The sequence below is a fragment of the Hyperolius riggenbachi genome, chromosome 10 (genome assembly GCF_040937935.1).
Source record: "Hyperolius riggenbachi isolate aHypRig1 chromosome 10, aHypRig1.pri, whole genome shotgun sequence".
In the NCBI taxonomy this organism is placed as follows: Eukaryota; Metazoa; Chordata; class Amphibia; order Anura; family Hyperoliidae; genus Hyperolius; species Hyperolius riggenbachi.
The window spans coordinates 220,121,345-220,409,702 of NC_090655.1; the positions used below are offsets into that span (position 1 = coordinate 220,121,345).

The 288,358-nt window shown below is 46.2% G+C and overlaps 5 protein-coding genes across 8 annotated transcripts in view; 2 read left to right on the forward strand and 3 right to left on the reverse strand.

Moving 5' to 3' along the window:
* Positions 1-29,317: 29,317 nt before the first annotated feature.
* LOC137536829 (zinc finger protein 436-like) lies at positions 29,318-64,448 on the reverse strand (the record flags this gene model as incomplete). Its single annotated transcript, XM_068259021.1, has 6 exons — positions 29,318-29,694; positions 33,242-33,286; positions 33,381-33,970; positions 34,185-34,434; positions 40,758-40,896; positions 64,401-64,448. Coding segments are annotated over 6 exons (1,449 nt in total), but the record flags the coding sequence as incomplete, so codon positions are not given.
* Positions 64,449-80,509: 16,061 nt separating this feature from the next.
* On the forward strand, positions 80,510-184,872 carry LOC137534533 (uncharacterized). 3 transcript variants are annotated; one of them, XM_068256073.1, is made up of 7 exons: positions 80,510-80,596; positions 128,202-128,416; positions 129,434-129,496; positions 135,123-135,158; positions 136,492-136,749; positions 146,074-146,251; positions 184,820-184,872. In XM_068256073.1, the coding sequence occupies exons 2-7, from the start codon at positions 128,267-128,269 to the stop codon at positions 184,855-184,857; spliced, it is 723 nt and encodes a 240-aa protein (XP_068112174.1). In that variant the 5' UTR covers positions 80,510-80,596; positions 128,202-128,266; the 3' UTR covers positions 184,858-184,872. The 3 variants fall into 3 exon arrangements, with proteins under 3 accessions (XP_068112174.1, XP_068112172.1, XP_068112173.1); XM_068256071.1 differs by lacking the exon at positions 184,820-184,872 and having other exon boundaries at positions 146,074-146,503; XM_068256072.1 differs by lacking the exons at positions 80,510-80,596; positions 184,820-184,872 and adding an exon at positions 83,186-83,257 and having other exon boundaries at positions 146,074-146,503.
* Positions 139,849-143,307, forward strand: LOC137535797 (uncharacterized). The gene is made up of 3 exons (XM_068257699.1): positions 139,849-140,862; positions 141,217-142,260; positions 143,294-143,307. Exons 1-3 carry the CDS (start codon positions 140,598-140,600, stop codon positions 143,305-143,307), a joined length of 1,323 nt encoding a protein of 440 aa, XP_068113800.1. The 5' UTR covers positions 139,849-140,597.
* On the reverse strand, positions 156,571-174,220 carry LOC137534532 (zinc finger protein 845-like). Of its 2 annotated transcripts, none has more exons than XM_068256069.1 (2): positions 173,984-174,220; positions 156,571-159,707 (listed from the first exon to the last, which is right to left on the reverse strand). In XM_068256069.1, the coding sequence occupies exons 1-2, from the start codon at positions 174,108-174,110 to the stop codon at positions 157,528-157,530; spliced, it is 2,307 nt and encodes a 768-aa protein (XP_068112170.1). In that variant the 5' UTR covers positions 174,111-174,220; the 3' UTR covers positions 156,571-157,527. The 2 variants fall into 2 exon arrangements, with proteins under 2 accessions (XP_068112170.1, XP_068112171.1); XM_068256070.1 differs by lacking the exon at positions 173,984-174,220 and adding an exon at positions 162,552-162,638.
* A 27,462-nt stretch (positions 184,873-212,334) lies between the features above and the next one.
* Positions 212,335-288,358, reverse strand: part of LOC137536830 (zinc finger protein 208-like) — a 107,354-nt gene continuing 31,330 nt past the window's right edge. The window contains 3 exon segments of the mRNA XM_068259022.1: positions 212,335-215,115; positions 283,478-283,508; positions 283,510-286,324. Coding sequence (XP_068115123.1) covers positions 212,500-215,115; positions 283,478-283,508; positions 283,510-286,324 — 5,462 coding nt within the window. The 3' untranslated portion in view covers positions 212,335-212,499.

Sequence of the window (288,358 nt, forward strand, 5' to 3'; positions counted from 1 at the left end):
GGGGTCCTGGAAGCAGAGCTGAGATGGATCGCTCTGTTGGAAGGGAGGCAGCCTTGCAGGGAGACAGGTAGATGAGAGAGAGGGGACATGGGTGCCACTGCCAGATATGTGTAGAGCACACATACTGGCTGAAACGTGCTTCTCATTATAGGCTGGCTGTTCCGTAGTTGTGCACAGTGAACACATTTGAAGCTTTTGGCTCAGCACAGCTCAGTAACTTTGCAGGCACTGTGATTGAAAGGCAATATGATCCTCCTACACTGGGCACTAAACAGCTGCACTTATCTTCTGGGAATGCTTTCCTTCACTGTGCGACGTTTGCATGGAAAGTACACAGATGAGCATATAGGTGAAATAAATACATGTAAAGCATATGATTGCAGCATGTGGGTATTGTGTGCACAAACATTTCTGCTCTCTGCTCGTCCCTCCTCCCTTCTCTGTCCACTCCCTGCCCTCTGTCCATCTTCTCCCCTTCTCTGTGTGTCCACCCCCCTCCCCTTCTCCTGTCCACTGCAGGGAAAGACCTGTCCTGCTAGTCATCTCACCCCGAATGCTTCGGTAGTAAAATGATCCGAGATTCGGATCAAAGATCCGGATCTTTTCAATGATCCGATTCGAATCATCCGGATCATTGAAAAGATCCGAACTTCCCATCTCTACAGCCTGCTCTGTGATACACCAGCAGAGTCAGTGAGAGGGGCAGGAAGCTTACTACACAGCAGAACCAGTTTGCCCATCCCCCCTAAATCCTGTAGGAAGCTCTCTCTCTCTACACAGCAGCTCTAGTGTGCCCAGCCCCCTTTACCTCTGTGTAGATAACCAGCTGTGTGGTCTCCATTCATTGGGTGTTACCAAAGAAAAGAGATTAGAGATGGGAAGTCCAGAAATTTTCAAGGATTCGGATGATTCGAATCGGATCATTGAAAACATCCGGATCTTTAAACCGAATCTTTGAATCATTTTGCTAGGGAAGCAGACTGTGGGTGAAATGACTAGCAGGACAGGACTTTTCCTGCACTGTACATTCTGTTCAAGCCTGGCTGCTAGTATAGCAAGCTATGTGTCAACTTCACTGATATATTTACTTTTAGTTCTGTTTTAAGACATGATATGTAGACTCCTGCAGGGTAAGATAACCTTTCCCCACCTAAAGTGAGGTTTAGCAAGCAAGGGGCCTTATCCCCTCCAGAGTTAAGTTAACAGTTGTTAACATTTTATGGCCTGCCCATCTGATTCTCCCTGAGCATGCTGGGTATTCTGTACATCTGAGCTTTATTTATTTACCACCAAAGCAACAGGTGTTGCTGTCTGGCTAAGAAGAAAGTGTCTTTTAAAATGGATTCCTCGCTCACGATCGTGTCATCGGGACTTACTGCGCAGTACAAAGCTTTTTCGAACTTCTCCTGCGCAGTAAGCTACCGATGACGCGATCGGAAGCGAGGACATGCACGGTCCCGGTGATAATGACACCATGACCGGTGACGGCAAATGCAAGATCTAAAGAAAAAATAATGAAAATAACAGCTGCAGGCACTACAGTGGCAGATGCAGAGACATTGGCAGGGGGCGAGTGCGGATAGCCTGTGTTTCTGCACTGAATCCTAGCGTGCTCATGCCAGATTACACAGTCTTAATTAACAGAAGTGGGAAACGGAAAGCGGGCAGTGTTGATAAGTGCTGTCATTGAAAATGTGTCAGTACTATAGATTTCAGTTTGTTACCGGTGTTAAGGCAAGCGAGTATGGATCGCATTCATTTTGGATCAGCCCAGCGACGGAAGCTGCCCGATGGGTGTTGAGTGACGGCATGCTGAAGAAAATCAGGTGACGGGAGTCACACAGGCTCCAATCTTACATCCGCCCACACCTGGCAGAGCGCTAGCTGCAGGTGGAAGGGTAGGGATAAGATAGGTTCTAATTTACATTCACCTACACCTGGCGGATCGTTAGCTGCAGGTGGAGGGTCAGGGATATGAGAGTGAGTATCAAAGTAAAAATAAATAAATAGTTACATTGTTTTCATTCTCGTACATGTTGCCAAGTGGCCAAGGTTTGGAATATTGGGCATTCAGATTGATAAAGTGCGGGTGGAACGATGGGCATCATTGCAGGAAAGGGGTTGGTTTTCCTTGGGCAGGTAAGAGAGGACCTGGAGGTGCACCAGGGCTAATTGGTAAATCTAATTGAAATACATTATCTCATTAGAAAATGTATGGGAAAGAGGGTTAGGATGGAGAGTGTCATGGCTCTATTTAACAAAAGTCTTTGTCCATCATTTCCATACAACTACCCCCTCACAGGCCATTTATGCTAAAACCTCCCCCACAAGTAACTTAGATACTGGTCAGGCAACTGGTTTCTATTATTGAGGGCTGGGAAGGAATTTCATGAGCCAGGGAAAGACAATAGATGCTCTGGTTTAAACTGGTTTGACCATGCATCCTAAGGCTACGTTTCCACTGTAGCGTGACATTTTTGCCTGCAAAAAATTGTATAAGATTTTTCTGATTGGTGAAAATTTGCATGTAAATTGTTACGCATTTTTATGCGAATTTTCGTACGAGAAAAATTTGCATTAGTTAAATAAACATAATCTGCCTAGTGACAGCTTAGTCATGACTGCTGACAACGTCCTGTAATGCGAAATTTCAGGCAAATAACGTGAAAATTCGCATTGCCTATACAAAGCATTGTACGCGAATCGTACGTGATGTCCGAAAAAATTATTTTTTTCACGCGTACGAATGCTTACGAAAATTCGCATTGAATGGAAACAGCACCATTCACTAACATTAGTTGCAAAATCAATGCAAATTTTCTGAGAGAAAAATCTGACACAAAACGCACAAGTGGAAACCGAGCCTTAACCGCCTTGGCGGTAACCCCGTGTGTGACACGGGGTAAGCCGCCGGAGGGTGCAGCTCAGGCCCTGCTGGGCCGATTTACATAATTTTTTTTTCAAACACGCAGCTAGCACTTTGCAAGCTGCGTGTTTGCTCTGATCGGCGCTACCCGCCACGGAAACAGGCCCCCCCCCGCATACCCCTTGCGCAGCCTGGCCAATCGCCGCCAGGCTGCACTATGGGGTGGATCGGGACTCCCTGTGACGTCACGACGTCCGTGACATCGTGACGTCACTCCATTCGTCGCCATCGCGACGGGGGAATCCCTCAAGGAAATTCCGATCAGAATGGGATCTCCTTATGGGCAAGCGGCGCTGGCGGCGATCGGAGGGGACGGGCGGACGCCGCGGCGAGGGGGGAAGCATGTAGCTAGCCTAGCGCGAAAAAATGGCGAAAAAAACCTCCCGCGGCTGCGCAGCCGCACATATCATACCGCCAGGGGGGTTAAAGAGCTGAATACTTAAATCATAAGCATCCTCAGATAAGCAAGATACGTGTGAGAATATATATATGTATATTAATGAATAGATAGAATTTAATATTAATGAGTGAATTTATTATAATAATTACGTTTAGTGGTTAGCAAATAGAAATTTAGTATCATATGAATAATCCAATCAGAAGGCAGTTCTGAACCTTAGACATCAGGAGCGGAGTTGTTATTTAAATGAAGGATGGGTGGTTGAGACACACATTCCTTAGCACAAAGAACTTATACACAGAAATGTGTTAGAACTCTCAGCTCACACATAGTGATGCTCAAATCCGTAATCGGATGAAATCCAGATAGTCGTTATCTGGATTTCATCCAGTTAAATGAAATCCCCTGTGCGGGCTGGGCTACCTATCTGACGTCTTCTTAGGTCTGTCCCTCAGCGCCTCCCATGATGCGGTCCACGCGGCAGTCGCGTGATTACAAACACTTCCTCCTTCCGGGTTGAAGGAGGAAGTGTTTGTAGTCATGTGACGCACGTGGACCGCATCCTGGAAGGTGCAGACGGACAAACCAAAGAAGACGTCATGATGGGTAAGATTAACCCCCCGCCTACCCCGCACAGGTGATTTTATTTTAACTGGATTAAATCCTGTAAAGGATAGCGGAGATACCGCCGCAGGGGCAAGCGGCATGGCGGCTATCTCCGCTTATTAGCCGGCGGCCTCTGCCGCGCAGTTACATTTTGCTGCATTGCCTAGTCCTTCTAGTGCACATAGAATGAGAGCTACGTGCGCGCGCGCCAGGCGACAGGACCTTTATACAAGTAAAAGGGGAGTCAGCTGATCAGCCGGTCAGCTGACTCCAGTAGTGCTCCGGATTGGCTGATTGACTGGGGCGGCGCTGTGGAGCGCTCTGAGTATATATAGGACCTGCCTGTCAGTTGCTGGTTGTCTGCTGTTGCAAATGCTAACGTGTTAGCGCTCAGACCCTAGTCAGATCCTACAGTGTGCTAGAACCAGCTGGAGCTGGAGATCCACATTTAGCCAGTTTCCGTTGATAGCTTAAAGTATTAATTGCATTGTGTTATCTGTGTATTAGACCTTAGTCTAGATCCCAGGTGTTGAAACCAAGGACTTCACACCTAGACTAGGATATTGCTATATTGCTATTGTTTATCTGTTATGACCTTCTGCTTCCTTGACTACTCTCCTGTTTGCTGATTCGGTACCTCTGCCTATCTGATTACTGTTGCAGACTCTGCATGAACCTAACATTGAATCAGCCTTCTGTCTTTGTACTTTATCTGTCCGTTCGTTGCCTACTCTGCTTGTCTGACCTTCCTGTCCTCACTAGTGGGTCTTGCCATTAGTGAGGAATCTCTAATAGCTGTCATCTACTCCTTAGGTGATCAGCTCTTGCAGCACTGTCTGTAACACTTGCTCCTCAAGTGTCCGCTAGCTGCAGTATAGTCTTAATCACCTGCTCCTCAAGCGATCATCCTTGCAGCACAGTCAAGTGGTCCCTGCTCCTCAGGTGTCCACTGGTTGCAATACAGTCTGAATCCCCTGCTCCTCAGGGGATCCTTGGCTGCAGTGTAGTCTTAATCACCTGCTCCTCAGGTGATCATCCTTGCAGCACAGTCAAGTGGTCCCTGCTCCTCAGGTGTCCACTGGCTGCAGTACAGTCTGAATCTCCTGCTCCTCAGGGTATCCTTGGCTGCAGTATTGTCTGAATCTCCCGCTCCTCGGGAGATCTCCTCTTCTCATTACTGTTGCACCAAAACACAATCCCACATTGGTTGCCCTGTGTCTAGCTATACTAGCATTATTGGTGATTCTGCAGATCACCACATAATCAGGTATAGTATCTGTATTACTGGTGATACTGCAGATCACCAATAATCAGAAAATCTGTGTTGCTGACACCTATCGTTACAAATTCGAATAACAACTATCCGGATTTCATCACTACTCACACACATGAGCTCTTATTCCTTCATACATTTCAAGACAAAGAAACCTCATTTTTATTTTTATTTCATTTGAAATCTTTTGTAACTATTTTTTATTTTACTATGAAGAATTGTACTATGGACTATGGTATTTTTGTAATTTGAATTTTTAAACCTCACTTGAAGGTTACTTTTGTTCACCGCTTTTTGTCCTGACAGCAAAGGCATGCACTGGAAATATTATTTATAAAATCTCCAACTTATATCAGGCTAGGATAAAAATTCTCACAGCTGACCAAAGTAAGGGGACAACCAGCCATCATAATAGTACACATAGGGAGAAATAGAGTCGGTAACCATTGCATCTACTGATGCTGGACATAAAGGCGTTGTTGGTACATATCAGCCAGGTTTCCCCATGAGTAATCATAATCTGGTCAGAGGTAAGCCCAAGAAGCAGTTTGCACCCACCCATCCCACAGAGAGTCTTAAAACCGATCCAGGATAGAAATAAACAGCCATTTCAAAATTGTTGGCTAAGAAGGGGGTACAGCACTTTGCCATGGATGCCTCAAGAGCTTTTCAGGGCATTTTATGATAGATGGGGTACACCTAAACAACCTGGGCAATTATATTTTCCTCTTCAGACTTAGGGAAGCTCTAGAAGCTTGAGGGGGGTCATTTGTCCTTGATAGGGCAAGCACGAATGCTGTGGCAGGTCCGTGACAATGTCAGCCTGTAGGACATCGGAAAGAGAAGTGCATTATGCTATGAGTGTATAATGCAAATTATGGTATATGAGTGCCATTAAGGAACTTAATGGTACAATGGTTGGTTGACATTAACAACGTTAATGGCATTATGGTTGTTTGTTGTCATCAGCAAAGTTCGTGTGGCATTATGGTTGTCATTAATTAATTTAATGGCAATATTCTTATAATGAAACAAAGGCTGGTGGCTGGTACGGTGACATTCACGGAGATCAAAGGCATTGCCATGGGACCTGGCAGAGCACGGCTGCACATATTATTTCATAATGTTGATGTGTTATTGTTGTATTATCTGAATTCTGTAATAAAGCTATGGCCTTTAAACTCCAATTGGGTGTCACAGCTTTATGTATTTAATGTAGATGGTAAAGGGCTCTGCCCTGGTCAAGGTCTGGCACATCCAGGGCTTACCCTCAGGGGCAAACCCAGGATTTTCAAGGGGGGGATTCATGAAAGGTCTCCCTCAGCCATGCGCTATACAGTATAATGATATGGTAGGACATCATGCTGGGTACGCACAATGCAATTTCAAGTCCGACCGACTGACAATGGGATCGATCAGGAGCGGTTTGGATACAGACAGGGTTGCTCATCCGGATTCCGGATACTCAAACTACCCGGATATCTGAAAATGTTTCTGGTATCTGACCTCGGATATGGATTCTGGATAGCTTGATAAATCCAGAATGCACTATCCGAACGAATCCGGATACGCAATAGGTATCTGGAAATCCGACCGCATACCTAGTTCGAGTACCCTATCTGGATAGCGTAACCACGGAGATGATGTTGGAGATGGCTCCCAGCTGAAGCCCTAGCAACCAATCACAGAGGGGAACCCTGGCCAGCCCTTCCTGTATATAAGGCGGGCACCATGATGAAAATTTCGTCCTTGCTTGTGACTGCTCACTGAGAGACATCTCCAGTGGTGTTGGCTAAGCAAATGCTGTATTACTGTGCTAAACCTAGCGTTTTTGCACCTAAACACCCGTACTACACCAGTATTTTATTGTTTTTTAGTTAGCTAGCTTATATTTTGATTTTAGTTAGTGTGACAGACAGACCCAGTGCTGCAGTTGCTAGGCTAGGTTAGGGCCTGCTGTGTGCACATGCTAGCCTGTAGGTTAGGGAGATTACTGTGTTTTTGTGTAGTTAGTTAGTGCTACTAGTTAGTTGTTAGAGTACTACTGTGTTAGCTTTATTATTTACTAATTATTACTGCAGTGCTGCTGTGCTGAGTCAGTGTGAAAGATAGACAGTTAGTGTGCAGTGTCTGCTACTCTGCTGTCACTTTGTTAGATGAAGTTCTACTACTGCTACTATCTACTACTGATTTTGAATAACGTACAAGTACCCCACTTCATCTGTTCACATATAAAAAAAGTTGTACTATGTCTGCTGGCACTGGCAGCCGGGGGAGGGGCAGCATGAAGGGCAACAGGAAAGGGAGCAGCATTGCCACCACTGTCGGCAGTTCTGCCGCGTCAGTGTCCATTCCACCGCTAGCCACTGACCGTGAATGCACTGGGCGCCAAGCTCTTAGGGGGAGTCATGCTGCAGAGGCGCAGCAGCATGTAGCATCCATTTTCCAGCATGGTTGTTGGCGCAAATTGGAGGAGAAAGACGCTTAGCCTGTGATGGAGCTGATGGTGGATGAGCAGGCCACCACCAGCTCTACAACAGAGACCTCCACCCCCACCAGCACTCCTGTTCGCAGGAGCAGCAGCAGCCGCCCAGCAGTGCCTGGGGACTCGGTCATCATGTCAACCCCAGTGGGCAGCCTACCCTCAGTGAGTGTACTTTTCACTCCAGGCACCACGAGCGGAATCAGGGCTGTTACCAGCGATTTTGAGGAGGATATTCTGGGCGCAATGGGATATTTGGAGGAGTCACAGATGCTGACTATGGTTGTTGGGGGGGGGGTCCTTGCATGATGTGTCAGCAGAAGAGGAGTTTGGGGGGTCATCATCCCAGCAGTTGTTTGAGGAGGGGGAGTATGATGATGATGACGAGATGAAGGACTGTGACTACCATCCACAGGAGGGGGATGTCAGCTCTGACTCTGCGGAGGAGGATGCATTGGAGGGTCTGGCATGGAGAATCAGCATTGCAGACATTGGCAAGAGCGGCATTGGGCATGGAATACGGGACCCACAGCCTGCTGCTTCATCTTCTGCCACTACCACCAACCGCACCACTCAACCCTGGGCCCCAACCACCACAGGGAGAAAAGCAGCAAAGTAAAGTTCTTATCCCCAATCTGGCAGTTCTTCACTCTGCCCACAGTGGACAGCAAGTTTGCCACATGCAATGTGTGCAATGTGAAGCTGAGCAGAGGATGTGACCCCTCCAAGTATGGCACCTCCAGCTTCATTACCCATCAAAGCAAAAAACATTTTTTTGAGCATGAGGAGTTCAAGAGGCTAAAGGAAGCTGGCGCTGGCAGTGGTCAGACTCAGAGCACCATAACCCCCTCAGCCACTCCTGCCGACACTGAGGCCTGTTCAGGCAGCAAGTCCTCAGTGGCCTCCTCTGCTCCCTCCTCTGCTTCCCGTGCAAGCAAGAAACACCACCAGACCCTGCTGAGCGAGTCCTTCCTTGTCAGGTCTCAGCCTCCCGGCAGCCATCGCATCTGCCAGCTGAACGGCTTGCATGCACAGGCCATGTCCTCCCAGCTCCTCCCATACTCATTCATGCAGGAGGGGAGCAAGATGTGTGCGCTCCTGCAGTGTGCAGCGCCGGATTGGCCAATCCCCAGCCGGCACTACTTTTCACGCACAGCCATCCCAGCACTGCACCGCTTTGCGATGGCCAATGTGGAACGTGGGCTGGATCATTCGGTGGGTGAGCGGGTCCATGTGACCATGGACTCATGGAGAAGCCGGTTCGGGACAGGCCGCTACCTGTCCTTCACCGCACATCGGGTCAGTTTGGTCGAAGGGGTGAGGAGGGGACAGCAGCATGGGGCACAGCAGCAGCAGCAGCAATCCAGTGGGCAGTGCCACCCCGTAGCAGGGTCAGGGGAAGTGCAGCAGGTTCCTCTGATCCGGTTCCATCCTCTGCCACACCCACCACCAAACACCCCCGCCTCAGCAGCAGCGTGAAGGCTCGCCACTGCCAAGCGCTGCTGGAGATGGTCAGCCTGGGGAAGCACAAACTGACAGCAGCCAACATGCTTCGCTACCTGAGGGAGCAGGAGAAGAATTGGATGACCCCCAGAGGCCTGAGTCAGAGAGGTGGTCTCTGACAATGGGGCCAACCTGGTTGCTGCCATCGACCGGGGAAACCTCACCCACATCCCTGTCTGGCCCACATCCTGAACCTGGTGGTGCAGAAATTTCTGCGCACCTACCAGGGGATGGACACTCTTTTGAGAGAGGTAAGGAAAACCGTGGGTCATTTCCACCACTCAGGTGGTGCCTCAGCATCCCTAGAAAGCGAGCAGGACAAGCTGAACCTGCCACAGCCCCGCCTGATCATCGACGTTCCAACACGCTGGAATTGCACCCTGGCCATGTTGGAGCATCTGGTTGAACAGAGGCAGGCTGTCAACCAGTACCTGGCCAATGCCACCGTGGCCACCATGGCCACCACCTTGTCCGTGGCCACCACCTTGTACCGGCACCACCCATCTCCCGGACATCATCTCCCATGCTGATTGGGGAAAAATACAGCAGGTGTGCTTGGTGCTGGCTCCCTCCCTGGAGGCCACCAACATGGTCAGCCAGGACTGTGCATTGGTGTGTGAGTGGGTGCCCATGGTTTGCATGCTGGACAAGGCCCTCTTTGTTCTGCTGGAAGAGGGAGAGGCAGCCATCACCCAGTAGGAGCAGCAGCCAGCTGCACTGTCCACCTCTGTAGGGGAGGAGGAGGAGAGAGAGGACTTGCAGTTGGAGGAGTTGGATGTCCCTGACCTTGACGATGAGGAGTCACAGCTGAGTGCAGCTGCAGTGGTGCGTGGGTGGAGAGAGCAGGAGGAGGCTCAGGGGTCAGAGGAGGAGGAGGACAGCACTGTCATCTCTGGGGGTGATGGCGAAGTGTCTGCTGTGGCATCCCTCTTCCCCATGGCAGCACACATGCTGCAGTGCCTCCGCAGGGACCCAAGGGTGAAGCAGATGCATGCGCGGGAGGACATCTGGATCACCATGATGCTGGAGCCACGGCTGAAGGGGAAGCTACCTCAGGAGGAGACTCTGTGTGCCGAATGAGGGACTTGCAGCGGTCCCTGGTTCAGCACTTGGAGGAAGCCTTCCCCCAGCCTTACACCCGCCCCACGCCCTACCCCCCCCCCCCCCCACTGTCACAGTCCAGCCAGCACAGCAGCAGGTGCCTGCATCCAGCAGCAGCAGGCACCGACCGACAAACCTGCTGTACGCCACGCCGGTACAGCTGCACACAGAGGAGGTGCCTGCAGCAGCATCTGGCTCTCAAAGCCAGAACCAGTGCCTGACCCGGATGGTGGCAGACTACATGGGGTCCTACAGCGGGCTTGACACTGACACCCCTGTGGACCCCTTGGAGAACTGGGTCAAGCGCCTTGATATCTGGAGTGAGCTGGCACAGTACGCCCTGGAAGTGCTGTCCTGCCCGCCTTCCAGCGTGCTGTTAGAGCGGTGCTTTAGTGCAGCCGGTGGCGTGGTGACCGAGAAGCGCTCTCGTCTGTCCACCCAGTCGGTGGGCAGACTGACATTTCTCAATATCAACCAGGCTTGGGTGGTTGGTGAATTCCTGGCCCCTGTTGTTGGAAAGAGGGGGACATGAAGTGGCTGGGAATCACTATGCCTGCCTTATCACCCTTTACCACCACAATCTCCTGGCTCCTCATGAATGTTAACTAAGCCTGGTTCACAATTTTTTTACAGCCATGGTACCAACGCTACGTGCCATGGTACAATCTCCTGTATGCTCCTGGCACATGTTACACCTGCTGCATTGCCCTGCTCCTGCTGCCTGTGCTGTTCCCTCCGCCACGGTGCCCCAGGCCACTGCTGCTGCTACCTATTATTATGCCCAAAACACAATTGCTGTGTAATTTTTTTGGAGGTGTCTGGGATAAAACTGTGCCGTCTGAGTTGTGGGGAGGCCCCAACTGCGGCAGTATGACCGCTTCCTGGAATCTTACTGTTGTTATGGTATAACTGTTCCATGGTACCAACACTAGGTGCCATGATGGACTATCTATGCTGCCTGCCACACATTACACTCCTCCTGCTACCTGTGCTCTCACCGCTAGGATGCCACAGGCCACTGCTGCTGCTACCTATTATGTCCAAAACACAATTGCTGTGTAATTTTTTTTGGAGGTGTCTGGGATGAAAAATGTGCAGTCCGAGTTGTGGGGAGGCCCCAACTGCGGCAGTATGATTGCTTCCTGGAACCTCACTGTTGTTATGGTTTTACTGTGCTCTGTGGTATCAACACTAGGTGCCATGGTGGACTATCTATGCTGCCTGCCACATGTTAGACTCCTCCTCCTGTCTCCTGCTGCCTGTACTGCTCCCACAGTATATATATATATATATATACTGTATATATATTTATTATTTATTGTATTTATAAAGCGCCAACATATTACGCAGAGCTGGACAATAAATAGGGACAATAAATGGGGACAATAAATAGGGACAATAAATATATACAGTATGTATATATATATATATATATATATATATATATATATATATATATATATATTCAATATATACCTTCTAAAGAAAGAAAGAATTATTTCTAAACCCTATAATTACATATAATATAATTTATTACTTTGAAATATATTTAAATGCTGGATTCTTCTAGTAAAAGTTTGAAACACATTAGATGTGTTCCATATAGATGTTTGGGTTATGAGTCTTATCGAACATTGTGTAATGTAAACAAAAGAACATTGCAAGGTTGTCCCATATTTAGGACAATCATGCCACCTGGTGGTTTCATAGTCTTATGCTTATTATTTAAAAATGATCAAATAGTGACATCTGCCAGTGGAAAGTATTACATTTATTTATTCATAAGAAAGACAAATATATAGAACATTATTTTAAAATATTAGGTTTTAATATGCAATTATATCTTATATGATTAATTGTTTTAAGAAGAATTATATAATAAGTTATATATTTAAATGAGTATATTAGAAGCCCTGTGTACCTCAATAAGCATTTAATTGCTGTAGACTTTTTACTAGGTCAACATGACTGATTTTATTTTTGGAAAAGGACAGACACATTCCAAACTAATTAGCAGAAGGACATATTATCAGAAATGCATCATGAATGACATTGTTTAATGTTTGAAAGTCCCAAAGTCTGGGACAAATAAGTCAAATCAGCAGACAATATGGATGGTGATGTCAATTTTTAATTAAAGACATCAAAATACTTGATAATCAAATGTCAGTATGTGTAACTACGTTAATTCTCACAAAATATGTTAAATAAGGAATTTGTAAACAATCTTAGGTATTCAAAACAAAATAGCGTTTGACGCACAGAAGTTTCAGCCAATCACCAGAGATTTAGGGAAATTCCAAATTAGGCAGCCATATTGAATCCGTGTGTATAAAAACAGACGGTTTTGAGACTGTTCAAAGACATCCAGACCGAATCTCTCCTGAAAGACACCTACTCAGCTACAAGCCAGATGCTACCTTCCCACACATGGTTCTAGATGCTGAAGAGATGACAGAGAAGGGGTAATATGCTTAATATTGTGGTGATTTACTTTATTAATTTTTCAGCATTAAGTTCTGTTAATATGTTAGCAAGAAGTTCTTTAAGAAGCTATTTTTATGCTATTTCTTTAAGAAGATTATTACAAGTTTTACACAGCTACTATATACACAGCTAATAATACAGATGAGACTACTTTTGATCCTATTCTACATAACACAACATTTATATTCTTTTTTGAATTTACTTAGAAGAATGATAATTACTTGGCTATAAAGACCTCATAAGATGAAAAACAGCAGACAATATGGATGGTGATGTCCATTTTTAATTAAAGACATCAAAATACTTGATAATCAAATGTCAGTATGTGTAACTACGTTAATTCTCACAAAATATGTTAAATAAGGAATTTGTAAACAATCTTAGGTATTCAAAACAAAATAGCGTTTGACGCACAGAAGTTTCAGCCAATCACCAGAGATTTAGGGAAATTCCAAATTAGGCAGCCATATTGAATCCGTGTGTATAAAAACAGACGGTTTTGAGACTGTTCAGAGACATCCAGACCGAATCTCTCCTTAGGGGACAGTTTCAGATTTCAGTTTGAATTCCGGATCTCCGGATAATGGGTTCGGATACTCGGATCGACTCGGATAGCCGAACGTTTCAAATTTGAATATTCAAATTTATCTGGATTTTTTTCTATCCGGATCCGGACCAACCTGGATTTCAAAAAGAGGTATCCGAGCACTCCGACCATGCAGCCTTGTGAGATTGAGAACAAGTCTGAAGTGTGACACTGGTCAGTGACACTGACAAGAGATGCAATGACCTAGCTCTGCACATGTATGTATGTATAGGTTTTGTAATTCGACCTCTCAAAAAAAATGTTTTGCAAACGCTGTAGCAGAGGCCAGACAATGTCATGTCCTACACATTTTACCTAAAGAAATTGAAAGTTTGTTGATGATTGTTGCATCCCTAGTGAGTGTCACTGACAAGAGAGGTGGTGACTTGCCTCTGCACGTGTATAAGCAGGTTTACACATACAAATTAAATGTGAAAAAAAAATTAAATGTTATTTAGAAAAAATGTCAATGTTATTTAGAAAATAAATGTCAATATAATTTAGAAAAAAAGTTAGGTCAGCAGGTGGCAGGCTGGGAGCAGGTCTGTCTGCCATTCGCGTTGGTGTTACCAACTCCAATGCAGAGGCACGCAGTGGACACTTGCCAGTAGTTGTCAGCATGTGGTAGCTGGCTGGCTGCAGTCTACCTCATACTCCATCCTGGTGTCCTTGGCGATCTAGTGCCTATGTTTGAGGCCAGAGCTCTAATTACTCCTGGGGAATACCTTCCTCATCATTAGATCTGAAGGCATTGCCATGTTGGAGTAATGATACATCTTCTACACCAGGAAAAAAAACAATGTTGAAAGAAAGCCACCTAATTTTTTTTCTTTGAAGATCCAATGACTAGGATAATAGAGCTCCTTCACAGATTTAGAGGCACCTGGAGATAGGATGATCTGTCCGGTTGTCACGTGATGATGCTGGCTACATGGTGGGGGAAGGGTTAGGAGGCATTTCAAATTGTAATTAATGTTTATTTTAAAATTAGCATTTCTAAACAACACGTCAAATTATTATTTTGGAACCCTCTGACACCCCCCTGTGATCAGAAAGACTGTCTGCATCTTTGGTGTATGTCTTCTGCTGACGGACCAGACCTGTGAAAGATTTGAAAGACAGCCCACGCTAGCAGAGCAACAACATGGCTCTCTGGTGTATAAATGTTTTAATCTTAAAATAAACACAACAATATCAGCTTACCATTATGAAGAGTGAAGTCTGGCATGCAGTAGGAAGAAACAGCCGGTGCAAGCACACAAGGTGAAGCCAACGAGAGCAATTCCAGAGGGGGCAGTAGCTTAGTGTACAGCTCAAGGAACGCATACAGGCAAAAGTGGCGCCTGGAAAAAATGGCGCAGGGTGGCGCCAGTAAAGTGCTTAAAACGCTACTTAGCGTTTTAAAGTCATTACGCAAATAATACACACTATGCCAGTATCGGAACGACTTAAAAAGCTATTTAGCGTTGTGAAGTTGCAGTCTTAACACTAGATGGTGCTATTGCTATCACTTATACTAGCCAGTAAGAACATATTATTACGTTAGCCAAACTGGCTTAAAGCGGTATCGTCACCATAAAAATCAAATTTCAACAGCAACTGATCTGAGTGTATTAAGTGATAAAGATGCTAATCCTGCATTCAAAACTTTTTCTGCTGTTATGATTTGTAGTTATCACATACTTAAGGAGCCCTGGCCCTTTAGTAGTCGGTGCCAAAGAATTGCATGCTGGGGGTTCTTTTTATCTATAATGTATTCCTCCTCTTTCCTTTATTTCCCTGCCAGCTGCTTATCTGAAACCTAATCCCCTAATCACTTGTGTTTACAAGCAAGGCTGAGGTGACTCAGCGATTGGAGGAGAAAAGAAAAAAAGTAAAGGGCAGAAATGACATCATGAGTTAGCCTAAACTGTGGGCAAAAGACATGGCCCCCACCACTAACAGAATTCTCGTCATTTACTATATAACATTCACTGAAATCAAAACGTGGACAGTATTATACATGTGTTATGTAAGTAGATCAACAATTTATCTACTTATATATGTGTTTTTCTTCCCTGGCATAGTATGGCTGATCCTACTGCTTTAAAGTTTAGGCTAACTTTTGATGTCATTTCTGCTCTTTTCTTTTTTTCCTTTTCTCCTCCAATCGCTGAGTCACCTCAGCCTTGCTTGTAAACACAAGTGAACAGGGGATCAGGTTTCAGATAAGCAGCTGGCAGGGAAATAAAGGGAAGAGGAGGAATATATTATAGATAAAAAGAACCCCCGGCCTGCAATTGTTTGGCACTGACTACTAAAGGGCCAGTGTTCCTGAAGTATGTGATAACTCCAAACCATAACAGCAGAAAAAGTTTTGAATGCAGGATTAGCATCTTTATCACTTAATACACTCAGACCAGTTGCTGTTGAAATTTGAATTTTATGGTGACAATCCTGCTTTAAGATGGCTAACAAGAAGTTGTTTAGCACAGTGGTAATGCACCTGTCTTGTTAGCGATTTTTTTCAGGTTCAAATCTGCTCCACTTTACTTTTTTTTTCTTTATTTAATTAATAGAGAATTAATGGAGATGCGCTGCTATCTATGGAGTAATAAAAGATTACTTTAAAAATACTTTTATGAAGTAAAAAAGTTTTGTGCTGCAAATTTATCGTCAGTTTGCAGTCAGTAATTCCTTGTCTCTTATCCTTATTATGCATTCTCACTTCTTTTCTAGCCCGGCATAAAGTTATGCAGTTGTGATATTTGCAGCATAAAACTTTAACTTCATAAAAGTATTTTTAAACTAATATTTTAATACTAGATAGATAACAGCACATCTGTCAAAAAATAATCATTTAAAAAAGTAGCATTGACTGTGTTCGAACCAGCACCAGCACAAAAAGCTTCTAAGCCCGTGTCCTTACCACTGTGCTACAACACTATTTAGCAATCAAGGTTGTATTTCCCAGTGCCAACATTTCTCAGCCCAGCATGAAAATGGCCATGCGCCATAATGTTGCTGTTACAGAACACTAAATACTAACTAAACACTAACTAAACTAATGGTGTAGCGCAGCTGTGCGCCATTTTTTCCTGCTCCCCAAGGAACACTGAGCTCTGGTTTGTGGCTCAGAGAGTTTCTCAGCACTGCTGGCCATGGTGCTTGCACTGGCTCTTTCTTCCCCCTGCACTCTTCATAAGGGTAAGCTGATATGGTCTTTTTGGAGAAAAAAAAATGACCTCTTGCTCCCACTGTCCCCCTTAAAATGTCAGAATTCTAGTGGTTTATTTATGCAGGAAAAGTTGTCATATGTGTATGTTTTAAGTTATAATGTTCTATGCAAAATTTCATTGTTATCTGTAAAGTTAGAGTACTTCTTTAAAATATCGCTCTGGGACTTCTCAGCATATTCCAGTCAGTGAAATTCATAAAATTATTTTAGTTACAGAAGCTAAAACATTTTTGTTTATATTACAAGCATCTTTCAAATGTCGAGGTATGTGAAGACTGGAAACAAGTTTAAAAGTCAAATTACTGCAGCAATCATATATGTATTTTTGCCCTGTTATTACACATAGATAGGATATATATATATATATATATATATATATATATATATATATATATATATATATATACATACTGTATATATTTATTGTCCCTATTTATTGTCCCCATTTATTGACCCTATTTATTGTCCAGCGCTGTGTAATATGTTGGCGCTTTATAAATACAATAAATAATAAATATATATACAGTACATATATATACTGTGGGAGCAGTATATATATATATATGTATATATACAGTGTATATATATGTATATATACAGTGTATATATATATATATATATATATATATATATACAGTATTTATTTCTATATATATATATATATACAGTATGTATATATATATATATATATATATATATATATATATATATATATATATATATATATATAATATATATATTCAATATATACCTTCTAAAGAAAGAAAGAATTATTTCTAAACCCTATAATTACATATAATATAATTTATTACTTTGAAATATATTTAAATGCTGGATTCTTCTAGTAAAAGTTTGAAACACATTAGATGTGTTCCATATAGATGTTTGGGTTATGAGTCTTATCAAACATTCTGTGATGTAAACAATAGAACATTGCAAGGTTGTCCCATATTTAGGACAATCATGCCACCTGGTGGTTTCATAGTCTTATGCTTATTATTTAAAAATGATCAAATAGTAACATCTGCCAGTGGAAATTATTACATTTATTTATTAAAAACAAAGACAAATATATAGAAAATTATTTTAAAATATTAGGTTTTAATATGCAATTATATCTTATATGATTAATTGTTTTAACAAGAATTATATAATAAGTTTTATATTTAAATGAGTATATTAGAAGCCCTGTGTACCTCAATAAGCATTTAATTGCTGTAGACTTTTTACTGGGTCAACATGACTGGTTTTATTTTTGGAAAAGGACAGACACATTCCAAACTAATTAGCAGTAGGACATATCAGAAATGCATCATGAATGACATTGTTTAATGTTTGAAAGTCCCAATGTCTGGGACAAATAAGTCAAATCAGCAGACAAGATGGATGGTGATGTCCATTTTTAATTAAAGACATCAAAATAACCTGATAATCAAATGTCAGTATGTGTAACTACGTTAATTCTCACAAAATATGTTAAATAAGGAATTTGTAAACAATCTTAGGTATTCAAAACAAAATAGCGTTTGACGCACAGAAGTTTCAGCCAATCAGAACCAGAGATTTAGGGAAATTCCAAATTAGGCAGCCATATTGAATCCGTGTGTATAAAAACAGACGGTTTTGAGACTGTTCAAAGACATCCAGACCGAATCTCTCCTGAAAGACACCTACTCAGCTACAAGCCAGATGCTACCTTCCCACACATGGTTCTAGATGCTGAAGAGATGACAGAGAAGGGGTAATATGCTTAATATTGTGGTGATTTACTTTATTAATTTTTCAGCATTCTGTTAATATGTTAGCAAGAAGTTCTTTAAGAAGCTATTTTTATGCTATTTCTTTAAGAAGATTATTACAAGTTTTACACAGCTACTATATACACAGCTAATAATACAGATGAGACTACTTTTGATCCTATTCTACATAACACAACATTTATATTCTTTTTTGAATTTACTTAGAAGAATGATAATTACTTGGCTATAAAGACCTCATAAGATGAAAAACAGTTAGAAGGAAACGCTCCTTGGAACTGTTCATATTTTGCGTATATGCTGTATGATAAGCAAATACAATTTTTTAAGATAAAATCATATACTGAGTGCTCTGATTCATTTCAAGGTATACCGTCAATCTATAATTACTGTTATAGAGGGTTCAGACCCCACTATGCCGGATTTATATGATAGCAATACTTTAAAGGTCGGTCCTTTACTAAGTTAGCAATCATGCAAAAGACAAGAACCACACAGGTTTTTGACAAACATACCCTGCAAATTTGGTGTTTCTAGCACTTACAGGGTCTTTGCTATTAACCGCTAAAATAATTACGGGTTAAGACTCGTAATTACGGACACAAAGCAAAATTCTGACTTGTAATTGGATTCAAATCAGAATAGCGATTCCGTCGGTAATTTGATTACAGGTCGAATCGGAAGCGCATGAAATCGGATTTGAAACCACTCGAATTCAACAATGGGTCCTTCTGAGCAACACTGCCGCTAGTGTTGGGCGAACATCTAGATGTTCGGGTTCGGGCCAAACAGGCCGAACATGGCCGCGATGTTCGGGTGTTCGACCCGAACTCCGAACATAATGGAAGTCAATGGGGACCCGAACTTTTGTGCTTTGTAAAGCCTCCTTACATGCTACATACCCCAAATTTACAGGGTATGTGCACCTTGGGAGTGGGTACAAGAGGAAAAATTTTTTAGCAAAAAGAGCTTATAGTTTTTGAGAAAATCGATTTTAAAGTTTCAAAGGGAAAACTGTCTTTTAAATGCGGGAAATGTCTGTTTTCTTTGCACAGGTAACATGCTTTTTGTCGGCATGCAGTCATAAATGTAATACATATAAGAGGTTCCAGGAAAAGGGACCGGTAACGCTAACCCAGCAGCAGCACACGTGATGGAACAGGAGGAGGGTGGCGCAGGAGGAGAAGGCCACGCTTTAAAAAACACCAACCCAGGCCTTGCATGAGGACAAGAAGCGTGCGGATAGCAATTTGCATTTTGTCGCCATGCAGTCATAAATGTAATACAGATGAGAGGTTCAATAAACAGGGACCGGAAACGCTAACCCATCACAGATGTTCATTGTTCATGTTACTTGGTTGGGGTCCGGGAGTGTTGCGTAGTCGTTTCCAATCCAGGATTGATTCATTTTAATTTGAGTCAGACGGTCTGCATTTTCTGTGGAGAGGCGGATACGCCGCCGATCTGTGACGATGCCTCCGGCAGCACTGAAACAGCGTTCCGACATAACGCTGGCTGCCGGGCAAGCCAGCACCTCTATTGCGTACATTGCCAGTTTGTGCCAGGTGTCTAGCTTCGATACCCAATAGTTGAAGGGTGCAGATGGATTGTTCAACACAGCTACGCCATCTGACATGTAGTCCTTGACCATCTTCTCCAGGCGATCGGTGTTGGAGGTGGATCTGCACGCTTGCTGTTCTGTGTGCTGCTGCATGGGTGTCAGAAAATTTTCCCACTCCAAGGACACTGCCGATACCATTCCCTTTTGGGCACTAGCTGCGGCTTGTGTTGTTTGCTGCCCTCCTGGTCGTCCTGGGTTTGCGGAAGTCAGTCTGTCGGCGTACAACTGGCTAGAGGAGGGGGAGGATGTCAATCTCCTCTCTAAAGTCTCCACAAGGGCCTGCTGGTATTCTTCCATTTTGACCTGTCTGGCTCTTTCTTCAAGCAGTTTTGGAACATTGTGTTTGTACCGTGGATCCAGAAGGGTATAAACCCAGTAATTGGTGTTGTCCAGAATGCGCACAATGCGTGGGTCGCGTTCAATGCAGTCCTAGGCCGAAGAGGTCATAGCCTAGGGTCACAAAACCTGTTTATTTGGGCAATTTCAATGGTGGCGAGTCTGACGTACATAAATCTCAGCAATGGCCGTTAGCAACGTCTGAATCTCACGAAATGTCTCATGCAGGTAGAAGACATATTGTTAGACTTGGGCTCCAAAGATGGGTTCCCTACATCTCTGCAAACCAGAGTTACAGGGCTCCAAATTTGGTAAAATCACCCATAGGCTTTCATTGGGCCTCCTATTTACAGTTCCAAAATCTCACATCTTTTCAAAGGGAAATTACTCAGCAGTGGCAAATTTTCTAGCATTGTAGGGACCCTTAGGGGGAACATGACTGGTGAGTTTCGGGCCCCTAGGTCAAAGAGGTCATAGCCTAGGGTCACAAAAACCTGTTTATTTGGGCTATTTCAATGGTAGTGATGGTGACTTACATAAATCGCAGCAATGGCCGTTAGCAAAGTCTGAATCTCACGAAATGTCTCATGCAGGTAGAAGACATATTGTTAGACTTGGATTCCAAAGATGGGGTCCCTACATCTCTGCAAACCAGAGTTACAGGGGTCCAAAATTGGTAAAATCCCCCATAGGATTTCATTGCCTCCCTATTTCACTTTCCAAAATCTCACATCTTTTCAAAGGGCAATGGCTCAGCAGTACCAAATTTTCTAGCATTGTAGGGACCCTTAGGGGGAACATGACTGGTGAGTTTCGGGCCCCTAGGCCGAAGAGGTCATAGCCTAGGGTCACAAAAACCTGTTTATTTGGGCTATTTCAATGGTAGTGATGGTGGCGTACATAGAGTTGAGCTGGAATTTTCGAAATTTCGCATTACTATAATTACGCATGCGAAATTCGCGATTACGATGCGAAATTGCGGTAGCGTAATTGCCATTAAAATCGTAATTGAAAATACCGTAAGCGTAATTTTCAATGCGAAATTTCGCGTTTCGTTCATGCCGTAATTTCGCATTAAACGCTACCGTAATTTCGCGTTAAACCGTAACGCTCCGTATAATCTAAAAAAGCCGCCGACTTTAAGGGTTAATAGCAAAGCCCCCTTAAATGCTAAGAGCCTCAAATTTGGAGAATATATTAAGGAGATCAGGAGGAATAAGAGGAAAATTTTTTTTTTCAAAAAGACCTTATAGTTTTTGAGAAAATCGATGTTAAAGTTTCAAAGGAAAAATGTAAACATTTAAAAACCCGCCGACTTTAACGGTTAATAGCAAAGCCTGCTTAAAGTTTAGGAACACCAAATTCCCAGGGTATATTAAGGGGATCAGTGGGAATAAGAGGAAAACAATTTTTTTCAAAAAGACCTTATAGTTTTTGAGAAAATCGATTTTTAAGTTTCAAGGGCGAAAATGTCTTTTAAATTCGGAAAATGTCAGTTTTTCTTGCACAGGTAACAATAGTGTATTATTTTCATAGATTCCCCCAAGTGGGAAGAGTTTTACTTACTTCGTTCTGAGTGTGGGAAATATAAAAAAAAAACGACGTGGGGTCCCCCCTCCCAGACCTCTTTAACCCCTTGTCCCCCATGCAGGCTGGGATAGCCAGAATGCAGAGCACCGGCCGCGTGGGGCTCCGCACCCTGACTATACCAGCCCGCATGGTCCATGGATTGGGGGGGTCTCGGAAGGGGAGGGGCAGCCAAGCTTTCCCCTCCCCCTCCGAGCCCAATCCAAGGACAAGGGGCTCTTCTCCACCTCCGATGGGCGGTGGAGGTGGAGGCCGCGATTTCCTGGGGGGGAGGTTCATGGTGGAATCTGGGAGTCCCCTTTAAAAAGGGGTCCCCCAGATGCCCACCCCCCCTCCCAGGAGAAATGAGTATAGAGGTACTTGTACCCCTTACCCATTTCCTTTAAGAGTTAAAAGTAAATAAACACACAGACACTTAGAAAAAGTATTTTAATTGAACAAAAAACATAACCACGAAAAAAGTCCTTTAATATTCTTAATTAACCATTAATACTTACCTGTCCCTTTAAAAGCCAGTTCCCACGCAATATCCTCGGAAATATACTAAACAGTTACAATATAACAAAGTTATTACAATGTAACAACTTTGTTACATTGTAACTACGCCGCACCCGACGCCACTCGCCGCTCAGCCGCCGCACCCGCACGCACCCGACAGAGCTCTGAGCTATATAGCTCAGAGCTCCCTAAGCATCTTTGTATTTGGGCTCCAAGGAGCCCCATTGGTCCTTAGCAGACCAATGGGGTTCCTTTAAATCAGAAGGAACCCCATTGGTCTGCTAAGGACCAATGGGGCTCCTTGGAGCCCAAATACAAAGATGCTTACAGAGCTCTGAGCTATATAGCTCAGAGCTCTGTCGGGTGCGTGCGGGACGCTAAGTCCCCGCCGGCTCCCGCTGCCTTCCCCGCCTCTCCCACATGTCACCCACATGTCACCCACATGTGGGTGACATGTGGGTGACAGATGTGGGCGGGGTGGACAGCGGGAGCCGGCGGGGACTTAGCGTCCCGCACGCACCCGACAGAGCTCTGAGCTATATAGCTCAGAGCTCTGTAAGCATCTTTGTATTTGGGCTCCAAGGAGCTCTGTCGGGTGCGTGCGGGACGCTAAGTCCCCGCCGGCTCCCGCTGCCTTCCCCGCCTCTCCCACATGTCACCCACATGTCACCCACATGTGGGTGACATGTGGGTGACAGATGTGGGCGGGGTGGACAGCGGGAGCCGGCGGGGACTTAGCGTCCCGCACGCACCCGACAGAGCTCTGAGCTATATAGCTCAGAGCTCTGTAAGCATCTTTGTATTTGGGCTCCAAGGAGCCCCATTGGTCCTTAGCAGACCAATGGGGTTCCTTCTGATTTAAAGGAACCCCATTGGTCTGCTAAGGACCAATGGGGCTCCTTGGAGCCCAAATACAAAGATGCTTAGGGAGCTCTGAGCTATATAGCTCAGAGCTCTGTCGGGTGCGTGCGGGTGCGGCGGCTGAGCGGCGAGTGGCGTCGGGTGCGGCGTAGTTACAATGTAACAAAGTTGTTACATTGTAATAACTTTGTTATATTGTAACTGTTTAGTATATTTCCGAGGATATTGCGTGGGAACTGGCTTTTAAAGGGACAGGTAAGTATTAATGGTTAATTAAGAATATTAAAGGACTTTTTTCGTGGTTATGTTTTTTGTTCAATTAAAATACTTTTTCTAAGTGTCTGTGTGTTTATTTACTTTTAACTCTTAAAGGAAATGGGTAAGGGGTACAAGTACCTCTATACTCATTTCTCCTGGGAGGGGGGGTGGGCATCTGGGGGACCCCTTTTTAAAGGGGACTCCCAGATTCCACCATGAACCTCCCCCCCAGGAAATCGCGGCCTCCACCTCCACCGCCCATCGGAGGTGGAGAAGAGCCCCTTGTCCTTGGATTGGACAAGGGCTCGGAGGGGGAGGGGAAAGCTTGGCTGCCCCTCCCCTTCCGAGACCCCCCAATCTATGGACCATGCGGGCTGGTATAGTCAGGGTGCGGAGCCCCACGCGGCCGGTGCTCCGCATTCTGGCTATCCCAGCCTGCATGGGGGACAAGGGGTTAAAGAGGTCTGGGAGGGGGGACCCCACGTCGTTTTTTTTTTATATTTCCCACACTCAGAACGAAGTAAGTAAAACTCTTCCCACTTGGGGGAATCTATGAAAATAATACACTATTGTTACCTGTGCAAAAAAAACTGACATTTTCCGAATTTAAAAGACATTTTCGCCCTTGAAACTTAAAAATCGATTTTCTCAAAAACTATAAGGTCTTTTTGAAAAAAAAATTTTTCCTCGTATTCCTCCTGATCTCCTTAATATATTCTCCAAATTTGAGGCTCTTAGCATTTAAGGGGACTTTGCTATTAACCCTTAAAGTCGGCGGCTTTTTTATATTATACGGAGCGTTACGGTTTAACGCGAAATTACGGTAGCGTTTAATGCGAAATTACGGCATGAACCCACTGTAATGCGAAAATTACGCGAAAATTACGCTTACGCGAAATTTCGCGAAATCCTTCTTCATTACGATTATGTACTTACGGCCATAATCCTAATTACACTAATTACGCGAAATTTCGCGAAATCGTAATTAGGTCATTACGCTCATCTCTAGCCGCGTACATAAATCTCAGCCATGGCCGTTAGCAACGTCTGAATCTCACGAAATGTCTCATGCAGGTAGAAGACATATTGTTAGACTTGGATTCCAAAGATGGGGTCCCTACATCTCTGCAAACCAGAGTTACAGGGGTCCAAAATTGGTAAAATCCCCCATAGGCTTTCATTGGGCCTCCTATTTACCGTTCCAAAATCTCACACCATTTCAAAGGGCAATGGCTCAGCAGTGTCAAAACTCACCAGTCATGTTCCCCCTAAGGGTCCCTACAATGCTAGAAAATTTGGTACTGCTGAGCCATTGCCCTTTGAAAAGATGTGAGATTTTGGAAAGTGAAATAGGGAGGCAATTAAATCCTATGGGGGATTTTACCAATTTTGGACCCCTGTAACTCTGGTTTGCAGAGATGTAGGGACCCCATCTTTGGAATCCAAGTCTAACAATATGTCTTCTACCTGCATGAGTCATTTCGTGAGATTCAGACTTTGCTAACGGCCATTGCTGCGATTTATGTACGTCACCATCACTACCATTGAAATAGCCCAAATAAACAGGTTTTTGTGACCCTAGGCTATGACCTCTTCGGCCTAGGGGCCCGAAACTCACCAGTCATGTTCCCCCTAAGGGTCCCTACAATGCTAGAAAATTTGGTACTGCTGAGCCATTGCCCTTTGAAAAGATGTGAGATTTTGGAAAGTGAAATAGGGAGGCAATGAAATCCTATGGGGGATTTTACCAATTTTGGATCCCTGTAACTCTGGTTTGCAGAGATGTAGGGACCCCATCTTTGGAATCCAAGTCTAACAATATGTCTTCTACCTGCATGAGACATTTCGTGAGATTTAGACGTTGCTAACGGCCATTGCTGCGATTTATGTACGCCACCATCACTACCATTGAAATAGCCCAAATAAACAGGTTTTTGTGACCCTAGGCTATGACCTCTTCGGCCTAGGGGCCCGAAACTCACCAGTCATGTTCCCCCTAAGGGTCCCTACAATGCTAGAAAATTTGGTACTGCTGAGCCATTGCCCTTTGAAAAGATGTGAGATTTTGGAAAGTGAAATAGGGAGGCAATGAAATCCTATGGGGGATTTTACCAATTTTGGACCCCTGTAACTCTGGTTTGCAGAGATGTAGGGACCCCATCTTTGGAATCCAAGTCTAACAATATGTCTTCTACCTGCATGAGACATTTCGTGAGATTTAGACGTTGCTAACGGCCATTGCTGCGATTTATGTACGCCACCATCACTACCATTGAAATAGCCCAAATAAACAGGTTTTTGTGACCCTAGGCTATGACCTCTTCGGCCTAGGGGCCCGAAACTCACCAGTCATGTTCCCCCTAAGGGTCCCTACAATGCTAGAAAATTTGGTACTGCTGAGCCATTGCCCTTTGAAAAGATGTGAGATTTTGGAAAGTGAAATAGGGAGGCAATGAAATCCTATGGGGGATTTTACCAATTTTGGACCCCTGTAACTCTGGTTTGCAGAGATGTAGGGACCCCATCTTTGGAATCCAAGTCTAACAATATGTCTTCTACCTGCATGAGACATTTCGTGAGATTCAGACGTTGCTAACGGCCATTGCTGCGATTTATGTACGCCACCATCACTACCATTGAAATAGCCCAAATAAACAGGTTTTTGTGACCCTAGGCTATGACCTCTTCGGCCTAGGGGCCCAAAACTCACCAGTCATGTTCCCCCTAAGGGTCCCTACAATGCTAGAAAATTTGGTACTGCTGAGCCATTGCCCTTTGAAAAGATGTGAGATTTTGGAAAGTGAAATAGGGAGGCAATGAAATCCTATGGGGGATTTTACCAATTTTGGACCCCTGTAACTCTGGTTTGCAGAGATGTAGGGACCCCATCTTTGGAATCCAAGTCTAACAATATGTCTTCTACCTGCATGAGACATTTCGTGAGATTTAGACTTTGCTAACGGCCATTGCTGCGGTTTATGTACGTCACCATCACTACCATTGAAATAGCCCAAATAAACAGGTTTTTGTGACCCTAGGCTATGACCTCTTTGGCCTAGGGGCCCGAAACTCACCAGTCATGTTCCCCCTAAGGGTCCCTACAATGCTCGAAAATTTGCCACTGCTGAGTAATTTCCCTTTGAAAAGATGTGAGATTTTGGAACTGTAAATAGGAGGCCCAATGAAAGCCTATGGGTGATTTTACCAAATTTGGAGCCCTGTAACTCTGGTTTGCAGAGATGTAGGGAACCCATCTTTGGAGCCCAAGTCTAACAATATGTCTTCTACCTGCATGAGACATTTCGTGAGATTCAGACGTTGCTAACGGCCATTGCTGCGATTTATGTACGTCAGACTCGCCACCATTGAAATTGCCCAAATAAACAGGTTTTGTGACCCTAGGCTATGACCTCTTCGGCCTAGGACTGCATTGAACGCGACCCACGCATTGTGCGCATTCTGGACAACACCAATTACTGGGTTTATACCCTTCTGGATCCACGGTACAAACACAATGTTCCAAAACTGCTTGAAGAAAGAGCCAGACAGGTCAAAATGGAAGAATACCAGCAGGCCCTTGTGGAGACTTTAGAGAGGAGATTGACATCCTCCCCCTCCTCTAGCCAGTTGTACGCCGACAGACTGACTTCCGCAAACCCAGGACGACCAGGAGGGCAGCAAACAACACAAGCCGCAGCTAGTGCCCAAAAGGGAATGGTATCGGCAGTGTCCTTGGAGTGGGAACATTTTCTGACACCCATGCAGCAGCACACAGAACAGCAAGCGTGCAGATCCACCTCCAACACCGATCGCCTGGAGAAGATGGTCAAGGACTACATGTCAGATGGCGTAGCTGTGTTGAACAATCCATCTGCACCCTTCAACTATTGGGTATTGAAGCTAGACACCTGGCACAAACTGGCAATGTACGCAATAGAGGTGCTGGCTTGCTCGGCAGCCAGCGTTATGTCGGAACGCTGTTTCAGTGCTGCCGGAGGCATCGTCACAGATCGGCGGCGTATCCGCCTCTCCACAGAAAATGCAGACCGTCTGACTCAAATTAAAATGAATCAATCCTGGATTGGAAACGACTACGCAACACTCCCGGACCCCAACCAAGTAACATGAACAATGAACATCTGTGATGGGTTAGCGTTTCCGGTCCCTGTTTATTGAACCTCTCATCTGTATTACATTTATGACTGCATGGCGACAAAATGCAAATTGCTATCCGCACGCTTCTTGTCCTCATGCAAGGCCTGGGTTGTTGTGTCTCAAAGCGTGGCCTTCTCCTCCTGCTCCACCCTCCTCCTGTTCCATCACGTGTGCTGCTGCTGGGTTAGCGTTACCGGTCCCTTTTCCTGGAACCTCTTATATGTATTACATTTATGACTGCATGCCGACAAAAAGCATGTTACCTGTGCAAAGAAAACAGACATTTCCCGCATTTAAAACACAGTTTTCCCTTTGAAACTTTAAAATCGATTTTCTCAAAAACTATAAGCTCTTTTTGCTAAATTTTTTTTTCCTCTTGTACCCACTCCCAAGGTGCACATACCCTGTAAATTTGGGGTATGTAGCATATAAGGAGGCTTTACAAAGCACGAAAGTTCGGGTCCCCATTGACTTCCATTATGTTCGGAGTTCGGCCATGTTCGGCCCGAACCCGAACATCTAGATGTTCGCCCAACACTACACGTGACCCGTTCGGCCAATCACAGCGCTAGCCGAACGTTCGGGTAACGTTCGGCTATGCGCTCTTAGTTCGGCCATATGGCCGAACAGTTTGGCCGAACACCATCAGGTGTTCGGCCGAACCCGAACATCACCCGAACAGGGTGATGTTCTGCAGAACCCGAACAGTGGCGAACACTGTTCGCCCAACACTAACTGCCGCTGCCCACTGGCTCTTTCTTCCCAATGTATAACAGACTCCACTCTTCATAAGGGTAAGCTGATATTGTTGTGTTTGTTAAAGTGATCCTTAAGTCAAGTGAAAAAAATTAGATTTACTCACCTGGGGCTTCCCTCAGCCCCCTGCAGCTGATCGGTGCCCTCGCAGCCCCGCTCTGACGCTCCAGGACCCGCCGGCGAACACTTCCGGTGTGGCCGTCACCGGCCGACAGGCATAGGAACGCGAGTGATTCTTCGCGTTCCCAGCCTGTATATCGTCCCCTATGCTGCTATTGCGGCCGCCGGTGACGGCCACACCGGAAGTGTTCGCCGGCGGGTCCTGGAGCATCAGAGCAGGGCTGCGAGGGCACCGATTGGCTGCAGGGGGCTGAGGGAAGTCCCAGGTGAGAAAATCTAATTTTTTTCACTTGACTTAAGGATCACTTTAAGAGTAAAAAGTTAGTACACTAGAGAGGTACGTTGTTGTTCTTCTTGTCTTTCATATTTGGGGTGCCAGCCATGCTATAGGCTAACAATAAGAGTAGCCCTTGATCAGGCTAACGCTGTGTCAGTCTTTGACCCATATGCAATTAACTTTTTCACCAGAGTTATCTTCTAGGAGATCATTTTCAGTTAAAACGAACTTTTTAGCATTTTACAATTGAAAAAGTACACAAAAAGTTGTTGAAAAAGTCCTATCAAATTTATTCTGAGTATTTTCTTGCTTGCTGGGGGCTTGAAAGGCGACTACAAGTTTTGAACATATCACCTAGGAGAAAACTCAGAAGAAAAAGTGAATTGCATATGGCCCCTTTTGTGTTAGAGAGCCCAACGTATATTACTTTGAGTCTAGAGAGCTGTGTGTGTTTTCACATGATTTCCAAGGCTTCCATAATTTCTGAAGCATTTTCCACACTCCTGACACTCATATGGTTTCTCTCTGGTGTGGCTCCATTGATGTATGACCAGACTCCTTATCTATAAAACATTTGCCATACTCCAGACAAGGGACAGGTCTCTCATCGCTGTGCCTCATCCTGTGCTTGATAAGCTCAGAGTTTATAGAGAATCTTTTCCCGCATTCAGAGCAGGTAAAACGTTTGTCCCCAGTGTGGTTTTTCTGGTGTAGAATGAGGGTTCCTTTATCTTTGTAGACCTTCCCACATTCAGTGCACACAGAAGGTTTCTCACCAGTGTGGATCCTCTGATGAGACTCAAGGTGCAGGATCTGCCTAAAGCTTTTCCCACATTCTGAGCACACAAAAGGCTTCTCTTCTGTGTGAATTATCTTGTGCTTTGCCTCTGTCAGCAAATATTTGTCACATATGGGACAAGAGTATGGCTTTTCTCCTGTGTGGGTTCTCTGGTGAATGACCAGATGTGGTTTCACTGTAATGCTGGGTACACGCCATGCATTTTCCCGATCGATCGGGATCAATTCGAATTCGATTATTTACGACATGCTCGATTCGGATTTTGATCGTTCCTGCCGTCGATTTTGCATACTTAAAGGGAATGTCCAAGCAAAATAAAAAAATGAGTTTCACTTACCTGGGGCTTCTACCAGCCTCATGCAGCCATCTTGTGCCCTCGTAGTCACTCACTGCTGCTCCAGTCCCCCGCTGGCAGCTTGCCGACCTCGGAGGTCGGCGGGCCACATTGCGTACATTTTTACGCATTCCCGCTAGTGCAGGATCTTTAACACATACATTTTTACGCATTACTGGTTCAATGCGTAAAAATGTACGCATTGTACCAGTAATGCATAAAAATGTATGTGTTAATGTTCTTGCACTAGTGGGAATGCGTAAAAATGTACGCAATGCGTCCTGCCGACCTCCGAGGTCGGCAAGCTGCCAGCAGGGGACTGGAGCAGCAGTGAGTGTCTACGAGGGCACAGGATGGCTGCATGGGGCGGGTAGAAGCCCCAGGTAAGTGAAACTCATTTTTTAATTTTGCTTGAACCTTCCCTTTAACATGCAAATCAACGGTAGGAACGATCGAAATCCGAATTGAGCATGTCGGAAATAATCGAATCGATCCCGATCGACCCCTCGGATCGAGCGGGAAAATGCATGGTGTGTACCCAGCATAAAACCATTCCCACACTCTGAACAAATAAAAGGTCTCTCTCTCCAGTGTGGCCTCTCATATGGTATGTGAGATCAGACTTTAGAGAAAAGCATTTGCCACATTCAGAACATTGAAATGTCTTCTCTCCTCCATGTAGTTGTCATTTATGTGCCTCTATCTGCCCTTTCTGAGTAAAGCTCTTCCCACAATCTGGGCATGCAAATGGTTTTTAATTGGTGTGAGTTCTCCAGTGGGCAGCAAAGTGATTTTTTTTATATGTAAATTCTTTGGGGCATTCATACCTTATTTTAGGGGAACCAAGTCTAGATCTGGGACTCTGTAAAGGACCCTCCTCTGCAGGGGCGTAGCTAGAAATGACTGGGCCCCATAGCAAATTTTTTGTATGCCCCCCCCGCGCCGCCATCCCCACCCCCATTTCACCAGAAAATAATCGTAAAGTGGGTAGCATTTCACCATAAAATAATCGTAGAGAGGGCAGCCTTTCACCATAAATTAATTGTAAAGAGAGCAGCATTACACCATAAATTAATCCAGGGCTGTGGAGTCGGTACAAAAATCTTCCGACTCCAACTCCGACTCCTCAGTTTATGAAACCACGACTCCAACTCCGAGTACCCAAAATGGCTCCGACTCCTTAGTCTAATACTTAACAGGGCTGTGGATTTTGTACAGAAATCATCCGACTCCGAAGTTTATGAAATCAACGACTCCGACTCCGGGTGCCCAAAATTCCCCCGACTCCGACTCCTTGACTGCGACTCTACAGCACTGAATTAATCATAAAGAGAGCAGCATTTCACCATAAATTAATCGTAAACAGAGCAGCATTTCACCATAAATTAATCATAAAGATAGCAGCATTTCACCATAAAATATTTGTGAAGAGAGCAGCATTTCACCAGAAATTAATCGTAAAGTGGGCAGTATTGCACCATAAAATAATCGTAAAGAGAGCAGCATTTCACCAGAAAATAAGCATTATGCGGGCATCATTTCACCAGAAATCGTAAAGTGGGCAGCATTTCACCAGAAAATAATCGTTATGCGGGGAGCATTCACCAGAAAATATTTGCTATGTGGGGAGCATCCACCAGACAATATTTGCTATGTGGGGAGCATCCACCAGACAATAATCGCTATTTGGGGGGAGCATTCACCAGACAATAATCGCTCACTATGGGGGGGCATTCACCAGACAATAATCGCTATGTGGGGGGAGCATTCACCAGACAATCGCTCGCTATGGGGGCATTCACCAGACAATAATCGCTATGGGGGGGGGCATTCACCAGACAATAATCGCTATGGGGGGGACCATTCGCCAGACAATAATCGCTATTTGGGGGGAGCATTCACCAGACAATAATCGCTATGTGGGGGGAGCATTCACCAGACAATAATCGCTATGGAGGGCAATTCACCAGACAATAATCGCTATGGGGGGGACCATTCGGCAGACAATAATCGCTATGTGGGGGGAGCATTTACCAGACAATCACTATGTGGGGGCAGCAGCCAGCACCTCTCTGTCTCCCCCATCCCCCCCCCCCCATAGCAGCCAGCACCTCTCTGTCTCCCACAGCAGCCAGCACCTCTCTGTCTCCCCCATCCCCCCCCACCACACACAGCAGCCAGCACCTCTCCCTCCCTCATCCCCCCACAGCAGCCAGCACTTCTCTCCCCCATCCCCCCCCCCACACACACAGCACCTCTCTCTCCCCCATCCCCCCCATAGCAGCCAGCACTTCTCTCCCCCATCCCCCCCCACACACACAGCAGCCAGCACCCCTCTCTCTCCCCCATCCACCCCACAGCAGCCAGCACTTCTCTCCCCCATCCCCACACACACACACAGCACCTCTCTCTCCCCCATCCCCCCCACAGCAGCCAGCACGTTTCTCCCCCATCCCCCCCCCCCCCCCACACACACACACACACGCACAGCACCTCTCTCTCCCCCATCCACCCCACAGCAGCCAGCACTTCTCTCCCCATCCCCCCCCCCCACACACACACAGCACCTCTCTCTCTCCCCCATCCCCCCCCCCCCCCCCACAGCAGCCAGCACTTCTCTGTTTCCCCCATCCCCCCACACACAGCAGACAGCAAGTCCCCCGGCCAGGCCATTCCCCAGCACCCACCCACCTCCGACCGTGCTCCACAGCAGCCAGCAGCACCAGCCAGCCAGGCACATGTATTAATTTACTTGCGGGCAGCTTGCGTGGGACGGTCACGGTGGGGTGGGGCCGGGTCGGGTCGCTCCGCTCTCCTCCGCTCTGGCCTCCTCCAGTCCAACAGGCACAGCACCCTGAGCAGTCCGCTCCCTCCCTCGCACGCGCATAGGACATCACTCCTCCTTCTCCCTAGCTGGCCGGCCCGGAAGCCGGAACTATAGAGTAACTGTCGGGCCGGCCGCCAGGAGTATCATTGCGCCCAAGTAGTCCCCCTCCTCACAGCCACCTTATCAGAGGAGGGGGGCCAGGGGGGGGACCCGCAGCTCTAAAAGTATCGGGGGTGGGGTGGGGTGGGGGCCCCGGACAGGACCGACATTAAAAAAAAAAAAAAACTGATGTACGGGCAGGCGGGCCCCCTATGGCGTAGGGCCCCGTAGCAACGCTATGGTTGCTATACTTATTGCTACGCCACTGCTCCTCTGTATGGGCTGATATCTGGGCATTGTTTGTGGGCCTGGATATACTGGATGCTTGAGTTAATGTATGCACAGTAGAGAGGTGATGATCTAGGGCTCTCTTACCAGGAAACTGCTTCTCACACTCTGAGCAGGCAAACTGCTTGTCACCTGTGTTGAATGAGCATGTGCGTTGTCAATGTGTCTTTTTCAGCAAAACGTTTTCCGCATTCTGCACATGGAATCGATTTCTCTCCCATGTGACTTCTCTCATGTCTAAGAAGATAATTCTTCCGGATAAACTTTTTCCCACATTCACGGCACTCAAACGGGTTCTCTCCCGTGTGAATTCTCTCATGTATAAGAAGATAAGTCTTCCGGCTAAACTTTCTCCCACATTGACGGCAGTCAAATGGTTTCTCTTCTGTGTGACTTCTCTCATGTTTAAGAAGATCAAACTTCCGGGTAAACTTTCTCCCACAGTCACTGCACTTAAATGGTTTCTCTACCATATGAAAGCTTTCATGTTGAACAAGGTGACTTTTAAGGCGGAAACCTTCTCCACATTCAGAACACTTATAGTGTTTCTCTTTGCTATGGGTTGCCAGGTGGCTGGGGAGATGTGACTTTCTAGATAAACATTTCCCACACTCAGGGCACTCATGCGGCTTCTCTCCAGTATGGACAAGGTGGTGGGTTTGTAGTTGGGCTCTGGTGGGAAAACTTTTACTGCACTCAGAACATGAAAATAGTTTAACTTCCATGTGGGACAGTTTGTCTACGGAGCATGTTATTTGCAGCATAACTTTTCCCACACTCAGTACACTGGAAAGGCCTTTCTCCTGTATGATACCTCTGGTGTGTTATAAGATCTGATTTACTATTAAACCCTTTCCCACACTCATCACAGTGAAGAGGCTTCACCCCAGTGTGGATACTCTGATGAATCTGAAGATGATGTTTTTGAGTGAACCGTTTCCCACACTCTGAACATTCCTAGGGCCGCTCTCCCGTATGAAGCCTCTGGTGGATATTTAGCAAGGATTTATATATGAAGTGTTTTCCACACTTATTGCAGGAGAACTCCGACTTTCCTTTGGGTGTTGTCTTTTGCTCTTGCTTCTCTGTGTCAGAGTGGGTGTCCAGCTCATCATTAGAGGGGTTGTACTCTGACTCTTTGCTGCTGTCACCCTGTTCATCTGATGTCACTAAGCTGTCATCTGTCACGTTCTGCTCTTTGACTGGTTCCTGGTCACCATGGATGGAATCTGTCATGATGTCTGTTTTCTTGGAAATTCTTTTGGAATATGTCACAAATGCTGTAACAGAAAACAACAGTCATTTATCACTTACAGCACAACTCTCTATTCTATGTTTTTATAGATAGCCGGATGTGCCCCAAAGGATTACGTAGCTCCCTAGTATAGATAGTCAGATGTGTCCCCCAGGATTAGAGAGCCTTCCTCCAGTATAGCCAGATGTGCCCCAAAGAATTAGGTAGCCCCCAGTATTGATAGCCAGATGTGCCCCCCTGGATTAGGTAGCTTACCAGTATTTATAACCAGATGTGTCCCCCATTTTCGGTAGTTCCCCTGCCCCCCCCCCTTTTTTTGTGCAGAGCATTGTATGAAGAATTGACAGTACAACTCACCTGTCTGCGCCATTGGGAACTTCTGCAAATCTTCTCCCCATCACCAGTTCTCTGTCTCCTCTCTGACTCCTCCAGAGGTGCAGTAATGAGAGGCGCCACTAGGGGACATCAGAGAGAGGAGACACAGAACAATGTGATGGGGAGAAGACCTGCAGAAGTTCATGGCGGCACTGATAAGTAAGTTTTACTATTGCTTCCGCTCATGTCACTCTGCATATGGGCAGGCAGGGGGAAAGAAGGGGGCACTCGGGGAGGCCATTCCTCCTTCCCCTACCTGCCACTGCTTCCCCAACCAAGGCCACAGTACCCGAAAGCCCGGCCGGAAGCAATACATTTTTAATGGGTGAAGAGATGGGACAGGCTGGGCTCTGGGGGCAATTGCCAACCTTGCCTTAATTGTAGCACTGGCCCTGTTAGCCTTTGTCATGGTCTCCTTCCCTCCAGTGTGTCCTTCTTGATCTTGGACCCCACCGATGACACCCTCCCATGGACTAACTTGAAATTTGCTGTAAAATCACATGATCATGTATCTTTGCCCTGTTTGCATGTATAACCTTGGGCTACCTCTCTGTCTGACAACTTTTGTCTACATTGTATGTATCCTTATTTATTGTCCAGCACTGCATCATATGTTGGCACTTTATAAATGCAATAAATAATAAGAGGAATACATTTAGATAACATTTAGGCATACAGTGATCAGCTCATTGCTACCATTTTCATTGTTTTAATGTTTTCCTAGTTTTGTGCCGTTGACTGTAAATATGGTAATATGTGTTTGTAAGGCTCCCTGCACACTGCAAATCCGTTTCGCGATTCCGATTCTGTTTCTGATTTTCTATTCCGATTTTCCCTGAATGCAATCAGCAGAAAAAACAGAGGAAAAAATGCAGCATGTAGTAACAATTAAAAATCGGAATAGGATGTAAAAATCGATTAAGAATCAGATGTAAAAAACGATTAAAAATCGGAATCGCATGCAGTGTGCAGGGAGCCTAATACATCACCATCCTACTTAGTGTTGATAATTTTGCATCATTGTACTATCTGTGAAGCTGGCTACATTGGATTTCATACTGACCTTTGCAGGACACCACTTTTAACAGTTTCCCATTTTGAGCATGATTACTTTACCTCCACACCTTGCCTTCTGTCCCTTACCCAGTTCTCTACCCTGTACACACATTTTCTCCTAGTTTCCTAGTCCCTGTATCTTCAGCTTTTTCACCAGGCTATCAAAGGCCTGGTGAAAAGGCTATCAAATGCCTTTGCAAAGGCCAGTATCAAAGACCATTGCAAAGTCCACGGATACTACATCTACAGCAAAAGAAAGAAGAATTTGATTCCCTGATTATTTTGCTCTTTTGCCCTCAGACCAAGAGATTACCGGTATATTATCATTGTAATGGTAGGTTTATTGTAGCGGTGAGAGACAGAATAATAACAAAAGAACCCTCAAAAACCCTGTGCCCCAAAGGCAGAGCTTGATGGGCATTGTAATGAGTGAAATAAGTATTTGATCCCCTATGAAAAGATGACTCACAGAGGCCAGATGTTTCTTTTAGTTGGTCACCAACCTCGCTGTATCGCTTTCCCAAAATTTAAATTTGCATTTGCCACTTAATCAAATATCAGCATGTTGGTGAGACCTGTCCCTGAAGGCCCATGCTTTGACATTAAAAGCCAAGTGTGAGTGGCTTGATGCGACAGCAAAGGCGTGAGGCCTCCCGCGCCAGAAGCAGGTGGATTCTCCTATATGCATAGGCTGCGTAATGCCTGAGTTGGATGCCGGCCTAAAGTGCGTGGCCTGCGCACAGGTATTTCAGGGTTCCAAATTGCTTGTCCTTCCGAGTTGCTACAACTCGGTGGGGGAACAGTGTTCAATGCAATCGATTTTGAGTAGTTATCAATGCAAAATCGATCGCAATATCGATTGGGAGCAATTTGGACGCCTACCTACGATGCAACATCTTATCAGATCACCGTCAATTTGATGCAAAATTGTACTGTGTGGATGTAGCTTTAAAGTGAGTGGGAACCGCATTTTAAAAAAATGAAGCAAATACTTACCTAAGGAGATGGAAGGCTCTGGGTCGTACAGAGCCTTCCGTCTCCTCTCTCGGTGCTCTCTATCCTGTGCTGGCTCCCCCCCCCCCCGTTTCAATCCCGCACCGAAAGGCTATTTGGAAGTCTTTGGGAGCCGTGTCCTCCTGAAGACGTGCGGCTCCATACTGCACAGTGGTGAGCATGCAAAAGAGCGTGCTTGCGCAGGCGCAGTACAGGGCTGCCCTTCTTCAGGAGCACTCAGGCTCCCTGAAGACTTCTGAAGCCTCCTTCAGCCAGGTAAAGCAGTACTTGACTAATTTAGTCAAATATTGCTACCGGGCGAGCCAGCACTGGACCAGGAGAGGAGTGGGTAGGCTCTATAGGACCCAGAGCCTTCCCTCTCCTTGGGTAAGTATCTGTCTCATTTTTTTAAATGTGGTTTCCATTCACTTTAAGCTGCCGGGAATGCCTATTTATAGACATTACACAGAAGCTTCCAGAAAAGCCTAGATCACAATATGTCTTATCTGAGGCTACAGAAGTTTTCAGCAAGTCCATTGTTTCCATTAGTAAACACGTCTATAGACAACTCAGCATGTTTCACCTCCAGCTATCTGGAGCAGCAGCAATAGAGGATCTCAGTAGCAATAGCTGGCGTCAAAACACAATATAAAATACATAACAGAAACATTATACTGGGAATACACAATGAGATTTTTTGGCAGATAGATGGCTCGATACAACATTTGCAACGGGTTCAATCTGATTTTGATTGTTTTTTCTGATCAATTTTCTTATTGAAGTGAATAGAAATCTAACGGAAAAAAATTGATCGGCCAGTAAATCTGCCAAAAAAAAACCTCATTGTTTATTTCCAGCATTAAAGAGAAACCGTAACCAAGAATTTAACTTCATCCCAATCAGTAGCTGATACCCCCTTTCCATGAGAAATCTATTCCTTTTCTCAAACAGCTCATCAGGGGGCTCTGCATGGCTGATATTATGGTGAAATCCCTCCCACAGTGTGATGTCAGCACCAAGGTCCTGACCTCATACTATAGGAGCCTTGTTGCATTGTGGGAAATGACAGCTGTTTACAGCTGTTTCCAACTGCCAAAAAAAGCAAGCAGCTTCTTCTTCCACTGATATCACCTGCTAGCAGTAAAAAAAAACACCATGTGATACATTTCAGAATGTAAATTAGATAAAGGAAAGATTTTTCAATGGGCAAACACTGACTAAATCATTTATACATTATTATTGCACTTTTTTATTACATTATTTTCACTGGAGTTCCTCTTTAAACTGTGCAATACTTAACATGGTAATATTATAGTTTTGCCAAACCTACCCCTTGTCAGAGAATCATGATTGCAACATAAACCTTATGGTTGCCTGTAAAATCCTGCTGCATCGCATGGAAAATAGCAATGGTTAATTGGGGGCAAATAGTAATTCGATTGCAGTGCATTGGCCAGCATGATTGCAATTTTCAGTGGAAAGGAGTCAACATTTTATGTGTAAAATTAGACTTTGCTTAATTGGACTATTACAAGCTGGAAGGCAGAAGAAGAGCTGTTTGAGCTTCTGTTCATGTGGGAGAAGGATTCTCTTTCAAAGTTAGCCAGTAAGGCAGGGGGGAGGCGGCACTTTAAAGGACAACTGAAGTGAGATGGATATGGAGGCTGCCATATTTGTTTCCTTTTAACTGCTAGCCAACTGCATCACGCCAATGGGCATGGCCACCATGGCAGCCCCAGTACTGCCTAACGCCAATCGGTGTAAAGTCCTTGGTTCTCACTTTGCAGGAGATCACGCACGCTAATGCACGCACAGCTCTGCTAGGTAGGCGGAGCTCCACTCTGCCTTCAGCCTCCCAACGGCAATCGCAGCTCAGAGACTGTTAGACGGCGTCTATTCACATAGTACAGCGCTGCGATCTACAGCAGTGCTGTACTGGGGACAGCCGTGTGGTCGGATTCCAAATTCGTGATCGCCTCTCGATCACAGATTCAGTTCCGAATGCACTCGTGATCGTGGTCCAAATCCGGCTCGTGATCACGGGCCGTGATTATTACCTGAAAACCTGCTGACTTTAGCGGTTAATAGCAAAGCCCCCTTCCATGCTATAAACACCAAAAGACCTTATAGTTATAGTTGAGAAAACCTATTTTAGAGTTTCAAAGGAAAATAGTATAAATTTAAATGTGGTAAATGACAGTTAATGTATTTACCGCATTTACATGTATACTTTTTTCCTTTGAGATTTCCTTTGAAACTTTAAAATCGATTTTCTCAAAAACTATAAGGTCTTTTTCTTTTTTTTAATGTCCTCTTGTTCCCACTGTTCTACTTAACATATCTGGCAAATTTGGTGTTTCAACAAAGAAGGAGGAAAGCGCCGGCACTGCTGTCATTCACAATTTATTGGTTCCAAGCAAGGCAACATGTAAACACGTACATGCATTAAAACAACATGGTGAGGTCACATACCCGGTGGTGGATCGTTGTGGCGTGATGGTGGGTGCAGAGGGGAGGAAAGCCTGGCGGCCGTTTCGCGCTATGCGCTTCTACGGAGGCAGCCTCCGTAGAAGCGCATAGCGCGAAACGGCCGTCAGGCTTTCCTCCCCTCTGCACCCACCATCACGCCACAACGATCCACCACCGGGTATGTGACCTCACCATGTCGTTTTAATGCATGTACGTGTTTACATGTTGCCTTGCTTGGAACCAATAAATTGTGAATGACAGCAGTGCCGGCGCTTTCCTCCTTCTTTGTTGATGCAGATATACTGCTGCCTGAGCACGCTGGGGAGTCACCCATCCGTACACGACTGTGTGTTATGTGCCACCCCTCTCCCCCTCCCACCTACACAGGAGTCCATTAACTGTAGTGCCAGCGTTTTCTACATCTGTACTTCTTACTGTGTTGATCAAATTTGGTGTTTCCAGCAAGTAAGGGCGCTTTGCTATTAACAGCTAAAGTCGGCTGGGTTTTGGCAGGTTTTTAATCACAAATACTTTTTAATTTGAAACTTTAAAATCAATTTTCTCAAAAACTAAAAGTTCTTTTTGAATTTTTTTTTTTAGCCACTGATCACTTTTATAATCCATGCAACTTGGGTGATTGTAGCATGTATGTGGGCTTTGCTATTAACGATAAAGTCAAATCCGTGATCACGGCTGTGATCACGGATTCTACATGCAATCTAATTTGGAGCTCCGATTGATATCCGGATCATGATCACGGCGTATCTGGATTTCGATTCTGCCGTGGCCGGATTTACTCGAATTCGTGATTGGGGGTATCCGAGCATCACTGGTCACCCCAGCCTTACCGATATCATCTGGACTCAAAACGTAAAATGTATCTGTAGGGGGAAAAATCATTCCATTTAGATACGTATCGCAGTAGAGGGAACCCTCTTGATTATCCATAGGCCTCCCCCTTCCCCCTTCATTCACCAGTGCTGGGATCTCCCAAACCTCTCCAAGGACTTATTGAGAGGTGTGGGCAGCTGGTGTGACCTTCCAGAGGGTCCCAGCACTGCATCGGTGGTCTAGAGGAGGATGTGGGAGAATCCAGAGGCTTCCTTCTATTGAGGTAAGTATGTGACTTTCTCTCTTTTTAAAGTCACAGGTTTGCTTTAACATGGCACACCACACGCCATTTAGTAATAATTTGAATAATATTGTTGCTGCCATTCCCAGAGAGTGCAGCTGGCTGCTGGAAGGCAGAAGAAGAGCTGATGAGCTTCTCTTATGCAGCAAAGACTGTGGGATAAGTTTTGAATTAGGATGAAACCATTTACTGGCTGACTTCCTCTTCCACAGTCAGCCAATAAATGGTATTATCCTGTTTTGGATCATAACATGGTACAACATACACCACTACCATACCCCCTAATAGTGTCCCAGTGAGCTGAGCAGCCTTTGTCTACTCACCAGTGGGCTGTGAGCTGCCTGTCTGCTCTCCTGTCCTCTCCAGCTCTTTTCCTGCAGATAGAATGTAAGTTGTATCTGCTGCTTCCTGCTGGCACACCTTCACCATCATACTGCGTACTCCTCTCACCTCAGACCTGCACTACAATATACTACTCAGAGATGTATAACATGTGGGGCCAGGCCAGGCACGTGCACAGGGGGGTGCTCTGGGTGCCCAGGCACCCCCCTTTTTAAAATCTTCAAAAAAGGCCCCTCTCGCCGCGCAAAATAAGCTCTGCCCCAACCGCGATACACCCCGCCCACCCACGGGAAGCTCCGCCCCCGCCTGGGACACTTTCAAGTGAAGAGGCCCAGACAGGAATCCTAGTGTGGCATACTGACCTCTCCCTCCACCTAGGACCCATACTGACCTCTACCTCCCCCAGCACCCATAGTGACCTCTCCCTCCACCTAGTACCCCGCGACCACTCCCTACCCAGTACCCACAGTGACATCTCCCTTCACCTAGCACCCACAGTGACCTCTCCCTCCACCTAGCACCCACAGTGACCTCTCCCTCCACCTAGCACCCACAGTGACCTCTCCCTCCACCTAGCACCCACAGTGACCTCTCCCTCCACCTAGCACCCACAGTGACCTCTCTCTTACCCAGCACCCACAGTGACCTTTCCCTCCACCTAGCACCCACAGTGACCTCTCTCTTACCCAGCACCCACAGTGACCTCTCCCTCCACCTGGGACCCATAGTGACCTCTCCCTCCCCAGCACCCACAGTGACCTCTCCCTCCACCTAGCACCCACAGTGACCTCTCTCTTATCCAGCACCCACAGTGACCTCTCTCTCCACCTAGCACCCACAGTGACCTCTCCCTCCACCTGGGACCCATAGTGACCTCTCCCTCCCCAGCACCCACAGTGACCTCTCCCTCCCCCAGCACCCACAGTGACCTCTCCCTCCACCTAGCACCCACAGTGACCTCTCTCTTACCCAGCACCCACAGTGACCTCTCCCTCCACCTGGGACCCAAAGTGACCTCTCCCTCCCCAGCACCCACAGTGACCTCTTCCTTCCCCAGCACCCACAGTGACCTCTCCCTCCCCCAGCACCCACAGCGACCTCTCCCTCCACCTAGCACCCACAGTGATCTCTACCTCCACCTAGGACCCATAGTGACATCTCCCTCCACCTAGCACCCACAGTGACCTCTCCCTCCCCAGCTCTAGCAGTGATCCTGCCTACCCCAGAACCCACACTGACCTATCACTCCCCCACCACCCACAGTGATTTTTCCCTCCCCCAGTGGCTACCCTCCTATCCCCTGCAGCACCCACAGGGACCTCCCATCCCAAAAGCAACACCTACAGTGACCTCTCCCATTGCCAGCGCCCACAGTGGCTTCTCCCAACACCCAGCATCCACTCCCTCCTCCAGTAACCACACTGACTTCTCCCAGCACCCACAGTGGCCTACCCTTCCCCCAGCACCCACACTGACCTCTACCTCACTTAGCAGCAACTATGCCATTCATAGCAGCACCTGTAGTGACCTCCCACCCCCTGCACCCACAATGACCTCTACCTCCCGAGACCCACAGTGATCTTCCCCAAAGGACCCACAGTGACCTCCCTTTCCTCCAGCATCCATACTGACCTCTACCTTCCACAGCACCCACAGTTACTTCTCCCCCCAGCACCCACAGTGACCTACCCTTCCCCATCAACCACACTGACCTCAAGCTCCCCTAGCAGCAACTATGCCATTCATAGCAGTACCCACAGTGACCTCCAATTCCCTGCACCCACAGCAATCCCACCAATATTCAGCACCCACATTACACTCAACCAGTAACCCCCACTATAGCAAGCACCCAGTACTTGCACCAAGCACCCTGCACCCAATACTCACATCCGGCCTCAATATGGCACTTAGTACTTGCATCAAACAGCCTCATGACACCCAATACCTGCACCCCTTAACCCTATAGCCGGCACCCAGTACTCACACCTACATGGCACAGTACTTGCACTGCAGCCCTGACATATCACTCACTACTCACACCTGCACACAGCCTCCACATGGCACCCACTCACATAACCAGTACTAGCACCCGAAGTACCTGCACTCAGAACCCACAAGACACACAACACCCACCCAGAGCTAGCACCCAGTACAGGCATGGCACCAAGTATTTGCACCTATGTGATATCCAGTATCTGCACCCAACACCCACATGTTTCATCTGCAGTAGTTCCAGTTGCACTAAGCCTCCACTTTGTGCCCAGCACCCACACCAAGCACTCACATATGACATCCAGTACTTGCACCCAGAACTCAAAAGGGACTGAGTACCTGCAATCAACACCTACATGATGGTTGATACACACCCATACAGCCAGAATCCACATGACACCCTGTGCCAGCACCTAGAACTCACATGGCACCCAGCATCTTCCATTAGCACCCACATGACAACAAATACCCTAGTAGCCAGCACCCATCACCCATATGTCACCATGTACTCACTCCCAGTACCCACTTGGCACTCAGTATTTGCACCTAAGACCCACATACCCCTATAATCAACACCCACATGGCACAGTACTCACACGTCACTAAGTTCCAAAGCCATTATATGCACCTAGTACCCGTCCATGGCCAGCATCAAAATAGTACCCAGTACCCATCCTTGGTCCGAACCCATATGAGACATAGTACTCTCCCATGGCACACATCCAGACCACACATGGCACTCCCTACGTACTCACTCATGTCCAACACTCACATGGCTCCCTGTACCAATTAGCACTCACATGGCACACACTATTGTTTATCACCATCTGCTACTCATTCAGCACCCAATACTGCATAGCACCCACTGCAAATAAACACCCAATACAAACTGGACCTTGGTAACCAAAGCAGCTTGACACAGACTTTACTTTGGCATCTCGGCACCCACTGCAACTTAGCACAAAGTGAATCTTTGTGTCTTACCATCTACTGCATCTTGGCACCCACTGCACCTTGGCACTTACTGCAGTTTTGCATCTACTAATGCTTAGCAACCACTGCATATTGGTAAACACTTGTTTGCCTGAAAAGAGGCTTGGGTGCTGATCAAGAGGGACAGAGGTCCCAATAATGAAAGGTGAGTCTGTGCCTCCACAGTGGGCTCCACTGTGCCCACTCTAACCCACAGTGGGCACCTATCACTGCTGATTTGAGGGTGGTAGCACCAAAAGAGTTGGAAGGAGACACAAAGTCTGCCTGATACTGCTATAAAGGTGTGTGTGTGTGTGTGTGTGTGTGTGTGTGGGGGGGGGGGGGTGTTAAGACTGCCTTATTGCTTTCTGGAGAGGGGGTATTAGATACACAATTTAACACGATTTATAGATTTCAAATTTGAGCACGACACCCTTGAGGATCTTCTGCATGGCCCTGCCCCTTCCTGCAGCACCCACACTGACCTCTACTTTTCCCATCATCCACCCCTTCCCCTCATAGCTGGCAACCAGTACTCACATTCACATGACACCAAGTATCTGCACCCAGGCCTAAAATTGCACCCAGTACTCACACCTGCACACAGCTTCCACATGGCACCCACTATCTGCACCAAGTATCCACTTAACCCATACCCGCACTCAAAGTACCTGCATTCAAAACCAATGTGATGCCCAAAGCCCACCCATAGCCAGCACCCAGTACAGGCATGTCACCAAGTATTCGCACCCATGTCACACCCGGTACCTGCACCCAGCACCCACATGACATCCAGTACATGCACCCAGACCTTACATGGCACTAAGTTCTTGCAATCAACACCCGCATGACACTCGATATCCAACCATAGCCAGAACCCACATGACACTCAGTACTTACACACAGAACCCACATGGCACCCATTATCTGCATTCAGCAGCATGACAATCAATACCCCCCTAACCAGAAACCAGGAAGGAGGGGCATGCGGGGGAAGGCATTGACAGGCCCCTTTTTTAAATTTGAGCACCCCCCACTTAAGGACCCTCTGCACGGCCCTGGGCCAGGCAGAGATCTGCACACACAGCCTGCTCTGTGATACACCAGTGAGAGTGACAGGAAGATTACTACATAGCAGCAGAGCTAGTGTGCTCAGCCCCACTCTACATCTGTGTAGATAATCAGAATGAGGAAAGGGGGGGGGGGGGTGTCCACAGCCTGCCTAAAATGATAAAACACACATGCTGAGTGACACTGAAGAAAAAATAGCCTTATTAGATAACTTTCTATACTTTTGGGAGTAATCCTAATTAGAATGTGAGCAGGATGCTGCCATACACAGCCACACAGGAGCTCACCTGAGTGCAGATGGGGCAAAGCGTGCATCATAGCTACAGCTGAGCCCAGCCACAGATTTTTCAAAGGGGCAGCAGCACAACATAGCAAGGATAAGAGAAACGGACAGCCACAAATATTATGGGGCGGTGGTGTTACAAAAGGGACTGCAAGCAATGCAGCCGCGGGGGGGGGGGGGGGGGGGGCAGGAGGGGTCGTAGCTTGAGGGAAACAACTCCCCCCTCCCTCACCTTGGGCTCTCCCCTCAGCACTCCCCCTCCAGCATTAATAGGCGGCAGCAGCGGCGGGCAGGAACACAGGCATACCTCCATGTGTTCTACCGCGGTGGTCCGATCTCTAAGTGCCACACTCTACTTCCTGATAAACAGGAAGTAGCGTCAGACGCTTAGAGATCGGCCTTTGTGGTGGAACACATGGAGGTATGCTACATTACAATTAAACTCTGTCTCACTGTGAACATACACTTCTCATTGCAGTTCGGTAAGCACTGGAGCAAGGTGCGAGGTCAGCCTTTTCTCCACTAAGATCCGCCAAACAATATTTGACTCCTCTCTGTGTAGCCTGCAGCTGTGCAAGAACATCTCTTTTTCCTCGGCGTGAACCCTACAGGCACCTGCACAGTACAAGCAGAATCAGTAAATTTGGGTGCCTGGGGCTAATGGACTATTTGGGCACCCCAGGCGCTAATGCAAAATATCAGCTAATGGGCACCAAAGAAGAAAATTAGGTGCGTACGTACAAAAAGGGCGTCGGGAAAAAAGGGCGCGGGGTGTAAACGATAATATTGTTTTGTATTTAGTGTAAAAATAATGTTTTAGAAATCTATAAATCATTACATAATGTGTATAAAATCGGCAATATTGAAAACGTTAATTTTCTCTGTTTCAAAAGTGAAACTTATATTTACGTTTGCTAAAAAAACGATAATATATGTTTAATCGTTATAATTGTATATTATTGTGATTAACCTTCATTTATCGTTTCTTCTTATAATAAAATCTGAAAATATTGTTTATAGCAATGATATAAATATAACTACGTTCGTAATAAGTGCTGTAAAACATTAGTAAGTATTACTAAAATTTTACTAAAACTATACCTAACCCTACTCTCACACAGAACCCTCCCTGTACCTATCCCTAAGCCCTAGACCCCCCTGGTGGTGCCTAAACCTAAGACTCCCCTGGTGGTGCCTAAACCTAAGACCCCCCTGGTGGTGCCTAAACCTAAGAAGACCCTCCTGGTGGTGCCTAAACCTAAGACCCCCCTGTTGGTGCCTAAACCTAAGACCCCCTAGTGATGCCTATACCTAAGACCACCCTGGTGGTGCCTAAACCTAAGACCCCCTGGTGGTGCCTAAGCCTAACCACCCCCCCTTAGTGATCACTTTATTATGTGGATAATAATGTTTTAGAAATAATGACTGTAAAAAATATATTAACAGTTATCAAACTCTTCACCCAACACGTGCACAGGTGATAACAGTGTGTTCCACTCTCGGTGAGATATAACCCCTTAGATATAGCAGCTCACCAGATGGACACCACCTCAGATTCCAGGTGGGTCTAGCGCGTGGCCTTCAAGCGGCTAACTATCAATCACAGCCTTCACACATGCTCTGTTATATGACCATATGGCTCCAGATTTATTGCACAATTTCCACATGTAAAACAATTTAAAATACATATAGCGTAATCCAGTTTTAAAATCAAAGCAGCCTGCACAGTTCAGCGCACTCACATGGGTAGATGAAATAAGGGCATCTCGGGCATCACAGTCCACCAATATCGTTCCCCCTTGTAGCGGCACTGGCGTCCCGACACTCCGCTCTCCTTCAGTGTGAACGTACGACCTTCCCGCTACCCTCGTGACGTCAGCGCTCCTGGGGACGCCCTACGCGTTTCATCCAATGGACTCATCAGGGGCTGACGTCACCAAGGGCGCCGACGTCTTTTAAAGCACGGGCTCCTGCCCTTCTATCGCGGGAGTATGACGCGTACTAGCGTCAATATATCCGCGTTCCAACCGCGGAAAAAACGAGGTGAACCAAGCGTCCCTTTTCGCATCATCAACCCGCGTCTGGGACGCAAGCGTCGCAGTGTATATTAAAATCACCTTAAAGTGAACCTCCAGACTAAAAATCGACTCAGCAGCACTGAAAAGGCCTGGTGTTTCTTTAACAGTTTCACAGCATCAGAACTTTGTTTCTCTTATACAAGCCTCATTTTTAGCTGCACAGAAGAAAACTGCCCGGGCAGTTTTTCCCCTTATGCTGTGCAAAGCATGATGGGATTTCTGATGTTGATGTTCTCGTTCTGCTGTTTTGGTGCAATTTTTTTTTTTTTTACATTTTTGATTTGACATTTGAAGCCTAGTGTGTGCAGCTGGGAAGGGTTATCAGGACACAGGGCAGTTGGAACTGTGTCTCCTGCTCCCTGTCACCTCCTTTCAACCAAAAAGATGGCTGCCCCCATGACAAAGATGGCAGCCCCCATGAATCACAAACATTTGCCTGTTCTTTTAAAACAGGGTGGGTAAAAGATTTTATTACCTATCTATTCTAATTAACATAACTAATGTAACTTAATAACAGTATGTTTGTTTAGGCTGAAGTTCCCCTTTAAGGGCCATCTAGTGGTGAAATGGCTAACTGTTGGACCTAATTAATCCATTATGTATTAGTCCTGCGGGCATTTAAAAAGGACCTTAAAAAGTACCAGAGAGTTGCAAGCTACACTAGAGGAAACTAGAAAAACAATAGAATTACATTAAATATCAAAAAACCGAAAATAAAACAGAGGAAGAAAAAAGAGAGAAGAAAAAAGAGAAAAAAGGGGGGGGGGGGGGGGGGGAACCAGAGGGAAAAAACAGACTTCAAAACCCCCACATGGGGTATGGGATATTGGTAGACTACATGCTCCATATATCTATCATAAACATTAGCACATACAGTATCAAAACTAAATTTAACCCTATACCCCTGTTTACATAGTTTAGAACCAATCTCAGCCCAACTCAGACAGGAGGAGAAATCTGTATACCCCTCAAGCATTCAACTGAAGTGCCCCATGGGTCTCACATCCCCCCCAGCTATTTAAATAGTGTAATGCCCTAAGGTACCCCCAATCATGTATTCTGGGGCCACAGATTTCTCAGGGATCTCAACCTCTAAATATCATTAGTGATATTACTTAATGTAGAATTCGATCTAAATTGCTTTATCACTAATGATATTTAGAGGTTGAGATCCCTGAGAAATCTGTGGCCCCAGAATACATGATTGGGGGTACCTTAGGGCATTACACTATTTAAATAGCTTGGGGGGGATGTGAGACCCATGGGGCACTTCAGTTGAATGCTTGAGGGGTATACAGATTTCTCCTCCTGTCTGAGTTGGGCTGAGATTGGTTCTAAACTATGTAAACAGGGGTATAGGGTTAAATTTAGTTTTGATACTGTATGTGCTAATGTTTATGATAGATATATGGAGCATGTAGTCTACCAATATCCCATACCCCATGTGGGGGTTTTGAAGTCTGTTTTTTCCCTCTGGTTTCCCCCTACCCCCCTTTTTTCTCTTTTTTCTTCTCTCTTTTTTCTTCCTCTGTTTTTTTTTCCGGTTTTTTGATATTTAATGTAATTCTATTGTTTTTCTAGTTTCCTCTAGTGCAACTCTCTGGTACTTTTTAAGGTCCTTTTTAAATGCCCGCAGGACTAATACATAATGGATTAATTAGGTCCAACAGTTAGCCATTTCACCACTAGATGGCCCTTAAGGTGATTTTAATATACACTGCGACGCTTGCGTCCCAGACGCGGGTTGATGATGCGAAAAGGGACGCTTGGTTCACCTCGTTTTTTCCGCGGTTGGAACGCGGATATATTGACGCTAGTACGCGTCATACTCCCGCGATAGAAGGGCAGGAGCCCGTGCTTTAAAAGACGTCGGCGCCCTTGGTGACACCTGTTATCACCTGTGCACGTGTTGGGTGAAGAGTTTTGATAACTGTTGATTAAGACTGCAGTAATGCACTATGTGCGATTGTGTTTTCTTTAGTTTTTAGGCTGCAAGAGGAGCGCTGTCACAGCAACGTTGGACTTTTGACTTAGGTTTTGTGGTAGCGAATACTCATATGGACATTCTCTGTATTTGGCAGGCGCAGTTCTTTGTTTAGTATAAAAAATATATTGCAATTTAAAGTTACGTACTGATTGCTTTATTTTGTGAATAATGTTTTACAAACAGTAAGGGATAAAATGTTAAATAATGTTTTAGCTAAATAGGTTAAATATGTTTAGTATTTTTATAAACGTTATTCATCACGGGTGCATTTTCTAAACGTAAATCTTTACAAGCACAGGTATAAAACATTAAAAATCTCTGTGCGCCGTTTGTAAAACGTTATTTATCTCCGGCGCCCGTTTTTCCTGTTCGGTGCCCATTAAACGATATTTATTATGGGAGTGAATGGCGGCGCCTTTTTTGTCCACTAGCTGCCTGCGCCCTTTTTTCCCAGCCCCAATTAGGTGCCCCTTAAAGGAAACCAGAGATGAACGATTCACGCAAAATAAACATATCAGTTGATAGATTGTAAAGAATAAATGCTCTACCTGATAATTTCGCCACTCTGGTGTGCCTTTTTAAGTGTTTTTTATCCATTATTGCTCCAGGAAATATCCAATATGGCCGCCGGCTCATACCTGTTCTGCTTCCGGGTTATGAGTTGTTCTGGATGTGCTGTCTAGCCTCTATGAAATATAGACAAGCAGGGCTGCTACAGCCTTTCATCTGTCTGCCTTCAACTATTATTCTGGTATGCTGTGTGGCTGCCTGTAGGAAGTGTCTCTCATGGAAATGAAACTGCATACAGTAGATAATGATTGGCTGCACAGTGCACACAGATACACTTGTCTGTTTCAGAGCTTCTTTCTCGGCGGCAGCAGCCCCTCCCATGTCAACAGCTCTGAGTAAGGAAATCTGAGCCAGGAGGTGGCAGGCTTGGGCTTGAAAAGACTCCACAGAAGAGTGACTCAGTGTGAAGAAATGCGGAAAAGCCGCCGCATGGACGCAAGATAAGGCGGCTGTTTCTGCGGCTGGCATAGCGGAAAGCGGAGAAACCGCCACGTCTGACGCGGCGGTTTGTACGCATAGGCCTGCTTCGCACAGTAAGGCGGAATGCGGAGGAAACGCCGCACGCTCAGACAGCATGGCGGCGGATTCCGCATCCCATACAACATTACAACGCATGACTGGTGTGGCTGGGACTGATAGTCCACACTGGTTCAGGAGGACGCGTGCGCGCGCAGAGAGGCAGGGCCTTTACGGCAGTCAGAGGAGGGTCAGCTGACCAGGCCGGTCAGCTGACTGTTGCAGCAACTTTCATTGGTCCAGCACTTAGGGGAGGCACTGGAGAGTACTGGTGTATATATACTGGATGCTGGTCATTTCTCAGGTGTCTGGCGTTGCAATCACTACGTGGTAGCACTCAGGCCTTGTCTGTATCTGTGTTCTAGCATAGGTTCCAAAGGTGTTGACGATCACGGACCTCACACCTTAGCGTTAGGAATATTGAACTGTATTATTTGTTATGACCTTCTGCCTGCCTGACTATCCTCCTGTATCCTGATTCTGTACCTTGCTATTTCTGATATCCTGTTGCCAAACTCTGCTCGTTCCTGGACTCTGTATTTGCCTCCTGATTCTGTACCTCGCTATTCTGATACTCCGTTGCCAAACCCTGCCTGTTTATTGGTATTCCGTATCTGTCTCCTGAATCTGTACCGTATCTGTCTGTGTGTTAACGACCTGGATTGCCCGACCTCGAGAACTGGCCTTACTGTTATAGGCAGTTCCCAGACCTGTTAGTGACACCCTCTCTCTGGTGTCACTCACACTCTGTCCTTCCTACTCTCAGCCTAGCTCCTCCCCCGGGAGAGTCTAGGCCTACGGAAGGAACTACTACTGTGCTGTACTCAAAAATTACTGTTGCACTTAACACTCACTTGCTCTCTCAGGTGTCCAGAGGTTAGTAGATATATCTGATTATCGGTGATACTGCAGATCATCAATAATCGGGTATATTCTGTATTCTCGGTGATACTGCAGTTCACCGGTAATCAGACCCTCTCTGTGTTACACCGATCGTTACAGAACGCCAGACCCAAAATACAAATGGACGCACACTCTGACCGTCTGGGCGCACTTGCCACTTCAGTGGACAACATCAATCAAGTGCTGGGTAGTCACAAGACTATGATTGAAGCCTTGTCTGGTTCTTTACAAACCCTCCAGACAGCAGTAGATGAGGTGCGATCCCCTCCTGGTTCTGATATACGTTTACCCGTACCTGAGAAATTTTCTGGTCACAGATCTGACTTCCGAAATTTTAGAAGTAGAGTGTTATCTTATTTTGAGTTGAGACCCCGAACTTCTGGAACAATGGACCGAAGGGTCACATTTATTAAGACGTTGTTATCTGGCGATTCTCAGACGTGGGCGTACAGTTTGCCCACCGGAGACTTAGCCCTCACTTCAGTGGACGAATTTTTTAAAGCTATGGCAGTAATTTACGATGACCCAGACCTTGCTGCGACCTCTGAGCGGAAGCTCAAACTTTTGCGTCAAGGCAAGGGTCCGGTCGAGGATTACGCAGCGGAATTTAGGAGGTGGTCAGTTTCAGCCAGGTGGGACACTTATGCCCTCTTAGATTAGTTTTTATCTGGACTGTCGGATGAGGTCTCAAATCTCATGTTGAGTCTGCCTGAACCTAAGACAGTCGATGAGGCCATTTCATCGGCCATTCGAGTCGACCGCAGACTGCGCTATCAGAAACAGACCCGGGGTAGTTGTCAGGTAAAGATGGTGTCCTACGCTGCGCCTCCAGTAACTCCACCTCCTCCAGTCTCACCTCCACCCGAACCAATGCAGATTGATCGGTCGAAACTATCTCAAGTGGAGCGAAGACGTAGGATGTCTGAGCAGCTGTGTCTTTACTGCGCAGAGGGGGGTCATAGAGTACGTAATTGCCCTAATAAGTCGGGAAACGCTACTGCCTAGGAGTTATAGGGGGTAGCACCCTAGGCGCACGGCTTTTACCCCTAGAAGATAAACGGTTACTTCTTCCTTGTACTGTTACATGGGAAGATAAAACCGAGGATTCCGAGGCCTTTGTTGATTCAGGCTCTGCAGCAAATTTTATGGATTTCGAATTTGCAAAGATATTAGGTATTCCGCTCACCCCGGTAAAACCACCCATTCAGGTTACGGCAGTAGATGATTCCCCCCTGCAAAGTAATCATCCGCTGTCTCAGACACCAGAGGTGGAAGTCACTATAGGGGTACTACACAAGGAAAAGTTACAGTTCTTTGTATTACACATGGCCACCTCCACAGTCATCCTTGGTATGCAATGGTTGCACCTTCACTCTCCACAGATCGATTGGACCACTGGGCAGTTAACCAGCTGGTCACCTCATTGTTTCCAGCAGTGTTTAGGGAGGGTGACATTAGGCCAGACCAGGATTCATTTGGAAGGGGTTCCAGTACAATATTCCGAGTATTCTGATGTGTTCTGTCCCAAGGCTGCTGACAAGTTACCGCCACATCGCCTGTTTGATTGCCCCATCGATCTCCGATCTGGTTGTATGCCCCCAAGGGGTCATCTTTACAATTTGTCTGGGCCAGAAAAAGTGGCCATGCAAGAGTACATTCGTGAGAATTTAGCCAAGGGGTTCATTCGACCTTCCCGGTCACCCGCTGGCGCAGGGTTCTTTTTTGTTAAAAAGAAAGACGGAGGTCTGCGGCCATGCATAGATTACCGGGGCCTGAATAAAATCACGGTAAAGAATCGCTACCCCTTGCCCCTGATAGATGACCTGTTTACACAAGTTACCAACGCTAAAATCTTTTCAAAATTAGGGGTGCATACAACCTGGTGCGGATTAGAAAGGGCGATGAATGGAAGACGGCCTTTAACACGCCCGACGGGCACTACGAGTACCTGGTGATGCCCTTCGGGCTGTGTAACGCCCCGGCCGTCTTCCAAGAACTAATTAATGAGGTATTTAGAGAGGTGTTGGGCAAATTCGTATTAGTATACCTTGATGATATACTTATTTTTTCAAACACCCTCTCGGAGCACAGGACACACGTCCGAATTGTTTTGGACAAACTAAGGCAGAACATGCTTTACGCTAAATTGGAGAAATGCATCTTCGAGGTAACATCAGTCACCTTTTTAGGGTACATAATTTCCACCTCGGGCCTGTCGATGGACCCTGCCAAGGTCTCTGCTGTGCTGGAATGGCCTCAACCTGTGGGGTTAAAATCTCTTCAGAGATTCTTGGGCTTTGCCAATTACTATAGAAGGTTCATAAAGGGGTACTCTACTGTCATTGCACCCCTCACTAGTCTCACTAAAAAGGGGGCAGATACTACCCACTGGTCTCCAGAAGCTTTGCAAGCGTTGTCCACGTTAAAAGACTTGTTTTGCTCTGCACCCATCCTAAGACACGTCGACACTTCCTACCCCTTTATTGTTGAGGTGGACGCCTCGGAGGTCGGGGTAGGGGCTGTGCTGTCGCAGCGATCAGGGTTGCAGGGTAGATTGCACCCATGCGCCTATTTTTCTCGTAGGTTCTCTCCGGCAGAGAGAAACTACGACATAGGCAACAGGGAGCTCCTGGCCATTAAGTTAGCCTTTGAGGAATGGCGTCATTGGTTGGAAGGAGCAGAACATACGATCACAGTTTTCACTGATCACAAAAATTTGGACTACATCGAGGGAGCTAAAAGATTAAGCCCCCGTCAGGCTCGATGGTCTTTGTTTTTCTCGAGGTTCAGATTCATAATTACGTACACTCCAGGTAGCAAGAACATTAAGGCAGATGCCCTGTCCAGATGTTTTGAGCCAGAGACAGCACAGCCCTCTACCCCAGAGACCATTGTTCCGCAGAAACTGATACTAGCAACAACTGAGACATGGAAAGACTGGACGGAGACCTTAGGGCCCTTTCAGCAGGACGCCCCGGAGGGGAAGCCTGACGGGGTTATGTTTATACCACTGCCATTCCGTCTCCAGATCTTACAAATGTTCCATTCACACAAAAATGCAGGACACCCTGGGGCCTCCAGAACACAGGATCTGGTTGCTAGGTGCGCTTGGTGGCCTTCTCTGGCAACGGATTGCAAGGAGTATGTTAGAGAGTGTGCAGTGTGTGCAAAAAGTAAGCCCTCCCGGCTGGCACCTGTGGGAACGTTGCAGCCCTTACCCACCCCGAGTGAGCCGTGGACCCACCTGTCCATGGATTTTGTGGGTGAGCTTCCCAGGTCTGAGGGCATGTCGGTCATTTGGGTGGTAGTCGACCGCTTTAGTGAAATGGCCCATTTTGTGCCCTTAAAAGGACTCCCCTCGGCCCAGGAGTTGGCCGATTTGTTCATCATCCACGTTTTCCGATTGCATGGCATTCCGGAAAACATTGTGTCATATCGGGGAGTCCAATTTGTTTTGAGATTTTGGAGGGCATTCTGTCACCAAATGGGCATGGAACTGTCATTTTCGTCGGGCTACCACCCACAGACCAATGGTCAGACTGAAAGGGTCAACCAATCATTAGAACAATTTTTGAGGTGTTACGTTGCAGAAGCGCAAAACGATTGGGTCAAGTTTTTGCCCTTCGCGGAATTTGCGCACAATAATTTGAAGAGTTCTTCCACAAGATTCTGTCCATTTCAGATAGTTACTGGGAAGCTGCCCAAATTTTCCCCATTGCCAATCGCTTCCACTCCGTTTCCAGCTCTGGAGGCCTGGCAAAAATCATTTAAGGACATGTGGGGGATCGTGGAAAATAATTTGGAGAAGGCGTTTCAAAGTCAGAAAGGTCAAGCTGACAAAAAACGTTCCTTAGAGTGGAAGTTTCAACCAGGAGACTTAGTCTGGGTATCCACACGTCACTTGACCTTAAAACAGCCTTCAGCCAAGTTGGGGCCCAGGTTTGTGGGTCCATTTCCAGTAACTAGAAAGATCAACAATGTTACTTATGCCATTGATCTTCCTGCCAGCATGCGTGGCGTGAGATCCTTTCACGTGTCTCTGCTTAAGCCAGCAGTCCATGTGGGTCCCACTCCTCCTCCTCCTGTGATGATAGATGACCAACCTGAGTACGAGGTAGAGAAGATTTTCGACTCACGCATAGTTCAGAACTCAGTACAATATCTGGTTCTTTGGAAAGGGTATGGTATTGAGGAGAGATCATGGGTACCTGAAGGTCGCATGCATGCTGACAAACTGAAAAGTGAATTCCACGCTTTACATCCTGAGAAGCCTGAAAGGAGCTGTCCGGAGTCCACTCCTCAGGGGGGGGGGGTACTGTGAAGAAACGCGGAAAAGCCGCCGCATGGACGCAAGATTAGGCGGCTGTTTCCGCGGCTGGCATAGCGGAACGTGGAAAAACCGCCGCGTCTGACGCGGCGGTTTGTACGCATGGGCCTGCTTCGCACAGTAAGGCGGAATGCAGAGGAAACGTTGCACGCTCAGACAGCGTGGCGGCGGATTCCGCATCCCATACAACATTACAACACATGACTGGTGTGGCTGGGACTGATAGTCCACACTGGTTTAGGAGGACGCGTGCGCGCGCAGAGAGGCAGGGCCTTTACGGCAGTCAGAGGAGGGTCAGCTGACCAGGCCGGTCAGCTGACTGTTGCAGCAACTTTCATTGGTCCAGCACTTAGGGGAGGCACTGGAGAGTACTGGTGTATATATACTGGATGCTGGTCATTTCTCAGGTGTCTGGCGTTGCGATCACTACGTGGTAGCACTCAGGCCTTGTCTGTATCTGTGTTCTAGCATAGGTTCCAAAGGTGTTGACGATCACGGACCTCACACCTTAGCGTTAGGAATATTGAACTGTATTATTTGTTATGACCTTCTGCCTGCCTGACTATCCTCCTGTATCCTGATTCTGTACCTTGCTATTTCTGATATCCTGTTGCCAAACTCTGCTCGTTCCTGGACTCTGTATTTGCCTCCGGATTCTGTACCTCGCTATTCTGATACTCCGTTGCCAAACCCTGCCTGTTTATTGGTATTCCGTATCTGTCTCCTGAATCTGTACCGTATCTGTCTGTGTGTTAACGACCTGGATTGCCCGACCTCGAGAACTGGCCTTACTGTTATAGGCAGTTCCCAGACCTGTTAGTGACACCCTCTCTCTGATGTTACTCACACTCTGTCCTTCCTACTCTCAGCCTAGCTCCTCCCCCGGGAGAGTCTAGGCCTACGGAAGGAACTACTACTGTGCTGTACTCAAAAAATTACTGTTGCACTTAACACTCACTGGCTATCTCAGGTGTCCAGAGGTTAGTAGATATATCTGATTATCGGTGATACTGCAGATCATCAATAATCGGGTATATTCTGTATTCTCGGTGATACTGCAGTTCACCGGTAATCAGACCCTCTCTGTGTTACACCGATCGTTACACTCAGCTATAATGATTCCAGGTCAAACATAGACTGAATCAGTCGGTGGATTCTTATCACAGTTGATAACAGATAGATTAGACTGAGAGGAATAAAACTAAAAGCAGGGTAGGTGTTTACTGTCATGTTCCCACTGATAAATGTAATAAAATACATGAGGGTGCTTCGTCTCTGGTTCTCTTTAAAAAGCAGACGCTGGGCCCGTACAACCGAGATTTTTTTTTTTTAAGAATTAGTGTATGGATAAATATCGTTTTGAAATTTGTTTTGAGAATTATAAAATCATAATTATCATTTTGAACTTTATCTTAGAAATGCATCGCTTTTTGTATTGAAGTTATTTACGGGGTTAGGCACCAGGAATGAGGGTTTTAGGGTTAGGCACCACCAGGAGGGGGTCTTAGGGTTCGGCACCACCAGGAGGGGTTTTAGGATTAGGCAACCCCAGGGGGGTCTTAGGGTTAAGCAACATTAGGGGGTTCTTAGGCTTAGGCAACATTAGGGGGTTTTTAGGGTTAGGCACCACCAGGGGGGGTCTTAGGATTAGGCACCACTGTGGGGGCTCTTAGGGTTAGGCACCAACAGGCAGGGTGGTTTTTAGGGTTAGGCACCACAAGGAGGGGTTTTAGGGTTTGGCATCGGTAAAGGGAGGGTTCTGTGTGAGAGTAGGGCTAGAGGTAGTTGTAATAAAATATCGGTAACATTTACCAATGTTTTACTATGCTTATTATGATTGTAACTATATTTTTGTTTTCATTGTTCTAGACAATATCTTGCAATTTTATTACTGTTATTTGAACATATTTATTATTCATTGTCAGATAAAGCTGAAGGAATAATAAAATCATTGTTATAGACAATATCCTAAAATTTTGGCTATACCCTGCACACTTTTTCCTGGTGCTCTTATTTGATGTATAATGCAAACGAGAAGATGAAGATGGTCCCAGCTGGTAGTGAAGGGGTTGTGGAAGATCAACAAAGCCTCCGGAGCATCCACAGATTTCTATCAACAGTGGCAAGCAACAAATTTTTTTCTTTTTTCTGACTACAGGTGTACTTTAACGACTTAAGCCCACAGGGTTGTTTATTTTTTGCAACTGAGCAACTTTCACCTCCCATTCGTTAGCCAATAACTTTATCACTACTCATTACTAGAGATGTAGCGAACGGTTCGCCGGCGAACTGTTCCAGGCGAACATTGGGGGTTCGCGTTCACCTGCGCCAGGCGAACCTTTGCGGAAATTCGATTCGCCCCATAATGCACTATGAGGGTCAACTTTGACCCTCTGCATCACAGTCAGCAGGCACATTGTAGCCATTCAGGCTACACTAAGCCCTGGAGCCCCACCCCCCCTTATTTAAGGCAGGGTCCGGCGGCCATTACACTCACTCGTGTGCCTGCTATTAGACAGACTAGGGCGAACTGCTGCAGACTTGTTCTTCTAGGGACAGATTAGTTAGTTTCTTGGCTGCTTAGTTTGCTCCTGGCTGATTGTTATTGCTTTTATAGCAACCTAGCTCTTTTTAGAGCTCATCCTGTACTTTATTTTTTTTACTGTGTGTCAAACTGACACTTTTGTTGCATGCACAGCCTTGCTAATTGATAGTGTGTGTGTGCCACTGCCAGCAGCCCAGCACATTCAGTGACTGACTGTCTGTGTGTGTGACAGGGAGCTGCACATTGTACTACCCAGTACTGCATATACCCAGTACCTGTTGTGTTTACTTAACCCATCTCATCACTGCATATACCTAGCTTTGTGTTGAGTGAACCCAGCTCACTGCATCTAACTACTACCTGTTGTGTTTACTTAACCCACCTCCTCACTGCACATAACTACCTGTTGTGTTGAGTGAACCCAGCTCACTGCATATACCTACTACCTGTTGTGTTGAGTGAACCCAGCTAACTACATATACCTACTACCTGTTGTGTTTACTTAACCCACCGCATCACTGCACATAACTACCTGTTGTGTTGAGTGAACCCAGCTCACTGCATATACCTACTACCTGTTGTGTTGAGTGAACCCAGCTCACTGCATATACCTACTACCTGTTGTGTTTACTTAACCCACCTCATCACTGCACATAACTACCTGTTGTGTTGAGTGAACCCAGCTCACTGCATATACCTACTACCTGTTGTGTTGAGTGAACCCAGCTCACTGCATATACCTACTACCTGTTGTGTTGAGTGAACCCAGCTCACTGCATATACCTACTACCTGTTGTTTTTACTTAACCCACCTCATCACTGCACATAACTACCTGTTGTGTTGAGTAAACCCAGCTCACTGCATATACCTACTACCTGTTGTGTTGAGTGAACCCAGCTCACTGCTTATACCTACTACCTGTTGTGTTGACTTAACCCACCTCGTCATCACTGCATATACCTAGCTTTGTGTTGAGTGAACCCAGCTCACTGCATCCTACTACCTGTTGTGTTGAGTGAACCCAGCTCACTGCATCCTACTACCTGTTGTGTTGAGTGAACCCAGCTCACTGCATCCTACTACCTGTTGTGTTGAGTGAACCCACCTCACTGCATCCTAGTACCTTTACTGTTCAGTGAACCCAGCTCACTGCATCCTACTACCTGTTGTGTTGAGTGAACCCACCTCACTGCATCCAAGTACCTTTACTGTTCAGTGAACCCAGCTCACTGCATCCTACTACCTGTTGTGTTGAGTGAACCCACCTCACTGCATCCTAGTACCTTTACTGTTCAGTGAACCCAGCTCACTGCATCCTAGTACCTTTACTGTTCAGTGAACCCAGCTCACTGCATCCTACTACCTGTTGTGTTGAGTGAACCCACCTCACTGCATCCTAGTACCTTTACTGTTCAGTGAACCCAGCTCACTGCATCCTACTACCTGTTGTGTTGAGTGAACCCACCTCACTGCATCCTAGTACCTTTACTGTTCAGTGAACCCAGCTCACTGCATCCTACTACCTGTTGTGTTTACTTAACCCACCTCATCACTGCACATAACTACCTGTTGTGTTGAGTGAACCCAGCTCACTGCATATACCTACTACCTGTTGTGTTGAGTGAACCCAGCTCACTGCATATACCTACTACCTGTTGTGTTGAGTGAACCCAGCTCACTGCATATACCTACTACCTGTTGTTTTTACTTATCCCACCTCATCACTGCACATAACTACCTGTTGTGTTTAGTAAACCCAGCTCACTGCATATACCTACTACCTGTTGTGTTGAGTGAACCCAGCTCACTGCATATACCTAATACCTGTTGTGTTGACTTAACCCACCTCGTCATCACTGCATATACCTAGCTTTGTGTTGAGTGAACCCAGCTCACTGCATCCTACTACCTGTTGTGTTGAGTGAACCCAGCTCACTGCATCCTACTACCTGTTGTGTTGAGTGAACCCACCTCACTGCATCCTAGTACCTTTACTGTTCAGTGAACCCAGCTCACTGCATTCTACTACCTGTTGTGTTGAGTGAACCCACCTCACTGCATCCAAGTAACTTTACTGTTCAGTGAACCCAGCTCACTGCATCCTACTACCTGTTGTGTTGAGTGAACCCACCTCACTGCATCCTAGTACCTTTACTGTTCAGTGAACCCAGCTCACTGCATCCTAGTACCTTTACTGTTCAGTGAATCCATCCCACTGCATCCTACTACCTGTTGTGTTGAGTGAACCCACCTCACTGCATCCTAGTACCTTTACTGTTCAGTGAACCCAGCTCACTGCATCCTACTACCTGTTGTGTTGCGTGAACCCAGCTCACTGCATCATACTACCTGTTGTGTTGAGTGAACCCCCCTCACTGCATCCAAGTTCCTTTACTGTTCAGTGAACCCAGCTCACTGCATATACCTAGCATCCCCCTGAGATGGACAAAATGGACAAACCAGGTAGAGGAAGAGGTAGAGGCAGACCCAGAGGAAGGCCACCAGACACCGGCAGGTCTGTGCGAGGTGGTGTTGCTGTGATTTCATGCGGACCTGGCCCAAAATACAGTGCTCAGAAGAAGGCACGTGCCATCACTTCCCAAAATCGTGAGGAGGTGATTGAGTATTTAACACAGAACACCTCATCTCCCGCAGCCACCAGCACTACAACAAGCACCACATCCGCTGCATTTGACACTTCGCAGGAGTTATTTGGTGGTGGTGGTGAAATCACCGATTCACACTACTGCAACAACAAGAAGAAGGCGCAGGTACACCACCTCCTACGTCTGAGTTCTCTTGCTGGGGAATTTGCATACATTCGTTATGCAAATCCCCTACCTGCCTTCTTTGATGACTGGCACTATAAGAGCTTTATGTTTCCCAGAAGGCTTTGCTGGTCATTTCCTTTCCATGGTCTGTTCCTGATGGACACTGCTGGAGTGTCAGCCATTGCTATCTAGTATAGTTAATTCCTGGGGGTTGCTTTAGGCTCCCCTTCTAGCCCAGTCAGGTTGTATTATCTGTATTGCTGTTCTGTCTTGTCTTGCCTGTTGCCATTGTCCTGTCCTGGTTCTGATCTCTGTTCTTGGAGTATAGCTGGTGCAGCGGTTGCTACCAGCTATCTCTTCTGTTCTGTCTCCTGGGATCGCGCTAGCTACTTTTCGCTAGCGCTGGGGATCCTTCTGTTCTGTCTTCTGGGATCGCGCTAGCTACTTTTCGCTAGTGCTGGGGATCCTTCTGTTCTGCTACTCTGTACCTGGATCGTGCTAGCCACTTTTCGCTAGTGCTGTGGAACCTATCTCTCGCTTGTCCCTGTTTTCGTGTGTCTGTCTTGTCTGCTATGCTTGCTGGAGGCTCGGTGAGGTAACCGTTAAGCAAGCGCTCGCGTCCTCTGTTTCATGTTTGTCTGTCGATGGTTAGTTAGGCGTGCTTGTCTCTATTGTGCTTATCACGTGGAGACCGCGCATAACCGCGTGCACTGTTGCGAATGAGTGCGGTGTTCGCGGTTAGCTAGCGTTTGTTATTTTCCGTATCTCCTTATTGTATTATTTGCTGTGCCTTTGCTACCCTCGTATTCTATTCTGATCTGCCTTGTGTCACGTCTGGCGATCGCACCTCTCACGATCACGTTCCTATTTCATATCTGCTGTTGTGTGTGCGCGGTCGCGGGGTGGCGACTGGATTGGCGCACACACATACAACCTGTCCCTTTGCTCAATCTCATTCGCAATCGCCTCTCTTGCGATTGCGTTCTGCGCTTCGTACAATTCCTGTCTGGCACTTGTGGAGGTACAGAGGATTGGTTCCTCTGCACTCCCCAGCGCCATCTGCCGACAGGAATTTCCCTCTACAGGTGCGTAGCACCTTTTGCTGGGTGCCTGCAAATATACGCTTGTGGAGGATTTCCGCCGTGTCAGCGCACGCGTTGTGCGCTGATCACGGAGAAAGTTCCACAATCGTTACAGAATGACCAGCCCAACCCAAAACCCCAGTGTAGACGGAATTTCCGATTTGTACGATTTTGTCGAATATGGCTCTTGTACCTTTAAGAGATTTAAAAAACTTGACCCTGAATCAGCAGACGAATTTTTGTCTGAGTGTACGAAACTGTTAGCGAACCCTGAATTCCAATGCACCCCAGTGTCTACCTGGGCCCCCCAAATGGTCTACATTCTGTTGGGGGGCGAAATGTCAATGTGGGGTTATGATGTGTTAGATCATACCACCCTGAGTCAAAGACCCCTGGAATTCTTGGCCTTTTTAATTCACAATTGGCTGAGATTACCTCAATTACCATACCCCCTTAATGAGTTGTTGTCAGCAGCTCAATCAGCTGTTCCATCTACTCTTTCATCCATAAAGCAGCCATCCAAAGCCTCTCAGTCTAAACGTAAAAGATCTAGGAAGGCTTCCCAGCGGAAAGATCCGTTGCCCATGGCAACCACAGATAGAGAGGTTATTTCTGTCAAGTCTGAAATGGGCAAAACCATGCAGTATGATAATGATGTTTATAATGCATCTGCTGATCAGTTCCCAGGTTTTTTGCCCCAATCCAAAGCTTATGTGGATCCTGCTATAGGTAGGATCGCACACTATATTAACAACAATAACAATAATATTTATATAGCGCTTTTCTCCCTGGGGACTCAAAGCGCTGTAATTAAAGCAGTTAAAAAATCTGTACTCGTTCCTGATACCCACCCATATGGAGATTATTTAGATACTGGGTTGTTCGAACCGCCATTTGCCTCATGGGAAATCGGGGCCTTGGTGGAGAAATGGATTGGAAAGCCTTTTGCGATTTTTACATCGCAAAAAGCGCGGATGTCCTGAACGATTGTCTTGACTCTGTGTGCCTTTTGATTGATTCTGATGAATGTGACGAGTGTGTTGTGGATCTGGTGATGTATGTGTGGCAGATCATTTTGGATGAATTACACACACACCAATTAATTGATCCCAATAAAGAGGTAAAAGATTCCCATTCTGTTCCTGCTCCAGTTCCATCTGTAGACTGTGCGCACTATGATTGTTCATCCTTTGTTAAGTGTGCATGGGAGCCCCCGTTTGAGAAATGGGAGATCGAGCTCCTGGTCTATGAATTGGAATGTGATTGGAGATCGTTTTGCAATCATTACCGTTCTAAAAACGAAGCAGTTTTGTATGCGTGCATTGAGTCTGCGTGCACTTTAATCAAGACTGGTGAATGTATCTCTGACTTTGTGACTCCGCTGTTTGACGTGTGGAGAATGATTTTGGATGAACTACATGCGCTTCAATCTGCTAAAAACACATTGTCAGCGAACGATTGTTCCAATACTCTGGATTTAAAGAAAGTGAGTTTTGAATGCATTCCCTTTCCCAAAGCAACTGAGTGTTTGAAGTCTGAGTGCAAGTCGTTCAGAGCAGTTGCTTGTGTGGAAGTTGAACCAGTGCGGTCTGATGTCTCCACCGCACGTATGGCTGCATAAGGTCTGTGTGGTCCTGTGTCTAAGGAAGACAGATTTTTTCCCTCAGGTTCTCTAAGATCGTCCGTTGGTGAGCCTGCCATGGGGAAAATTCCTAAGTTATGCAACTTTATTTTTGATGTGTCTAATAAAGTTTCTCCTGTTGTTGTCGCCACTTCTTTTGCAAATGAATCTATGTCTTATTCTCTTCGCACCTGTGCAGGCCTGTTGCCTGATGACAGTTGCTCCACTGTTTCTGTCCTAGATGCCTTGCAGTCTGCTCCGCATATCGCGGAGGTTTGCGATATGGAAGCGTCAGTTTCGCAACCTAAAGCGATCTTGGATCCGCAAATTTTGCGTTCTGACTCCTCGGATTCGACATTGTTAGCCGAATCTAAGAGTGAGACAGCGCTTCGGTTTTGCGAATTTGATGCTGAAGCTTCTTTGCCTTGTCCAGAGAAGCTTTCTCTGAACCTGCCCTGTACCATGAATGAAGGCATGATGTCCACTTGCATTGACATTTGCGAGTAGGGTTGCCAGGTGTCCGGTTTTACACCGGACAGTCCGGTTTTTGTGCGCTGTGTCCGGTGCAAAAAGGCATGCTAAACCGGACAATTAAGTTGTCCGGTTTAGAGCCCCCCCCCGCAGCGCAGGAGGAGAACAGCGCAGCAGAGAGAGAGCTGGGAGCAGCGGTGGAGAAGGGGGGCAATCTCCCCCCCCCCTCCCTCACCTTAGGGTGCTCTCTCTCCCCCGCTGTCTCCTCCAATATGATGTGCAGGCTGGCGGGTGGCTGCGGGCGGAACTTACCTCTGTGTCACTCCAGCGCCGGAAGTTCGGGTCCCGCAGCCGCTGAGATTCGACTCAAAAAAGATCCGGATCAAAGATCCGAATCATTCATGAGCCGGACAACACTAATCAGTCTGAATAGTGTTGTCCGGCTCATGAATGATTCGAATCTTTGATCCGGATCTTTTTTGAGTCGAATCTCAGCGGCTGCGGGACCCGAACTTCCGGCGCCTGCGACACAGAGGTAAGTTTCGCCCACAGCCACCCGCCAGCCTGCACATCATATTGGAGGAGACAGCGGGGGAGAGAGAGCACCCTAAGGTGAGGGAAGGGGGGGGAGATTGCCCACCTTCTCCACCGCTGCTCCCAGCTCTCTCTCTGCTGCACTGTTCTCCTCCTGCGGGGGGGGGGGGGGGGCACCTGGCTACCTAACCTATTCTGGGCACATATAGCCCCTGGCTATCTATTCCGGGCACATATACCCCCTGGCTACCTATTCTGGGCACATATAGCCCCTGGCTACCTATTCTGGGCACATATACCCCCTGGCTACCTATTCTGGGCACATATACCCCCTGGCTACCTATTCCGGGCACATATAGCCCCTGGCTACCTATTCCGGGCACATATAGCCCCTGGCTACCTATTCTGGGCACATATAGCCCCTGGCTACCTATTCTGGGCACATATAGCCCCTGGCTACCTATTCTGGGCACATATAGCCCCTGGCTACCTATTCTGGGCACATATAGCCCCTGGCTACCTATTCTGGGCACATATAGCTCCTGGCTACCTATTCTGGGCACATATACCCCCTGGCTACCTATTCTGGGCACATATACCCCCTGGCTACATATACTGGGACATATATACCCCTGCCTACGTATACTGGGACATTTACACCCCTGCCTACATATACTGGGACATATATACCCCCTGGCTACATATACTGGGCACATATATCCCTGGCTACATATACTGGGAACACTGGCTGTTTGTCATTATGTGCATTTAGTGGTGAAAAGCTGTCTCTTTTATGCATTTACTGGTGAAAAGCTGTCTCTTATTATGTGCATTTACTGGTGAAAAGCTGTGTCTTATTATGTGCATTTACTGGTGAAAAGCTGTCTGTTGTGCATTTACTGGGGAAAAGCTGTCTCTTATTATGTGCATTTACTGGTGAAAAGGTGTCTCTTATAATGTGCATTTACTGGTGAAAAGCTGTCTCTTATGTGCAGTTACTGGTGAAAAACTGTCTCTTATGTGCACTGGACCAGTACTACTGGTGAGGACAGTTAGTGACATGGCTATGTACTCTGTAATGTGCTGCAGAAGATGTCAGTGCGATATAAATACTATAATTTTTTTTAAAAAAAGCCCATTGCTTAGCCCCACTCTACATAAAAGTGCGCTTCTGACTCTGCCCCTAACTCCACCCCTAACTCCACCCCCTGTCCGGTTTTCTCCATCAGCCGACCTGGCAACCCTATTTGCGAGTCTGATTCTGAAGAAAGTATTGACTCTCCACCCAGTACTCTGGATGAGTCAATATTGCCTTGTAATATCTCCTGCCCTGCCCCTAGAGGCTCGTCTAGGTATTGCTGCTATTTTTACCTGTCTTTCTGCAGTTTTGGAGTTGCAAGCTAGTTTGACTACTACGCAGAGTTCTGGGTGCAGCGAGATTAAAGTTAGGGAGTCAGTGTGTGGTCCAGTGAATATTCCTGTACGTTCCACTCATGATGATGAAATTCAGTCTCAGTTTATGGTGGAACCTTCCCTGGGACATCTGCCCTGTTCTCAAAGTAAAGTTCCAGTTTTGCCCTGTAACATGGATAGTACAGAATCCTTCTTAGACAACTTGAAAAATGATGTTCCTGAGGTCTTGCTTGATGATCTGAAGGTCTCCGAGTTCCTCCCAAAGGGTGCAGAACTTGTAGGAGATGTCTCCTGCCCCCAGGTCCTTCTGAGGTGTTGCCCACTTCAGTAGGCATTGCTGCCTTGCTGACTACTTTTGCAGCTCTTGTGGAGCTTCATTCATGTGTAGTCAATGATGATATTACAGTTACAGAAAATTCTGAATTTGAGTCCGAGTCTTCTTTTGAAAGACCAGTACCTGTGACCTTTACTCGTGATGATTTTCTGCCCGGTACTGGTTTTGGTCTTGTCGTGTCGGACTCTGAGGTTGGCAGTTCCCCGACATGTCCTGAGGTTTCTCCTGTACTAGTGTACCCCGATGTGCTCTGTGACCCAGAAAGCCCAAGTGTGCCTCGGTTACCAGCGTACTCAGATGCTTCCTCAGTGGAGACATGTTCTGATATAGCCTGCCTGCTTGCATGCCCAGAAGTGGTCCCTGAAAGTCCTGATCTTGATGGGTGTCCTGCTAATTTTGAGTCTGGAATGATCATAGGTTCCATAGGGGTTCTTGGTGGTTCTCCATGTGAGCCTGGTGAGCGTTCTGGCTTCTTGGGATCTCTGCGGAGCTTCAAGGCGTTCTGGGAGATTCCGGGAAAGGTTTTGCTTGGTGCCCTGAATACGATCAGCAATGGCTTTGGTGTTGTAAGGGACACTTCGAACAGGTATTGCGGCAGGTTTGGTATTCTTGGACGCTCCTTGGAAGGTGGTGGGTATTGTCTGGAGGGTGTCGATGGCTTCTTCTCTGGTGTCCACAGTCCTGATGGGTGTTACGCTGAGACTTGTAGTGCTGATGGGCATGTTTCGGTGGCTTCTGCTTCCGATGAGGTCGGTTTCGGATGGACTGACTCTGGAATTGGGCCTTGTCGGGCTGTCCCGACCTTCATGAGTCTTCAGTTAGAGTTTTGTGATGATACCAGTTTTGAGGGATGTCTGGAATCCATCCCTAGAGGGGGGGGGGGGGGTACTGTGATGATCCGCTCAGCTGGCTGCACAGACAGACAGCTGTTTGTCCATTCCTCTAGTCTGTGGGCTGCAGGTCTCTGGAACAGAGACCTGTCTTTCCGTTGCAAGTTTCTGGTCTGTTCTCTTGCTGGGGAATTTGCATACATTCGTTATGCAAATCCCCTACCTGCCTTCTTTGATGACTGGCACTATAAGAGCTTTATGTTTCCCAGAAGGCTTTGCTGGTCATTTCTTTTCCATGGTCTGTTCCTGATGGACACTGCTGGAGTGTCAGCCATTGCTATCTAGTATAGTTAATTCCTGGGGGTTGCTTTAGGCTCCCCTTCTAGCCCAGTCAGGTTGTATTATCTGTATTGCCTGTTCTGTCTTGTCTTGCCTGTTGACATTGTCCTGTCCCAAAGGTGGTCGACAGGAAATGGTTCTGATCTCTGTTCTTGGAGTATAGCTGGTGCAGCGGTTGCTACCAGCTATCTCTTCTGTTCTGTCTTCTGGGATCGCGCTAGCTACTTTTCGCTAGTGCTGGGGATCCTTCTGTTCTGCTACTCTGTACCTGGATCGCGCTAGCCACTTTTCGCTAGTGCTGTGGATCCTATCTCTCGCTTGTCCCAGTTTTCGTGTGTCTGTCTTGTCTGCTACGCTTGCTGGAGGCTCGGAGAGGTAACCGTTAAGCAAGCGCTCGCGTCCTCTGTTTCATGTTTGTCTGTCGATGGTTAGTTAGGCGTGCTTGTCTCTATTGTGCTTATCACGTGGAGACCGCGCATAACCGCGTGCACTGTTGCGAATGAGTGCGGTGTTCGCGGTTAGCTAGCGTTTGTTATTTTCCGTATCTCCTTATTGTATTATTTGCTGTGCCTTTGCTACCCTCGTATTCTATTCTGATCTGCCTTGTGTCACGTCTGGCGATCGCACCTCTCACGATCGCATTCCTATTTCATATCTGCTGTTGTGTGTGCGCGGTCGCGGGGTGGCGACTGGATTGGCGCACACACATACAACCTGTCCCTTTGCTCAATCTCATTCGCAATTGCCTCTCTTGCGATTGCGTTCTGCGCTTCGTACAATTCCTGTCTGGCACTTGTGGAGGTACAGAGGATTGGTTCCTCTGCACTCCCCAGCGCCATCTGCCGACAGGAATTTCCCTCTACAGGTGCGTAGCACCTTTTGCTGGGTGCCTGCAAATATACGCTTGTGGAGGATTTCCGCCGTGTTAGCGCACGCGTTGTGCGCTGATCACGGAGAAAGTTCCACAATCGTTACAGAAACAGCTGGGGGCAGTGTCCGGCGCCATGTATCGCCAGCTATGGCCAGCCAGCCAACATGCCCTTCAACGTCAGCTGCTGATGCCACCGTAGCGCCATCAGCCCAGGGGGGCTCAGCGGTTTGGAAATTTTTTCACGTGTGTGTCTCAGATCGGAGCAAAGCCATCTGTTGTCTCTGCCAGCAAAAATTGAGCCGTGGAAAGGCCAACTCTCACGTAGGGACAAGTGCCTTACGAAGGCACCTGAAGAGAAGGCACAAACAGCTATGGCAAGAACACCTGAGGAAAAGCAGCACCCCTCAAAAGACAAGCCACCCTCCTTCTCCTCTTCCTCCTTCAGGTGCATCGTCTTTATCCACTTTCTCCCTTGCACCTTCACAGCCACCCTCCTCCACACCGCCTCTTCCCTTCAGCGGTTCCTTCTCCTCTGCCCACAGCAGTACCCAGCTGTCCGTGAAGGAAGTATTTGAGCGGAAGAAGCAAATGTCTGCCAGTCACCCTCTTGCCCGGCGTCTGACAGCTGGCGTGGCGGAACTATTAGCTCGCCAGCTATTACCATACAAGCTGGTGGAGTCGGAGGCTTTCCGTAAGTTTGTGGCCATTGGTACACCGCAGTGGAAGATACCAGGCCGCAATTATTTTTCACAAAAGGCCATACCCAAACTCTACCGTGCAGTTGAGAGGCAAGTGGTGTCATCTCTGGCACACAGCGTTGGGTCAAGGGTCCACCTGACCACGGATGCCTGGTCTGCCAAGCACGGGCAGGGCCACTACATTACATACACAGCCCAGGCCACTACATTACATACACAGCCCATTGGGTCAACCTGGTGACCGATGGCAGCAAGCAGGGAGTACGTGGCTGCGCAGAGGACCGACTTGTCACACCTCCACGGCTTGCAGGCAGGCCTCCAGCCACCTCCTCTCCACTTGCTATCACCGCTTCGCTGTCGTCATCCTCCTCCTCCTCCTCCTTGGCTGGTGCCGCCATCTCCTCTCCAGCTACACAGCCCCAGCACCCCAGGGCCTATGCTGCATGCCAGGTACGACGGTGTCACGCAGTGTTAGACATGTCTTGCCTGAAAGCGGAGAGTCACACTGGAGCAGCTCTCCTGGCTGCTCTTAACAAACAGGTGGAGCAGTGACTGACCCCGCACAAGCTTGAGATCGGCAACGTGGTGTGTGACAACGGCAGCAATCTCATTGCTGCGTTGAATTTGGGAAAGCTGACACACATACCCTGCATGGCACATGTGCTTAATCTGGTCGTGCAAAGATTTGTGTCCAAGTACCCAGGCTTAGAGGACGTCCTGAAGCAGGCCAGGAAGTTGTGTGGGCATTTCAGGTGCTCTTACAAGGCCATGGCACGCTTTGCGGAGATTCAGCGTAGAATCAACTTGCCGGTGAGACGCCTGATTTGCGATAGCCCGACTCGCTGGAATTCCACCCTGCTGATGTTCTCTCGCCTGCTAGACCAGGAAAAAGCCGTCACCCAGCACCTGTATAATTACAGTACAAGGACACAATCTGGGAGGATGGGGATGTTCTGGCCCAACAACTGGACACTGATGCGAAATGCATGCAGGGTCATGGAGCCCTTTGAGGAGGTGACCAAACTGGTGAGTCGCGATGAGGGCACCATCAGCGACTTGATCCCCTACGCCTACTTCCTGGAGCATGCCGTGGGTAGAGTGGTGGATACAGCTGTGGAGGAGCGTGAACAAGAAGAGTTAGAGCAGCAGAAGTCGTGGGAGCCATTTACACACGAACCCAATGTTTCCACAACACCGGCGGCAGCACAGAGGGGGGAGGAGGAGGAAGAAGAGGAGTCGTGTGGGGAAGGAGAGGAGTCAGACTCTGATGATGGTGATGATGAGGAAGGTGTTTCTGTGGAGGAGGAAGAGGCGGCGGAAGGAGAACAACCGCGGCAGCCATCACAGGGGGCTTCTGCTGCTCCACGTTCCCGTGGTATTGTTCGTGGCTGGGGGGAGGAAGAGGAGTTGCGTCCCGTCACTGAGGAAGAGCAAGAGGAGATGGAGAGTACGTCTGCATCCAGCTTTGTGCAGATGTCCTCTTTCATGTTGTCCAGCCTGTTGAGGGACCCCCGTATCAAAAAACTCAAGACGAATGACCTGTACTGGGTGGCCATGCTACTAGACCCTCGGTCGAGGCACAAAGTGGCGGACCTCTTACCAACTCAACAAAAGGCGGAAAGGATGCAGCACTTGCAGAACAAGCTGTAGATGATGCTTTACAATGCATTTAAGGGTGATGTGGCTGCACAACGCAATCAAGGTACCACTGGCAGTAACCCTCCTCCTCCCAAGTCCACGCAGGCAAGGACAGGACGCTCCAGCGAACTCAGGGTGATGTCGGACATGCGGACGTTCTTTAGTCCAACTCCTCGCCATAATCCTTCCGGATCCACCCTCCACCAACGCCTGGACCGGCAGGTAGCGGACTACCTGGACTACATTGAGTGTGGATGTAGACTCTGCGAAAAGCGACGATGAACCCTTGGACTACTAGTTGCGCAGGCTTGACCTGTGGCCAGTGCTGTCCCAATTTGCCATACAACTTTTCTCTTGCCCTGCCGCAAGCGTCCTGTCAGAAAGGACCTTCAGTGCAGCTGGAGGCATAGTTACTGAGAAGAGAAGTCGCCTAAGTCACGACAGTGTTCAGTACCTGACCTTTATCAAAATGAATGAGGAATGGATCACGAAAGGCTAATGCACGACCGAAGACTAAGTCAGTCCCCACACACAGCATCTCTGCCTGCAGGCCGCTTGACTGCCTTCTCCGCCACCACCAACAGGGTCCAGGACTCTAGGCGGATTCCTGAATTTTTAAGGCCGCTGCTAGCAGCGGCCTCTACACTAATTTTTCTGGTGCATGTACATGTGCCCATCCCCCTTTGTGATCATTACCTTGCCACGGTGAAGGGGCTTGCGCATCACAATGAAGCAATGACCGCCGGCTATTTGAGTGTCTTGGGTGACGGTGGCACACAAAAGATAATAAGGTCGTTGCTTCATTGTGGTCAGACCAAATTTGATCAGCTGGACAGTCACTGTTCTGTCATTCAGCTACATCAGCCGGGCGAGCATATGGGCTGAAAAGCCACCATCACCTGCACTCTCGTCATGGTGCGCACCAGTCCAGCACGGCCGTCACTACACAAACGGCTGTTTGCAGTCACTGCATACCTTTCACTGCATCTGTGACTGCACATTATACCTGGCAGTCAGTGCATAACTTGCACTTGAATGGATACACTTTTAAACAATTTAAAAATACAACCATCTAAACTTTCAAACAATTTAAAAATACAACCATCTAAAGTTTCAAACAATTTAAAAATACAACCATCTATCATTTTCAAACAATTTTAAAAAAGGGCAAAAAAACTTGCCCTCCAAAAAACATTCTTGGCAAATGCTTTCGACTTGGTTTGTCTTCCGCTGGGTCAAGGGTCCATCTGACCACAGATGCCTGGTCTGCAAAGCACGGTCAGGGCAGCTACAGCATGGGTCTCAGCAGGCTTCCACTTCGGGCCGGAATCTAACCTTCATTCCCCGCGGTGACAATGGCAGACTTGCCCTCCATAACTGATTCCCGTTAAAAGGATTTAAAGTTGATTCATTACAATTAGGGCCTCAAAGTCCTGTATTGCATGCCTGCCTGCTGCCCTCCTTGGATGTGCAGTGGTAGCCGTTTCTCAGGCTCCACACCGTATTCCATCCCTCATTCCCCGGCCATTACCCGGGGTCACTCACAAATGGCAGACTTGCCCGCCTCCATATGATTCTCGTGAAAGGAATGTGGTGTCATCTTTGCCCGCCATAACGGATTCCCGTTAAAGGATTTAAAGTTGATTCATGACAATTAGGGCCGCAAAAGGTCCTCCTGAGTCCTGTATTGTTATTTTTGGTCACTACCTCAGGGCGGGCGTGCATGCCTGCCTGCCTGCTGCCCTCCTTGCTTGGATGTGCAGTGGTAGCCGTTGCTCAGGCTCCACACCGGATTCAAACCCCTCATTCCCTAGCCATTACCTGGGGTCACAAATGGCAGACTTGCCCGCCTCCATATGATTCTCGTGAAAGGAATGTGGTGTCATCTTTGCCCGCCATAACGGATTCCCGTTAAAGGATTTAAAGTTGATTCGTGACAATTAGGGCCGCAAAAGGTCCTCCTGAGTCCTGTATTGTTATTTTTGGTCACTACCTCAGGGCGGGCGTGCATGCCTGCCTGCCTGCTGCCCTCCTTGCCTGGATGTGCAGTGGTAGCCGTTGCTCAGGCTCCACACCGGATTCAAACCCCTCATTCCCCGGCCATTACCCGGGGTCACAAATGGCAGACTTGCCCGCCTCCATATGATTCTCGTGAAAGGAATGTGGTGTCATCTTTGCCCGCCATAACTGGTTCTCGTTAAAGGATTTAAAGTACATTCATTTCAAATACACAGCAGGGCCTCGAAAGTCCTTCTCCTGTATTGTTATTTTTGGTCACTACCTCGGGGTGGGCGGGCATGCATGCCTCCCTGCTGCCCTCCTTGGATGTGTAGTGGTAGCCGTTGCTCAGGCTCCACACCGGATTCAAACCCCTCATTCCCCGGCCATTACCTGGGGTCACAAATGGCAGACTTGCCCTCCTCCATATGATTCTCGTGAAAGGAATGTGGTGTCATCTTTGCCCGCCATAACAGATTCCCGTTAAAGGATTTAAAGTTGATTCATGACAATTAGGGCCGCAAAAGGTCCTCCTGAGTCCTGTATTGTTATTTTTGGTCACTACCTCAGGGCGGGCGTGCATGCCTGCCTGCCTGCTGCCCTCCTTGCCTGGATGTGCAGTGGTAGCCGTTGCTCAGGCTCCACACCGGATTCAAACCCCTTATTCCCCGGCCATTACCCGGGGTCACAAATGGCAGACTTGCCCGCCTCCATATGATTCTCGTGAAAGGAATGTGGTGTCATCTTTGCCCGCCATAACTGGTTCTTGTTAAAGGATTTAAAGTACATTCATTTCAAATACACAGCAGGGCCTCGAAAGTCCTCCTCCTGTATTGTTATTTTTGGTCACTACCTCGGGGCGGGCGGGCATGCATGCCTGCCTGCTGCCCTCCTTGGATGTGTAGTGGTAGCCGTTGCTCAGGCTCCACACCGGATTCAAACCCCTCATTCCCCGGCCATTACCCGGGGTCACAATGGCAGACTTGCCCGCCTCCATATAATTCTCGTGAAAGGAATGTGGTGTCATCTTTGCCCGCCATAACTGGTTCTCGTTAAAGGATTTCAAGTACATTCATTTCAAATACACAGCAGGGCCTCGAAAGTCCTCCTCCTGTATTGTTATTTTTGGTCACTACCTCGGGGCGGGCGGGCATGCATGCCTGCCTACTGCCTTCCTTGGATGTGTAGTGGTAGCCGTTGCTCAGGCTCCACACCGGATTCAAACCCCTCATTCCCCGGCCATTACCCGGGGTCACAATGGCAGACTTGCCCGCCTCCACAGGATTCTCATTGTAGCGGTACTGAACAAGTACACAGCAAGTAGAAAATGTAATTTAAAAACAAAACGTAAGCTTTTTAACAATGCCATGGAAAGTTGAGAAGGAAGTCACACATTACCTGACATCACTGAGTGAGGAAGAGCAATCTCGCCATGTTGCGCAGTAGTCCAGCATGGCCGTCACTACACAAACAGCTGTTTGCGGTGCGTTACACAGTGAGTTTGGTGTGTCAGTGTGAAGCAGTACTCTAATTACACTCCCTGATTGATGTATACACATGCAAGATGTTTTAAAGCACGTTAGGCCTGCAATTTAGCATTCAATGTGATTTCTGCCCTTAAAACGCTGCTTTGCGTCACATCCAAAATTTTTCCCCGGGACTTTTGGCATGTATACCACTCCGCCATGCCCCCCTCCAGGTGTTAGAGCCCTTGAAACATCTTTTCTATCACTTTTGTGGCCAGCATAATTTTTTCTATTTTTCAAAGTTCGCCTCCCCATTGAAGTCTTTAGTGGTTCGCAAACTTTTCCGCGAACCGAACCTTCCGCGGAAGTTCGCGAACCCGGTTCGCGAACTGAAAATCGGTGGTTCGCGACATCTCTGCTCATTACAATGAATTGATCTATATCTTGTTTTTTCCACCACCAATTAGGCTTTTTTGGGTGATACATTGTGCTAAGAATTAATTTATTCTAAATCGATTTTAACAGGATTATTAAAGAGACTCTGTAACAAATTTTTCAGCCTTAGTTCTTCTATCCTATAAGTTCCTATGCCTGTTCTAATCTGCTCTGGCTTACTGCAGTCTTTCCTAACTGCACTGTCTCTGTAATAAATCAATGTATCTTTCCTCTGTCCTGTTTGTCGGGCTAAGGCTTAATTGTGTGGAATGTGCAGGGCTGCTTGTGATTGGTAGAAGCGATACACACCCTCTGCAGGCCCCCTGCACACTCTGAATGACTCACACACTATGCTTAGCTGAGCCTATTAGAAGCTGGTTAGTTTGTTTGTAAACACTGCCTAAAACTGTTAATTACAAGCCAGGATTGCAGCAGAGAGTGGCAGAAACAGCACAGAGGGGCACAGGAGAAAATAATGAATAGAATGGTATGCTTTTTATTGTAAGAATATTAGAGTACAGATTCTCTTTAACCACTTGCCGACCGCACGCTTATACCGTGCGTCGGCAAAGTGGCAGCTGCAGGACCAGCGACGCAGTACTGCGTCGCCAGCTGCAGGCTGATTAATCAGGAAGCAGCCGCTCGCGCGAGCGGCTGCTTCCTGTCAAATCACGGCGGGGGGCTCCGTGAATAGCCTGCGGGCCGCCGATGGCGGCTCGCAGGCTAAATGTAAACACAAGCGGAAATAATCCGCTTTGTTTACATTGTACGGCGCTGCTGCGCAGCAGCGCCGTAAGGCAGATCGGCGATCCCGGGCCAATCAGCGGCCGGGGATCGCCGCCATGTGACAGGGGACGTCCTGTCACTGGCTGCACAGGACGGATAGCGTCCTGTGCAGCCCGGATCTCCGGGGAAGGGAGGTAGGAGAGGGAGGGGGAGAATGTCGCCGCGGAGGGGGGCTTTGAGGTGCCCCCCCCGCAACATGCCTGCACGCAGACGCGATCAGACCCCCCCTGCACATCATCCCTATAGGGGGGAAAAAAGGGGGGCGATCTGATCGCTCTGCGTGCACCCTGATCTGTGCTGGGGGCTGCAGAGCCCACCCAGCACAGATCACATAATACAGCGCTGGTCCTTAAGGGGGGGTTAAGGGTGGGTCCTCAAGTGGTTAAGAAAGAAACGGAAAAAATCATTAATTCTCAGTTTTTGGCCATTATAGTTTGAAATTAATACATGCTACCGTAATTAAAATGTATTTTAATTTGCCCATTGTCCCGCTTATTACACCATTTAAATTATGTCCCTATCACAATGTATGGTGCGAATATTTTATTTGGAAATAAAGGTGCATTTTTTCAATTTGCGTCCATCACTATTTACAAGACCATATTTTTAAAAACTATATTAATATACTCCTTTGACATGCTTATTTAAAAAGTTCAGACCATTAGGTAACTATTTATGTTGTTTTTTTGTTTTGTTTTTTTAAATTGTAATTTTTTATTTTTTTTTTATGAAAAATTTTATTTGGGTTATTTGTGGTGTGTGAGGTTAACAGTTAATTTTAAATGTAAAATAATGTATTTGTTTGATTAAAAAAATAGATGTGGGTGTAGTTTTACTATTTGGCCACAAGTTGGCAACAGACAAAAAGTCCTGGAAGCGTGATCATATGCTTCCAGGAAGCATTTGGAGGACAGGAAACTTTTTGTAACTCAGAAAAACTGCAGCCTCTGATAAGAGGCTGTCGGTTTTTCTGCAGGGGGCTTTGATCAATGAAAGGGATCTATAATCCCATTCATTGATCGCTGGGCTAACGGCCAGCGGCAGGAGCGCGCGGGCCCAGGGGAGTGCGTGCAGCTTATTTGGACAAGAATTTTCGTCCAGATAAGTTTAAGTGGTTAAAGGACATCCGAGGTGAAAATAAACTGATGATAAAAACAATTGTATGTATCCTCAGTCTCCCAAAAATGACTTTTTTATATACCCCACAGTTTTATTTTATATTCAAATCTAGTTTTAAGTTTTTACTGTTTCATTGTCTCTGCTCAAAGACACCTTCATTGAAGTACAGGTAGTCCTCGGGTTACGAATGCCCATTTTACGAATGCCCCACTGATACGAAAGGCCCGCAGCACAGTACAGTATCCGGGTCAGAGGGCGCGGATCTGTATAATGATACGGAGGTGTTTTGCAGAGGCAGAGGGTGACGCCAGGACATGGAAGGTGTGCGGTATGTAGCTGCTCACCTCCCCACACACACATGGCGTTTTTAGATCAATGTAAAAGTACTTAAAAACATTTAAATCACCGCAATCCGGCGGTTGCGGTGACACTGTCTCGACTTAAGGACGGATTCAGGTTAAGAACGAGCCTACAGTCCCTATCTCGTTCGTTAACCGACGACTACCTGTATGTCACAGTTCAAATTTATGAAATATTGACCCTTTTTATCCTGCTCTCAGAAGCCATTTACTGACAGAATAAATGTTTTATGGCTGTAATTACTTATCACTGAGGGTTATGCTATAGCCTGACCCAGTCCGACCCGGTCAGAAACTGTCACTTGCATACCTGATGTTTATCTTTTTCAGGCAGAGAAAGAAAGAAAGGAACACAGCCTAGTTATTTGTGTGCTTGGCACAATGCATATACATGTCTATCTCATCATGTCACTTGTCACCTCAAAGGTTGTCCTTTAAAGTGAACCTAAAGCCTATAAAAAAAAAACGAGATGAACTCACCTGGGGCTTCCCTCAGCCCCCTGCAGACGATCGGTGCCCTCGCAGCTCCGCTCCGATGCCTCTGCACCCGCCGGCGACGACTTCCGGTTTCGCCGTCACCGGCCGACAGGCATGGGAACGCGAGTGATTGTTCGCGTTCCCAGCCTGTATATCGCCCCCTATGCTGCTATTGCGACCTCCTGGCCGCAATAGCAGCATAGGGGGCGATATACAGGCTGGGAACGCGAACAATCACTCGCGTTCCCATGCCTGTCGGCCGGTGACGGCCAAACCGGAAGTGTTCGCCGGCGGGTCCAGAGGCATCGGAGCGGAGCTGCGAGGGCACCGATCGGCTGCAGGGGGCTGAGGGAAGCCCCAGGTGAGTTTATCTCTTTTTTTTTTTTGACTTTAGGTTCACTTTAAGAGCTAAAAGTTTTATGAGTTGTGATTAGTTTTCAGTGGAGCCTCTGCTGCTGTCTGATTGCACTGGCTGCACAGATAGGTTTATTAACCCTTGCAGATAAAAGACAAGTGAACACAGGCAGGATATAAGTAGCTCTAAACTCTACAGGTGAAACTCGAAAAATGTGAATATCTTGCAAAAGTTCATTTATTTCAGTTAATCAACTTAAAAGGTCAAACTAATCTTTGAAATAGACACATTACATGCAAAGTGAGATATTTCAAGCCTTTACTTGTTATAATTTTGATGATTTTGGCTTATGAGAATCCCAAAATCAAAATTTCAAACCATTAGAATATTGTGAAAATGTTCAATATTCTAGGCTCAAAGTGTCGGACTCTAATCAGCTAATGAATCCAAAACACCTGCAAAGGGATCCTATTTCATAGATTGGTTTCACCTTTTAAAGCGAACCTGTGACAAAAGAAGTCTCAGGTTCAATACTGGCCTGGGGCTTCCTTAAGTTCCCTTGAGGATGCTCGGTCCCTCGCCCTCTTCCCAGGTCGCTCCTGTCCCCCGCTGGGCGGTGCTCTGGCTGAGCCACTCTTCATCATTCATGTGTAGCCCCATAGCTCTCCCATAGCCTGGAGTGTTCTGCTACTTAGTGCGTATGCATAGGCTGTTCTTGGCCACAGACACACATTCAAAAACGTGCATCGCCAGGCCACACCTGCGAAGTATTCACCAGCCCTTCCGACTAGAAAGTAACTTCAGAGGGTCACTACACCATAATGGAGGGTGGAGGGGAACAGGCGGAGCGGTGGGCATGAGGAGAGCCTCTTACACATGCCAGCTTCCCCCATTTTTGCAATTTGATTATGGACTAAAGTGCCCTTTAAAGATATAACTTTCTGTTTTTTAAGCAAAGGTTAACTTCCCAACTTTCTTACATGTACAATTCTATCTTCTGTCTTAGAGAAACAGTGCTTGCATAGAGGCAAAGGGGGCCTATAGTCCTTCCCCCTCCCCCCTAGTCCTCCCCTTCATTTGAGTTTGTCCTCCCTGGGGCACCTGCAAAGATTTGTCAGCATAGAAACTCACCTGTCCCGGTGCGATGCCCCGTCTGTGCTCCCCATCTTCATGCTCACTGGCTGCCTCTTCACAGTGACCTGTTGCATGTTATTATGCAGTGACATGTGCTGGTCCCTGATAAGAGGCGGTCAGTGAGCATGAAGACAGGAAGAATGGAAGGAGCAGAATGCCGGTGTGTCTGATTACGCTGCCTGTGGATTTGCGCTGCCCCGCATGCGCAGTAGGAGACTGCGTGGCCACATTTCCTATAGAATGATGCTGCTGGAGGTAAAATACTATTTTTTATATCTCCGCTCCCACACCTCTTACACCCCCCAAATTTTCAGGGTAGGTAGGGGACCCCCCCGAACTACCTCTATACCAAATTGCAGCCCCCGAGACCCGCTGGTTCCCGAGATAGATTTCTCTAATCTATCTCCTGAACCAGCGGGTCTCGGGGGCTGCAATTTGGCATAAAGATGGTTCGGGGGGTCCGCTCCCTACCCTCAAAATTTGGGAAGTGTAAGAGGTGTGGGAGCGGAGATATTTCGTATTTTATCTCCAGCAGCATCATTAACTTCACACTGAGCAAGCGGTGCGCTGTGCTTCATCACAGCAGCACCATGACCCTCTGCGGGTTCCCAACGAACCCATACAGGGTTAAATGTGGGAGTAGGCGTGGTTGGTGGAGGAGCATGGTTTGAGCTGATTGGGCAGCGGGGGGGAGGGCGCCAGGAAGCTTAGGGGGAGGGCAGAGGCTAACGGCAGTTAGCCTCCAGCGTAGCAGCGAGAGGAACGTCTGTTCACCTCTGCTGCTCTTAGATAGGCCCCAGGAGACAGGATGGCAGACCGGGAGACTCAGCACCTGGCCAGAGTCCTCAGCGAGGAAGCTGCCAGGAGAGGAGAGGGATGGCTGCAGCAGCTGCTTGCAGCTGTCCCGGCGGCCGGAGGTTCAGGGGACCCAGGGCAGGCACAGGAGGGGCGGCCTAGGCGAACGAGGAGACCCACGGACAGGCTCTCTGCCTCTCCCCCAACAGCCAGAGCACGGATGGCCGGTGCGGAGGAGACATCCGGCCAGGCCGGCCCAAGCAACGGTGGGGTAAGTGTTGCCCCGGGGGGGAGGGGAGGTGCCGGGTCTCTCCCAGGGTCTGCGGCAGGAGGAAAGGGGGGGTCACAAAAAGCGGCAGCTAAGAAGAAGGGGGGGGGGTAAGAAGGGGGGAGGCAAGGGAGCAGCAAAAAAGGGGGGCCCGATGCAGGTCACGGCAGCGACCAGGCCGCGGGAGGACGTGGCTGGGAGCGTGCAGGCCTTGCTAGATCAGGCCAGAGCCAGCAGCACAGCAGCAGGTGGGGGGCAAGAAGAGAGGGGGGGGGGAGCCCCCAGCACGCAGTAGCAGAGCAGCAGTGTAGGGGATCGGGGCCTAGGTTCCCCTGGAGGACTGATTCCCACACCCCCCTCTGGGGGCTGGCAAATGGCGTCCGCGCCGCTGGCTGGCAGTGGCGGAGCTGGGTGGGTGGGGGGGGGGGAGGGTTGCAGCACCCACAGGGAGACATGGTGGGGATGAGACAGGGCGCGGGCACAGCGGCGGGGGGCCCGATGTTTTCGGGTCCCGCACAGCAGTGGCCAGCAGGGGGGGGGGGCGGTGGGTTCGGGGCAGGATGGCAGGTAGGCCCGGCAGCTGGAGCATGGGGTCCTTCACATGATACTCGGGCCCATGTCTTTCCTTTGCAGGCGAACACGGTCGGAGCGGGAACAGAAGGAGCTTCTACCTCTTCTATACCCCCGTCTGGGCCATGGCATCGAGGAGATCCAGAGGCGGCCAACGCGCTGGGAAGTCGACCTCCGGATGGCGGACGTGATACCCCCGCGCATCCTTCAGGTGAGACACTGACAAATGTACCACAAGCTGTTAATTTGTCTGGGCTGGGGACGAGTGGGGCTTCTTTAAGGGGTTTCATAGAGAGGGTGCGGGCACTATTGGATCGTTTAGAGCCCACACTTGCGGCAGCGGGTGGGGGGTGATCAGGCAGTGGATGTGAGCAGGGTTTGGGGCAATGCCCCCACGGGGGATTTAATTTCAAGGGGTTCAAGCTCTGAGCCTGATGCGGTACCCTCCGCCGACTTAGTACTATCAGTACAACCGGTGGCCGAGGGGAGCGCGGACAAGGAAAAGAGAGTTCCTATTTCAGATTTCGCGAAGGGTCATTCGTACACTTGTTATGAGGGGCCTTTGGGGGCCCACCTCAAAGCAGAAGTCAAGGAGAAGATTTGGAAGAGGGAGTACGTGGACATTTTCACGTTGCTCCCTTTGGAACGATTTAACATAGATAGGTGGGTTAAGGGGAAGGAGCACAGGAAGGAGGAGGAAGAGGACAGGCGGCGTTTTCGGCTGATTCCCCGCACGTTCGGGAATTGGTTGCAAGCGTTTGCAATCTTGGGCAGTGTAGTAGGGGAGAAGGCTCCGGAAAAATGTACCCCCTTGTTTTGCTATTTGGACGCGATTTGGGAGGCGCATCGCACGTATGGGGGCATGGCATGGCTAAGATATGACGAACAGTTTCGTCAGAGGATGTCGGTCCAGCCGGAGCTGGATTGGCATCATAAAGACATAGCCATTTGGCTAAGAGTTATGAATGCCAAAGGGAGAGTGTATAGCAACACGGGTCCTCAGTCGTCGTTTCCGAGCAGCGCAGCCCCTTCAAGTGGGGGGGCGGCTGGAGGGGGAGGCAGAAAGGGCACCTGCTGGGCCTTCAATGACTCTTTCTGCAAGTTTGGAGCATCCTGCAAGTTTAAGCACGAGTGCACCGCTTGTGGCGGGGGTCATTCAGCATCAAGGTGCTACAAGAAAGGAAAAGGGGGTAGTTTCAGAAAGCAGGGAGATGGCTCTGGAAAAAGGGACGACTCCAGTGAAATTAGAGGCGATGCTCCCGTGGCTCGAACGTTATGAGAACGTAAGAGCTGCTCAATTGTTGAGGGAGGGGTTCAGGGAAGGTTTTCGGATACCGTCCACGGCAAAATTCAGGTCGGCATCCAAAAAGAATTTAAAGTCAGCAAGGGAACATCCTGGGGTGGTGCGGGAAAAACTTGCGAAGGAAGTGCAGTTGGGGAGAATGTCAGGCCCCTTTTCCTCAGAGCCCTGGCCAGACCTGATACTTTCGCCTTTGGGCGTAGTCCCAAAGAAGGAAGTTGGCAAATTTCGGCTCATTCATCACTTGTCATTCCCGAAAGGGGGGTCAGTGAATGACGGGATAGCTAAGGAACTGTCATCTGTACATTATGCGTCCTTCGACAAGGCGCTAGGGATAGGCAGGGAGGCGGGGACGGGGGCCCTGATGGCAAAAACTGAAATAGAGTCCGCCTTTCGACTGCTTCCGGTACATCCAGAGAGTATGAGGTTACTGGGCTGCTATTTTGAAGGGGGGTTTTACGTAGATAGGGCATTACCCATGGGTTGTTCGATCTCATGTGCCTTTTTCGAGACTTTTAGCTCTTTTCTGGAATGGGTGGTGCAGGAGAGCACGGGTTACCAGGCAGTCACACACTACCTGGATGATTTTTTCTGGGTCTCGCCAGCTCAATCGCGGTGGTGCGAATTGCTGTTAGTGGAAGTTGGCAGGATTTTTCGTGAATTCGGAGTGCCCATCGCGGCTGAAAAAACGGAGGGGCCGGACACGGTGCTGAAGTTTTTGGGCATCGAAATTGACTCAGTTCAGCGAGTATGTCGGCTGCCTGAGGACAAGCTCTGGGACTTGCAGCAGTGTGTCAGGATGGTGGGGAAGTCTAAAAAAGTTACGCTGGTGCAGATGCAATCACTACTGGGCAAATTGAATTTTGCTTGTAGGGTGATACCCATGGGCTGAGTTTTTTCGCGGCGATTATCATTGGCCACTGCGGGAGTGCTGGTACCGCACCACCACATTCGAATCACAGCAGAACTTAGGGCTGATCTGGCGGTTTGGGAAAATTTTTTGCTGGAATTTAATGGTCTCGCTTACTGGATGGACATGCCAGCTGAAGGTGAGTTCTTGCAATTGTTCACGGATGCGTCAGGGTCCCTGGGATTCGGGGCTTATTTTGAAGGCAGATGGTGCGCTGAGGCCTGGCCCGAGGATTGGGTGGGTAGAGAGTTTATGGGTAATCTGGCCTTCCTGGAATTATTCCCGGTGGTTGTAGCAGTGGAACTTTGGGGTACGCGGCTAAGGGACCGATCGGTTCTGTTTAGATCGGATAACATGTCGGTGGTGGCTGCGATCAATTCGTTGTCCTCCTCATCGTTGCCCGTGCTGAAGTTACTGCGGCATTTTGTTTTGTTGTGCCTACGTTTGAATATTAATTTCCGTTCAGTGCACATTCCGGGAAGGTATAACGAGATAGCGGATGTTTTATCTCGTTTCCAGTGGATCCGCTTCAGGGAACTTGCGCCGGGAGCCAGGGCGGAGGGAGAGACGTGCCCAGGACATCTGTGGAAGATGCTTTAGGTGGGTTATGGACGTGGATTCAGAGGTCGGTGGCACCTGCGACTTGGCGGAGCTACAATAAGGTATGGCGGGCATGGTTCCAGTGGAGGGCAGATCTGGGTTTTCAGGATTCAGTCGAGGGCAGACATGACCTTCTAGTGTGGATAGTGGGACAGTGCTTTGAGAACCAGGAATCCACTTCGATGATTGACAAGAAAATTGCGGCATTATCCTTTTTGGCTAAATTAATGGGATGGGAGGACTTCACAAAAATTTTTGCAGTAAGACAGGCACTGAAGGGGTGGAGGAGGGGTCTTAAGAAGCAGGATGTTAGGCGCCCAATAACGTGGGAGCTGCTGAAAGGTTTGTTTGGGGCCTTGGGTGGAGTGTGCAATTCAGATTTTGAGGTTTTGCTGTTTCGGTTAGCCTTTTCATTAGCATTCTACGCAGCCCTGCATGTTGGAGAGCTGGTAAGTAAAAGCAAGGAAGGGGTTGGAGGCCTCGATGTCGGGGATGTTTTCCTACAGGATGGGGCCTTGGCGGTGATTGTACGGTCGTCAAAAACGGATCAGCAGGGAAAGGGGGCAGCGTTGGAATTGTTCCCGCTTTCAGGTTGTATGACTTGTCCAGTGCAGGCTTGGCAGGTGTTTGCCAAGGTTCGTCCGACCGGGGGGAATAAATTGCTGGTGCATAAGGATGGTTCGCCGCTAACTCGATTCCAATTCCAAGCAGTATTGAGGAAGTGTTTGGTGAGGATGGGGTTTCAGCAGAACGAGTACGGATCGCACTCATTCAGGATCGGAGCGGCGACCGAGGCGGTGCGCCTTGGTCTTTCGAAAACAATGGTGCAGAGGATTGGGCGATGGAGGTCTAATCGGTTCATGCTATATGTGAGACCGCATAGGGTACAGAGGCTGGTGGCGTAGAGGGTTTGAGTTCAGGGGTTTTACAAGATGTTTGTGGTTTGTATTGATGCAGATGTGGTTATATAAAAAAATAAAAAAAAAATACTCTTGTTACATAGAGGGTGTGTTGCTGTGTTTAATATGGTGTAAATTGTTTCATTTCAGCCACTGCCCAGCAATGTGTCGTATGGTTATTGGGCCATTCCTTTCTATACTGGGCGGAAAGGAGGGCCGAGGTCAGGCGCAGCGGTGTCCAATTAGGCTTCAACACGAGTCAGGTGAAGCTATTTTGGGCAGGTGTGCGTGGATTGCAATGGGAGGAGATGCTGACATTGTTCTATCGCAAGTTGCAAAGCGACCCGGTGCCGGGGGTGATCGTAATTCATGCGGGTGGAAATGATCTGGGGGACACGCCGATGAGATTGCTCATCAAGTCGATGACTTCGGTCATTGCTGCAATGAGAGCCGCGGTTCCGGACGTACGCATCGTATGGTCGGAAATAGTCCCAAGATTTCATTGGAGATATGCGCGGGATCAGCGTGCAATCGATAAGGTTCGGATAAAGGTCAATAGAGCGGTTTCTAAATTTGTCCGATCGCAAGGGGGCCTGGTGGCGCGGCACACGATTCTGGAAGGAAAGCGCATGTATTTCAGGAGCGACGGGGTCCATCTGAATGGTGTCGGGATCGACCTATTCAACCTGCTACTGCAGGACAAGATCGAATTTGCGGTGAAGCTGTGGCGGACAGGCCTGCAGTAAGGTGTCACGGCAGGCCTGTTGGTGGCGGTTGTCCCCTTGCTAGCGGAAGTGGTTACTGAAGGATTGAGGGGTAAACGGAGGTGTTTGGAGGCCATAAACTGGCGGAAGGCTTGGAAAAAGTGAGGCATGTAAGCTCGGAGGACCCCCGAGCCCATGGCGCGGCTGGGGGTTATTGGTTTCATGCAGGGAGTTGTTGGTTGGGGACCCCTCGATCCAGGTGCTAGCAAGGGGATGAAGATTACTGAGGTTATGAAGATGTTGTTTACTTTATAAGTTGTGTTATTTATATATGGTTATGGAAATGTGTTATGGAAATGTTATAGATGATTATGTATGCTTTATTACAATTTTGTTGTCCTTGGGAAGTAAAAAAGCTGTGGCCGGTACAATAAAGTATCATTCCAACAAGAAGTAGTTAGCGTCGTGATTATGTAGAGTTATGTTAAGGTTGTTGGAATGTGTGGGTTGGCCATAGCTATGATGAGAGTGGGGGAGGGAGGAGCTGGTAGATAGGGGTTGATAGGAGTAGGTGAACGCTGCAGGGTCATGCGTGCTACTCAGTGTGGAAGGGAGCTTCCGGGCAGCGCAATCAGACATTACACCGGCACAGGACAGTTGCTATGCTGACTGTTGGGGGGGCAGCCTACTCAGGGGCCCTGGGGGTGAATATGCCTGGAGGGCCTGTTAATTCTGACTCTGTGCCCCAGGGAGGCCCTGCTCGGAATGACAGGGCAGGCAGGAGATGGTGGCGCTTACCCTCAGTGGTCGAGCTCAACTGACATTTTTTAAGTAATAATTCTATTGAGCATCACAGTTCTCAAGGTTACTCTGGATAGTGTACTGGCTAAGGGCACCGCCTTTGACATGGGAGACAAGGGTTGGAATCCTGGCATGGGTCAGTACCTATTCAGTATGGCGTTCAAGGCAAGAGTCCCTAACACTGCAGGGTGTCCTAGTGTAGTGGCTTCACTGCAGCTCTAGAGTGCTTTGAGTCTGACAGGAGAAAATTGCTATACAAATGTTCAGATTATTATTATATTAATATTGTCATACAAATTGTTCACCTAGACTGTACTTATTTTGCCATTGGCACGGTCACTAAACATAATTAGTTTTCTATGCAACGTTTCTGGTAAACCATTAGTTTGAAGTTCTCATCTACACAGGGTCAAATGGGCCTACTGTTTGTACTGTTTGTAGGACTTCAGTCCACCTTGACTAAAGCTGGCCATACACTAGGCCGATTCCCGCCAGATCGACAGCAGATTCGATCACTGGGATCGAATCTGCTGTCACATCGTTCCCGCTACACGCCGAATTTCGATCTATTTCGTCCGATCCCGTCGATCGCTCCGTGCGGACAATTACCGTCGATCGCCCGCGGGTAGGGAGCGCGTCGCTAGCGGCGTTCGAGTGCCCGACGACCGACGCAATAGAGCGGCAATACATTAACTGCTCCGCCGGCGCGACTGCCCCCGGTCACCGCTGCTCCGTCTATCCGCTCTGGTCTGGTCTCCGGGTCCGGCATGCTTCACTTCCTCCTGCCTGGCAGGAAGTTTAAACAGTAGAGGGCGCTCTACTGTTTAAACTTCCTGCCGGGCAGGAAGAAGTGAAACATGCTGGACCCGGAGACCAGAGCGGAGACGGAGCATCGGTGACAGGGGGCAGTCGCGCCGGCGGAGCAGGTAATGTATGCAGGGGGGGGGGGGGAGAGCGGCGGCAGCAGCACCACCACCACAGATTTTGAACGGTTTCAGGCTGAAATCGGTTCACAATCTGTTTGCAGTAAAGGTAGCAATACGATCCCTCTCTGATCAGATTCGATCAGAGAGGGATCTATCTGTTGGTCGCAGGGCCGGTTCTAGACTTTTTGCTGCCCGAGGCGAACTTGTGAGGATGCGCCCTCCACGATTTGGAATGATCGCACAGCACCCAACAATTTGCTCTGCTTCATATAATGTTCTCACATGACATGCTGCAGATCAACACAACAGCACACTGGCTGGCTGTGAGTCTGTGGCTGGGAACACACTTAGCAGAAACGCTAGCGTTGCAGAAAACGCAGCGTTTATGCATGCAATGTTAGTCAATAGGCCGCATCCAAAAATGCATATTAAAAAAAAATCATATGCATTTTGTGAGCGTTTTATAATATGTGTTTTTAAAAACGCTGATTTAGTTGCATATTTTTTAAAAACACATCAAAAACTCACATAATGAAAGTCAATGGTCACGCAATGTAATGGTTTTGTATGTGCTTTTCATGCCTTTTTATATGCTTTCTAAAAAAAAAGCAAACCAAAAACAACATTTTCTGATGTATTTCCGCTTCCTGTTGTCTTTCTAGTGATTTGCATAAAACGCAATAGAAAAACGCATGGAAAACGCATTCAAAACACATATGCATTTTGTATATGCGAACTGCAAACGTGTTAAAATGCATGTAAAAACGCAAGAAAAACGCATGTGCGGAAAAAATGCAAACGCACAAAAAAATGCACTAAAAACACACTACAAATGCAAATGACTGAAAACGCAACCTTTCACGCACTGACAAGCGTGTGCACCCAGCCTGGGAGTCTCGCTTTTCCTCCTACTCTGACTGCATGCTGTAAGGCCTCTTTCACAGTAGGACGTTGTGTTTTGATGCGACGTTAAAGTGGCAACGCAAATTACAACGCAACGCCCCAAAAAAGTTGCAATGCAACATTATGTCCCGTTATTGTTGCATACAGTAGAGCATACAGGCAATGAAAAGTATGCTTCCAAGTCATTACTGAGCATGTGCAAATAGTCTAACGCAGCTAATAACGTGTATAATGCACAGCATGCAGCAATTTCTAATAACGCTACATGTTACACACAAACGCAACGTGTGCACTGTGAATGTCGCACAGTATTGCTGTGCATTAGTCTGCCTTGAAACATTTTCGTCGCACTGTGAAAGAGGCCTAAGTGTGAACATAGTATGAAAATGCAAATGTTTCACCTTGCAAATGTTTCACCTTGCTTCATGAGAGAACCGGCCCTGGCTGAAGGGAGCCGTTGATGTTCCAGGGATCTGGCAAGGCCTCTGGCAAGAGGGAGAGCAGCCATGTGATGCTGCTATGCAAATGAGATGTACAGTTTGCCTCTTGGGAATCAAGAGTGCGTTTGTGGAGTCAGAAAAGGTGTTAATGATTGCAAAGCTATAAGGGCCCTTTTCCGCCAGCCGCAATCCGCTTAAAGGTACCCTGAGCAGTAAAAATAAACAAAATTGGTACTTACTTGGGGCTTTCTCCAGACCGCCGTAGGTCAGGAGGTCCCCCAGGGTCCTCCTGGCTCCTCTCCTGGTCCCGTTGCAGAATATACCACCGGCGACACCCGGGCCAAGTGTCGGTCTGACACTTCCCTATCGGTGACGCTACGTGTCATCACGCCATCGTCATCATGACAGTACTGCGCATGTACGATTTGGAGTTACAAAACCGCGCATGCACAGTACTGTCACACCAGCCGCCATGATAACGTGTAGTGGCCCACGTGATGACACATAGCAAAACGCATATGATTTTTTTTATATGCATTTTTTGTTGTTTTTGTGTTCCCAGCCACAGACTCACAGCCAGCCAGTGTGCTATTGCGTTGAGCTGCAGCATGTCATGTGAGAACATTATATGAAGCAGAGCAAATTGTTGGGTGATGTGCGATCATTCCAAATCGTGGGGGGGCGCATCCTCACAAGTTCGCCTCGGGCAGCAAAAAGTCTAGAACCGGCCCTGCCTTCAGCACCTAGAACGACACAGCTCTGCGGGTGCTACAATCAAAAACTAGCGGCAGAAACGTTAGCATTAACGCGTATAATGTAAGCCAATGGGACGCATGAAAAAATGCATATGTTCACGTTCTGCAATGTGCGTTTTAGAAAACGAACTTGCTGCATGTTTTTCTAAAACGCATCTTAACCACTTGCCGACCGCACACTCATACCATGCGGAGGCAAAGTGGTAGCTGGAGGACCAGCGATGCACATCTGCGTCGCCAGGTGCCTCCCTAATTAATCAGGAAAGGCCGCTCGCGCGAGCGGCCGTTTCCTGTTAGATCACGGAGCGGGTCTCCGTGAATAGCCTGCGAGCCGCTGATTGCGGCTCGCAGACTAAATGTAAACGTAGGAGACATAGGTCTCCTTTGTTTACACTGTACGGCCGTAAGGCAGATCGGCGATCCCCGGCCAATCAGCGGCCGGGGATCGCCGCCATGTGACCCAGGACATCCTGTCACAGGCTGCACAGGTGCAGCCCCGATCACCAGGGGGAACAGGTAGGAGAGGGAGGGGGGGAATTTCGCCGCGGAGGGGGGCTTTGAGGTGCCTCCCCCGCAACATGCCTGCCGACCAGAGCGATCAGACCCCCCCTGCACATCATCCCCATAGGGGGGAAAAAAGGGGGCGATCTGATCGCTCAGCATGCCACCTGATCTGTGCTGGGGGCTGCAGAGCCCACCCAGCACAGATCATTAAAAACAGCGCTGGTCCTTAAGGGGGGGGGGGTAAAGGCTGGGTCCTCAAGTGCTTAAACGCGCCTAATGTATGTCAATGGTGACGCAGAGGTATAGCATTTTATTATGTTATGTATCCTTTTTTAAAAAAGTATAGAGTTTTATTGTGTTATGTACCGTATATACTCGCATACAAGACAAATTTTTGACCCCCAAAAAGGGGGCCAAAAGTTGGGGGGGTAGTCGGCTTGTATGAGAGTCTTGGTGGGTGGTGGTGGGTGGTCCGCGCCCCCCCTCCCTCTCCCCGGGGAGCGGGGAGGGGGGGCGCGCTATACTGGACACTACCTACCTATACTGGGCACTATACTAGCTATACTGGGCACTATACTAGCTATACTGGGCACTTTACTAGCTATACTGGGGCACTATACTAGCTATACTGGGCACTATACTAGCTATACTGAGGCACTATACTAGCTATACTGAGGCACTACCTACCCATACTGGGCACTATACTATCTATACTGGGCACTATACTAGCTATACTGGGCACTATACTAGCTATACTGAGGCACTACCTACCCATACTGGGCACTATACTAGCTATACTGGGACACACTGGGGGGATCATGCGCCTGCACCAATCCAGCATTTCCTACCCCCGGCTTATATGGGGGTCAATTATTTTTTCCTGGTTTTTCAGGTAAAAGTTGGGAGGTCGGCTTATATGCGGGTCGGCTTATATGCGAGTATATACGGTATGCGGTTTGAAGAAAAACAAAAAAAAACAAGTTTGATGATGTATTTCTGCTTCCTGTTGACATACTAGTGTTTTGCATAAGATGCATATAAAAATGCATACAAAACAAATACAAAACACACAAAAACACCTTTGTCATGTATATGTGGGAAACACAAATGCATCAAAACGCAAGAAAAATGCATATGTGAAACGCAAACACACTTTAAACACACATAAAATGAACATGCAGCAAAATGCAACCTTTCACGCAACGTCTAGTGCGTTCCCACCCATAATCACTGGGCCTGCCCAGCAAAACTTTGGATTAACCCTCCCCCTCATTCAGCAAAGAAGAAGGCCCTGTTAACAGCCATATGAGCTTGACCATTTTCCACCACTGCCACTTCTTAGATTATACAAATTCAGGGCCCTGACACACAGGAGTGTTTTACGGGTAGTTTTCGTTTTTTTAGAAAATCCTCCATTGACTTACATTAAAAGCGCAGAAAAATTGCAGCAAAATCACAGCGATTACAATTTTTCAAAAAAAATCACGATCATGGTACAATCACGGTGATTTTACCGCAAATTTTAATGTAAGTCAATGGAGACATTTTTTCAAAAAACGAAAACGACCTGCAAAACGCTCTCCGATGTTTAAGGGCCCATAGTTCTCAAACGCTCACATTATAATTATTATTAAGCATTTATATAGCGCCGACATCTTCCCCAGCGCTGTACAGAATATATATTGTCTTGTCACTAACTGTCCCTCAAAGGAGCTCACAATCTAGTCCCTACCATAGTCATATGTCTATGTATGTATTGTGTAATGCATGTATATTTTAGTCTAGGGCCAATTTAGGGGGAAACCAATTAACTTGTCTGTATGTTTTTGAGGATGTGGGAGGAAACCGGAGTGCCCAGAGAAAACCCACGCAGGCACGGGGAGAACATACAAACTCCTTGCAGATGTTGACCTGGCTGGGATTCTAACATTCATCCACTCTCCTGTAGACAGAAATCAAAAATATGCATATGCAGAAAAACAGATAAAAAGTGGGAGGCGTTCCAGTAGAAAAAAAAACTTGGTTCATGTTCAAGCTGCTATATTTGCATACAAAATTTACATAATGCTTCATCAACTCGAAATTGTTTGTATTTCATTGACCATCCCTATTTCCTGCTAGAAAAAAAAATCCCAACTTTAGTTTGTAAGGGCCTGTACACACTGCAAATCTCCACACGCATTCACAAACGCAATGCAATTTCGTTTTTTAATCAAAATTCTACTTGTACTTTTTGTGCATTTGTGATACAATTATGATTTTGCTGAGGCCATCTTTTCCTGATTTCCTGATTGCTTACCTAAGGAGCCGTTCACACTTGAGCGGGAATTGTGCGATTCCCGCTCAGTGCAAAACGCTAGCGGTTTTTAAAAACCGCTAGCCCATGTAAGCCTATGGCAGTGTTCTCACTGCCGCATTTGCAGTTAGTGTTAATTGCAAACGCGTAACATACAGCGTTTTGCCTGCAATTCGGGATTAGCGATTGCGATTAGCATGCATAGCACCGCTAATCGCGATAGCTCCAAAAACGCTACAGTGTTCAGTGATTTTTCCGCGTTAATCGCAGAAAAATCACTTCTGCAAAACGCTAGCGGTATTCGCTGGCGTTTTGCGGTTTTAGGTATGAACGGGGCCTCAAAAATACAATGAAAATTGCATGCATTGCTGTTTGTACCAAATGCAAACACTCAAAAAGCTCTGCAGGCACTGCAAATGCGATTTTCTAAAATCCCATCACACCACCATGTTCAGTGCCTCACGATTTGCATTATTTTTGTGGAGTCCCTGCAATTGAAAAATCGCATCCCAGCACATGCAATCCTAAAATCACAGCGCAGCCAGTGTATACAGGCCTTTAAAGCAGACCTGAACTCAGAACTTCCTCTCTGCTCTAAAAGTTAAGCAACAGCATTACAACCTTAAAAACATTTCTTTGTTACATCTGAAACTTCTTGCTTTTACTGATGCTAACACAGTACAACACTCTACTGCTTCTACTATCCAGCGCTGCCTAATATGTTGGCACTTTAAGAACAAGCGACACCCATGCTAACCTAGAAATAAAAAACAAATATATAAGTAGATAAATACTACTTCTACTTACATAACAGATGTATTGTGCTACCCACGTAATGATTCCTGTGAATTTTATAAAGGAAAAGCAGAAAATCCTATTAGGCCTGGAACCCACTGAAAACAGCAAACGCAAAACGCAACCGCTAGCGTTTTGTCTGAGCGGTTTGCAAGCGGATTCATGCACGTTTTCGGTCGCGTTTTGCAACAGTGTATTTTTTTGCTCAGCGGTTGCATAGCGTTTTGCGTTTTTATCCTGATTGGTCCTGTGAATAATTTTTCATTTTGTTACAGTGTGCTGAACCGCAAAAAGCTAGCAAAACCGCTCAGTTTAGGTTTTGCTGAGCGTTTCTGCTAGCGTTTCAATACTTTACATTGAAGCGCTAACGCTCCCAAAATGCTGCAGGTCCTGCGTTTGCGTTTCTGGGAAACGCAAACGCTCCTGTGGAAGTTGCCCCATCCATTAACATCAGCTGAGCGTTTTGGCAAAACGCTAGCGTATCGCAGCGCTGCCAAAATGCTCAAAAAAACGCTCTTGTGGGTTCCAGCCCTTATAGGCAGTGGCCATTTTGCCAAGCTAATGGTGACAGACCTCCGTGACTCTTGTTTCCCCCCTCCCTTCTCTTGCTTATTGTGTATTCATTAGCTGCCCTCCTCCCAGAGTCTTCAGACACTCCCACTGAGGTGTATACTAGGAACTGCGTTGTCTTTTTTTTATTTACTCCTCCAATCGCTGAGTCACCTCAGCCTTGCTTGTAAACACAAGTGAACAGAGGGTGTTTCTGATAAGCAGCTAGGCAGGGAAATAAATGGAAGAGGAGAAATATATTATAGATAAAAAGAACTCCCAGCATTCAACTGTTTGGCACTGACTACTAAAGGGCCAGTGCTCCTAAAGTATGTGATAACTCCAAATCATAACAGCAGAAAAAGTTTTGCAAGTTTTGAATGCAGGATTAGCATCTTTATTATTATTATTATTATTATTTTTTATTTATATAGCGGCGCTATATAAATAAAAAATAATAATAATAATAATATAATAGCGCCAACATCTTCCGTAGCGCTGTACATAGTACAAACAAATAATGGGGAACAAATATACATAAGAAATACAAGACACTGTACAGTCATGACATTGAATAAAATAAATACAGATACATACATAGTTGATGTGTTGTTGGTACATGTACATATGGTAAAATTACAGCAGTATGAGAAACAGTAGGAGGTCCTTATCACTTAATACACTCAGACCAGTTGCTGTTGAAATTTGATTTTTATGGTGACAATACCTCTTTATAAATACAATAAATAAATAAAATACATACTTTGCTGAAAGATACAGCAATGTATCGCACATTTCTGTAACTGAAAAAAGATCTCAAGAAACTTGCACAGCTGCACAACTACTTGCAAAAAGGAGAAACTCACCCCAAGAACTGAGGACAATTGGCTCTATTCACAATCACACATGCGCTAAGGGATTCTTTACTGCTATATTATCAGCAGTGATAATTTCCGCATTTTTTCAAATTCAGCATGGGCAGCATGGTGGTCCCAGCCAGGTCAACATCTGCACGGAGTTTGTATGTTCTCCCCGTGTCTGCGTGGGTTTCCTCTGGGCACTACGGTTTCCTCCCACATCCCAAAAACATACAGATAAGTTAATTGGCTTCCCCCTAAATTGGCCCTAGACTATTATTATTATTATTATTATTTATTTATAAAGCGCCAACATATTCCGTGGCGCTGTACAATGTAAGAAAACAAACAAGGGATACATAATGATACAGACAATGATATACATCAAATATTAACACTGATACAAAATACAGCACTGCTGATTACAATTGCAAATTTAACATGATGACTAAAATGTATAAATGTCTAACAGAGTACAAGCAATTAAATTAATAACATTCCATGACACAAAAGGGTGAGAGCCCTGCCCTTGCGAGCTTACAATCTAAAGGCTATGATGCATGTACTATACGATATAGACATATGACCAGAAATGGGCCGAACCTCCGATTTTTGGTTCGCGAACCCTGTTCGCGAACTTCCGCGGAAGGTTCGGTTCGCGCGAACTTTTGCGAACCGCAATAGACTTCAATGGGGAGGCGAACTTGGAAAACTAGAAACACTTATGCTGACCAGAAAAGTGATGGGAAAGATGTTTCAAGGAATCCAACACCTGGACCCCCAGGTGGAGGAGTGGGATACATGCCAAAAGTCCCAGGGAAAAATCTGGATTTGACGCAAAGCAGCGTTTTATGGGCAGAAATCCCATTGAATGCTAAATTGCAGGCCTAACGTGCTTTAAAACAGTTTGCATGTGTATACATCAATCAGGTAGTGTAATTAGTGTACTGCTTCACACTGACACACCAAACTCACTGTGTAACGCACCGCAACCAGCTGTTTGTGTAGTGACGGCCATGCTGGACTACTGCGCAACATGGCGAGATTGCTCTTCCTCACTCAGTGATGTCAGGTAATGTGTGACTGCCTTATCAACTTTCCATGGCATTGTTAAAAAGCTTAAGTTTTTTTTTTTTAAATTACATTTGCTACTTGCTGTGTACTTGTTCAGTACCGCTACAATGAGAATCATATGGAGGCGGGCAAGTCTGTCATTGTGACCCCGGGTAATGGCCGGGGAATGAGGGTTTGAATCCGGTGTGGAGGCTGGGAAACGGCTACCACTACACATCCAAGGAGGGCAGCAGGCAGGCATGCCCGTCCCGAGGTAGTGACCAAAAATAACAATACAGGACTCAGGAGGACTTTTGAGGCCCTATTTGTAATGAATCAACTTTAAATCCTTTAACAGGAATCAGTTATGGAGGGCAAGTCTGATGGTACCTTCACTGCGATTCACCAGGTTGGTCTCCGGCGAGAATCTGTTATGGAGGTCAAGTCTGCCATTGTGACCACTGACCATGGGTAATGGCGGGGGAACCCTTCCTGGTGTGATTCCGGTCCGGAGTTGTAGCCTAACAAACGGCTACCACCACACATCCAGGCAAGGAGAGCAGCAGGCATGGCATGCCCGCCCCGAGATAGTGACCAAAAATAACAATACAGGACTCAGGAGGACTTTTGAGGCCCTAATTGTAATGAATCAACTTTAACCACTTCCCGACCGCCGTATGTACAATTGGCGGCCGGGAAGTGCACCCCGCAAGGACCGCCGTATTGACAATTGGCGGCGGTCCTTGTAGGGGCATGGGCGGAGCGATCGCGTCATCAGTGACGCGATCCTCCGCCTCCGCCTGGCGCCGCTCACCCGCCGCAACATCCCGCCGGCCATACGGAAGCGCCGGCGGGATGTTAACCCCGCGATCGCCGCATACAAAGTGTATAATACACTTTGTAATGTTTACAAAGTGTATTATACAGGCTGCCTCCTGCCCTGGTGGTCCCAGTGTCCGAGGGACCACCAGGGCAGGCTGCAGCCACCCTAGTCTGCACCAAGCACACTGATTTTTCCCCCCCCCTGCCCCAGATCGCCCACAGCACCCATCAGACCCCCCCCTGCCCACCCCCCAGACCCCTGTTTGCACCCAATCACCCCCCTAATCACCCATCAATCACTCCCTGTCACTATCTGTCAACGCTATTTTTTTTTTTATCCCCCACCCTGCTCCCTGCCCCCTCCTGATCACCCCCCACCCCTCAGATTCTCCCCAGACCCCCCCCCCAGACCACCCCCCCTGTTTACTGTATGCATCTATCCCCCTGATCACCTGTCAATCACCTGTCAATCACCTGTCAATCACCCATCAATCACCCGTCAATCACCCCCTGTCACTGCCACCCATCAGCCAGCCCCTAACCTGCCCCTTGCGGGCAATCTGATCACCCCCCCACACCAATAGATCGCCCGCAGATCCGACATCAGATCACCTCCCAAATCCATTGTTTACATCTATTCTCTCCTCTAAACACACACTAATTACCCATCAATCACCCATCAATCACCCCCTATCACCACCTGTCACTTTTACCTATCAGATCAGACCCTAATCTGCCCCTTGCGGGCACCCAATCACCCGCCCACACGCTCAGATTGCCCTCTGACCCCCCCTTATCAATTCACCAGTGCATTAATTACATCTGTTCTTCCCTGTAATAACCCACTGATCACCTGTCAATCACCTGCCAATCACCTATCACCCATCAATCACCCCCTGTCACTGCCACCCATCAATCAGCCCCTAACCTGCCCCTTGCGGGCAATCTGATCACCCACCCACACCATTAGATCGCCCGCAAACCCGCCGTCAGATTACCTCCCAAATGTATTGTTTACATCTGTTATCTTCTCTAAACACCCACTAATTACCCATCAATCACCCATCAATCACCCCCTATCACCACCTGTCACTGTTACCTATCAGATCAGACCCTAATCTGCCCCTTGCGGGCACCCAATCACCCGCCCACACGCTCAGATTGCCCTCAGACCCCCCCCTTATCAATTCGCCAGTGCATTAATTACATCTGTCCTTCCCTGTAATAACCCACTGACCACCTGTCAATCACCTGCCAATCACCTATCACCCATCAATCACCCCCTGTCACTGCCACCCAACAATCAGCCCCTAACCTGCCCCTTGCGGGCAATCTGATCACCCACCCACACCAATAGATCGCCCGCAGATCCGACATCAGATCACCACCCAAGCGCAGCGTTTACATCTATTCTCTCCTCTAAACACCCACTAATTACCCATCAATCACCCCCTATCACCACCTGTCACTGTTACCCATCAGATCAGACCCTAATCTGCCCCTTGCGGGCACCCAATCGCCCGCCTACACGCTCAGATTGCCCTCAGACCCCCCCTTATCAATTCGCCAGTGCAATATTTACATCTGTTCTCCCCTGTAATAACCCACTGATTACCTGTCAATCACCTATCAATCACCCATCAATCACCCCCTGTCACTGCCACCCATCAATCACCCCCTGTCACTTCCACCCATCAATCACCCGCTGTCACTGCCACCCATCAATCAGCCCCTAACCTGCCCCTTGCGGGCAAACTGATCACCCACCCACACCAATAGATCGCCCGCAGATCCGACATCAGATCACCACCCAAGCGCAGTGTTTCCATCTATTCTCTACCCTAAACACCCACTAATTACCCATCAATCACCCCCTGTCACTGCTACCTATCAGATTAGACCCCTATCTGCCCCTAGGGCACTCAATCACCCGCCCACACCCTCAGAATGCCCTCAGACCCCAGCCCTGATCACCTCGCCAGTGCATTGCTTGCATCTATTCCCCCCTCTAATCACACCTTGAGACACCCATCAATCACCTCCTGTCACCCCCTAGCACACCTACCCATCAGATCAGGCCCCAATTTGCCCCGTGTGGGCTCCTGATCACTCGGCCAATCCCTCAGATCCCCCTCAGACCCCCTTCCGATCACCTCCCCAGTGCATTGATTGCATCTATTTTCCCCTCTAACCACCCCCTGAGACACCCATCAATCACCTCCTGTCACCCCCCTAGCACTCCTATCCATCAGATCAGGCCCAATACAACCTGTCATCTAAAAGGCCACCCTGCTTATGACCGGTTCCACAAAATTCGCCCCCTCATAGACCACCTGTCATCAAAATTTGCAGATGCTTATACCCCTGAACAGTCATTTTGAGACATTTGGTTTCCAGACTACTCACGGTTTTGGGCCTGTAAAATGCCAGGGCGGTATAGGAACCCCACAAGTGACCCTATTTTAGAAAAAAAGACACCCCAAGGTATTCTGTTAGGTGTGTGACGAGTTCATAGAAGATTTTATTTTTGTCAAAAGTTAGCGGAAATTAATTTTTATTGGTTTTTTTTCACAAAGTGTCATTTTTCACTAACTTGTGACAAAAAATAAAATCTTCTATGAACTCGCCATACACCTAACGGAATACCTTGGGGTGTCTTCTTTCTAAAATGGGGTCACTTGTGGGGTTCCTATACTGCCCTGGCATTTTAGGGGCCCTAAACCGCGAGGAGTAGTCTAGAAAACAAATGCTTCAAAATGACCTGTGAATAGGACGTTGGGCCCCTTAGCGCACCTAGGCTGCAAAAAATTGTCACACATGTGGTACCGCTGTACTCAGGAAAAGTAGTATAATGTGTTTTGGGGTGTATTTTTACACATACCCATGCTGGATGGGAGAAATTTCTATGTAAATGGACAATTGTGTGTAAAAAAATCAAACAATTGTCATTTACAGAGATATTTCTCCCACTTAGCATGGGTATGTGTAAAAATACACCCCAAAACGCATTATACTACTTCTCCTGAGTACGGCGGTACCACATGTGTGACACTTTTTTACACCCTAAGTACGCTAAGGGGCCCAAAGTCCAATGAGTACCTTTAGGATTTCACAGGTCATTTTGCGACATTTGGTTTCAAGACTACTCCTCACGGTTTAGGGCCCCTAAAATGCCAGGGCAGTATAGGAACCCCACAAATGACCCCATTCTAGAAAGAAGACACCCAAAGGTATTCCGTACGGAGTATGGTGAGTTCATAGAAGATTTTATTTTTTGTCACAAGTTAGCGGAAAATGACACTTTGTGAAAAAAAACAATTAAAATCAATTTCCGCTAACTTGTGACAAAAAAATAAAAACTTCTATGAACTCACCATACTCCTAACGGAATACCTTGGGGTGTCTTCTTTCTAAAATGGGGTCATTAGTGGGGTTCCTATACTGCCCTGGCATTTTAGGGGCCCTAAACCGTGAGGAGTAGTCTTGAAACAAAAATGACCTGTGAAATCCTAAAGGTACTCATTGCACTTTGGGCCCCTTAGTGCAGTTAGGGTGCAAAAAAGTGCCACACATGTGGTATCGCCGTACTCGGGAGAAGTAGTATAATGTGTTTTGGGGTGTATTTTTACACATACCCATGCTGGGTGGGAGAAATACCTCTGTAAATGACAATCTTTTGATTTTTTTACACACAATTGTCCATTTACAGAGGTATTTCTCCCACCCAGCATGGGTATGTGTAAAAATACACCCCAAAACACATTGTACTACTTCTCCTGAGTACGGCGATACCACATGTGTGGCACTTTTTTGCACCCTAACTGCGCTAAAGGGCCCAAAGTCCAATGAGTACCTTTAGAATTTCACAGGTCATTTTGAGAAATTTCGTTTCAAGACTACTCCTCACGGTTTAGGGCCCCTAAAATGCCAGGGCAGTATAGGAACCCCACAAATGACCCCATTTTAGAAAGAAGACACCCCAAGGTATTCCGTTAGGAGTATGGTGAGTTCATAGAAGATTTTATTTTTTGTCAAAAGTTAGTGGAAAATGACACTTTGTGAAAAAACACAATTAAAATCAATTTCCGCTAACTTTTGACAAAAAAATAAAATCTTCTATGAACTCACTATACTCCTAACGGAATACCTTGGGGTGTCTTCTTTGTAAAATGGGGTCATTTGTGGGGTTCCTATACTGCCCTGGCATTTTAGGGGCCCTAAACCGTGAGGAGTAGTCTTGAAACGAAATTTCTCAAAATGACCTGTGAAATTCTAAAGGTACTCATTGGACTTTGGGCCCTTTAGCGCAGTTAGGGTGCAAAAAAGTGCCACACATGTGGTATCGCCGTACTCAGGAGAAGTAGTATAATGTGTTTTGTGGTGTATTTTTACACATACCCATGCTGAGTGGGAGAAAGATCTCTGTAAATGGACAATTGTGTGTAAAAAAAATTAACAAATTGTCATTTACAGAGATATTTCTCCCACCCAGCATGGGTATGTGTAAAAATACACCCCAAAACACATTATACTACTTCTCCTGAGTACGGCAATACCACATGTGTGGCACTTTTTTGCACCCTAACTGCGCTAAGGGGTCCAAAGTCCAATGAGCACCTTCAGGCTTTACAGGGGTGCTTACAATTTAGCACCCCCCAAAATGTCAGGACAGTAAACACACCCCACAAATGACCCCATTTTGGAAAGTAGACACTTCAAGGTATTCAGAGAGGAGCATGGTGAGTCCGTGGCAGATTTCTTTTTTTTTTGTCGCAAGTTAGAAGAAATGGAAACTTTTTTTTTTTTTTTTTTTTTTCACAGTGTCATTTTCCGCTTACTTGTGACAAAAAATAATATCTTCTATGAACTCACTATGCCTCTCAGTGAATACTTTGGGATGTCTTCTTTCCAAAATGGGGTCATTTGGGGGGTATTTATACTATCCTGGAATTCTAGCCCCTCATGAAACATGACAGAGGGTCAGAAAAGTCAGAGATGCTTGAAAATGGGAAAATTCACTTTTTGCACCATAGTTTGTAAACGCTATAACTTTTACCCAAACCAATAAATATACACTGAATGGGTTTTTTTTTATCAAAAACATGTTTGTCCACATTTTTCGCGCTGCATGTATACAGAAATTTTACTTTATTTGAAAACTGTCAGCACAGAAAGTTAAAAAAATCATTTTTTTGCCAAAATTCATGTCTTTTTTGCTGAATATAATAAAAAGTAAAAATCGCAGGAGCAATCAAATAGCACTAAAAGAAAGCTTTATTAGTGACAAGAAAAGGAGCCAAAATTCATTTAGGTGGTAGGTTGTATGAGCGAGCAATAAACCGTGAAAGCTGCAGTGGTCTGAATGGAAAAAAAGTGGCCGGTCCTTAAGGGGTAGAAAGCCCTAGGTCCTCAAGTGGTTAAATCCTTTAACAGAAATCAGTTATGGAGGGCAAGTCTGCCATCCATTCAAGTGCAAGTTATGCACTGACTGCCAGGTATAATACAATGTGCAGTCACAGATGCAGTGAAAGGTATGCAGTGACTGCAAACAGCCGTTTGTGTAGTGACGGCCATGCTGGACTGGTGCGCACCATGACGAGAGTGCAGGTGATGGTGGCTTTACAGCCCATATGGTCGCCCGGCTGATGTAGCTGAATGACAGAACAGTGACTGTCCAGCTGATCAAATTTGGTCTGACCACAATGAAACAACGACCTTATTATCTTTGGTGTGCCACCCCCACCCGAGACACTCATATAGCCGGCGGTCATTGCTTCATTGTGATACGCAAGCCCCTTCACCGCGGCAAGGTAATGATCACGAAGGGAGATGGGCACATGCACATGTCTTTTGTTTTTTTGTTGCAGCCGCCTGCAGTGCAGCCAGAAAAATTAGGCAGGCATGTACACGCCCCAGAAAAATTAGTATAGCAGCGGCCTTAAAAATTAAGGAATCCGCCTAGAATCCTGGACCCTGTTGGTGGTGGCGGAGAAGGCAGTCAAGCGGCCTGCAGGCAGAGATGCTGTGTGTGGGGACTGACTTAGTCTTCGGTCGGGCAGTAGCCCTCCGGGATCCATGCCTCATTCATTTTGATAAAGGTGAGGTACTGAACACTGTTGTGACTTAAGCGACTTCTCTTCTCAGTGACAATGCCTCCAGCTGCACTGAAGGTCCTTTCTAACAGGACGCTTGCGGCAGGGCAAGACAGAATTTGGATGGCAAATTGGGACAGCTCTGGCCACAGGTCAAGCCTGCGCCCCCAATAGACCAAGGGTTCATCGTCGCTGCTCGCAGTGTCTACATCCACAGTTAAGGCCAGGTAGTCGGCTACCTGCCGGTCCAGGCGTTGGTGGTGGGTGGATCCGGAAGAGCTATGGCGAGGCGTTGGACTAAAGAATGTCCGCATGTCCAACATCATCCCGAGATCGCTGGAACGTCCTGTCCTTGCCTGCCTGGACTTGGGAGGAGGAGGATTACTGCCAGTGGTACCTTTATTGCGTTGTACTGTCACATCACCCTTAAATTCATTGTAAAGCATCATTGACAGCTTGTTCTGCAAGTGCTGCATCCTTTCCGCCTTGTGTTGAGTTGGTAACAGATCTACCACTTTGTGCCTGTACCGAGGGTCTAGTAGCGTGGCCACCCAGTACAGGTCATTCCTCTTGAGTTTTTTTATACGGGGGTCCCTCAACAGGCTGGACAACATGAAAGAGGCCATCTGCACAAAGTCGGATCCAGACGTACTCTCCATCTCCTCTTGCTCTTCCACAGTGACGTCACGCAACTCCTCTTCCTCCCCCCAGCCACGAACAATACCACGGGAACGTGGAGCAGCACAAGCCCCCTCTGACGGCTGATGCGGTTGTTCTTCTGCTGCCGCCTCTTCCTCCTCCACAGAAACACCTTCCTCATCATCATCATCATCTGAGTCTGACTCCTCTCCTTCCCCACACGACTCCTCTTCTTCCTCCTCCTCCCCCCTCTGTGGTGCCGCAGGTGTCGAGGAAACATCTGATTCGGATGAAAATCGCTCCCACGACTCCTCCTGCCGTAGCGGTTCCTGATCACGCTCCTCCACAGCTTCATCCACCACTCTACGCACGGCACGCTCCAGGAAGTAAGCGTAGGGGATCAAGTCGCTGATGGTGCCTTCAGCGCGACTCACCAGGTTGGTCACCTCCTCAAACGGCCGCATGGTCCTGCATGCATTTCGCATCAGTGTCCAGTTGTTGGGCCACAACATCCCCATCTTCCCAGATTGTGTCCTTCTACTGTAATTGTACAGGTACTGGGTGACGGCTTTCTCCTGGTCTAGCAGGCGAAAGAACATGAGCAGGGTGGAATTCCAGCGAGTCGGGCTATCGCAAATGAGGCGTCTCACCGGCAACTTGTTTCTCCGCTGAATGTCTGCAAAGCGTGCCATGGCCGTGTAAGACCACCTGAAATGTCCACACAACTTTCTGGCCTGCTTCAGGACGTCCTCTAAGCCTGGGTACTTTGAGACAAATCTTTGCATGACCAGATTCAGCACATGTGCCATGCAGGGTACATGTGTCAGCTTTCCCAAATTCAAAGCGGAAAGGAGATTGCTGCCATTGTCACACACCACGTTGCCGATCTCCAGCTTGTGCGGGGTCAGCCATTGCTCCACCTCTTTGTTAAGAGCAGCCAGGAGAGCTGTCTCCGCTTTGAGGCAAGACATGTCTAAAATGGCGTGACACAGTCGTACCTGGCATGCAGCGTAGGCTCTGGGGAGATGGGGCTGTGTAGCTGGAGAGGGAGCCAAGGAGGAGGAGGAGGATGACAGCGAAGAGGATGTAGCAGGAGGAGAGGAGGTGGCAGGAGGCCTGCCTGCAAGCCGTGGAGGTGTCACAAGTTGGTCCGCTGTGCAGCCACGTACTCCCTGCTTGCCATCGGTCACCAGGTTGACCCAATGGGCTGTGTACGTAATGTAGCGGCCCTGCCCGTGCTTGGCACACCAGGCATCTGTGGTCAGGTGGACCCTTGACCCAACGCTCTTCGCAATAGATGACACCACTTGCCTCGAGTGGTATTGGTAATAAAAAAGGGTATTACCAATACCACTCATTGCAAATCTGTGTAAAAAATACCCCATAGCCCATTACTATCACGAGCACCATAGCCTCTACCCCCTATTGTTTACTTGTACACCCAACTTTTGAAGCTATCTCCACAAAGCAATTTTTCATATGGTATGCTTTATGACATGTAATATATTAATATGCATCTTGTAACTGCAGAATTCACTATAGCATAATGTACTGTCTCTTGTCTACAGTTTTGTCCCCACTTTATTGCCTGATGAAGCGGGCTCGGCCTGCGAAACGCGTTGCACTTTTGGGGTACCATATAATAAATGTGATTGCTACTTTTCAGACAGTCTTTCGTGTCTGCTTTATGGAGGTAAGTCCACCACTTCCTCCAAGCTAATTTTAAAGGTTTTATCCACTTTTATTCTGCTGGCGCTAGTGGTGCTCAAATACCCCTTTTCAAAATTCGAGTTAGGTCGAATTCGAATAGTAAATTATTCGAGATCAGTCGAATATTCGAGTCGAATAATTTTTACTATTCGATTCGACCTCGGAATTCGAGCTCACTATTCGAGTCGGTATTCGAGCTCATTATTCGAGCTGACTATTCGAAATGGCCTTAAATAGCTTCCAACACTTGTTTTGAGGGTGAATGATGCAAGAAACCTCTTTTTTTCCAAGTAACAACAGCAAGTGATTATGTGGGGATGTTCCTTTAAAAAAAAAAAGTTGAAAAGAGAAGTTGTGTCCAGAAATTTGTTCAGTACTGTATATACTTCTTCTTCTTTATCTTCTATATCTTCTTCTTCTTCTTCTTCTTCTATATCTTCTTCTTCTATATCTTCTTCTATATCTTCTTCTTCTTTTATATTGTCTTCTTCTTCTTCTTCTTCTTCATCTTCTTCATCATCATCTTCTTCTTCTTCATCTTCATCTTCTTTTTCTTCATCTTCTTCATCTTCTTCTTCATCTTCTTCATCTTCTTCTTCATCTTCTTCATCTTCTTCATCTTCTTCTTCTTCTTCTTCTTCTTCATCTTCTTCATCTTCAACTTCTTCATCTTCTTCTTCTTCTTCATCTTCTTCATCTTCTTCATCTTCTTCTTCTTCTTCATCTTCTTCATCTTCAACTTCTTCATCTTCTTCATCTTCTTCATCTTCTTCATCTTCTTCTTCTTCTTCTTCTTCATCTTCTTCATCTTCATCTTCTTCATCTTCTTCATCTTCTTCTTCTTCATCATCTTCATCATCTTCATCTTCTTCTTCTTCATCATCTTCATCTTCTTCTTCTTCATCTTCTTCATCATCTTCATCTTCTTCATCTTCTTCTTCTTCTTCTTCATCTTCTTCTTCTTCATCTTCTTCTTCTTCTTCATCATCTTCTTCTTCTTCATCTTCTTCATCTTCTTCATCTTCATCTTCTTCATCTTCTTCATCTTCTTCTTCTTCATCATCTTCATCTTCTTCATCTTCATCTTCTTCATCTTCATCTTCTTCATCTTCTTCATCTTCATCTTCTTCATCTTCTTCATCTTCTTCTTCTTCATCTTCTTCTTCTTCTTCTTCATCTTCTTCTTCTTCATCTTCTTCATCTTCTTCTATATCGTCTTCTTCTTCACTTATTTCTCTTTTCAAATTTTTTTTTTTTAAAGAAATGCAGCTATTTTTGAGCGTAACAAATAGCTGGTGGCGCACGCATGTTGGAAGCGCCATTGTATGTGCTCCCTGGCAGTGGAAACACACAGACAGCAGGAGGTAAATTCAGCAGCAGGAGGAGGAGGATGAGTGTGTGGCAGCAGGCAGTCAATGAGGCAGGCAGCGTGACATAATAGCCCTGGTACCTAGCGGTGATACCAGGGCTGTAAATAAACACAGCAGGCAGGAGGTCCCAGACAGCGGTCGTGCAGCCCACATTGTGTCCAATACACAACTGGGACAACACAGTTTTCAACCCGGGCACCTCAGAAAAATTAAACCTTTTTTTTTTTTTATGGTTTTGTAGTTTTGTTTTTACAACAAATTACACAGACAGATATAGCTATTTTTTGATGTAATAGCTGGTGGCAGAGTGGCAGCAGAAAGTTAAATCTGTGTACCCTGGCGTTGGGAAACACAGACAGACAGACAGCAGCAGCAGCAGCAGGAGGAATGGAGGAGTAATGTGAGCAGCTATTGTTTGACGTAATAGCTGGTGGCAGAGTGGCAGCAGAAGGTAAATCTGTGTACCCTGGCGTTGGGAAACACAGACAGACAGCAGCATCAGCAGGAGGAATGGAGGAGTAGTGTGAGTGTGGCAGCAGGCAGGCAGCGTGACATAATAGCCCTGGTACCTAGCGGTGATACCAGGGCTGTAAATAAACACAGCAGGCAGGAGGTCCCAGACAGCGGTCGTGTAGCCCACATTGTGTCCAATACACAACTGGGACAACACAGTTTTCAACCCGGGCACCTCAGAAAAATTAAACCTTTTTTTTTTTTTTTATGGTTTTGTAGTTTTGTTTTTACAACAAATTACACAGACAGATATAGCTATTTTTTGACGTAATAGCTGGTGGCAGAGTGGCAGCAGAAGGTAAATCTGTGTACCCTGGCGTTGGGAAACACAGACAGACAGACAGCAGCAGCAGCAGCAGGAGGAATGGAGGAGTAATGTGAGCAGCTATTGTTTGACGTAATAGCTGGTGGCAGAGTGGCAGCAGAAGGTAAATCTGTGTACCCTGGCGTTGGGAAACACAGACAGACAGCAGCATCAGCAGGAGGAATGGAGGAGTAGTGTGAGTGTGGCAGCAGGCAGGCAGCGTGACATAATAGCCCTGGTACCTAGCGGTGATACCAGGGCTGTAAATAAACACAGCAGGCAGGAGGTCCCAGACAGCGGTCGTGTAGCCCACATTGTGTCCAATACACAACTGGGACAACACAGTTTTCAACCCGGGCACCTCAGAAAAATTAAACCTTTTTTTTTTTTTTTTATGGTTTTGTAGTTTTGTTTTTACAACAAATTACACAGACAGATATAGCTATTTTTTGACGTAATAGCTGGTGGCAGAGTGGCAGCAGAAGGTAAATCTGTGTACCCTGGCGTTGGGAAACACAGACAGAGAGACAGCAGCAGCAGCAGCAGGAGGAATGGAGGAGTAATGTGAGCAGCTACTGTTTGACGTAATAGCTGGTGGCAGAGTGGCAGAAGAAGGTAAATCTGTGTACCCTGGCGTTGGGAAACACAGACAGACAGCAGCATCAGCAGGAGGAATGGAGGAGTAGTGTGAGTGTGGCAGCAGGCAGGCAGCGTGACATAATAGCCCTGGTACCTAGCGGTGATACCAGGGCTGTAAATAAACACAGCAGGCAGGAGGTCCCAGACAGCGGTCGTGTAGCCCACATTGTGTCCAATACACAACTGGGACAACACAGTTTTCAACCCGGGCACCTCAGAAAAATTAAACCTTTTTTTTTTTTTTATGGTTTTGTAGTTTTGGTTTTACAACCAATTACACAGATATAGCTATTGTTTGACGTAATCGCTGGTGGCAGAGTGGCAGCAGAAGGTAAATCTGTGTACCCTGGCGTTGGGAAACACAGACAGACAGCAGCATCAGCAGGAGGAATGGAGGAGTAGTGTGAGTGTGGCAGCAGGCAGGCAGCGTGACATAATAGCCCTGGTACCTAGCGGTGATACCAGGCCGTAAATGAACACAACAGGAGGTCCCAGACAGCGGTCGTGCAGCCCACATCATGTCCAATACACAACTGGGACAACACAGTTTTCAACCCGGGCACCTCAGAAAAATTAAACCTTTTTTTTTTTTTTTTTATGGTTTTTTGGTTTTGTTTGTAAAACAAATTACACAGATATATAGCTATTGTTTGACGTAATAGCTGGTGGCAGAGTGGCAGCAGAAGGTAAATCTGTGTACCCTGGCAGTGGGAAACACAGACAGACAGCAGAAGGGCAGTACACAGCAGCCCACTGTAGGTGTAAAATGTGTGGCTGCAGGCGACGTAATAGTCAAAGTGAACCAGGCTGGCTTAGTGAGCAGGAGCCAGGAGGTGGTAAAGGGTGGTAAGGCACATTAACGATGGTTCTTAGCCAGTTCATGTCCCCCTCTCGCCGACAACAGGGGCCAGGAACTCGCCTTCCACCCACGCCTGGTTCATCTTGAGAAACGTCAGTCTGTCCACAGACTTGTGAGACAGACGTGAGCGTTTCTCGGTGACCACACCACCAGCTGCACTGAAGCAGCGCTCGGACAGCACGCTGGAAGGGGGGCAGGACAGCACTTCCAGGGCGTACTGCGCCAGCTCGCTCCAGATCTCCAGGCGCTTGACCCAATACTCCATGGGATCAACAGGGGCATCGCTGTCAAGCCCGCTGTAGGACCCCATGTAGTCAGCCACCATTCGGGTCAGGCGCTGGCTGTGACCGGTGGAGGATGCTGCTGCATGCACCTCCTCTCTAGTCACTGCTGCCGGAGCCTCTACAGTCCTGTAGAGCTCGTGGCTGAGAGACAGCAGGTCTGTGGGGCGCTTGCTGCTGGATGCAGGCACCTGCTGCTGCCTCTGTGCTGGCTGCTGGACAGTGGGGGTGGAAGGCTGGGGGAAGGCTTCCTCCAAGCGCTCAACAAGGGCCTGCTGCAAGCTCCTTATTTGTTGCGCTGGGTCTCCTCCTGCAGGCGGCAGGAACTGGCTCAACTTCCCCTTGAGGCGTGGGTCCAACATCATGCTGATCCAGATGTCCTCCCTCTGCTTCATCTGGATCACCCTGGGGTCTCTGCGCAGGCACGTCAGCATGTGCGCTGCCATTGGGAAGAGGCGGGCCACGTCTGCTGGCACATCGACGGCAGTGCTGCTGTCCTCATCCTCCTCCTCTGCCTCGTCAGCCTCATCCTCTCTCCACCCCCGCACCAACTCAGCTGCACTGTGCTGATCCCCCTCATCAGCAGCAAGGTCAGGGACCTCCACCAAGTCCTCCTCCTCCTCCCCCTCAGAGGTGGACTGTGCAGCTGCTTGCCTCTCCTGCTGGTCCAAGGCTGCCGCTCCCTGTTCCAGCAAAGCATCGAGGGCCCTGTTCAGCAGACAAACCAGGGGCACCCACTCGCAGACCATAGCATGGTCCCTGCTCACCATGTTAGTGGCCTGCAGAAAGGGAGCCAGCACTAAGCACACCTGCTGCATGTGCCTCCAGTCATCATCGGGGACGATGGACGGGATGTTGCTGGTCTTGTCCCTTCTCTGAGCGGCGGAAACAGTGGCCAGGGCAAGGTACTGTTTGACAGCGCGCTTCTGTTCAACCAGACGCTCCAACATCGCCAGGGTGGAGTTCCAGCGAGTCGGAACGTCAAGGATCAGCCGATGGCGTGGCAGATCCAGCTCCTTTTGCACGTCTTCCAGGCTCGCACAGGCTACAGCCGAGCGCCGGAAGTGACGCACAACGTTCCTTGCCGTTTCCAGCAGTTCGCCCATCCCCTGGTAGGTGCGCAAGAACTTCTGCACCACCAGGTTCAGCACGTGGGCAAGACAGGGGATGTGGGTCAGGTTTCCCCTGTCTATTGCGGCAACCAGATTGGCCCCATTGTCGGCCACCACCTCTCCGACTCTGAGGCCTCTGGGGGTCAGCCAAATCCTCTCCTGCTCCTGGAGTTTGGCCAACACATGGGTTGCCGTCAGCTTGGTCTTCCCAAGGCTGACCAAGTGCAGCAGCGCTTGGCAGTGGCGGGCCTTCACGCTGCTGCTGAGGCGGGGGGTTTGGCCAGGTGTGCCGGAGGATGGCAGAGGATCGGAGGAACCTGCTGCAGTTCCCCTGACCCTGCGGGGTGGCACCACCCACTGTGTTGCTGCTGCTGCTGTGCCCGCTGCTGCTCTCCCATCCTCACCCCCTTCCACCAAGCTGACCCAGTGGACAGTGAAGGACAGGTAGCGGCCTGTCCCGAAGCGGCTGCTCCAGGAGTCCATGGTGACGTGGACCCTTTCACCAACCGCGTGCTCCAGCCCTCGCTCCACATTGGCCATCACAAAGCGGTGCAGTGCAGGAATGGCCTTGCGGGAGAAAAAGTGTCTGCTGGGGAGCTGCCAGTCTGGGGCTGCGCAAGCAAGCAGCGCACGAATGTCGCTCCCCTCCTGCACGAGCGTGTACGGCAGGAGTTGGGAGCACATGGCCCGTGCCAGCAAGCCGTTCAGCTGCCGCACGCGACGGCTGCTGGGAGGCAGAGCCCTAACCACCCCCTGGAAGGACTCGCTCAAAAGGCTCTGGCGTGGCCTTTTGCTGGCACGGGAATCAGCAGACACAGCGGAGGAGGCCACTGAGGACTGGCTGCCAGAACAGGCCTCAGTGTCGGCGGCAGGAGTTGCAGAGGGGGGAGGAGCAGTGCGTTTCCGTACTCCTGCTGGTGCTGCTGGAGGAGCAGGAGGGCGGGTGGCTGCTGTTGCTGCTGCTGCTGAAGGCTGTGCAGTGATGGGTGTGGTGCCACTGCCAGCACCAGATGCCTTCAGCCTCTGGAACTCCTGATGCTGGTGGAAATGTTTCGCAGCAAGGTGGTTGATGAGCGAGCTGGTGCAGAACTTTAAGGGGTCTGCACCTCTGCTCAACTTCCGCTGACAGTGGTTGCAAGTGGCGTACTTGCTGTACACTGTGGGCATGGTGAAAAAGCGCCAGATTGGTGACAGAAACATCCCCCTACGGCATGGAAGCGCTGCTGCCTGTCTCTCTGTGGTGGTTGGGGGTGGGGCTTGGGGGGCTTGGGTGCGGCTGGTGGTGGTACTGGCAGATGCTGCTGCTGCTGCTGCTGAGCCTGAGACACCAGCAGGCTGTGGGACCTGCCTACTGCTGCTGCCAATGCTTGCAATGATGCGCCTCCTTGCAAGGCCCACAAGAGCATCCTCCTCCTCCTCCTCAGAGCTGCTGAGGACGACATCCCCTGGAGGTGGTGGCACCCAGTCTCTGTCTGTCACCGGGTCATCAACATCCTCCCCCTCCTGAAACATGTCCTGCTGGGATGAGGACCCCCCAAACTCCTCTCCTGATGCATGGATGGGCTGCTTGACTGTCGCCACAGTCTTGCTGTCCAATCCCTCATCCCCCAAAGTGCCCATCAGCATCTCCTCCTCAAGATCGCCAACAACAGCAGACAATTTACTCATGATGCCTGGGGTCAAAAGACTGCTGAATGACAGGTCGGTGAGTGACGGTGAACTGGCCTCCTCCCCAGACCCTGCTGGGCGGCTGCTGCGAACAGGGGTGGTGGTGGTGGTGGTGAGGGTGGAGGCCTCAGATGCAGAGCTGATGGCGGGCTGCTCATCCTCCGTCATGAGTTGCACCACAGTGTCTGCATGCTTTTCCTCAATGGGACGTTTCCGACCCGGCTGGAGGAAAATCGGAGCAGGTGCTACACGCTGCTGCTGCTGTGTCTCTGCAGCGTGAGTTGCAGATGCTCCTGCTGGGCGGCGCCCAAGGCGTCCACGGCCAGTGGCTATGGGAGGAATGTTAGCCACTGACGCTGCTGCTGCTGCTGCGGAACTGTGCATGGTGGCGCGCCCGCGCCCGCGGCTTGCCACAATGCTGCTCCCTCTCCTCCTGATTCCCTTGCTGCCCTTCCCCTTGCCCAAACCGCGCTGGCTGCCACTTCCAGACATCTTCGATGTTTTGGGCGTATAGACAAAAGTTTTTTAAAAGGGCGGGTGAAAAGTGGGGTACTTTAATGGAGTGGGTTGGTGGGTGAGGTGACTGAGTGAGTGTCCCTAGTACAGTAAGTAAGTAGTAACAGTCAGGAAGTACAACTAGCAGTTACAATAATCAGTAGTAATCACAAGTAAATTTAGTGTGTGTACACTACAGACAGTGAGTGCACGCACGCGCAAACACGCGCAGGAGCTAGCCTATGAACAGTGACTGAGTGAGTGTCCCTAGTACAGTAAGTAAGTAAGTAGTAACAGTCAGTAAGTACAACTAACTAATTACAATAATCAATCAGTTATCAGAAGGAAATAGAGTGTGTGTAGTGTGTACACAGACAGTGAGTGCACACACGCAGGAGCTAGTAGCCTATGAACAGTGACTGAGTGTCCTAGACTCCTAGTACAGTAAGTAGTAACAGTAAGTACAACTAACTAATTACAATAAGCAATCAGTTATCAGAAGGAAATAGAGTGTGTGTAGTGTGTGTACACAGACAGTGAGTGCACACACGCAGGAGCTAGTAGCCTATGAACAGTGACTGAGTGTCCTAGACTCCTAGTACAGTAAGTAGTAACAGTGAGTACAACTAACTAATTACAATATTCAATTACAATAATCAATCAGTTATCAGAACTTGGAAATAGAGTGTGTGTAGTGTGTACACAGACAGTGAGTGCACACACGCAGGAGCAGCTAGTAGCCTATGAACAGTGACAGTGAGTGTCCTAGTACAGTTACAGTATATAACTACAATACTAATACAATCAGTAGTAAAGGACAGCAGAAATACTGGTATAGAATAGAGAGAAATAAACAGAGGACAGGAGGACAGCTGCCCGCACAGGCAGGCCCTGAGGCCTAAAGCTGTAAGCCTGCAGCAGCTGGCCTGTCTCTATGTAACACAAAAGCTACTAACTAAAATACAATGTCTAACTAACTAACAACAATATAGGTGTGTATAGGAGGTGTATGTGAGCAAAAACGCTAGGTAAATGACCACAATAAAGCTCTTGCTAAGCCAAAGCACAAAGGAGCAACTCTCTCTCTATGCAAGTCTCAGGCAAGGACGGAGAAACGTAACATGGCGGCCGCTATTTATAGGGTAGGGGCTGGCCAGGGTCCCCCTCTGTGATTGGCTGCCGTCAGAGGGCCTGGGAGCCCTCTGATTGGCTCTAAGGACATCAATCTGGGCTATGACGCTATTCGAGCTCGGTACCGAGCTCGAATAGCGCCGTTTGCTCGAATAGCTCGAATAGTGAATGGGCTATTCGAGTGTACGCGAATAGCCCATTCGAATAGCTACAGCTATTCGGAGCTCGAATACCGAGCTCGAATAGCTGGAAAAGAGCTCGAATATTCGAGCTACTCGAATATTCGAGCTCTGCTGAGCACCACTGGCTGGCGCCTCTGTTCTCCTACTGCAAAATCGTGTCCACCCCTGGTGGAGGGGTGATCTACCCCTTTTTCTCATCTACAGAGAGCGACTTCTTAATCCTGAGTGAGGACAGGTCTAATCTCCTCACCTGCTTATACAGTGGTTGCCTGTGTGGTAACCCACGTTTGTGAGTATATTCTTCTCACTGATTTGCCTTACTTTGTTTATGTTTTAACATACTACACTATATTGGGCTCTCGGTTTCTCTATATTTGTATGGTAATAGCTGGCGAGCTAATAGTTCCGCCATGCCAGCTTCTTCCGCTGAAAGACTTCCTTCACGGACACCTGGCTACTGCTGTGGGAAGAGGAGCAGGAACCGCTCATGGCCAGAGGCGGTGTGGAGGCGGGTGGCTGTGAAGGTTCAAGGGAGAAAGTGGATGAAGACGATGCACCTGAAGGAGGAAGAGGAGAACTGGAGAAGGAGGGTGGCTTGTCTTTTGGGTGCTGCTTTTTCTCAGGTGTTCTTCCCATAGCTGTTTGTGCCTTTTCTCCAGGTGCCTTCGTAAGGCACTTGTCCCTACGTGAGTGTTGGCCTTTCCACGGCTCAATTTTTGGAGGCAGAGAGAACAGATGGCTTTGCTCCTATCTGAGGTACACACGTTAAAAAATTTCCAAACTGCTGAGCCCCCCTGGGGTGATGGCACTATGGTGGCATCAGCAGCTGACCTTGAAGGGCATGTTGGCTGGCTGTCCATAGCTGGCGATACATGGCGCCGGACACTTCCCCCAGCTGTTTCTGAGGACGAGCTCCCTCTGCTTCTTTCATGGACTCGTCTCCTCCTACTCCTCTCTGGCTCCCCTTCTGAACTGTCTCCCTGGTCATCTCCTCTATTGGGAACATACGTGGCATCCGTATAATCGTCATCATAATTCTCCTGCCCAGCTTCGCTTTCCTCAGACACCTCCACAACTGCACCAACTTCAGGTGCTTCATCATCCCCCTCCTCACACGTTACGTCCATACTATCGCCACCTAACTCAGACGTATGAGGTGTTGTAACTTGCTTAGCGCCTTCATCTTGTTGTAGCATTATTGGCTGTGAATCAGTGATTTCCACACCAAATAACTCCTGCGAAGTGTCAAATGCAGCGGATGTGGTGCTTGTTATAGCACTGGTGGCTGGGGGAGATGAGGTGTTCTGTGTTAAATACTCAAGCACATCCTTACAATTTTGGGAAGTGATGGCACGTGCCTTCTTCTGAGCACTGTACTTTGGGCCAGGTCCGCACGAAATCACAGCAACACCACCTCGCACAGACCTGCCAGTGCCAGGTGGCCTTCCTCTGGGTCTGCCTCTACCTCTTCCTCTACCTGGTTTGTCCATTTTGTCCATTCGGGGGAATGCTAGTTAGATGCAGTGAGGTGAGTTCACTCAACACAAAGGTAGTTATATGCAGTGAGGTGGGTTCACTGAACACAAAAGGTAGTTAGATGCAGTTTCACACACAGAAAAAAAAAATGATCACACGAGCAGGATTAGCTCTGAAAAGAGCTGTTGAATGAGGGGTGCTATTAAAGCAATAACATTCAGCCAGGAGCAAGCTAAGAAGCCAAGAGCCTGACTAATCTGTCCCTAGGAGAACAAGTCTGCAGCAGCTCGCCCTAGTCTGTCTATGTGCAGGCACACGAGTGAGTCTAATGGCCGCCGGAGCCTGCCTTATATAAGGGGGGGTGGGGCTCCAGGGCTGAGTGTAGCCGGATTGGCTACAATGTGCCTGCTGACTGTGATGTAGAGGGTCAAAGTTGACCCTCATAGAGCATTATGGGGCGAATCGAACTTCCGGGAAAGTTTGCCTTCGCCGGCGAAGGCGAACCACCCGAAGTTCGCCTGGAACCGTTCGCCGGCGAACCGTTCGGCCCATCTCTACATATGACTATGATAGGGACTGGATTGTGAGCTCCTCTGAGGCATTGTTCACATTGCGTTTGGCTCGCGTGTCTATCCGCGGTGGGCTTTTTTTCTGTTTTTTAAAGCGTTTTCTGTCGATTTTTTGCGCGTTCGCTCGTTTTTGTCAGTGTTTTTGTAAGCGCTTTTGCAGAGCACTTCCGTCTTTTGATCCGGAAAAAAATAATACAATGTTTTTTGTTTGTTTTTTTTAAACGCTCACGCAATCGCTTGCCAAAGCGATTTTGTGACTGTTTTGCGTTTTTCCTATACCTTCCATTGAGGCAAATAGCCTTAAAAATGGCCTAAGCACCGCTTTGCAAAGCGGATCGCAAACAAACCGCTCTGATATGAACTCTCTCATAGAGAATCAATGCACAAGCGCTTTCAGGGTTATTATGAAAATCGCCCGCGCTTAAAATTTAACAAAAACGCTTGTAATGTGAACAAGGCCTGAGGGACAGTTATACTCAGTACAAGACAATATACTCAGTACAGCGCTGTGTAATATGTTGGCGCAATATAAAAACGTCAATAAATAATTCAATAAAAAATGTCGCATACAGGAACAATGCCTAAAAAATTGGGGAAACATGAGGAAACCATGCGTTAAAAAAGTGGAATAAAAAATTGTCAAAAAAAAAATTAAAAAGTCCAGCTCAAGGCTGAAGCGAAATATATCACCAAGTACTTGTAGGTGATATAAAATCGTTAGTTAAAGAGACTCTGAAGTCTCATTTTTTTTCCCTGTTTTTTTATTTAATCTGGTTAAGCATTATATCCTAAGTGGAAACGCCGCAATCCCGCCACAAAATGTATTTTTTAATAGAGAAAAAGACCCGAAAAGTTCCACGACTTTGCAGGTCGCAGATTGTGCTGTCCTGGAGAGGCTGAGCTTTGCGCTGTAGCTCTGCCTCTCTGCAATCAATCTCCGCCTCCTCCCTGCCCTTCTCAGTGAAAGAAGACTGAGAGGGGCAGGAGGAGGCGGCGATCAGCAGAGAATGACTGCGGAGGAGGCAGAGCTAAAGCGTAAAGTTCTGCCTCTTCACGGAAGTAAAGCCCTGCGAGCCCAGGAACTTTGCTGGGCTTTTTCTCTATTAAAAAAAAACACTCACTTTTTGCGGTGGGATTGCTGAGATTCCACTTAGGATATAATGCCTAACCACTTGAGGACTACAGTGCTAAACCCCCCTAAAGACCAGACCATATTTTGCTTAATAGGCCACTGCAGCTTTAAGGCTAAGCTACAGGGCCACACAACTCAGCACACAAGTGATTCCCCCCCCCCTTTTCTCACCACCAACAGAGCTTTCTGTTGGTGGGGTCTGATCGCCCCCAGATGTTTGTTGTTTTAAAATAAATATTTATCTCTTTATTTTTTAAATACATTTTTGTATTTTCTTTTGCCCTGCTCCCTCCCTCCCTCCCCCGCCAGCCAATCAGCGTGATCAGCTGTCATAGGCTTCAGCTTATGACAGCCGATCACTCCCCAGCCTATGGTGGGGACAGCCGTGTCACACGGCTGTCCCCAGTACATCGCTGCCTTAAGGTGGCCACACACCATACCATTTTTTAAATATCTGTTCAATTTAAGAATTGCAATCAATTTTTCTGACTGATTGTAACATTTCAAAAATCTGACCAATTTACCACACACGTTACATTTTTCCCCAATTATGATAAAAATGATCGGAAACTGACAAAATTGCTAGGGTGTGTATATTAATAAATTGACAATCTAACACACACCATACAATCTTTAGAAGGATTGAAGAAAAATATCTGGCATTCCGGATCGATAAAAATCGAAGAAAACGAGAAATCTGATCGGATTTTTCAGGCGAATGAAAAAAAAGCTTTAGATTTTTTCGGGAGATCCGATCGTTTTTATCGAATTGCCGTAAAATCAGATCATTTTATTGTATCGTGTGTGGCCACCTTTAGATCGCAGCCCTGTACTAAGTAAAAAGACGGCGCTGGGAGACTGAAGGCGGGGTGGAGCATGAGACTTCAGTCTCTCTTTACGTCAGAGATAATGCGCCCCTTTTTCTTTGTGAATTTCGGGTTTTTTTTGTTGGAATTACTGACTTTTGCGGACTTTTACCAAATTTACCGCAAGTGCAAATGATTGTGAATAGAGCCTGATGTCCAATGTATATAAGCTGTGCACTATAGTTTGTCAGTATTATTATTATTATTATTTAGCATTTATGTAACGCCGACATCTTCCGCAGCGCTGTACAGGGTACATATAGTCTTGTCACTAACTGTCCCTCAGAGGAGCTCACAATCTATTCCCTACCATAGTCCTATGTCTATGTATGTATTGTGTAGTGTATGTACTATAGTCTGGAGCCAATTTTTTAAGGGGAAGCCAATATAAACTCTTGCAGATGTTGGCTGGGATTCGAACCAGGGACCCAGCGCTGCAAGACGAGAGTGTTAAGCACTACGCCACCGTGCTACCCCAGTATTCAGGAATCAATCTGAGGAAGGCTTCATAGCTTCAAGCTCACTGCTTTTCTTCTAAGTTAGCCAAAAAATGGTATCATCCTGATTCAAAACTTCTTGCTTTTATATCGGATACAAATCCTGCAATAAATCCGCAGTGTGTCTACTTCCTGCTTTCATGGAGACAGACATATTGTTCATCCTGAGTTTACCAACAGGCAGCTGACGCAGCTGAGGGATCAAATTATAACTTGTGCTTAGTCACAGATGAGAGAGAATTAGACAGGCTAAACTCCTAAATACATGCAGGTTACATTTCTATAGGTTTTCCTTCTGTCCTGTGCAAGAGTTCAAGTCCACTTTAAAGTCTGCCAAACTCACAAATAGTGCTACGTACACACATGCGACAACGATCGTTCGTTGAGAACGACGAACGAACTTTTAATTGATGAAAGAACGACCTATGTAAAGATAGTTTTAAAAGGTGTGTAACGATCTGATCGTTAGAACGAACGTTACATCACGTAAAGCAACTATTGCGCCTGCGCATAAAAATGAGAAGTTTCACAGAGAAATAGTGAAATGCGCATGTCAAGCCTAGTACGAACGATCGTTTCCAACGATGTACTACTTTTGCAAACGATCGTCGTTGGTTAAAATCCGCCGAGACAGAACTTACTTTTGTAGCGATTTGGCTCGTTCGTCGTTTGCCTTAATAGTCGGTGGTTCGTTTTTTGTAACGATCGTCGTTGGTAAAGATCGGGGAACGATCGTTACAAACGACTATAGTCGCATGTGTGTACGCACCTTAGGGAAGATCAATGAGATGCAAATATTTCCAAGTTCATGCAGATTTATGTAATTTTTATGCAAATATATGGAGTTTAACAATTGACCAATTCAGGCCTCTTTTCCACGAACTGTTTACAGGCAGTGAAATGCCTCTCAAACTCTTACAACTGCTTGCTACTGCCTGGTAACTGCTCGCTGCTGCCTGGTAACTGCTTGCTGCTGCCTGGTAACTGCTTGCTGCTGCCTGGTAACTGCTCTCTGCTGCCTGGCAACTACTCGCTGCTGCCTGGCAACTGCTCGCTGCTGCCTGGCAACTGCTCGCTGCGCTGAGCACACAGCTCAACAGTTTGTGGAAAAGAGGCCTAAGGCCTCTTTTCCACGAACTGTTGAGCTGTGCGCTCAGCAAGCAGTTGCCAGGCAGCGACAAGCAGTTACCAGGCAGCGACAAGCAGTTACCAGGCAGCAGTGAGCAGTTGTGAGAGTTTGAGAGGCATTTCACTGCCTAGAAACAGTTCGTGGAAAAGAGGCCTAAAGGTGCGTACACACATGCGACTATAGTCGTTTGTAACGATCGTTCCCCGATCTTTACCAACGACGATCGTTACAAAAAACGAACCAACGACTATTAAGGCAAACGACGAACGAGGCAAATCGCTACAAAACAAAGTTCTGTCTTGGCGGATTTTTACCACCGACGATCGTTAGCAAAAGTGGTACATCGTTGGAAACGATCGTTCGTACCAGGCTGGACATGCGTATTTCACTTTTTCTCCAAGGAACTTTACAATTTTATGCGCAGGCGCATTAAGTGCTTTTACGTGGTGTAACGTTCGTTCTAACGATGTGATCGTTACACACTTCTTACAACTAACTTTGGTACTTATCCGTTAGCCGGGCGCATCCTCTAGGTGGCGACAAAACTCCACCAGAGTTACATCTTTCCCTACTATCCATGTCGGCCTGGAGGGGGAATAGTAATTAGCGCCACCTGCCGGATGCGCCCGGCTAACGGATAAGTACCCTAACTTTACTTCGGTCGTTCTTTCGTCAATTAAAAGTTCGTTCGTCGTCCTCAACGAACGATCGTTGTCGCATGTGTGTATGTAGCATAAGTCCCACCCAGGTTGAAATTGATTGGTCAATTTTCAAGCTGTATATATTTGCATAAACATTTACATAAATCTACATGAGGCAGGGAACACACTTAGCAGAAATGCAAGCCTTGCAGAAAACGCAGAGTTTTTGCCTGCAATGTTCGTCAATGGGCCGCATCAAAAACCGCATATAAAAACGGCATATGTATTATGTATGCGTTTTATAATGTGCGTTTTTAAAAACGCTGGTTTTGTTGCATATTTTTCAAAAATGCATCAAAAACGCCCCTAAAGGAAAGTCAATGGTGACGCAATGTAATGCGTTTTGTATGCGTTATTCATGCAGTTTAAAAAAAAAAAACGTTTTCTGATGCCTTTCCGCTTCCTGTTGTCTTCCTAGTGATTTGCATAAAACACAATAAAAAATGCATGGAAAATGCATACAAAACGCATATGCGCTTTGTATATGTGAACTGCAAACACGTAAAAGCGCACACAAAAAAACGCATGTCAGGAAACAAAAACGCAAATGCATAGAAAATACATGGGAAACGCAATACAAACGCACAAATGCATATGCATAAAAACGTGACGTTTCACGCACTAAGGCCTCCTTTCCACGAACTATTGAGCTGTGTGCTCAGCAAGCGGTTACCAGGCAGAAGTAAGCAGTTATCATGCAGCAATGAGCAGTTACTAGGCATTTCACTGCCTATCAGCGGTCCGTGGAAAGGAGGCCTCAGTGTGCACCCAGCCTCAACTCAGAAATATTTGCATCTCATCGATCATCTCTGCTCACAAACATGACATTAGTTCCAAGTGGCAGACAGGCAAATTACCAGCACAAGCTCAGGTGTGTGTGAGGAGGGCGTGGCTGTCTTCAACAAGAGACCACACCCACCATAGCCAATTTTAAGGACAGGAAGGTAATAATCTGCAGCCATGTGGCTTTAGGAGGGGAAGAGTTGAGAGTTTATGGTCGTTGAAAGTAGCAGGTTAGTAAAGTTTCTAGTAGTCAATGCAGCTAGCTGTACATGAGGTGATTTAAGGGGTATAAATTTGCAATAAACTTTACAGGAACTTATTGTTGTACATCTCTGAATTTTTATGTTATTCAACAGGATTTAATAAAAAAGTCTCATTATAAAGTAAATAATGCATGCTAGTCAAAAATATGGCAAAGGACTTGGCAGTGGTGTAGTGGATAGTATTATTTATTTGCAGTGCTGGATCTCTGGCTTAAATCTGGGACATAACACTTGTTTCAATTCACTAAGACCTACTCTGTAAAAACAAAAACAAAATTCAAGGTTGATTAAAATACCGCATTTGGGTTAGACTATCTTTCTGAATGCGATGTTTAGTGTTCTTTTCACACATGCAGTATAAGTTCAGTAATTTAAAAACTGCATGACCATTCACTAAGCTATTTACCACATGTATTATATTTGATTATTGCCGTGCATTAAGGTGATTGTTTTTATTACTGGCATGTGAAATCCAAGGTACATATAATTTTAGTATAAAATGTTTTTTAACAAACAGTTAAGGTAGCCATACACTGGTCGATTTACCATCAGATTCGACCAACAGATAGATCCCTCTCTGATCGAATCTGATCAGAGAGGGATCGTATGGCTACCTTTACTGCGAACAGATTGTGAACTGATTTCAGCCTGAAACCGTTCACAATCTGTGGTGGTGGTGGTGCTGCTGCCACCCGCCGCATACATTACCTGCTCCGCCGGCGTGACTCCAGTCCCCCGGTCACCGCTGCTCCGTCTCCGCGCTGGTCTGCTCTGGTCTCCGGCATGCTTCACGTCTTCCTGCCCGGCAGGAAGTTTAAACAGTAGAGCGCCCTCTGTTTAAACTTCCTGCCGGGCTAGAAGAAGTGAAGCATGCCGGACCCGGAGACAAGACCAGCGCGGAGACGGAGCAGTGGTGACCGGGGGCAGTCGTGGCGGCGGAGCAGGTAATGCGGGCTCTATTGCGTCAGTCGAGTACTCAAACGCCGCTAGCGACGCGCTCCCTACCCGCGGGCAATCGACGGTAACTTTCTGCACGGAGCGATCGACGGGATCGGACGAAATGTATTGAGATTCGGCGTGTTGCGCGAACGATTGGCAGCAGATTCGATCCCAGTGATCGAATTTGCTGTCGAAACGGCCGCAAATCGGGCCAGTGTATGGCCAGCTTTAATCAGGCCAGAGGTTATATACCAAACATCTCGCTTGGTTTTTCTTTGTGAATTGACATTTGAGGCACTTATGTTAAGTCAGTTATATACCTCACTAGTTGGTATTTTTTTTTTTTTTTATTATTTGCTTTCCATGTGACATATTTAGTGAATTAACCTTGCTGTTCAGTAACAGCTTTTACTGTAACAATTTGTGTAATCTGCTACACAAAACATGCAGCCAAAACCGCTAGGCTTGCTTAGAAATCTGCTCTAAACATGCTTAGAATCGCTCTGAAATCTGCTCCCAAAACCGCTAGCGTTTTGTAGATCTGCTAGCGGTTTTGGTGTGCACTGGGCCTAAGAGAAACACTGCTGACCCCTACGTAAATCCTTGTATAAACACTAGGGGCTCTCTTCCACTAGCAAAAGAAAATCACAAGCAATTGTGCTTTTCATAAACTTTCTTGTGTGATTGAAATTTTGCATTTAACATAAAAGCGCAATCTCTTAAAAAATGTCTCCAAAAAGTTATTGCACCTTACAGAAAATCGAATCGCTACAGTGGAAAAAACGTTTCAGGACTCCTATGTTATAGTACCAACCCTAGCGATTTAAAAATGGCTAGCAATTGTGATTTGCAAATCGCTCTGTGGAAAACGGCCCTAGGAAAGGGGGTTCAAATCCATAACGCTGGGCTCTATTTACAATCGCACATGCGGTAAGAGATTTTTGACTGCTATATTACCGCCAGTGATCATTTCCACATTTTTTTTTCCACATTCACTAAAAATGTCCACATGTTTGCCGCATGTGGAAACAATGTGTTAAAAAAAAATGGGAAAACATGCGTAATTGCATAGTAAGCATGCAGAAACAATGTGTAAGAAACAAACAAAAAAAAATTGTCCCAAAAAGAAAAATTAAAGTCCAGCAAACACAGCGCCCATATAAGTCAATGGGAAGCAAAATATAACAGCGCCCATTTGTCAATGGTAGGCAAAATATATCACCAAGTACTAGTAGGTGATATAAAATCGCTGTTGCCACCTGAGAAATTAAATCAATATCTTTATGGGCTATAGTAATTGTATGTACACACCTTGAGGTCCCTTGCACACTGTGCATTGCACCGTAGTACTCTCTGCCACCACATCTTGGCTATCATTCATGAACAGCTTGTCGGTAAACAGAATCTGTGCGGGAAAACACTGCTGGCGGATTTTTAGACTTCTGGGTGGGCATTCATAAAAAGTATCCATGTGCGGAAGCAGTGCGGAGATTCCCAGAACTAGGCTGGCGATAGGCAGGCGGAGACACGGAAGCTGCAGAGTTGATACATTTCTCCGTGTTCCGCTCTGCTGCAGCTGCCTGGGAGGTCTGTGTGTCTCCATTCACTTACATTGGTATCGCCACATCAGAGGGAGCGGAACTTCCCGACCTGACACCGCTTGCAGTGATCTTCATGAATGAACATTTTGCTACATTTCTTCCGATAATCACCGCACAAGGCGGTGATTTATCACTCTGCTCGGTAGTGTCATTTTTGCATGCGGAAAGAGCCTTTATGAATGCTGAGTGGTCGTAAAGTCAGCTGTTTTAAGCATTTCCGAATGATAGCCCTTGTCGCAACTCGCAAGGGACAAGCAAGTCTATGGAGACTTTCATAGTGGGCGTGACAGATGTATCCAAATAACAATGCTGTCGCAAAAGTCTGCAGTGCATTACCGCATGAACGGTATCTCTTGCATGGATCATGCAGCAAAGCAAGTCAGTGGGTGATGCAGTTGGTGTGAGGGGCATGGACCAATGGTAATTCCAGCGATGAACTTCCTGCTCAGCAGGGACTACGTCACTGAGCGGTGGCGGACATATGCATGACTCTCGCACCATGGTGTAGGGTTGTATGAAGCCAGATTTATGCATTGCAGTAATGTGACTCTTCTGGCACGTGATCACTGCATCTTTTAGGTGTGCCATTGACCTAAAGGGACCCGCAGGTGAGAGATTTTATGGAGGCTGACATATTTCCTCTTAAACAATGCACATTGGGCTCAATTCTGGTAGCTATGTGAGGTAAATAATTTTTTTGTAGGTAAAATACCTCGAGGTATTTTCCTCTTCTGTTATCAATTCTGAAAGCTTTTTCTCAGTTTCAAAACATGAGGTAAATGCATGGTCCTCAATTCACTAAGCTTATCTTTTGTCTTTAATAACGTTTCTAGAGTTGTTACCATGGTGGTAAGGCATGTAGTATTCAGGAAACATTTTACCTCAGGCAAACCTAAAGTTAACTCTTCTGTCTTTAAGTTAACTCTCCAATACTTAAAATAACTCGAGTTAAAGACAGGCTGTTAATTAACTGCGTGTGAAAATAACTAGAGGTAAATTAACTACAGAGGAGGTAAATTAATTACAGAGGAGGTAACTTAAGGAATGAAGAGATAAGATAACTCTCTCACTGTGTGGAGGTAAGTTTTCTCTTGCCTTATTATCTCCAGTATGAGGTAAATGCATAGTGAGGTAAAAGATGAGGTAAATGCATAGTGAGGTAAAACATGAGATATTTCAGTGGTAGGCCTGCAGCAAATAGGTCTTTAATTGTCTTCCATAAGTTAGGCTGGTTTCACAGTGGGACGTTACAGGCGCACGTTAGAGCAGCCTGTAACGCAGCCCACCGCACAGTAATGAAAAATCAATGGGGCTGTTCAGTGCCCACGTTGCGTTACATTGTAACGCTGCGTCACAAGACAACGTACTGCATGCAGTACTTTAGACTAGACTGCTTGCACATGCTCAGTAATCTTGTGGAGGAGCTGAGAGCGGCCAGGCACATGGCTAATTAATATGCACTGCACGTTGTGACGTGCAGTATTTACTTCCTGGAGCGGCCGCTCTGTGCGGCGATTGGCCGGCGGGACCACGTGATGCCGCATGCGCACAAGAGTGCGCATCACGGCATCACTGACGCCAGAGTGAGCTGCACAACGCGGCTCACTCTGACGTCCAGATCCAGCACCACCAGGCGTTCCGTTAGGGGGACGTTATGCGACCTTAACGCCCCCTCTAACGCAACGTCCTGGTGTGAAATTAGCCTTAGGATAGTCTTTGGAGGAAGATTTTTTTTGTTTTTTTGTTTTTTTTCTTTTGAGGGAAGGTGTATTTGATTATGTAGCAACCTATGAAAAGTACATTTATAGGTGTCACGGAACAGCCGTGAGAAACTAGAACGCAATCGGTTTATTGCGCCGATCGCCCTGGATGGTAGTCAGGCCAGCGATTTAGAGATTGACATTCAAATTTAAATAGGAAGTTTTTTTTCCCCTGTTAGCAGCTGGCAGGAAGACTGGCCCTGTGACTGCTGATTAAGCCAGAGGTGTAAACTCAGTTTGTCTAAGCTGATCTCACATTCAGATGTTAATTGAAGGAGCCAACAGGGCCTTTTCATAGACGGAGATCCCAAGAAGCAGACACAGCTGGACTCCAGTCAGGCTGACTCCAGCCTTAGCAGGAAGAAATGAATGTACTATATAATCTTTTGCCCATTTACAGAATACAATAAATAGGGTGGTTATGAGAGCGGTATCATTGGATCCGTAGGGTCATGCTGGATCTCTTGATACCAGTCGAGAGGGGCCTGGGGCCCCTACAACCCAGGTATGAATCTACCCAGGACCCTGATCTGCTGCACTAGCCATGTCGGATATCATATTAATCTGTATTTTCCTCCAAGTATGAAGCTGTTACCCCCCTAAATGTAACGTGTATGGTTCAGGAGTTACAGCAATTCATAAGTTTAGCTCTAAAATCTCTCAGAGGGAACGAACTGTCATTTGCCGGTAGCTCAGAGGGGGCCGGCATTGCCACACCCCCAAACCAGCTTCATCAAAAGCACAGAGCCAGCAGGCGGGCTTGAGTCCTCCACCCTGAAAACATCTTGAACTCATCGGTGCCAGCTTGAGGATATGCTGGCATCCACCTGGTCTGAACTCTGAACTTTGATTGAAACCCAGAACTCTGATTTTTTTCCCACAAAAAGGACATCTTTCCAGGAACTAAGTATTTTTCTCCCTTTTATTTCTTATACTGGCTATTACTGTTTTAATAATTGTTGATTTTAATAATTGTCTGTATATAGTAATTATTTATATTGCTGTGAATAAAAGACTTCCTCCAAGTCATTCACTGTTCCGCTACCCTGCTTATCAGCACACACAGAACTGATCCCGGGTCTCTGAAGATACGCTACTGTTTGTTGTTGGCTAGACAGAATACCGTGTGTTTAACCGTTTTATTCGCAGGACTAGTCAGTCAGTAAATCGGGTCCACTGGCCCATACCAGTGGTGGTGGCAGATACCGTGGAATCGTGTACGTTGTAATTACCGGTGTCTCACAGGCTCCCTTCTGAGTTGTCTGCGGCTAATTCTTAACGGTTCCTGCGCATTGACTGCGACCAGAGTTCGCACGATCCATGCGCTGGCACAGTTTAGAAGGCTAAGTGCGGTCAGCCACTAGGGCTCCTGTGACAATAGGCATCCATTATTAAAAAAGAAAAAAAAATCCAGCTCATTTACCTTTTGGAGGCTGGGGGGAGGGGGGTAGGAGCAATTTTAGAGGCTGGGGGGGGGGGGGGGGTCAGCACTTTTAGAGACTGGGGTGTGAGTACTTTTACTTTTAGAGGCTGGGGGTCTGGAGGGGGGGGGGGGGTTACAGCACTTTTACTTTTAGAGGCTGCTGGGGGGGGGGGCCTCGGAGCACTTTTAACCGGAGGAGGGGGGTGGGGGGAATCGGTGTTTGCCACAGTTTTACTGTTTAATTTTTTTAGGGAATGGCAATGTTGAGGGGGGGGCATGGCAGATGAAGGATTGTACAGGGTTTGGAGCACTTTTTCTTTAAAACAAAATGGAAGCTGAGGGGGGGGGGGGGGATTCATTGGTCAGATCACTTTTACTTATTTCAGCAAAATACGGGGGCCCTGAACACAGAACAAGCTGAAAAGGCTCCATGTTATGTGACTGATATCACAATTGTCACAGCACTACATTTATCATGTGGTAGAGGTAGGTCTAATTATGTGAGGTAAAAGACATGCAAACACGCACCTTATTTCACTTCAGAATTCAAGTGTGAGGTATTTCACTACTAAATACCACAAATTTTTAGTAGAAAATTACCATATGAATTACCTCATGAAATTACATGAGGTAAAACTTTACTTAAACTACCAGAATTCAAAAGTTGATTTCCCTCATGAGGTAAACCCAATTCCATGAGGTAATTATTTACTAAATGCTACCAGAATTGAGCCCAGTGCCTGGTTGTCCTGCCATCCACTGCCTATAAACATTTTTTAGCCATAGACCCTTAACAATATGTAGATTGGATCTTTCTGACAAGATTAGCTGCATTCTTGTTTTGGGGTTGTGATTCTTATACTACAGACCAGCAGGCAGGGTAGTTGTCTGGGGGGGAAACTGACACTGCAGTGAGGGGTCCAGGGCCCTGCCCCCCCCCAAAGTGCTGGAAGGGCCGCATGTGCTGGCTGTGGGCCTGTGGCTCACTAACCAGCACACCCTTTTCCAGCACTGAGAAGAGTGACATCAGCGCAACCAGCACACCCTTTTCCAGCACTGAGAAGAGTGACATCAGCGCTTGAACGTGGAGAGGGGAGCAGATTTGTGAGTCCGCTACAGCGGAATCTCTATACTGGGGCACCCCCTATATCTGGCTACAGGCTACCTATACTGGCCCACCACCTATACCTGGCTACCAATACTGGGGCTGGAACCACCTATACCTGGCTACCAATACTGGGGCTGGAACCACCTATACCTAGCTACCTATACTGGGGCACCACCTATACTTGGCTACCTTTACTGAGGGCACTGCCTATACTTAGCTACTTATACTGGGGCACCTATAGCTTGCTACCTATACTGGGGCACCTATAGCTTGCTACCTATACTGGGGGCACCTGTACCTGGCTCACCTATACTGGTGCATTACCCTAACCAGGCTACCTATACTGGGGGCACCTATACCAGGCTACCTATACCGGGGCACCACCTATAGTTGAATATCTATACTGGGGCACCTGTATCTTTCTGGCCTATACTGGGGCACCAGCTATTCCAGGCTACTTATACTGGGGTAACTTATACCTGGCTACCTATGTTGGGGGCACCTATACCTGGCTAGGGCAGGGGAACGAGCTGTGACAGCAGGGGATGAGGTAACACGGGGATAAGAGATCAGATGGGATCATGAGGTCACACAGAGGGACACAAGAGGCACAGGAAGAAAAGAGGGGGACAAAAGAGAATGGATAAGATAAGAATGGACCTACAAGTCTCTATCTAATTTAACTGGGGACTGCCGGTATTTTGCTAGTATTTGGCTCCACCCACAACATACCATAGTCATGCCCACTTTTTGCTGCATCACTCTGTGCATGCCGCTTTCTTCATTCTCCGAGCCATGTATATTTTTCGCCACAGCGCACTTCATGCACGGACATTGGGGTGGGAGGGCACAGCAACCAGTGGGTGGGCCCAGGGAGGGGGGGCCCAGGCATGATGTGTGAGGGGCCCTAAAATTTCTCATGGCGGCCCTGCCAGCAGGACCACCAGGCAACTGGTATTGTTTAAAAGGAAATAAACATAGCAGCCTCCACAGGACTTCTTGCCTGGCGTGACAAAAAGGCTTGAAACAACCCTTGCTCCACTAACACATGGGTAGTTCACACATGGGCATTTACTGGCTACTTGGCAAGTTAACTGCTCCTTCTTCTAAACTTGGTCAACTAAGATAAAACTAGGAGCGATTTTGTAAGTGCTTTATGATTTGAAAACTCTTACTAATATATGGTTGTGATCCCACTTGAGCGATGTGATTTTATAAAAATCCCCCATACCATTGCATTAGCGAGGGCTTTTTCAAATCGCCAGCGATTAGAAATCGCTCCTAGTGGGTTTCTGGCCTCGTAGTAAAGCAGCACAACAGCCAAGCAAATTTTCCTTAAACTAAGGGAAATATGGAGGTATCTATTTCAGACTCAAATTTCTCTCAATTGCTACCTTAGACAGGCAAATTAGTCCTTTTGCTGACAATTAGCAGTGTGGTGATCTTTCTTTCACTTGTAGAGCACGGTTGGCCTTGACGATGGTGCAGCTCTCGCCACGCAGTCCCGGTGGTGACAGCCCACTGGATGGGGACATCAAACTTCAGTCAGAGAGAGGACTTGGTTCGCTGCAGTCTGCGCTCTCCTCCTCTGCCACACCACTCCAGGTTTGAGACTTGTATAGAGAATGGGCTGATCAGTCTGAAACACAAGATACGAAACATCGAGAAAAAGAAGGTAAGGCTGCCAACATTCTGCCTGTGACTCCACCAAACACTCAATACGCCAGCTTAATTTGAATTCCCAGCTTGTGTTCCTCACAGATTTAACTGTAAACATGGCTGGATTTCTGGCAAAGCCTCATAGGCCCTGTCCTAGGCCTCTGTATAAGTACCACCGGATGCCAAGTTGTCTCCCCCCCCCCCCCCCCCCACTGCACCCCGCAGTCCCCTTACATTAATCACTTACTTGCTGTCCCGGCAGACGGTGGCTGCACTTTCTGTGCACTTTTAGCCATGCTGTCTGCTTCTTCTCTATCCAGCATGTTTACACATAACACGCACCGGATCAGATAGAGAAGAGGCAGACAGCATGGCTAGAGTGCACGGGTCTTGCAGCCACCACCTGCCGGGACAGCAAGTGGGTGAGTAATGCTGCTACATATGAGGGGGCCCAAGGAGCAGTAGGATAATGACAATGGGGGAGGGGTTAGGGAGGCCCACCTCTTAAGTTTGCCTTGAGGCCCCTTAAACTGGCTCTGTGCAGCTCCACATCTATTCAATAGATCCATGCTGAAATACATTGAAAATCTATGCCTAGTGTGTATAAAGATTTGATCCCTATCAGATTTGATCTGAGTGGGATCTAGCTGATGTTTGAATTTGGCCATCCTTTAGGATCCAGCCCTGCAGACTCTCTGGCTCTGCATGTACTATCACACCAACTATTAGTGTTTGGCTAGGATAGATGTGTTTCTGCACCCAGAGTGTTTTTTGTTTGTTTGTTTTCCTTCTATACCTGATGTCCCATAAAGCCTTGGTTGTTTGTGATCATACTGATGGGGCAACTAAAGGCATGGCTTCAGTTTTAAATGCTATTTTAGTAGCTAAAGGATAACTAAAAAGCCCAGTTAAATTTATGACTTAAATCTTCTCAAAACTGGTTGCAGCCCGATAGACAGCACTATCTTGTCATGTGGTTGTGTCTTGGGTTTTTTTTCTTTAGAACTTTAAGATGGTATTTTTCTCCTTGCAGGTGAAACTAGAAGATTACAGAGACCGTTTAAACAATGGGGAAGAGCTGAACAGTGATCAATTGGTACATATTATGGGTTCTATGCAACCTCCTAGGTCTGGACCAGGGCCGGTTTAAGCAACAATGGGGCCCCAGGGCAAAATAAACCTGGGGGGCCCCCTCAACAGATACCCCGGAACAAGGGACCTTTTTTGCACCTGGTATAGTCAGGGTGTGAAGCCCCAATCGGTTGGAGCTCCACATTCTGGCTACCCCAGCCTGCATGGGGGACAAGGGGTTAAAAAGTTTCAGGAGGACCCCACATAATTAAAAAAAAAAAAAAAAAAATTTCCCACGCTAAACATAAAAAAAAAAAAAAAAAAAAGGGAAAATAGGAAAAAATGCTAGGGATCTTCATACAGCCATATTGCGGCTGTATAGCGATCCCTGGCCAAAGCGCTGCGGCTGCGTATGGACCCCCTGGAAACCCAGTCAGGAAATGTATTGCTCTTTCTTTTGATGAATGTAAAATTACACTACCGTTAGGTTTGCTACTAAAAGTGACATTTACCGCATTTAAAAGTATACTTTTTTCCTTCAAAACTTTAAAATTGATTTTCTCAAACTATAAGGTCTTTTTGAAAATAGTTTTTTCCTCTTCTTCCCAATGATCTCCTTAACATATCCTGCAAATTTAGGGTTTCTAGCATATAAGGTGGATTTGCTATTAACCATTAAAGTCGGCGGGTTTTTAAATACCTTTTAGAACTTTTTTAGAACTTTTTTAGAACTTTTTTAGAACTTTTTTAGAACTTTTTTAGAACTTTTAGAACTTTTAGAACTTTTTTAGAACTTTTTTAGAACTTTTAGAACTTTTAGAACTTTTTTAGAACTTTTTTAGAACTTTTAGAACTTTTAGAACTTTTAGAACTTTTAGAACTTTTAGAACTTTTAGAACTTTTAGAACTTTTAGAACTTTTAGAACTTTTAGAACTTTTAGAACTTTTAGAACTTTTAGAACTTTTAGAACTTTTAGAACTTTTAGAACTTTTAGAACTTTTAGAACTTTTAGAACTTTTAGAACTTTTAGAACTTTTAGAACTTTTAGAACTTTTAGAACTTTTAGAACTTTTAGAACTTTTAGAACTTTTAGAACTTTTAGAACTTTTAGAACTTTTAGAACTTTTAGAACTTTTAGAACTTTTAGAACTTTTAGAACTTTTAGAACTTTTAGAACTTTTAGAACTTTTAGAACTTTTAGAACTTTTAGAACTTTTAGAACTTTTAGAACTTTTAGAACTTTTAGAACTTTTAGAACTTTTAGAACTTTTAGAACTTTTAGAACTTTTAGAACTTTTAGAACTTTTAGAACTTTTAGAACTTTTAGAACTTTTAGAACTTTTAGAACTTTTAGAACTTTTAGAACTTTTAGAACTTTTAGAACTTTTAGAACTTTTAGAACTTTTAGAACTTTTAGAACTTTTAGAACTTTTAGAACTTTTAGAACTTTTAGAACTTTTAGAACTTTTAGAACTTTTAGAACTTTTAGAACTTTTAGAACTTTTAGAACTTTTAGAACTTTTAGAACTTTTAGAACTTTTAGAACTTTTAGAACTTTTAGAACTTTTAGAACTTTTAGAACTTTTAGAACTTTTAGAACTTTTAGAACTTTTAGAACTTTTAGAACTTTTAGAACTTTTAGAACTTTTAGAACTTTTAGAACTTTTAGAACTTTTAGAACTTTTAGAACTTTTAGAACTTTTAGAACTTTTAGAACTTTTAGAACTTTTAGAACTTTTAGAACTTTTAGAACTTTTAGAACTTTTAGAACTTTTAGAACTTTTAGAACTTTTAGAACTTTTAGAACTTTTAGAACTTTTAGAACTTTTAGAACTTTTAGAACTTTTAGAACTTTTAGAACTTTTAGAACTTTTAGAACTTTTAGAACTTTTAGAACTTTTAGAACTTTTAGAACTTTTAGAACTTTTAGAACTTTTAGAACTTTTAGAACTTTTAGAACTTTTAGAACTTTTAGAACTTTTAGAACTTTTAGAACTTTTAGAACTTTTAGAACTTTTAGAACTTTTAGAACTTTTAGAACTTTTAGAACTTTTAGAACTTTTAGAACTTTTAGAACTTTTAGAACTTTTAGAACTTTTAGAACTTTTAGAACTTTTAGAACTTTTAGAACTTTTAGAACTTTTAGAACTTTTAGAACTTTTAGAACTTTTAGAACTTTTAGAACTTTTAGAACTTTTAGAACTTTTAGAACTTTTAGAACTTTTAGAACTTTTAGAACTTTTAGAACTTTTAGAACTTTTAGAACTTTTAGAACTTTTAGAACTTTTAGAACTTTTAGAACTTTTAGAACTTTTAGAACTTTTAGAACTTTTAGAACTTTTAGAACTTTTAGAACTTTTAGAACTTTTAGAACTTTTAGAACTTTTAGAACTTTTAGAACTTTTAGAACTTTTAGAACTTTTAGAACTTTTAGAACTTTTAGAACTTTTAGAACTTTTAGAACTTTTAGAACTTTTAGAACTTTTAGAACTTTTAGAACTTTTAGAACTTTTAGAACTTTTAGAACTTTTAGAACTTTTAGAACTTTTAGAACTTTTAGAACTTTTAGAACTTTTAGAACTTTTAGAACTTTTAGAACTTTTAGAACTTTTAGAACTTTTAGAACTTTTAGAACTTTTAGAACTTTTAGAACTTTTAGAACTTTTAGAACTTTTAGAACTTTTAGAACTTTTAGAACTTTTAGAACTTTTAGAACTTTTAGAACTTTTAGAACTTTTAGAACTTTTAGAACTTTTAGAACTTTTAGAACTTTTAGAACTTTTAGAACTTTTAGAACTTTTAGAACTTTTAGAACTTTTAGAACTTTTAGAACTTTTAGAACTTTTAGAACTTTTAGAACTTTTAGAACTTTTAGAACTTTTAGAACTTTTAGAACTTTTAGAACTTTTAGAACTTTTAGAACTTTTAGAACTTTTAGAACTTTTAGAACTTTTAGAACTTTTAGAACTTTTAGAACTTTTAGAACTTTTAGAACTTTTAGAACTTTTAGAACTTTTAGAACTTTTAGAACTTTTAGAACTTTTAGAACTTTTAGAACTTTTAGAACTTTTAGAACTTTTAGAACTTTTAGAACTTTTAGAACTTTTAGAACTTTTAGAACTTTTAGAACTTTTAGAACTTTTAGAACTTTTAGAACTTTTAGAACTTTTAGAACTTTTAGAACTTTTAGAACTTTTAGAACTTTTAGAACTTTTAGAACTTTTAGAACTTTTAGAACTTTTAGAACTTTTAGAACTTTTAGAACTTTTAGAACTTTTAGAACTTTTAGAACTTTTAGAACTTTTAGAACTTTTAGAACTTTTAGAACTTTTAGAACTTTTAGAACTTTTAGAACTTTTAGAACTTTTAGAACTTTTAGAACTTTTAGAACTTTTAGAACTTTTAGAACTTTTAGAACTTTTAGAACTTTTAGAACTTTTAGAACTTTTAGAACTTTTAGAACTTTTAGAACTTTTAGAACTTTTAGAACTTTTAGAACTTTTAGAACTTTTAGAACTTTTTTTTTTTTTTCACTGGAAAATGTAAACCGCAGCCATTCTTACACCGTTTATGGTAGGGTTCTCAAACTTTGCACAGTTAGTCACTGGGTGACTGGGATTAATATTCAGAAAAGTGGGTGGAGCTTACAAAAGCCAATCAAAATTCACCTATTGATTTTCAAGGGGAAAATGTAATTGCTGCCATTATTGCACTGTTAATGGCACAAGCCTCAAACCTGGTACAGTTGGTCATTGTGTGACTGGGGTTCAAATTCCAAAAAGGGGGTTGAGCCACAAATGGCCAATCAGATTTTTCATTTCAATGCAAATTATTGATGCCAAAGAAAGCAAAGCACTATTTTGGTCATTGAGTAATTGTTAGGGTTAGAAAAAAGTGGATGCAGCCAACACCAGCCAAATACATACCCGGGCAATGCCGGGCCATCAGTATATCATAAGGTAATTTTCATTTCAAAGACACGGGGGGGGGGGGGTTTAAAGGAAATCTGAAATGAAAATTAAAGGGCTTGCTGCAGGGCCACACAACTCAGCACACAAGAGATTCCCTTTTCTCGTTCTTAAAAAGTTCACAAATCATAAGGGGAAAAATATAGACCTTATCTGTAGTAAAAAACAGTAGAGTGAAATATCCCAAGAGTAGTTTTCTTTTGTATAATTGCCAATAGGCAATTTTAAACTTGGACTGTAATGTGAATGAGAAGAATCAGTCTCTCGGGCAGTCATATTAATATAACCATTAGGGAGGAAACACTTGCAGGGTCAATTTTTTCCCCCTGCGATTCTTTTTTCTTTCTTTTCCCCCTGTCTTTCTTTTGTGATCACGTTTTCCGCTAATGTGTGGCTGCAATCGTTCTGTGCATTCTCTGCCTTGAGGTTCTATTTTTTTCCTTCCCTGGAAACTACTTGGATAGCCACGTGCAGTGCCTGCATTTGCCATAGGAACCCTGGCGCTGCTGCCTTTTGCCAGACCATTGCTGCCATTGGCCATGCCACTTTTTTCTTCTCCTTGCACCCTAATGCCTTTGACTAGTGATGGGACTTTTAAGGCTTTTCAGAGTTCCATGAGGCTGCAAAAGTGGTAATATCACAGTTAAACAGTTGGGTAGTATGGAATTACGAAGGGTCTCCTGTGATCAGAGGTCCTATAAAAGGCAATCACAAAACTTGGTACCTATTGGGCACAGGGAGTTACTGAAAGGGTTGTACATTTAAGTTTTGTGTTCAGGGCTAGATTACTGTTCCTCAGGCAATTGTATATGGTGTATACAACTGCATAGTCTTTCGGTTCCAGAGGAAGGCAAAAAATCCCTTATGGTCCAGTAAGCCCCAAAAGGGGAAACATTTCTTCCAGACTCCAGATTGCAATCAGATAAAATCCCTGGATCAACACCACCGGGAGCTACCTAGTAATTATATCCATGGTTGACTTTCAACACAAGGAAAGCTTTTAAGCCCCCCTTAAGTTATATAATTTGCCATAACTTCTTCCTGTGGTAATACATTCCACATTTTAATCACTCTTACTACAAAGAACACTTTCCTGAATAAATGGCTAAAACAGCTTTCCTCCATGTGCTGATCATGTCCCCTAGTCCTTTGTAAAAGCCTGGGGACAAAAGCTCATCTGCTAAGCTTTTGCTTGGAATTTTTTTTCTTCCACTGTGTAAACTTTATTGGCAAACGGCGCCTCACCCGTGGGTTGGATGAGAAGTATTTGGATGGCATGTGATTCCCAGTCAGATGATGCAGAACTGACTTGGTCCGTTTTTAGATGCTACTACTACTAGAGGCAGGAACCTGGGTTGGGCATAATGAGGACACTTACAGCAATATGTACAAAACACCAGGCTAAAATAAAGCAGGCCTTCTCAAAACCTTGCTTGGTTACATTGGATAACTTGGAGTAGGAGAACTGATGTATCCATTAAACAGCTTTCAAGATGGGGGCTGCTGTAACTACAGTATAGTGTGTGTGTGTGTGTGTGTGTGTGTGTGTGTGTGTGTGGTGTGTGTGTGTGTGTGTGGTGTGTGTGGTGTGTGTGGTGTGTGTGTGTGTGTGTGTGTGTGCCATAGCTTGTGTTTTTGTTTTTCTCAAATACTTGGCTGACATGGGTGTTTTTTTCCACTAGTCTTTTGTGGAATACATGAAACCTGACCTTCAGGAGGTAAGTGGCTTGTTTTTATTTCAACACCAGATTGGTGGTCGTGGAGAGGAGGCCTTACTAGGTCTTGACATTCTATTGTGAAGGTTTTAAATGTACAAAAAGGGAAAAAAATCGGTCCATTACCAGGCTGCCTCTGAATGGGTATCAAAGATGTGCTAAGACGTCAACACACCCTTAATCCAAAACTACTGTGTATATGCACTGGACTGGTTGCAAACATCTGACCATTAGAATATAAGGTGGTGGTTTTGATTTAGTTTTTTTTTTTTTTTTTTGGTCTTGTGGGGGATGGAGTAAGACCTCTCTGTAGGTACCTTTTCAGAGGTGGCCAGGTGATGTGCTGTTTCCCCCCCCCCCTTCCTTATTGTCTAAAGTGTTAATGTCTGCCCACACCCAGGCTATGCATGTTTTTACATTTAGAGGTTAGGGCCCCTTCCCGGAGAGGTTGACCTCATTGTGGTGGGAGGGTCGAGTACATGGGCTCTACACACTTATGCAGCTAGTCATTAGGATGTAATCCATTCTATTGCAAATGTAGGGCAAATCCAGTTTATAAGATTTGAAATATAGATTGGGTTTTTAAGATCTACAGAATGTAGGCTAGTGAGGAGTTTCCTGTAACGGAGTTGCAAATCAACCCCACTGACCCTATTTCAGGTATTGCAAGAAGGCTTCTGCTTAGTATGAGTGGCCCCAGAGGCATCACTGGGATTGTGAGCAGTGATATTCTCTTCGCATTAATTTGTGAAAATGTTAATGATTTTCAAGCAAAAATTGCCGTCAAAATTATTTTGTAAGAAGTTTTTACAATTTTTGCACTAAAATATCTACAGAACTTTGTATGCTTCATTATCAGTGGCTGAGCAGATGCAGTCAACAATTGTGTAGAGGGCAAAAGCTTTTGCTCTCTGTGCCCTTAGTTGTCAGTCTCTCTGGACAGGGAAAATAAACTTCTCCCCCCCACAGGGCCCCCTGCTGCTTCTGGGTGCCCCTGCGGCTGCATACCTTGCAGAGTCTATTGTTACGCCCTTGATGTGGAGAAGACTGGATTGCTGGGACCAGGTAATGTATCACAGATGCTGCTAATGATATCTTATTACTGAAAAGTTAAAAAATAACTTCAGTAGCAAGATGCCATGACCTGCTTCACCCTGTGCCATATTTGCTCAGCCCCTCTTTTGACACTGCCTGCCAGAATGGAGAACAGGAGGGAAAAGTACATCAGGCAGCCCAGTCTATATTTACATAGCTTTACTCCGCTCTCCCTTTTTGCTTGGGGTCAATTATCTCAACCTTGGAAATGTGGGGTTTTTTTGTTTGTTTTTTCCTTCAGCCTATAAGGCTCAGTGTGTTAAGGACTGTCCAGATGTCAAGGCCACCAGAGGTTCAAAATCCAATAGATGTGAAATGTATTAAACCAGAAGCCATAAAACCCTGGTCTACAGTTGCGATGGTAAAAGTGCAGGAACCAAAGAGATGGCAGTCGTCTCCACCACTGATTCCACTTACAAAACCCTTTGAGACTGTAAAGAGCACACCACAACCTCTGCTTCTGCTGCAGAAGAAATGTGAAGCTGATGTGCCAAAGGAGGTAAAGTTTAGCTATAGTATGTGATGGTGTATTTGACTACTGATTGCTTTTAGGTGCAAATGCTTTTGGTTAATGCAGTGATGACCCATTGAGGATCATACTTGGAGCTGGCTTAATGAATTTGCGTATTCCATGGGATGCTAGTAAGGCTTGCATGCAAATGAAATATAGCTTGGGACTGGCCCATACAAATACTATTTGCATGTAATTTGCACTTGAGTAGAAGCATGAGGGCCAACAAATGTTTTAAACTATAGATTGTGTAGGTAAGCTCACACTACATGGAAGTGGTCAAATAGGCCAATCATTGGTCAATCTAAATTAGTTGTAGTACCCTAAGCACATTGACCGTACCTGGTGAGAAGAAACATGAGGCCTCTTTCACAGAGGCAGCTGCCAGTGAGTTTAGGTCCCGTTCACGCTCTAACATAAAATCGCAATTTTGTGTTGTGCTATTCTACAATTTTTTTTTTTATTTATTTTTTTTTTTAAAGTGACGCATACGAGGGTACGCGTGACGCGTACCCTCGTATGCAGAGGACGTGAGGTCAGAGAAAGGGCGGAAGTACCACAAGGGTACTACCGCTGAACCGCCCGCTGCCCGGCCTCAACGCGTCACTCTGCTACTCTGACTCCTCCTCCTCACTCCACTGCCAGTGCCAGCCACCAAGTACTATTTAACTTGCCTTAAACTTTTGTATGGGGAAGCGGGCAGAGGGGGGAGCGCTAGCGGAGGGGGTGGGGGGAATTTCCGACCCCCCCCCCCCCGCGATCGGGGCATGCTCCCCCCTTATGCCTTCGACCCCATAGGGGGGCCGTATTGCGGCATGTTCGGGCGAACAGGGCCCTGTTCGGCGGCCATTCAGTAGTTCGGGGCGAACCCGAACTTAAAAGGCCGAACACCATCAGGTGTTCGGCCGAACTCTAACATCACCCGAACAGGGTGATGTTCTGCAGAACCCGAACAGTGGCGAACACTGTTCGCCCAACACTAGTTAGGGTGCTTGTGGGCCAAGTGCAAGTTTTATATGGGGCCCCAAGCACTCAATTGATATTGAGCCCCAAAACCTATGAAGGACAGCTGCAGTGTTAGAGGTGTATTTAGAGTAGTTTAGGGATTACCAGTATGCAATTCATACATATAGAGGTGTTCATTACCAGCATAGCACCAATGAAAAGCTAATAAGGTGAATGGAGAGCCTCTCTGGTCCAAGGCCGCTAGTGCGGTCACATCTGCATCCTCTATTGCTATGCCTCTGCTTACAGCATGGTTGATCCCTGTACTGTATTATGTACCTCTATACTGCTGCTCACTGTGTTTAACACTATACTGCAGCTAACATGTTCTAACTTCTGGCATGGTTTATTTCCCAGAACGTCTCAGGACAGCAACCCTGAGACATGTCTCCCTCCACATTCACTGGACAGGAACTAGATTAAACAATTTGCATAATTAGGTAGGCAGGGCACACACATGTATATATATATCGTTATGTCCTTACCCCCTCAGTTGTTTTCCTGTCCAGCAGGATGCTAGATGTAGGGGGTAAGGCTGGCCACCCATGTGAGTCCACAGGAGCCGCGGCTGGTGTGATCCCCTTTGTCGGCGCTGGCTAGTTGTCTCAGCGCGGGGTCATGCTACACGCACTGGCCTCTCCCCCTGTGCTGTGTTCGGAGGACAAGCGGCGTCTGAATCCGGAAGTTGCCCGCCCCAGGGTCACGTGACAGGCGCCTCACGTGACCGGAAGTCGGAAAGCCGGAAGCAGGAAGTTCCTGACCCGGCGTGCGTTCCAGCGGCCATTGCAGCATGGAAGTCAGCGTCTGCTGACACATCACACTCAGCTGCAGGGGATTGCCTGGAGGAACGCTAAGGGGATTACCACAGCAGGTAGGAATTAACGTTTGCATAATGCAAGAAGGGTTGGGCATTAAGCAATTATTTAAATCAGCTATTAAGCTGATGTCCTAGTCTCACTTTGTGTTTGACTATGGAGGCTGCCGGTGGATCTTCCTCCCAGGGCTCTGTGGAGACAAGTTCCGTACCCTCTCTGGTATGTAACATTGTGGTAATTGTTTACATATCCCTTAGGAGGGTTATTAGGCTTGGCTGAGCTAATGGCTGGTATTTATTTGTTTTATTACAGCCTAAAATGGAAAGATCAGATTCCAAATCTGGGTCAAGACAAGACAAAGCTGATAAGCCTGACAAGCCTGATAAACCTGATAAAACTGACAAGACTACACCACATGCTGGTTCTAAAGCAACACATAAATCGGGGAAAAAATGTGCTATATGTGGAAATTATATGTCATCCTCTTCAAAAGTATTATGCCAAGATTGTACTAAAAAGGTGGTTAGAGAAGAAACCCCCACTATGTTAAAGGAATTAAAAGGATGGATTAGATCTGAAATTTCATCTGCTGTGCAGACTATCAAGGTTCCAGAGGTAGCAGTATCTAATGTACAAATGCCTTCAGTGCCTGCAGCAGTCTCTGCAGCCCCGGCAGTATCAGATATCCCAGGTCCTTCAGGTTCAGTTCCTATAGGGGACCCTACTTTAAAAAGGAAAAGGAGAGATGACGATTCTGAAGATTCAGAAATGTCAGAAGGGGAATTGGATATTTCATCTCTGGAAGAGATACCCTCAGAGACTGAAAAATCTGCTGAAAAAACTATAAAGAATCAGAAATTTGCTTTTTCCACTGACTTTATGAAGGAGTTATTGGCAGCCATGCATGAAGCCATGGGTATTACTATAGAGCAAAAGACTTTATCTCCATTAGATCAGATGTATCAAACATTGTCAGAACCCCAAGTGACTTTCATTCCAGTGCATAGTAGTCTTAAGGGGATTATCAGGAAAGAGTGGGATAATCCAGATAGGAGGGCTTTCTGGCCTAAATCACTAAATAAAAGATATCCTTATAGCCCTGAAGACCAAAGGTTTTGGGGGACTGCACCCAAACTAGACCCATCTCTTTCTAAAGTATCCAGGAGATCAGATCTTCAATTCGAAGATTTTGGTAGTTTAAAAGACCCTATCGATAAGAAAATGGACAATATTTTGCGGAGGGCATGGGAGGCAGCATCTTTAAATTTCAAACCCTCTATTGCATCTACAGCGGTAGCAAGATCTTTAAAAATTTGGTTAGTAGAAGTCCAGTCTCAGATAGCCTCAGGGGTATCTAGGGAGGAACTTTTGAATTTTTTCCCAAAAATTTTACATGCAACAAACTATCTATCAGATGCAGCTGATGATTCAGTCAGACTCACAGCAAGAACCACAGCCCTAGTTAATTCTGCCAGAAGAGGAATCTGGGTGAAAACATGGCAGGGAGATACCTCGTCTAAATCAAAATTGTGTAGTATTCCATGTGAAGGGGGCTTGTTATTTGGAACCAAGTTAGAAGAAACACTTGAGAGGTCCGCTGATAAAAAGAAAAATTTCCCATATAAAAGAAAGATTTTCCGCCCTAACCGTTCCTTTCGTGTTTCAGGGAAAAGCGAACAGGAAAACAAGGGGAACCAGAGAAGAAGATGGATTCCCAACAAGTCCCAGCGTTCCAAACCCAGTACTCCATATACCTCTACAGGTCAACCAACAAAACAATGACGCCAGAATTCCAGTGGGGGGCAGACTAGCTCATTTTTTCGAACAGTGGCAGTTAAAGTTCGAAAACAAGTGGTTACTGAACATTATTCTCCAGGGGTACAAGATAGAGTTTATAGCCCCACCACCATCTCAATTCTGGGTGACCCCTTCCCCAAGAGCTCCAGTTCAGGCCCAGGCCCTCCAGTCAGAAGTAAGCTTACTATTGGAAAAAAGGGTTATACGGAGAGTCCCAAAATGTCAAGAAACACTGGGGTTTTACTCCCCAGTCTTTCTAATAAAGAAACCTCAAGGGAGTTACAGGTTCATCTTAAACCTAAAAAGGCTAAACACCGCAGTAAGATACAGAAAGTTTCGGATGGACAACATCCGCTCAGTATTGAACCTACTACAAGACAGCTCCTATCTGACATCATTGGATCTAAAAGATGCGTATTTGCATGTGCCGATTCATCTGGAATCACAACAGTTCCTGAGATTTGCGGTGGTGTTAGAAGGAGAGGTAAGACACTTTCAGTTTGTCGCCCTTCCCTTTGGGTTATCATCGGCTCCATGGCTATTCACAAAAATCATGGCAGAAGTCTTGGCAGGGCTTAGGCTTCAGTCTGTTCAAGTAATATCTTACCTGGATGATTTACTTATCTGGGGACCTTCTGTTGAGTTAGTGGGATCCCAGACTCAGTCCACCATAGACTTCCTTCAGACATTGGGGTGGTTAATTAATTGGGAAAAATCGTCCTTTCAGCCTCTCCAAAAGATGGAATTTTTGGGGTTTGAGATATGTACTACAAATAAGAGACTTTTTCTACCTGACAAAAAATCTTCCTTGTTGTTAAAGTCTGTTTTCTCTTTTCAGAGTCTGAAAACAATATCCTTGAGGAAAGCGATGGCCTTATTGGGCACAATAACCTCATCTTTCCCTGCAATACAGTGGGGTCAACTCCACTCCAGAAGTCTCCAGAGTTGGATCCTATCAAAGTGGGACAAGCATCTCTCCTCCCTGGACAAGAGAGTGATGATTCCTTGGAGTGTCAAGCAGTCACTACTGTGGTGGACGGAGCCACAACATCTGTCAACAGGGAATCTTTGGGAGTTTCCAACCCAGTGCATCATAACAACGGATGCGAGCTCTTGGGGATGGGGAGCGCATCTGGACTCTCTGACAGCTCAGGGACAATGGTCAAGCCGGATCAGCAACAGGTCTTCGAACAGCAGAGAGCTGCAAGCAGTCTGGGAAGCCATACTAGCATTCAAGATACAGATATGGAAAACCCACGTGACGATACGTACAGACAACAGTACAGTGGTGGCGTACATAAATCACCAGGGAGGCACAAGAAGCAAGTCACTGCAACAGCAGGCATCAAGGATTCTGCATTGGGCAGAGCGCAGTCTCAAGTCTATAAAAGCGGTTCACCTGAAGGGGACACTAAATTGCCTAGCAGATTACCTGAGCAGATGCAGTCTGTCCCAGGACGAATGGAGTCTCAACGACCGGGTGTTTCATCAGTTGACAGAACACTGGATTGTTCCTCAAGTGGACTTATTCGCCAGAAAGAGCAATGCGAAATGCCGGATGTTTTGCTCTCTTTGTCCCCAAGACGAACCATGGGTAGTAGATGCCTTCTCGATCAGCTGGAGCCATCACAGAATGTACATTTTTCCGCCTCTACATTTGATTTCCAGAGTACTGAACAAAATCTATCGAGACCAGGCGGAAGCAATCTTGATTGTCCCGTTTTGGCCAAAAAGACCGTGGTTTGCTTTGCTACAACGATTAGCTACGGATCATCTGATCCTTCCAGATCAAGAGGACCTGTTAACTCAGGGACCAGCGGTGCATCCCAATCTGAGCCTTCTTCATCTTTCAGCATGGAGCCTGAATGGCGAATACTGAAAAGTAAGGGATTTTCTAATAAGTTATCGGAAACACTGTTACAAAGCAGGAAGAAGGTGACGCGCCAAATATACTCTAAAGCCTGGAGGGTATACAACAATTGGTGTGAGGCGAATTCTAGAGATACTGGTCATTCCAATTCAGTTTTAGAATTTCTTCAAGATGGATTCCAGAAAGGTCTAAGTAGTAGTACATTGAAGGTACAAGTTTCAGCATTAACAGTCTTTCTTGACAGAAAATTGGCAGAGGAAGAAGATATCATCAGATTCTTCAAAGCACTCAGGAGGATTCGACCTACAATCCATAGTAGAGTGCCATCTTGGGATCTGAACACTGTGCTACAGGGGCTATGTGAGCCACCCTTTGAACCATTAGTGGATAGTTCTGATAAACTTTTAACTATCAAAACTGCTTTTCTTCTAGCAATAACGTCAGCCAGAAGAGTGGGGGAATTGCAGGCATTGTCAATTCTCGAACCATATTGTGTTATAAGTGACGACAGAATTACACTTCGTCTAGATACCTCCTTCCTACCTAAGGTTGTTTCGAAATTCCACAGATCTCAAGAGATTTTTCTGCCTTCCTTTTGTAATAACCCTTCCAATCAGAAGGAACAGAAGTTACATTGCCTAGATGTTAGAAGATGTGTTCTGGAGTATCTTCAGCGCACTAAGTCCTGGAGGACTTCCAATGCATTATTAGTATTATTTGCCGGAAAGTTCAGGGGTAAACAGGCCTCAAAATCAACCATAGCCAGATGGATCAAGCAGGCTATATCTCTATCTTATGCTCAACAAGGCAAACAGCTGACTTCGGCGGTCAGGGCTCATTCTACCAGAGCAGTATCAACTTCCTGGGCAGAGAGGGCAGGAGCATCAGTTGAGCAAATTTGCAAGGCAGCCACCTGGTCAAGTCAGAACACCTTTGTGAGGCATTATAGGCTAGATATATTGTCTAGTGCCGACTTAACGTTCGGCAGAAAAGTGTTGCAGGCTGTAATCCCTCCCTAAATATTATTTCTTGTTTTTCATCTCAGGGTTGCTGTCCTGAGACGTTCTGGGAAAGCCCAAAATTACTTACGGTAATTTCTTTTCCAGAAGTCGGAAGGACAGCACCCTTACTACCCACCGCTATTCTTATTAAAAGTTATTGGAAGCATCATTATGTGCGGAGTCTTTTTTATTAACTGAGGGGGTAAGGACATAACGATATATATATACATGTGTGTGCCCTGCCTACCTAATTATGCAAATTGTTTAATCTAGTTCCTGTCCAGTGAATGTGGAGGGAGACATGTCTCAGGGTTGCTGTCCTTCCGACTTCTGGAAAAGAAATTACCGTAAGTAATTTTGGGCTTTTGCTCAAAGGATAACTGAAGTGAGAAGAATACAATGGTTGCCGTATTTCCTCTTAAATGATACCCATTGCCTGGCAGCCGTACTGATCCGTTTGGTTGCCGTAATGTCTGAATCACACCAGAAGCAAGCCTGCAGCTACTCTTGGCAGATCTGACAATGTGAAACGCCTAATCTGCTGCATGCTTGTTTAGGGTCTATGGCTAAAAGTATTAGAGGCAGAGAATCAGCAGGAAGCCAGGCAACTAGTATTGCTTCAAAGGAAATATATTAACCTCCATATACCTCTCTTCAGCTGTCCATTGAAAGATACCAGACCTTAACTATGTAGGAGAAATTGGGGGGGGGGGGGGGATCACACCAGAGCAATGTGGTGTTTTGTTTTTTTGTTTTACAAATGCTCTACACTTGCAGCTTTACTGTACAAAAAATAGACTACGCCAAAACGCTCAGAGAATCACTAGGCACATGCCTAGAATCGCTTAGAAAAATCACTTCTAAACGCTGAGTGTTTAAGATTACGCTAGCGCTTTTAGGTGTGCTCCAGCCCTTAGTTGCGAGCCACGTTACACTTTAGTGGGGAAGTGCCCCTGTGGGCACCCTGAAAATGTCAAGTATTGTATCTGACATTTTTCCCTGCATTGGTGCACTCCTCCGGATTGGAAGGTAGCATGCTGTCGTCTGCAGTAAAAGGAGGGAATGGTGAGCGGCTACCTGCAGGGGTGTAGCAATAGGGGGTGCAGAAGTTGCAACTGCATTGGGGTCCTTGCAAGTTGCAAGAGGGTCCCCCTCCCTCAACCGCAGTATTAGCTCTGTATTGGTCCTGCGCTCATAATAATCACTTCTATAGAAACTTTGAATAGTGGTAATCCTTAAAGAGAACTGAAAATAAAGTCAAAATAACCATACACAGGTCATACTTCCCTCCTGTGTAGTCTACTTCTCAAGCTTTCTCCACTGTGATCAATGGATTTCTCTGTCCTCCTTTTTAATAATGTCCATTACCTCCTAACCGCTTCCTGGTCAGCACACTGTTAAACTGTAATATCACCCACTTCAGCCATAGGGAAACATGGATATTACCTTGCTCATTCAGTTGTAACTGACAGCTGCTGAAATATAACTAACAGCAACTGGTATATTTCAGTTCTGACAAAATATTGTCAGAACTGAAAGAAATCACTGTAAGAAGAAAATAGAGGGCTTCTGAGAGGAACGGGTGGTGAAGTATGTAATATTCATTTGCAGCTACGTCACGTTTATTTTAAATTTTCCTCGCTTCAGGTTCCCTTTAACAAACAGCTCCCTATCCCCTCTGACACTGGAGTTGCCATTGGCAGGTTTTTGTGTGCCGTATCAATTATGTATAGTGCGCTTTGGGGGCCCTATTGTAAAACTTGCGTCGGGGCCCACAGCTCCTTTTCTACGCCACTGGCTACCTATGCTCGATACTGTATTCCACAAATTTGCTTAAAGCAAACTGTAGTTACATGTGTATTGTGGGATACCCAGGCCAGTGGAGGGATGGTAGCTCCAAACAGCGAACTGCTGCCTCCCTTAAAAAGAATACTTGCTCACAGCTTTTTGAGGTATGGTTGAGTAGGGCAAAGATGCCATGCTTTTTAAATGTGTGCTGTGAATGTGTGCAAACGGTAGACCTAAATGACAAATTCCAACAGGAGATAGAGAAGAAGCATGTAATTAGAGAAAAAATGTGCACACACCACATATGTACAAGCCAACAAATTGCATGCATCTGCAACGGCCTTCTGTCTCCATGGAAATGTCAAAGACCACGTGTGTACAAAAGTATACAGCATGGATTAATTTCCTCCTTTCCTTTTACTGCTTATGATCATGTAGTTAAAGCTCTTGAGGGCCATGTGAAATGGTGTAGGGGTGCTGGATTTGGCCCACAGGCCTTGTTTGACCCCTGAGCGCCAAAGGGAAAACCAATGGGATTGCATAGTTCTCAAATGGTTTTATTTTTTTGTTTTATTTTTGACACACCATCCAAAAAAAACAAAAGTTCACACTGTCCAACAGTTGTCCGTAGTAAATGATTTATCTACGTTTAACACAGGACTCCCAAATTCCCAGAACTACACCTGTTTGTAAGACGGGTGCTGCCTGTATTTATAGGGGGAAGGTTTTTGTTTTTGTAGCTGATTTTAAGCGGTAGTTTGCATTCAGCTGCTGCACCACATTTTTACTATGCTTTCTGGAAAAATAAAATCTATACATAAGCAAGGATTCTCAGCCACTGGCACCCATGGGTCGTTTCTAGTGCTTGCAATGTAACTACAAACCTTTTCTTTCTTTTTTTTTTTTTTTTTATATCCACGGCTGTATGGCCTTGTTAGTGCTTCCATAGCCTGTGTACCTGTAAATATACATGTTGAGTCTTTCCTGAACACTTGAGTCAGGTTTTTTTTTTTTTTTTCTTCATGCTGCTTTCCAGGTGTTCAAAGTCAATGCTCCGCTTCCACCACGCAAGGAAATGGGGATTGGTGAGGACCCATCCTATTCTCCAGAATACCAACAGACCTTCACTACAGCAAGTACCCAGACCCTTCCTCATGGGATGCTGGAGGTGAATGGGTCAGATCTTCACTCCCTTGGCAGTGAGCCTCCCGCAGGTAAAGCTGTGGCTTCTGTCTCCGTGACTTCAACCTTGTGCACACTGCAGGTGTAGCTAGATCAGCTAAATCAACATGAGGCTTTCCTCAAACCATACGTAAAGGGTTACTGTCGGTGCTGGCTTGGTCTATGAAGGGAATGTACAGACGTGCTCGGTTTGGATAGAAATGGTCGCTATTCCATATTGTCTGGATGGCTGTTTTATTAACCACAAGAAGTAATGAGAAGAGTAAATCTATCACCTGCCTCTCCATGAACTCTTCTGCACAATTTCTTCCAGCAAGAGTACAGCAGGCACCTCCCCAGCTGTACTCTTCCATAGAGATGTAGCGAACTGTTCGCCGGCGAACGGTTCCAGGCGAACTTTGGGCGTTCGCCTGCAGCAGGCGAACTTTTGCGGAAGTTCGATTCGCCCCCTAATGCTCTATTGAGCAAAACTTTGACCCTGTACATCAGTCAGCAGGCACATTATTGCCAAACACACTGCTCTCACTGCTGGAGGCCCGCCCCCCTCCCTCCTCCAAGCAAGGTCCTTATGCCATTTCACTCGTCTGCCTACACTAATTAGTTAAGGGACAGCTGCTACCCTCCACCCTCCTGCAGCTCTGGTGCTTTGAGTCCGCCAGGAGAAAAGCGTGATATAAATGTTATTTGTCTTGTCTACTTTTTCTCTTGTATTGAGCATAAATGGTAAATGCTAGGCCAGCTTCAGTTACTACTGATGTGGTACAGCGGTTAGTGTGCTTGCCCACCACACAGTGAGACCCGGGTTCAAATCCCAGCCAATGTGAGTTGGCTTTTATGCTACAAATCCTTAAAGGGAACCTAAACAGTGAAGGATATGGATTTTTCCTTTTAAAATACCAGTTGCCTGAATCGCCTGCTGATCCTGTGTCTCTTAAATACTAGTTGCCTGGCAGTCAAGTATTAAAGGATAGATCTATGGCAGCCTCCCTATCACTTCAGGTTCCCTTTAAATGTTTTAAAGGGAACCAGAGACTCCAGTAAAAAGTTATACATACCTGGGGCTTCCTCCAGCCCCATACGCACGGATCGCTCCCACGCCGCCGTCCTCCACTTCCTGTTTCAGCCAGTTCCGGGTCCCGTAGTTTCGGCCAGTCGGCGGCAGCACGCAGCCAATTGTCCGCATCACAGGGGCTCCCGGCATACCCTTACGCGTGTGACTGCATTCTGCGCAGCCGCACGCGTAAGGGTATGCTGGGAGCCCCTGTGATACGGACAATTGGCGGGACCTGGTACCGGCCAATCCAGGAAGTGGAGGATTGCGGCGTGGGAGCGATCCAGGCTTATGGGGCTGGAAGAAGCCCCAGGTATGTATGAAATCTTTTTTTTCTTTTTCTGTGGCCGGCGTCTCTGGTTCCCTTTAAGTCACACCTATAACAAGTAAGCAGATAGTTAGTGTACCAGAGATCAAGCTTTAAGATTTGATACTTACCTGGGGCTTCCTCACGCCCACTAAACACATGCGAGTCCCACCCATCCATCCTGCGGTCTGCCCTTCAGCCGCAATCAGCCCCAGTAACTTGCTCAGTGGCGTCCAGTCCCGTCCAGTCTTGGTCTTCTGTGCATGCGCAGTAGACAGCAGACCGCAGGAGGATGGTATGGGATTTGCACATGTTTATGGGGCAGGAGGAAGCCCTGGGTAAGTATCAAATTTTACTAAAGCTTAATCTCTGGTTTACTTTTAAGTTAGAACAATTTTGTAGCTCACCTGTAGATGTCTATTCATTTTTTTTCCCCCTCTGGGTGGGGGGGTTCACACTAACTGCAGAAAATGATCAGTTTTCCGCTGACGATTGGTTGTTGCAGATTTTAACGTGTCATCTGTGGTCAACTGATGGCATTTAATTTAACTGCTTGCAGGGACCATGTTTAAATGAGTTAATTTGTGTATTCGGTGTAGTGTTTAAGTAGTCAATTCACCTACAGCATGTCAGGGGCAGCAAATGCAGTCTAAACATTCATGGTTGTCATTTAGCATGTTTTTACCTTGGCTGCAGCATCGCAGCTGCAAATACTTTGCAACCGCTGCTTGCATTTTACTACCACTGACCAATTTGACAAGTCAACACCAATATTTAAGTGTTCAGATTAGGGCTTGTTGGAAGTTGAACTGCTCCAGACTTGTTTGTGAAGGGCCTGAACTCTCTGTACCTTGCTCAGTAATGCAGTTGACCATGTATTATACACAAAACACATGGCACCTGCCTTGCTCTCCATTGCAGTGCTGCCCTATTCAACTATGCTGAATGGGACAGCTCAACGTTGTGCTCAAAATGTGTGCAGCAGTGCACTGACATTCACTACTGTGAAGATCAGACTTGGCTGTCTATGCACTCTGCCATGTTGCTGTCGTGTTACAGCAATGCAGGACATGATCAATGTTGTTCTGTATGCCTTTCAGCAACACACCAATGTTGCAGATGCTGAAAAGTGGACACAAGCATGTTGTGCCCGGAACCAGGCCTGGCCCTAGACTTTTTACCGCCTGAGGCAAGCTTTAAAGAACCCCCCCCCCCCCAAGCCGTGGGAGGCCGCCCAAGCTGGAGGGGATAGCGGGCAGGAAGGGGGTTATTGGGCCTAGCGGCAGGGAGGGGGGTCGGACGCCTGGGTCCCCCGTCCTCCGCCACCCTCCAGCTTGTTACGTCGCTGGCTGCAGCTATAAGAGGCAACGGGCGGGGATCACTCACCCCTTTCTCGTTCCTGCTACACCGCAGGAAGTGACGTCAGTGGAGCGCACGCTGGAATGAGGAAGAGGTGAGTGATCCTCGCCCGTTGCCTCTTATAGCTGCAGCCAGCGACGTAACAAGCTGGAGGGGAGCGGAGGACGGGGGACCCAGGTGAGGGAGGGGGGGTCTGACCCCCCCCAAACCCCCCCCCCGCTAGGCCCAATACCCCCTTCCTGACCGTTATCCCCTCCAGCTCGGGCGGCCCCCCACACCATAATATTTTTCTGATCCAGCTCCTGTGACAAGTGTTTTTTCATTTGGTTTTAAAATGAACAAAAATACAATGACATTTTGAAAATATATGCTACAAACACAGGGTCACCTTAAACAAAAAAGAACTCCCCCCCCCCCCCCCCCCCTCCCCAAACCGACGCTCTTGTCACCTCTGGTATACTGTCTCTCAAACTACAGAGCCTCATTTAAGCTCTAGGCCCCCTAAAAAGCCCTGAAGGAGTGCCAAATTGTACCATTCCGTGTACTTAAAGTGGAATATAACCCAGTATTTCTTCTTTGCTCTAAAAGATTATTTATAGCATATAATCTACTAACAATGTTTTTTTTAATAAAACAGCATTTAAAGGGTTACATGACAGGACTGACTTTTTCTCCTGCAGGGGCTGCCGCATCCGAACTGGTGATTAGCTTATCTTCTGTATACATTCTTTACTTGATACAATTAAGTAAACATTCTCTGGCTGCAGAAACGTATGCTAATGAGTCCTGGAGTGAAACACAGGTCAGAAATCACTGCTGCTGCATTTAAAACAGAATGACAACAGTTATAAATAAAATGCACCAGCAGCTTTCAAAGTAAATAAACTGAACTTTGGGAAGTTATCATTCATGAATGAATTATAATACTTGTGCAAAAAAGCAAATAAGATAATTGTGTGGGTTATAAAAAGTAGGAAAACACATTTTTGTTGAATATTTTGTCAGTTTTAAACCGCTTTAAAGTGTTCCATAAGCCCACTTATTTCTCTTGAAGAGAAGGAATCAAGAATAAGATTTCCATTTTTAAAAAAAACTTTGTTTTATTGTCCTTATGGGTTAGGGTGTCAAGTCTATCTTGATTAAATGGGAGGTAGTTCTTCCTGTACATCCCAGGCACACTGGGGTATATCTATTTGTTAAAAATAACCTTCCTGGATGCTATAAGAATAAGATGGGGGAAATGACTGAGACTGCAGTCCTCCTGGAAGATGATTGATCAGAAGTCTCATTGTCATAATTGTATGACAGTAAAAGTGGTGAGGATTTCCAGGTACACCTTCTTGATACAGTATATTGAAGAACTTTAGCCCAGAAGGTTGAATAATTGGGCACAGTCATAAACAATGGAAAAGGTCAGCATTTGCTAAATTACACTTAGGACAGTGTGAAGTGTTTTGAGGGGGAGGAGATTTACTGTATATACTCGACTATAAGTCTAGAAATATAAATCTGCCTCAGTGGCTGGATAGTGTCCTGGATAAGGGATCTGCCTCTGACACAGGAGACCTGGGTTCAAATCCCGGCTCTGCCTGTTCAGTAAGCAAGCACTTATTCAGTATAGGGTCCTTGGGCTAGACTCTCTAACACTGCTACTGCCTACTGAGCACGTCCTAGTGGCTGCAGCTCAAGCACTTTAAGTCCGCCAGGAAAAAAGCGCTATATAAATGTTGTTTGTCTTGTCGACATCAAAGTATAGGCCAGGGGTGTAACAAGACATCCTGCAAGGGATTCAGTCGTTGGGGGAGACGTTTCTTTTCCCTGTCTTGAGAGACTGACAACTAAGGGCATTGAGAGAAAAAGCATTCTGCTCTCTGCACAATTGTTCTAATGACTGCATCTGCTCTGCCACTGATAATAGGCAGAGCAGATGCTTGACTTGTAATATACACACTGTCTGTTCTTGTATTGTTTTTGTTTGTGTTTGTTAAGCAACTGCCAAGGCAAATTCCTTGTAGGTGCAAACTTCTTGGCGAAAATAAATTGATTCTGATAAAAAAAATCATACAAAGTTTTGCAGACAAAGATTTGTAGACAGTCCTTATTCAGTGTGCAGCAGGATCTTGTGTACAGAGCAGATTCACCCCCAGCCTCCCCAAGTGCTGTGTACTGTAATGATGCTGGAGAAGTCTGCAGAGTCAGTTCTGCTCCATCAGAGATGGACAGAGTGAGCGTAATGAGCTGAGGCTGGGAGCACACCCATCTGTCAATTTTCTGTATGCGTTTTCTGCACACCACGGGCTTGATTCACAAAAGCGTGCTATCAGTTTGCACACTGGTTTTAGACTGTTCCATTTCTTCATGGGGGATTCTCGGTATTACTTTTAATTTTTACAAAAGCACTCTCTGTAAAGAATCTACACAAAGATGCCAGCCAGCCTACCTATGTTGGACTGAGAAACTGCTGTTCAGTGTTTTTTTTTTTAAATAAAAAAATACATACTAGTACATTTGCTTAGGTAAAGGACCATTATATTTAACTTGTAAAAATGATGTAGTTTGGTTGTTTTTTGGTGATTTTTTTTTTTTTTTTTTTTTTTTTTTTTTTTGCAAGGAATGGTTTATAAGAGATTTTGATGTTCCTTCTAACCAGTAGATGGCAGCATAAGTGATCTTATTTTGTAGTGCAGGATTGTTTTACATACAGTAATAAGGCTCAAGTGGTCTATTTTAGTCCCTTGTACATTCCTAGTGGTTCTGGGTCACCAAGAGCTGTCTGGCTATTGTGTCTCTACATAATAAAGTGACTTTTCCCTCGATTTAGGGTAAATCCATTACTTTTATTGTTTTCATGGTGTTGGGTGTAATATTTCATATTTGCATAACTGCATTATAATTACATTATAATTTAGATGTGCCTTCATGGATAAGCAAGCCTGAATTAGTGATGGCAGAACAGTTCACTTGGAGAACAGTTCCCGGCGAACTATGGCTGCTGGAGAATTTGAAGTGAGCAGTTGTCTGTGTTCGTGTCTGCCCTATTATATTTTCCCGTTCTTTGACCCTTCACACTGAAGTCAGGTGGCACAGGTCAGCCAATTTAACCTCATCACCACCCTGACCATTCCCCCTTATAAAAGGCACCATCCCAGTGGCCATTTTAAGTCTTTCTGTAGTCAGTGTAGGAAGAGAAGCTGCTACTGCAAATAAGAGAAACAGTGATAGAAAGGCTGTCATTTGATTTTGTGTGTTTAGCTGCTTCCTAGGTGCTCTGTGCACCAGCTAGTGACCTCCAATAGTCATTTCGAGGACTTATCTGATTAGATATTGGCTGTTTATTGTGCTGTGTAGTTTCTTTTTAGTTTTTCTGTGCCCTGCTCCTTGTAGTGCACTAGATAGGGACACTCCAATAGTGCTGTGTGCTGCTGTACTATACTTTGCATTGAGGCGTGTGTGCTGCTGTAGCAAATGGGGATCCCAGATGCCACCATGAATGCCTCCCGTCCCCCCCCCCCCCCCCCACGGGCGTCATTGGCCTCCACCTGCTCGTGGGGCAGCAGAGGTGGGGAAGAGCCTCTTGGAATGGACAAGGGCTCCGGGGCAGAGGGTGAAGGTTGTCCCAGCCTGCATGGGGAACAAGAGATTAAAGAGGCTCGAGAAGGGGGGACCCCCACATCGTTTGTTTTTCCCTAAATAAGTTCTTACTGGAAATTTTGAAAATATAACAGTAACATGATAAAGAATAGGAAAAGTAAAGAAAGATACAGGTCGTACACGGATCATATAGACCCCAGGAAACATGGCAAGAACAAAATACTGGGTGCTGTACCCACTTAAGAGTTCAATAAGTCTATTGTTGACAGACCATATACTCGGAATACTCCAAAGAGCAATCAGAGCAATGGGCTAGAAGCCTTCGGAACATTGGGATAGTCCAGGACTCTTGAAGATGCAGTTATCACAGCTAAATAGGAGGAAAACCTTGTGGTACAGACCCATCAAGTGATATATATAGTGTACGAAAAGTATTGGGGAGAGTAGGGAGTAAAGGTATAGCATAGAGAAGGAGTGGGAGGAGAGGAAGCAAGGAAGGTCGAGGGTGGGAGGGGGGGGGATGGAGAGTGCACCAGGGACTCCAGCCATGTCAACCGAGAATGACACATAGAACATTGTGTTAAGAGAGATCTTAGGTTTAACCACTTGATGACCCACCCTTTACCCCCCCTTAAGGACCAGCGCTGTCTTTAGTGATCTGTGCTGGGTGCGCTCTGCAGCCCCCAGCACAGATCAGGTAACAGGCAGAGAGATCAGATTGCCCCCCTTGTGCTGGGGGGGTCCGGGGGGATGTGCTGGGGGGGGTCCGATCTCTTCTGCCTGCGTGTGGCTGGCGGGGGGGGCACCTCAAAGCCCCCCTCCGCGGCGAAATTCCCCCCTCCCTCTCCTACCTGCTCCCCCCCCCCCCCCCCCGGAGATCGGGGCTGCACAGGACGCTATCCGTCCTGTGCAGCCAGTGACAGGATGTCCCCTGTCACATGGCGGCGATCCCCGGCCGCTGATTGGCCGGGGATCGCCGATCTGCCTTACGGCGCTGCTGCAGCACCGTACAATGTAAACAAAGCGGATTATTTCCGCTTGTGTTTACATTTAGCCTGCGAGCCGCCATCGGCGGCCCACAGGCTATTCACGGAGCCCCCCGCCGTGAATTCAGGAAGCAGCCGCTCGCGCGAGCGGCTGCTTCCTGATTAATCAGCCTGCAGCTGGCGACGCAGTACTGCGTCGCTGGTCCTGTAGCTGCCACTTTGCCGACGCACGGTATAAGCGTGCGGTCGGCAAGTGGTTAAGGGGAGTCAAAGGTAGAAACCTCATCCGAGTCTCTCAAATCCACCCACACAGCCCATTTTGCAACATACGCCTCAGCGTTTTCCTGGATTGGAGTATACAGGTCCTCCATGAGTATATGATTAATTTCTTTAAATAGCTCGATCATACTGGGGGCCACATTTGATTTCCAGTGTCAGGCTATTAAAAATCTTGCTGATAACCTAGCTGATAGTTGAGGAGTAATCTATTTTTTTTTTTATTGTGGAGGATCTTCCAGGTAGAAGCGTGAGAAGGGCTGTCGATGCCCGTAAGGGTAGTGCTCTACAATACAGGTGTTGGTGGATCTCAAAGACTCAACTCCAGAAGAGCTGTAGCAGAGCACAATCTAACCAGATGTGGAGGTATGTGCCCACAGATTGGGACCACATCATTTTTTTAATATTTCCCACACTTTGAATATATATATATATATATATATATATATATATATATATATATATATATATATATATATATATATATATATATATATATATATATATATATATATATATATATATATATATATATATATATATATATATATATATATATATATATATATATTATATATATATATATATATATATATATATATATATATATATATATTTTATATATATATATATATATATTTTATATATATATATATATATATATATATATATATATATTTTATATTTATATATATATATATATATATATATATATTTTATATTTATATTTTATATTTATATATATATATTTTATATTTATATATATATATATATATATATATATATATTTTATATTATTTATTTATATATACATATATATATATATATATATATATATATATATTTTATATTATTTATTTATTTTTATATACACACACACCCATATATGCATTTATATACATGTTTATACAATATCTGTCATTTTAACACATTTACTATAGGGTGTTTTTGAAAAAGAAATAGTTTTCTCTTGTTCCCACTGTTCTCCTTGACATACCCTGCAAATTTGGCATTTCTAGAGCATTTGGGGGCTGTGATATTAAACGCTAAAGTCAGCGGCCATTTAACATTTCTCACACTCAGAATAAGAACTTTAAAACCAATTTTCTCAAACTATAACTACTTTTTGATTTTTTTTTTTCCTCTTGTTCCCACTGTCCTCCTTAACATACCCTGCAAATCTGGTGTTTCTAGCACGTACGGGGGATTTGCAATTTACTGCTAAAATCAACAGCTGTTCACCTGCCATTTAAGTCTATGGAGCCCACTCGCTACATCGCTATTGATGAGGCTGGCTCTATGGTGGGGGAGGGTTAGGAGGCATTTCAAAATGTAATCAATGTTTATTTTATTTAGTTATCACCCCGAGGCAGTATATCTACATCCCACAGGACATCCCATAAAATCCCAGGGGCATAGATATAAGTCTCTCACCACAATGCCCGCTGCACACACCTGTGTGCACTCCCGAATGTGTTCTAGTTGCTGCCCATTAGTACACTGATCAGTGAATAGGAACAATAGTTTGAATACACTGATTAAAGTGCCTGTGATAAATGATCACTAGCATCAATGATATGGCTGTGGTCATTAAGAAAATGAAAAGTGAAAACACACACGCTACACTTCCTGTATACATTCACACTGCACAGGAATAAAGTGGAGGGGGCATCTAGTGGCCAAATTGTAAAATTACACCTACATATACAATATTAAATAAAAATACAAAAAATCCCCCATTAATTAACCTCTTACCTCCTGTCCCATAGTTACCAAAATAAAACACTTGTATAAATAAATAAATAAATAAAGTAGCACTTAAAAAAATACATAAATACTTATCTTAGGGACTAAACTTTTTTTAAATATGTATGTCATGAGGCTATATTACTGAGATTTTTGCAAACAAGGGCTTGTAATTAGTAGGGACACACAACTGAAAAAATATACCTTTGTTTCCAAATAAAATATTGTTGTTATACATTATACAATGTATGGCGTAATAACCAGGACAAATGGGCAAATAAAATGTGTGGATTTTATCCACAGTAGCACATTTTATTTTAAAACTGTAATGGCCAAAAATTAGAAATAATAATTTTTTTCCATTTTTTTTCTTATTATTCCTGTTAAAATGCATTTAGAATAAAATAATTCTTAGCAAAATTTACCATCCAATGAAAGCCTAATTGGTGGCTTTGTTGTGATAAGTAGTGTTAAAGTTATTGGGTAATGAAAGGGGGAGCGCTGAAATGTGAAAATTGTTCTGGTCCATAAGGGAGAAAAAACACTTAGTGGTGAACTATCAGTAGTTAAAATTAGCATTTCTAAACCATACATCAAATTTTAATTTTTTTGAACCCTCCCACACCCCCCAGTGGTCAGAAGGACTGCCTGCGTCTATTTGGTGCATGACTTCTGCTGATGGACCAGATCTTTAAACGATTTGAATAACAGCCTACACTGGAAGAGCAACAACGCACCTCTCTGGTGTATTGACTCTTTAAGCTTACCTTACCTTTATGAAGAGTGGAGTCTGGCATGCAGTGGGAAGAAACAGCCATGGTTCCACCAAGTCTGCTTGCACTGGCTGTTTCTTCCCAATCCATGCCAGACTCCACTCTTCATAAGGGTAAGCTGATTTTGTTGTGTGTGTGTTTCAAGATTAAAAAGTTAATACACCAGAGAGGTGCGTTGTTGTCAGGGGCGTAACTAGACATCACTGGGCCCCCCGCGAAACTTTGGATTGGCCCCCCCCCCGTGAAACTTTGGATTGGGCCCCCCACGAAACTTTGGATGGGGCCTCCCACCCCCTCACTTTCTGCACAGGAAAACTGAGGACCAATGTGTTTTCCCCATGCAGATAAAAACACCTAGACTTAAAGGAAACGTCAGGCAATCTATGCTACCCCCAGATCTAATTACACGGGCTTCCTCCAGCCCCTTGCAGCTGACAAGTCCCTCATTGCAGCTCTGCTCCCAGTACATACATACACACACAGCTGTATTATTTTACTACATGAGAGCACATGCTATATGGAGGAACAATGACATGCTGAACATAAGATATAGTATTCATTCACTGTAACTTTGGCAAAACATTCAGAATGTCACTGATTGATACTGTTATTACGGAATCTTGGCCTTCATTGAGACAACAAGCTCTCAATGAAGCAGCAACAGTAAGACATCAATCTCCACTCCATTGTGTTGTAAAAGTAATTAGAGGTCATAAGGTCATTAGGCTGCGTGATAAGAATCTAGGAATCCTTTTGAAGTGATTGCTGAAAAGGGAAAGTCTACAACTTTTTTCAAAATGTGACTCCTTTGTTAGGTTGTATATCAAGTCATCAGAACTTAGCTGCAGTGTGAGACGTTTTTTACGAACCCTAGGGAGCAGGGACAGTGTACAAATTCCAAAGTGTGTATGAGTCCTTATCTGTGTGGTGAACACATTAAGTCAATATAACAATGGTGCGAGAGCAGAATACCTTTTTTCACTCCATGCCCTTAGCTGTCAGTCTCTCAAACTTTCCCCCCCACGGGCCCCCTGTGACTTCTGGGCCCCTTTACAGGGGCATCCATTGCAGGGTCTATTGTTATGCCCCTGGTTGTTCTTCTTGTCTTTCAGATTTAGGGTACCTGCCCATGCTATAGGCTAACAATAAGAGTAGCTCTTGATCAGACTAGCAATGCTTCTGTACTTTTGTTTTAAAGAGCTCACACTGTTAATAGCTTTCAGTCTAGAGAGCTGTGTGTTTTCACATGAGTTCTAAGGTTTCCATGACTGCTGAAGCATTTCCCACACTCCTGACACTTATATGGTTTCTCTCCGGTGTGGCTCCGTTGATGTATGACCAGACCACTCTTATCTCTAAAACGTTTGCCACACTCCAGACAAGGGACAGGTCTCTCATCGCTGTGCGTCATCCTGTGCTTGATAAGCTCAGAGTTTACAGAAAATCTTTTCCCACATTCAGAGCAGGTAAAACATTTGTCCCCAGTGTGGTTTTTCTGGTGTAGGATGAGGTTTCCTTTATCTTTGTAGGCTTTCCCACATTCAGTGCACACAAAAGGTTTCTCACCAGTGTGGATTCTCTGATGAGACTCAAGTTCCTTGATTCGCCTAAAATCTTTCCCACATTCTGAGCACACAAAAGGCTTCTCTTCTGTGTGAATTATCTTGTGCTTTACCAGAGAGCCACTGTCAGCAAAAGATTTGTCACATATGGGACAAGAGTATGGCTTTTCTCCAGTGTGGGTTCTCTGGTGAATGACCAGATGTGATTTCACTTTAAAACCATTCCCACACTCTGAACAAATAAAAGGTCTCTCTCCAGTGTGGCCTCTCATATGGTATGTGAGGTCAGATTTTAGAAAAAAGCATTCGCCACATTCAGAACATTTAAATGTCTTCTCTCCTCCGTGTAGTTTCAGTTTATGTGCCTCCATCTGCCCTTTCTGAGTAAAGCTCTTCCCACAATCTGGGCATGCAAATGGTTTTTCACCGGTGTGAGTTCTCAAGTGGGCAGTAAAGTGAGTTTTGTGTGTAAATACTTTGGGGCATTCAGAACACTCATACATTTTTTCAGGGGAGCCAAGACTAGATCTGTGACTCTGTAAAGGACCCTCCTCTGTATGGGCTGATATCTGGGCATTACTGGATAAACTGGATGCTTGAGTTAATGTATGCACAGTAGAGAGGTGATGACGCAGGGCTGTCTTATCACGAAACTGCTTCCCACACTCTGAACAGGCAAACTGCTTGTCACCTGTGTGAATGAGCATATGTTTTGTCAATGTGTCTTTTGCAGAAAAATATTTCCCACATACTGCACATGGAAACGGTTTCTCTCCCGTGTGACTTTTCTCATGTCTCTGAAGTTTAGACTTGCAAATGAACTTTTTCCCACATTCATTGCACTCAAACGGTTTCTCTCCTGTGTGAATTCTCTCATGACTAAGAAGATAAGGCTTCTTGCTAAACTTTTTCCCACATTCACAGCACTCAAACGGCTTCTCTGCTGTATGACTTCTCTCATGTTTAAGAAGATCAGAATTCTGAGTAAACTTTCTCCCACAGTCACAGCACTGAAATGGTTTCTCTACCATATGACAGCTTTCATGTTGAACAAGGTGACTTTTAAGACGGAAACCTTCTCCACATTTAGAACACTTATAGTGTGTCTCTTTGCTATGGATTGTCAGGTGGCTGGTGAGATGTGACTTTGTAGAGAAACATTTCCCACACTCAGGGCACTCGTGCAGCTTCTCTCCGGTATGGACAAGATGGTGGGATTGTAGTTGGCCTCTGGTGGGGAAGCTTTTTGTGCACTCAGAACATGAAAAGCATTTGACTTCCATGTGGGAAAGTCTATGTATACGGAGTATGTTTTTTGCAACATAACTCTTCCCACAATCAGTACACTGAAAAGGCCTTTCTCCTGTATGATACCTCTGGTGAGTTATAAGCTCTGATTTATGGTGAAACCCCTTCCCGCACTCCTCACATTGAAGCGGCTTCACCCCAGTGTGAGTATGCTGATGTCTCCGAAGATGTTGTTTTTGAATGAAATGTTTCCCACACTCTGGACATTCATAGGGCCGCTCTCCTGTATGTAGCCTCTTGTGAATCACTAGATAAGATTTATATATGAAGTGTTTCCCACACTCATCACAGGAGAACTCCGACTTTCCTTTGGATGTTGTCTTTTGCTCTTGCTCCTCTGTGTCAGAGTGGGAGTCCACCTCATCATTAGATGGGTTATACTCTGACTCATTGTTGCTGTCACCCTGTTCATCTGATGTCTCTAATCTGTCATCTGTTAGATTCTGCTCTTCTGGTTCCTGGTCACCAGGGATGGAATCTGGCATGATATCTGTTTTCTTAGAAGTTGTTTTGGGACATGTAACAACCACTGTAACAGAAAATAACAGTTATTCATCACTTACAACACAACTCTCTATTCCATCTATTTTATTGTGGTTTATGTGTTACTTTTATTGCAGAGTGTGCAACTGCTGGAAGTTTTTTTTAGAGCCTAACAACCAAACCCAACTTTTGAAAATGATTTGCTGCAGCAAAATAAATATTTGAGAAAACAAAATGAGGATTGTACAATTGAAGCCAGCAGCCAAAGTGGCGTTTAAAGAGGAGCTGTCAGCCATACTATCTCAGAAAAAAACACACATATATAAGTAGATAAATACTTGCTCTACTTACATTACATATGTATTACACTGTCCACGTTTTGATTTTAGTGATTTTTCTACAATAAAAAAAGAGAAAATTCTTCTTAGCATTTCCCATTTTAAGCGTGGCTATTTTGAGGCCAATCCTGGTGTAATTTCCTCCCTTACTCTCCTCTGCCTGATTTGTCCACCCTTTACTTTAGAAAGTGCATTGCCTCATCATGAGAAATATTGGCCAATTAGAGAGGAACAGGGGTGTGGGAGGGGAAAACAGGAGGGAAAGAGGCTTCAGCCAATCAGGTTGCATTAGTTCAGTCTGAGGGGAAGTACAGAAGCAAAAAAGGACAACCCAGCATGCCCTGCAACTTCCTCTTTGTGTACCAAATTGTGTGTGTACCAAATAAGAGTCAGGTAAACTGGGGAATGATCATTTATCAACAAGAAAAGTAACAGTAATTTTAACGTTTGGATTGCCTGGTTAGCATCCTTATTACTTGTTTACCAGATAAAAATAAAGAATTGATTTTTTATTTTATGCCTGACAGTTACATTTTAAGGAAAGTATTATAATTTGCCCAAATTAATACCACTGATCTCTATTTGGATTAGTAGTAATTACCAGTTTAACTATTGTTCCAAGATGGTTGATAACAACCTGACCTTGGAGGCAATCACTCACATCCTGATTGAAAATAATTAGGGTAGTGATTGAGCCCGTACAGCATTACACCCCCCTTTAGATTGTTAGCCTTCAGGGGCGGTTCTAGCTCCAATGGGGCTCCAGGGCAAAAGTAACTTGGGGGTCTTCCTGACCAGCCCCACAGCCGCTTCCATCACTGCGCTGCCATAGGTACTTCCCCCAGTATTGAAAGTCAGATGTGCCCTCAGGGTTAGGTAGCCTCTCCCCAGTATAAATAGCCAGATCAGTGGCATCCGAAGGGGTGGTGCAAGGGATGGCCCATCCCCGGGTCTCAGCATACAGGGATGGTGAAACCGGCCCCCATGCAGCCTTAGTCACCCCCTCCCACTGCTGCCACTTCACCTCCTCTCTGTATGCTCATGGCCCCCTCCTCCAGAATGTTCGGACCTCCCTGCTCCACTGCCCAGCGGCATTCGCAACTCAGATCAGCGGTGACCTGCAATAAAGGCAGCGTTACAGAGCAACACACTAGCTGCCTTCATTGCAGATCAATGCCGATCTGCGCTGTGAATGCCGCCGGACAGTGGAGCAGGGGAATCTGGATATTCTAGTGGTAGGGGGGCCAGGAGCAGATAGAGGAGATAAATCAGCAGTGGCAGGTGGGGGGGGGGGGGGGCTATACAATGGCTATTTACATGGGGATCTAACTATACACTGGCTGTATACAAGGGTATCTAATTATACACTGGCTGTATACAGGGGATCTAACTTTCCACTGGCTATATACAAGGGGCTCTAACTATACACTGAAAATAGACAGGGGATCTAACTATATACACTGGCTAAATACAGAGGGGATCTGACTATATACACTGGCTATATACAGAGGGGATCTGACTATATACACTGGCTATATACAGAGGGGATCTGACTATATACACTGGCTATATACAGAGGGGATCTGACTATATACACTGGCTATATACAGAGGGGATCTGACTATATACACTGGCTATATACAGAGGGGATCTGACTATATACACTGGCTATATAAAGAGGGGATCTGACTATATACACTGGCTGTATACAGAGGGGATCTGACTATATACACTGGCTATATACAGAGGGGATCTGACTATATACACTGGCTATATACAGAGGGGATCTGACTATATACACTAGCTATATAAAGAGGGGTTATGACTGTATACACTTGCTATATACAGAGGGGATCTGACTATATACACTTGCTATATACAGGCGGATCTGTCTATATACACTGGCTATATACAGGGGGGTCTAACAATACACTGGCTATATACAGAGGGGATCTGACTATATACACTTGCTATTTACAGGGGGATCTGTCTATATACACTGGCTATATACAGGGGGGTCTAACTATATACACTGGCTATATACGGTGGGATCTAACTATATACTATTCTCAAATCTGTACACTCACTGCATCCTCCTGCTGCCAGCAACACGCTCTACATTTCTCCCTCTCTTTTATCATCTCCACAGGTTGCTTCTCACGAAATTTTCTTATTCATACAACCGCGCTATACATTTCATGCTCCAACTACCCATAAATCTAAATCCCACCCTATCCTCCGCTCTCTCTGCCTCCTACTACTCCTTGCTGCAGGTGACATTTCACCAAACCCCGGACCCTCTCTGCCGGCTCGCTCCTCACTCTTGCACACTAATTGCACTGCAAACAGCCAACCACATGCACACCAAAACTGCCACAACCTTATTAATATTCCTCTTCTCCCCCCTCCTCCCCCACCTATCTCTGCTGCTCTCTGAAATGCCCGCTCAGTCTGCAACAAACTTCCTTTCATCCATGACCTTTTCAATTCCAACGCCTTCACCTTCTTTGGGGTCACAGAAACATGGCTGACGCCTTCTGACACGGTCTCACCTGCCGCCCTCTCTTATGGGGGATTCCACTTTAGTCACACGCCTAGAAGTGGGAATAAACATGGCGGTGGTGTGGGCATTCTTTTCTCTGATAGATGCTCCTTCAAGCCACTCACCCCCATTCCTTCTTTCTCTTCCTTCCTTTGAAGTCCATGCAGTCCGTCTATACTCTCCCTCTAACCTCCAGATCGCAATAATCTACCGCCCCCCTGGCCCTGCTCCCTTCTTCCTAGATCACTTCTCTGCATGGCTCCTCCAGTTCCTGTCCTCCGATATCCCTACCATCATTATGGGCGACTTTAACATTCATGTTGACACCAACAATTCTGCCGCCACTAAACTTCTGTCACTTAGTTCCTCCTACGGCCTGTCTCAGTGGTCCACTGCTCCAACTCACTCCTAATGGTCATACACTTGACCTCATATTCACTCGTCTCTGTTCTATCACTGATTTCACTAATACTCCTCTCCCGCTCTGTGATCATAACTTACTAAACTTCTCTCTCGCCTCCTCTCTTCCTACCACCCTGCCTCAAGCACGCTCATATACACGCAGGAACTACCACAACAGACATGCAATCTGTCTCTGATGCCTTGGCACCTCTCCTCACACAACCATTCACTGACCCTGACTCAGCAGCTGCACACTATCACTGCTCAATCACGCAAGTCATGGATGCAATCACACCCTTCACCAATGTCCGCCTACACCGTGTCAGTCGCCAACCCTGGCTGACCAAAGCTACTAAACAGCTAAAGGGGTGCTCTAGGGTAGCTGAATGCCATTGGAGAAAAACTAATACGAATGAGGATTTCATTACTTACAAAAAAGAGTTGAACAAGTTTAAAACCGCTCTCTTCTGCAAAACAATCATACTTCTCCTCCCTCATATCCTCCCACTTGCACAATCCAAAGCGCCTGTTCAGTACTTTCAACTCCCTTCTCTGTCCACCCCCTCCTCCTCCTTCATGCTTTATCAACTGAAGAATTTGCAACATACTTTACAGATAAAATTGCAAAAATCCATAGTGTGTTTTTCACGCAGACATCAAACTCCATCTCCACTCCTCTTGTTGACTGCTCTCTTTCCAGTTTCTCTCCACTCTCCGAACATTCGCTCTCTTCCCTTATCTCCAAATCCCATCTAACCACCTGTTCTTTGGATCCTATCCCATCACATCTCATTCCACAGCTATCCACATCCCTCATCCCTGCCCTAACATCGCTGTTTAACCTATCCCTCTCCACTGGAATTTTTCCATCCTCACTCAAAAGGGCTGTTGTAACACCAGTACTTAAAAAACAATCTCCAGACCCCACCGAACTTGCTAACTACCGCCCAGTGTCACTTCTCCCATTTGCATCTAAATTATTTGAACGCCACATTCATGCTGAACTAAGTCAGTATTTATCTGCAAATTCCTTGCTTGATCAGTTCCAGTCTGGCTTCCGGCCAAACCACTCCACAGAAACAGCTCTCACCAAAGTAGCTAATGATCTCCTCACAGCTAAATCCAAAGGCTATTATTCCATACTCATCCTTCTAGATCTGTCATCAGCATTCGACACCGTTGACCACACTCTACTCCTACAGATCCTTTCATCTATAGGAATAAAGGACCTCGCTCTCTCCTGGATATCTTCCTACCTCTCTGGAAGGTCTTTCACTGTTTCTTATTCAGATCAGGCCTCCTCTTCACATCCTCTGTCTGTAGGGGTTCTGTTACGAAAAATCCGCAACGCCGGATGGATTGCGGAAATACGGTCGCATCCGTTCCGGCAGGCGGACTTTCCAACGCGGGATGCGGAAATTTGTCCCCATCCATTGCGCAAAACCCTCCGAGCGCACAGCGCCAAACTCACCAGGGCTCTGTCATTGTGTCTCTAGGGGGTGCGCGCGCACGCCAGACACGCCTTCATGCTCCTAGAAAGCGGGTCAGCTGACTTGGAGGTCAGCTGATGTTTTAGCCTGCTCTGATTGGTTGCTGCTTAGGGTGGAGACTCCTTTCCCAGGCAGTATTTAACCTTCCTGGCGGTTTATTTATTTTGCCAGGGAGGCTGCAATGTTTTTTTTTTAATAAAAAAAAAAATATTTCATGCAGCCAACTGAAAGTTGGCTGCATGAAAGCCCACTAGAGGGCGCTCCTGATCCGTACTTTCGATCGCCTCCGGCAATCGAAAGTAACAAGATAGGCCGCAATGAGCGGCCTATCTTGTTTCGCTTTCCTCGTCGCCATGGCGACGAGCGGAGTGACGTCATGGACGTCTGTCGACGTCCTGACGTCAGAGCCGCCCGATCCAGCCCCTAGCGCCGGCCGGAACTGTTTGTTCCGGCTGCGCTGGGCTCGGGCGGCTGGGGGGACCTTCTTTCGCAGAGCGGCGGCGATCGGGGACCCTCTTTCGCGGAGCGGCGGCGATCGGGCAGCACACGCGGCTGGCAAAGTGCCAGCTGCGTGTGCTGCTTTTTTCAGAACTGAAATCGGCCCAGCAGGGCCTGAGCGGCGACCTCCGGCGGCATACCCAGAGCTCAGCTCGGGATTACCGCCAAGGAGGTTAAGGAAGTGCTTTTCAGTAGCACTTCGTCTTTGTTTGCGATACTCTGTGTCAGCACTAAGACCTAGTCAGTTCCCGTGTGATAATCCGGCAGGACCCCGGCTCTTGTCACATCTAGTCAGCCTTGTATTTGATATTGTGTTATATATTGGTTTATCGCCAATATATACACATATTAAACTGTCTTGATTTATCGTGTATGATTCTGTGCCTGTCTTGACTACTTCTGTTTCCTGATTCTGTACTTCGCCAGCCCGTACCGTTACCTACTATTGGCTTGGTTTCCGACTATTCTCTTGTCACGTTTATGTACTGTCGCCGCCTGATCTGTTGCCGAACCTCATTTTGTCTGACCTTTCTCCCTTCAGTGGAACGTCTCCCACTGTAGGGTTCTATCAAAGGCTTGCCTCTTTGAGACGACCGCCACTAGCATATCATTTCTGCTACAGGCCGAGACTCCTCCACTGTGTCCTCGGAGGATCTCACACACGGGGTTCCCATTCAGAGGTAACCAAACCTCTGAGGAATTACTGTGTGGTGGACTTTTCCACAGACTAGTATATTTACACTGTATATCATTGTTCTCCGCTGTTCCACCTTGCTGGAGGTTGTATTTCTGTGCCCTTTAGAGATACTTTATTATACCAACCTCATATAGGTAGGAAGTGTCTCTACACTTTGCCATCACACCAAGCACATTCCTGCATCCGATTGTTTCGTGTCTCGCTATACTTGCATTATTGGTGATTCTGCAGATCACCATATAATCAGGTATAGCATCTGTATTGTTGGTGATCCTGCAGATCACCAATAATCAGAATATCTGTGCTTGCTGACACCAATCGTTACAGGTACCTCAGGGCTCTGTCCTCGGTCCCCTCCTCTTCTCCATCTACATGCACGGTCTTGGTAACTTAACCTATTTTGGTTCCTGGACGTAGAAACTACGTCCAGGAACCATGCGCGCTCCCAGGGCCGATCGCACGTGTGCGCTTCCGGCCCGCGGTTCATTAGCCAGACAATCAGTGAATCGGGCTATGGTGCCTGGTCACTGATTGCTCTCCCCCGCTGAAAAAGCGACAGCTTCTCTTGGAAGCTGCACCTTTTCTGGCTGTTACCTCCCCCATGCGTCGCTCTAAGCTTGTGTTACGCTTACAGTGATGTCATGTAAACAAACTCATGGCCGCCATCTTGTGGCCAAAAAGTAATACTACAACTAAAAGTAAAAAAAAATTAAAATTAACACACATTTACATTGTAAACCTATTGTTTACCTCCCACCCTCCCAAAACTACCCAAATAAAATGTTTACTATAAAAAGAAAACATGTAAATAAAAAAAAACATGTAAATATTTACCTAAGGGTCTAAACTTTTTAAATATCAATGTAAAGATGAAATATTTCTATATTTTTTTTTTTTTTAAACTTGTAAATAGTGATAGATGCAAAACGGAAAAAATGCACCTTTATTTCCAAATAAAATATTGTCGCCGTACATTGTGAAAGGGACATAATTTTAACGGTGTAATAACCGGGACATATGGGCAAATACAATCCGTGAGTTTTAATTATGGAGGCATGTATTATTTTAAAACTATAATGGCTGAAAACTGAGAAATCAATTTTTTCCGTTTTTTTCTTATTCTTCCTGTTAAAATGCATTTACAGTAAAGTGGCTCTTAGCAAAATGTACCCCCCAAAGAAAGCCTAATTGGTGGCGGAAAAAACAAGATATAGATCAGTTCATTGTGATAAGTAGTGATAGTTATAGGCTAAATGGGAGGTGAACATTTCTCAAGTGAAAACGACGGAACGCGAATGGGTTAATCAGCTCATTTGGTTTCCAATACCACCTATATGCAGATGATACACAACTGTACCTCTCGGCCCCAGACCTTAACTCCCTCCTCACATGGGTTCCCGACTGCCTGTCCGCTATTTCCTCTTTCATGTCCTCTCGCTTCTTAAAACTTAATATGAATAAAACTGAACTAATAGTCTTTCCACCATCCCTGTCCACCCCTTTGCTTGATATTACAATAAATGTTAACACATCTATAACATCAGTTCCCAAAGCACGGTGCTTGGGGGTAATATTTGATTCTTCTCTCTCATTTACTCCTCACATTAACTCCCTAACCAGCTCCTGCCATTTCCAACTGAAAAACATAGCACGTTTTCTCTCCCATGACACAACCAAAATGTTAGTACATGCTCTGATTATATCTCGATTGGACTATTGCAATATATTGCTTGGTGGACTTCCAACTAACCGACTAGCACCGCTCAATTCTGTACTGAACTCTGCTGCTCGACTCATTCATCTCTCCTCTCGCTCTTCCTCTGCTGACCCTCTCTGTCAAGCTCTTCACTGGCTACCAATTAATGAGGATTCAGTTCAAACTCTTAACCCTAACCTACAAAGCTCTCCAAAATCTCTCTCCCTTGTACATTTCCTCACTAGTCTCCAGATACCAACCCAACCGCAATCTCAGATCTGCACACGAGCTTCTTCTATCCTCTTCTACAATTACCTCCTCACATTCACGTGTACAAGACTTCTCACGTGCCTCACCCCTCCTCTGAATGCCCTTCCACAACACATCCGCCACTCTCCCACCTTTGAAATCTTTAAACGCTCCCTCAAAACCCACCTTTTCCGACAAGCATATTCTTTAGCTTAGGCCATGCACCCACTAAATAACCTATTTACGCACTGCCTGTACATATACTGTATAATTTCCCACCTCTTGTTTCCACCCCATTTCTTTAGATTATAAGCTCGCAAGGGCAGGGCTCTCACCCTTTTGTGTCATGGAATGTTATTAATTTAATTGCTTGCACACTGTTAGACATTTATACATTTTAGTCATCATGTTAAATCAAATTGTAATCAGCAATGCTGTATCTTGTATCAGTGTTCATATTTGATGTATATCATTGTCTGTATCATTATGCATCCATTGTTTGTCTTCTTACATTGTACAGCGCCACGGAATATGTTGGCGCTTTATTATTATTAATAATAATAATAATCATAATCATAATAATAATCATAATCATAATCATAATAATCATAATAATAATATACACTGGCTATATACAGGGGGATCTAACTATAGCCACTGGCAATGTATAGTGGCTATATACAGGGAGGAGGGATCTGACTATATAGACTGACTATATACAGGGGGGATCTTACTATATATACTGGCTATATACAGAGGGATCTGACTATATACACTGGCTATATAGAGGGATCTGACTATATACACTGGCTATATACAGTGGGATCTAACTATACACACTGGCAATGTATAGTGGCTATATACAGGGAGGAGGGATCTGACTATATAGACTGACTATATACAGGGGGGATCTTACTATATATACTGGCTATATACAGAGGGATCTGACTATATACACTGGCTATATACAGAGGGATCTGACTATATACACTGGCTATATACAGTGGGATCTAACTATACACACTGGCAATGTATAGTGGCTATATACAGGGAGGAGGGATCTGACTATATAGACTGACTATATACAGGGGGGATCTTACTATATATACTGGCTATATACAGAGGGATCTGACTATATACACTGGCTATATACAGAGGGATCTGACTATATACACTGGCTATATACAGTGGGATCTAACTATACACACTGGCAATGTATAGTGGCTATATACAGGGAGGAGGGATCTGACTATATAGACTGGCTATATACAGGGGTATCTGACTATATATACAGCTATATACAGGGGCGATCTGACTTAACACACTGGCTATATACAGGGAATCTAACTATATACACTAGCTATATACTAAAGGGGGGTCTGGCTATATACACTGAAGGGGAATCTAACTATATAATAAAGGGAGATCTGGCTATATATATATATATATATATATATGTATGTATGTATGTATGTATGTATGTATGTATGTATGTATGTATGTATGTATGTATGTATGTATGTATGTATGTATGTATGTATGTATGTATGTATGTATGTATGTATGTATGTATGTATGTATGTATGTATGTATGTATGTATGTATGTATGTATGTATGTATGTATGTATGTATGTATGTATGTATGTATGTATGTATGTATGTATGTGTGTGTGTGTGTGTGTGTGTGTGTGTGTGTGTGTGTGTGTGTGTGTATATGTGTGTATATATATATATATGAATTCGGGATTATGTTGGTTGTCTATCATAAATGGGGGATTATCTAGCTACCTATGCTATAAATGGGTGGGTCATCTGGCTGTGCTAAAGGCGGGTTATCTGGCTACCTAATCACTGCCACATTATATACACTGCACATTGTGGCTATACTACACTACCTATACTGGGGACAAGTATTCCAGGCTACCTATACTGGATGCACCTATACCTGGCGCTTAGCACGCCGCACTCCCTCCTTTCCTTTTTTTCGGGCCGTTCAGCCCTTGTTAAAGCGGGATTGTCACCATAAAAATAAAATTTTAACAACTAGTCTGACTGTATTAACTGATACAGATGCTAATCCTGCATTCAAAACTTTCAAAACTTTTTCTGCTGTTATGGTTTGGAGTTATCACATACTTAAGGAGCACTGGCCCTTTAGTAGTCAATGCCAAACAGTTGCATGCTGGGGGTTCTTTTTATCTATAATATATTCCTCCTCTTCCATTTATTTCCCTATCCATTGTACATTATTTGATGTCCCTATTATGAAATATGTCACTTTGTTATTGTGTTTTATTCTAGATGATCTGATCGGTAGTTCTGAGGAGATGCAGAGCAGGGGCGTGGGGTCCGCAGTGGGCGCGGTGTTGACATAGTGGCCATGTGTGCGTTTTTTTTTTTTACCTTCCACACACTTGCCTACATTGACGTTGGCACTAGGAGGTGCAGCGTTCTGAGACGCTCTCCCTGTCAGTGAGGTTTCCCATCTAGTCCACTCTTTCTTAGGGATGGTGACTCCACCTGCCTCTCTGACTATTGGTCGGCATCTGCGTGTCATCCCTGGTGCTTGGGGTGTGGTTTTCCGCCTTTCCCTTGCATCAAATGGGCGTCCCTGGCTGCCTGCATTTACATGTTAAGCCTGTAGTTCCCCATCAAGTCTGGCGCTAGGAGCGGGAGGGGATTGGTCACTAGAAGCAATGACTTAATGCAATTGGTCAGTTTCCAAGTCTTGTTGTTGTTTAAAGCGCAGTGAATGTATTGTGAGTTTAGACACTGACATAAGCTTGAAAAAGGAGGTTTGTCCTCCGAAACGTTGCATAGGATGTTGGGAGTTTATGTAACAATAAAAGAGCATTGATACATCAGATGGTGCCGGTCTTCACTTTCTACAGTCTACAATTGGAGACAGGAGTGCTGCCTGACTTCCAGACCTTGGCACATTGATTTGCTTCTTCTATAGGGGTGCTGTCCACTTGCACATTTTAAGTTTAAAATAATACCAGTTGCCTGACTCTCCTGCTGATCCTGTGTCTCATACTTTTAGCCACAGCCCCTGAACAAGCATGCAGATCATGTGTTTTGACTGAAGCCAGAGTGGATTAGCTGCATGCTTGTTTCAGGTGTGTGATTCAGCCACTGCTGCAGCCAAATAGATCAGCAGGACTGCCAGGCAACTGGTATTGTTTAAAAGGAAACATCCATATCCCTCTCAGTTTAGGCTCCCTTGGAGAGAAAAAAAAACCCATTTAGATACTTACCTCAGTAAAGGGAAGCCTCTGGATTACGGTGGTGATGTGGATAGCTCTCTCTCCTTGCAGCGCTGGGTCCCTGGTTTGAATCTCAGCCAGGGCCATATCTGCAAGGAGGTTGTATGTTCTCCCCATGTCGGTGTGGGTTTCCTCTGGGCACTCCAGTTTCCTCCCACATCCCAAAAACATACAGATAAGTCAACTGGCTTCCCCCTAAATTGGCCCTAGACTATGATACATACAATGGGATGTGAAAGTTTGGGCAACCTTGTTAATCGTCATGATTTTCCCGTATAAATCGTTGGTTGTTACGATAAAAAAATGTCAGTTAAATATATCATGTAGGAGACGCACAGTGATATTTGAGAAGTGAAATTAAGTGTATAGGATTTACAGAAAGTGTGCAATAATTGTTTAAATAAAAATAGGCAGGTGCATACATTTGGACACTGTCATTTTATTGATTCCAAAACCTGTAAACCTAATTATTGGAACTTAAATTGGCTTCGTAAGCTCAGTGACCCCTGACCTACATACACAGGTGAATCAAATTACGAGTATTTAAGGGGGTCACTTGTAAGTTTACCTCTCTGAAGAGTAGCAACATGGTGGCCTCAAAAAAACTCTAAAATGACCTCAAGACAAAGATTGTTCACCATCGTGGTTTAGGGGACGGATACAGAAAGCTGTCTCAGAGATTTCAGCTGTCTGTTTCCACAGTTAGGAACATATTGAGGACATGGAAGACCACAGGCTCAGTTTAAGTTAAGGCTCGAAGTGGCAGACCAAGAAAATTCTCGGATAGACAGAAGCAACAAATGGTGAGAACAGTCAGAATCAACCCACGGACCAGCACTAAAGACCTACAACATCACCTTGCTGCAGATGGAGTCACTGTGCATCGTTCAACCATTCGGCACACTTTACACAAGGAGATGCTGTACGTGAGAGTGATGCAGAAGAAACCTTTTCTCCGCCCAGAGCACAAACAGAGCCGTTTGAGGTATGATGAAGCACATTTTGACAAAGCAGTTTCATTTTGGAATAAGGTGCTGTGAACTGATGAAACTAAAATTGAGTATTTGGGCATAACAAGGGCATTATGCATGGAGGAAAAACACAGCATTCCAAGAAAAACACCTGCTACCTACAGTAAAATATGGCGGTGGTTCCATCATGCTGTGGGGCTGTGTGGCCAGTGCAGGGACTGGGAATCTTGTCAAAGTTGAGGGACACATGGATTCCACTCAGTATCAGCAGATTCTGGAGACCAATGTCCAGGAATCGGTGACAAAGCTGAAGCTGCGTCGGGACTGGATCTTTCAACAAGACAATGACCCTAAACACTGCTAAAAATCCACAAAGGCATTCATGCAGAGGAACAAGTATAACGTTCTGGAATGGCCATCTCAGTCCTCAGACCTGAATATAATTGAAAATCTGTGGTGTGAGTTAAAGAGAGCTTCCATTCTCGGAAGCCATCCAACCTGAATGAACTAGAGATGCTTTGTAAAGAGGAATGGTCCAAAACACCTTCAACCAGAATCCAGACTCTCACTGGAACTTACAGAAAACGTTTAGAGGCTGAAACTTCTGCAAGAGGAGGATTTACTAAATATTGATTTCATTTCTTTTTGTCATGCCCAAATGTATGCACCTGCCTAATTTTGTTCAAACAATTATTGCACACTTTTTGTAAATCCGATAAACTTAATTTCACTTCTCAAATATCACCGTCTGTCTCCTGTATGATATATTTAACTGACATTTTTTATCGTAACAACCTACGATTTATACAGGAAAATCATGACGATTAACAAGGTTACCCAAACTTTCACACCCCACTATACACTACACGATGCATACCATGACATAGAACTATAGTAGGGATTATTAGATTGTGAGCCCCTCTGAGGGACATTTAAGTGACAAGACATCTGTACAGCACTGAGGAAGATGTTGGTGCTAAATAAATACTAAATAATAATATCCATAAGCTTCCCCCATCCCCCTCCTCTCTATCCATAAAGTGCTTGGATTCCCCAAACCTCTTCAAGGACTTATTGAGAGGTTTGGGCAGCTGCCAAGAACTTCGAGAGGGTCCCAGCACTGCATCGGTGGTCCTGAGGAGGATGTGGGAGGACCCAGAGGCTTTCTCCTTTCGAGGTAAGTATGTGACTTTCTCATTTTCTAAATCACAGGTTATTATAATTATTTAGTATTTCTATAGTGCCAACATTTTCCGCAACGCTGTACAGAGTATATTGTCTTGTCACTCAAAATGTACCAGCGATTTTTGTTATGCTAAGAGTCGATACTTATGTCTGAGCCCCTCGCTGTCCTCCCGCGGTCTGCCATTCTCCCGCGATCAGCCCCGAGAACAAGCTCAGTCTCGTCAGTCATGGCCTTCTGTGCAGGCGTGGACCTCCCATGCATGCGCAGCAGGCCACGACTGAGTCTGATACCAGGGCTGATTGGCAGACCGCGGGAGGACGGCAAGGGGCTCAGACATGCTTATGGGGCTGGAGGAAGCCCCAGGTAAGTATCAAATCTTGGTATAACATCTCTGGTTTCCTTTAACTGTCCCTCAGAGGGTCTCACAATCTAACCCCTACCATAGTCATACTTCTATGTATGTATAGCGAAGTGTATGTATTGTAGTCTAGGGCCAATTTTAGGGGGAAGCCAATTAAATTACCACCAGTATGTTTTTGGAATGTGGGTGGAAACCAGAGTGCCCCGAGAAACCCACACAGACACAGGGAGAACATACAAACTCAGTGTCCTGGCTGGGATTCGAAACCATGGACCCAGTAACCACTACGCCACCATGCTGCCCAGGTTTGCTTTAACATGGTACAACACACACCATTTAGAAATAATTTTAATAATATGGCTGATGTCATTCAGAGGGTGCAGCTGGCTGCTGGAAGACAGAAGAAGAGCTGATGAGCTTCTCTTGTGCTGCAGACTGTGGGATATGTTTTGAATCAGGATGAAACCATTTACTGGCTGACTTCCTCTTCCACAGTTAGCCAATAAATCCCGTGAATCATCCTGACAAAAAGGTATCATCCTGTGAAACATAACCCGGTACAACACAAACCAGTGCCATCCCCCTAATAGTGTCCCAGTTAGCTGAGCAGCCTTTGTCTACTCACCAGTGGACCGTAAGCTTCCCGTCTTCTCTCCTGTCCTCTCCAGCTCTTTTCCTGCAGATAGAATGTAACTTGTATCTGCTCCTTCCTGCTGGTACACCGTCACCATCACAGTGCGCACTCCTCTCATCTCAGACCTGCACAGCAATATACTGCTCAGAGATGTATAACCTGTGGGGCCAGGCAGAGATCTGCACACACAGCCTGCTCTGTGATACACCAGAAGAGCCAGTGAGAGGGGCAGGAAGCTCACTACACAGCAGCTCTAGTGTGCCCAGCCCCCTTCTAAATCCTTTAGGAAGCTCTCTACACAGCAGCACCAGTGTGCCCAGCCCCCCTCTTAATCCTGTAGGAAGCTTACTATGCAGCGGAACTAGTATAACCAGAATGGGTGGGAGGAGGGGGGGGTGTCCACAGCCTGCCTGATATGATAAAATACACATTCTGAGTGAGGTCAGACCTGAACTCAGAACATCCTCTCTGCTCTAAAAGATACACAAGAGCATAACCACCTTAAGGACTGCAGTCATAAAACCCCTTAAGGACCAGACACTTTTTTTCCATTCAGACCACTGCAAAATTAACGGTTTATTGCTCGGTCATACAACCTACTATCTAAATGAATTTTACCTCCTTTTCTTGTCACTAATACAGTTTTCTTTTGGTGCTATTTGATTGCTGCTGTGATGTATATTTTTCATTATATTCATCAAAAAAGACAAGAATTTTGTCAAAATTTTTTTTTTTTTTAACTTTCTGTGCTGACATTTTTCAAATAAACTAAAATTTCTATATACATTTTTGTCCAAATTTATTGTGCTACACGTCTTTGATAAAAAAAATCCAATAAGTGTATATTTATTGGTTTGGGTAAAAGTTATAGCATTTACAAACTATGGTGCAAAAAGTGAATTTCACCAGTTTGAAGCATCTCTGACTTTTCTGAGCACCTGCCATGTTTCATGAGGTGCTGAAATTCCAGGATAGTATAAATACCCCCAAATGACCCAATTTTGGAAAGAAGACATCCCAAAGTATTCACTAAGAGGCATGGTGAGTTCATAGAATTTATTTTTTGTCACAAGTTAGTGGAAAATGACACTTTGTGAAAAAAAAAAAATCAATTTCCGCTAACTTGTGACAAAAAATAAAATCTTCTATGAACTCACCATACCCCTAACGGAATACCTTGGGGTGTCATCTTTCTAAAATGGGGTCACTTGTGGGGTTTCTAAACTGCCCTGGCATTTTAGCGGCCCTAAACTGTGAGTAGTCTGGAAATCAAATGCCTCAAAATGACCTGTGAAATCCTAAAGGTATTCATAGGACTTTGGGCCCCTTAGCGCACCTAGGCTGCAAAAAAGTGTCACACATGTGGTATTTCCATACTCAAGATAAGTAGTATAATGTGTTTTGGGGTGTATTTTTACACATACCCATGCTGGGTGGGAGAAATATCTCTGTAAATGGACAATTGTCTGCAAATGACAATTTTTTTGATTTTTTTTTACAGAGATATTTCTCCCACCCAGCATGGGTCTGTGTAAAAATACACCCCAAATCACATTATACTACTTTTCCTGAGTACGGCGATACCACATTTGTGACACTTTTTTGCAGCCTAGGTGCGCTAAGGGGCCCAACGTCCTATGAGTACCATTAGGATTTTACAGGTGTTTTTGAGGCATTTGATTTCTAGACTACTCCTCACGGTTTGGGGCCCTTAAAATGCCAGGACAGTATAGCAACCCCCAAAAGTGACCCCATTTTAGAAAGAAGACACCCCAAGGTAATTCGTTAGGTGTATGATGAGTTCATAGAAGATCAATAAATAGACACTTATTGGATTTTTTTTTTGTTTGGGTAAAAGTTATAGCGTTCACAAACTATGGTGCAAAAAGTGAATTTCCCCAGTTTGAAGAATCTGACTTTTCTGAGCACCTGTCATGTTTCATGAGGTGCTAGAATTCCAGGATAGTATAAATACCCCCCAAATGACCCCATTTTGAAAAGAAGACATCCCAAAGTATTCACTAAGAGGCATGGTGAGTTCATAGAAGATTTTATTTTTTGTCACAAGTTAGCAGAAAATGACACTTTGTGGCAAAAAAAATAAATAAAAAAAAGTTTCCATTACTGCTAACGTGACAAAAAAAAAAAATTAAATCTGCCACGGACTCACCATGCCCCTCTCTGAATACTTTGGGGTATCTACTTTCCAAAATGGGGTCATTTGTGGGGTGTTTACTGTCCTGGCATTTTGGGGGGTGCTAAATTGTAAGCAGCCCTGTAAAGCCTAAAGGTGCTCATAGGACTTTGGGCCCCTTAGCGCACCTAGGCTGCAAAAAAGTGTCACAAATGTGGTATCGCCGTACTCAGGAGAAGTAGTATAATGTGTTTTGGGGTGTATTTTTACACATACCCATGCTGGGTGGGAGAAATATCTCTGTAAATGGACAATTGTGTGTAAAAAAAATAAACAAAATCTCATTTACAGAGATATTTCTCCCACGCAGCATGGGTATGTGTAAAAATACACCCCAAAACACATTATACTACTTATCCTGAGTACGGCGATACGACATGTGTGACACCTTTTTGCAGCCTAGGTGCGCTAAGGGGCCCAAAGTCCTATGAGTACCTTTAGGATTTCACAGGTCATTTTGAGGCATTTGGTTTACAGACTACTCCTCACGGTTTAGGGCCCCTAAAATGCCAGGGCAGGTTAGAAACCCCACAAGTGACCCCATTTTAGAAAGGACACCCCAAGATATTCCATTAGGAGTATGAGCTCATAGAAGATTTTATTTTTTGTCACCAAGTTAGCGGAAATTGTTTTTTTATTGTTTTTTTTTTTCACAAAGTGTAATTTTCCACTAACTTGTGACAAAAAATAAAATCTCCTATGAACTCATCATACACCTAAATACGAATACCTTGGGGTGTCTTCTTTCTAAAATGGGGTCACTTGTGGGGTTCTTATACTGCCCTGGCATTTTAGGGGCCCAAAACCGTGAGGAGTAGTCTGGAAACCAAATGCCTCAAAATGACTGTTCAGGGGTATAAGCATCTGCAAATTTTGATGACAGGTGGTCTATGAGGGGCCGAATTTTGTGGAACCGGTCATAAGCAGGATGGCCTCTTATGGCCCATACTCACGGGCGATAAAAGTGGCCTGTCGCCAGCACACGTGAGCAGCTTCCGTCTCGCCGCCGACGTTCCTCCTCCCCCCCCCCCCGCCGGAAGCTCGCCGGAAGCTCTGCTTACCTCAATGGAGGTTGCTGTTGCTAGTCCGCGTACCCACGCGGACTAGCGACAGCTGCGGCGGAGTTGCGGCGGCGACTGTCGCCAGGCGATTGAACATTTCAATCGCCTGGCGACTTCAGCGACGGGCGACAGTTCGGGGTGCGCGCTCGTTGCGGGCGACAGTTCGGTGTGCGTGCGGCCCATACTCACGGGCGACCTGTCGCCGCCACACGCGCCCCGCGTGTTGCGGCGACAATTGTCCCTCGTGAGTATGGGCCATTAGATGACAGGTTGTATTGGCACGGCAGTGCAGGAAGCGCAGGATGTTCTCAAATCGTGACCTGGACATGGCAGCAGAGAACATGGGCATGTGATGTATTGGGTGAGTAGACCAATAACTAGAGATGTCGCGAACCGCCGATTTTCGGTTCGCAAACTTCCGCGGAAGGTTCGGTTCGCGGAAAAGTTCGCGAACCGCAATAGACTTCAATGGGGAGGCGAACTTTGAAAAATAGAAAAAATTATGCTGGCCACAAAAGTGATGGAAAATATGTTTCAAGGTGTTTAACACCTGAGATCTTTCAGTGACTACAAGAGGGGAATTTTTTTTTTCAAAAATACCTTATAGTTTTTGAGAAAATCAATTTTAAAGTAACTCCTTCTGACCGTAGGAAAATTAAGCGCCCGCCGACTTTAGCAGTTAAAGGGACACTTAAGTCAAACAAAAAAAGAGTTTTACTCACCTAGGGCTTCCAATAGCCCCCTGAAGCTGTCCGGTGCCTTCGCCGTCTCCCTCAGATCCTCCTGGCCTCGCCGGCAGCCACTTCCTGTTTCGGTGACAGGAGCTGACAGGCTGGGGACGCGAGTGATTATTCGCGTTCCCAGACACATTAGCACCCTCTATGCTGCTATATGGTATATGATATATGCTAGAGCAGCATAGATGGTGCTATTGTGGCCAGGAACGCGAAGAATCACTCGCATCCCCAGCCTCTCAGCTCCAGTCACCGAAACAGGAAGTGGCTGCCGGCGAGGCCAGGAGGATTGGAGGGAGGCGGCAAGGGCACCGGACAGCTGCAGGGGGCTATTGGAAGCCCTAGGTGAGTAAAACTCATTTTTTTTTTTTTTTACTTAAGTGTCCCTTTAATAGCAAAGCCACTTTAAAAGCTAGAAACACCAAACTTGCAGAAAATGTTAAGAACAGTGGGAATAAGAGGAAACATTTTTTCAAAAAGACCTTATAGTTTTTGAGAAAATCAATTTTAAAGTAAAAAAAAAGTCGATTCATAAAAAAAAAAACGATTCATTAAAAAGATCTGGCTCATTCAGGAGCCGTTAGTATAGCAGAGAATATGTCCTCGGAAGGACGTGAAGCTGCTGGCTCCCGCTGCTGTCTCTCCCCACCTGCCTGCACCTGTCAACCCCCACCTAGGCTGGCACCCAGTGCACCCATGGGTGTACTGGGTGCCAGCCTAGGTGGGGGTTGATAAGTGCAGGCAGGCAGGTGAGGAGAGACAGCGGGAACTAGCAGCTATGCATCCAAAAGGACTTTTAGACGCCTTCTCTATGTGGGTGGGGGGCTTCCGAGATCTTCAATCAACTTAATAGAAGATCGCAACATAAGAGTCTACAGTTCGTTGGATCATTTACCGAGAATATTGCCGTGGGAAAATTTTTTAAAGGTACAGGTAAGTATTTCTGGTTAATTAAGAAAATTAAAGGACTTTTTTTCGTGGTTGTGTTTTTATTTCCTTTAACCCTTTGTGGAATTGGGTAAGGGGTACTTTGTACCTCTATACTCATTTCTCCTGGGAGGGGGTGGGCATCTGGGGTCCCCTTCTTAAAGGGGACTCCCAGATGCCACCATGAACCTCCCCCACCAGGGAGTCGTCGCCCCACCTCCTTCTGGGGCACCGGAGGTGGGGAAGAGCCACTTGTCCATGGATTGGACAAGGGCTCTGGGGGGGAAGGGGAAGGCTTGGCTGCCCCTCCCCCCCGGAGCCCCCCATACCATGGACCATGCGGGCTGGTATAGCTCAGGTTGCGAAGCCCCAGTCGGCCGGGGCTCCGCATTCTGGCTATCCCAGCCTGCATGGGGGACAAGGGTTACAGAGGCTCGGGAGGAGGGACCCCACGTCATTTTTTTTCTTCATTTATTTCCCACACTCAGCACATAATAAATATAAAAATATATATATAATTTTTTTTTTTTTTTTTAAAGGACTTTACGAGGCCACAAGTATGAAAAAAGTTAAATACCATTTCATAATCCAGATCCATGGAGGACGCCATCTGCGCCCCCCCCGTTCATTCCGCCATGGCACCCGCAGTAATACCGGCACTGGTCGGGTCCCGACCCCTCCAAACGGGTCGGGTACTCATTCCCCCCTCAATATGGCCGCCACAGATTGCCGCGGCTGCGCAGTCCGCATAGATGCGATTGCGGCTGCGCAGCTCTAGGTCCTCCTCCCAATGCGTCCGATGTATGCACGCATATTGATGACGCGGCAGGAGGAGGCCCTAGAGCTGCGCAGGTGCAATCGCGTCTGTGCGGACTGCGCAGCCACGGCAATCTGTGGCGGCCATATTGAGTAGGGAATGAGAACCCGACCTGTTCGGAGGGGTTGGGACCCGACCGGGGCCGGTATTACTGCGGGAGCCATGGGGGAATGAACAGAAGGGGGCGGATGGCGTCCTCCATGGATCTGGATTATGAAAAGGTATTTAACTTTTTTCACATTTGTGGCCTCGGAAGTCCTTTAAATATTGTTTCCCGCTATCTTTTTAACATATCCTGCAAATTTGGTGTTGCTAGGATGTAAGGGGCCTTTGCTATTAACTGCTAAAGTCGGCGGGTGATGATGATAACCAACCAGAATTATAGGGGTACAAAAGTGCTAAATTCTTCCATAGGCTTCCATTAGGCTCCCTATTTCACTTTCCAAAATCTCAACTCTTTTCATAGGGCAATTGCTCAGCAGTGGCAAATTTTCTAGCATTGTAGGAACTGTTAGGGGGATCATAACTGGTGAGTTTCGGGCCCCTAAGCTGAAGAGGTCATATCCTAGGGTCACAAAAACCTGTTTATTTGGGCAATTTCAATGGAGGAGATCCTGGCGTACATAAATCGCAGCAATGGCCGTTAGCAACGTCTGAATTTCACGAAATGTCTCATGCAGGTAGAAGACAAATTCAGACGTTGCTAACAGCCATGGCTGCGATTTATGTACGTCAGAATCACTACCATTAAAATTGCCCAAATAAACAGGTTTTTGTGACCCTAGGCTATGACCTCTTCGGCCTAGGGGCCCGAAACTCACCAGTTATGATCCCTCTAACAGTTCCTACAATGCTAGAAAATTTGCCCCTGCTGAGCAATTGCCCTTTGAAAAGGTGTGAGATTTTGGAAAGTGAAATAGGGAGCCTAATGGAAGCCTATGGCAGAATTCAGCACTTTTGCACCCCTATAATTCTGGTTGGTTATCATCACCCGCCGACTTTAGCAGTTAATAGCAAAGGCCCCTTACATCCTAGCAACACCAAATTTGCAGGATATGTTAAAAAGATAGCGGGAAACAATATTTAAAGGACTTCCGAGGCCACAAATGTGAAAAAAGTTAAATACCTTTTCATAATCCAGATCCATGGAGGACGCCATCCGCGCCCTCCCGTTCATTCCCCCATGGCTCCCGCAGTAATACCGGCCCCGGTCGGGTCCCGACTCCCGACCCCTCTGAACAGGTCGGGTTCTCATTCCCCACTCAATATGGCCGCCACAGATTGCCGCGGCTGCGCAGTCCGCACAGACGCGATTGCACCTGCGCAGCTCTAGGGCCTCCTCCTGCCGCGTCATCAATATGCGTGCATACATCGGACGCATCGGAAGGAGGACCTAGAGCTGCGCAGCCGCAATCGCATCTATGCGGACTGCGCAGCCGCGGCAATCTGTGGCAGCCATATTGAGGGGGGAATGAGAACCCGACCCGTTTGGAGGGGTAGGGACCCGACCGGGGCCGGTATTACTGCGGGTGCCATGGCGGAATGAACGTAGTGCAGATGGCGTCCTCCATGGTTCTGGATTATGAAATGGTATTTAACTTTTTTCATACTTGTGGCCTCGTAAGTCCTTTAAAAAAAAATAAAAAAAATATATGTGTGTGTGTGTATATGTATATGTATATGTATATATATATATATATATATATATATATATATATATATATATATATATATATATATATAATTTATTATTTTTATGTGCTGAGTGTGGGAAATAAATAAAAAAAAATGACTTGGGGTCCCTCCTCCCGAGCCTCTGTAACCCCTTGTCCCCCATGCAGGCTGGGATAGCCAGAATGCGGAGCCCCGGCCGACTGGGGCTTCGCACCCTGAGCTATACCAGCCCGCATGGTCCATGGTATGGGGGGGCTCCGGGGAGGGAGGGGCGGCCAAGCCTTCCCCTCCTCTCCCCCCCGGAGCCCTTGTCCAATCCATGGACAAGGGGCTCTTCCCCGCCTCCGGTGCCCCAGGAGGAGGTGGGGGCGATGACTCCCTGGGGGGGGTTCATGGTGGCATCTGGGAGTCCCCTTTAAGAAGGGGACCCCAGATGCCCACCCCCCTCCCAGGAGAAATGAGTATAGGAGTACAAAGTACCCTTTACCCATTTCCACAAAGGGTTGAATGAAATAAAAACACAACCACGAGAAAAGTATTTTATTATTCTAAATTAACCATAAATACTTACCTGTACCTTTAAAAAAGTTTTCCCACGCCAATATCCACGGTAAACGATCCAACGAACTGTATCCTCTTATGTTGCGATCTTCAATTAAGTTGATTGAAGATCTCCGACGCCTCCCACATAGCAGAGAATGGGCTCGATTCAGTAAACGGTGCTAACCTACTTAGCACGCCTAAAGACTTTAGGCGTGTTAACCAGGGTGCTAAGTAAGTTAGCACCGTTTCTAAAATAGATCACGCGCAAAGATTTACGCGCGTAATCGTTTATGCGCGCAAAGTCCAGTGCGCACGAAACGTTGCACAGGGTTTAATGGCATTGCGCGTGTAAACTTTACGCGAGTAAAAGTTTACGCGCGTAAAACTTTACGCGCAAAACTTTGCGCGCGAGTATTTAAACTGAGTTTAGGCGTGATAAGAGGCTTTTCAGAAGCGTGCTAACAGTTAGCACTGCTTACTGAATCAAGCCCAATGCCTCCTTTTGGACGCATAGCTGCCGGCTCCTGCTGTCTCTCCCCACCTCCTCACCTGTCACTCTCACCTAGCCTGGCACCCATGGGTGCGCTGGGTGCCAGGTTAGGTGAGGGTGACAGGTGCAGGCAGGTGGGAAGAGACAGCAGCGGAGCCGGCAGCTTCACGTCCTGCTCAGGACGCATTCTCTGCTAAATGAACGGTTCTTGAATCATCCGGTTCTTTTTAATGAATCGGTTCTTTTTTTATGAATCGGCTCATTTTACTTTGAAACTTTAAAATTGATTTTCTCAAAAAGTAGAAGGTCTTTTAGAAAAAAAAAAATTCCTCTTGTTCCCACTATTCAACTTAACATTCCCAACAATTTTGGTGTTTCTACCATGTAAGGGGACTTTGCTATTAACCGTTAAAGTCGGCGGCCATTAAAGTCTATGGGCGAACCGAACTTTGAAAAAAAGTTCCCGGTTTTCTGCGAACGCGAACCCCCAATGTTCGCCTGGAACCGTTCGCTACATCTCTACCAATAACACTGCGATACATTCTTTTTCCATGTTAAGGAGAAGGCCCCAAAAATGTTATGTTTGGAAACTTGGAGTGGTTTCCACCGAAAAGGCTGGGCATGGTAGCTTCTTGGATTGGCGGTTGCGTATTGTGTGGCATAACGGTTGATCTCAGCCAAAATTAAGTCGTAGAGACCAGCAGTGATCAGAAAAAAAATTCTGTCACTGCAGTGGGGTGGGTGAGGGTTTGGCCGAGTGATCAGGAGCCCATATGGGGCAGATTAGGGCCTGATCTGATGGATAGGAGTGCTAGTGGGTGACAGGAGGTGATGGATGGGTGTTTCAGTGGGTGATTAGAGGGGAGAATAGATGCAATCAATGCACTGGGGAGGTGATCGGAAGGGGTCTGAGGGGATCTGAGGGTGTGGGCAGGTATTTGGGTGCCCGCAAGGGGCAGATTAGGGTCTGATCTGATGGGTAGCAGTGACAGGTGGTGACAGAGGGTGATTGATGGGTGATCAGTGGGTGATTAGAGGGGAGAACAGATGTAAATAATGCACTGGGGAGGTGATCAGGTGGGGTCTGAGGGCAATCTAAGGGTGTGGGCGGGTGTTTGGGTGCCTGCAAGGGGCAGATTAGGGTCTGATCTGATGGGTATCAGTGACAGCTGGTGATGGGATGATTGATAGGTGATCAGGGTGTGATAAGAGGGGAGAATAGATGCAAGCAATGCACTGGCCAGGTGATCAGGGGGGTCTGAGGGCGATCTGAGGGTGTGGGTGGGTAATTGGGTGCCCGCAAGGGGCACATTAGGGTCTGATCTGATGGGTACCAGTGACAGGTGGTGATTGATGGGTAATTGATGGGTGATCAGTGGGTGATTAGAGGGGAGAACAGATGTAAACAATGCACTTGGTCTGGGCCGCCAGACGACTTTTGAGGACCTTTGTATTCAAAGAGGTCATCAAAAGGGTTTGATAACACAGATATATGTACTCCTATGCACAAAATCATCCACTGCTACCCCTGACCACCCTTACATGGCTAAGTGGGAATCAGTCCTACCCCAGCCCCTATCCATCTCTGACTGGGACTCCATTTGGCAAAATGCTAAAGACTCTTCCATGTGTGTACAAATTAAAGAGAACATATACAAAATGTTATTTAGATGGTATTTGACGCCAGCCTGGCTGTCTCGAATCTATCCTGGATCCTCCGACCTCTGTTGGAGGGGCTGTGGCCTTAAAGGAACATTAGACCATATATTCTGGTCTTGCCCAGCCCTATCCTCTTTCTGGACAGAGATTCAAGACTTAATCTATCAAGTCCTAGAAGTCTCCATCCCTTTAGACCCCACTTACATGCTCCTAGGCAAGTCCCTCCCCCAGACCCATAAATTCGAAAGAATTTTAATCATTCGTATCATCACCGGAAAAAAACTGGAAAAAAATTGCCCGCCCAGAACTCCAAGAAGTTTTAGTAAAAATTAAATGGATCAAGCTTATGGAAAAGCTAACCGCTACCCTTAGGGACACTGAACAACGCTTTGATAAAATCTGGGGCCCATGGGAGAACCACTTCCCTAATGGCTAGATATTACTGGGTACCCCTTTATACTAGGGTCAACCTTAAAACTCCCCCTGCCCATTTCTTTGGCTACCCATAACAGTGTGGATGCATAAAAAATAGATCTCTAAACCAATCTGACCTCCTTTTCTCCTTTTAGTCCTCCTGACCAAATATAGGGGCTAATGATTTATTTTATTTTTCTGTTGTTTTCTGATTTTAAAATTAAGCTGATTTCCGCTTAAAACTCACCTTTAAACCCACAGGTACTCAGATCTTGAGAAATTTTTGTACTATGCTTTCTCTTTTTTCCCACCAGTAGGCTCAACTTACACCACCTATTCCGCATTCGATTAATGGTATGGATCTGGACATTAATTTACCACCTATGCTCCTTTCCAGTCTCAGGTTGTAACTTTCCACGCTTACTGTATTTGTATTTGTTGATCCTACCTATGAGGTACTACTTTGCTCTAAGACCTCATAATTGTCTATGTACCTGTACCTGTAAACTTTTTCTTTTATAATCAAAATAAAAATAGTGTTAAAAAAAAAAAAAAAACAATGCACTTGGTGATCTGAGGGTGGGTCTGCGGGCAATCTGAGGGTGTGGGCAGGTGATCAGGTGCCCACAAGGGGCAGGTTAGGGTCTGATCTGATGGGTGGCAGTCACAGGTGGTGACAGGGGATGATTGACAGGTGATTGACAGGTGATCAGTGGGTGATTACAGGGAGAATAGATGTATACAGTACACAGGGGGGGGGGTCTGGGCGGGTTCTGAGATGGATCTGAAGGTGTGGGGGGGTGATCAGGAGCCCCCAGGGGGCAGTTTAGGACCTGATCTAAAATATAGCGTTGACAGATAGTGACAGGGGCTGATTAATGGGTGATTAGGGGGGTGATTGGGTGCAAACAGGGGTCTGAGTGGGGAGATCGGGGGGGGGGGGGGGTCTGAGAGGGTGCTGTGGGCGATCAGGGGGCAGGGGAGGCAGGATCAGTGTGCTTGGGTGTATACTAGAAGGGCTGCCTCTTGCCCTGGTGGTCCCTCGATCACTGGGACCACCTGGGCAGGAGGCAGCCTGTATAATACACTTTGTATACATTACAAAGTGTATTATACACTTTGCAGCGGCAAATAGAGGGTTAACAACCTGCTGGCGCTGCTAATTGGCCGGCGGGTTGTCTTCATGGGTGGGCGGAGCCTAATGCCAGCGGATGCGCGCGCATCTATGCGCGCGATCCCCGGCTGATCAGTCCCCCAAGTGCCGTCGCCGATGGGCGTTAGACGGTCCTGGGGGTGCCACTTTGCCGACGCCCATAGGTAGTGGGCGGTCGGCAAGTGGTTAAACAAAAAAAAAATTTGTCGTTACAGATGGTGCAAATCCTAAAATGAATCTGCACCATTTCCACTTCCTGATTCATGGAAGCAGACATGGGGCCTGATTCACAAAGCGGTGCTAACAGTTAGCACCCTGGTGAAAAGCCCTTTATCATGCCTAAACTCAGTTTAGGCATGATAAGTTTAGGTGTGATAAGTTTAGGTGTGATAAGTTTAGGCATGATAAGTTTAAGCGCCAACTGCGTTAGCACCGCAGTGCACAGCTGATCAAAAGTTTTACGCTAGCAAAGTCTGGTGCACTTCGTATAAAGTTTAATGACGCTGCTTTGCGTGCGGGACTTTGCAAGCGATCTAAACTTATCTAAACTTAGCATGCCTAAACTTATCACACCTAAACTTATCATGCCTAAACTTATCACACCTAACCTGGCTTTTCACCAGAGTGGTGCAATGGTTATCATGCCTAAAGTCTCTAACTGGGTTAGCACCGCTTTGTGAATCGAGCCCATAGTGTTAAGCAGTCTGTGCTTTCAAATTAGCTTATCTGCCATCTCTGCCATGGCAGTCATATGACCCAGGGAAAGATCAGATTACAAGTTGTGATTAGACACAAATGAGGGGTAATTAGACAGGATGAACTCTTTAAATACATTCAGGGTGCATTTCTCTATGTTTCCTTCTGTCCTGTGCAAGACTTTAGGTCCAGCTTAAAGTGTACCAGAGACCACAGTTTTAAAGAATTAACACTTATCTGGGGCTTCCTCCAGCCCCATAACCACGTGTGACTCCCTCGCCGTCCTCCCGCGGTCTGCCGTTCAGAGGCGATCAGCCCCGGTAATTGGCTCAGTCCCCCTAGTCATGGTCTTCTGCATGCACAGAAGGCGGCAAGGGGCTGATCATGGCTGAACGGCAGACCGCGGGATGGCGGCGAGGGACTCACATGTGCTTATGGGGCTGGAGGAAGCCCTGGGTAAGTACCGATTCTTTCAATGCTGTGGACTCTGGTTTACTTTAAAGCAAAACTGAAGGGAAAATAGCCTTATTACTTTCTATATTTCTAGGAGTACTCCTAAATAGAACTTTTCTGCATACCTGCAGCCAGCAATGACACTGTAGTAGGGGAAAGTCTCTGGATAGTCTTCTTTGCTCATCCTACACCCGGGCCCCTTCCTTTACCCATATTGGAGCAGGGATGTTCGTAGTCAGCCAACTTCGCTACGCTGGAACTACGGGTAGTTTTATGCAAATACGCTTCACCAAACTACAGTTCGTTTTGTATGCATTTCGAATACTACGCGTTAAAATACGTAATTACGCATTATGTGAAGCGTAGTGTATGCGGATGCTTATGCCCACGTGCAGAAAAATGTACGCATGAATTCCTCTTTTTTTAAAAGCTTAACCCGGGAACTCTTCTATGCGGACAGTCCCCTTTCCAATGCGTACATTTGTAAGCATACAATCACACGCGGAAAAATAGACCCGAGTAACGCATTTGTAGTTCACTACGCAACACACTTGTTAACTACACATAGTGGGCATAAGCTACGCGTATCGGTACTTCGCTTCGCGTAAATTCGTAAGCGTAGTTTTGAAACTTCACACACTACACTTCAACTATGAAACGTATATTCGCACTGGCGTAGTTTCTGCTCATCCCTGTATTGGAGACAGGAAGACGGGACACTCAGGTGGAAGGAAAAGTCCATGCGGCGTGCTAAATGCGCCACAGCATCAATTCATCAAAGGCTACTGGGTACACACCATACAATTTTCTGTTAGATTTACCTGCCAGATAGATTTTTTTCCAACATGTTGGAAAAAATCTAGCAGGTTAATCTGACAGAAAATCTAACAGAAAGTTGTATGGTGTGTACCTAGCATAAAAAACGCAGCACTGCAACGTCCTACTGTGACCCTAGCCTGAACTGCAGGGGGCAGTCTAGCAGCAAGTGGGATGAAATATGATCAGTCATGTACTCCCTTTTCTCAGTGATAAAACAAGTTTTGTTCAGACTCCCTGTGCCAGGTTTGTATCCCATTCTCAGATTAGCTCATCGCAGGGGTTCCCTTTCCAACAACACCACAATGTTAACGGTAAATAAACCCCCTCCTCCCCCTGCTGCAATCCTGTTTTCTCCTTCCCTGAAATGCTAAAGAAAACAGCAAAGCTTACCAGCTGCTGTTAAAAGGAACTTAAAGGGAGAGGGGCATAGAGGCTGCCATATTTATTTTTTTTAAACAATGCATATTGCCTGGCTGTTCTGCTGATCCTCTGCCTAAGTTTAGTCATAGACCCTCAACAAGCATGCAGATCAGGTGCTTTGACTGCACTCTGACTGGATTGGCTGCATGCTTGTTTCAGGTGTGATTCAAACACTATTGCAGCCAAAGAGATCAGCAGGATAGCCAGGCAACTGGTACTGCTTAAAAGGAAATAAACACGGAAGCCTTGCTTTAGGTTCCCTTTAAAGCATGAGATGAGATGAGCACTTGGAGCACTTTGCTACTTCTGCCTCTCATCAGTTGCAGCTTACAAGCTAGGAGTGAGAGGAGCACAGGGGAGCCAGGACAGAGCACAGCAGGCTGGGTCGGGCCGAGGCAGAGGCAAGAGAGGCTCCAGCCTCAGGGCGCAGTGTAGGAGGGGGAGCACAACTCACTCAGCTATCATTCCCCTATTATGTTTGAAGAAAAGAGAAATGAGAAAAGGGGATATTTGGCAGTGACTGCAAGCCAGATAACTAGAGTAGAGATTAAAGGGAACCTAAACTGAGAGGGATATGGATTTTTCCTTTTAAAATAATACCAGTTGCCTGACTCTCCTGCTGATCCTGTATCTCTAATACTTTTAGCCACAGCCCCTCAACAAGCATGCAGATCAGGTTCTCTGACTGAAGGCAGACTGGATTAGCTGCATGCTTGTTTCAGGTGTGTGATTTAGCCACTACGGCAGCCAAAGAGACCAGCAGGACTGCCAGGCAACTGGTGTTGCTTAAAAGGAAACATCCATATCACTCTCAGCTTAGGTTCCCTTTAAAGAGAACCTGAACTGAAAATAAAGAGTCAAAATAACCATACACAGGTCATACTTACCTCCTGTGTAGTCTACTCCTCAATCTCTTTCTCCTCTCCTGCGTCCCATGTGTCCACTGTGATCAATGGAATTTTTCATCCTCCATTTTAAAAATAGCCATTACCCCATAACAGCTTCCTGGTCAACACACTGTTCAACTGTAATATCACCCACTTGAACCATAGGGACACATGGACATTACCTTGCACATTCAGTTGTAACTGACAGCTGCTGATATATAACTGACAGCAACTGATATATTTCTGTTCTGACAAAATATTGTCCGAACTGGAGGGGATCACTGTAAGAAGAAAATAGTGAGCTTCTGAGAGGAACCGACGGCAAGGTTAGTATGTAATATTCATTTGCAGCTACGTCATGTGTTTATTTTAAATAATTTTACTTGGCTTCAGGTTCCTGGTTTATGGTTTTATGTGATCCCAAAGTAAGCAGTATTGTTTCTAGAACAGGTAACAGCATGTGGTCTTGAGTGATAGTACTTAGCATAAATGACATCCTGATTCATATGCAACTCACTTTTTCACCTGAGTTTTCTCCGTGGTGATAGTTTTTCATCTTCTCATTACATTTTTTCATCATTTCACAACTGAAAAAGTACCAAAAGTAGTAACAAAGTACTATCAACATGATTTTGTGTATTTGCTTGCTTGCTGGGGAAGGGTTAAAAGGCATGTTATTGACAAAGTGTGAAAATATCAACTTGGAGAAACCAAAAGAAGAATAGTATCAGAATACGTCAAAAAAGGGCATCGGGGAAAAAAGGGCGCGGGGTGTAAACGATAAGCATTAATAGCGTTTATAAAAATATTGTGCTGTATTTCGTTTACATATGTTTTACAAATTTATAAATCATTAAATAATGTGTATGAAATCGGCAACTGTAAAAAATGTTAATTTTCCCTGTTTCGAAAGTGAAACTTAAAATTACGTTTCTTAAAAAAATGATAATATATGTTTAATCGTTATAATTGTATATTATTGTGAATAACCTTCTGTAACGATAGGTGTCAGCAACCAGATAGAATCTGATTCTTGGTGATCTGCAGTATCCCCAAGAATACAGATATACCTGATTATTGAGGAACAGCAGAATCGCCAATAATCCAAGTATAACTAACCTCTAGACACCTGAAGCGTGTAAGTGTTTGGTGCAACAGTAAGAATTGGACCACCGGGGTAGCAGGTGGTCCAATAAGTAGAGAAAGACTCTACTGCAGTCAAGGTCTCCTGGAGGGGGAGTCCCTGACTGATTTTGCAGCAGTGCCCCCCTCTGCGGAGCAGGGGACCCCTGCAGGAGGGCTGGGCACCCTATGGGTGGGTGACAGCCAGAAAGGTCGGGCAGGCCCCAACACACGGACAGACAAAGTACAAAGACAGAAGGCTGATTCGGTATCCAAGGCAAGCAGGGTTTGGCAACGGAATATCAGATATGGAAGGTACCGAATCAGAGATCAGAGGAGTAGTCAGGAAAGCAATAGGTCATAACAGATATCAAACAATGCCTAGTCTGGGTGTGAGGTCCGTGGTCTCTACACCCTGAAACTAGTCTGATGTAAAACAGAATGATAACACAAGTTCCCTAGTCTGGGTGTGAGGTCCGTGGTCTCTACACCCTGGAACTGGTCTAAGGAATAACACAGATGATATACAGTATTCCTAGTCTGGGGTGTGAGGTCCGTGGTCTCTACACCCTGGAACTGGTCTAAGGAATAACACAGATGATATACAGTATTCCTAGTCTGGGGTGTGAGGTCCGTGGTCTCTACACCCTGGAACTATGCTAGAGAATAACACAGATAATACACAGTAAACTGGCTAAGTGTGGATTCCCAGGTCCACCTGGTTCCACCACACTGAAGGATCTGACTAAGGTCTGAGTGCTAACACATAGGTATTCGCAACGCCAGACAACCAGCAACTGAACAGCAAGAGATATATATAGCACAGCGCCGCCCAGCTCCCATCAACCAATCACCTGCTGAGCTGGGATCAGCTGACCGCCTCGATCAGCTGACCCTTCTCCTATTGGCATAAAGAGCCTGTCTTGCGGCGCGCGCGTAGCTCTCCATCTGTGTGCACTACTAGGTCCAGACAAACCAGACGCATGTTGCTGCGGGGACACCGCCGCCTCACTGTCAGAACATGCGGCGGTTTCTCCGCAATCCATCACAGTACCCCCACCCCCGGGGAGTGGACTCCGGACACTCTCCACCAGGCTTCCCAGGATGTAAGTCAAGGAACTCTTTCTTTAATTCTTCCGCATGCATGCGACAATCTGGCACCCAAGATCTCTCCTCTATGCCATATCCCTTCCAGTGGACCAGATACTGCACAGAATTCTGCACCAGGCGAGAATCCAGAATCTTCTCAATCTCATACTCTGATTGGTCATCCACCAACACAGGGGGGGGGAGAGGAGTCCACCTGTACTGCTGGTTTTAACAGGGACACATGGAATGATCTCACACCTTTCATACTGGCTGGGAGATCAGTAGCATACGTGACATTATTGATTTTCTTGGCCACTGGAAAAGGTCCTATAAACTTAGGACCCAGCTTGGGTGACAATTGCTTTAAGGCCAAGTGACGAGTGGATACCCACACCAAATCTCCTGGAGAGAATCTCCACTCTACAGACCGATGTTTATCTGCCTGCTTCTTCTGGGTTTGGAAAGCTTTCCCTAGGTTCCTCTTAACCATTCCCCAAATCTCTCTCAGGGCCCTTTGCCAATCCTCCAGAGCTGGAAAAGGAGTAGATGCGACCGGCAAGGGAGCAAACTTAGGTGATCTCCCTGACACCACCTGGAATGGGAAGAACCCAGAAGAAGAGCTCTTCAGGTTGCTGTGCGCAAACTCTGCAAACGGCAAAAACTTTACCCAATCGGTTTGCGCATCAGCAACATAACACCTGAGGAATTGTTCCAGAGATTGGTTGACTCTCTCGGTCTGACCGTTGGTCTGTCGGTGATAGCCTGATGAGAACGCGAGTTCCATGTCTAATTGATGGCAAAAGGCCCTCCAAAATTTTGAAACAAATTGGACTCCCCGATCTGACACTACATTTTCCGGAATGCCATGCAGCCGGAAGATATGCTGGATGAAGAGATCAGCCAATTCCTGGGCCGAGGGGAGTCCTTTCAGACGGACAAAGTGTGCCATCTTACTGAAACGGTCCACTACCACCCAAATGACCGACTTGCCTTCAGACCGAGGGAGTTCACCCACAAAATCCATGGAAATATGAGTCCAGGGTTCATTGGGGACTGGCAAGGACTGTAAAGTGCCAACGGGGGCCTGATGAGAGGGCTTACTCCTCGCACATACCGCACACTCTCTTACAAATTCCTTACAATCTGTAGCTAAAGTAGGCCACCAGGCACATCTAGCTAATAGATCCTGAGTTCCGGTGGCTCCAGGATGACCAGCATTCTTGTGGGAATGAAAGAATTGCAGGATTTGTAAGCAGAAAGGCAGTGGCACAAACATGACCCCCTCAGGCTTCCCCTCTGGAACATCCTGTTGGTAGGGACTCAAGGTGGCTGTCCAATCTCTCCATGTCTCAGTGGCTGCCAAAACTACCCTTTGGGGGTAGGATGGTCTCAGGGGCTGCAGGCTGAACTGACTCGGGCTCAAAACACCTGGAGAGAGCATCGGCCTTGATATTCTTACTTCCGGGAGTATACGTGATTACAAATCTAAATCTTGCAAAAAACAGGGACCACCGGGCCTGGCGAGGGCTAAGTCTCTTATCCCCCTCAATATACTCCAAATTCTTGTGATCTTTATAAACTGTGATAATGTGTTCTGCACCCTCTAACCAGTGTCGCCATTCCTCAAAAGCTAATTTGATGGCCAAGAGCTCCCGGTTGCCGATGTCATAGTTTTTCTCGGCGGGTGAAAATCTGCGAGAAAAGTAGGCACATGGGTGCAGCTTGCCCTGCAAGCCTGACCTCTGAGACAACACAGCTCCCACCCCCACCTCTGAGGCATCAACCTCCACGATGAAGGGAAAGGTGACGTCAACATGCCTCAGTATCGGGGCAGAACAAAACAGTTTCTTTAGGGTCGAAAAGGCCGCATGAGCCTCTGGTTACCAGTGATGAGTGTCAGCCCCTTTCCTGGTGAGACTGGTGAGAGGGGAGATGATAGTACAGTACCCCTTAATGAACCTTCTGTAGTAATTGGCAAACCCCAGGAATCTCTGAAGTGCCTTCAGCCCCACAGGCTGAGGCCACTCCAGGACAGCAGAAACTTTCCCTGGGTCCATCGAGAGACCAGAAGTGGAGATAATGTACCCTAAGAAGGCTACGGACTCTACCTCAAAGAGGCATTTCTCCAGTTTGGCATAAAGTTGATTCTGTCTTAACCTCTTTAATACCCATCTGACATGCTGGCGATGTTCAGAGAGACTGGACGAAAAGATTAGTATATCGTCCAAGTAAACCAGAACAAACTTGCCCAACACTTCCCTGAACACCTCATTAATTAACTCCTGGAAGACGGCCGGCACGTTGCACAACCCGAAGGGCATCACTAGGTACTCGTAATGCCCGTTGGGTGTGTTGAAGGCCGTCTTCCATTCGTCACCATCCCTGATGCGGACTAGATTGTATGCACCCCTGAGATCTAGCTTAGAAAAAATCTTGGCGTTGGTCACCTGCGTGAACAAATCGTCAATCAATGGCAAAGGGTAGCGGTTTTTCACTGTGATCTTATTCAGGCCTCGATAATCAATACAAGGACGGAGGCCTCCGTCTTTTTTCTTTACAAAAAAGAAACCTGCCCCTGCTGGTGAACGAGAGGGATGGATGAACCCTTTCGCCAAGTTTTCCCTGATGTATTCCTGCATAGCTAGTTTCTCCGGCCCAGACAGGTTATAAAGATGACCCCTGGGCGGCATACAACCAGATCTCAGATCGATGGGACAATCGAAGGCACGATGGGGGGGAAGTTTGTCCACTGACTTAGGACAAAAGACGTCAGCAAATTCTGCATATTGTCTCGGTACACCTTCAACCTGAATGTTGGTATTACCCATGGTTACTTTCGCTAAATAATGATGATAACAATGGGATGACCAGCTCGTTAGCTGACCTGAAACCCAGTCTATCTCAGGCGAGTGAATTTGTAACCAGGGCATGCCAAGAATGATGGTAGAGGTTGCCATATGCAAAACCAGAAATTGCAGATTCTCCCCATGTAATACCCCCACCCTGAGTTGCAAACTTGGAGTACGGGATAAGGGGTGTCTACTCTGCAGAGGAGAGTCATTTACAGTAGTGACCAGGATCGGTTGATCCAAGGGGAGCATGGGTATTCCCAATTTTTTAGCAAACTCGTAATCTATAAAATTAGCCGCTGAACCGGAATCAATGAAAGCTTCCGTGGAAACAGTCTGACTTTCCCATGTGACCGAACAGGGAAGTAGCAGACAATTGTTATGTAGAGGTAAAGACTGCGCGCCTAGGGTATTACCTCTAACTACTCCTAGGCGGCAGCGTTTCCCGACTTCTTGGGACAATTCTGCACTCTATGACCCTCCTCTGCACAGTATAAACAGAGCTGTTCTGTTTTCCTGCGATTCCTCTCTGACCGCGTCAATTTGGACTGACCAATTTGCATTGTTTAGGTGGCGGTGAGGCAGGTGGAGGAGTGGCATAGGAGACATATCTGATCCTGTCCTTACCACGGGTTTGTTTTTGATATCGTAACCGACGATCTACCCGTACTGCCAAAGAGATTGCTTCCTCAATGGTTTTCGGTTCAGGGTATCCCAACATCAATTCAGAGACTGCGTCTGACAACCCTGATAGAAAACAATCCAGCAACACAAAAGCCCCCCACCTAGCCGACACCGACCACTTCCTGAACTCAGCTGCATAAACCTGCATAAACCTCCACTGGATCCTTGCCTTGGCGCAAGGTCTTCAACTTAGCTCAGCGGTAGAGGCAATGTCCAGGGACGGTTTAAGCAACAATGGGGCCCCAGGGCAAAATAAACCTGGGCCCCCCCCCCCCCCTCAACATATACCCCGGAACAAAAATCGACATTAGGGGACCTTTTTTGCAGCTGGTATAGTCAGGGTGTGAAGTCCCAATCAGAGCTCCACATTCTGGCTATCCCAGCCTGCATGGGGGACAAGGGGTTAAAAAGTTTCAGGAGGGAGGACCCCACAATTTTTTTTTTTTAATTCCCACACTCTAAACATAAAAAAAAATTTGGGAAAATAGGAAAAAATGCCAGGGATCTTCATACAGCCATATTACGGCTGTATAGCGATCCCTGGCCAAAGCGCTACGGCTGCGTATAGACCCCCTGGAAACCCCATCAGGAAATTTATTCGCTTTTGTTTGATGCATGTAAAATTACACTACCGTTGGGTTTGCTACTAAAAGTGACATTTACCGCATTTAAAAGTATACTTTTTTCCTTCGAAACTTTAAAATAGATTTATCTCAAAAACTATAAGGTCTTTTTGAAAAATTGTTTTTTCCTCTTATTCCTAATGATCTCCTTAACATATCCTGCAAATTTAGGGTTTCTAGCATTTAAGGTGGATTTGCTATTAACCATTAAAGTCGGCAGGTTTTTAAATGTGTATTTTTTTCCTAATTCTCTGTGCCTCTGTTACTGACAGATTAGGCCTCAGTTCAAAATATGACATTACACGATTCTTAAAATTCTGAAAGTCAGATCTATGGCCAGAAAACTTTTCAGGTACAGACATTCTTAAGTCTGTGACTGGAGGGGATCGCACTGAATTTACAGTCGTCTGAAGGACTTGTAGTGACCCAGATAAAGCAGAGATCTGGGCCTGCTGACCGTCCATCACTCTGATGAGATTTTCCACCGAGGTGGTGAGCGTGTCAAGACGACTGCTAAGTGCGTCCATATTGTTTGGGTCTGGCGTTCTGTAACGATAGGTGTCAGCAACCAGAGAGAATCTGATTCTTGGCGATCTGCAGTATCCCCAAGAATACAAATATACCTGATTATTGAGGATCTGCAGAATCGCCAATACAAGTATAACTAACCTCTAGACACCTGAATCGTGTAAGTGTTTGGTGCAACAGTAAGAATTGGACCACCGGGGTAGCAGGTGGTCCAATAAGTAGAGAAAGACTCTACTGCAGTCAAGGGCTCCTGGAGGGGGAGTCCCTGACTGATTTTGCAGCAGGTATCCAAGGCAAGCAGGGTTTGGCAACGGAATATCAGATATGCAAGGTACCGAATCAGAGATCAGAGGAGTAGTCAGGAAAGCAATAGGTCATAACAGATATCAAACAATGCCTAGTCTGGGTGTGAGGTCCGTGGTCTCTACACCCTGGAACTAGTCTGATGTATAACAAGTTCCCTAGTCTGGGTGTGAGGTTCGTGGTCCCTACACCCTGGAAATGGTCTAAGGAATAACACAGATGATATACAGTATTCCTAGTCTGGGGTGTGAGGTCCGTGGTCTCTACACCCTGGAACTGGTCTAAGGAATAACACAGATGATATACAGTATTCCTAGTCTGGGGTGTGAGGTCCGTGGTCTCTACACCCTGGAACTATGCTAGAGAATAACACAGATAATACACAGTAAACTGGCTAAGTGTGGATTCCCAGGTCCACCTGGTTCCACCACACTGAAGGATCTGACTAAGGTCTGAGTGCTAACACATAGGTATTCGCAACGCCAGACAACCAGCAACTGAACAGCAAGAGATATATATAGCAAAGCGCTCCACAGCGCCGCCCAGCTCCCATCAACCAATCACCTGCTGAGCTGAGATCAGCTGACCGCCTCGATCAGCTGACCCTTCTCCTATTGGCATAAAGAGCCTGTCTTGCGGCGCGCACGCGTAGCTCTCCATCTGTGTGCACTACTAGGTCCAGACAAACCAGACGCATGTTGCTGCGGGGAAACCACCGCTCTGTGCGCGGACACCACCGCCTCACTGTCAGAACACGCGGCGGTTTCTCCGCAATCCATCACACCTTCATTTATCTTTTCTTCTTATAATAAAATCTGAAAATATTGTTTATAACGATGAGATAAATATACGTTCGTAATAAGTGTTGTAAAACATTAGTAAGTATTACTAAAATTTTACTAACACTATACCTAACCCTACTCTCACACAGAACCCTCCCTGTACCTATCCCTAACCCCTAGACCCCCTGGTGGTGCCTAACCCTAAGACTCCCCTGGTGGTGCCTAAACCTAAGACCGCCCTGGTGGTGCCTAAACCTAAGACCCCCCCTGGTGGTGCCTAAACCTAAGACCCCCCTGGTGGTGCCTAACCTTAAGACCCCCCTGGTGGTGCCTAACCCTAACCACCCCCTTTAGTGATCACTTTATTATGTGGATAATAATGTTTTACAAATAGTGACTGTAAAAAATATATTGCAATTTACGTTATGTACTGATCGCTTTATTTTGTGAATAATAATGTTTTACAAACAGTAAGGGATAACATTTTAAATAATGTTTTAGTTAAATAGGATAAATATGTTTAGTATTTTTATAAACGTTATTCGTCACGGGTGCATTTTCTAAACGTAGTAAATGACCATCTTCATTTCAAGAGGATGTAATATATTAACAGAGGGTTAAAAACAGATCTGATGTAATCTAAGGACGATTCACCAGGTTTGATACACTCAAGTTTTTATATGATGGGGTATATATAGAGGACATGATATGGGTACCAGGACTTGTTCCAGACTTTTTGCTGCCTTATGCAAATGTGTGAGGATTGCCCTCCCCCCCCCCCCCCCCCCCCATTTGGAACGATCACACAGCACCCAACTATTTACTCTGCTTCATTTAATGTTCTTACATGACATGCTGCAGCTCAACACAATAGCACACTGGCTGGCTGTGAGTCTGTGACAAGCACACTGCTCACCCTCAGCCACTCCATTCCTCCTCAGGAAAGTACACACAGTACAAAGTTATAAAAGGTAGAAAACCGAGAGCCCAATATAGTGTAGCTTGTATTGGAGGAGTGCGAATGATAATGATGAAACTTAAGTATTGTACTTACAAACCAGGGTTACCTCCAAGGCAACCACTGAAAAGGCAGGTGGGGAGACCAAGCCTGTCCCCACTCAGGATTAAGACGTCACTCTCTGTGGATAGAGGAAAAAAAGAGGGTGTACCACCCTTCCACCAAGGGTGGATTCTTGTTGTGTAGAGCTGTACAGAGGCGCCAGTAGGATAAAAGTCACTAAAACGTTTAAAACGTTCGGGATGCGGTGGTGGACCAGCCAACCCAAAACAGACACAGGTACTGTCGATTCAAGTAATAAATAATTTATTTATATACTCCAAAGACAAGTTGCAACGCGTTTCGCGGGCAAAATCCCGCTTCCTCAGGCAATAAACAACTGGAGTGATACACAGCACGGAGTCCAAAATACACTTGGCACCTCTGAGGACTCCGTGCTGTGTATCACTCCAGTTATTTATTGCCTGAGGAAGCGGGATTTTGCCCACGAAACGCGTTGCAACTTGTCTTTGGAGTATATAAATAAATTATTTATTACTTGAATCGACAGTACCTGTGTCTGTTTTGGGTTGGCTGGTCCACCACCGCATCCCGAACGTTTTAAACGTTTTAATGACTTTTATCCTACTGGCGCCTCTGTACAGCTCTACACAGTACAAAATTGCTGCCCCTGAAATCTCTGCGCATGATGCAAATGTCTCACCTTGCTTCATCAGAGTACCGGCCCTGATGGGTACTAGTCTTCATAAATGTGTTATATATTTCTATAGATTTCTACTTAGGAAAGGGTCTCAGCTAGAAGGTCCTGTGTTTAAGCCAATCAATGATGGATTGGTGAACATGTCTGGCATGGCATTCTGTATTCTATTCCGAGAACATGTTGTCATGTGATGTAATGTGCGCTTGCAAGACAGTCAGCTAGGTAGTCCTCAAGTTTAGCACTTACCCTATGGAGGACAGCCAATCAGGTGTTTCAATACAATGATGTCAGGAATAATGAGCTACGAGGTCAGTCCATGTAAAAGTGGTTATGTCCTAAGTTAGTCATATGTCTAGAGGGAATTAACTGTATAACATATATGGTGTTGAGCTGAAATATGGAGGAAAGTTTCTTTAAAGTGAATGTTTACCTTTTCAAAAAAGAAAAAGTCAGATACTCACCTAAGGAGAGGGAAGGCTCGGTCCTAATGAGCCTTCCTTCTCCTTTACCGGTGCCCGGGCCCCGCGCAGGATCCCCCGTGGCAGTATTCGACCAGTTCGGTCAAATACTGCCACTTCCGCATGCCGAAGGGAGCTTTTGGAAGCCTTCAGGAGCACTCGGGCTCCCGAGGACGGGGCCGCTCCATACTACGCATGCGCGAGCGCCCTCTATGACGCGCTCGCGCGTACGTAGTATGGAGCAGCCCATCTTCGGAAGCCCGAGTGCTCCCGAAGACCTCCGAAGTCCCTGCGACGGCGGACGCGAACGGGGGAGCCAGCGCAGCACCGAGGGCACCGGGAGAGGAGAGGGAAGGCTCATTAGGACCGAGTCTTCCCTCTCCTTAGGTATCTGACTTTTTTTTTCTTATAGCGGTACCCATTGGCTTTAAGTAAGCCGAAGATCACAATACGGTACGGCATTTAACATCAATGAGCAAAGGTGGCACACCATTCTCGCTTGATGATCATTTGCATACATTTGCAATAATCTCTCTTTACCTCCCTGGCATTCAGTTTCTGCTGGATTTCTGTGCAAAAAGTGCTCCAATTAATTTTCATAACCTTTTTTCCTGTAACTTACCAAAATGTGTCAAGCAAGGGTCTAGTATACATTTTGAGTATAATAAAAGCATGAAACAGGAAATCAAATCAAAATTTAATTTTAAAATCACTCCCCGAAATCTCAGAACATTTAGGGCCCGTTTCCACTATCGCGAATCCGCATGCGTTGCCCGCATGCGGATTCGCACAGCCAATACAAGTGGATGGGCCTGTTTCCACTTGTCAGTTTTGCTGTGCGTTTTTCTGTGCAGAATTTTTCTGCACGGCAGAGCCCTCAGAATCGCACGCAATGTAGTTAATAGGGAAATCGCATGCGTTTTCCCCATGCGTTTTTTGCCGCGAATTCGCATGCGATTTCGCATAGGTACCCATGTTAATTCACATAGGCAGTGACATGGTTAAAATCGCATTACCCTAACCTATGCGACATCGCATGCAAAATCGCGGCAAAAACGCATGCGGAATCGCACCCGCATGCGATTTTGCCTGCAGTGATTCGCCGGCGATTCCGCAACGCACTAGTGGAAATGAGCCCTTACACTTCCGAGCTGCAGCTGTTCAACCTGCACTAATATGAATGTACATGTAGCGATGATGGGCAGATTCGACCAAGAGACAAATCTCTCTCTGATCAAATCTGATTAGAGAGAGATCTACCAGCTGCCAATACACCGCAGGCCAATTCCCTGATTCAGCATGAAATCTCTTGGGGATCGGCCATGACCGCTATCTTGCCACTGCCCCCCCCCCCCCCCCCCCGTGTATAAAGGTACCCCCGTGTGTGCATTTATACATAACCCACCGGGTGGGGTCCATCTGTCTTCTGAATCCCCCTACAGGTTATTGTATTGAATTCAATACAAAAAATAATAAATGAGTTTTCTGCCAGATTTTGATGACGCTGTGTGAAGCTTGTGTCCTCACCATTGGCCGCCAGGGAACATATCACTATTGGAGGTACACAGCGAGGGATCAGCATGCCAATGGGGAGTACAAGCCGACTCGAGTATAGAACCCCCCCCATATGTGTTTCTAGGCCAAATTGCTTCTAGGGTGAGGGTATAAAAATTGCGCCCCTCTAGGTGCCCCAGCAAAGGTAGTCAGTTAGGTGCTCTAGTATAGGTAGCCAGGTATAGGTGCTCTAGTATAGGTTGCTACATATAGGCGACCCTGTAAAGGTAGTATGGTATAGATGCTCCAGTATAGGTAGCTACCTATAGGCACCCCAGTAAAGGTAGTATGGTATAGGTGCTCCAGTATAGGTAGCTAAGTATAGGTGCCCCAGTATAGGGAGCCAGGTATAGGTAGCTAAGTATAGGTGCTCCAGTATAGGTAGCCAGGTATATGTAGCTAAGTATAGGTGCTCCAGTAAAGTTATGCAGTATGGGTGTCCCCGGTATAGGTTAGCAAGGTATAGGTGCTCCCAGTATAGGTAGCTAGTTATAGGTTATGGCAGCATTTCTCAACCTTTTTACCTTGCAGGAACCCTGTAACTTTTGGATCTCAAGGAACCCCTGTGAAGGTTAGCAGAGTTACCGCCACCGCAAGCGGTAGCAGGGCGGCGGTTTCTGCGTCTCAGCCGGCGGTTTCCACCGCACAGTCAGTTTGTGACATCTTGCCTCAGGGCAGCAGGGACACCGCCGCCGCGGCAGCCAGCATGGCAGCGGTTCCCGCTACTCAGCCGGCATCTATTAATCTTCCTGCCAACACGGATACTGCACACAGCCTCTCTGTCACTCAGAGGCTGAGGCTTACGCACGCAGGGCCAAGCGACAGGACCTTTATGCTAGTAGAAGGCCTGTCAGCTGACCAAGCCGGTCAGCTGACTCCTTCCGCTCTTCTGATTGGATGAATGACTGGGGCGAAGCTGAGGAGCTCTTCCAGTACATATAGGACCTGTAGGCCAGTCATTCCCTGTCTGCTGTTGCGAATACTATATGTGCTAGCTCTCAGACCTTAGCTAGATCCAACAGTGTGCCAGAACCGGCAGGAGCTGGGAATCCACACTGAGTCAGTTTCTTGATAGCTTAAAGAGACACTGAAGCGAAAAAATATATATGATATAGTGAATTGGTTGTGTACTATGAATAATTACTAGAAGATTAGCAGCAAATAAAATATTCTCATACTTTTATTTTCAGGTATATAGTGTTTTTTCTAACATTGCATGATTCTATAATATGTGCAGATTACACAACACTCAGCATTCAAAATGAGTCTTTCAGAGCAGTCTGTGAAGTAATGACATCTCCTCTGGCAGAGGAAAAGTAAACATTTCAATTACAGTTGAGATAATAAAAGTCAGATAACAGCCCTCTCCACGACCAACTTGGTCGGAGAGCTTAATAGCTTTTTTGCATAGAGATAACAACTGGAGTTTCTCAACTCTTCCTGTACTGGAAACAATTAGACTGATGTATCTGATCTAATGTTTAATTTCTTAGCTGTACTACACATACAAATCATAATATCATATTTTTTTTTTTCGCTTCAGTGTCTCTTTAAGGTACTAATTGCATTGTTTATCTGTTATGACCTCTTGCTTGCCTGACTACGCTCTAGTCTTCTGATTCTGTACCTTGCCTTTCTGATCTCGTTGCCGAACTATTGCCGATTGCTCTACACACTGATCCTGTCTCTCGATTCTGTACTGTCTCTGTCCGTGAGTTGCTGAACCTGCCTGTCTGACTATGCTACCCTCAGTTCTAGGTATCTAGCCTGAGGGGTTCCAGTATTTCCGCTCCTCGGAAATACTGCGCTGCATTAAGGTCTGAATCACCCATTCCCATCTTGGTGTGTTCAGCCTTAAACCGAGGTCTCCTAGCCTTGGGGACTCTCGGTAGCAGCATAGTTTATCACCTCATTCCACCTGGTGATCTCACTACTTTGCAGATTAGGATCTTATTGTCTATTGATCCTTGCCTGCAGTAGTGTCTGTGGCTCATTTGTGTTCCTGGGACTCCTGCTCCTCAGGAATTCCTAATTTGTTACTGTTGCACCAAGCACTCACACTTTGGGTGTCCAGAGGTTAGTTCATACTCGCATTATTGATGATTCTGCAGATCATCCATAATCGGGTATATCTGTATTCTTGGCGATTCTGCAGATCGCCAACAATCAGATTCTCTCTGTGGGCTGACACCATTTGTTACAGAACAGCAGACCAAACAAAATGGAATTACTGCACAGCCAACTGGAGGTCCTGACCACTGCTGTCAACACTCTTACCGGAGTGGTCAATACACAGCAGACTCAGATCGCTCTAATGTCTGAATCAGTTGTGGTACTCCAGAATGCTGTAAAAGCAGTACAATCCCCCTCTGTCTATGACCTTAAGATGGATGTGCCTGCTAAGTTCTCAGGACATACGTCCGATTTTCAGAATTTTAAGAGTCGCGTTCTTGCGTACTTTGAAATGAGGCCCAATTTGTCAGGGTCCGAACACCAGAGAGTCACTTTAATTAAGACATTACTCTCTGGCGATTCCCAGACCTGGGCATACGGGTTGCCACCCGAGCATGAGGCTTTAAAGTCTGTGCAAGACTTCTTTGAAGCTATGGCCGTCTTGTACGACGACCCTGATAGGGCCATTACAGCTGAAGGGAACATTAAGAAGCTCACCCAGGGGCGTAACACGGCTGAAGCCTATGCCGCTGAATTCAGGAAGTGGGCGGGGTCCACAAGATGGGGATCTTTTGCCCTTCTAGAACCTATTGCTGATTTAATGTCAGGACATCCAGATCCTAAAACTCTAGATGAAGCAATTTCCTTGGCTGTTAGAATGGATCGACGTTTACGCTTCCATAAACAGTTCCGGGGAAATAGGGGCATAAAACCAGTTTCTTGTATTTCCTCTCCGTCTGAGTCCCCTTCGGACGAGCCAATGCAGATTAGTCGTTCCAGATTGACACAGATTGAGAAAATGAGCAGGAGATCGGAGGGGTTATGTTTTTATTGTGCTGAGGAAGGCCATGTGGTAAAGAATTGTCCAAAGAAGTTGGGAAAACGCTGCTGCCTAGGTGTAGTTAGAGGTAATACCCTGGGCGAGCCACTTTCACCTCTAAATAAGAATCGAGTCAATCTCCCGTGTTCCATTACTTGGAACAATCAGGTGTTCACGTCTGAAGCTTTTGTGGACTCTGGCTCAGAGGCCAATTTTATTGATTATGATTTTGTAAAGAGATTGGGTATTCCTGTACATTCTTTGCACCGACAATTCATGATCACGGCCATTGATGATTCTCCTCTGCAGAATAAACGTTCTTTGTCTCAGACACCACCTCTAGTATGCACGGTGGGAGTTTTACATAAGGAAAGATTACAATTCTTTGTGCTACAAATGGCGACTATCGTCTTGGGAATGCCATGGTTGCAGCAGCATTCCCCACAGATTGATTGGGCCTCCGGCCAGTTACTCAGCTGGTCGGAATATTGTCACGCCCACTGTTTAGAGAAGGTTGCAATCTGCTCTACTAAGGTTCTAGTGGAGGGTGTACCAGTACAATACTCTGAGTTTGCGGATGTGTTTTGTCCCAAGGCTGCTGATAAACTCCCCCCTCATCGGAGTTTCGACTGTCCCATTGAGTTAAGATCAGGGTGTATGCCCCTTAGAGGCCATTTGTATAACTTATCGGGTCCTGAAAAGATTGCTATGCAGGAGTACATCAAAGAGAATTTGGCCAAAGGGTTCATCCGTCCCTCCCGATCACCAGCTGGAGCAGGGTTCTTTTTTGTACAGAAAAAGGATGGTGGCCTTAGGCCTTGTATTGATTATCGTGGTTTGAATAAGATCACAGTGAAGAACCGTTATCCTCTGCCACTGATTGACGATCTGTTCGCACAAATAACCAATGCCAGCATCTTTTCTAAGTTGGATTTACGGGGTGCATACAACCTGATACGTATTAGGGACGGTGACGAGTGGAAAACGGCCTTCAACACACCGGACGGCCATTACGAGTATTTGGTCATGCCCTTTGGGTTGTGTAACGCTCCAGCCGTTTTCCAAGACTTGATTAACGAGGTTTTTAGAGAGGTCTTGGGAAGATTCGTATTAGTTTATCTTGATGATATACTGATCTTATCTCCTAACCTTTCTGAGCACAGGAAGCATGTACGTTATGTGTTGGAAAAACTGAGACAGAATTCTCTATATGCTAAACTCAAGAAGTGCCTGTTTGAAGTTACGGAGGTCTCGTTTTTGGGTTACGTGATCTCGACCACTGGGCTCTCTATGGATCCTCAGAAAGTGACTGCTGTGCTGGATTGGCCTCAACCAGTCGGGTTGAAGGCACTCCAGAGATTCATTGGCTTCGCCAATTATTATAGAAGGTTTATAAAGGGCTTTTCTGCAGTGATATCACCACTTACCCGCATGACCAAGAAGGGTGCCGATTCTTACCACTGGTCTTCCAAGGCCCAAGAAGCCTTCATTCAGTTAAAAAAGTTGTTTTGCTCAGCACCCATCTTGAGACATGTGGACGTTACCCTCCCCTTCATAGTCAAAGTAGATGCTTCAGAAATTGGGGTAGGGGCTGTCTTGTCTCAACGCTCGGGGTCTTTAGGCAAGGTTCACCCTTGTGCCTATTTCTCACGCAGGTTTTCCCCTGCTGAGAGAAACTACGATGTGGGCAATAGGGAATTGCTGGCCATCAAACTTGCCTTCGAGGAGTGGCGACATTGGTTAGAGGGTGCAGAGCATACCATTACTGTGTACACTGATCACAAAAATTTGGAGTACATTGAAGTAGCCAAGAGGCTTAGCCCACGACAAGCCCGTTGGTCCTTATTTTTCTCGAGGTTTAGGTTTGTCATCACTTACTCCCCTGGTAGTAAGAATGTTAAGGCTGACGCTCTCTCCAGATGCTTTGAACCGGAGACAGCTCAACCTACTCTTCCCGAGAGCATCTTGCCGCGCAAGGTTGTGCTTGCGGCCACGGAAACTTGGGAAGATTGGGCTGCCACATTGACGGCCTATCAGCTTGATACCCTGGAAGAGAAGCTGGAAGGAGTTCTCTTTGTGCCCATGCCCTTTCGGTTACAGATCCTGCAACTTTTCCACACCCATAAGAACGCTTGTCATCCTGGGGTCACTCGCACTCTGGATCTCCTCACCCGATGTGTTTGGTGGTCTTCCTTGGCATCTGATTGCAAGGAGTTTGTCAGGGAGTGTGTTGTATGTGCCAGGAGCAAACCGTCTCGTCAGGCCCCTGCGGGTACTTTGCAGCCTCTTCCAGTTCCGAGTGAACCCTGGACTCATTTGTCCATGGACTTTATTGGGGAGCTTCCCAAGTCCGAGGGCATGTCTGTCATATGGGTGGTGGTGGACAGATTCAGAAAGATGGCCCACTTTGTCCCTCTTAAAGGGTTCCCCTCTGCTCAGGAGTTGGCTGATCTCGCAACATATCTTCCGGCTGCATGGAATTCCGGATGATGTGGTTTCAGATAGAGGGGTCCAATTTGTGTCGAAGTTCTGGAGGGCCTTTTGCCATGGCATGGGTATGAAGCTGTCATTTTCATCTGGGTACCACCCACAGACCAACGGGCAGACAGAAAGGGTTAATCAGGCTCTGGAACAGTTTCTCAGGTGCTATGTGGCCGATGCTCAGACTGATTGGGTTAAGTTTCTACCCTTTTCGGAGTTTGCGCACAATAATTTGAGGAATTCTTCCACTGGACTCTCTCCGTTTCAGGTGGTCTCTGGAAGGTCTCCCAAATTTTCCCCGTTGCCAGTTTGTCCTTCTCCCTTCCCTGCCCTAGAGGACTGGCAAAGAACACTGAAAGATCTTTGGGGACAAGTAAGGAAGAGTTTGGGAACAGCCTTCCAGACTCAGAAAAGACAGGCCGATAAGAGACGTTCTGCTGAGTGGCATTTTGCTCCAGGTGACAAGGTGTGGGTGTCTACCAAACACTTAGCACTCAGACAACCATCGGCCAAATTGGGTCCTAGGTTCATAGGGCCTTACTCAGTAGCCAAAAAGATCAATGACGTCTCCTATGTGATTGATCTCCCGGCCAGAATGAGATGTAGTAGGTCTTTTCACGTCTCATTGCTGAAGCCAGCAGTGTATGTGGATTCCTCTCCTCCTCCCCCTGTGATAGTGGAGGGCCAAACAGAATACGAGGTGGAGAAAATTTTGGATTCTCGCCTCGTACAGAATTCTGTACAGTATCTGGTCCATTGGAAGGGGTATGGTGTGGAGGATAGGTCTTGGGTCTCAAAGGACCGCATGCATGCTGAGAAATTGATTTCATCAGTTACACCCTGAGAAGCCGGGTAAGAAGTGTCCGGAGGCCACTCCTCAAGGGGGGGGGGGTACTGTGAAGGTTAGCAGAGTTACCGCCGCCGCAAGCGGTAGCCGGGCAGCGGTTTCTGCGTCTCAGCCGGCGGTTTCCACCGCACAGTCAGTTTGTGACATCTTGCCTCAGGGCAGCAGGGACACCGCCGCCGCGGCCGGCGGCATAGCAGCGGTTCCCGCTACTCAGCCGGCATCTATTAATCTTCTTGCCAACACGGATACTGCACACAGCCTCTCTGCCACTCAGAGGCTTAGGCTTACACGCGCGTGGGCCAAGCGACAGGACCTTTATGCTAGTAGAAGGGCTGTCAGCTGACCAAGCCGGTCAGCTGACTCCTTCCGCTCTTCTGATTGGATGAATGACTGGGGCGGAGCTGAGGAGCTCTTCCAGTACATATAGGACCTGTAGGCCAGTCATTCCCTGTCTGCTGTTGCGAATACTATATGTGCTAGCTCTCAGACCTTAGCTAGATCCAACAGTGTGCCAGAACCGGCAGGAGCTGGGAATCCACACTGAGTCAGTTTCTTGATAGCTTAAAGTACTAATTGCATTGTTTATCTGTTATGACCTCTTGCTTGCCTGACTACGCTCTAGTCTTCTGATTCTGTACCTTGCCTTTCTGATCTCGTTGCCGAACTATTGCCGATTGCTCTACACACTGATCCTGTCTCTCGATTCTGTACTGTCTCTGTCCGTGAGTTGCTGAACCTGCCTGTCTGACTATGCTACCCTCAGTTCTAGGTATCTAGCCTGAGGGGTTCCAGTATTTCCGCTCCTCGGAAATACTGCGCTGCATTAAGGTCTGAATCACCCATTCCCATCTTGGTGTGTTCAGCCTTAAACCGAGGTCTCCTAGCCTTGGGGACTCTCGGTAGCAGCATAGTTTATCACCTCATTCCACCTGGTGATCTCACTACTTTGCAGATTAGGATCTTATTGTCTATTGATCCTTGCCTGCAGTAGTGTCTGTGGCTCATTTGTGTTCCTGGGACTCCTGCTCCTCAGGAATTCCTAATTTGTTACTGTTGCACCAAGCACTCACACTTTGGGTGTCCAGAGGTTAGTTTATACTCGCATTATTGATGATTCTGCAGATCATCCATAATCGGGTATATCTGTATTCTTGGCGATTCTGCAGATCGCCAACAATCAGATTCTCTCTGTGGGCTGACTCCATTCGTTACAACCCCTGCAAACAATTTTTGGTCCCGAGGAACCCCTACATTTATTTTTCAGGAGGCATGGTCTTTAAAGGGGAACTGAAGTAACAGGTATACGGAGGCTGCCATATTTATTTCCTTTTAATCAATACCAGTTGCCTGGCAGCCCTGCTGGTCTATTTCTCTGCAGTAGTATCTGAATAACACCAGAAACAAGCATGCAGCTAGTCTTGTCAGATCTGACTTTAAAGTCTGAAACACCTGATCTGCTGCATGCTTGTTCAGGGGCTATGGCTAATAGTATTAGAGGCAGAGGATCAGCAGGGCTGCCAGGCAACTGGAATTGCTTAAAAGGAAATAAACATGGCAGCCTCCCTGTACCTCTCTCTTCAGTTCCCCTTTAAGTAGGTTAGGCTGCTAATTTCACTATCTCCTATTACACTGCCACTCATTATACGGTCTTCTGACCCCCCAATTTAGTGCTTCTTGTTACAGTACCACCTATTATAGTTTGCTCTACTATACTTCCCCCACGATGGGATAAAATGCCAAGGAACCCCTGCAGAGTCCTCAAGGAACCCTGGGGTTCCAGGGAACCCTGGTTGAGAAAGCCTGGGTTATGGTGTATAGTTGCCCCCCACCCCAAGAACCTCTCCCCTGCAGCATAGGTAGCTAAGTATAGGTGCTCCTAGTAAAGGTAACTACTTATAGGTTATGTAGTATATAGTTGCCCCCAAACTGCTCTCTGCAGTGATCCCCTGCAGCACATCGGGAGATGGTGTCATGATGTAATCAACATCATGACGTCAGATGCTCTGCACAGAGAGGTCTGAGGCTCTGTGCAGCGGCGGGAATGCTGGGATCGGAGCTGCTGCGATCATCGTGTGGGAGAGAGGCTTGGTGAGTAACAGCGCCGTGGATCGCTGCAGGGAGGGGGTTCAGTGGGTGGGGTGCAACGATACTATATAATCTATAACTAGCTACCTTTACTGGGAGCACCTATACCTTGTTAACCTATTTAGGGGCCAAAATATTCAGTAGAAAACCTCCTGAGCGGCATGCCCGACACTGTATTGGGCATAACGCTTTTAGCTCTAGATTTTTCTTGCCCAACACAATTTCAGGCATACCGCCCAGGAGGTTAAATCAAACCTGAAGGGAAAATAAACTTATTAGATAATGAATTGTATGTGTAGTAGAGCTAAGAAATAGAACAGTTGTAGCAAAGAAAAAAGTCTCATGTTATTTTCCAGTACAGGAAGGGTTAAAAAACTTCAGTTGTTATCCATGTAGAAGAGCTTCTCTGAGCTCTTTGACCCACTGGGTCGAATAGAGCCCTATTTTCTGAAGCACTTAAAGTGAACCGAGCATCATTTTTAACACCCAGGGCAGCTCTATAGCAAATTAAAAATGCATTCTAAAAATGTGGTTTATTATAAAAAAAAATTCATTTTACCTCATTTTTTTACATCGAAGGGTTAAAATAGCCACTTTGTCCGTCCCTAAAGGACCTGCGGTCGGTCTTCGTCTTCGGTTGTCACTGAGCAGGAGATGGTGGAACACAGATAAGAAATCACCTCATTACACTTAATTGACCACAAACAAACCCCCCATTGTACTTTAAACAGAAAACATCAGTTACAGTTGAAGAATTTCACACCTAGCCTGGACAATGCTAGTTGTAAAATAGTAGGGGGTTGTGCTTCTGAACAATGGCAGCCCTTGCAGCTATTTGAAGCCAGGAGCTGCTTAGATCACTTTAAACAGGCAGGAAATAGTGAGGGGCAGCTTGAGATAAGGTTTTACTGCAGGAATGTTCAAAGGGTCATTATATATGCTTTGTTTTATAGCTTAAAAGACAGAGAGTGGTTTCAAAACTGCACACATGACAGAATGATGCATTGTTATATAAAAAAAAAGCTATAAAACTGAAAATAAAAATGAGACTCTTTCCTTTGCTACTAATGTTCCATTCATTATCCGTATTACACTTCATTATAACGTAATTTTTTTTCAGGTTTGCTATAAGCATACATATGTTATCAAGTTATATAAACACAGATTTTCACATAAAATCTTACATTTATATTTTACATTTTTGTCCTGATGTACAGTATTTTGTAGCGGTCTTATTTTTGTGAAAGCTAATAAATAAGTGTTCCTCACATTGGCTAAGACCTGCCGTTCAAGTGATTTGTAGGTTCCAAGCGTCAATCAAAGACAATTGTTTTTCGCGCCAACATTTTCTCTCCCCATTTTATTACAACAGCCCAGACTCTATTTTTTTGCCATGTAAAAAATCTTTATAAGTTCAATCACAAAACAATACAAATAGACATGTTATGAATAGATACAAAAGTTTACATGCAAGGTTTACTGGCAAATCTTGAACTATTCGACAATATAAACAGTACAAAAAGAAGTTCAAGAAAAAAGAACTGCTTCTGTACCAGCAGTCTCTGGACCCTTAAAGTGAACCGAGCATCATTTGCAATACCCAGGGCAGCTCTATAGCAAATTAAAAATGCATTCTAAAAATGTGGTTTATTATTACAAAAAAAACCTTTCATTATACCTCATCTTTTTACATTTAAGGTTTAAAATAGGCACCTCTTCTGTCCATGAAAGGACTTGCAGACAACAGATGATGGAAGGCAGATAAGAAATCACCTCATTAGACTTAATTGGCCATAAACAAACCCTGAGTCTTCCCCATTGTACTTTAAACAGAAAACATTAGTCACACTTGAAAAATTTCACACCTAGCCTGGATATTGGCAGTGGAAAAGTAGCAGGGGGTTGAACTTCTGAAACATGGCAGCCCTTTCAGCTATTTGAAACCAGGAGCTGCTTAGATCCCTTTAAAGGGAACCTAAACTGAGAAGGATATGGATTTTTCCTTTTAAAATAATACCATTTGCCGGACTCTCCTGCTGATCCTGTGTCTCTAATACTGTCAGCCACAGCCCCTCAGCAAGCATGCAGATCAGGTGCTCTGACTAAAGTCAGACTGGATTAGCTACATGCTTGTCTCAGGTGTGTGATTAAGCCACTACTGCAGTCAAAGAGATCAGCATGACTGACAAGCAACTGGTATTGTTTAAAAGGAAACATCCATATCCCTCTCAGTTAAGGTTCCCTTTAAGGATCAGAGACTGCTGGTTAAAAAAACGGTTCTTAAAAATGTAACACTACATGGACCCACCGCTACTGCCATTCGCACCACTGTCCTGTCACTGTAGCCCACTTGCTCTACCGTCACTATGAAGGCAGAGCTCCGTGAGCAAGTCAGGAGCCGATTTCATTGGCTTCTGACCCTGTGATCAATATAAGCCAATGTGATTGGCTCAAAGTGATCACAGGTTCAGGAGCCAGTGAATCATACCGATGGCAAAGAGACTAGCGCGATCAGGGGTAGCGTGCGGTGATTGAAATCTACACCCTAGACATGGGAAATCAGGTCCCATTCGTCCCTTTTTAACCTGTTTTAAAGAAACATAATAAAGAGCTATGCTTTTCTAAAAGAGCTTTGATACAATTATATGCAAGGAGGTGCTGACTCAATTCTGGACACTGATATTTATCCTCTGAAGGGTACTCAAGGGTGGTAGGTTCTTGGCACTCCAACTTATTTTGATCATTACATGGGTGCTGATCTCCCTTTCTCTACAGTTAGATATTTGTTGTACATATTCCCACACTCTGAGCAAGCTCACTGCTTGTCACCTGTGTGAATGAGCATATGTGTTGATAATGTGTCTTTTGCAAACATTTCCCACAATCTGTTCTAGGAAACAGTTTCTCTCCTGTGTGAATTCTCTCTTGTATATGAAGCTCAGACTTAAGTGGAAAACTGCTTCCCACATTCACAGCACTCAAATGGCTTCTCTCCTGTTTGACTTCTCTAATGTATATGAAGCTCAGACTTAGTGGAAAACTCCTTCCCATTTTCACGCAAGGCCGGATTTAGGCCAAGGCCACCTAGACCATGGCCTAGGGCACAACAGGAACAAAGGCACCAAATCATCAGGCTAAACTGGTGCAGCATTTGCAAGCTTGCAAATGCTGCAATGAAGGGAGATCAGCCAAGCGCCTGACTGCGGTAATCTGCTGCTAGCTGCCTGTGCCGCAGCCACCTTGCTCTCTGTGAACATTTGCATTGTGGCCAGCGTCTATGGACTTGGGCAGCATTGGAGACAGAAAGGAAGAGGACGCTTCTGCACTGGAGATGAGCGGAGAAATGAGTGACACTGATGGCTGCTGCGGTGGGAAGGTGAGCTGGCTACCTATACCAAAAGGTGGGGGGTGGGAAACAGAGGGATTGAAAGAGAAAGAGCCATCTGGCTATTTATACTGGAGGAAAAGGGGGACAGGTCATCTGGCTACCTATACTGGACTGGAGGGAAGGGGGAGGGGTCATCTCGCTACCTATACTTAATGGGGGCTGCTGGTGACACTGGCCTTGGGTGGTAAAAAGTACAAATCCGGCCCTGCTTTCACGGCACTCAAACGGTTCCTCTCCTGTGTGAAATATCTCATGTCTATGAAGATTAGACTTAGTGGAAAACCCTTTACCACATTCACAGCACATAAACATTTCCTCTCCTGTGTGACTTCTCTTATGTACATGAAGATTAGACTTAGTGGAAAACCCCTTCCCACATTCACGGCACTCAAACGGTTTCTCTCCTGTGTGACTTCTTTTATGTACATGAAGATTAGACTTAGTGGAAAACCCCTTCCCACATTCACGGCACTCAAACGGTTTCTCTCCCGTGTGACTTCTCTCATGTACATGAAGTTCAGACTTATAGAAAAACCCCTTGCCACATTCAGGGCACTCAAACGGTTTCTCTCCTGTGTGACTTCTCTTATGTACATGAAGATTAGACTTATAGGAAAACCCCTTCCCACATTCACGGCACTCAAACGGTTTCTCTCCTGTGTGACTTCTCTCATGTACATGAAGCTCAGCCTTAGTGGAAAACCCCTTCCCACATTCAGGGCACTCAAACGGTTTCTCTCCTGTGTGACTTCTCTCATGTACATGAAGTTCAGACTTATAGGAAAACCCCTTCCCACATTCAGGGCACTTTAACGCTTTCTCTCCTGTGTGACTTCTCTCATGTCTATGAAGATTAGACTTAGTGGAAAACCCTTTACCACATTCACAGCACATAAACATTTCCTCTCCTGTGTGACTTCTCTTATGTACATGAAGATTAGACTTAGTGGAAAACCCCTTCCCACATTCACTGCACTCAAACGGTTTCTCTCCCGTGTGACTTCTCTCATGTACATGAAGTTCAGACTTATAGGAAAACCCCTTCCCACATTCAGGGCACTCAAACGGTTTCTCTCCTGTGTGACTTCTCTCATGTACATGAAGCTCAGCCTTAGTGGAAAACCCCTTCCCACATTCAGGGCACTCAAACGGTTTCTCTCCTGTGTGACTTCTCTTATGTACATGAAGATTAGACTTAGTGGAAAACCCCTTCCCACATTCACGGCACTCAAACGGTTTCTCTCCTGTGTGACTTCTCTCATGTACATGAAGCTCAGCCTTAGTGGAAAACCCCTTCCCACATTCAGGGCACTCAAACGGTTTCTCTCCTGTGTGACTTCTCTCATGTACATGAAGTTCAGACTTATAGGAAAACCCCTTCCCACATTCAGGGCACTTTAACGGTTTCTCTCCTGTGTGACTTCTCTCATGTATATGAAGATTAGACTTAGTGGAAAACCCCTTCCCACATTCATGGAACTCAAACTGTTTCTCTCCAGTGTGAATTTTCTCATGTACATGAAGCTCAGACTTAGTGGAAAACCTCTTCCCACATTCCCCGCACTCAAACGGTTTCTCTCCTGTGTGACTTCTCTCATGTATATGAAGATTAGACTTAGTGGAAAACCCCTTCCCACATTCACAGCACTCAAACGGTTTCTCTCCTGTGTGAATTCTCTCATGTACATGAAGCTCAGACTTAGTGGAAAACCTGTTTCCACATTCAGGGCATGCAAACGGCTTCTCTCCCGTGTGACTTCTCTCATGTTCATGAAGTTTAGACTTATAGGAAAACCCCTTCCCACATTCAGGGAACTTTAACGGTTTCTCTCCTGTGTGTCTTCTCTCATGGTTACGAAGATAAGCTGTTGTGGAAAACCCCTTTCCACATTCAAGGCACTTAAATGATTTCTCTCCTGTGTGACTTCTCTCATGTACATTAAGATTAGACTTCGTGGAAAACCCCTTCCCACATTCACCACACTTAAATGATGTATTTACCATTTGACAACTTTCATGTTGACAAAGGTGACTTTTAAGGCGGAAACCTTTTCCGCTTTTGGAACACTTATAGTGTTTCTCTTTGCTATGGGTTGCCAGGTGGCTGGTGAGATGTGACTTTGTAGAGAAACATTTCTCACACTCAGGACACTCATGTGGCTTCTCTCCGGTATGGACAAGGTGGTGGACTTGTAGTTGGCCTCTCGTGAGGAAGCTTTTTGAGCACTCAGAACATGAAAATGGTTTGACTCCCATATGGGACAGTTTATGAGTATGGAATGCGCTATTTGTAGTATAATTCTTACCACACTCAGTACACTGGAAAGGCCTTTCTCCTGTATGATACCTCTGGTGAGTCAAAAGCGCTGATGTACTACAAAACCTCTTCCCACACTCATCACAGTGAAGAGGCTTCACCCCAGTGTGGATATGCTGATGAATCTGAAGATGTGATTTTTGGTTAAAACGTTTCCCACACTCTGAACATTCATAAGGCCGCTCTCCCATATGAATCCTCTGGTGGATAGTTAGAAAGGATTTATATATGAAGTATTTCCCACACTCATCACAGGAGAACTTTCCGTTGGATGTTGTCTTTTGCTCTTGCTCCTTTGTGTCAGAATGGGAGTCCACCTCATCATTAGAGGGGTTGTACTGTGACTCATTGCTGCTGTCACCCTGTTCCTCTGATGTCACTAATTTGTCATGGGTTGCATTCTGCTCTTCGAATGGTTCCTGGTCACCATAGATGGAATCTGAGTGGTGGTCTGTTTTATTGGTAGTTCTTTTGGAACATGCAACCACTGCTGTAACAGAAAAAAAAATATTTATTGCATGCAACAAAACTCTCTATAATATATTTTTGTTTCCTTGTTATTTGTATTATCCTGAAAAAATCCAAAATTAGGACGAGCAGTGGCTCAAAGTCAAAATGGCCAACTTTGACGTAGACCAATTTTAAAAAAATCATGGGTTCGTCAAAAATCATTGCATAGACGGCAGATTGAGCTCGTTGTAAAGGTATTTATCTAAAGTCAAATAAAAAAAAAAGGAAAAAAATAGTTTTTTAAAATGTTCAACTTTTTTTTTTTTAAATTTGAAAATTTCAAATCGAATTTTTGAAAAACACGAACCTCTTGTTTTTTTTTTTTTTGAGCTGTGGATATGTTAAAGGCCATACTTTAAACTACCGTACCTGAAAGTTCGCCGTTTTGGTCTCACTTACTTCACGAGAAATGACTCTGTTTGTAGCGCAGTGCGCACTAAGACGACGTGGTGCCGGGCGTGTCTGGGAGCGCTGGAGCCTGGCTTCCCTATCGCAGCTACGCCTAGACTCGTGACCCCATCCCCGTTTCCCTTTGCTTCTCCCCCTTCTCCCCTCCCCCTTAACGGTAAAAAACGGGGGTTGCGTTACTCAAAATACAAGTATTTTCGGTAAATTTAGTTGTCTGTATTCATACATTTTTAAGCTAAAAATTTGCCTTAAAGAAAAAAGGCTTCTTCAGTTAGGGGTTCTGTTCCGTTCAGATCTTCTGAGGGGTGGTTTGGGGGCGATTGTCTCGCGCTGGGCATGGGTCTTACAGTCAAAAATATTACATACATTTTTCTATTCAGAGTATTATTGTCAGTCTTTGCACAGTCCGAATGCACTTGCACTTTGTCAGTTCGATGGAGCATGGCATTGTGGCTAGAGGGCACAAGCGATGTGGATGTGTGTAGTTCTGTACACACTGCCTGACTGGCACACACCCAGGGAAGGGAGGGAGGAGGGCAGGGCCGGCCTTAGGTTTCACAGCGCCCTGAGCGAAACCTGATTTTGGTGCCCCCATTCATCCTCTTTGCGCACGCTCACACACACGCACAGGCCCATATGCAATTCACCTCCGGAGATACCTCCTAGGACAGTGGTTCCTAACCTTTTTGAAGTCGTGGCACATCACGCCAAATGCTCAGATCTCTGTGACACGTCACATATGTATAATAGAAAATTACTAATAATAACCATGAAATGGATGAAAGAGTGGATTATCCTGAATATACTTAAAAATGAAGGCTAGAACCTTTCAGGAATATTAATAAAAACAAACAATCTATAGGCCAGTTAGGGCCAACCCCATATTTTAAATGATAGCACAACAGCACCGACAATTTGCACTGCGCGTTTTAGCCGCAGTGAGTCCCTCCCCAAATTAAACGCCCTCAGACTTAGTATAGGTAGGTAGATAGGCAGGTATTGGTGCCCTCAGTACAGGATCTCAAGTGTAGGTGCCCTCAATATAGGTAGCCAAGCATGGGTCCCCCCCCCTTCAGCATAGATAGACAGCTATAGGTGTCCCCAGTGTAGGAAGTCAGGTGTAGGTGCCCTCTGTATAGGTAACCAGGCATAGGTGCGCCAAGTATAAAAAGTCAGGTGTAGGTGCCCTCAGTATTAGTAGTACTAGCCAAGCATAGGTAGTATAGTTGCAACAGTAAAGGTAGCTAGTATAGTTGCCCCAGTATAGGTAGCTAGTACAGTTGCCCCCAGTATATGTCGCTAGTATAGTTGCCCCAGTATACGTAGCTGGTATAGTTGCCCCACTTTAGGTAGCTTATACAGGTGCCCCCAGTATAGGTAGTATCGTTGCCCCCAGTATAGATAGTATAGTTGCCCCCAGTGTAGATAGTATATTTGCCCCACATAGGTAGTGTCCCCAGTCCCCCTTCTATGGCAGCGGGCGGGGGAATGACTCACCTGACTTCCGTGTTCCAGCAATGACGTCTCTCTTCTCTCCCCGCCTCTGCTCCATCTGTAGTTAGAGCAGGTCTACAAGAAAATGGCCGCCGATGTCCCCGGAGGTGGGGAGAGACAGCGGGGCGGCAAGGGGCGACACTGTCCTCTGCACATGCGCCCTTGAGAGCTGGCGCCCTGAGTGACCGATCTGGTCGCTCAGGTCAAAGGCCGGCCATGGAGGAGGGGACACGAGTCTGGGCATAGCTGCGATAGAGAAGCCGGGCTCCACTGCTCCCAGACACGCCTGGCACCGCCGCGTCTCAGGGCACACTGAGAGTCATTTCTCGTGAAGTAAGCAAGACCAAAACGTCAAAAAAAAAAATCGAAGGGGACGTGTATTTAAATAATTCTATTATAAATTTTCAAATTTAAAAAAAATATTAAAAATATTCCAAAACTTTTTTTTTTCATTAAACTTTAGATAAATTCCTTTCCAACAAGCTCAACTGCCGTCTGTGCAATGATTTTTGACGAAGCTATGATTTTTTGAAAATTGGTCTACAGTGGGATGTGATAATTTGGGCAACCTTGTTAATCGTCATGATTTTCCAGTATAAATCGTTACTTGTTACGATAAAAAATGTAAGCTAAATATATCATTTAGGAGACACACACAGTGATATTGAGAAGTGAAATTAAAGGGATACTGTAGGGGGGTTGGGGGAAAATGAGCTGAACTTACCCGGGGCTTCTAATGGTCTCCCGCAGACATCCTGTGTTGGCGCAGCCACTCCCCTATGCTCCGGCCCCGCCTCCGGTTCACTTCTGGAATTTCTGACTTTAAAGTCAGAAAACCACTGCGCCTGCGTTGCCGTGTCCTCGCTCCCGCTGATGTCACCAGGAGTGTACTGCGCAGACACAGACCATACTGGGCCTGCGCTGTGCGCTCTTGATGACATCAGCGGGATCGAGGACACTGCAACGCAGGCGCAGTGGTTTTCTGACTTTAAAGTCAGAAATTCCAGAAGTGAACCGGAGGCGGGGCCAGAGCATCGGTGAGCGGCTGCGCAGGCACAGGATGTCTGCGGGGGGCCCATTAGAAGCCCAGGGTAAGTTCAGCTCATTTTCCCCCGACCCTCCTACAGTATCCCTTTAAGTTTATTGGATTTACAGAAAGTGTGCATTAATTGTTTAAATAAAATTAGGCAGGTGCATACATTTGTCATTTTATTGATTCCAAAACCTTTAGAACGAATTATTGGAACTCAAATTGGCTTGGTAAGCTCAGTGACCCCTGACCTACATACACAGGTGAATCCAGTTATAAGAAAGAGTATTTAAAGAGACACTGAAGCAGAAAAAAAAATTATGACATAATGAATTGGGTGTGTAGTGGGGGTAATTACTAGAACATTGCTAGCACAAAAAATATTCTCATTTTTATTTTCAGTTATACAGCTTTTTTTTATAACATTGTACAATTCTTTAATACCTGCAGTTTACACATTACTCAGCATTCTAAAAGTTTTTGCAGAACAGGCAGTGAACTTTTGACCTGTCCTGAACTGTTTTCTGCAAAAGAAAAACACAATACAGCTGAGATAACCTAATCAGAAGTCAGAGCTCTCCAGGACTTTCAAAGTCTCAGAGCTGAATGGCTATTTGCATAGATAACAACTGGAGTTTCTTAACTCTTCCTGTACTGGAAACAAATATTAGACTTATGTCTCTGGTCCTAATGCTTTATTTCTTAGCTGTACTACACAACCGATTCATTATATCATAATCTTTTTTTCGCTTCAGTGTCTCTTTAAGAGGGTCAATTGTAAGTTTCCCTGCTATTGAACTGAGCCTGTGGTCTTCAATTTCCTCGATATGTTCCTAACTGTGGAAACAGACAGCTGAAATATCTGAGACAGCTTTCTGTATCCTTCCCCTAAACCATGACGGTGTACGATCTTTGTCTTCAGGTCATTTAAAAGTTGTTTTGAGACCCCCCCATGTTGCTACTCTTTAGCTTAAAGGGATACTGTAGGGGGGGTCAGGGGAAAATGAGTTGAAGTTACCCGGGGCTTCTAATGGTCCCCCGCAGACATCCTGTGCCCACGCAGCCACTCACCGATGCTCCGGCCCCGCCTCCAGTTCACTTCTGGAATTTCTGACTTTAAAGTCAGAAAACCACTGCGCCTGAATTGCCGTGTCCTTGCTCCCGCTGATGTCACCAGGAGTGTATTGCACAAGTCCAGTATGGTCTTTGGTCTGCGTAGTATGCTCCTGGTGCCATCAGCGGGAGCGAGGACACGGCAATGCAGGCGGAGTGGTTTTCTGACTTTAAAGTCAGAAATTCCAGAAGTGAACTGGAGGCGGGGCCGGAGCATCAGTGAGTGGCTGCGCGGGCACAGGATGTCTGCGGGGGACCATTAGAAGCCCCGGATAACTTCAACTCATTTTCCCCTGACCCCCCTACAGTATTCCTTTAAGGCTCGAAGTGGCAGACCAAGAAAAATCTCGGATAGACAGAAGCGACGAATGGTGAGAACAGTCAGTCAAACCACAGACCAGCACCAAAGACCTACAACATCATCTTGCTGCAGATGGAGTCACTGTGCATCATTCAACCATTCTGCACACTTTACACAAGGAGATGCTGTATGCGAGAGTGATGCAGAAGAAGCCTTTTCTCCACCCACAGCACAAACAAAGCCGCTAGAGGTATGGTAAAGCACATTTGGACAAGCCAGCTTCATTTTGGAATAAGGTGCTGTGGACTGATGAAACTAAAATTTAGTTATTTGGGCATAAGAAGGGCCGTTATGCATGGAGGAAATAAAACACCGCATTCTGTAACGAGTACAGCCGCGGTGAACTGCATCGCCGCCGTGGCTGCCTCCGTGCCCCTGGCTGCTCCGTCAGTCCCGGCGTTTAGCACACCGAGGACGGAAGTGTCATGTGCCCATAAGGTCGCTGTCTCATCCGGGCGTGCGCACAGACAGGACCTTTATGCTAGGAGGAGGCTCGTCAGCTAACCTGCTGGTCAGCTGACGTCAGAGGAGACTCACGGCGCCCCGTATTGGCTGGCTGCAGGGGGCGTGCCAGTGAGGTCTCCTCTGCTTCTTAAGCCTCCGGGCTTCATTCAGGCAGCGTCTGCTGTCGTGAATACCCTGTGTGTTAGCGCTCAGACCTTAGACTAGATCCAGGTGTTGAAACCAAGGACTTCACACCAAGACTAGGATTATTGTATGTTATTGTTTACCTGTGTATGACTCTGGCTAAACTCTGACTCTGATCTCGCTTACTGATTCTGTACTTCCGCCTATCTGCCTTAAAGTTGCTGATCCTCTGCCTGATTACCGATTACTCTTCCGCCTTACGATTTCTGTACTGTTGCTTGCCTCTCTGTTGCCGAACTTAGTCTGTCTGACCACTCTGTCCTCACCAGTGGGCCTAGCCGCTGGTGAGGGATTTCTAGTATAGAATCACCTGCTCCTCAGGTGATCATTAGTTTCAGTATTGTTTGTATCACCTGCTCCTCAGGTGTTCTCTAGGCTGCAGTACACTCTGAATCACCCGCTCCTCGGGAGAGTCTATCTCTTCAGTATCAGTATCTCCAGCTTGCTGGGGTTTGTACTCTTGTACGTATTGATACTACCTTGCCATCTCCTCTGGTAAGGTTTTTGCCAAACTATTCAGTTACCGTATCTGTTAGTACGTTCCCAGAACCCCCGGAGGTCTAGCCGTATTTAGCAGTGTCTTAGCTAGTGCCAGCCAGCACCTGTGAAGGGGCCTAGCCTTTATTAGTCTCAGCTAGTGCCAGCCAGCACCTCTGAAGGGGCCTAGCTTTATTGGTTCTGAGGTTCATCAGCTCCACTGATGAGCACTCGTTATTTATTCATTACTCTCATCAGCTCCACTGGTGAGGTGTTGCTTAGTGACTGAAAGTACCTTCCCAGCTTCTCTGGAAGGTTTAGCCAAAACTATCCGAGTCACTTGTAAGGTCTAGCGTAGCTTTTCTTACTACCTGGTTAACTAGTTCCTTGCCAGCTCCTCTGGTAAGGACTAATCTGTCTATTTCTGTACTCTCTGTTGGTACCTTTCCCAGCTCCACTGGGGAGGTTTGATCTATCTGTCCAGTCGGTGTACTGATAGTACCTTACCAGCACCTCCGGTAAGGTCTCGCAAAACTATTAAAGTTATGGTTGCACCAAGCACTACACACTCAGCTCCTTGTGCTGCTATACTAGTATTATTGGTGATTCTGCAGATCACACATAATCCGGTATAGCATCTGTATTGTTGGTGATTCTGCAGATCACCAAATAATCAGACATCTGAGTTGGGACACCCTACCGTTACAGAACAGCAGACCAGTAAAAGTATAATGGAGACACTGTGCAATCAGCTTGGTCTGTTAGTCACCACCTTAAACAACCTCATTTAAATGGTTGATGAACAGCAGATTTAGATTGACCAGTTGTTTCAGACAGCTAACCGTTTGAAAAACCTAATACACAAGTGTCACCCCCTCTTGCGTTTGAGCCCGGAATACCCCCTCCTGAAAGGTTTTCGGGGCATCAGGCAGATTTTTTGAGTTTTAAGCACCGTTGCTTATCATATTTTGAGTTACGGCCAGAGTCTGCGGGTTCAGGGAAACAGAGACTCACGTTATTAAAATACTTGTTATCCGGTGAATTGCAGTCCTGGGCATACAGTCTTCCTGAGGGTCATGAGGCTTTGGACTCAGTTCAGAATTTTTTAAAAGCCTTAGAGAAAGAAATTGAGTTTCAAGTCCTGTGTCAGGAGCAATCTCGGGATAAAATCCCAGAAAGTCTTGCTCTGTGGGCTTTCTCTCCTTCTGTTCGTTCCTCACCTCCTCTGGATGTGCCGATACGGATCGGAAAATCCAGGATCATTAAGGTTGAGAGAAATGGGAGAGATTCTAAGAAATCTTGTCTGTATGGTGCAGAAAAGGGGCAATCGATACAGGATTGTTCCCCGAAGCAGAAGAGGCTCTGTCCTTTAGGGGTAGCTGGAGGTTCCATGCTAGGTGATTCAGGCGTACCCCTAAAGAGCAACTCTTTGCTTCTCCCGTGTTCTATTGCCTGGGGGAATCGAGTCTATTCCACCCAGGCCTTGGTAGACTCGGGTTCTAATGTGAATGTGATGGCTTATGACTTCGCCATCAAGTTTGGGTTTCCCATCCTTTCCGGGAAACGTCAGGTGGTTATTACCGCTATGGATGGTTCACCATTGCAAGTGAAACAACCACTAGCTCAGACTCCGGTAGTCTGGTGTCGACTGGGAGTGTTGCATGAGGAACAAATTCAGTTCCTGGTTCTTAAAAAGTCTACCTCCACGATAATTCTTGGTATGCCGTGGCTGGAGAAGCATTCACCTCGAATTGATTGGGGGTCCGGACAGTTGTCCAGCTGGTCCTCCTCTTGTCACAAGAAGTGTTTAAAGAGGGTCACTAGAAGCACTCCCGAGATACAAGTGGAGGGATGCTCTTCACAGTCCCCTAAGGCCTCAGAGGTTGAGTCCTACAAAAAGGGGGCGTCTGTTTTGAGTCCATTTCAGCAGGTGGTTCCAAAGGAGAAACCAGTTAGGACTCTATTTGTGCCACCTCATTTTGGACCTAAGAAACTGCATGTTCATCATGCTCAGGGAAGTGCCGGTTACTCTGGAAATGGTCCTGTCTATACCAGGAGTAGGTCGTCCAGACGGGCTCCTGTAGTTACTAGACGGCCATTTCCAGTATCTGAACAGCCTTGGCTCCAAAGGAGCTCAAGAAAGACCGCGATGATTCTGAAATGTCGAACTGATAGGAATAGGCCTGTGTTACATGCGAGTCCCTCAGTTCACTCGCCTGTGATAAAGCATGTTGAACCAAAGCATGATATACAGTCTGCCACTTCGGTGGGCATCCTCCCTGAGACAGGGCTCCTGCTGGTGGCAGAGAGTCAGAAACCTTCGTTCCCTGCTTTAGGCTCATTTCAGCAGGACAGAAGAAGGTCTGAGGTATGGGGGGGTGATACCTGGTGACGTAGTATGGGCTTTGCCCTCCAGAATCAGAAGGGTTAAATCTTCCCTGGTGTCTCGGGGTAGATCTATTGTTCAGGGGGATTCCTCTCCCTCCCACCCGGTAAGGTTTGATATAACGGAGGAGAGTTGTGGCGGTTCGGTTAGGTCGTGTCCGCAGTCCACGCCTAAAGGGGGGGGGTACTGTAACGAGTACAGCCGTGGTGGACTGCACCGCGGCTGCCTCCCTGCCCCTGGCTGCTCCGTCCGTCCCGGCGTTTAGCACGCCGAGGACAGAAGTGTCATGTGCCCATAAGGTCGCTGTCTCGCGCGGGCGCGTGCACAGACAGGACCTTTATGCTAGGAGGAGGCTCACGGCGCCCCGTATTGGCTGGCTGCAGGGGGCGTGCCAGTGAGGTCTCCTCTGCTTCTTAAGCCTCCGGGCTTCATTCAGGTGGTGTCTGCTGTCGTGAATACCCTGTGTGTTAGCGCTCAGACCTTAGACTAGATCCAGGTGTTGAAACCAAGGACTTCACACCAAGACTAGGATTATTGTATGTTATTGTTTACCTGTGTATGACTCTGGCTAAACTCTGATCTCGCTTACTGATTCTGTACTTCCGCCTATCTGCCTTAAAGTTGCTGATCCTCTGCCTGATTACCGATTACTCTTCCGCCTTACGATTTCTGTACTGTTGCTTGCCTCTCTGTTGCCAAACTTAGTCTGTCTGACCACTCTGTCCTCACCAGTGGGCCTAGCCGCTGGTGAGGGATTTCTAGTATAGAATCACCTGCTCCTCAGGTGATCATTAGTTTCAGTATTGTTTGTATCACCTGCTCCTCAGGTGTCCTCTAGGCTGCATTACACTCTGAATCACCCGCTCCTCTGGAGATTCTATCTCTTCAGTATCAGTATCTCCAGCTTGCTGCGGTTTGTACTCTTGTACGTATTGATAGTACCTTGCCAGCTCCTCTGGTAAGGTTTTTGCCAAACTATTCAGTTACCGTATCTGTTAGTACGTTCCCAGAACCCCCGGAGGTCTGGCCGTATTTAGCAGTGTCTTAGCTAGTGCCAGCCAGCACCTGTGAAGGGGCCTAGCCTTTATTAGTCTCAGCTAGTGCCAGCCAGCACCTCTGAAGGGGCCTAGCTTTATTGGTTCTGAGGTTCATCAGCTCCACTGATGAGCACTCGTTATTTATTCCTTACTCTCACCAGCTCCACTGGTGAGGTGTTGCTTAGTGACTGAAAGTACCTTCCCAGCTTCTCTGGAAGGTTTAGCCAAAACTATCCGAGTCACTTGTAAGGTCTAGCGTAGCTTCTCTTGCTACCTGGTTAACTAGTTCCTTGCCAGCTCCTCTGGTAAGGACTAATCTGTCTATTTCTCTACTCTCTGTTGGTACCTTTCCCAGCTCCACTGGGGAGGTTTGAGCTATCTGTCCAGTCGGTGTACTGATAGTACCTTACCAGCACCTCTGGTAAGGTCTCGCAAAACTATTAAAGTTACGGTTGCACCAAGCACTACACACTCAGCTTCTTGTGCTGCGATACTAGTATTATTGGTGATTCTGCAGATCATACATAATCAGGTATAGCGTCTGTATTGTTGGTGATTCTGCAGATCACCAAATAATCAGACATCAGAGTTGCGACACCCTACCGTTACACATTCCAAGAAAAACACCTGCTACATACAGTAAAATATGGTGATGGTTCCATCATGCTCTGGGGCTGGGTGGCCAGTGCAGGGACTGGGAATCTTGTCAAAGTTGAGGGATGCATGGATCAACTCAGTATCAGCAGATTCTGGTGACCAATTGTGAGAGAACTGCTCATGTACTGCTCGGGAGGCAGCTGATTCCGCATCCAATGCGGCGGTTTGCACGCGGAAGCGTGCGTTTGGTAACAGGGCAGAACGCAGAAAGGCCGCCGCATGTAACAACAGTAAGGCGGCTGGTTCCGCGTCCGGCATGGCGGTTTGCACGCGGCAGCGTGTGTCTGGTGTGGCTGAGTCTGTTAGTGCTCACAGGCTTAGGAATACACGCGCGTGCATTGAGAGGCAGAACTCTTAAACTGGGCAAGAAGAGATCAGCTGGTCACGCCGATCAGCTGACTCCAGAGCAGGTTACTATTGGTTGATCAATTAGGGGTGGTGCTGGAGAGCACTACTCCATATATAGTTACTGCTGGCCAGTTGCAAGTTGTGTGCCGTTGCGAACACTTACGTGGAAGCATTCAGACCATAGTCAGATCCTGCGCAAAAGGTGGATCAGCGCAACACCAGGCCGCCTCCAAATGGCCTCCAATCAGAGGTGCGCTGAGCCCCCCCAGGAACTACAAACGCACCTTGAACCCAAACAGAAGCTCTGCATATACACCAAAAGCATGGCTGTTAAGTGGGAGCAGCTGACCAAAAACGAATTAATTTAGTACATAGCAAGGAAATGAACAGCGCTACTTAGAAACAGGCAAGTGCCTACCTGCAAAAGAGTGCAAGCCCCACTTGTGGGATATAATACACACCGAGCATACACATGACCTGTCTACCACTGGAGGATGTTGGTTTCCTGTAACAGCTTGCATGCAACCTATTAAGTACTCATCCCTCCCACTGCGTAGAAGTCGATCCTCCATGGGAGGGGCTTAACACTAACTAAATCCTAACCTATGTATATGCATAGCCTGGGTGCGGCTAATCAAGTAAATTCGAAAATTGCGCAAAATTGTGGATCAGCGCAACACCAGGCCGCCTCCGAATGGCCTCCAATCAGAGGTGCGCTGAGCCCCCCCAGGAACTACAAACACACCTTGAACCCAAACAGAAGCTCTGCATATACACCAAAAGCATGGCTGTTAAGTGGGAGCAGATGACCAAAAACGAATTAAATTAGTACATGGCTGTTAAGGTAGGCACTTGCCTGTTTTTAAGTAGCGCTGTTCATTTCCTTGCTATGTACTAATTTAATTCGTTTTTGGTCAGCTGCTCCCAATTAACAGCCATGCTTTTGGTGTATATGCAGAGCTCCTGTTTGGGTTCAAGGTGCGTTTGTAGTTCCTGGGGGGGCTCAGCGCACCTCTGATTGGAGGCCATTCGGAGGCGGCCTGGTGTTGCGCTGATCCACCTTTTGCGCAATTTTCAATTTTCTAATTTACTTGATTAGCCGCACCCAGGCTATGCATATACATAGGATAGGATTTAGTTAGTATTAGGCCCCTCCCATGGAGGATCGACTTCTATGCAGTGGGAGGGACGAGTACTTAATAGGTTGCATGCAAGCTGTTACAGGAAACCAACATCCTCCAGTGGTAGACAGGTCATGTGTATGCTCGGTGTGTATTATATCCCACAAGTGGGGCTTGCACTCTTTTGCAGGTAGGCACTTGCCTGTTTTTAAGTAGCGCTGTTCATTTCCTTGCTATGTACTAATTTAATTCGTTTTTGGTCAGCTGCTCCCACATAACAGCCATGCTTTTGGTGTATATGCAGAGCTTCTGTTTGGGTTCAAGGTGCGTTTGTAGTTCCTGGGGGGGCTCAGCGCACCTCTGATTGGAGGCCATTCGGAGGCGGCCTGGTATTGTGCTGATCCACCTTTTGCGCAATTTTCAATTTTCGAATTTACTTGATTAGCCGCACCCAGGCTATGCATATACATAGGTTAGGATTTAGTTAGTGTTAGGCCCCTCCCATGGAGGATCGACTTCTACGCAGTGGGAGGGACGAGTACTTAATAGGTTGCATGCAAGCTGTTACAGGAAACCAACATCCTCCAGTGGTAGACAGGTCATGTGTATGCTCGGTGTGTATTATGACCTCACACCCAAGACTAGGGAACTGTATTATCATTTGTGTTATATTCCAGACTAGTTCCAGGGTGTTGATGACCACGGACCTCACACCCAAGTGTAACGACCGGTGAAGCACAGAGAGACTCTGATTACCGGTGATCTGCAGTATCACTGGGAATACAGACATATACCAGATTATATGTGATCTGCAGTATCACCGATAATCCGATATACAAACTAACCTCTGTTCACCTGAGTAGAGTGTAGTGCTTGGTGTAACAGTAACACTTAGAGGACAAGGCCTCAGTGCAGCAAGGAGTACTGCACAGATTCCTTCCGCAGACCTGAGCTCTCCAAGACGGGAGGAGTCAGACTGACAGTAGGAAGGATTGTCTGAAAGTGACCCTCAGGAGGAAGGGTCGCTAACAGAGTGAAGAACCGCCTCTAACGGTAAGGTCGGTTCTCGAGGTCGGACAAGCCAGGTCGTAAACACACGGACAGATAAAGTACAGATACAGTAGGCAGAGGCGGAGTCAAAGTACAGGCAGGGTTCAGCAACGGGGTATCAGATATATCGGGGTACAAAATCAGGAGGCAGAAGCAGAGTCAAGGAACGAGCCGGGGTTCGGCAACAGAGTATCAGAAATATCGAGGTACAAGATCAGAGTTCAGGAGGATAGTCGAGGCAGGCAAAAGTCATAACAGATAATCACAATCAAACTAGTACTTAAGCTATCAATAATCTAGCTAAGTGTAGGATTACAGCTCCAGCTGGTCCCGGCACACTTGCGGATCTGACTACGGATCTGGGTGCTCCCACATATGTGATCGCAACGCCAGACAAGAAACGAGTGAACAGCCAGCAGTATATATACACAGGTGTCCCCCAGCACCTCCCTGAGTGCTGGACCAATGGGGAGTGGAGCTAGAGTCAGCTGACCTGCCTGGTCAGCTGACTCCTTCCTGGATGCCATAAATTTTGTCTGAGTGCGCGCGCGCGCGTCACTCTGAACCTTGAGGGACTATGAGTCCCAGCCACAGCAGCCCCGTTCTGCGGTGTCTCCGCAGCGGGGACATGCGCGCCCACCGCCGCGTCCAACGCGGCGGTTTCTCCGCACTCCGCATGCCTCTCCACGGGGACAGCCACCTCATGCTGGGAGGAGGCGGCTGCCTCCCCGTGTGTGCGGCCACTGCACGCGGAAAGAGCCGCCGACCGCTGGCTCATGGCGGCGGCTCTTCCGCGTTTTCTTACAGTACCCCCCCCCCCCCGAGGAGTGGACTCCGGACAGCTCCTTCCAGGTTTTTCTGGATGTACAGCATGAAATTCCCTCACTAACTCGTCCGCATGCATGCGGTTCCCAGGTATCCATTGCCTCTCCTCAATGCCGTACCCCTTCCAATGTACGAGATACTGCACCGAGTTTTGTACAGTACGTGAGTCTATGATCTTCTCCACCTCATACTCGGGTTGGGCATCGACTAAGACAGGAGGAGGAGGAGTGGGACCCACCTGGACTGCGGGTTTGAGAAGTGATACGTGGAAAGACCTCACTCCCCGCATGCTGGTGGGAAGATCAACGGTATATGTGACATCGTTGATTTTCCTAGTAACTGGGAATGGACCCACGAACCTGGGACCAAGTTTGTCAGAAGGTTGTTTCAGGGTCAGGTGACGGGTTGACACCCAAACCAAATCTCCTGGTTGGAATTTCCACTCTAACGAGCGTCTCTTGTCCGCCTGACCTTTCTGACTCTGAAATGCTTTTATGAGATTATTCTTGATGGTCCACCACATGTCCTTAAATGACCTCTGCCAAGCCTCCAAGGCTGGGAACGGAGTGGACGCAACTGGCAATGGAGAGAATTTAGGCAGTTTACCTGTCACAATCTGAAATGGACAGAAACCTGAGGAAGAACTCTTTAAGTTGTTGTGGGCAAATTCTGCATAAGGTAAATATTTAACCCAATCACTCTGCGCCTCGGCAACGTAACATCTCAAAAATTGCTCTAATGATTGGTTGCCCATTTGGTGACAAAATGCCCTCCAAAATTTCGAAACAAACTGGACTCCCCGATCGGATATTATGTCTTCTGGAATGCCATGCAGTCTGAAGACATGGGTGATAAATAAATCGGCCAGTTCCTGGGCCGAGGGGAGTCCTTTCAGGGGCACAAAGTGGGCCATTTTACTAAAACGGTCGACCACCACCCAGATGACCGATATGCCTTCAGATCTCGGAAGCTCTCCCACGAAATCCATGGACAAGTGGGTCCATGGTTCACTCGGGGTGGGCAAAGGCTGCAATGTACCTACAGATGCCAGCCGCACATTCCCTGACAAACTCTTTGCAGTCGGCGGCTAGCGAAGGCCACCATGCACATCTGGCCATGAGATCTTGCGTTCTAGACGCTCCAGGATGTCCCGAATTTTTATGAGAGTGGACCATCTCCAAGATCTGGAGACGGAATGGTAACGGGACAAACAACACCCCATCTGGTTTCCCTTCCGGGATATCCTGCTGAAAAGGACTCAAAGTCTCCTTCCAGTCCTCCCAAGTCTCGGTAGCGGCTAACACCACTCTTCGTGGGACAATGGTCTTGGGAACAGAGGGCTGTGCTGTCTCTGGCTCGAAACACCTAGAGAGTGCATCTGCCTTGGTATTCTTACTACCTGGCGTATACGTGATCAAGAATGCAAACCTCGAGAAAAATAGCGACCATCGAGCCTGCCTTGGGCTTAACCTTTTAGCCCCCTCGATGTATTCCAGGTTCTTGTGGTCGGTATAAACCGTGATAGTGTGCTCAGCTCCCTCTAGCCAATGACGCCACTCTTCGAAGGCCAATTTGATGGCTAGGAGCTCCCTGTTGCCTATATCATAGTTTCTCTCTGCCGGAGAGAACCTTCGGGAAAAATAGGCACACGGGTGTAATCTACCCTGGAGACCAGAACGCTGGGACAGCACAGCCCCCACCCCGACCTCCGAGGCGTCTACCTCAACAATAAACGGGAAGGAAGTGTCCACGTGTCTGAGTATGGGTGCTGAGCAGAACAACCCTTTTAACTTAGAAAATGCCTGTAAGGCCTCGGGAGGCCAATGTATCTCCAGTCTACTATACTAGAAGATTTGTGCGGTGAATGCTGTCGTTGTTTGAGGATTGTTGTTAAGGAGCAGTTGCTTTGGCTGCACCAGGGCCATTTTTCACAAGTCATTGCAGGTCGAAATCCTGGAGCGCTATTGGTCCTGCAAGGGCGCAGCCTGCCCCCTGATAACTGTTGCGGATCTTGAGTGCACTGTGTCTTTAAATTTTTCCTGTAGTCTATTTTACTCTGCATTGTGCCATCCAGCTTCGCCCATTTAACACCTCCCATCCAGCCAATAAAAAGGGAGAACTGTCTGCCTGGCCCAAGACCTTGCTGCTAACTCCACCCGGAGAACCCTGCCTCTAACTTCACCTTGGGCTAAGTCCCCAGCTCTAACTCCATCCCCTGCCTGCGAATGCACATGGCTGTGTTACACGACGTGCAGACCAGCTTAGGTAGAGGAAGGCAGGGTGTGCTGTGAGACAGAAAGTGACAATATTCAGGGGGCAGATGTGGCGTGAACAGCAGCAGTGTTGTCCTCCAGAATAATGCAAGAGCCAGTGGAGGAAGCATGACTGGCAGCAGCTGGAACAGCACAGGCACATCAGTGAATGCACTGTGTGTATGGCCAGCTGCTGTTAGTGTTGGCAATGTTAAAATTATTTTGTCCTACTGATCATTGCATTTAAAAAAAAAAAAAAATTAAAGCGGACCCAAACCAAAAAATTTTTTTAATTAAAAATATTTAGTTGCACCACTCTGACACATACAAAGATAAATAAACACTCCTTCAAACCTATGATCATTTCAGTGCATGCTTTTCACCCTCCTCTTTTCATAACTAGGGTTATACTGGGGGCAGCCATTAGCAATTCCTCCATTGTCGGACACCACCTATTCTACCAGTTTGCCGGATTTTTTCCCGGCAATTAGAAAGGAAGGGAGGGGTTCCTCCAATAAATGTAAAATATTTTATATTTTGCAGCTGAAAAAAGGCTGCTATTTATTATTATAATTTAGAAAATAGATTTTATTTCTGAAATCTTGTATTTTTAATTTGGGTCCACTTTAAGATGTTCTTTTATTTTCAATAAATGGTATTTCCCACAACCCCCCACAAAACACCCCTCCCTCAGCTGCAGGGTGGCACATATTAACCAGCCCGCAGCTGTATGCCATAAGCATGTGAGGCAGATTCTGGTCAGCTTGTCCCTGCACCTCTACTCTACCTCGCTCAGGGCGCCGGCTTTCAAGGGGGCACCTATAGCTGGCTACCTATATTGAGGGCACCTACACCTGACTTCCTATACTGGGGGCATCTATAGCTGGCTACCTATACTGAGGGCACCTACACCTGACTTCCTATACTGGGGGCACCTACACCTGACTTCCTATACTGGGGGCACCTATAGCTGACTACCTATACTGAGGGCAGCTCCACCTGACTTCCTATACTGGGGGCACCTATAGCTGACTACCTATACTGAGGGCAGCTCCACCTGACTTCCTATACCAGCACCGACAATTTGCACCACGAGTTATAGCCACAGTGTGCTCCCACCCAAAAAAAACGCCCTAAGACTCAGTATAGGTAGGTAGCCAGGTATATCTGCCCCCAGTATAGGATCTCATGTGTAGGTGCCCTCAATATACTGTAGGTAGCCAAGCATAGGTGCCCCCAGTATAAGAAGTTAGTTGTAGGTCCCCACCATAGGTAGCCAGGCGTAGGTGCCTCCAATATAGGTAGCCAGGTGTTGGTGCCCTCAGTATAAGCAGCCAGGAGTAGGTGCTCTCCCTCAGTATAGGTAGTCCCCTATAGGTTCCCCCAGTATAGGAAGTCAGGTGTAGGTGCCCTCAGTATAGGTAGCCAGCTATAGGTGCCACCAGTATAGGAAGTCAGGTGTAGGCGCCCTCAGTATAGGTAGCCAGCTATAGGTGCCCCACCTATAGCTGGCTACCTATACTGAGGGCAGCTCCACCTGACTTCCTATACTGGTGGCACCTATAGCTGGCTACCTATACTGAGGGCACCTACACCTGACTTCCTATACTGGGGGAACCTATACTGAGTCTTAGGGCGTTTTTTTGGGTGGGAGCACACTGTGGCTATAACTCGTGGTGCAAATTGTCGGTGCTGTGCTATCATTCCAAATTGGGGGGGAGGGAGGGGGGTGGCTAACTGTGCCACTGATTGTTTTTATTAATATTCCTGAAAGATTCTAGCCTTCATTCCTTCATGTTTTACTTTATTCAGGATAATGCACTCTTTCCATCCATTTCGTGGTTATTAATAGTATTTTTGCTATTATACATATGTGATGTGTCACGGAGATCTGAGCATTTGGCGTGATGTGTCACAACTTCAAAAAGGTTAGGAACCCCTGTCCTAAGAGGTGACTCAGGAGAATAGGTGAATTGCATATGGGCTGATGTGTGTGTGTGCGCGCGCACAGAGGATGAAGGGGGGACACTGCAAATCATTGCAGCCCGTGTCATTGCTATATCATACAGCAGCAAGCACTGGCCATATAGCCAGAGACTACACACACAGCAGGGAGGGAGGGAGTGCAGGCACAGGGACTGGCTGGCCGCCATCAGCCTCACATACTGGTGACAGACAGCCAGGGCCCGTTTTAAATGCGCCATCCTGCATCACAGTAGTTTTTATGTTAACCCTTTCTTTGCCATTGCATAGAGTGACCATTTTTTTGTTGGTTCAACCTGGGACGAGGGGGGACGGGGGGAGGCACGCGTAGTGCGCCGCGCTGAAAAATAGGGGGATTCCGAAAAATGAGTGTGGCCATGACATTGTATGGGCGAAGCTAACATAATGAGAACAGTGAGGCATAAAAAAACAGTGTTTACGCAATGATGTGGTCAGACAAGGTTTCGCATCATGGGTGTGCAGAAACTGTGTGATGCTATTTAATAGTATACCGTAACCCCAAAGCAGCAAACATAGCCAACTATGACCATTACATAATAAATGCAGCAACAGTTACCCCAGACACCAGAAAATAAACGCAATGTGGGCAAAATTTCAGCACAAAATGAACGCAATGGGCAACATGTCAGCACAAAATAAACGCAATGGGCAACATGTCAGCACAAAATAAATGCATTGTGGGCAACATGTCAGCACAAAATAAAACGCATTGTGGGCAACAATGCAGCACAAAATAAACGCATTGCGGGCACAAAATAAACGCACTGTGGGCAAACATGTCAGCACAAAATAAACGCACTGTGGGCAACGTCAGTACAAAATAAACGTACTGTGGGCAACAGGTCAGTACAAAATCAACGCAATGCAGGCAACATGTCAGCACAAAATAAACGAATGTGGGCAAACATGTCAGCACAAAATAAACGCACTGCGGACAACATGTCAGCACAAAATAAACGCACTGTGGGCAACATGTCAGCACAAAATAAATGCACAGAAGGCAAACATTTCACCAGTTCATGCAATACAGTGGCCAGAGTCCCGAGGCCGGGACGTCCCGCTGCTGAAAGCGGGACGTTTCCCGGGACCTCATGCAGCCTGGGACAGCGGACCCCGAATCCGGGACGCGTCCCGGGCAATCCGGGACGTCTGGTCACTCTACCATTGCATGTATTGTGGGGTCCTCATACTTTAAGGCCCACATCTGGATAGGTTCCCCTTCCTTGGGGGTTCATGTTCTGTCTACTACGAGCTCCGTATGTCAGTGCTACTGCCCAAATGTACCCATAGCTCCCAACTGTCCCTCTTTTGGAGGGACAGTCCCTCTTTGGGAGCCCTGTCCCTCTGTCCCTCTTTCCTCCTCATTTGTCCCTCTTTCAGGACTTCCTCTTTCTATGTAAATAAATATATATTTCTCTACAAAAAAATGTGTTTGATTGACTCTAAACTTTATTCCCATCCTTTAAATTGATCTATTACTAATTTTAAAGTTAATAAGAATAGAGATGGCCCGAACGGTTCGCCCACGAACGGTTCCAGGCGAAATTTGGGTGGTTCGCGTTCGCCAGCGAAGGCGAACTTTTGCGGAAGTTCGGTTCCCCCCCATAATGCTCCATTAGGGTCAACTTTGACCCTCTACATCACAGTCAGCAGGCACATTGTGGCCAATAAGACTACACTCACTCCTGGAGCCCCACCCCCCCCCCTCCCCCCTTATAAAATGCAAGGTTCTCTGGCCGTTTTACTCACTCGTCTGCCTACAGTAATTAGTGAAGGTACAGCTGCTGACAGACTCTGCAAGGGAAAGCTTAGTTAGGCTCTTGTAGGCTTGTTAGCTTTCTCAAGGCTGATTGTTATTCGTTATATAGCACCCCACAACAGCTTCCAGCCTCCTCCTCCTCCTCAGGAGGATCTTGTTTTCCAGGGATTTGTAGGATATCAAAAGCATGCTCACATACATTGGCCAGGAATTGAACCCAGGTCAATTGCTTGGAGGGCAGCTATGCTCACCACTATACTACCAACACTACAGGCTGAAGCCAGCCTAGCTAGCCTGGGAAGGATGAAAAGCTAGGTGGCCATGCAACCATTCCTGCTAACCTAAAGCTTACTTGTGCCATAGCCCCTTAAGAGAAAGTGTCATTAGGGTAACATAGATTGTAGTGTAACTATTTCAACTAATGTACCCTTCTTAAGCTTGAAGATTGTATACAAATGTAAGCAGAGTGGCGCAGCGGAAGTGTGCTGGGCCCATAATCCAAAGGTTGATGGATCGAAACCAACCTCTGCTAGGCATGATTTCATTTTTGCACCTCGCTTTATCGCATGGGCAAAACGGTTTCCATAGCCCTGTAAGAGAAAGTGTAATAAGGGCCCTGCCGTAACATAGTTATTACGGTAGCTAAGACTATTCCTGGGCCTTTCTTTTAGTTGAAGAGATGAGTGAACTGTGACACCACACTTAAAAAAAAAACAAAAAAAAAAACAGAGAAGCTTCCCCATATTGGAGCATTGATTTGGTAAAGTCTTAAGCCAGTGTGTTGTAAGACACAAGTAAGCTGTAGGTTAGCAGGAATGGTTGCATGGCCACCTAGCTTTTCATCCTTCCCAGGCCAGCTAGGCTGGCTTCAGCCTGTAGTGTTGGTAGTGTAGTGGTGAGCATAGCTGCCCTCCAAGCAGTTGACCTGGGTGCGATTCCTGGCCAAGGTATGTGAGCGTGCTTTTGACATCCTATAGATCCCTGGAAGACAAGATCCTCCTCCTCACTCCGGAGGAGGAGGGAGAATTACACTCCCTGATTGATGTATACACATGCAGTAGTGTAGGCCTGCAATTTAGCATTGAATGTGATTTCTGCCCTTAAAACACTGCTTTGTGTGAAAACTAAATTTTTTTCCGGGACTTTTGACGTCTATCCCAGTCAACCATGTCTCCCTCCAGGTGTTAGATGCCTTGAAACATCTTTTCCATCACTTTTCTGGCCAGCATAATTTTTTCTAAATGTTCAAGTTCGCCTCCCCATTGAAATCTATGGCGGTTCGCGAACGTCTGCCGAGGTTCGCGAACCTAAAATCGGAGGTTCGGGCCATCTCTAAATATGAAGGAAAATGAACCAGGATAGAAAGGACCAGTGTGGTTTGAATTATAAAACAACATATTTTTCTTATGAAATCTTTATGGTATGCGTGACTAGGGGTGTGACGGGGGCGTGATCAGGGGTGTGGCAGGGGCATGGCTTAAGTGTCCCTCTTTCTCATCTCAAAGAGTTGGAAGGAATGATGTACCACTTCTGAAGTATTAATGGCCAGAATGCTCCAGACTGCAGCTGCTGACACTTATGTACAGGGAGAGTGGAATGGACAGAGCATGTGCCACTCTTTTGGTTTCCATTTGACTGCCATCAGTCCATGCCACAAACATGGAACAGAGCGGTGCAATGCAGGGAAGGCCATCCAAACAGGTAAGTAGTAGAACCTCACATTGGCATGTGTAGTTTACACTGGAGGTACTCTTATAAGTTCCTAATATATTTCATCACATATAAAAAGTACATAAAAAGTATATCAAATGTTGAATTTTAATATTGTAGTCAGGGCCGGGACAAGGTCTACCACCAACAGAGGCTGAGCTGCCCAAGTGCGCTTCCCCCCAATCGGTCACATTTTCGTTATTGTTCCTCTTTACAGGGTGGTGTATATAGTGAGCTACTCCACAGGACTGCATTTGGCATGCATACAGTAATCATCAGTAGTGGAGATCACTTGAAGTCTTTTTGTTGCTATGAGTTTTAGGTAGCCAGGTATAGGGGCCCCCAGTATAGGTAGACAGTTATAGGTGCCCCTGTATAGGTAGCCAGGTACAGGTATAGGGGCCCCCAGTATCACTCCAGGTATAGGTTCCCCCAATATAGGAAGCCAGGTATAAGTGCCCCCAGATTTCATTCAGATACTTCATATTCTCCTACATCTTCAAAACATACTAATAAGTCAACTGGTTTCCTCCCAAACAATCCTATAGGGAAAATATTAGTCTAGGACTATGACAGGGATTAGATTGTGAGCTCCTCTGAGGACAGTCAGTGACACGACTATGTACTCTCTGTACAGTGCTGCAGAAGATGTCAGTGCTATATAAATGCATAATAATAATATGTTAGGACACTACACTATGACTATGGCAGGGATTAGATAGTGAGCTCCTCTGAGGACAGTCGGTGACATGACTATGTACTCAGTAATGTGCTGCAGAAGATGTCAGTGCTATATAAATACATAATAATAATAATATGGTAGGACATTAGACTATGACTATGGTAGGATTAGATTGTGAGTTCCTCTGAGGACAGTCAGTGACATGACTATGTACTCTGTAAAGTGCTGCAGAAGATGTCACTGCTATATAAATACATAATAATATGGTAGGATATTAGACTATGACTATGGTAGGATTAGATTGTGAGCCACTCTGAGGACAGTCAGTGACATGACTATGTACTCTGTAAAGTGCTGCAGGAGATGTCAGTGCTATATAAATACATCATAATAATATGGGAGGACATTAGACTATGACTATGGCAGGGATTAGATTGTGAGCTCCTCTGAGGACAGTCAGTGACATGACAATGTACTCTGTAATGTGCTGCAGAAGATGTCACTGCTATAGAAATACATCATAATAACAATAATATTGTAGGGTATTAGACTAGGACTATAGTAGGATTAGATTGTGAGTGCCTCTGAGGACAGTCAGTGACATGACTATGTACTTTGTAAAGTGCTGCAGAAGATGTCAGTGCTATATAAATACACAATAATAATATGGTAGGAGATTAGATTATGACTATGGCAGAGATTAGAAAGTGAGCTCATCAGAGGACAGTCAGTGACACGACTATGTACTTTGCAAAGTGGTGCGAGTGATGAATGTGACAAAACCCCTGGTGCTGTTCCCCCAAGTGTATACAGTAAATATGCCCCCATGTGTGCATTTATACATTACCTGTCCTGTGTAGTTTACCAGACGGTGCCCATCCGTCTTCAGCTTCTCCCTGTTTTATTTGTGGCTCACATGCCACCAGTATATAGTGTGTGACACATGTGTGATGTTACGCGTGCTAAATGCCAGCGGCTTGTGAAGCGCAAATGGAGGAGCGGAAGACGGATGGGCACAGCACGGTGGGCAACACAAGACTGGTTATGTATAAATACACACTGGGGGGTACATTTATACACTAGGGGGTGGCGGAAGATGCAGCAGAAGCTCGGGACTGTCATGCTAAAATCGATGGGGAATCAGTCTGAGGTGTATGGGCACCTGACAGATCTCTCTCTAATCAGATTGGATTAGAGAGAGATTTGACTCTTGGTGAAATCTGCCCATCATCGCTAGATGTATGACTGCCTTTACTCTAGCATGGCAGCATTAGGACACTGCAGTGTCATTTCTGTAAGTTCAGGTCCTTTTCAGTACTGGGAGTGAAGGGGGGTAGGGAGAAGTATAGAGGCCTTTACAGCCTGTCTCCCTGACTTTCTAGAGTACAGGTTCAGGATGGAGGAAGGGCGCAGGGCTGCTTTCTCTCACATACACACACACACACTGTAACGATTGGTGTAGCAACACAGATGTCTGATTATGTGTGATCTGCAGAATCACCAATAATACAGACGTTATACCTGATTATGTGGTGATCTGCAGTATCATCAATAATACAAGTATAGCAGGTAAGCAACGAGGTATGTAGTGCTTGGTGCAACAGTAACAGAATAGTAGCTAAACCTCACCAGAGGAGCTGGTGGGTACTATTAGAACACAGTAACTGATAGTTTGGCTTCACCTCACCAGAGGAGCTGGTGGGTACTATCAGTAGAGCACCTCACCAGTGACAAGGGCTCACTGGTGAGTAGAGAGGTCAGACAGGCTATGATCAGTAACAAGCGAGCAGGCACAGTACAGAATCGACAGGCAAGAGAATAGTAAGCTATCAGGCAGGGTTCAGCAACAGAGTCAGATAGGCAGATGTACAGGAACGATAAGCAAGAGCAGAGTCAGAGGGTAGCAAGAGTCATACACAGAATATCAATAACAGTATACAATCCTAGTCTTGTGTGAAATCCCTGGTTTCCTCCCAGATCAAAGCACACCGGATACTATCTAAGGTCTGAGCGCTAGCACATTAGTATTCGCAACAGCAGACAAGTTGCGAGTGAACAGAGAAGGCTTATGAAGCAGAGGAGACTCCACCACCACACCCACAACAATCAACCAATCGCCGTGAGCCTCCTCTGACGTCAGCCGACCGGCCGGTCAGCTGACGCGCCTACTCCCTGCATAAAGGTCCTGTCTCTGTGCGCGCCCACGTGATACGGCAACTCTATGTGCAAACGACAGACCCGTCCTCGGCGTACTAGACGCCAGAGGCACGGGCGAGGTCCCTGAACATGAAGGCAAGGCGGCTGTGGAAACACCCTGAGTGTCCGCAGCCGCCATTACTGCGGGTGTTACAAACACCACACATACCTTTCTCCTTCCCATTAGAATTCCATTCTCCATCAGCCAGCCATGTGTGACTGGGTGGGCTGGCTTCCTGGGGGAGAAGCTGGATGATGGGAGTTAAAAAACAAACTTGCAGACCAGCTAAGCGCCCTTACTGGTATGCTAGGGGCTGTCTACCAATCTTACTAATCTAAACTATGTATGCCTCCTTATCAGTTGCAGTCTTTCAGAACAACTGTGCAAAGAGCTTTTTATCTCCCCTCCCTTAGCTGTGTCTCTCAGGACAGTGGAAAAAAAACAAAACATTTTTTCCTGGACTGCCTGAGGATTGAAATGCCTTTGAAAGCGCCCCTTCCTTACCTGATGATCTGCCGCTCAGTGGCCGGAGCCTCATGGGCCTCTGTGTCGTCCCGGCCCTGATTGTAGTATATAGTGTGCGTGTGTGTGTGTGTATCAGGGCCAGGCAAGAGAGGCTCCAGCCTTAGGGTGCAGTGTAAGAGGGGGAGCACAACTCATTCCCTTATTGTGTATGAAGCAGAGAGAGATAAGAAAAGAGGATAGATGGCAGTGACTGCAACCCAAATAACTAGACATTAACATGTTGGGGGCCCGCAGGCGCCTCCAATGCTGAGAATACATGTTACATTTTTTGCGAAGAATCATTCTGATAGATGCCTTTGATGATAAAATTCCGACATGTTCCGATTCTCTGCTCGATTCTGTTCCGCTCGATTTCTCATAGAAGTGAATGGACAAAAGATAAGAAAAACGAGCAGAAGATAACAGAATCGAGCAGAGAATCGAATGGCTAATAGATCACGAGGAGAATCGAATGCGATCCCAGCATTAATCTAGGAATCAGTGTGTGACAGTTGAGGTGGGAGGGGTGGAAGGGCGCACTTTGGTGTCTCAGCCTTGAGTGCTGGAGGACTTTGTCCTGGCTTTGGTGTGTATGTATGGTTGGGGTGGGGGCGGGGGAGGGGAGGGGCATCACGCATTTTCAGCACTGATATTTTCTGTGTGATGCTGAAAATCCGTCAAAACATTTTCAAAATTTAGGGTGAAAGGGTTGTTTGGATATTTTCATATATAAACACCCAGGGATTTTATATTTGCAGCATTCCACTTAAAGGGACACTTAAGTCAAACAAAAAAATTGAGTTTTACTCACCTAGGGCTTCCAATAGCCCCCTGAAGCTGTCCGGTGCCCTCGCCGTCTCCCTCCGATCCTCCTGGCCCCGTCAGCAGCCACTTCCTGTTTCGGTGACAGGAGCTGACAGGCTGGGAACGCGAGTCATTCTTCGCGTTCCCAGACACATTAGCACCCTCTATGCTGCTATATGGTATATGATATATGCTATAGCAGCATAGATAGCGCTATTGTGGCCAGGAACGCGAAGAATCACTCGCGTCCCCAGCCTGTCAGCTCCTGTCACCGAAACAGGAAGTGGCTGCCGGCGGGGCCAAGAGGATCGGAGGGAGATGGCGAGGGCACCGGAGAGCTGAAGGGGGCTATTGGAAGCCCCAGGTGAGTAAAACTCATTTTTTTTGTTTGACTTAAGTGTCCCTTTAATGCAAGAGTTTGTTATCTTGTCCCATGTTTGGAGAAATCCCCCTAGATCTAGCAGGGCTGTTTTGTTTTCATTACCCTTAAAGGACTCCAGAGGCAAAACCCTTAAAGAGACTCTGTAACAAAAATCTCATCCGGTTTTCTACCATCCTACAAGTTCCTCAATCTATTCTAATGTGCTCTGGCTTACTGCAGCACTCTCTACTATCAGCGTCTCTGTAATAAATCAGCTTATCTTTCCCCTGTCGGACTTGTCGCCCTGTGTCTGGAAGGCTGCCAACTCTTCAGTGCTGATCTGTTATGCACACCCCTCTCCAGGCCCCTCTATGCACACTCCAGTGTGTGTGTAATTTACATAAGCCAGCAGCGTCTCTGCTCCTATCAGTGAAAGAGAGCTGGATAAAAAGCCTCCTCTGTTAGGCTGTGAAAGGAGCTGGATGACACATGCTGAGGAATTACAGACAGGAAGAAAGGATCAGCCTCACAGCCTGTCACTAGTATTCAGTGGATGAGAGCTGCAGGGGGACAGAAGGTAAACACACAAGTGATCTCTTAAGATTCAAAAGGAAAGCTGTATACAGCCTGCTTGTGTATGGATGTATTTTCTATGTGTGGACATACTGTACATCAACCTACTTCCTGTTTTGGTGGCCATTTTGTTTGTTTATAAACAAACTTTTTAAAACTGTTTTTGACTACTTTTAATGCGGCGGGGAGCAGGGAAATTGTGACAGAGGGTAATAAGAGATGTCCCCTAACGCACTGGTATGTTTACTTTTGTGCGAATTAAACAATACAGATTCTCTTTAATCTATCTTTACTTACCTGGGGCTTTTTCCGGCCCATAAAAGTCACCTGGGTCCATCACCGCAGCTCCAGTCCTCCCCAGTGTACCAGTAAGCATCATCAACCCATCAACCAGTCAGTGCTGAAACGTGCCCACATCATGGGGCACATACTGCGCCTGCGCAGATTACTGGGCAGGTGCATGCGCTTGATGACATGGGAGGGTATGTGAGCAGGTGCTCACACGTGTCTGCGCATGCACAGAAGCGCCGACCCCTGCTTATGGGCAGCCAGCAGGACACCAGGGAGGACCGGAGCTGCGGCAACAACAATCTATAAAAAGTATATATAGCCTTGGCTGGTTGGTCGGTCCTGTTGTTCGGCTATTGCTCTTACATCCTTAGCCGTCCCTAGCCAAAGCTGTGAAGACCTGGGCAACTAACATAGCAAGATGCTACGACAGCTCAAATTCTTTCAGTATTGGAAGACTTGAGGATCCCAGCATCAGCAAGGCTGGTATTGATGGGATTCGCTCCTCCTCTAGGTCCATGCTGCCATCAGTGACGGCTCACAGGGCTCTGTGGTTAAAACTATGGTCAGCTGCCTTATCATCTAAGCATAATTGGGTCAAAGTCCCTTTTACCTCTGTTAATTTTTTTGGTCAACAGACGGATATACAGACATAAATAGAGTCCCCGGAGGTCATTTCAGTATGGTTCCTCAGGACTGAAGACAAAAATGCCAAACATTTTTCCAAAAAGCTCAATAGCAGGAAAGATTCAGGCTGGATGCACATTGCACACATAGCAGAAACGCTAGCATTGCTTAAAACGCTTCATTTTATGCAGCAATGTTAGTCAATGGGATGCAGAAAAAGATGCAGAGCACTGCGATTTACAATTATGCGTTTCGCAAACACTGGTTTTGTTTCATATTATGCAGGCTGACTGCCAAAACGCACATAATGAAAGTCTATGGAGAAGCATATGCACAGCGTTTTAATGTGTTTTACATGCTTTTTTTGTTTTTTCAATGTTGATGATGTATTTCCGCTTCCCCTTTATTTGCTGGTTAATTTGGATAAAAAGCAGGAAAAAAAACGCATGCAATACGCATACAAAACGCAAATGCATTTTCAATTAGCGAACCACAAACGCACCAAAACGCAAACAAACGCATTCAAAACGCACCTGCGATTCGCAGATGCGAAACACAAAAAGCACATAAAACGCATTACACAAACGAACCGCAGAAAACGTCTCTTTTTCACGTTGTGTCATATGTGACCCCAGGGGTGAGCCTGGGGTGCCTGGCACCTGGGTGCAAGATTTTCTATGGCGCCTATGGGAGTGGTTAAATTAACCGCGCCCAACCACATAACCACACCCATGTCCTGCCTAATCACACCCACACCTGCCACCTCTTTACGCATGTATGTGATACCCCATTCCTACCCCTCTTCCATGGGCTTGCTCCTGGCTGGCTTTGGCTGCCTGCAAATCTGCTAGTCTCTGGACTGACTCAGGCTGAGAGGCTCTACGAGTGCGACGCAGTTACACACTGCGTATTTATGGCTGCCTGCGGCCACCCTACTCTCTCTCGCTGTTGTCGGCTCCTCCCCCCGCCAAGCCCAAGCGTGAGGTGGGCTGCCTATATCTTTCCCGTTGCGCCGCGCAGCCTTCCAGTGTTGCCAACCTTTCACGTTATTTTTTTACTGACAAATACCTAAAAAATTTACTGACAAAAGATTATTTTTACTGCCAAAATTTCCCCACTAAATGCACATAAGGGACAGCCTTTCATCAGTAAATGCACATAATGAGAGACAACCTTTCCCCAGTAAATGCACATCATAAGAGACCGCTTTTCCCCAGTAAATGCACATAATAAGAGACCGCTTTTCCCCAGTAAATGCACATAATAAGAGACCGCTTTTCCCCAGTAAATGCACATAATAAGAGACCGCTTTTCCCCAGTAAATGCACATAATAAGAGACCGCTTTTCCCCAGTAAATGCACATAATAAGAAACCGCTTTTCACCAGTAAATGCACATAATAAGAGACCGCTTTTCACCAGTAAATGCACATAATAAGAAACCGCTTTTCACCAGTAAATGCACATAATAAGAGACCGCTTTTCACCAGTAAATGCACATAATAAGAGACAGCTTTCCACCAGTAAATGCACATAATAAGAGACAACTTTTCACCAGTAAATGCACATAATGACAAACAGCCAGTGTCCCCAGTATATGTAGCCAGCTTGGACCCCCTTTAGGTAGTGAGCGACAGGGAGCCCCGTTTAGGTAGTGAGTGACAGGGAGCCCTTTAGGTAGTGAGTGACAGGGACCCCTTTAGGCAGTGAGTGACAGGGACCCCTTTAGGCAGTGAGTGACAGGGACCCCTTTAGGCAGTGAGTGACAGGGACCCCCGTATAGCTAGAGAGTGACAGGGACCCCCATATAGCTAGTGAGTGACAGGGACCCCCATATAGCTAGTGAGTGACAGGGACCCCCGTATAGCTAGTGAGTGACAGGGACCCCCGTATAGCTAGTGAGTGACAGGGACCCCCGTATAGCTAGTGAGTGACAGGGACCCCCGTATAGCTAGTGAGTGACAGGGAGCCCCCCGTATAGCTAGTGAGTGACAGGGAGCCCCCCGTATAGCTAGTGAGTGACAGGGAGCCCCCGTATAGCTAGTGAGTGACAGGGACCCCCGTATAGCTAGTGAGTGACAGGGACCCCCGTATAGCAAGTGAGTGACAGGGACCCCCGTATAGCTAGTGAGTGACAGGGACCCCCGTATAGCTAGTGAGTGACAGGGACCCCCGTACAGCTAGTGAGTGACAAGGACCCCCGTATAGCAAGTGAGTGACAGGGACCCCGTATAGCTAGTGAGTGACAGGGAGCCCCGTATAGCTAGTGAGTGACAGGGACCCCCGTATAGCTAGTGAGTGACAGGGACCCCCGTATAGCTAGTGAGTGACAAGGACCCCCGTATAGCAAGTGAGTGACAGGGACCCCCGTATAGCTAGTGAGTGACAGGGACCCCCGTATAGCTAGTGAGTGACAGGGACCCCCGTATAGCAAGTGAGTGACAGGGACCCCCGTATAGCAAGTGAGTGACAGGGACCCCCGTATAGCTAGTGAGTGACAGGGACCCCCGTATAGCTAGTGAGTGACAGGGACCCCCGTATAGCAAGTGAGTGACAGGAACCCCCGTATAGCTAGTGAGTGACAGGGAGCCCCCCCTCTAGCCGCCGCCGCTGCTTCCCCCTTACCTTGCAGCCACCCAGCGTCAGACTTTAGGATCAGCGGCGACCCAACCAGTAAGAGCGGGCGCCGGACGCACCCGCTCTATATGCGGAAGTGATGTCACTTCCGCATAGCAGTGCGGGCGCTGGGTCCTAGCGCCCGCACTATTGGTCGGGTCGCCGCTGATCCTGAGGTCTGACGTGGTGGTGGTGGTGGCGGCGGCGGCGACTAGAGGGGGGGAGGGAGCGGCGGCAGCCAGAGGGGGTGAGCGGCGGCGACCAGAAGGGGTGAGCGGCGGCCGGGCGGCGCCTTTCTGAGACAGGCGCCTGGGTGCGATGCACCCGCCCAGGCGCGGCCCTGTGTGACCCAGCCTCAAAAAATCAAACTCCAGTAGACCAGGTAGAGAGTTCAAGAGAAAATTACCAGCTCTCAAGCTGCATTAGCTAAAGCTGTCAAATCCACAGCAGCTGTTCAACCTAACCAGCTGTTCAGCTTAAGTCGTTTTCACTTGCAGTCTGCCTAGACATCACATTTTTAGGACATTTCAGGTCCTTGGATACTCTCGACAGTCCAAACATGAATGCATGCTTTCAGAAACATCCACACCTGTTGGCTCAGCTGTTAAAGCCTTTACACAGACCTTTGAAACTATTAGAAAGTCATGCACCTTTTTATAATACCTTCTAGCTGCAGTAAGGGGAAGGAGGCATTAGCTGGTACCATTGGCCTGGATCTGTAGAGTAATCAAAAATGCCTGTAGAGCAGCCATGGTGAACCTATGGCACATGTGCTAGAGGGGGCACTCAGAGCCCTCTCTGTGGGCATGTATGTAGTCACCAGTTTTGAAGGGTGTGTCTGGGATAAAGTTGTGCCAGGTGGGAGAAACAGGTGCATGCAGCATGCTGCACCATATATACTGAACGCCCGGGTGCAGGAAGATGGGTAGCATACATCAGCGTGGTCCTGGTGATGTGAGTTACTTCACCCCTCTGCTGTGCACTCTGCATGGGGAAGTCATCTGACTTCCTACATTTGGGCAAATCATTTGGCTGCCTATACTGGGGGTAGTTATCTGGCTACCTGTACTGGAAGGGGTCATCCTGATAGCTGTATTAAGGGGGTCATCTGACTTCCTGTACTAGAGGGAGATCTGACTACCTGTACTGGAGGTGGTCATCCTGATAGCTGTATTAAGGGGGTTATCTGACTTCCTGTACTGGGGGGTTACCCTAATAGCTGTACTAAGGGGGACATCTGACTACCTGTACTGGGGGGACATCTGGCTACCTGTACTGGGGGCGTCATCTGGCTACCTGTACTGGGGAAAGGGTCATCTGGCTACCTGTACTGGGAAAAGGGTCATCAAGCTACCTGTACTGGGGTAATCTGGCTACCTGTACTGTGGTAATCTGGCTACCTGTACTGGGGGTAATTTGGCTACTTACACTGGGGAAAGGGTCATCTAGCTACCTGTACTTGGGGATCATCTGGCTACCTGAACTGGGGGTAATCTGGCTACCTGTACTGGGGGTAATCTGGCTACCTGTACTGGGGGTAATATGGCTAATTGTACTGGGGGCCATCAGGCTACCTGTAATGAAGTGGTAAATAGTGGAGGGTCATGTGGCTACCTGTACTGGGTGGAGTCATTTGGTTATCTGAACTGGGGGAGGGGGGGTCATCTGGCTGCCTGTGCTAGGAGAACATCATCTGGCTACCTGTACTGGGGGTAATCTGGCTACCTGTACTGGGGGCCATCTGGCTACCTGTACTGAGGTGGTAATTTGGCTACCCATACTGGGTTGTCACCTGGCTACCTGTACTGGGAGGAGGTATCTGGCATCCTATACCACAAGGGGTTATCTGGCTTGTAGTTCCTGGAGAAGTTGCGAACTTCCGCCATTCACTGCAGATTGCGAACAGTACAGGCTGTTTGTATCCTCCCTATACTTTCCCAAAGGGCCATTTTTTGACCCTTCACTCTAAAGTCAGGTGGGAAAGGACAGCCAATCCGACCAAATCACCACCCAGGCCACTCCCCCCCCCCCCCCCCCCCCATAAAAGGCATGATCCTGGCTGCCATTTTAAAGCAATGTTGTCACCATAAAAATCAAATTTCAACTGCAACTGGTCTGAGTGTATTAAGTGATAAAGATGCTAATCCTGCATTCAAAACTTGCAAAACTTTTTCTGCTGTTATGGTTTGTAGTTATCACATACTTTAGGAGCACTGGCCCTAGTGTCAAACAGTGCCAAAGAGTTGAATGCTGGGAGTTCTTTTTATCTATAATATATTCCTCCTCTTCCATTTATTTCCCTGCCTTGCTGCTTATCAGAAACACCCTCTGATGACTCAGCGATTGGAGGATAAGACAGTGCGGTTGTTAGTATACACCTCAGTGGGAGTGTCTGAAGACTCTGGGAGGAGGGCAGCTAATGAATACACAATGAACAAGAGAAGGGAGGGGGGGAAACAAGAGTCAGGGAGGATATGATGTCAGCATTAGCTTGGCAAGATGGCCACTGCCTAAAATAGGATTTTCTGCTTTTCCTTTATAAAATTCACAGGAATCATTACGTGGGTAGCACAATACATGTTATGTAAGTAGAAGTAGTATTTATCTACTTATATATGTGTTTTTTATTTCTAGGTTAGCATGGGTGTCGCTTCTTCTTTAAATCTGTCTGTAGTCAGTATAGGGAGAGAAGCTGGTGCTGATACAGGGACAGTGTTAGATAGTCTGTATTGTGAGATTGTGCTGTGTAGCTGCTTCCTAGGTGCTCTGCTTCTTGTAGTGCACCAGTTAGGGATCCCCAAGATTCCTTTTGAGGACGCTTCCTGAATACAAATGTCATTTTGTGAACTAAAGGTGGCCATACACTGGTCGATTTGCCATCAGATTCGACCAACAGATAGATCCCTCACTGATCGAATCTGATCAGAGAGGGATCGTATGGCTGCCTTTACTGCAAACAGATTGTGAAACCGATTCACCATCTGTGAAGCTGCCGCCGCTGCCTCCTGCTCGCCGATGCCCTCTCATACATTACCTGCTCCGGCCGGTGCGAGTCCCCCTCTGTCCCCGCGGCCTCTTCTCCGTGCTCGGCTCCAGGGCTGCAGCTTTACTTCTTGCCGGGGAAGTTTAAACAGTAGAGGGCGCTCTACTGTTTAAACTTCCTGCCAGGACAGGAAGTTCAATGAAGCTGCAGGAGCCGAGAGGAGAAGAGGACAGCAGTGACATGCGCCGGCCAGAGCAGGTAATGTATTGCCACTAGCATCGGTCGTCGGGCATTCGAACGCCGCTATCGACGCACTTCCAACCCGCCAGCGATCGAGAAAAATCTTCTGCACTTACGGATCGACGGGAACGATTGATTTTGGATGGAAATCGATCGTTCTGTCAGCGTTTGCACAACGATTTCACAGCAGATTCGATCACAGTGATCAAATCTGCTGTATATCGGCGGGAAAATCGTTAGGTGTATGGGCCCCTTTACTTTGACCCCGCTGTACTGATATATACCTTGTTGTTGCATTGTGGTGTGTGTTGTAGCAACACAACACTCATATACAGTGCAGGGCGTGGCTGGCTGCATCACTGTTCTAGCCCGCTGTCACTGTGCACAAGTAATTGATTGTCACTGACCTCCACACAGTGTCACCTTACTTGTGCGTTAGTTTTAGTGATATCAGACATTCAGTGTCTCCTTTATAAAAATATAAATACAGTGTCACAGACTTGTGTCACTGACTGATTATGGCAGGGTGTTACACCAACATTTGTCTCCTAACCATACCATGAGTTTCGTCAGGGAACTATATGTGATTTTTGGCATTTACCTATGAAAAAAAGCCTCTGCGTAAAATACGTAATTTCTGGCAAATATTTTGCCCTTGACCCACCTTCGCCGCGCCACTGATTGTGTTTGGGTATGCTTTGTATACCTTTCTTAACCACTTCAGCCTATCTGGATGAATATAGTCGTCCACCTCCGCCGCGCTCCTGCCACCTGCCGTTAGCCAAGAGATCAATGAATGGGAATATAATTCCCATTCATCGATCGAAGTCCCCCGCAGAAAAACTGACAGTCTCTTATCAGAGGTCGCGGTCTTTCTGCAAAAAAAAGAGTTTCCCATCCTCTAGTACCTGGAAGCGAGATCGTTCACTTCCAGGACTTTTCGACTGTGGCCATCTTGTGGCCAAATAGTAAACTACACCCACATACATTTTTTATTAAATAATTACATTATATTACATTTAAAATTAGCTGTTTACCTCCCACACCAACAATTACCCAAACACATTTTTTAATTAAAAAAAATAAAAAAAAATACAATAAAAAAAAACATAAATAAATAGTTGCCTAAGTGTCTGAACTTTTTAAATATGCATGTTGGAGCATTGGATTTGGTAAGGTCTTAAGCCAATGTGTTGTAAGACACAAGTAAGCTTTAGGTTAGCAGGAATGGTTGCATGGCCACCTAGCTTTTCATCCTTCCCAGGCCAGCTAGGCTGGCTTCAGCCTGTAGTGTTGGTAGTATAGTGGTGAGCATAGCTGCCCTCCAAGCAGTCGACCTGGGTTCGATTCCTGGCCAAGGTATGTGAGCGTGCTTTTGACATCCTACAAATCCCTGGAAGACAAGATCCTCCTCCGGAGGGGAGGAGGGATTACTCTCCCTGACTGATGTATACACATATAGCAGTGTAGGCCTGCAATTTAGCATTGAATGGGATTTCTGCGGTTAAAACACTGCTTTGTGTAAAAACCAATTTTTTTTTCCGGGATTTTTGATGTCTATCCCAGTCAACCGTGTCTTCCTCCAGGTGTTTGATGCTTTGAAACATCTTTTCCATTACTTTTCTGGCCAGCATATTTTTTTCTAATTTTTCAAGTTCGCCTCCCCATTGAAGTCTATGGCGATTCGCGAAAGTTCTCGCAAACCGAACTTTCGCGGTAGGTTTGCGAACCGGGTTTGCGAACCTAAAATCAGAGGTTCGGGCCAGTTCTAGCTGTAAGCAGAGAATCGCCAGCCCTGTTCTCATCTCCCCCCACCCAGCTATTTTTTCATGCCACCCGGCTGGAAAAAAATTCTGGGGAGAACACTGCACATGATATGACATGTGATCATGGTCCAAGCGACCATGTCAAAGTTACAATGCCAATCAACGGTGGAAGAGGGGTGATGGAAGAGACTCACCCCTCTTGAACCACCGGGTGGCGCTTTAATGCTGATATGGTCTCCTGGATTCCATCAGATGTTCTATCATGTGATTGGATGTGATCGGGACCCAGAAGACATGTCAGGAAGCTCAGAGCTGCAGGTGGAGGAAGAGAAGAAGCAGCCCAGAACAGGTAACTATAACTAGTCCCTGCCACCCACTCATGTGGCTGCACTAGGCAGACAAGCCAGATTTGCCGGCAGAAGTTAAGAGTGCACTTTAGTTTTGAAATGAAAAATTTAATTTGAAGCTGCTAATGAGTTAAAGGACACCTGAACTGAGAGAGAAATGGAGGCTGCCATTAAAGTGGATTTGAGGTAAACTTTTACTCATTACATAATTGTGTTCCTTTAATATAGTTTATATGGCATTCCTCAAGCCAAATCGTTTTTTTTTGTTTTGTTGTAATACTCTAATTCCCTATAAACTAAACAAGCCTCACCCACAGCTTTTCCAGAGTGCCAAGGCACGCAGTAGAGGTAGCAAGGGCTTATGGGAGCTCAGTCTGCACAGGAGGAGGAGTTTACTAGTCAGAGATTTCAGAGTCAGAGTGGAGGAGGGAGGAGGAGAGGGGACTGAATTTGTCACAGGCTGAGGCCTGGAGACAGTGGCGTAGCTACAAACCTGTGGGCCCCCCCCCGACAACAACAGCCCCCCTCCCCCGGCAACACCCAACGCACACACATATCCGAATCCCTATAGCCAGCTATAGGTCCCCCCAGTATAGGTAGCCAGGCATAGGTAAGCCAGTATAGTTGCCCCCGGTATAGGTTAGCCAGGTAGGTGCCTCCAGCATAGGTATCCAGTATAGTTGCCCCCAGTATAGGTTAGATAGGCAGGCGCTGCCGGTATAAGTTAGATAAGTTAGATAGATAGGTGCCCCCAGTATAGGTTAGATAGACAGGCGCTGCCGGTATAAGTTAGATAAGTTAGATAGATAGGTGCCCCCAGTACAGGTTAGCTAGGTGGGTGCCTCTAATATAGGTAGCCAGAATAGTTGCCCCCAGCATAGGTTAGATAGGTAGGTGCCCCCAGTATAGGTTAGTTAGGTAGGTGCCTCCAATATAGGTAGCCAGTATAGTTGCCACCTGTATAGGCTAGCTAGGTGCCCCGAATACAGGTTAGACAAGTAAGTGCCCCCAGTATAGGTTAGATAGGTAGGTGCCCCCCAGTATAGGTTAGATGAGGTAGGTGCCCCCCAGTATAAGGTTAGATGAGGTAGGTGCCCCCCCCCAGTATAGGTTAGATAGGTAGGTGCCCCCCAGTATAGGTTAATTAGGTAGGTGCCCCCCAGTATAGGTTAGATTAGGTAGGTGCCCCCCATTATAGGTTAGATTAGGTAGCTGCCCCCCGGGATAGATTAGGTAGCTGCCCCCCAGGATAGATTAGGTAGCTGCCCCCCAGGATAGATTAGGTAGCTGCCCCCCAGGATAGATTAGGTAGCTGCCCCCAGGATAGGTTAGAGAAGGTAGCTGCCCCCCAGGATAGGTTAGAGTAGGTAGCTGCCCCCCAGGATAGGTTAGAGTAGGTAGCTGCCCCCCAGGATAGGTTAGAGTAGGTAGCTGCCCCCCAGGATAGATTAGGTATCTGCCCCCCAGGATAGATTAGGTAGCTGCCCCCCAAAATAGATTAGGTAGCTGCCCCCCAGGATAGATTAGGTAGCTGCCCCCCAGGATAGGTTAGATTAGGTAGCTGCCCCCCCCAGGATAGGTTAGGTAGGTAGCTGCCCCCCCCAGGATAGGTTAGGTAGGTAGCTGCCCCCCCCAGTATAGGTTAGGTGGGTAGCTGCCCCCCCGGGATAGGTTAGGTAGGTAGCTGCCCCCCCAGGATAGATTAGGTAGGTAGCTGCCCCCCCAGGATAGATTAGGTAGGTAGCTGCCCCCCAGGATAGATTAGGTAGGTAGCTGCCCCCCCAGGATAGGTTAGGTAGGTAGCTGCCACCCCAGGATAGGTTAGGTAGGTAGCTGCCCCCCCCCCATAATAGATTAGGTAGCTGCCCCCCTAGGATAGGTTAGGTAGGTAGCTGCCCCCCCAGGATAGGTTAGGTAGGTAGCTGCCCCCCAGGATAGGGAAGGTAGGTAGGTAGGTAGGTGCCCCCCCCATAATGAAGGGGGGAGCCGCAGCTGCGGGGAGGGCAGCCCGACCTCTCCCTCCCTTCCTCTCCCCGGGCCCCCCCCCCCCCCTCAGATGCAGAGTGAGCGCGCACGGAAGCGCTGTAGGCAGAACTCACCTCCGTCCCTGCGTTCCAATCGCCGCTGATCTCCTCCCGCTGTATAGATGCTGATACACACTGCTTCCTGTTTAGCCGGAAGCAGTGTGTATCAGCTTCTATGCAGAGAGGAGATCAGCGGTGATTGGAACACAGGGACGGAGGTGAGTTCTGCCTACAGCGCTTCCGTGCGCGCTCACTCTGCATCTGAGGGGGGGGGGGGGCCCGGGGAGAGGAAGGGAGGGAGAGGTCGGGCTGCCCTCCCCGCGGCTGCAGCTCCCCCCTCCCATTAGCGCGCACGGATCTCCAAACGGACATGGGCCCCCCGGGCCCCTCCCCCGCCTCTTCAGGAGCCGGGCCCGGTCGCCGTGGCGACCGTTGCGACCACGGGTCCTACGCCACTGCCTGGAGATGCTATCAGCTTTGCCTGTGTGTAATGTTTACAAACAGAACATGGCTGCCCTCATTGTATCACAGGAATAAATAATCATAAACTGTTGAAGCTGTTTGCAGCTAGATTTGCTGTGTAAACAATCTAAACTTTAGATAAGATATATAGACAAGTTACTTGTAATAGTTAGTTTTTCATCTCCGATCCGCTTTAAGTCTGACTTCAGGCAGAATGCTTGTTTAGAGTCTATGCCTAAAAGCATTGTAAGCAGAGGATCAGCAGGACAGCCAGGTAATATGCTTTGTTTAAAAATAAATCAATACTGTATGTCATCCTCCATATCCCTCTCAGGTAAGGTGTCATTCAAAGAAACAATGAAAGCCTGAAATACAAAACAGACATAATAAGATAGATATTTTCCACAGTAACCACTTCTTAAAAATATCTCCTATATAATAATTTTGCAGCATGTCCCTTCCTCCCTTAAAGAAGAACTCCAGTGAAAATAATATAATAAAAAAGTGCTTCATTTTTACAATAATTATGTACAAATGATTTAGTCAGTGTTTGCCCATTGTAAAATCTTTTAAATCCCTGATTTACATTCTGACATTTATTACATGGTGACATTTTTACTGTTGGCAGGTGATGTTGCTGCTGCATTGTAACGATCGGTGTCAGCACACAGAGAGAATCTGATTATTGGTGATCTGCAGAATCGCCAATAATACAGATATAGCTAACCTCTGGACACCTATGTAATGTGAGTGTTTTGTGCAACAGTAATGACTTTGAGTGGGACCACCCGAAGAGCAGGTGGTCTTTGGCCGTATGGGAGTTACCTCCCTTTAGATAAGTGCAAAGACCTTTCAGCAGCCTGAGACGTCCAAAGGGGTGGAGCCCCAGGCTGAATAGCAGAAAGGCCAGGGCAGGTCTGGAGACTAATCTCTCAATGGAGAGGGATAGCTCTCAAGGTCGGGCAGGCCAGGTCGGCAACACACGGGCAGATAAGGTACAGAGACAGAAGGCTGATTCGGAAACCAGGGGCAGGCAGGATTGGCAACAGGATATCAGATATGCGTAGGTACCGAATCAGAAAGCAGAGGGATAGTCAAGAATGCAGTAGGTCATAACAGATATCAAACAATGCCTAGTCTTGGGTGTGAGGTCCGTGGTCTCTACACCCTGGAACTAGTCTGGAGTATAATATGATGGTAACACAGTATCCCTAGTCTTGGGTGTGAGGTCCGTGGTCTCAACACCCTGGAACTAGTCTGAAGTATAACTGTAACGATCGGTGTCAGCAACCAGAGAGAGAATCTGATTCTTGGCAATCTGCAGTATCCCCAAGAATACAGATATACCCGATTATTGAGGATCTGCAGAATTGCCAATAATCAGATATGTCTAACCTCTAGACACCTGAGTGTATAAATGTTTTGGTGCAACAGTATCTTTGGACCACCGGGGTAGCAGGTGGTCCAATAGGTAGAGAAGACTCTACTGCAGTCAAGGACACCAGGAGAGGGAGTCCCTGACTGCTAAGGAGCAGTGTCCCCTCTGAGGAGCAGGGGGACCCTGCAGGAAGGCTGGAACCCCTATGGAGGGTGACAGGCCGGGTCGGCAACAGAGTATCAAATATGTAAGGTACCAAATCAGAGATCAGAAGAGTAGTCAGGAAGGCAATAGGTCATAACAGATATCAGGATAAGGTCTAGTCTGAGGTGTGAGGGCCGTGATCTCAACACCCTGGAACTATGCTAGAGAATAACACAGATGATATACAGTAACTGGCTAAGTATGGATTCCCAGGTCCACCTGGTTCCACCACACTGAAGGATCTGACTAAGGTCTGAGTGCTAACACATAAGCATTCGCAATGCCAGACCACCAGCAACTGAACTGCAAGAGATATATATAGTAAAGCGCCCCCCAGCGCCGCCCAGCTCCCATCAACCAATCAATAGCCGAGCAGGAATCAGCTGACCGTCCTGATCAGCTGATCTTCCTCCTATTGGTATAAAGAGCCTGTCTTGCGGCACGCGCGCGCGTAGCTCTCCATCTGTGTGCACTACTAGGTCCAGCTAAACCAGTCGCATGTTGCTGCGGGGAAACCGGCGCACTGGACGCGGAGTCCGCTGCTTTGCCGTCAGAACATGCGGCGGCCCCCACTCCATTCTTCCCATGGGCACCATCAGCTCCAGACAAACCAGGCGCATGCTGACGTGGACAAACCGCCGCATCAGACGCGGAATCAACCGCCTTGCTGCCAGAACATGCGGCGGCTTTTCCGCTGTTTATCACAGTACCCCCCCCCCCCCCCCGAGGAGTGGACTCCGGACACCTTCCACCAGGCTTTCCAGGATGTAAATCATGGAACTCTTTCTTCAAATCCTCCGCATGCATGCGGCAATCTGGCACCCAAGATCTCTCCTCTATGCCATATCCCTTCCAGTGGACCAGATACTGCACGGAATTCTGCACCAGGTGAGAATCCAGAATCTTTTCAATCTCATACTCTGGTTGGTCATCCACCAACACATGGGGGGGGGGAGAGGAGTCCACCTGTACAGCTGGTTTCAACAGGGACACATGGAATGATCTCACACCTTTCATACTGGCTGGGAGATCAACAGCATATGTGACATTATTAATCTTTTTGGCCACTGGAAATGGTCCTATAAATTTAGGACCTAGCTTGGGTGACAATTGTTTCAAGGCCAGATGACGAGTAGATACCCACACCAGAACTCCTGGGGAGAATCTCCACTCTACAGACCGATGTTTATCTGCCTGCTTCTTCTGGGTTTGGAAAGCTTTCCCTAGGTTCCTCTTAACCATTCCCCAAATCTCTTTTAAGGCCCTCTGCCAGTCCTCCAGGGCTGGAAAAGGAGTAGATGCGACTGGCAGGGGAGCAAATTTAGGTGATGTACCAGACACCACTTGGAAAGGGGAATACCCAGAAGAAGAGCTCTTCAGATTGTTGTGCGCAAACTCTGCGAACGGCAAAAACTTTACCCAATCAGTTTGTGCATCAGCAACATAGCACCTGAGAAATTGTTCCAGAGATTGATTAACTCTCTCGGTCTGGCCGTTGGTCTGAGGGTGGTAGCCTGATAAGAAAGCGAGTTCCATGTCTAATTGATGGCAAAAGGCCCTCCAAAATTTTGAAACAAATTGGACTCCCCGTCCCCGATCTGACACTACATTTTCCGGAATGCCATGCAGCCGGAAGATGTGCTGGATGAAGAGGTCAGCCAATTCCTGGGCCGAGGGGAGTCCTTTCAGAGGGACAAAGTGTGCCATCTTACTGAAACGATCAACTACCACCCAAATGACCGACTTGCCTTCAGACCGAGGGAGTTCACCCACAAAATCCATGGAAATATGAGTCCAGGGTTCATTGGGGACTGGTAAGGACTGTAACGTGCCCACGGGCGCCTGACGAGAGGGCTTACTCCTCGCTAGATCGAGCACTCTCTTACAAATTCTTTACAATCAGAAGCTAAACTAGGCCACCAGGCACATCTAGCCAGTAGATCCTGAGTTCTGGTGGCTCCAGGATGACTGGCATTCTTGTGAGAATGAAAAAACGGAAGAATTTGTAAGCGAAAGGGCAGTGGCACAAACATGACCCCCTCTGGTTTCCCCTCTGGGACATCCTGTTGGTAAGGACTCAAAGTGGTTGACCAATCTCTCCAAGTCTCGGTGGCGGCCAGGACTACCTTTGGAGGCAGGATTGTCTCAGGAGCAGCGGGCTGCACTGACTCGGGTTCAAAACACCTAGAGAGCGCATCGGCCTTGACATTTTTACTTCCGGGAGTATATGTGATTATAAATCTAAATCTTGCAAAAAACAGGGACCACCGGGCCTGGCGAGGGCTGAGTCTCTTAGCCCCCTCGATATACTCAAAATTCTTGTGGTCAGTGTAAACTGTGATAATATGTTCTCCACCCTCCAGCCAGTGTCGCCATTCCTCAACAGCTAATTTGATGGCCAGGAGCTCCCGGTTGCCGATGTCATAATTTTTCTCGGCAGGTGAAAATCTGCGAGAAAAGTAAGCACATGGGTGCATCTTGCCCTGCAATCCTGACCTCTGTGACAACACTGCTCCTACCCCCACTTCCGAGGCATCAACCTCCACGATGAAAGGAAAGGTGACATCAACATGCCTCAGTATTGGGGCAGAACAAAACAGTTTCTTTAAAGTCGAGAAGGCCGTATGAGCCTCAGGTGACCAATGATGAGTATCAGCCTGACCTGAAACCCAGTCTATCTGAGGTGAGTGGATTTGTAACCAGGGCATGCCAAGAATGACGGTAGAGGTTGCCATATGCAAGACCAGAAATTGCAGACTCCCCCCATGTAATACCCCAATCTTGAGATGCACATTAGGAGTCCGGGACAGGGGGCGTTTACTCTGCAGAGGAGAGTCATCTACCGCAGTGACCAAGATTGGTTGATTCAAGGGAAGCATGGGTATACCCAATTTCTTTGCAAACTCGTAATCGATAAAATTAGCTGCTGAACCAGAATCAATAAAGGCTTCCGTGGAAGCAGTCTGAACCTCCCATGTGACCGAACAAGGGAGTAACAGACGATCGTTATGTAGAGGTAAAGACTGTGCGCCCAGGGTACACCTAGGCGGCAGCGTTTCCCAACTTCTTGGGACAATTCCGCACTATATGACCCTACTCTGCACAGTATAGACAAAGCTGCTCAGTTTTCCTACGATTCCTCTCTGAACGAGTTAATTTGGAGTGACCAATTTGCATTGGCTCAGGTGGCGGTGAGGCAGGTGGAGAAGTGGCATAAGAGACATATCTAACTTTGTCCCTACCACGGGTTTGCTTTTGTATCGTAACCGACGATCAACACGTACTGCCAGAGAGATTGCTTCCTCAAGTGTTTTAGGTTCAGGGTATCCCAACATCAGTCCCGAAACTGCATCTGATAACCCTGATAAGAAACAATCCAGTAGTGCAAAAGCCCCCCATCTGGCCGACACTGACCACTTCCTGAACTCAGCCACATAAACCTCCACTGGATCCTTGCCTTGACGCAAGGTCTTCAGTTTCCGCTCAGAGGTAGAAGCAATGTCTGGGTCATCATAAATTATGGCCATAGACTTGAAGAACTCTTCAACTGACCTAAGTGCCTCATGCCCCGTGGGTAAATTATACGCCCAGGTTTGAGCATCCCGAGAGTAAAGTCTTAATAAAAGTAATTCTCTGTGCCTCTGTCCCTGACAAATTAGGCCTCAGTTCAAAATATGACATCACCCGATTCTTAAAATTCTGAAAGTCAGATCTATGGCCAGAAAACTTTTCAGGTACAGACATTCTCAAGTCTGTGACTGGAGGGGATCGCACTGAATTTACAGTCGTCTGAAGGACTTGCAGTGACCCAGATAAGGCAGAGATCTGGGCATGCTGACCGTCCATCACTCTGATGAGATTTTCCACCGAGGTGGTGAGTGTGTCCAGACGAGTGCTTAGTGCGTCCATATTGTTTTGGTCTGGCATTCTGTAACGATTGGTGTCAGCAACCAGAGAGAGAATCTGATTCTTGGCGATCTGCAGTATCCCCAAGAATACAGATATACCCGATTATTGAGGATCTGCAGAATCGCCAATAATCAGATATGTCTAACCTCTAGACACCTGAGTGTATAAATGTTTTGGTGCAACAGTATCTTTGGACCACCGGGGTAGCAGGTGGTCCAATAGGTAGAGAAGACTCTACTGCAGTCAAGGACACCAGGAGAGGGAGTCCCTGACTGCTAAGGAGCAGTGTCCCCTCTGAGGAGCAGGGGGACCCTGCAGGAAGACTGGAACCCCTATGGAGGGTGGCAGCCAGGAGGTCGGACAGGCCGGGTCGGCAACAGAGTATCAAATATGTAAGGTACCAAATCAGAGATCAGAATAGTAGTCAGGAAGGCAATAGGTCATAACAGACATCAGGATAAAGTCTAGTCTGAGGTGTGAGGGCCGTGATCTCAACACCCTGGAACTATGCTAGAGAATAACACAGATGATATACAGTAACTGGCTAAGTATGGATTCCCAGGTCCACCTGGTTCCACCACACTAATGAGCCTGTCTTGCGGCGCGCGCGCGCATAGCTCTCCATCTGTGTGCACTACAAGGTCCAGCTAAACCAGACGCATGTTGCTGCGGGGAAACCGGCGCACTGGACGCGGAGTCCGCTGCTTTGCCGTCAGAACATGCGGCGGCCCCCACGCCATTCTTCCCATGGGCACCATCAGCTCCAGACAAACCAGGCGCATGCTGACGCAGACAAACCGCCGCATCAGACGCGGAATCAGCCACCTTGCTGCCAGAACATGCAGCGGCTTTTCCGCTGTTTATCACAATAACACAATGATAACACAGAATCCCTAGTCTTGGGTGTGAGGTCCGTAGTCTCAACACCCTGGAACTAGTCTGAAGTATAACACAATAATAATACAGAAGTAATCTGGCTCAGTGTGAATTCCCTGGTCCTCCTGGTTCAAACACACTGTGGGATCTGACTATGGTCTGAGTGCTTTCACGTAAGTGTTCGCAACGGCAGACAACTTGAGACTGACCAGCAATAGGTATATAGAGAGCGGCGCTCTCCGGCGCCACCCACCGCTGATCAACCAATGGCCACTGGTTCTAGGATCAGCTGACCAACCTGGTCAGCTGATCCCTCCTCGTTTGGCATAAAGGTTCTGCCTCTCAGCGCGCGCGCGCGTATTCCTCAGTCTGTGTGCACTAACAGGCCCAGCCACCTCAGACGCACGCTGCTGCGTGCAAACCGCCACGCTGGACGCGGAATCAGCCGCCTCGCCGCCAGTCTGCGTGGCGGCTTCTCCGCAATCTCTTACATGCATGTTGTTTGGCAGTTGGAGACAGCTGTAAACAGCTATTTCCCACAATGCAGCAAGGTTCACAGACAGGAAACTGCCAGGAGTATGTACTCAGAGTTTCTTGTGGGAGGGGTTTCACAACAATATCAGTCATACAGCGCCCCCTGATGGTCTGTTTGTGAAAAGGAATAGATTTCTCATGTAAAAGGGGGTATCAGCTACTGATTGGTATAAAGTTCAATTCTTGGTCGGAGTTTCTCTTTAAAACATAAGATCAAAGTTTTGTGCATATGCCTGGGCCCCAATGCCACCTAAGGGCTAGTTCACACTGCATCAGTTGCGTGGCACAATAATTCTGAATGTCATCTCACTGCTCATACAATTCTCTGGGGCTGTTCCTACAGTATCTCTGCATTATAACTGATTGCGTTATTCTAACTCGCTGCACGCAGGCTTTAAATTAACCTCCTTGGTGGTCACCACGAGTCAGGCTCGGGGTGGAAAAAACAAGGCAGGAGCGGTAACCCCGAGCGTGACTCGTGGTAGCCGCCGGCAGGACTGTGCAGAGCATAGAGCGCAGCAGGCGTTTTCACTCACTTCTGGGGGGATCCATACTCCGACAGCCATTCTACTTCCATTCCTCTGAGTCTCTCGGGTCAGATCAACGTTTATCGTCATGACAACAGACAGCGATCTCATTACAGGGTTACAGCGCCACCCGGAGGACAGAGGGAGAACTATAGCGCTGGATCACAGGAAGGTGAGTAAGCGCTGGGGCTGCTGCAGATCTCTCTGCAGTGTGATTTTTTTTCCAGGTTTAAGGTCTAAAAGCCTGCAAAAAAAAATTGTACCACTTATAGACCCTAAAATCTGGAAAGAATCAGACCGCCAGCGGGGTTAACATCTATGTCCAGTCTCCATTGCAGTTCACAAACATTATAACATGTGCGTATGCAACCTAAGATATTTAGTAAAGATTTTAATAATAGCACCCTCCCCATTATAGGAAACAGTGGCGGACAAAGCCAACAGTGGGCTTCTGTGCAAAATAAACAGTGGGGTCCCAAGCAGCACAGCAAAAAAAAGTGTGGCCCGAGGGTCAAAAACAGGGCTTCGGGGATTACTGTGTTAATCCGGCTGACATCCAAACAGGAAGTGATGCTCGCTTGCATTCACTTCCTGGTTTGGAAATACAGAAGTGCACAGAAGCGTATTATAAAAATACGCTTCCTGCGTTGCCATAGACTTACATGAATTTCGGTCCAATGCAGATTGCCGCAAGTCACCGCACGGCAACATAGGTATGCGCTTACGTTATATAGGACACCCGCACATTATATAGGACACGCATGTTGCCTGGCAGCCCTGCCGGCCTTGTCTGCAGTAATGGCTGACATACATCAGAAGGAAGCATGCAGCTAATCCTGTCAGATCTGACAATATTGTCAGAAACACCTGATATGCTGCAAGCTTGTTCAGGGTCTATGGCTTAAAGTATTAGAGGCTGAGGAGCAGTAGGATTGCCCGGCAGCTGGTATTGCTTAAAAGGAAATAAATATGGCAGCCTCCATATAACCACCTCGGGTTCACTTTAAGGGGGAGGTTTCATACATTTTCAGACAAAAGCTTTGTTTTGTGTTTTGCGATTGCGTTTAAGATAGAAATCAGGGGTACAATTTTAAACTAACGTGTTACGATTGCGCTGCAATCTTTCATAATAATTAATGTTGCATTTCCCCTGCATTCCTCTCTGCCCAAAGGAAATCACAAAGCACAAATGTGGAAGAATCGCATTAGGTTTGTGTTTTGCCATGTACAAGAGCCCTTTAAAGGGAGTCTGAAGTGGAAAAAAAAACCAGATACTCACCTAAGTAGAGGGAAGTTCTGGGTCCTATAGAGCCTTCCTGTTCTCCTAATGGTGCCCACATTCCCCCGCAGGCTCCCCTATTAGCAGTCCTCGACCGTGGGATGGCCATGGGCCGTAGACCGCTCTCTTTTGCGTTCGGTGAGCTTCGGGAGTCTTTGGAAGCACTCAGGCTTCCGCAGACGAGCTGCTCCGTACTGTACACATGCGAGCGCCTTCTCTCGCACAATCTATTCCTTTTCCCAAACAGACCATCAGGGAGCGCTGTATGAATGATATTGTGGTGAAACGCCTTCCACAAGAAACTCTGAGGACCGTGGTACTCCTGGCAGTTTCCTGTCTGTGAACCTTGCTGCATTGTGGGAAATAGCTGTTTACAGCTGTTTCCAACTGCCAATAGAGGATGCAGCAGCTACATCACTTGCCAACAGTAACAATGTCACCATGTAACAAATGTCAGAATGTAAACTATGGATTTAAAAGATTTTACAATGGGCAAACACTGACTAAATCATTTATACATAATTATTGTAAAAATGAAGCACTTTTTTTATTACATTATTTTCACTGGAGTTCCTCTTTAAAGTAAACCAGAGCTGACTTATTAAGAAGAAATGATACCCGGGGCTTCCTCCAGCCCCATAAGCACATGTGAATCCCTCACTGTCCTCCAGCGCTCTGCAGTTCAGCCACGATCAGCCCTGGTAACTGGTAAGTATGATTTCTTCTTATTAAGTCAGTTCTGGTACACTTAGGCCTCTTTCACAGTAGGACGTTGCGTTTTGATGCGACGTTAAAGTCGCAACACAAATTACAATGCAATGCCCCATAAAAGTCGCAACGCAACTTAATGCCCCGTTACGGTCACATACAGTATAGCATACAGGCAATGAAAAGTATGCTTCCAAGTCATTACTGAGCATGTGCAAACAGTCCAACGCAGTTAATAACGTGTATAACGCACAGCATGCCGCACTTTCTAATAACGCTACACGTTACACACAAACGCAACTTGTGCATTGTGAATGTCGCACAGACTTAGTATTGCTGTACATTAGTCTGCTTTGAAACATTTTCTAACGTGCGACTTTAACATTGCACGTTTCGGCAAAACGCTCAAACACTAGCACTTTTTAAAAGCGCTAGTATAATGAACCGCCCGTTCTTACTTGGGCCATTTGTGCTAATCGCCACAAATCGCCCAAAATCGTGAAACGCAAACGCACCGCCTGCACGATTTTCAAGCAATTTCCCGGCGATCGCGTTTCAGTGCTATAGAAGTGCTAAACGCGATAATGGAAAAATCGCCGCATTGTTCAGTGAATTTTTCCACTGAAAAATCACTCACGCAAAACGCCAGCGTTAAGCGGTGGGGTTTTGCATTTTGTAGTGTGAATGGGGCCTTAAAGTGATTTTAGCAAGTTTTTGGTGGGAAACAGCCCTAATGGCTGCTGCCATTCACAGAGAGTGCAGCTGGCTGCTGGAAGGCAAAAGAGCTGTTTGAGCTTCTCCTGCACTGCACAGACTGTGGAATATGTTTTGAATCAGGATGAAACCATTTACCGCTGCCACCCCCCTAATAGTGTCCCAGTTAGCTGAGCATCCATTGTCTACTCACCAGTGGGCTGTGAGCTGCCTGTCTGCTCTCCTGTCCTCTCCAGCTCTTTTCCTGCAGATAGAATGTAAGTTGTATCTGCTCCATCCTGCTGGCACACCGTCACCATCACACTGCGCACTCCTCTCATCTCAGACCTGCACAGCAATATGCTACTCAGAGATGTATAGCCTGTGGGGCCAGGCAGAGATCTGCACACACAGCCTGCTCTGTGATACACCAGGAGAGCCAGTAAGAGGGACAGGAAGCTTACTACACAGCGAAACTAGTGTGCCCAGCCCCCCTCTATATCCTGTAGGAAGTAGAGTTGGGAAGTCCGGATCTTTTCAAGGATTCGGATCATTCGAATAGGATCATTGAAAAAAGATCCGGATCTTTGAACCAAATCATTTGAATCATTTTACTAGGGAAGCAGACTGGGGGTGAAATGACTAGTAGGACAGGACTTTCCCTGCACTGTACATTCTGTATGTTGACGTTGAAGAAAAAACAGTTTTTGCATTTTTGTACTTTTACATTGTTATTTTATTATTGTGTTAATTAAAACGTCATTTCAATCCAACTCTGTAATGTGTCATTATTTTCGTACTTGCATGTGTGTATAATGACGCATACATCTACAGGGCCGGATTTGTACTTTCCCCCACCCAAGGCCCACTGTCACCAAGTGCCCCCCCTCCCCCCCCCCCCCCCCCGTCCCCCCGTTTTTCCAATACTGCCTTCCAACAAGTTCAACTTTAAAATGAAATGCAAAATGTTGCTTAATCACTATTCATTTTGAACCATATAATTTATTTAATAAGCCATACATTTGTTTAGCACTTTTCTCCTGTCGGACTCAAAGCACTCAAGAGCTGCAGCCACTGGGACGCATTCAAGAGGCCACCCTGCAGTGATAGGAAGTCTTGCCTTAAACTCCTTACTGAATAGGTACTGACCCTAGCCAAGATTCAAACCCTGGTCTCCCATGTCAAAGGCGGTGCCATTAAACAGTACACTATCCAGCCACTTTAAGGAACAGGAAAAAAAAGCAAGGCATGTTGAAAAAAATTACCGGCAAGTGGAGCACAATCGGTTGTGGCCAGGACCATGCATGCGCAGGGAAGCACAACTGGGCCAGTAGGGGAAATTGCTGTGCTAAACTGCAGGCAAATGGCGATCGAGCAGGCGGACTACAGTGGGCTGGAGGAAGCTCCTCGGCTATTGCTACTAGGCACAGCTGAGTGGGGGCACAATATCACTGGATGCAGAGAGTGTGCGCTACACAGATGCAGAGAATTAGGAGGAACACTGTGACAACAGAGGGGACCCCAACAAAGAAGGTCCCGGGAGAGCGGCCTGGTCGTCGCTAGCAGCAAATCTTTCTGGCGTGAAATCGTCGGGACCCGTTTTTCATGCCCGTGTTCTCTGATCCTTAAAGGATACCTTAGTACTAATTAAAATCTAAAAATGATGCCCTGTGTTTGTGTGGGGAGGTGCACATAGGCTTCCCGCACCTCCCATGGCCTGGCGTCTGCTTCCATTCACCCACTATTGCTGCAGTTGTCCAGGTCCTAGTTGGAGCCATCGTTGCCCTTTGACCGGGACATATTGCGCAGTTTGTCCTGTTGAGCGGCTTGTGACCATGTTCGCTGGATGTATGCAGCGCAGTCACAAGCCACCCAAGAGGACAACACTGCTCATGCACAGCGCAGTACGTCCGGTTCAAAGGGCGCTGTCTGAACCAAACCTGCACAATGATAGTGAGAGAGAGAGAGAGAGAGAGAGAGAGAGAGACCGATTCCGGCCGGATAATACAGATACTAGCGTCGGGTACCCGAATTCTGTTCGGGTAGAAAAATGTCAAATTCGGATATTCGAATCGGATCCGGATATCTAGGTATCCGGATCTGGGCGGGTAGTAAAAAGTACTACCCGAGCATCCCTGCTTTTATACTTACTCGTGGTTTCTTCCAGCCCCATGTCCCACCTAGACGTGGTTCACTGCGCATGCACGGTCACGTGCGCACTCTGACGCACTCCAGTGGCCTGAGCCATTCAGCACCTGCACTGTACTATCTGCGCAGGCACAGACCGCTCCCAGTGACAGGAGCGCGACAGGGCCCGAATGTGCAGTGAACCATGACTGGCTGCGACTGGGATATATACACAGAGGAGGAATAGAGGGGTCCAGGTGGATGGCGATAGAGCCCACGGCCGGAATGAGGCTGAAGGAAGCCCCTGGTAAGTATAAATGCTGCCCTTTTAAAACATCGGTTTCCTATAATGTCTTTCCTTTTAAAAAAGCACAATATAAACTCTAGCTTATACCCAAATTATTATTATTATTATTATTATTATTTATTGTATTTATAAAGTGCCAACATATTACGCAGCGCTGCACAATAGATAAATGGGTTAACATACAGGTAGAACATACGGAAACTCACAACAAAACAAGATCATGCACATGATTTGATAACAATACAGTGTCATAGGTCAAAATAGGGATCTTTCGAGTCTACAAGAGGGGTGGTTGTGAGTAAGATTGCATAATCAAGCTGGATACATTAGGGAGGAGGGCCCTGCCAGAGGCTTACAATCTAAAGGGTGGGGTGGAGACAATAGGTGCATCTTTTGAGAGGGTGTCTAACAGAACATATTATGGTGCTGGTGAAGGGGGGTATGCGAGCGTGAAGAGGTGAGTCTTGAGAGCTTGTTTGAAGGTATTAAAGGTGGGGGCGAGTCTGACGGCTGGTGGGAGTGAGTTCCAGAGAGTAGGGGCAGCCCTGGTGAAGTCCTGCAATCGTGCATGTGACTGAGTTATACGTGGTGCAACTAGGCGCAGGTCATTGGAGGATCGGAGGGGGCGGGCTGGTATGTGCCTGTGGACCAGATCAGAGATGTAGGTCGGGCAGGTCTTGAGCACTGATTTGTAGGCCAAGCACAGGATTTTGAAATTGATCCTAAAGCTGATGGGGAGCCAGTGTAGTGCTTTACAGAGAGGTGTTGTAGAGGCGCTGCGGTGAGAAGAATTTATCAGTCTGGCTGCCGCATTCATTACCAATTGAAGTGGGGCAGTATGGTTAGAGGGGAGGCCAGACAAAAGCGAATTGCAGTAGTCTAGGCGGGAGATGACAAGGGCGTGGATAAGGAGTTTAGTGGTGTCAGGAGACAGGTAGGAGCGGATCTTGGAGATGTTGCGGAGGTGGAAGTTGCAGGATCTGGCAATACCTTGGATGTGGGCTGTAACGGAAAGTTCAGAGTCCAGAGTAACGCCTAGACAGCGGGCTTGGGAGGTAGGGCGGATGGTATTATTTTCGATAGTGACGTGCAGATCTGGGAGGGGTGCAGCTATGCGGGGTGGGAATATTAGAAGCTCAGTCTTGTCCAAATTAAGCTTCAGGTAGAGATGAGCGTAATGACCTAATTACGATTTCGCGAAATTTCGCGTAATTAGTGTAATTACGATTATGGCCGTAAGTACATAATCGTAATGAAGAAGGATTTCGCGAAATTTCGCGTAAGCATAATTTTCGCGTAATTTTCGCATTATAGTTGTATCATGCCGTAATTTCGCATTAAACGCTACCGTAATTTCGCGTTAAACCGTAATGCTCCGTATAATATAAAAAAGCAGCCGACTTTAAGGGTTAATAGCAAAGCCCCCTTAAATGCTAAGAGCCTCAAATTTGGAGAATATATTAAGGAGATCAGGAGGAATAAGAGGAAATTTTTTTTTTCAAAAAGACCTTATAGTTTTTGAGAAAATCGATGTTAAAGTTTCAAAGGAAAAATGTAAACATTTAAAAACCCGCCGACTTTAACGGTTAATAGCAAAGCCTGCTTAAAGTTTAGGAACACCAAATTCCCAGGGTATATTAAGGGGATCAGTGGGAATAAGAGGAAAAAATTTTTTTTCAAAAAGACCTTATAGTTTTTGAGAAAATCGATTTTTAAGTTTCAAGGGCGAAAATGTCTTTTAAATGTGGAAAATGTCAGTTTTTTTTGCACAGGTAACAATAGTGTATTATTTTCATAGATTCCCCCAAGTGGGAAGAGTTTTACTTACTTCGTTCTGAGTGTGGGAAATATAAAAAAAAAACGACGTGGGGTCCCCCCTCCCAGACCTCTTTAACCCCTTGTCCCCCATGCAGGCTGGGATAGCCAGAATGCGGAGCACCGGCCGCGTGGGGCTCCGCACCCTGACTATACCAGCCCGCATGGTCCATGGATTGGGGGGTCTCGGAAGGGGAGGGGCAGCCAAGCTTTCCCCTCCCCCTCCGAGCCCTTGTCCAATCCAAGGACAAGGGGCTCTTCTCCACCTCCGATGGGCGGTGGAGGTGGAGGCCGCGATTTCCTGGGGGGGAGGTTCATGGTGGAATCTGGGAGTCCCCTTTAAAAAGGGGTCCCCCAGATGCCCACCCCCCCTCCCAGGAGAAATGAGTATAGAGGTACTTGTACCCCTTACCCATTTCCTTTAAGAGTTAAAGTAAATAAACACACAGACACTTAGAAAAAGTATTTTAATTGAACAAAAAACATAACCACGAAAAAAGTCCTTTAATATTCTTAATTAACCATTAATACTTACCTGTCCCTTTAAATAAATGATCCCTCGCAATATCCTCGGAAATGTTCTATCAGTTACAATGTAACAAAGTTATTACAATGTAACAACTTTGTTACATTGTAACTACGCCGCACCCGACGTCACTCACCGCCGCCGCCGCCGCGTCTGTGCTGCAGGACCTGACAGAGCTCTGAGCTATAGCTCAGAGCTCTCTAAGCATCTTTGTATTTGGGCTCCAAGGAGCCCCATTGGTCCTTAGCAGACCAATGGGGTTCCTTCAGAAGGAACCCCATTGGTCTGCTAAGGACCAATGGGGCTCCTTGGAGCCCAAATACAAAGATGCTTAGAGAGCTCTGAGCTATAGCTCAGAGCTCTGTCTGGTCCTGCAGCACAGACGCGGCGGCGGCGGTGAGTGACGTCGGGTGCGGCGTAGTTACAATGTAACAAAGTTGTTACATTGTAATAACTTTGTTACATTGTAACTGATAGAACATTTCCGAGGATATTGCGAGGGATCATTTATTTAAAGGGACAGGTAAGTATTAATGGTTAATTAAGAATATTAAAGGACTTTTTTCGTGGTTATGTTTTTTGTTCAATTAAAATACTTTTTCTAAGTGTCTGTGTGTTTATTTACTTTAACTCTTAAAGGAAATGGGTAAGGGGTACAAGTACCTCTATACTCATTTCTCCTGGGAGGGGGGGTGGGCATCTGGGGGACCCCTTTTTAAAGGGGACTCCCAGATTCCACCATGAACCTCCCCCCCAGGAAATCGCGGCCTCCACCTCCACCGCCCATCGGAGGTGGAGAAGAGCCCCTTGTTCTTGGATTGGACAAGGGCTCGGAGGGGGAGGGGAAAGCTTGGCTGCCCCTCCCCTTCCGAGACCCCCCAATCCATGGACCATGCGGGCTGGTATAGTCAGGGTGCGGAGCCCCACGCGGCCGGTGCTCCGCATTCTGGCTATCCCAGCCTGCATGGGGGACAAGGGGTTAAAGAGGTCTGGGAGGGGGGACCCCACGTCGTTTTTTTTTTATATTTCCCACACTCAGAACGAAGTAAGTAAAACTCTTCCCACTTGGGGGAATCTATGAAAATAATACACTATTGTTACCTGTGCAAAAAAAACTGACATTTTCCGCATTTAAAAGACATTTTCTCCCTTGAAACTTAAAAATCGATTTTCTCAAAAACTATAAGGTCTTTTTGAAAAAAAAATTTTTCCTCTTATTCCCACTGATCCCCTTAATATACCCTGGGAATTTGGTGTTCCTAAACTTTAAGCAGGCTTTGCTATTAACCGTTAAAGTCGGCAGGTTTTTAAATGTTTACATTTTTCCTTTGAAACTTTAACATCGATTTTCTCAAAAACTATAAGGTCTTTTTGAAAAAAAAATGTTTCCTCTTATTCCTCCTGATCTCCTTAATATATTCTCCAAATTTGAGGCTCTTAGCATTTAAGGGGGCTTTGCTATTAACCCTTAAAGTCGGCGGCTTTTTTATATCATACGGAGCGTTACGGTTTAACGCGAAATTACGGTAGCGTTTAATGCGAAATTACGGCATGAACGAAACGCAAAATTACGCGTTGAAAATTACGCTTACGGTATTTTCAATTACGATTTTAATGGCAATTACGCTACCGTAATTTCGCATCGTAATCGCAAATTTCGCATGCGTAATTTTAGTAATGCGAAATTACGAAAATTTCGGCTCAACTCTAGCTTCAGGTACCTGGCAGCCATCCAGGAGGAAATGGATGTGAGGCAGGCAGAGACTTTGTCCATGGTAGAGGAGGAGAGATCTGGGGTGTGGAGATATATCTGGGTGTCATCGGCATACAGGTGGTAATTGGAACCCATGGAGGAGATGATTTTGCCAATTGAGGCAGTATAGAGTGAGAACAGTAGTGGTCCTAGGACGGAACCCCGAGGAACACCAACTGAGAGGGGTGTAGGAGTGGATGAGGAGCCATTGAAAAATGTTGTGAAGGAGCGGTTGGAGAGGTAGGAGGAGATCCAGGCTAAGGTCCTGAATGCCCATTAACTGCAGGGAGTGGAGGAGGAGGGAGTGGTCGACAGTGTCAAATGCCGAGGCGAGGTCCAGGAGGAGCAGGATGGAGTATTTACCTACGGCTTTGGCAAGGGCATTGACCACTTTGGTGAGGGCTGTTTCTGTAGAATGGGCTGTGCGAAAACCAGATTGCAGGGGATCGAGAAGAGAGTTGGAGTTAAAGAAGTTGGTCAGCTGTTGGTGGGTCAGGCGTTCAAGAATTTTTTAGGCAAAAGGGAGGAGAGAGATTGGGCGGTAGTTGGGTGGCAGAGCAGGGTCAAGTGAAGATTTCTTTAGCAGGGGAAGCACAGTGACCTGTTTGAATATGGAGGGGAAGATGCCGGTGGAGAAGGAGAGGTTGAACAGATGGGTGAGGACAGATCAGAAAAATGTGGGCGCAGAGAATCAGATGGGACTGGATCTAGGGGGCAGGAAGTGGCAGGTGAAGTTGCCAGCAGCTGATTGACTTCCTCCACCGTGACAGGATTGAAGGAGGTAAGGGAGGAGAAAGAGGCAGGAGTCGGATGTGGTGGGGAGGCAGGGGGCGGAGTGGAGGAGAGAAATATCCCTCCAGATGGTTGTAATTTTGTTGATAAAGTAGTTAGATAGGTCAGTGGCTGAGAGGGTGGAGGTTGGGGGGGGGGGGGGGTTTGAGTAGGGCATTGAAGGTGGCAAAAAGACGACGTGGGTTGGAGGCTTAGGTAGCGATCAAGCGAGTGAAGTATATCTGTTTGCTATCAGCGAGGGCAGTGTGGTACGTCTGCAACTTGATCTTGTATCCCAGGAAATCATTGTTGTAGCGGGATTTCCTCCATTTGCGTTCTGCAGCTCGTGTCTCATTTTGTAGTTTTTTTGTGAGGGCAGTGTGCCAAGGTTGGGGGTTGGGGCGACTTTTGGTACGAAATGTCAGGGGAGCAGCATGGTCTAAGGCTGCGGAGAGGTTACTGTTGTATTGAGCTGCCGCTTTGTTGGGGCAGGTTAGGCTGGGGAGGGAGGAGGAGAGAGATAGGAGATTCGTGCTGTGCTGGAGCCCTGTGTTCTGTTACGCCCATCAGTCCCAGAGCACCGCGAGACCTGTCCATCTACTCCACACTCTGGGTGGGAGGGTTCTTCAGGGCTGATGTCACGCCCACATGATTTGATTGACAGCGGGCTGAGCGCATCGCTGCCCGCTGTCTTTATGGAGTATTGGAGCTGCCTGTCTGCCTGGATGACACGTGCAGGACAGGGGAGAAAGTTTGCCTGTAGCTGCAGGCTCTCTCTCTAGCCTCACAGCTTGCATTGCTGCGCTCGCAAAGCCGATTCTTTTGGCTGGATCGCTGGTAATCGGCGGCTGCCCCTGCCAGCTGAGCTGATGTCTGCAACACAGGAAATGCATATCAATGGCAGACTAGAGATGGGCCGAACGGTTCGCCGGCGAACGGTTCCACGCGAACTTCGGTGGTTAGCGTTCGCGTCCCGCAGGCGAACGTTTGCGGAAGTTCGGTTCGCCCCATAATGCACCTTGAGGGTCAACTTTGACCCTCTACATTACAGTCAGCAGGCCCAGTGTAGCCAATTAGGCTACACTAGCCCCTGGAGCCCCACCCCCCCTTATATAAGGCAGGCAGCGGCGGCCATTACGGTCACTCGTGTGCCTGCATTAGTGAGAGTAGGGCGAGCTGCTGCAGACTGTCTCTCATAGGGAAAGATTAGTTAGGCTTAACTTGTTCCTGGCTGCATACCTGTTCTGTGAACCCACCACTGCATACCTGTACTGTGAACCCACCACTGCATACCTGTTCAGTGAACCCACCACTGCATACCTGTTCTGTGAACCCACCACTGCATACCTGTACTGTGAACCCACCACTGCATACCTGTTCAGTGAACCCACCACTGCATACCTGTTCAGTGAACCCGCCACTGCATACCTGTTCAGTGAACCCGCCACTGCATACCTGTTCAGTGAACCCGCCACTGCATACCTGTTCTGTGAACCCACCACTGCATACCTGTTCTGTGAACCCACCACTGCATACCTGTTCAGTGAACCCACCACTGCATACCTGTTGTGTTCAGTGAACCCGCCACTGCATACCTGTTCTGTTCAGTGGACCCGCCACTGTATACCTGTTTAGTGAACCCGCCACTGCATACCTGTTGTGTTCAGTGAACCTGCCACTGCATACCTGTTCTGTGAACCCGCCACTGTATACCTGTTCTGTTCAGTGAACCCGCCACTGCATACCTGTTCTGTTCAGTGAACAGTTTGGTGTGTCAGTGTGAAGCAGTACCTTAATTACACTACCTGATTGATGTATACACATGCAAGATGTTTTAAAGCACTTTAGGCCTGTCATTTAGCATTCAATGTGATTTCTGCCCTTAAAACGCTGCTTTGCGTCAAATCCAGATTTTTTCCCGGGAATTTTGGCATGTATCCCACTCCGCCATGCCCCCCTCCAGGAGTTAGACCCCTTGAAACATCTTTTCCATCAGTTTTGTGGCCAGCATAAATTTTTTTTTTTTTCAAAGTTCGCATCCCCATTGAAGTCTATTGCGGTTCGCGAACTTTTACGCGAACCGAACCTTCCGCGAAAGTTCGCGAACCCGGTTCGCGAACCTAAAATCGGAGGTTCGGCCCATCTCTATGGCAGACACAGCAAAGCAGCGGGGCGGCTGGCTCCAGACTTGCGGAGCGGCTTTAGTCATTGCAGGTGACAGCAGGTAAAGTTAACCTGTCACCCGCCCCATTAATTTTGGTGAATTCTGTCGCCCTAGTCCCCGGCCTTGGAGGCCTGCCTCCAAATCCGGCCCTATATATATATATATATATATATATATATATACTTACCTCCCAAGGTAAGTACCCCCAGAGGGGTTTTTTTAATTACAGACCAGCGGCAGTGGATTTGAGCAGCAGCAGGGTGAGCCGTCATTCTGCTCACCCTGCATCCAGCTCACCGGCGGCTGAATTAATTGCACGCCCTCCATCCTCCTCCACCGGGACGTTCCAGCACTGAAATGACTGAAGCCCTGATTGGGTCCATGCTACTGCGCATGCACGAGCTGTCAATGGTTTTGCCAAGTGCTAGAACGGGCTGGTGGAGAAGGGCGGAGGAAGCCTCTAGAAGAGCCTTTCTCAAGCTTTTTACCCTGGAGGAACCCTGCAAATACTTTTTGCATCTGAAGGAACCCCTGAATTTATTTTGCAGGTGGCATGGTCTTTAAAAGCTGCTGTGGCAGTTTCTGCCCTATTACAGTATCCATCATTATGATGTCTCTTTATTTTATGTGATCATTATTATTCTGCCCACCAATTTAGTACTTCTTTTTACAGTAACCCCTATTATAGTGTGCTCTTTATCATACTTCCCTCAACACCCACGATGGGGGAAAATGCCAGGAAACCCCTGCAGAGAGCTCAAGGAACCCTGGTTGAGAAAGCCTGCTCTAGAATATTATCCAGAGGCTTCCCTTTATTTGGCTGAGTCCCTCTGTGCAGCATTTTTTCCCCTACAGGTACACTTTAAATCGCCTTTCTCAACAGTCTTACCCCGGGGGAACCTTTCAAATAATTTTTAGATGTCAAAAGCACCCCCATTAGCAGAGCATTAGCAGGGCATTAGCAGGGCATTAGCAGGGGGAGTTGGGATTTACTTTGCAGGAGGCATGGTCTTTTAAAATGTGTTTGCTTGTTCATTCTAACAGCCTTGTTTAACCTCCATTCTACTGTATGTTCCTTGCTTTCCATGCTTCCTTTTATGCTGTGGTAGCACATGTAATGCTGGGAATACACGTTTCGTTTTTGCCTTCATTTTAGCCTTCGTTTCGATTGTGCCTTTTGTCCTTTTCGATCCCGAAATAATCGATCGTACGGTTAATATCACCACCCACGGTTTCGTTTTTTTTCCCGATTCTGATGGTTTCGTTTTTCCAATGATCGAAGGCTGCAAAGAAACGAAACGAAAATCCCTTTTTACAGGGACGGACTAACATAAACGAATATATAATCGATCTGAACAGCCATCAAGCCTACCAATGGCTCGATTAGATGGATAAAGAGAGATAATATCAAACATGTTCGATCACTAGTCGTTCGTTTTTGGGGTCTATTAATCGAAACTATAATGAGATTATGACTATTTTCACATACGTTTTCAACACTCGATTCGTTTACTGAACGAATCGAAGGCTAAAACGAAGGCAAAAACGAAACGTGTATTCCCAGCATCAGTGTGTTTTTTTTGCTGTAGACCAGATGTGGACTGGGGGTGGGGGGGTTAATGGGGGGGAAGAGGAAGGGGCGAGTAAAAATCCAGTGGGGGAGGGGGTCCGGCAATAGAGTAAGAAAATGCCTGCAGCTTTTTGCACCATTGATAGTGGCTGCTTGATTAGCCCCACTCCCATCCCAGCCTATACCCTGCATCTTGGGACAGCCTCTTTCACTCAGTCCTCTAGGATCTTAGCTCGATATCCTACACTGCGGCTGCGTTGTTGAGTTCCATGGACGAGCGATGCAGCCGGGCATTGGCTAAAATTGAATGCTTCTGCTTCCGGGCTCCACCTCCTCCTGTCATGCTCCCTCAAATGACCAGCCACAGCTCCAGTGCAGATCCTTCATTATTGGCTGGACATTGAAGCTGTGGGGGATCGGCTGAAGAAAGGTGAGTTATAACTACTATGTCCTCTCCCCTCGCTGCTGTGCTCCCCTCCTGCCGCTCAATCCGGCACCCCGGGCGATTGCACACTTCACACGCCCATAGAAACGGGCTGGTCAAGATTCACACTACGAGAGCTTTTTAAACGCCACAGATTTTAAAGGCTGGGTTTACATATGATGTTGCGTGAAAAAGTAGCGTTTTAGGAGAGTGCATTTGCGATTTTCTATTGCATTTTGACTGTGTTTTTTGGTGCGTTTTGCGTTAGCGTTTTTTTTTACGCAGATGCATTTTTCCAGCATTTTGCATGCATTTTAATGCGTTTGCTAATGTAAAATGCATATGTGTTTTTGTATACTTTTTTTTTTAATTCATGCAAATCACTAGGAAGACAACAGGAAGCAGAAACACATCAGAGATCTTTACTTTTTAATTAAAAACACACAAAAACCGCAATGCATATGCGTTACCATTGACTTTCATGATGTGCATTTTGGCAGCCAGCCTGCATATTATGCAGCACTACCAGCATTTGTGAATCGCATACTGTACAAACGCAGCTTCTTCTGCATCCCACAGACTAACATTGCTGCATAAAAGTCAGCGTTTACCACTACGCTAGCGTTTCTGCTATGTGTGCACTCAGCCAAGAGCTCCTGTAATGCAACCCTAAGGGGGATTTTTACAAAATCACATCGCTCCAGTGTGAACACTCACATAGGATAACATTAGCAAGAGCTTTTAAAATGACAAAGCGCTCAGAAAAGCTCTCGTAGTGTAAATGAACCCGCGCAGGAAGGGAAAATGCCAGGGAACCCCTGCAAAGACCTCAAGGAACCCTGGGCTTCCAAGGAACCCTAGTTGAGAAATGCTTAGAGACAAATTTACATTAGTGTCTGCTTTATTGCTGTTACTAATCATGCCTTAGCCTGTTATTTATGTTTATTTTATATGTCTGCCCTACTTATGTGGGAGGTCTTACTCCCTGTACACCAGTGCTGTGACTTTTGCTCCCCCTCCTCCCCCTTTAGAGAGATGGGTGCTGTTTTGTCTGACCGGCAGTTGCTCTCGGGACATGTGGTCTTTCTGGTTTTGTATGATGGATAAGCTCCACCCTGTTTGGGTTGGCATGGAGCTAGGAACTCAGAATAAGAATTGCCTTTATTCGCCAAGTACGCCAGAGGACGTACCCGTAATTATTTGTGGTACACATGGCAAAGGCAGTGTTACACAGGACAGACATAGCATTGACAACATGAGTAATGTGTGATAGAGACATGAGAAGCGAGCATTCAGACAAGAACAATAACAGCTAGGGAGGGGAAACTGTTTCGCTTGTATAACTATTATCTGACGCCAAACAAAAATACTTTGCTGCCCTGATTGCATCCCAAGCCTCCAGCCCACGCAGGGCCGGTTCTAGACTTTTCACACCTGAGGCAAACTTGTGAAGATGCCCCCCCCCCCTCCCCGATAGGTAGTATAATTGCCCCCAGTATAGGTAGCCTGGAGGGGGTAGTAGCCAGGAAGAGGGGCAGCGGGCACAGCGGTGGGGAGGGAAGTCGCCCCCCCCCTCACCTGGGTCCCCCCGGTCGGCGCTCCTCCTCTAGCTATTACCGCAGTGTACAATTATAAGGCAGCAGGAAGGGAGCAATGACTCACTTCCTTCCATGTTCCAGCGCTGCGTTCCATCGCTCCTCACTTCCTGCAATGCCGCCCACTGTACTAGTAATCATTGAACCAAACATACCCGAATATTTGATCATATGATCACAAGGGTGGATAATTAAAAATTGTTATTAGTATACCCCAAAGTATCCCCAAGCAAGATGCTAATCTTAAAACTTCTCAGGGATTCATCTGGGGAGATCAGAGTGTAGTGGATGAATCTTAGTCAAATGAGTTTGTATTGAGTCAAATCATTCGATAGTCTATAAAAACATGAATTTTATTACAATATATTTTAAAAAAACAAAACATTTAATTGCACTTTATATTTTCTACATAGATCATCATAACACATAGACATCGTCTTAATCTACCACCATACCACAATCATCCAATGTGGGTGATTAAACAACAGAAAAGTGTCCCCTTTTTTTTGTTCCCATCTAGACCTTGCACAGTCTGCTGGTTAAACTCTTTGGGGACATTCGTGTCGGTGTGGTCTTTTATTTAAATAGTAATACTGTGCCTGCCGAGATCATAAGCAAATATTCTCGGCACGTTTCGTGAACCAAAAAGCAAGTATCGTTCACTTTTTCAGGAGTATAGCTTTTTCCCCGGCTGCTGGAAATCATGCAATTGTTTAGTTCCCCATCTATATCCACCTACAGTAAGGCCTTTTCAAAATATTGCTCCATAAAGGAAAATATCATCATGGAATATCAATATAAATCCCAATATCCAATATTTTAAAGACACATTAACTACGCCCCAAAGCGAAAATACTCCTATTAAAATTTCTATGAACACTGTAGCCAATCTAATGCAGGACATTGATCTTGCTGCATGGAATTCAGCAGGTATAATATTTCTGGAAGATATACATTCCCATTCAGGTTGGATGAGCTTTTCTTTTCTTCAATTAAAAGTAAATATGGCCTAAGGGATAATCAGTACTTCACGTACCTTAGAATTATCCATTGGGCCAAATCAATTCCGAAACCCTTGCCGGTGCTCCCTCGTAGTATATATAACTATATTAACAGCCCGATCACTTTGAGAGGGGGAATCTCCTTGTTTTATAAAGAAACAGCCTCCTCTACAACACCCAAGCTTTCTAAATACTTAAAAGTCTGGTCTTATGATTTAAAAACCCCTATCTCAATAAATGAGATGCGTAAGGCCCTAAACTCTGCCACTTACTACTCTCACTGCTTATCCCATTGGGAAACATTGCAAAAAATATACCTTAAAGGGACTCTGTAACGAAAATGTCATTGTGTTTTCTACCATCCTACAGGTTCCTAAACCTATTATAATGTGCTCTGGCTTACTGCAGCACTTTATACTATCACCATCTCTGTAATAAATCAGCTTATCTTTCCCCTGTCAGACTTGTCGGCCTGTGTCTGGAAGGCTGCCAACTCTTCAGTGTGATCTGCTATGCATGCCCCCTCTATGCACACTCCCCTGTGTGTGTGTGTGTGTGTGTTATTTACATTAGCCAGCTTTTCTCTGCTCTCTTATCTTTTACAAGCTGGATAAATCCTCTGTTCACATACTGATGAGTCACATACTGCAGAATTACAGACAACGGGGCAGAGCTGTCTACAAGAAGAAACAAACAATCATCTTGTAACTCTTCAGTGAGCTGCAGGGGAAGGAAACACACAAATGATCTCTTGAGATTCAAAAGGAAAGCTGTATACAGCCTGCTTGTGTATGGATGCATTTTCTATGTGTGGACATACTGTACATCAACCTACTTCCTGTTTTGGTGGCCATTTTGTTTGTTTACAAACAAACTTTTTAAAACTGTTTTTGACTACTTTTAATGCGGCGGGGAGCGGCGAAATTGTGACAGAGGGTAATAGGAGATGTCCCTTAACGCACTGGTATGTTTACTTTTGTGTGATTTTAACAATACAGATTCTCTTTAAGTGGTACCTATCCCCTCGCAAGAATCGCCACTTTCAGCTCCACGGAATCGCCTTTATGCTGGAGAAAATGTGGCCAGGTAGGAACGCTCATTCACTTACTCTGGGAATGCCCTCAAATTCAGGTAATGTGGCGGGAAATAGAATCTTTTATTATAACCACAATCAACACTACCTTCTGCTTAACCCCTCAACTGGCTGTATTGAATGTAGGGATAGAGTCTGCCCCTCTGATTCATAGACTAACTATCTTTCATATATTAGCAGCTACTAGACATCTGATCTGTCAACATTGGAAAAGTGAAGACACCCCTCCTATGACACACATCACTAACCTAACCATTCAAAATTTAAAACTGGAAAAGCTACTATGGTCCAGGCATAAGCCCTTAGATCAGAGATTCAACATGGAAATTAGAGCCCACACATAAACTCCAAAACAGCTATCACTCAGTAAACTAACCAACCTCCACAGGTGGAGACCCTGAGACTTCCTGTGTATTTCACTGTTAATGTTATGGTTTTCTTTGTTTCTTTCTGCTTCTTTACCTATGTTTCTAGAGTAGATGCTCAAGTAGAAATATATATCGCTTATGACAATTGTTATCAATAAGAAATGTAGCTTGGCTTTGCCAAAAGGAAATTTCACACCACACAGTTGTCAATAAGAACTGCTATTAATATGTTAAGTTCATTACTATGCTGTTAAATTGTATGCTCCTTGTTCTCAAGTTTTTCAAACCATGTAAGCTGCTTTTATATAACATTGTAAACACATTCTTCAATAAAAATTCACAGTAAAAAAAAAAAAAAAAAATCCCAATATCCATTAGAGAAAAATAACTCCTTGGACATGAGTGATCCTGTTTGTATATAGATTCGCTGGATCGCTGATGTACATTAGAGATTCCACATTTTCAATGGCATGTTTCTTGCCTTGCTGTTTGCTTGGCAAGATGGCGTGGGTGGTAGGGCGTCTGCGCTGCCCCTCTAGCTATTAGCACAGTGTACAATTATCAGGCAGCGGGTGAGGAAGAAATGACTCACCTCCTTCCATGTTCCAGCGCTGCGTTCCACCGATCGTCACTTCCTGCAATGCTGCCCACTGTACTAGTAATAATTGCTTATTACCTGTATTGTGTTTTCAGCTACCCCGTTATCATTGTCTGTAATCTTATTTATTGTACAGCACTGCGTAACTTGTTGGCGCTATATAAATCCAATAAATAATAATAATATGTCTAGCACGGCATTCCTTATTCTATTCTGAGAACAAGTTGTCATGGGCTGTGATGTGTCCTTGCAAGACAGTCAGCTAGGTAGTTCTCTACCCTATAGATAATAACCAGTCATGTCTTTTGATACGATGATGTCACGAATAATGAACTATGAATTCAGACCATGTGAAAGTGGTAATGTCCTAAGTCATAAGTCTTGCGGGAGTTACCTGTATGACATATGTTATATGGTTGACAATAACCAATAATAAGCATACATATGTTTTTTGTCAAGTTAGATTTTTACATCCAAATTTTACATTTTTTGTCCCCCTGTATTTTGTAGCTGTCTTATTTTTGTGAAAACTAATAAATAAGTGTTTCTTCATCGCACTGGCTAAGGGCTCTTACACATCTGAGCCCGTTTTCTGCATTTTAACGCAAAGTCAATACTTTGCGTTAACCAAGGTAACATGAAAGTCCATAGACTTTCATTTTACCTTTTACATCGGATGTGTGTTTTGGTGCGTTGCGGTTCGACGCACCCGGGAGCTTTTAATCACCCGGAGCTGGCGTTTTCCCGTCGGGTGAATTAATAACTACTGCCGCTGATTGCATCTCACCACAACATCCCGACGACACGCCGCAGGCCGTAACGCGTGCTGGAGAATGGCTCCTTCACGCGTAATAGATGTGAAAGAAGCCTAAGACCTGTTGTTCAAGTGATTTGTAAATTCTCCAATATTTTCTCTCCCCATTTTATTTCAACAGCTCAGAGTTTTTTTTTTGTCATATGAAAAAGCTTTATTAGTCCAAAGCAAAAAAAAAAAAAAAAAAATACAAATGGACATGTTATGCATAGATACAAACATTTGCCTGCAAGGTTAACTGGCAAATCTTGGACTATATGAGCAGTACAAAAAGAAGTTAAAGAAAACATTAACAAAACTCAAGAATGCAATTAATCTATCACAATAAATCTGGTGTCATATATACTGCAGCTTATCCATTTATAAGTTGGTTGAACAGAGTAACCAAGCAGCTCGGGGTGACCCAAACCACTAGGAATATATAGGGGAATAAAAGAGACCAAAAAGCCCTCCTATTAATAAGCAATGCTTGGTGAAATTTGCCTTCTTAAAAGAGAAGGAAATTTGCAATAATTCAGCTATAAGTGAACATTTGTGGTTACCCACAATGCACCACTACTGAATATGTAAATTATCCCTTTTCGCTCCTGTAAGCTAGGCAAGCATCCAAAACCGCTGGTGTGTAGCAAGTCTATTGCTTTAAACATTACACAGCCACACTAACCCCACTTTTAGAGACAGCCTGTTTCGGACTTTTGGCCCTCATCAGTACATGGCAGGGATTGATATGGCTGTATGTTGGTTGAAGAAAGAGCTCTTCATCTTTTCATACATTCTACAATTCTGTTCATCACATCGCACTGTGAGTTTTAGACAAAGCTACTGAATAAGTGATATATTCACAACATTCTCATATTCTACTGTATCCATAAGGCCCATGTGAGATAATATTTGGTGTATCTTTTTGCATGTGGGATAATATTTTGAACTTGATGACATTGTTAATATTAGCAAACCAATCTTTGGTAGAGAGGATAGTGTGCCCAGACTCCCTACAGCTATAAGTCCAGAGCTGTGTGGTTTCTGTGTGGTTTCTCTCATGACTTTAAATGGTCCCGTTATTGTCAAAATATCCTCCACACTCCCAGCAGTCATATGGTTTCTCTCTGGTGTGGCTCTGATGATGCATGGCCAGACTCTTCTTATCTCTAAAACTTTTACCCCCACCCCTGATGAGGGACATGACTCTTATTGCTGTGCCTCATCCTGTGCCTGATAAGCTCAGAGTTCATAGAAAATCTCTTCCCATATTCAGAGTAAGTAAAACTTTTGTCCCCGGTGGAGACGACAGTGTCGGACTGGAAGGTGGAAAAACTGAGGATATCCACCGGCTGGCCAAGCAGCAGAAACCCTATGTTATCACTCCCAATAGAAACCTGTAGCAAGTCTTCACTGCGAGCAGCAACACCTGATTATTGCTGCTGGGCCAGCAAGTGGATTTCCTCAGCTTTCCCACCTCTCAGTCCAACACTGGGAGAAGACTATGGCTTTTATTTTAAAACCTTTCCCACACTTTGATCAACTATCAGGTCTCTCTCCAGTGTGACCTCTCATATGGTATGCAAGGTCACATTTAGGAGAAAAGAACATTTGCCACATTCAGAGCATTGAAATGTCTTCTGTTCGCCATGCTGAAATGTGCAATCATCTCGCCTTTCTGAATAAAAGTCTTCCTACAATCTGGGCACTCAGATGGGTTTTCACCAGTGCGCGTTCTCCAGTGGATAGTAAGGTGGGTTTTATATGTAAATACTTTGCTACATTCAGAACATTTTATGTTTTTTTTTTTTATGCGAGCCAAGACTAGATCTGGGTTTCTTCAAAGGACCTCTACTGTGTGGGCTGATATCTGAGCATTATTTGTGTGCCTGGATATACTGGATGCTTGAGTTAATCCACATGTGGTGGAGGTGTTGGTTGGTGGAGTCTTCCTGGAGGCGGATTGAACTCTTCTACATAAGAGATCGCCATTCCACTGGGACTTGGGACAGTCTGGGGATCAGTAATTACATAGCAACAGCAGCTGAAACTGAATAATTAGACCTAGTGAAAAACCCCTTACCACATTCACGGCACTCAAATGGTTTACTCATGTGTGACTTCTCTCATGCTTAAGAAACCCAGGCCCATATGCAATTAATTTTTTCACCTGAGTTATCTCCCAGGAGATAATTTTCATATTTTCTGTAAACTTAATTTTCAACATTTTATTGTAATGATCCGCTCAGCTGGCTGCACAGGCAGACAGCAGACCATTCCTCAAGTCTGTGGGCTGCAGGTCTCTGGAAGAGAGACCTGTCTTCACTTTGCAAGTTTCAGACCTGCTCTGCTGCTGAGGAATTTGCATACATTTGTCATGCAAATTGCCTAGCCGCCTCCCTTGAAGGCTTGCAGCATAAATACCATGTGATCCCACAATCATTTGCTGGTCATGGTGGTTTGTTACTACTAAAACACTCCTTGAGTGTCAGCCTTGCTATTGTTTGCTAAAGATTATCTTAGAGTAATTCCTGGGGACTGCGCTAGGCTATCCTTCTAGTGCAGTCAGGTTGTACTATCTGTATTGCCTGTCTTGTCTTTGCGATTGCACTGTCGCCAGCGGTTGGCGATGGTGAATCGTTTGGTCCAGTACCTGGATCGCACTCGCTCTGGCGGAAAGAGCAGTGGATCCTGCTAGGCCTGTTTCTGTACTTGGATCACACTTGCTCTGGTGGAAAAGAGCAGTGGATCCTACTAGCTCCATTTCTGTACTTGGATCACACTTGCTCTGGTGGAACAGAGCAGTGGATCCTGCTAGCTTTGTTTCTCTACTTGGTTCACACTCGCTCTGGCGGAAAGAGCAGTGGATCCTTCCTGTCCCTGAACCCGGATCGCACTCGCTCTGGCAGAAGAGCGGTGGATCTTATCTGACCTATTCCTGTTTGCTGTTCATCTGTCTGTCTGGAGCAAACGCTTGCGGTTGTCTGCGGTAAGGCAGCCGTTTAGCAAACGTCCCTGTTATTTGTTCATTTGTGTTCATTCGTTAGTCAGGGTGGCGTGCTTGTCTCTGTTGCGCTTAACGTGCAGAGACCGCGCCGTAAACGCGCTTGTCGCTGTTGCACCTAACGCGCGGTGACCGCATTTAGGTATTGCGTTTGTTATTTTCGTTGACATTCTCATTGCATGATATGCTGTGCCTTTCTCTCTGCTCCTGTGTTTAACCTTTGCTCTGTCTTGTGTCACTATTGGCAATCGCCACTCTTGCGATTGCGTTCCTACTTTGTTTCTGCTGTTGTGTGTTCACCGTCGCGGGATGGCGACTAGATTGGTGCACACACATACATTGTGTCCCTGTGCTCATTCTCATTGGCAATCGCATCTCTTGCGATTGCGTTCTCACTTGGTTTCCGCTGTTGTGTGTTCGCCGTCGCTGGGTGGCGACTAGATTGGTGGACATACATACATTCCTTCTCTGTGCTTATTCAGTCTTGTGTCGCTGTTAGCAATCGCCATCTCTTGCGATTGCTTTCCCACCTGGTCTTCACGGTTGTGTGTTCATCGTCGCTCTGGCGACTAGATTGGTGCACACACATACACCCTTTCTCGGTGCTCTCTCTCTTTAAGAGCTATCTTGCCCTGCATTGCTTCCCCTCGTACAATTCCTATCTGGCATCTGTGGCTGTGCAGAGGATCTGTTCCTCTGCACTCCACAGCTCCATCTGCCGGCAGGAATTCCCCTCTACAGGTGAATAGCACCATTGCTGGGTTCTCTCATATTATACGCTTGTGGAGGATTTCCGCAGTGTCAGCGCGCATCCTGTGAGCTGACCACGGGAATAATTCCACAACCATTACATTTATAATTGAAAAGGTACCCAAAAGTCGGTGAAAAAGTACTATCAAATTTATTTTTAATATTTTCGTCATTGGTGGTGACTTAAAAGGCATTTTATGACAAGTTGTAAAAATATCACCTAGGAGAAAACTCGGGAGAAAAAGTGAATTGCATATGGGCCCCAGACTTCCAGGTAAACTATTTCCCACATACACGGCACTCAAACGGCTTTTCTCCTGTGTGACCTCTCATGTACATGAAGACCAGACTTAGTGGAAAACCCCTTCCCACATTCACAGCACTCAAACGGTTTCTCTCCCGTGTGACTTCTCTCATGTATAAGAAGATCATTCTTCTGGCTAAACTTTTTCCCACATTCACGACACTCAAACGGTTTCTCTCCTGTGTGACTTCTCTCATGTACATGAAGACCAGACTTAGCGGAAAACCCCTTCCCACATTCAGGGCACTCAAACGGCTTCTCTCCTGTGTGACTTCTCTCATGTACATGAAGCTCAAACTTAGTAGAAAACCCCTTCCCACATTCGTGGCACTCAAACCGTTTCTCTCCTGTGTGAATTCTCTCATGTACATGAAGATTAGCCTTAATGGAAAACCCCTTCCCACATTCGTGGCATTCAAACCGTTTCTCTCCTGTGTGAATTCTCTTATGTACATGAAGATTAGCCTTAATGGTAAACACCTTCCCACATTCACGGCACTGAAATGGTTTCTCTCCTGTGTGAATTCTCTCATGTACACGAAGATTAGACTTACAGGAAAACCCCTTCCCACATTCACTGCACTCAAACGGTTTCTCTCCTGTGTGACTTCTCTCATGTACATGAAGCTCAAACTTAGTAGAAAACCGCTTCCCACATTCGTGGCACTCAAATTGTTTCTCTCCTGTGTGACTTCTCTCATGTCTAAGAAGATTAGCCTTAGTGGAAAACCCCTTCTCACATTCACAGCACTGAAATGGTTTTTCTTTTGTGTGACTTTTCTCATGTCTATGAAGTTCAGACTTCCAGGTAAACTTTTTCCCACATTCACAGCACTCAAACAGTTTCTCTCCTGTGTGACGTCTCTCATGTACATGAAGACTGATCATAGTGGAAAACCCCTTCCCACATTCACGGCACTCAAACAGCTTCTCTCCTGTGTGACTTCTCTCGTGTCCATGAAGACTGATCTTAGTGGAAAACCCCTTCCCACATTCACGGCACTGAAATGGTTTCTCTCCTTTGTGAATTCTCTCATGTACACGAAGATTAGACTTACAGGAAAACCCCTTCCCACATTCACGGCACTCAAACGGTTTCTCTCCTGTGTGACTTCTCTCATGTAAATGAAGCTCAGCCTTAGTGGAAAACCCCTTCCCACATTCACGGCAATCAAACGGTTTCTTTCCTGTGTGACGTCTCTCATGTTTTTGAAGACCAGACTTGGTGAAAAACCTCTTCCGACATTCATGGCACTCAAACGGTTTCTCTCCTGTGTGAATTCTCTCATGTACATGAAGATTAGCCTTACAGGGAAACCCCTTCCCACATTCACGGCACTCAAACGGTTTCTCTCCTGTGTGTCTTTTCTCATGTAAATGAAGCTCAGACTTAGTGGAAAACCCCTTCCCACATTCATGGCACTCAAACGGCTTCTCTCCTGTGTGACTTCTCTCATGTACATGAAGCTCAAACTTAGTAGAAAACCCCTTCCCACATTCATGGCACTCAAACGGTTTCTCTCCTGTGTGAATTCTCTCATGTCTAAGAAGATTAGCCTTAATGGAAAACCCCTTCCCACATTCACGGCACTGAAATGGTTTCTCTCCTGTGTGAATTCTCTCATGTATACGAAGATTAGACTTACAGGAAAACTCCTTCCCACATTCACGGCACTCAAACGGTTTCTCTCCTGTGTGACTTCTCTCATGTACATGAAGCTCAAACTTAGTGGAAAACCCCTTCCCACATTCACGGCACTCAAACGGTTTCTCTCCTGTGTGAATTCTCTCATGTAAATGAAGCTCAGACTTAGTGGAAAACCCCTTCCCACATTCACGGCACTCAAACGGTTTCTCTCCTGTGTGACTTCTCTCATGTCTAAGAAGATTAGCCTTAGTGGAAAACCCCTTCCCGCATTCACGGCACTCAAATGGTTTTTCTGTTGTGTGACTTTTCTCATGTCTATGAAGATCAGACTTCCAGGTAAACGGTTTCCCACAGTCACGGCACTCACATAGTTTTGCTTCCATATGATTTTTTTCATGTTGACATAGGTGACTTTTAAGGTGGAAACCTTCTCCACATTCAGAACTCTTATAGTGTTTCTCTTTGCTATGTGTTGTCAGGTGCCTGCTAAGATGTGACTTTGTAGAGAAACATTTCCCACACTCAGGACACTCATGCAGCTTCTCTCCGGTATGGACAAGGTGGTGGGCTTGTAGTTTGCCTTTGGTGGGGAAGCTTTTTGTGGCTTCAGAACATGAAAATGGTTTGACTTCCATGTGGGACAGTTTATGAGTATGGAGTGCGCTATTTGTAGCATAACTTTTCAGACACTCAGTACACTGGAAAGGCCTTTCTCCTGTGTGATATCTCTGGTGGGTTATAAGCTCTGCTTTATAATGAAAGCCCTTCCCACACTCATCACAGTGATGCGGCTCCACCCCAGTGTGGATACGCTGATGTCTCTGAAGATTTTGTTTTTGAGTGAAACGTTTCCCACACTCTGAACATTCAAAAGGCCGCTCTCCCGTATGAACCCTTTTGTGGATAGTTAGTTGGGATTTACTTATGAAGTGTTTCCCACACTCATCACAGGATAATTCCAGCTTTCCATTGGATGTTGTCTTTTGCTCTTGCTCCTCTGTGTCAGAGTGGGAGTCCAGCTCATCATTAGAGGGGTTGTACTGTGACTCATTGCTGCTGTCACCCTGTTCATCTGACGTCACTATTCTATCATCTTTCACGTTCTGCTCTTCTGGTCCCTGGTCACCATGGATGGAATCTGGGAGGTGGTCTGTTTTCTTGGAGGTCCTTTTGGAACGTGTAACAAAGGCTGTAACAGAAAACAACAAAATCACATACAAAAAAAACCCTCCATAATATATTTTTGTTCTTTGTTACTTTTATTATGCTACAAGCAGATGTGAGGTTTTTTTTTTTTTACGTGTTAAAGGGATACTGTAGAGGGGTCGGGGGAAAATGAGTTGAACTTACCCAGGGCTTCTAATGGTCCCCCGCAGACATCCTGTGCCCGCGCATCCACTCACCGATGCTCCAGCCCCGCCTCCGGTTCACTTCTGGAATTTCAGACTTTAAAGTCTGAAAACCACTGCGCCTGCGTTGCCGTGTCCTCGATCCCGCTGATGTCACCAGGAGTGTACTGTGCAGGCACAGACCATACTGGGCCTGCGCAGTATGCTTCTGGTGACATCAGCGGGAACGAGGACACGGCAACGCAGGCGCAGTGGTTTTCAGACTTTAAAGTCTGAAATTCCAGAAGTGAACCGGAGGCGGGGCTGGAGCATCGGTGAGTGGCTGCGTGGGCACAGGATGTCTGTGGGGGACCATTAGAAGCCCCGGGTAAGTTCAACTCATTTTCCCCCGACCCCCCTACAGTATCCCTTTAAAGTTAAACCATTAAACCTACTGTATTTTTTGCTCTATAAAGGTGCACTTTTTCTCCTCCAAAAGTGAGGGGAAAAAAATCACTGCATCTCATAGAGTGAATGCTGCATCTCTGCAGGGCCAACGTCAATACGAAGAGTGGATCCTACAAGCAGAAAGAGTGACACTTAGCTCTAGAATGCTGTGAAGTAAAGGCTGTGTAAATAGTGCAGGATGCACTTCCCCGTCCTGCTCTGCTCCCTTCTGGCTGTCTAATCAGTCCCGCTCTGAGAACAGAATTCAGAGGAACTTCCAGTAGCCCCCCTCCTTCCCCAGAAAATTGTAATGACAGGAGGAGAAATGAACAGAGTTCAGAGCTTCTGTAAGCTGGATGTGCTGGACACAGTCCTCCATAGTAATGCCCACAGTGAAAAATGTTCTCTGTAAATGTCATATTTTCTTGACATAAAAAAAATGAAAAGATGAAAAAAGCCTTTGTATTGCTATTTGCTAGTAATTACAGCTTGTTGTATTTGCCTTCTTAAAACAGGAAGAAATCTGCAATAATTCAGCTATAAGTGAACATTTGTGGTTACCCACAATGCACTACTACTGAATATGCAAATTATCCCTTTTCGCCCTTGGTAAGCCAAGCAAGCATCCAGAACCGCTGGTGTATAGCAAGCCTATAGCCTTAAATTTTACACAGCCATGTCAAGCCCACATGTAGACAGCCTGTTTCGGACTTTTGGTCCTCATCAGTACATGGCAGGAATTGATAAGGCTGGTTATCCCCCAAACATTCCTAGTAGTTTGGGTCACCCTGAGCTGCTTGGTTACTCTCTAGTAATTACAGGAAATGTATGTGGCATTTAGAATTTTAGTTAACCTTGATAGTTGTCCTTTAAAAAGGAAGTTAAGTGAAATTTATTATTAACCATTAACCTATTTTGGTTCCTGGATGTAGAAACTACGTCCAGGAACCATGCACGCTCCCGGCCTGCGGTTCGTTAGCCAGGCAATCAGTGAATCGGGCTGTGGTGCCCGATCTCTGATTCCTCTCCCCCGCTGAAAAAGCGACAGCTTCTCTCGGAAGCTGCGCCGTTTCTGGCTGTTACCTCCCCCATGCGTCCCTCTAAGCGTGTGTTATGCTTAGAGTGACGTCATGTAAACAAACTCATGGCCGCCATCTTGTGGCCAAAAAGTAAAACTACAACTAAAAGTTAAAAAAAATTAAATCAACACACATTTACATTATAAGCCTATTGTTTACATCCCACCCTCCCAAAACTACCCAAATAAAATGTTTAATATAAAAAAAAAACAAAAAAAAAACATTACAATAAAAAAAAAACATGTAAATATTTACCTAAGGGTCTAAACTTTTTAAATATCAATGTAAAGATGAAATATTTCTATATTTTTTTTATTTTAAACTTGTAAATAGTGATAGATGCAAAACGGAAAAAATGCACCTTTATTT

Bases quoted from the DNA above. Each gene is read 5' to 3' on its own strand.
- LOC137534532 (XM_068256069.1), bottom strand. From the start codon at position 174,110: ATGAGAGGAGTGCGCACTGTGATGGTGACGGTGTACCAGCAGGAAGGA. The intron at 159,708-173,983 runs GTGAGTAGACAA...TTTCTGTTACAG, and splicing joins GGGAAGCTTACGGTCCACTG to TGGTTGTTACATGTCCCAAA.
- LOC137535797 (XM_068257699.1), top strand. From the start codon at position 140,598: ATGTCAAGAAACACTGGGGTTTTACTCCCCAGTCTTTCTAATAAAGAA. The intron at 140,863-141,216 runs GTAAGACACTTT...TTCTCTTTTCAG, and splicing joins CGGTGGTGTTAGAAGGAGAG to AGTCTGAAAACAATATCCTT.
- LOC137534533 (XM_068256071.1), top strand. From the start codon at position 128,267: ATGGGGACATCAAACTTCAGTCAGAGAGAGGACTTGGTTCGCTGCAGT. The intron at 128,417-129,433 runs GTAAGGCTGCCA...TTCTCCTTGCAG, and splicing joins GAAACATCGAGAAAAAGAAG to GTGAAACTAGAAGATTACAG. The intron at 129,497-135,122 runs GTACATATTATG...TTTTTCCACTAG, and splicing joins AGCTGAACAGTGATCAATTG to TCTTTTGTGGAATACATGAA.